Below are 227223 nucleotides of genomic sequence, written 5' to 3' on the forward strand. Positions count from 1 at the left end.
ATGTGTGCTTTTCCGTATTTAATCTGGTTTTATGGCAGTATACAATAGATCGCATAATCAGTTTGCGAACAAATATAACTTAGTTAGTGGGGTATGTGTGCTTTTCCGTATTTAATCTGGTTTTATGGCAGTATACAATAGATAATATAACCAGTTTGCGAACAAATATAGCTTAAGTAGTGGGGTATGTGTGCTTTTCCGTATTTAATCTGGTTTTATGGCAGTATACAATAGATCACATAAATAGTTTGTGAGCAAATATAACTTAATTACTGGGGTATGTGTGGTTTTCCGTATTTATTCTGGTTTTATGGCAGCATAGAATAGATCATATAATTAGTTTGCGAACAAATATAACTTAATCAGATGGGTATGTGTGCTTTTCCGTATTTAATCTGGTTTTATGGCAGTATACAATAGATCATATAACTAGTTTGCGAACAAATATAGCTTAAGTAGTGGGGTATGTGTACTTTTCCGTATTTAATCTGGTTTTATGGCAGTATACAATAGATCGCATAATCAGTTTGCTTACAAATATAACTTAGTTAGTGGGGTATGTGTGCTTTTCCGTATTTAATCTGGTTTTATGGAAGTATACAATAGATCATATAACTAGTTTGCGAACAATTATAGCTTAGGTAGTGGGGTATGTGTGCTTTTCCGTTTTTAATCTGGTTTTGTGGCAATATAAAATAGATTACATTATTAGTTTGCGAACAAATATAACTTAATTAGTGGGGTATGTGTGCTTTTCCGTATTTAATCTGGTTTTATGGCAGTATACAATAGATCACATAATTAGTTTGCGAACAAATATAACTTCATTAGTGGGGTATGTGTGCTGTTCCGTATTTAATCTGGTTTTATGGCAGTATACAATAGATCATATAACTAGTTTGCGAACAAATATAGCTTAAGTAGTGGGGTATGTGTGCTTTTCCGTATTTAATCTGGTTTTATGGCAGTATACAATAGATCGCATAATCAGTTTGCGAACAAATATAACTTAATCAGTGGGGTATGTGTGCTTTCCGTATTTAATCTGGTTTTATAGCAGTATACAATAGATCATATAACTAGTTTGCGAACAAATATAGAGTAAGTAGTGGGGTATGTGTGCTTTTCCGTACTTAATCTGGTTTTATGGCAGTATACAATAGATCACATAATTAGTTTGTGAGCAAATATAACTTAATTACTGGGGTATGTGTAGTTTTCCGTATTTAATCTGGTTTTATGGCAGCATAGAATAGATCATATAATTAGTTTGCGAACAAATATAACTTAAATAGTGGGGTATGTGTGCTTTTCCGTATTTAATCTGGTTTTATGGCAGTATACAGGCACACTCCCTTTTAAAATACTCATTAACACCTTTCATTTGATACCCATATCGTGCAAACAAATTCTGGAGTCACCGCTGGTCCACCTTTATGGCGATATCTGGAAAAGACGTCCACCTATAGAACTATGGCCCACTCCTTCTTAAAATACTCTTTAGTACCTTCCATTTGATACACAGGCCATACAAACACATTCCGGGGTTACCCTAGGTTCATTTTCCTACATGGTGATTCGCCCACCGGCAGCGATTTGGCAAACACTTCGATTGTATTTCTCACATGAAAAGCTTCTCAGTGCCTTGCAGATGTCGTTCGGAGTTCGCGTAAAACATGAAACTCCCCTCTCCCGCCAATTTGTACAAAAAACTGAAAGGAGCACGACGCAAATTAGAAGAGAAGCTATTGATTTATAATGGGCAGAAAAAAATAAGATTCTCTTTGTATAGCTTTAACTTAAATTTAGAAGTATCTTTGTTATTTCAAATTCCTTAAATCTAGAAGAAAAAGCTTTTGCATATATTTTATTCACACAACCCAATATTGTACAAATAGCGCCAACAAAATTTATTTCGGTGTATTTTAGACTTAAAAACTGTCGAAAAACTTCTAAAGCAAAATGTTTCGGTAATCATATCGGAAGGACTACTACCAAATATTATTTAACTATAACCGAACCTGTTCGTTGTTTTCTTAACTATTTCAAGATAATTTCAAAAGATAAGTTTTTCAGGGGAGTATTGGACTACCACTTTTTGAAAAATCTCGTATATCTTTTCTTCTGTTTATCACTGTGTGCTTATCGCTACGTCTGCGAATATTTGGCAATTTTTTGGAACTATTCAAAGATTGTTTTCATAAAAAATTAACGCCTCATTAACACTTAACACAAGATCTTGATTATGTTGGCCCACTTATATTGTTGTTGTTCTTATATTCGAGCAGTGTTATGGCTCAAAATTTATGTATGGTTTTATTACAGTAAACAATAGAACATTAGTAGTTTGGAAACAGATAAAACTAATTGGGTGCTCCATTGTAGTTTTCTGTGTTTATTCATCAAAAATACAGTCGTTGTATACATTTCTAATTAATAACACAATTCAACTCCGCGAATACATACCTATATAAACAAACAATTACTATGAAATATTCTTTTGAAAAACTAAAGCGCGCGTTTTGTTAAAGCTGAGCTCATTTTATTTGTCTGAAATATAAAAAACCAATTTGTTCTAAGGCTGTGTGCGAGTTTGCCTAAATTGCTACCTAAATACACAAAAAACCTAAAACACTGGAAACTGTCGGCAAGGCATTGCCAAAGAAAAAATTTAAATTTTTTTTGAGCATACTTTTCAACCTAAATTGGAAAGTCAAATTTTAAAAATAAATAACATTTTTGGTTTTTCTTCAATTTTGTACTTCACTTTCAAATTTTCTGTGAAATGCGCATCTGCATACAAATATAGTAGTTAACATACATCCAAGGCCGCGATGGTTAGTGATGTGCTAGGTATGGCGATCGATTGGTAGATACGGTGCCAATTAGTTGAGTTTTTGCAGTGAAACCAAATCGCCACACGTCGATGGCAAGGAATGTGGATCAAAGCCTGCACAAATTTCTCAGAAATGGTCACTTACTGGCCAAAAATATGTAAATAGTGACATGCTTAATGTTAGCCGCTTCATTTTACCTTAGATAGAGGCAGATCCCCTCAAGATGTGATCCAATACGGTCGGCGAAAGAGGCCATACAAGTTGAATCAGATGCAGCTTCATGTATTGCTATCTTGGGAACTCCTACTATGAACCCTTCTTAGTCCATGCCCATTTAAAGCATGCATATCTGCAGATTGTAAATACAACAAAAGTTTCAAAGTGCAATTTTTTGTATTAATTTCCAAGCTTAAACAATTTAGATTGTCAAATGTACTCGCACAGTTTTGGCAGCTTTTTACCTAAAATGTAGCAGTGCTGGAAATTTCCATTGGAATGTTAGTTTAGGTACCTAAAATTTAGGCTAACTCGCACCCAGCTTAATTAAAGAAAAAGATTTTTTTTTGTATTCCTGGAATCCACAAAAAAAGTTTTTGTTTATTTTTTATTCACACGACTCAATTTGAAGGTATATATTCAATATATTTTTTATGCTAATTTGTATGCTCATCGTAAAGACAAATGAAATCAGTAACCATTTTTAATGTTTTTTTTTATGGCAGCCGTAAAGGAGTAAAAGAACAGTTAGTTTTCACAAATTTTCTTATTAGCATTTGTACGTAAGTTGTTTAAGCTGTGCTAATAATTTATTTTATTTTATTTAAAATCAAAAAAAAGTGCGCTTTTTTTATCAATATGTTTTTATCAATGGCGGCCAACGCGATGCGATGGTAGCGTGCCCCGCCTACCACACCGAAAGCCCTGGGTTGCCACCCTGGGCAAACCAACATCAAAATTTTAGACATAAGGTTTTTCAATTAGAAGAAAATTTTTCTAAGCGGGGTCGCCCCTCGGCAGTGTTCGGCAAGCACTCCGAGTGTATTTCTGCCATGAAAAGCTCTGAGTGAAAACTCATCTGCCTCGCAGATGCCGTTCGGAGTCGGCATAAAACAAGTAGTTCCTGTCCCGCCCATTTGTAGGAAAAATTAAAAAGGAGCACGACGCAAATTGGAGGAGAAGCTCGGCCTAAAATCTTTTCGGAGGTTATCGCGCTTTACATTTATTTTTATTTTCTTTTTTTATCAATATTATTGCAAAAGTAAGTACAATACAGTACCATACATTGCGATTTTCTATATTATTTAGTATAATTTTTGGGTGAACTTTTTTGAAAGGACAAATAAAAGAAAACTAGCCGCGCCCGTGCGCATGTTGCGCAACAAAATACAAAACATAGTTGCGAGTAGCTATTTACACATTGATATTAAAGATTCTAGCTACATATTTAAATATTTTTACAATACTTCTTTGAATACAATATTAGACGTGAAAATAAAATCATTTATTATTTTTTGTTTGAATTCTTCTTACACTGAAAGGGTAATATCCTAAATTCTTCTTATACCTTTTTCACACAGAAACTTAACCGAATCACAATTGACAATAAACAAATCCAGCAAAATCAGTGATTTGCAACAGATAGCGCAACACTGAATAAATATAGTTGGTAAGAAGGAATAGAAGTAGCAATTTGTCAGTCAAGCAAACCATCGCTGTATAGCTAAAATGTTTAGCGCAGCGTGCCTAAAGCGTACTGATGATTAGCACCCTTAGAAATGGATCTATCTGCGCAGCTATGGCAGGTTGTCTGAAAAATTTTCTACTTACTATTCCAAAAACAAAATTCAATTTTTCAAATTTAGAAAAATAAAAAAGTAACAATAATTATCATTGAAAAAAATTATTGTTCTGGCCTTGAACTCGAATCGAACCTTGAATTCTATTTAATGAAATAATTAAGTTTCCCTTTTCATACAGGGTCTTTTGCTTCATTAGGCAAACATCTGTGAGCAGCCCCAAAAAAATATTTCGTTTTTACAAAAAATAGTTAAAATGGAAAGCATCCGTTTCCTTATTAACTATAAATACAATCAAAATAAAATGCATGCGCAACTACCCATAGATATTGCACCTAACCAAATATATGCCAATTTTCGAAAAAGCCATATTATCTTTTGCAGCAAATGCAGCGAATGTTAAATTTTGAATTTTTTCGTGTTTTTCTATTTTTTGTAAATTATTGAAAATAATTTATTTTTGATTGTGATTTGTTACATGGACAATAAAATTCGAATCACCAAGCAAAACCGACTGGATTTTTCACTCGATTGGGCATTCAATAAAGCAATGATGAGATAATTAAGAATTTGTATTTTGTATGGAAGATTGATATAAATTAGGCTTCTAAATAGAAAACTTGACTAATTAGTTCATTAAACCTCGGTGTGAAATTATCATTACTCTAGAAAAAGAAAACCGGAAGGATTTAGGGAATTAAGAAACCCAGTTGAACATTATGAGTTTCATCTTTCTCAACTGTATCGCAACTTAGATACACTCTACTCTAACCTGACAATAAATAAGATACAATAAACTGATTAAAAGTGGAGCAATCGTAATTTTTTGGATATAATATTGCTATTGAATGAAAATTAGATATGTTTCTGTCATTTATTTCATTTGTTCCAAAGACTTTAGCAGTGAGGTTATTATGATCAAGGTAGCATTTTAGAGGTATTTTAAACGTATCTTCGGATATACTTGATTGATTTTCTAAGTCACCATTTCCTAATTAGAGCTACCAGTTTTTAAACTCATGGCAATTATTTGCTCGCATTTTTTCGATTAAGCGTCGAATTTTTACTTTTGCCCACAACGGTGAACGTTTTATACAATTATCAATAATTGAAGATCTGGTCGCATGTCAAACAACGGGAAGAACTTGTCCAAAATCACATCCAAATTCAAATATTTTCCTCCCAAATGGCAAATTAGCATTCCTCATGTCTTTTAAAAGTTTGTCAACAATAGTAATTCCATCTTTAGGAACCATAGATACTTCGTCCCAAATAAATAAATCGGTTTCACGCAAAGTACAAATTTAACAACTTACCACGTATGTATGTATGTATGTATTCAACTTAAACGGTTTTCAAAGTTTCAAATCAAAAATCAGCAGAAATCAGCAGCTCTTATTTGCTTGTGTGTACGAGTGTTTTATGAAAGTATGTATGTATTTATTATAAAAGTCTCTTGTCAAATATCAACAGAAATCAGCTGTCAATCAATTAAAACGTACAGCTTGCACTGCCATCTAGCGTTATGCAGTGCAAATATTCACAATAGTGCCATAGTACAAATAGATTTTTTTGTGTGCTCACAATGGTTTATTTTTAACAAATTATTTTAATAAAATATACCTAAACAAAAGCACTACAACCAAAATTGCCCAAAGCTCGCTAATAGCCCGAATCTTCATCTTTACAACCAAAATTTTATTTATAAATTTGGATTCCAAATAAGATCGAAAAAGGGATCGCACATAGAAACAGCAATTAGAAATAATATATATGATAAATAAAAGTAAGGGAGAGTATAGGAATGGAAAGGAAAGAAGAGGAAAGGAAAGGACAGGAAAGGCGAGGAAAGGAAATAAAAGGAGAGGAAATTACAGGGTGGAAAGGAAGGGAGAAGACAGGACCGCGAACGAAAGGATAGGAAATGAAAGAAAACGAAAAAAGGAAAGGATAGGAGAAAAGAGGATAAGAAAGGAAAGGAAAGGAAATGAAAGGCAAAGGAAAAGAGAAAGGGAAAAGAAAGGAAAGGAGAGGAAATGAAAACAATTAATTAAGGTTATTTTTTCCTTAACTTTCATCCATGCAGTTCAAATTATGTTTTACTGTAACAATAAATAAGGCTCAAGGACAAACACTTAAGATAGCCGGTTTGGATCTAAGAGCTCAATGTTTCACACATGGGCAATTATATGTAGCTCTATCCCGTGTAACAAACACAGATAATTTATATGTTTTGGCTCCTGATGGGAAAGCTGCAAACATTGTGTACAATGAAAGTTTATAAGAAAGAAAATAAAAACTAACTGAATAAGAACAGTTAATATGTATGGATATATATTTAACTTCGCTTTGGACTTAATTTTTTTATGAATTATCTTTATTTTTTAATTGAAACATTAATTCAAAATGCAACAACAAATTACTATTTTTAAACATTGCAACCTGTGTGAAACAAGGTGCGGGTTGCTAGTATGAGTATAAAGATTGCATTTTTATACTCAGCTGAGCAGAGCTCACAGAGTATATTAGTTTTGTTCGCATAACGGCACCCCGTAACGGCATAAACTAATCGAGATAGATATAGACTTCTATATATCAAAATTATCTGGGCGAAAAAAGAAATTCATTTAGCCATGTCTGTCCGTCCGTCCATCTGTCCATAAACACCATAAATTGGGTCAATTTTGAGGTATCTTAATGAAATTTCGTATGTAAGTTTCTGCGTACTCATCTGAGATCGCTATTTAAAATGAACGAAATCGGACTATAACCACGCCCACTTTTTCGATATCGAAAATTTCGAAAAACCGAAAAAGTGCTATAATACGGATAAAGCGATGAAACTTGGTAGGTGGGTTGACCTTATGACGCAGAAAAAAAATTAGTAAAATTTTGGACAATTACTTCTAAGAAGGTAACTTAAAAGTTTGGCCAGCTGTAATTTGGCAGTCGTTAAAGATATCATGATGAAATTTGGCAGGAACTTTACTCCTAGTACTATATGTGTTCTAAATAGAAATTAGCGAAATCGGATAGCGAATTTTAAGAAAAACAAAATGTTTAAGTCAAATTTTAACAAAAAATGTAATATCTTTGCAGTATATAAGTAAATTATGTCAACATTAAAATCCAGTAATGATATGGTGTAACAAAATACAAAAAGAAAAGAAAATTTCAAAATGGTCCGGGCTTTGCCCTTTTTCATTTATTTTGTCAGGAATAGGTACTTTTAATGCCATAAGTCGAAATTTACAAATCCTTGTGAATTTTGATAAGGGCATAGCTTCTATGACGATAACTGTTTTCTGTGAAAATGGGCAAAATCGGTTGAAGCCACGCCCAGTTTTTATACACAATCGACCGTCTGTCCTTCCGCTCGGCCGTTAACACGATAACTTCAGCAAAACTCGATATATCTTTACTAAACTTAGTTCACGTACTTATCTGAACTCACTTTATCTTGGTATTAAAAATGGGCGAAATCCGACTATAAATTTTTCGATGTCGAATGTTTCGGAAAATTAAAAAAATTTCATAATTCTATACCAAGTACGAAAAAAGGGATGAAACATGGTGATTGGATTGATTTTTTGACGCAAAATATAACTTTAGAAAACTAATTAGAGGAAAATGGATCAATTCTGCAGGACGAAATCAAAAGCCCTTGGAATCATGGCAGAAATACTCTTCGTGGTATTACATATAGTACCTGGGCGACCGAGCTTTGCTCGGCAATCTTCGAGTATGCCGCATAACATACTTTGTTCTACATGTCATCATTAATCAAACTCATCCCTTTTTTATATGTACATATATTGTATACTTTTACTTACCAATATTTGATTTACTTAAATATAGATTTCAAAAACATATCAAACACTAACCGCAAAATGAACTGGAATGAAAAATTTTAAATGGGTAATTCCAGCCTATAGTATAAGGGATTGTTATGACAATTAGTGAAATCGATAACTAAGTTATTTAGGTCATGTATCTTCGTGCGCCGAATTATTAATTTCAAACATTTTTTTAGTTATACACTATGAAAGTCTCACAATTTTATTACATTCAAAAATTTTGTAAATTTCACGAATGACAAATATCAGTTAGTTTAATTAAATGTCAACTTACTTCCCTAAGCGCCATCTGTTGGTAAGTAGTTAAATGGTTAGATGTCGTTTTCAAATTGAACATATGCCTCTAGTTTTCAACGGTAGAAAATTACCTTCGTGAGATCTTTTTGCTACGATGAGAAATCTTTCTAATAGTAATATGTGAGAAATTGCAATTATTCATTCATATTTGCCAAAAATATGCATTTAATTAAATTTTGCTAGAATTTGCCACGGTGCCTTGATATTGCATTTCAATTTTATTGGCGTGTGTGAAATTAAGAAAATTAAGTCGAATCATGTGTAAGATTTTTTTACGAAGATTTTTAACTTTAATGTTCTCCTTTAAAGCTTTAATAGACTATGAGTAATAAGTAGAGTACTATTTCGTCTAACTATCATAATCCTAAATAGCAACCGTACTCAAAAATTTCCCTATTGTAATGCGGAGTGAAATACCTTTCGTTTGATACCCATATCGGCATATTTCGTTCAATTTTTTCTTTTAATTTCAAATAGGTGGCAACCCTATATGGCAACCCTCCCCAAAAGTGTTCCTATTATAATGCGGAGTGAAATAACTTTCTTTTAATACCCATATCGGCATATCTCATGCAATTTTTTTTTATTTCGAATAGGTGGCACACTAAATGGCAATCCTACTCAAAAATGTCCCTATTCTAATGCGGAGTGAAATACCTTTCGTTTAATATCCATATCGGCATACCGCATGCAATTTTTTTAATTTCGAATAGGTGGCAACCTTGTGAAATATTCTGAGTGGCAACACCTAGGTAGAAAGTCTTAGAAGGTGATACATTATCTCTGTGCCAAATTTCATTTAAAACGGCTATACAAACATACAAATATACGAATATACAAGAATTGCTTGTTTAAAGTTATAAGATAAATAAATTAGCGGTACCCGACAGATGATGGTCTGGGTCACCCTGGTCCACATTTTGGTCGATATCTCGAAAACGCCTTCACATATACAACTAGGGGTCACTCCCTTTTAAAACCCTCATTAACACCTTTAATTTGATACCCATATCGTACAACACATTATACAGTCCACCTTTATGACGATATCTCGAAAGGCGTCCACCTATAGAACTAAGGCCCACTCCCTTTTAAAATACTCATTAACACCTTTCATTTGATACCCATGTCATACAAACACATTGCAGGGTTACCCTAGGTTAATTTTCTTACATGGTGATTTTCCCTTACTTGAAAAAGGATGAAGGAAAATCGTTCCAAAAAACGTCACCCTTGGTCTACAATTTGTTCGATATTCCCCAAACATACGTGATATGGAATTAGAAACCACTTATAAACCATCTACGAAACCCTATGAAACCAACGCAGCTAAGCTCTCAGCTGAGTATGTAATGTTCGGTGACACCCGAACTCAGTCTTCCTTATTTGTTTAATGTCAACAACATTTATTGGAGGCAAAAAAAATTTAATACTATCTCTAATATCGTTTCTCAGCTGAGCAAAGCTCACAGTGAATATTAATTTAGTCCAGATCACGGTAATAATACAAGTACAATAATTTTATTTCTTTGCTAAGTTGATAGGTCGATTACGCTTATTCGAAAATTTTCTAAAATTTTCCAATGTCACAATATTACTGCTCATAATCAATAACCGCTTCAGCTGTCATTAAAAAAAAATGGTTCATCAGATTTTTCTTAAAAGAGGTAATGTACTTGAAAACCCATATCGTAATCGGTTCTCGACCTCGCCCACTTTTTAACAAAAGATTTTAGAATGATCTTAAATGAGAATAAAAAGCAAGTTCTCAAATTTTTGAAAAAGGGCGCGGCATCGCCCTTTTTTCGCCGAAGCGTTTTCCTACGTTTCGCTGACAACTCGAATGTGAGTTCTTCTATCGCCACAAATTGTGAAAATGTGCAAATTTCTGTTAAAAATGAGCAAACTTGGCAATGACCACACCTGCTTTTATTTTAAAAAAATTTCAAAGAATCGTAAAAGGTCATAAACGACATTTTCTTACATGTATGTATATATATAAGCACTCATATTTTAAGTGCATAACTTTATCTTCACTTGTGAAATTGTTGCGCATAAAATTATTACTAAAAGTGCGTGTCTCCAGTAATCCACCAATCTCCACTTTCAATTTTGGTATGCGTTACATACTTTGACCAGAAAGGTTTGTGTCTCTACTATTTCTCCATACACTACTACTATTTGCAAATGTCGATAACGCTTTTTGTAGGCGCAAATGTTGATGTATATACATGTAAAAAACAAGTCATTATCAAAAAGTTAATTTATATAAATGTTTTTTTTTGTACTTCCGAAATATTATAATACTAATAGAAAATGGGCGTGGCACCGCCTCTCTTTGACCAAGTATTTTCTGACATTTCGGTAGCCATAACTCGAATAGAAGTTCTCCTATCGAGATAAAATTCGATACACATATATTCTAATAACTCTGAATATTTCTTTCAAAAATCGGCGAAATCGATTAAGGACCACGTCCACTTTTTTATAAAAGATTTTTTTAAAGAGCCATATAAAACATACTTAATAGTTGTTGTTTTTGTTTTAGCATCGAATAGGTGCGACCGATCACAAATTGTCATCAATATCCTCTAACGGGAGTCCATAATAAGAGGGGTGTTAGAGGCGTTGGTTCCACAATACAGTTGAAGAGATGGTTGGTGTCAATCGACTATCTCTGTGATCTTCCCAGTTAATCCATTACAGTTAAACTGCAGAATTCTGAAGTGCAGCGGGGGAGACGTCGTCGCTCTAAGAGTAAGTGACGGGTGACTACGCCTGAGTTGTGGGAGGCCAGGACGCAATTACTGTTGTGGCCCTGGGACTGGACTTCCCTGAGTAAGCATTGGGATTCCCGGTGTATTTGGGTTTACGGCCTGGCAACATGGCGCAATGAAGCCCGTCGGGGGGTTGCCGTCGCGGAGACCAGAACATCTAGGAAAGTGGCACCGTCCAAGGCAGGAGCTGCATTGTGCGGATGACGTAAACATATATATTCTATGCTGACAAACGGTACAGAAAGTGGTAGGGACTAAGAGTACGTTTCCCTGACCTACACGATTGCTGCCGGAAAAGAGGGGGAAGAGGACGGGCGGGGGCTGATGCTCGGCATTGCTACCAACTCTACTACGGAGATTGTAGTTATGAGTTAAGGCCAATTAAAACAATTTTAGCAGCACCAATTCTTATAATAGATTGCGCCATCACGGTAGAATTATCTTCTCCAGAATTTCTTTAAAGCAATCGCACGAAACAGAGTGGCCTTGTCTAAAGCCTCGTTAGGTTTTAAATGCCTGGGAGAGGTAATTTTAAATTCTTAAAAAGCAAGTGGTATCGCTAAAAGTCATTTTCAAATTCAGACGTAGCAGCATACATGTTAGTTTTATCGAGGATGTGGCGCAGTGTGAAGATTGGTCGATAGTGGATTTACAAGCTCTGAAGCCCCACTGATAAGGCCAATCAGTTCGTTAACTTTGGGCTTCAATCTTTCGCACAGTACGCTAGATAGAACCTTGTATGCGATAATAACTAGGCTGATTCTGAGATTATTAGCGTGCTTTGCAGGACCACCTTTCTTGTGGAGGTGAGCATACTTGATTTCCAATCTGAAGGCATGCGCTCATCCGTCCATGTTTTGCCTAGGAGTTGATGCATGGTCTTTACCAACTCTTCGCCTCCGTGTTTGGATATCCTTTAAAATTACGTCCCAGCATTAATGTGATCCGGAAACATCTCTGTAAGTGCTAGCTATAGTTGGGAAGAAGACTTAGACTTATGAACCACGTAGCATTGTTAAAATTGCGTGGCTCAATAAATAGATCGCTGGGAAAGAATGAAAAAAAAAACTTTAAACTCCTCATAGCAATCCGGAGAAATACTTAAGCACGTTGCAGATGTTTTATAATCATCAAAAAATTATCGAATGATTCAATGGACTTGCAGGCTTTCGTCTTCCAGATAGTTTCCTGATACACCGCATTAGAGGGGAACAGACTGCGTCATTCGTCCTTATGACTGTATAACTGCCTGGTTCACCGAGGGATACATACTTACCGACTTATTATCAAGTGCTAGCAAGCTATGTATCTTCTATATTGCACTATCACAGCCGGAGAGTAGATAGCCAAGAAATATAACAATTTCATCAGCCTATTGTCACGTAGCCATTGTATTTTCTATCAATAAGTACAATTTTAGCAGGCACTTTCACCAAAATTTTAAACAAGCTATAATGGACAGCAGCACAGTGTTTCGTGTAGAACAAGCTAGCTGGACAAAAACAAAGTTCTTATTCCAAGAAAAGTGTAATGAGAAATGAAAGAAAACAAACAAAATAACGGGATTTTTGCTTTTTTTAATATCTTTGCTCATATATATTGAGTAATTGAAGAAAGAAGGCAGGAGTGGCCGTAAAATGCATTAATTTGCAAAATTCTTGTTGAATATTAAGCTTCATATTTCTTTTAAGTGAACACTTTTATATAATTTTTTTGATGGATTCTAAGCTCGAAGGTAAATAAAATTTTTTAATACTAATTCTTTCGCAATTAGAGTATTTTCAATATACTTAACATTCCGTTATTAAGAAGAAAAGGTATTTTTTCTCTATATTTTTAACTGTAGGGACAAAAAAGTTACATACATCCCCCGACATCCGGGCTAAATTTTACATATGTTATGGTCGCAAGTATTCTCTAATAGTCCAAAGAAAAAACCATTGCGAATTCTTTGCACATCTATTTTTAATTTTTTTTTTTTTGTAGATTTAATTATCTCTACATATAAAATAGGATGTATGTACGTACCAGCTCCGACGAGATATTTGAACCTTTAAAGCTGATCTACAAACGGCAAAACCAATCCCCAGGTACAGGGAGCAAACACGTAGCCATAAAACACACAAAATTAAACGCGCAAGGTCAACAAGAGCACACCAAAAGCAAAAAGGCGAAGATCACTGACTTCAACCTGCCACAACCTACCGCACCAGTCACCAAGGCATAAAAACAGGTACATACAATGGATTGATGAAGATAAACCAAAACCAGGTTTCGGCAATACCAATTACGGCAACACTGCTCGTAGGTTTTTCGAAAATTCTGAGGCTAGTGCTGAGATTACGGGATTGGATGTAACGCTCATCAAAAGATTCGACACTCTCCTTCGCGCATTAGCATCTGGGTACAATATAAATATCCAAAGATTTGAAAAATTTGCGGTCGAGACTAAAAAACTATACATAGATCTCTATCCATGGTTTAATATGCCTGTTACAGTTCATAAATTCTTAGTGCATAGTACTGAAATTATAAAATCAGCAATTTTACCTATTGGTCAACTTTCCGAGGAAGCACAGGAAGCCCGTAACAAAGATTTGAGACGATTCAGGGATTCTAACACACAAAAGCAGACGCGCGAAGCCACGAATAGAGATCTTATGAATATGTTGCTTATAACATCGGATCCTTTAGTTAACAGTTTTAGGGAGATACCTAAGAAAAAATGTAAAATTCTGAAATCAGAAGTCTTAAATTTACTGTCCCCCGATGTTGAGGAGTCAATAAATACCCCAGTTGTTTCAAGCTTTCACAGTAGTGTTGCTGATGTTCATGACTATTCCACAAGTGGCTCATCCAATGAAAGTGATGATAGCGAATAATAACATAATTATAAAAGATAACCTACCCTATAACTTTTTGTTGGATCAGGTTTTATTCAATTTAAATCTATTGTCTTTTCTACTTTGTATGATACTTTACTTTTAAGTTTTTGTAATAAGTAATTTTGACATAATTAATTTAATTATTTATATTGTTATTATTATTATTGTAATTCACTTTTACATTCCTGACTGGTACTATAAAATAATTCTGTAAAAATTGTAGTGCCAGGATAAATCCTCAAATAAATACAAAATATGTATGTACATAAGTACAGTCACTCACATAAATAAGTAGACACCCCTTTTTGGATAATTCTTACAATTTTCGCTTTCGCAAATTTATTTTAACTAATTTCCCATAAGAAAATTTGTCACGATCTATAACAAAAACTAAATTATGTTTAAAAAATTCGACGAATTTTCATAAAAAATTTTAATTTTTTTTCCGAATTTTTAGAATTCTTTAGAGTATTGAGATTTGTATTCCATTCAATTTAAATACAATAAAGTAATATTCTTAAGTCCTTTAAATTTTTTTGGATCTATGTCACTTATTCACATGAGTTACTGTATATGAAATAAGCAAATGTATGCATATGAAATAAAATTTTGGAAAAAAATAAAAAAAAAGAACATATGGCTGAAAAAAATGACGTAGTTGTAATAAATGACTGCATATGAAACGGAAAATCTCATAAAATAATTTTGTTCAGCTAGCTTGTTCTACACGAAACACTGTGCGCAGTGGTGTGGTGGTGGCGTGGCCCGTCTACCTCATGTGTTCAATTCCCGGGCAAAGCAACATCAAAAATTTAGGAACAAAGTTTTCAATTATCAAAAAGGTTTTCTAAGCGTAGTCGCCCCTCGGCAGCGATTTGGCAAACACTCCGATTTTATTTCTCACATGAAGATTTTCTTAGTGCCTTGCAGATGTCGTTCGGAATCGGTGTAAAACATGAAAGTGCCCTGTCCCGCCAATTTGTAGAAAAGACTGAAAGGAGCACGACGCAAATTAGAGAAGCTATTGATTTATTATGGACAGCAAGAAAAAAACAAACAAGATTCTCTTTGTATAGCTTTAACTTAAATTTAGAAGTATTTTTGTTATTTCAAATTCCTGAAATCTAGAAGAAAAATTGTTTGCATATATTTTATTCACACAGCCCAATATTGTACAAATAGCGCCCAGAAAATTATTTTCGGTGTATTTTATACTTAACAAGTAAAGGTGTCTAAGTTCGGGTGTAACCGAACATTATATACTCAGCGTGAACTTGAATTGTACATTTTATTTCAGATAAATTACTTTTCTACATAACATGTGGCACCGCCCGTTTAAAAAAAAAGTTCTCCCCATTTCGTCTTACAATTAAACTTGATAAGTGAAATATCATTGATTCAAAACTATTTTTTGCTAAGTTATAGCTTATTATTCTAATCTACGACCCTTTTAAATTTGTTTTATATCTAAGTTGCCCTAGTCTTTAACCGATACCGTCCATTTTTTCTAGAAATATTTTCTACTATAGGGAAAATTTGTCTACCCAATTTTATTACAATCCGTTAATTTTTCTTATAATAGTTAACCGGGGATTGCCCGTGTCGCTTTAAATGTATGAAAACATTTACTTCCAGCAATTTTTAATTTTATAATTTATTTAATAATTTGGGAAAAATTTAAACAACGTGACATCAGGACGGACAAGGCGACAGCTGTTTCGATTATACCTTGTAAATCTCTTCAAAGCCTTTTCTCCCGGGAGTGGGAGGCGAACCCGCACTCCTACGATAGTTGAAATGGTTATAAACGCATTCAGTTACGTCATGCCTTAGTTGTTGTAAAGTTTTTCCCAATTGCCTTCTTCGCATATATTATCTTCCACACATTACATAATTCGTATGTAGTTATGTGTTGAAGTTATGCCTATTTGTAAGGCAGTTTTCAGAGAAACTTGGTATTTGTTGTTGTTTTTGTTCTATTTATAGAACTACAACGAATTAACCAAATGTTGTCTACTTATATGAGTTAACCGAGGATTGCCCGTATCGCTTTAAATGTATGAAAACATTTATTTCCAGCAATTTTTAGTTTTATAATTTATTTAATAATTTGGGAAAAATTTAAACAACGTGACATCAGGACGGACAAGGCGACAGCTGTTTCGATTATACCTTGTAAATCTCTTCACAGCCTTTTCTCCCGGGAGTGGGAGTCGAACCCGCACTCCTACGATAGTTGAAATGGTTATAAACGCATTCAGCTACGTCATGCCTTAGTTGTTGTAAAGTTTTTCCCAATTGCCTTCTTCGCATATATTATCTTCCACACATTACATAATTCATATGTAGTTATGTCTTGAAGTTATGCCTGTTTGTAAGGCGGTTTTCAGAGAAACTTGATATTTGTTGTTGTTTTTGTTCTATTTATAGAACTACAACGAATTAACCAAATGTCTACTTATATGAGTTAACCGGGGATTGCCCGTATCGCTTTAAATGTATGAAAGCATTTATTTCCAGCAATTTTTAATTTTATAATTTTTCTTCGAGTTATGGCTTCCGAAATATAGAAAATTACTTAGTCATAAAAGGGCGGTGCCACACCTATTTTAAAAATTTTTAGTGTTTTCCAATTTAATATTATAATTCAATTTAAAAAGTAAAATTCTATTGATACAAAGCTCTTTTTCGCTAAGATATAGCTAATTATTTTCGTCTACGACCCTTTTAAAAATCGTTTGTATAAAAGTGGGCGTGGTCTTTAATCGATTGCGTTAATTTCTCTTTAAAGCATTCCTTATAGCAAGGGCAACCTCTCTGCCGAATTTTGTTACGATAGGTTTAACGATTTTTGATTTATGATTAATAATATTTGTAAATTTGATTTTATCACAAGTGGGCGGTGCCATTTAAAAAAATTTTTCAAATTTTTATCAAGAGTCTCAATATCAGTCCACACGTCAAATATCAACATTCTAGGTGTATTATTTACTAAATAATCATGTTTTTTATGTTTTCCAAAATGTTATATATATAAAAAGTGGGCGTGGTTATCATCCGATTTCGCTCATTTCCAATACCGATCTCTTCTGGGTCCATATAAGCTCGTGAACCAAATTGGCTGAAGATATCTCAATATATACTCAAGTTATCGTGTTAACGGACAGACGGACGGACGGACGGAAATGGCTCAATCAAATTTTTTTTCGACACAGATATATGGAAGTCTATATCTATCTCGATTCCTTTATACCTGTACAACCAACCGTTATCCAATCAAAGTTAATATACTATGTGTGCAAAGCACGCTGAGTATAAAAAGTGTCGAAAAAGTCCAAAGCAAAATGTTTCGGTAATCATATCGGAAGGACTGCTACCAAATATTTTTTAACTATAACCGAATCTGTTCGTTGTTTTCGGAACTATTTCAAGATCATTTCAAAAGATAAATTTTTCAGGGAAGTATTGGATCACCCCTTTTTGAAAAATCTCGTATATCTTTTCTTCTGCTTATCACTGTGTGCTTATCGCCACGACTGCGACTATTTGGCGATTTTTTGGAACTATTCAAAGATTGTTTTCATAAAAAATTAACGCCTCATTAACACTTAACACAAGATCTTGATTATGTTAGCCCACTTAAATTCGAGCAGTTTTATGGCTCAAAACTTATGTATTGTTTTGTGGCAGTAAACAATAGAGCATTAGCAGTTTGGAAACAGATAAAACTAATAAAGTGATCTATTATACTTTTCTGTGTTTATTCGCCAAAAATACAGTCGTTGTATACATTTCTAATCAATAACACAATTCAACTCCGCCAATACATACCTACATACACAAACAATTACTAATTTTCTTTTGAAGAACTAACGTATCTTGTTAAAGCTGAGCTCATTTCATTTAGCTGGAATAAAGCAAAATCAATTTGTTCAACTAATTAAAGAAAAAGATTTTTTTTTTGTATTCCTGGAAACCATAAAAAATGTTGTTGTTTATTCTATTTTCACACGACTCAATTAGGTATAAATAGCGCCCACAAAATTTATCACGTAGTACTTTATATTTAAAAAGTAGTGCAAAAAGTCTTAAAGTAAAATGTATTCAAGCATTCATTTCGTGATCTTTTCTCTCGTGCTTAGCAAATACTTAACAAATACGAATGCGCAACTTCGCATTGTAGGTGGTGAGGATATAAGTATAGAGGAGAGTCCTCATTCGATAGCAATTTTTCATGATTACATATATGGATGCGCTGGTAGCTTAGTCAGCATGAATTTGGTGGTAACAGCAGCGCATTGCGTAGTCAGATCCGGAGCTGTTCATCTTTGTAGCTGCTCTAACCGATTTATATCAACTGTTCACAGCAGAAGGGGGAGGGCAACAAGAAATTTTTCACACAATATATTATCATTGTGAATATGATAGAGCAACAAGATATATAGACATAGCTGTTGTTAAAATGGCTGGATTCTTTCAGAAGACAGATCAAGTAAAACCAATATCTCTTTGCGAGAGTGAATTAATACCGAATACACCACTGCGAATTAGTGGTTGGGGTTCGACATTATTATATTCTGAAGCTTATTATCGTCTTCTTCAAACTCTTCAACAGCGTATATTACAAAAGAAAATATGCCAGGATTTTTATATGTATACACACCCACCGACATTATTACCAGAAACAATCTTTTCTGCTGGACGTCCCGGAAATATTCCACGTAATGGAGACTCTGGAGCAGGGGGCATTGTGGGAGGAAAGCTTTGTGGGGTATTACATGGGGGTTGTGTGGACGTCAATTTTCCCAGTTTATATACAGATGTAAGACATCCAAAAGCGAACGAGTTATTAAGTTTCGTGATGTGTTATAATTGAGGAGTGTTGTTATAAATTGACTGTTGAGTGGAATATCTCCCTAGCTCCGCTGAATTACAATTTATTTTGAGATGGGACGTTTTCCAAACAGCAGTTGAGATATGGTGATATTCCACTCAGCAGTCAAAATAGCTATATTTTTTTTTTTTTTTTTTGTATCATGTACAAATAAATTTTTATAATTACGAGTCAATAAATATTTTTGATTGTTTGCAATAAAAGTGTGACGCATGTAAATGCCTTTTATTCACGACTGTACAGTTCAATCATGTATGAAGAGATCATGAGATAGAAAGATATGGAAATTAATGTAACAGGCTATTGAAGCCATAGAATAACGCCTTTGTCATAACAATGTCATAGCAAACCAATAAGTTTTTAGTTTTCCGCCATATTCATCTATCTATATATATAAAAAGAAGTGTACATTTTGTTTGTCACTCCATAACTCGAGAACGGCTCGACAGATTGCCATGCAATTTTTAGGAAAGATACAGGAAGGAGAGATGATGGTTAGTTGATTTTGAAATCCCAAATCGGTTTAGCCATATATATATAAAAATCAAATTCTGTGTGTGTGTGTGTTCGCTATGGAAACGTATTTCCCACACATCAATCATCACCTAATTTTGGTTATGGGTTCCTTCGATCAACGAGAAGGTTTTAGGCTAAAAATAATTTCGATATATAAAAGGGGCGTGGCACCTCCCATACAAATGGAACCTTTGGTACTGCATACCTTTGAAGGTATACATGCCAGAACATTGAAATTCAATAAGGAGTTATATGAGGTCAATCCCTAACACCACCAAGAAAATGCGGAATTTGGAGAAAGGGGGCATGGCACCTCCCATACAAATTGAATCTTTAGTAATGCATAACTTTGAAGGCATACATGCCAGAACATTGAAATTCAGTAAGAAGTTATATGAGGTCAATCCCTAACACCACCAAGAAAAGGCGGAATTGGGAAAAAGGGGGCGTGGAACCTCCCATTCAAATGGAATCTTTGGTACTGCATAAGTTTGAAGGTGTACATGCCAGAACATTGAAATTCAGTAAGGAGGTATATGAGGTCAATCCCTAACACCACCAAGAAAATGCGGAATTGGGAAAAAGGGGGCGTGGCACCTCCCATACAAATGGAACCTTTGGTACTGCATAAGTTTGAAGGTATACATGCCAGAACATTGAAATTCAGTAAGGAGGTATATGAGGTCAATCCCTAACACCACCAAGAAAATGCGGAATTGGGAAAAAGGGGGCGTGGCACCTCCCATACAAATGGAACATTTGGTACTGCATACCTTCGAAGGTATACATGCCAGAACATTGAAATTCAGTAAGGAGGTATATGAGGTCAATACCAAACACCACCAAGAAAATGAGGAATGGGGAAAAAGGGGGCGTGGCACCTCCCATACAAGTGGAACCTTTGGTACTGCATACCTTTGAAGGTATACATGCCAGAACATTGAAATTCAGTAAGGAGTTATTTGAGGTCAATCCTTAACACCACCAAGAAAATATGGAATTGGGAAAAAGGGGCGTGGCACTTCCCATACAAATGGAATATATTATACTGCGTATATCTGGATGTCGTAATGGTAGGATAATTAAAATTGGTAAGGAGCTATGTGACGTTAAGTCCTAAAACCTCCAGTAAAATGTGGAATGGGGAAAAACTATGGCTGCCGTACAAACTTAAGTTATTTTAACACCTAAAGTTTGACTGCATTGTTGAGTTTAGCTGTTATGCCTTTTGGACGTTTAGTAATCTGCCCGTGTTAAAAAAATTGTTTAGCTTCAGTCTATCTACATCTTCTATAAAAATCAAATTCTGTGTGTGTGTTCCCTATGAAAACGTGTTTGCTATACTTCGATCATCACCAAATTTTGGCTCGAGGTTCCTTCGATCAAGACGAAAGTTTTTCATATTTCTGAATTAAGAATTTTAAATTTAAATGTTTTTGTTTTTTGGCTATGCGAAAGAACTACCTTAGCTCCCAAAAATGATAATGTTAACAAAATCAATGATCGCTTTCAAAATCAATTTCCTGGTGAAGTGACGAAATATAAATCGATCGACGCAGTTACAGATGAAGATAAAATTGTGAATTATCCAAATGAATTTCTATACTCCTTAGAACCAGAAGGAATGCCTGCGCATATATCAACTTTGAAAATTGGCTCACCAGTCATGTATGAATGTAATCAAAGCAACAATCATCAGCGGTAAAAGCAATACAATAATATAAAATAAAATACAATAAGATACAAGAATAAAATGTTTTAACAGAAAATTTCACCAAATATGCGTACAAAATTCAATTCAATTTACAGAACAATAAATTAAATTATCAACAAACAAAACAGAAAAAATAACGCAACATCCATTCGATCTCGGGCGTTACAACGTGCGCCTGGTAAAGATAGTAATTTATAAATTTTTGGTTTAGCGAATTTATTCACATTTTGAAGATTAAATTTTTAGTTTCAAAATTTTTTTGACGTTTCCTATTTTATGAAGTTAGCACATTTTTAGGTTGAGGTACCAATAACAGATGCCAATATAGATGTATGTATGTTATGAATGTGTTAAAAAAATGTATAGCTACGTACGATTAGGGACCCTTCTGGGGCCATTTCTGGATGGTTTTCGGGACACGTCCGGAATCCCGTCAGGGTCATTCCGGGACTATTTGAGGATCATTTTGGGACCCTTCCGGCTTCATTTTTAGATGGTCTTCGGGATCCCGTCAAAGTAATTTCAGCACTTTTTCGGGATCATTTGGGGACCCTTCCGGCATCATTTCTGGATGGTTTTCAGGATTCGTCTGGGATCCCATCAGGGTCATTTCGGGACTATTCCTGGATAATTTTGGGAATCCAACGGGATCATTCCTTAAACGCGCCTTCCATATCAACAAACGCAGCCAGAGTGAACTGCTTGTGATGCAGGGACTTTTCCACCGTCCGAACTACTTCATGTAGCGCGGTTTCTGTGGATTTCCCTCTCAGGTACGCGCGCTGTGTCGTGAAAAGTGGAGCCTCGCTAGAAGCTCCCGTATATGTAGTTACCTAGTAGCCTTTCGACCGTTTTCAGAACAAAGGATGTGAAACTTATTGGCCGAAAGTCTTTGGCTACTTCATGCCCCCTTCTGCCGACCTTAGGGATCAAAACCACCCTTGTTTTCATCCGCGATACAGGAATGTGATTGAGGTGAATGCATGACCCGAAGATCTCCTTTAGTTCCTTAACAAAAGATTTCTGAGTCTTCTGCGGCATAATAGGTAGAATACCATCCACACCCGGTGATTTATATGGAGAGTAGCTATCTATTGCTCATGTAATTTTCTTCTCCGCTAAAAGGTTGTCTATGAGGCCAACTGGTACTTCCTGATGTGCCTTCTCTGTATCGCGTACTCCCTCCCCCGATCCATCTGGGAAGTGAGCATCTACAAGGATGTTTAGAGTCTCCGCCGCCGATCCTGCCCATGTTCCATCGGCGCGCTTGACAAATGTCTTGTTTGAATGACTCTTGGCAAGAATCTTTCCCAACCTGGCTGAGTCCTTCATGGACTCAATCGACTCGCAGTGTTCTCGCAAGGAGCTTGATTTTGCTGTCCATATGGCTTACTTATACTCCCTCAGAGCCGTCTTGTACTCCTGGAAATCGTTCCTGAATTGACAGTCGTTGAAGACTCTCTTTAGCTTTGACCTCAGGTCGATGAGATTTTTATCCCACCACGTTGGGAAGGTCTTTTTGCTCCCCGAAATTGGACAGACGACTTTAAATGCCACCTGAAAACTTTTCTCCAGAGACCGGACTCGGTCGTCAAGACTGTACGTAGATTGAATAGGCATCCTACTTCTATGGAGCCTATCACTGGGTGGATCGTGGGCCATATAAGCCGAGGCGACCGTCATGCTTCGGCCGCTTCTTGACTCTATCTTGATCACAGCAACGTCGTAACTACTGAAATTAGGTAAAAAGAAAGCATTAATAGTATTCCTAATGAGGATACAAGCCCTCGGTTTACCTTCTCCATGTGTGTAAAAATGGTTATAGTTTCGGGTCAGATTATCCGATGTGACTTTTGAGTGATGAAGGTTAATTTGAGCCACCCTGATCATGTGGTGAGACTCGCCTGCTCGCCTTCCGAGGATTGACGACCCATCCTCATCCAGCTCCGCCAGGTTGAGGAGTTTGTTGGCGTCGCCAGAAGATCGTCTTCAGAGAGCGTTCCCAGAACGCTCCCTTTCTCTCCCTCCTTTTTATTATTTTTATTTACTTTGCACATACAGTTCCACGACTTTGCATTGAATGGTTAGTCAGCCCCCGGCAGAGCCAGCATACCGGCGGTAAGGCACTTATACAACCGACCTTGCCCGGGCATCGGAGGGGACCGTTCGCGATCAGCCTTTCAATATACCCCCGCTTACCACACAGCCATCGGCACGGGTACCTCAACACTTTGGCTTGGGTGTTGTTGGTGCGGCAATCCTCACATCTCCTGCAGCGACAAGTCATGCGTTCTTCTGAACACGCCATCGACGCTGTAGGATATATGGGGATTTCCTTTTAGTTCGTCTCATGTTGGGACCCCTCCGCAGAGGAGATTCCAGCATGATACTTAAGCCCCTTCTCCACGACAAAGCGACCAACATTGAAGGGGAAAAATTCTCTTAGTTTTAGCTAATTTTACTTTCGCTTCTTTGTTCTATGAACAGTAATTTCTTCACCCCTGTTGTATCAATTAATTTAACTTTGAGACAAAAAGTAATTTAATTCTTTCGAAAAACTGTATGGTACTATTCACGTAAACGTGCGTATAAAGTTATCAACTCATATAGTTCTTCTTTTATACTCTATTACAAAAATAAAATACATTAAACAGAAATAATTTTCAAACATATAACTTTAAAAGTAGGCTAACGTGAATAGCCAATTTATTTTATTTACTCCTTGCGGACGGGGCCGCAGGTAAATGCTAGTGATATGTAAATTTACTGTTGCAAAATCTGTGTTATGCATTGCCTCAGAAGTTTGAAAATCGCAAAGACTCAACTTTGAGGAAATAAAAGGCTTTTGTAAATTCAAGTTAAAAGAAAACAAAATTTTTGCCATGTTTATTAAATGGGAAACTAAAATAGAAATAGCATACCCCTTAGAGTGGAGTTATAGAGCCATGTTTGGTGAGGATTTTTTTACATCAATTAGAAACATTGGAGAGGGTAGAAGTTGGAAATTTTTATTTTTTTTTTTTTTTCAAAGCACCGTAATGTACATATGGTCATATGTACCCGTTAGTAGTGATAACACTTTTAGAAAAAGTTTCGATAACGGTACTCGTATAAAATACTCGGTTGAAAGTATCGATTCTAGTACTTATACTCAGTAAAAGATATCGAGTATATATACTCGATCCAAGTGAGTAGTTGAGAATTTTTACTAAAAGTGAAGAAACTTTTTTTAAATGAATTTAATAGAAAACAAATAAGGAGATAAGTTTGGACGACCCCGAACATTATATACCCATTTGTGTGTTCTATTACTTTAAGGATACATTTAAAGAGAATCGGTGAGAACATTAAATGATTTACACTATTTTTGGTCGACTTATAGCGTTTAAAAAAAAGTTTTTCTAAAAAGAGTCACATCGCAGTGGTTTGGCAAGCACTCCTAGTGTATTTCTCCCATGAAAAGCTTCCCAGTAAAAATTCATCGCAAGGGCGTTCGGAATCGTCATGAACATGAAGCAAATTGGAAGAGAAGCTAGGTCTAGATTTCCTCGGAGATAAATCGCGTTTTTTATGGCATTAAAGGAATTATGGATAGATTAACTAAATAGAACTTTAAATGGATCTTATGTACTTTTCACTACCATATCTCTACTGGTTGATGTTATTGTTGTAACAGTGCTTAGCCCCATTCAAAAGGTGCGACCACTCACAAATTTTCAGCTATATCCTCTAACGGGAGTCCAAAGAAACCTGCAGTTTCAACAGGGGTGGACCACAGGTAAAGGGGTGCTAGAGGTGTTGATTCCACATTGCAGTTGAAAAGATGGTTCGTGTCATGTGGTTGATTCTGGACATATAATAGGTTAGCCTGTTACAGTATCGAGATCAAAGTTGAGGCATATCGGTTTCGTCTTATGCTAGCTCAGCGTATTTAACTTTAAGAGCGGGGTCCGCCGCCTTTTTGTGGATATCACTGAAGACATTTATATGTTTTTGCCGTATTTCCTCATAATGCTTGCGAAGATGACTTCTTAAGACGCTGGTCGGAATCGTTTAATTAGATGTCTGCTGGGATGCCCAGGTTTATATGTATTCAACAGAAACTGTTTGTTCAGCATTTCACGTCTCGCCCCAATGGGGAGTACTCTCGCCTCAGTATGTGGGTGGTGCTCTGCAGACATAGTTATGAAGACAGCCCGTATCGGTTCTGAGGGCGGTGATTTGACAGGCCTGCATTTGCCAGCAAGAGACTGAGAATTTTGTCACGGCTCTGGATTCTAGGTACATTTGTTTTGTGTATGTTGTAAATAAGGTCGCCTATAATTTGGCCGGTGACAATGTTAGGTTTCGCGAGGCGAATGATAGTTGTTTATTTTATTAAATAGGTCACCGATGGATGGGCCGGGATCTGTAGCAATTATCGTGCAGTCACCGGCGTAGGAAACAATCCTTAACCTTTTGTAGTGGTTAAAAAAGCTTGCATATTGTAACGAACTTTTGGGGAAATCCTGATAATGGTGTATGCCTTCTGCTAACGTTCGAATCGCTGAACTGTCGAATAAATAACTCCATTATTCAGTATTGCAAAATGTTCTTTATTAGACTACTTTGGGAGTAGTACTTCACAATTATACAACTGTTCGCTAATAGCGTGTCTAATAGTTTCACGAACATGTGGTCTAGGATATTTGTATCTCATGCTTGGGTATTTAGCTATATACATGTATATCGGTAGTTTATGCTTTTCTTCTAGCTATGTGCGCGTGTATGTGTGAGCAACACCATCTGCTCTTAGGTGCCGGCTACGTATATGTATGTGAAAAAATCTTTCTGCTTCAAGCTGCTGATTATGTGTATGGAATATTCTTCGTTGTCTTGTTGACAAGTGTGGCTGCTTGCTTTAATGTGTATATGTACACAAGTGTAGCTTGCTTTCATGTTTTTGTTGTTTTACCTGTATATTCTAACTTCTTACTTACTTACTTTATTGGCGCTTAACCGTTTAAACGGTTATGGCCGTCCAATAAGGCGCGCCAGTCGCTCAATCTCTCTGACAGCCGGCGCCAATTGGTCACACCAAGGGAGTTTAAATCGTTTTCCACCTGGTCCTTCCAACGGAGTTGGGGCCGCCCGTCTACCTCTGCTTCCATGGGTTCCGATAGAAACACTTTCTTGGCCGGAGCGTCATCTCTCATTCGCATAACATGGCCTAGCCAGCACAGCCGCTGCGTTTTAATTCGCTGGAATATGTTGATGTGTGCGTATGGCTCGTACAGCTCATCATTAAATCTTCACCGATACTCGCCATCGCCAACGCGTAGAGGTCCATAAATCTTTCAAATAACTTTCTCTCGAACACTCCCAGAGCCGTTTCATCTGATGTTGTCATGGTCCATGCTTCTGCACCATATAGCAGGACTGGAACGATAAGTGACTTGTAGAGTATGATTTTCGCTTGCCGATAGAGGACTTTACTTTTCAATTGCCTACCTAGTCCGAAGTAGCATTTATTGGCAAGAGTGATTATTGGCAAGAGTGATTATTCGCTAGATTTCAGAGCTGATGTCGTTGGTAGTGTTGGTGCTGGTTCCCAAATAAACGAAGTGTTTCACTATTTCGAAATTATGGCCGCCCACTATAGCGTGGTTGCCAAGGCGCATATGCGCTGACTCTTTGCTCGATGACAGCAGGTAGGTACTTCATTTTTTCCTCATTCACCATCAAACCCATCTTTACCGCTTCTTTTTCCAGTTTGGAGTAAGCAGAACTGACGGCGCTGGTGTTTAGGCCGATGATATCAATGTCATCAGCATATGCCAGAAATTGCACGCAGAATATTGTTCCAGTGCGATTAAGTTCTGCAGCTAGTATAATTTTCTCCAGCATCAAATTAAAGAAATCCGGAGTCACCCTGTATGAGACCTCGAATGGCTCGGAGAGGTCCTTCCCAATTCGGACTGAGCTGATGGTGTTGCTCAACGTCATTTTGCGCAGCCGTATAAGTTTTGCGGGGAAACCAAATTCATCCATAGGGGCATATAGGAAGCTCCTTTTCATGCTGTCGAAGGCGACTTTAAAATCGACGAATAGGTTATGTGTGTCGACCCTTTTTTCGCGGGTTTTTCCCACGATTTGGCGCACTGTGAGCTTAGTGACGCTAAAATTCGCCGCACTGCGATCCACCTAAGTCGGATCGTCCCGATCAGACACATTTTCTGATCTAACCGCTGCTGGCCTTTCCAAATGAACCACTTCCATTTTGTTTCGTGGTTTGCCAATTCTTTGTAAGCGGTAAACTACTACGGCCTTCCCAGTTACACTGCAATTTCGGGGACAAACCTTTTTTTCGTTGTGGTTTGTATAACAGCACCAAATCTCCTTCCTGAAAACCTTCCGAATTAATTGCTTTATCGTATCTGGCTTTGATCTTGTCACTCATAAACTTGGTTCCTTGTCTTACAAGATCGTGTATTTCCCCTCATCTCTCATCCAAGACGCCAGAGAATTTCGTGGAATTTCTTTCCGCATCGGCATTTGTCCCAAACTTCAAATCAGTAGCACAGTCGAAGGTCATTGTGAAAATTCCCTTGGCGGGAGTTTGGCCCATTGTCTCATGCACTGCCGATCGGTAAGCCATCAAGAATAAGGATATAGGAATATAGGATAGGAAGTTCCAACTCTTTATGGAACTTGTCCACTACTTTCGTTAAGTGCTCCTCCAAGGCTCAATTGATTCGTTTCACCATACCATCAGACTGAGGATGCAATGCAGTTGTCAGAGTTTTTCGAACGGCCAATATCTTACACATCTCATGGAACACAGCTGATCAGAATGTAACTCCGTTGGTACACCATACCTTGCAACCCAATTGTTTGTAAACACTTCTGCTACTGTTTCCGCTACTTGATTTGAGATTGGGTATACTTCTCCACCTGGACCATTATTTAGCTCGCTGAGAACGTCAGGAATCATTTTCCTGAGAATAACTTTCAGTTTCTTCTTGCATTTACTATCCTCACTCTCCCATATCCGATACAGGCAACGAGATATCAATTGTAAACTGTTTCATTGGACCCAATATGGCTTCGCAATAGGACTACCTGCTGATGTCGCCTCTCTATTTGGTCTTTCGTTTCGTGCGAGCCGTTGCATAACATGTGACAGATCTGTGTCTTCTGGCTGAGACTTCCTTAGTTGTTCCATGTCCCATTCATCCGAACACGTTATAGTCATAAGCCGGACATCTATGATGTCTTCCTTAGACTCAGCTTTCGAACATTGTTTGCATTCCAAATTACATGGGCTTCGTGACATTGCATCGGCATTCCCATGGGTGCTACCTTTTCGATGCACAATAGAAAAGTCATAGCTTCGTAGTCGCTCGATCCACCGTGCCAATTGACCTTCTGGATTACGGAACTGCAGGATCCATTTCAACGCTGCATGATCTGTCCTGACGCGGAAGCGATGCCTGTAGAGGTACTTGTGAAAATGTTTAATGCACTCTACCAATGCCAACAGCTCTCTCCGTGTAACGCAATAGTCCCTTTCTGGTTCTCCAATTAATCGGCTGTAATAGGCAACTACCTTTTCCTGTCCATCGACCAGTTGTGATAAAACGCCTCATATAGCATATCCCCTCGCATCTGTGTCTAGAATAAACGTTGCTCCTGGAATCGGATATGCCAACATTGGGGCAGTGTACAAACTCTTTTTCAATGTTTGGAAATCCACTTCTTGCTCCTTCTTCCATTCAAAAGCTTTATTTTTTTCTTGTAAGCTCGTGGAGGATATGGACTACGTTGGCAAAGTTTGGTACAAATCGGCGGTAATATGTGCACAGCCTAAGGAAACTTCTCAATTCATGCAGGTTCAGTGGTCTTGGCCAGTCCTTTACAGCTTCTATTGCTTCATTCGCAGTGCAGATACCCTCTGTCGTTACCTTGTGACCCTAATAACTTACTTCCTTTTTAAACAGCGAACACTTTTTGGGACTTAGTTTCAGACCAGCGCCAGCTATTTTCTGGAAAACGTCCTCCAAGTTCTTAAGATGTTCATCGAAGTTCTTTCCCAATACGATGATGTCGTCCAGGTACACCAAACACGTTTTCCAATGTAGTCCTTTCAATATCAAAAGGCATCACTGTAAATTGCCAAAGACCATCTCCGATACTGAGCGCTGTTTTCTCTTTGGCGTCCTCTTTGAACTTTCGGCTTCACCAGTGGAACACTACGAGGAGCTTGACGAATCGGCCTCGCATCTACATTGTCAAGTTGATGTTTCCCAACGTTGGTGCGGCCTGATTTGGAACCATCCTGGTCAAATATGTTTGCGTACTTTAGGAGCAGTTGTTTGGCCTTACTCTGATAGTCTTCCTCTATCCCCTCCGTCCATGCCGTGATGTCATTTGAAAGATCACTCTTGCTAGTTGAAACGTGTTCCTGGAGCTATTCACAGTTGAAAACTACTTCAGCCTCTTGGCATCTTCCCCATATGGCTCCTCTGGTAAGTTTGAGTGGTGATTTGACCTCATTGAGTACTCCTACCGGTATACGTCCGTTTTGTTTTGTCATAGCCAGGGTTCTTCCTACAAGTATATTTGTTGTTGATTTATTTCCTGCCTCTACAACCCACAATTTGTTTGCCCCACAATCTCCATCAACCTTTGCCCATATTCTCTACCACCAGCACTCGTTTATTGCTGTAGCTTTTCTCGTAGCCGAAATTAAGTGAGACATCCATGTTCTTATATCGCTGCTATAAAAGCTGCTAACTTCATCCACCACAATTTCAAAGTAGAACGAAAAAACTCTACTGTATGACAAGTTAAAGTGCATTAAAGCTTTATGTAGTTAGCAGCTTTTCATTATTTTGCTGGAGTAAGTGATTCTGGACAGTAAACACGTACCTTTCTTTTACCACCATATGCAGAAATCGTCTCCCACTCCACCATTATCAAAAAGTCGGTTTAAGTTAAATGCGCAGCTTTTACCGCATCGTCGACGATCTCGTTTTATGCTCATGTTATGGTGCTAATGGACTGAACTTTGTTGATCTTAATCATGTACACCATCGGCACTTGGTAAAATATAGGGGAAAAGTATCGAGATAAAGTATCGATACGTTAGTCGGTACTTGGAAAAAAAGCTTCGAGTACGAAATACTCGAGTATTTTTTGGAAAAGCATCGATAATACTCACTCAGTACTCGTTCTTCTTGGTTCTATCACTACCGGTTAGCGCCGAAATCCTGCGCGCATGCCATTTGAAGCATATCGAAATACAAACTTTTTTCTGATTTTCGAAAGATAGAAGAGCGAGCAGTATTTTAGAAGCCGTTATAGTAGCAAACGTGTCCTTTTGTGTAAACGACATATATATGTATCAAAGCTATACAGTAATGAATATACTTGGTATTGTTAATTCGTCAATTACAAATATTTGGTAATTAAATTACTTTTTACTGGTACTTGGTAATGAATACATCTTTTTTCCATTCCTGATTACTTAATTTCAATTATTTGCTAATAAAAAAAAAGAATCGAGTAACGGAATTCTTATGAATTTGAATCAGAAATCAGAAAATAATACTTCCGTTCAGTAAAATAATTAGCTTGATCTTGACCTCTAAAATGGTTTTCAAAGTGGCTTATTTCACTTTATTTTCTTAGTTTAAAAATAATATTTTTTATTGAATTAAAAACCGATTTTGTGCCGCTTTGCAGATACACATTAAATAAATAATGAGTATTGAACATCATCGGACATTTATTCTTTATTCTTTAATTTTAGGAAAGCTCTCCTATAGAAAGATGTCAAACCAACCTTCTATTACTAAAATGCAACTTCACCTGAATGAAAGACATTTTAAAAATGTGTATATATGTAAGCCAGTAGTATAGTATAGTATAGTTTAGTATAGTATAGTATAGTATAGTATAGTATAGTATAGTATAGTATAGTATAGGGCTGAGCTCAGGCCAAGGGGGTCACTGCTGGCGGACAATGAACGGCCTATTAATTAGGTTAGCTGCGAATATCAAATAAGCAGCCCTCGACCAAGAGCGGCTGGTGAGGAGGGTTTGGCTTAAAAGGCCTAAAGCACCCTGAGAACCTCCAGTGACAGGGCGAGTAGATGCCGCCCTGAATTAAGCATCCACAGCCTAGTGCGGGGTTGCTTCGAGGGAATACCTACCCAAGATAGGGAGGCAACTATACGACGTGGGATACACACTCAGGAAGGTAAAGAGGTAAATTATTTGTAAATTTAAGGTGATTGTCACATTAAGACTGAGCCCAGTAAGGTCTTAATTAAGGTATACTGGAATCAACGACTCGGATATGTTTGTTAAGGGCTGGCGAATGTGGCATTCGGAAATCTCAGTACACGGCTTGACACACCGTCGAAATGACTTTCCGGTTAATGTCCCATTCGTCTCCGTCCCGTTAAAACCTTGGCAGGCCTTGGGGTACGTTCAAAGTCCGTCATCATTAAGTTGGTGGTGCAGGTTCGGTTGAGATTCTCCCGATTAATACTGATCTGGCTCTGAACGCAGTCTTCATGAGGGACTGCGTCAACCTTCACGTGGCCTCCCTGCCTTCGCATAGACAACCACGGGATCTATATAGGTAACTGCACACTCGGACCAAGATAGCGGCCTCAAGTGGGGACCCAATTAAATAAATGATGAGCAACAACAATACTAAAATAAAAAACCAAACACAGGAGAATGAAATGGCGTTCAATCCATTTGTAGGAAGGAAGCTAGCTCGCTCTCCAGAAGGGCGTGGCCCATCGGCTGGGGGCCTTAACATTTCGTCGCAAGTGGTAACGAAACCCAAAGGAGCGGAGGCCGAAAGCAAGCAAGGAGCATTGTCGCCGGGTGCTACACCGAAGCTTTGCAAAAAGAACTCCGACAGCAAGGCTCAAACGGGCACACCATTATTAAGTGAGCTAATTAAGCAGGCGTCAGCTGCGTTAAATCAGCAAAACCCCCCTGGAGAGAAAAAGATGACCAAGCTTGGCAAGGCGATTGAGGACTTGATGCAGTTCTTCATAGGGCGTAATAATATACACGCGGAAATCAAGCGCTTGGCCTCCGTAATAAAAGTGCTGTACATCGAGTCGGCCCTAGAGGTAAAGAATTTAGAACATAAATTGCGTGCAAGCGAATGCGCCAAGGATAGAAGTCCATCACCCCCAGGAAAGCGACCGAGGAATAATTCGTACTCGACCAAGGAGAACAACGTGGTAAAACCCACTACTACTCTAAAAGATGTCTTACCAGGGTACGTGGGTGGACACAAACGACGGCAAGAAACGCAAGAGAAGACGGAGCGGAAAGAGGAAACTGCAGCCCAAAAGACGGGAGAGTGGCAGTTAGCCAAAAAGAAGAGCAAGAAAAAATCACTTAAGGCTAGGCCGGATGCAATCATTATTTCCAAGGCGGGGGATGCGACGTACGCCGACATATTGCGTAAAGTGAGAAGATGCGACGAATTAAAATCCCTGGGTGATGACGTCAAAACGATTAGAAGAACGGCGAAAGGAGAGCTGTTACTAGAGCTGAAAAAATCGCAAGATGGGAAAACAAGCGCGTACCAAGCAGAAATTGAAGCGGTACTAAAGGACTCAGCTAAAGTTATAACAAAGTCCCAAATGGTCACGCTACAGTGCAGAAATCTCGATGAGATTACTACGCCCGAGGAGATTTGCAACGCCCTCCACCAGCAATGCAACATCAAACTTCCAGATGTGGCTGCCATAAAAAGCATACGCACAGGGTACAGTGGCACGAAGTCGACACTTATAAGCCTTACAGCGGATGATGCCAAGGCGGTTCTTAATACGCAAAGAATCCGGGTAGGATGGGCTTCCTGCCGAATTAGAGAGCTCAAGCAAGAAAAACGCTGTTATAGGTGCTGGGGCTACGGGCATATAGCTCAGAAATGTAAGGAGACTGTAGATAGGTCTAGCCTATGCAGGAAATGCGGCCAGGAAGGTCATAATGCTGCAAGTTGCGAAAATGCACCGAAATGCGCGCTATGTGGGGGACAACATTCAGCAGGCAGTTTTAAATGCCCACAACGAGAGGGCAACAAAATGACTGCCTCATGAGGGTATTGCAGCTCAATTTAAACCATTGCGAGGCAGCCCAAGAGCTATTATCCCAAACAGTCTATGAAGGAGGATATGACATAGTGGTACTCTCTGAACAATACAAAAATCGCCAGGAGCAGGGTTGGCTCTCAGATTCAGCAGGGAAAGCCTCAATTTGGGCACCAGGGAAATTTCTCCCACAGGAAATTATGACGCCAACGGTAGCAGGATTCACGTGGGCAAAAATCAACGGTATATACGTCTTCAGTTGCTATGCCCCTCCGAGCATGACCATCGCCGAGTTCGAAGACATGATATACGGGATCACCATTGAAGCACGAGGTAAACACCCGCTTTTAGTGTGTGGCGACTTCAATGCATGGTCATCTGTGTGGGGAAGTAGACGAACCAACGAAAGAGGGAGAGTTCTCCTCGAAAGTCTTACTTCTTTGAGGCTAGAACTCCTCAATGAACCAGGGATATATACCTTCGATACAGGTACCAGACGATCCATTATAGATCTCACCTTCGCTAGCAGCGAAATAGCAAGACGAGCAAAATGGTCCATAAGCAACGTCTACACACACAGCGACCATAAAGCTATTAGCGTAGAGCTGCTCGAAACTCCACGAACGGTAGCAGCAAGACATCGACAAAGTAGGAAATGGAAACAGCACCTTTTCGACCCACAAATATTTGACATTATCTGGAAGGACGCCATAGTACGAGAATCGCATGCGGAAGACCAGTCGGTTCAAATCACTAAGTTGCTATGTATGGCATGTGATGCTGCCATGCCCAGAAGTCGCGGAAAAGCACAGCGCACTCCGGTATATTGGTGGAATGACGAAATTGCGGAAGAGCGTAGAAAATGCCACAAAGCACGAAGAACAGCTGCAAAAAGAGTTGCTGATAACAAATCCCCAGGACCCGACGAAGTACCAAACATAGCCCTTAAAGCCGCGATTACAACTAGGGCTACATTATTTACTGATCTTTTTAATGCCTGTATGCAAGAAGGCGTGTTTCCTCGCCCGTGGAAACGACAAAGACTTGTCCTATTGCTGAAACGTGGTAAACAGCCGGACCAACCATCCTCATATAGGCCACTTTGTATGCTGGATTCCCTAGGGAAGATTTTCGAGCGTATAATTAGTGAGCGCCTACAGCTGACTCTAGAAAGACCAGGTGGCTTATCGAATAGTCAATATGGATTTCGCAAATCAAGATCCACCGTAGATGCAATACAAACAGTCGTCAATATAGCTAGAGAAGCTATCTCTGGAGGCCAAAATAAAAGGAAGTTCTGTGCACTGATTATGTTGGACATCAAGAATGCTTTTAACACTGCGAACTGAATGCAGATAATGGCAGCGCTGCAAAGCTTCGGCACTCCAGCTTACTTACGCAGAATTATAGGTAGCTATCTTAAAGACAGAGTACTTCTTTTTGACACGGATCAAGGAGCTAAAGAGTACAAAATCACAGGAGGCGTCCCACAGGGATCTGTTCTCGGTCCAACGCTTTGGAATGTAATGTATGACGGGGTGCTAAAGATTGATCTACCAGAAAACACGCAAATTGTGGGATATGCTGATGATATTGCAGTGGTAGTAGTGGCCAAGAAACTGGACCTGCTTCAAGCATTATGTAATGACGCCGTAGCAAGAATAAAGGAATGGCTGACAAATACAGGACTGGAGTTGGCTAGCCAAAAGACGGAAGTGGTATTAGTAAGCTCCAAACGGTCGGCGAACGAGTTAGTCTTAACTGTCGGGGATCATCAAATCACCTCAAAGGATTCCTTAAAATACTTAGGAGTGCACATTGACTCTAAGTTAACTTTCAAAGAGCACTTCAGAGCGGTGGGGGAGAAAATTACCAAAGTTAATGGATCACTTATGCGAATAATGCCTAACATTGGTGGTCCGCGCGAAGCTATACGTCAGCTATTGTCCACAGTAACCAGCTCAATAATACTATACGCAGCACCAGTGTGGTATGGATCTAAACAGACCCATCAAAAATATATATTAGCAGCGTACCGACTTGCTTCTTTAAGAATAGCAAGTGCTTATCGGACGGTGTCCGACGACGCGATCCTGGTTCTAACCCGGAAAATCCCAGTGAACTTACTGGCAAGCGAAATGGCCGATCTGTATAACACTAATATCGAGCGACCATCTGAAGAAGACAAGAAAAGAGCAAGGACACAAACAATAGCTAAGTGGCAAGAACGGTGGGAGGCCTCGAGTAAAGGGCGTTGGACTTTCACACTAGTTTGGAACGTAGCTCGATGGAATGAGCGGAAGCACGGCGAACTGAACTACCATCTCACGCAAATAATGAGTGGACATGGCGGTTTCAAAGAGTATTTATGGAAGCGTAGGATAGAGGAAGATCCTCATTGCCCAATGTGTACCACAGAGTTAGAAAACGCAGAACACGTCATGTTCTACTGCCCCCGTTTCCACGAAGAAAGACTCACCTTGCATGGAGTCTTTGGGGAGGAACCTACCACGAGAAATTTAGTTTCACATATGTGCAGCAGGAAAGAATGCTGGACTGCAGTGAGCAAAATGGCATTTATAGTAATGACACGCCTGATGGATGCTGAGAGGGAGCGCAGAGAAATGCGCATGCGAAGCAGTGGTGATTAAATGGACACTCAGAGCAAATAGCGGGAACCTGGACGCAGGGACAACAGTAGGCTCTTAAAAAATGAGAAATATGGAACGCCACCCTGAAGTAATGCGAAAGTGGTGCCGGGGTGGGCGACGGTTCCAGAACGGGGCTGTTTTTTAGTCTACGGACACACGGTTGCTGCGACGGCAGCAATTATGGTGCATTAGGCATTTTTCAGCCTCCCCGCAAAAACAAAAAAAAAAAAAAAAAAAAAAAAAAAAAAAAGTATAGTATAGTATAGTATAGTATAGTATAGTATATATTAGTTTAGTGTGGTATATCTAGGATTTAATTTGACTGGAATAAGCCTTCAGTTTGACTCGGCGTTGATTTGACTAAAACTTGACTTTGACTCGACTTTGACTCGACTTTGCCTTAGTAGCTACGTTATTCAGTAAATAATGTGGAGTTTGTGTTTTTCCAAATTTTATATGTGTATATGAAAAGTCGGAGTGATTCTCTTCCGATTACTCTCATTTTAAATAGCGATGGAGATCCCAAGGAACCCACATACCAAATTTCAACAATGTATCTCAAATTGCCCACGAGCTATCTTGTCCACAGACGGGCAGACGTGCGAACCGTTACGGCTAAATAAATTTTTTTTTCTCCTTGATCATGTTGATATTTGCAAGTCTTTATTTACCTCGAATAGCTATTGCCGTTGCAGGCTACCGCTATGCGGACAAAACTAATATACTCTGGGAGATTTGCTGAGCTGAGTATTAAAAATGCGCTGCATGAGTAAAAGGCAGAGAAAAAATTGCAGTGAATAAGATGCATCATAAGCAATTGCACGAGCACATACCTACATATGTACTTGCAGAAACATACACAAATGGAGTCGAAGTACTGTCATGTACGGAGCTTCATGTATGAACAAAGACGTATGTCTGCAAAAAGATAAAAATATTGGGTAACAAATATCTTACTTTTAGTTCGGCCGGGCGCTTAACTTGAGTACATGGTAAGAAGGACCTTGGTGGTGTCTGATCAGTCTGTGTTAAACTGAACCTAATGTCCAAGAATTAAAGGACAAATATATGTTGTTGTTATTGTAGCAGTGCGTCGCCCCATCTAATAGCCACGACCGATCACAAACTGTCATCAATATCCTCTAAAGGCAGTCCAAGGAAACTTGCACTTTCAACAATGGTGGACTATAGTGAGAGAGGTGTTAAAGGCGTTGGTTCCACATAGCACGACATACATTATGTATGTCGGGGTTGATTCTGAGTAGGTAAGAGTTTAACCTGTTACAGTACCCAGATCGAAGTTGAGCTAGAGTGACGCGCGTCTCTTTCTTCATCTTTCCCCTTTCTTACCCTTTCTACACCATTCTTTTGATTCTTCTATTGTGTTGTTCTGATTTGGTTCTTTTCCTTTAGTTCAACCACTCATGTCCTTTAACTTAAAGCACTCATGTTAACACCACCGCTCATTAGGATAGGGCGCTTTCAAGAACAAGGATCATAAGCTACATCGATCCCACGTAAGGCATACATGATGTGTTCGAACCTACACACCTTATTTGACAGAACTTTGATTAGCTCCCACGTATAATCCAAGTATATATGTAGGTATAGTACGCCCTCAGCGCCAGATATACGCGTACAAGCAGTACATTTCTTAAATACAGTAAGAAGAATAACGTGGTGAAGAAAAAGAACTGACATGGAAGCAATGCAAAGGCAAATTTGGGCAGGCTGCAGATTTCTAAAAGTGACGTGGGCAGGAGTTGTAGCAGCACAATGCCAGTACAGCGCTTGAGAATAATCAAATTTACGCCATACAAAAAGTGGTATATGTATGTATGTGTACATCATGATTTAAAGCTGTACACGAACGGTCGTATTAAGGTGGGCAGACACACTATAGCAAACAGCAATATTATATTTTAAATAATTTAAACCTCATTTATTGGCAATTTATTACAGCAAAAAATATTTATAGCTGCGTCCGGTTCCGAGAAAAGGTGAGTGCCTGCTGGCTTAAGTTCCAAGCCAGCACACACTTCATGAAAACACGACATACAGCTCCCGAACAACTAGATTAATTTAAAACCAGACCTGCAAAAAAAAAAATGCCAGTACAAGTAAAAGTATCAGTAATTATCTCTGTACTTCAGACAATGAGTACAAGTATAAGTATCGAAGTAATTGTACTTGAATTGTTTAAGTACAAGTAAAATACTTATAAGTACTTTGACAAGTATTGAACGGTTTTGAAGCGGATCAACTAATATTTTTAAATAATCAGCTCAACTACTGAACGAAACTGTATTTTCCACAAATATGAGATCTTTTATGATACTAAAAATTTTTGTAAATCGTTCGCTAATTTAGTAATTAATTTTGAACGTCTAATCGCCTTTAGCGAAGTTCCTTTCGACATTTGTTGGAATGAGATTCCCTTTGCACATTTCAGAGTGCTGAAACTCATCACTTTGTCATCAAACCATTGCGAAACCACGAAATTGAAGGGTGGTTCATTTGGGTGACAGCGGTTAGATCGAGAAATTTGTCTGATCGGGAAGATCAGACTTAGGTGGAGGGCAGTGTGACGAATATTATCATCACTAAGCGATACTATCGTCACTAAGCCGATACTAAGCAGCCACTCGTATGTACGTAAACAAATCAATCATCATTTACACACATGCATACAAAGCAGCGAAGAGATTTTCACGAACCCATATCATCAACACCGACGTAGTACTCACATAAACACACGCATATAGCTACAAACTACAAATATACATGTATATGGGTGGTAACCATGCATGAAGTTCACGAAATTACTAGACCTTAGGAGAAATGGATGAACGAGGACACCGAGAGTATAAAAGCAGGAAAGCTGAGGCATGACTATTCAGTTTTGATTTAAACACGCTATCAGTTGCGAAGTGAAGTTTAATTGTGAAGTACTTCCAAAGTAGTCTAATAAAGACCACTTTGCATTATTGAATATTGGAGTTATTTATTCAATAGTTTAGCGATTCCAACGTTAGCAGAAGGTTTGGAATAAGCGGAATTTGCCAAAATTCGTTACAATACCTAATTTATTGGCTTATCTTGTTTGGTTGATTTTCCGACAGGGTGGATAAATGATGTATATTGGAACGATTTTCCGTCATCCCTTGTCAAATTTGGTTTTGAGACAAACCGGTTTCGGCGTTGTGCCATCGTCAGTGTCGATTTTCGTTCTGATCTGTTGTTGTCGTTTGTCCTGTATTTATAGTTCGTAGGTATATGAGCAGGTATTGTCAAATTGATGCTTGTGTATATTTAGTTATTTGTATGTGCTGTGTGTTCATTTAGAACCGAGGGTGGTTTACTAATCGATTTGTGTGGCTGACTGGGGTAGGTAGAAATCTGTGATTTTAGTCGTTTGACCTTCTTTGTCGATTTTTTGTTTTGGTGTGTCAATTGTTTTGTGTTTATTTGTTGTTGTTTATTTATTGTTGTGTCCCCAGAAAACATCAATAAAACAGTTAGGGTTCTTCACATACAGGAAAAGGGCCGACGTCTCAACGTACTCGAAAACATGGAAATCTACAAACAGAAAACATTCGACGGTAGAATAATAAACGAACAGATAAACACAATTTCTGACACAATATTTGAGCCTTTAAAACTTGTTTACAGGAAACAACGTAATCACACAGGTACAGCAGACAAACACACAACAACAAATAAACACAAAACAATTGACACACCAAAACAAAAAATCGACAAAGAAGGTCAAACGACTAAAATCACAGATTTCTACCTACCCCAGTCAGCCACACAAATCGATTAGTAAACCACCCTCGGTTCTAAATGAACACACAGCACATACAAATAACTAAATATACACAAGCATCAATTTGACAATACCTGCTCATATACCTACGAACTATAAATACAGGACAAACGACAACAACAGATCAGAACGAAAATCGACACTGACGATGGCACAGCGCCGAAACCGGTTTGTCTCAAAACCAAATTTGACAAGGGATGACGGAAAATCGTTCCAATATACATAATTTATTGGCCATTTATTACCGCAAAAAATCAGAGCTGCGTCCGGTTCCGAGAAAAGTGAATGTCTACTATACTATACTATACTATACTATACTACTATACTATACTATACTACTATACTATACTATACTATACTATACTATAATATACTATACTATACTATACTATAATATACTATACTATATTATACTATACTATACTATACTATATAATACTACACTTATTATATTGTTACGAATGTTGGCGGCAGTAAGGGGTACTGCCATCTCTAGGCCGATGCTAAGCAGTGACGTGAATTCACATCAATAATTCAATCATTATGTCTACACATTCACGTGCACGCGGCGGAGAAGCAACGCACAAGCACATGCAGATATCTTATCTGAAATGCTCCTAAAGGTATGCAATTGTGATTGTGGAAGTGTCGCTCACACATACAAGCGCATGGGGTATGAGAGAATCGGCACCACTTTCGCATTACTTCAGGGTGGCGTTCCATATTTCTCATTTTTTAAGAGCCTACTGTTGTCCCTGCGTCCAGGTTCCCGCTATTTGCTCTGAGTGTCTATTTATTCGCCACTGCTTCGCATGCGCATTTCTCTGCGCTCCCTCTCAGCATCCATCAGGCGTGTCATTACTATAAATGCCATTTTGCTCACTGCAGTCCACCACTCTTTCCTGTTGCACATATGTGATACTAAATTTCTCGTGGTAGGTTCCTCCTCAAAGACTCCATGCAAGGTGAGTCTTTCATCGTGGAAACGGGGGCAGTGGAACGTGACGTGTTCTGCGTTTTCTAACTCCGTGGTACACATTGGGCAATGCGGATCTTCCTCTATCCTACGCTTCCATAAATACTCTTTAAAACCGCCATGTTCACTCATTATCTGCGTGAGATGGTAGTTCAGTTCGCCGTGCTTCCGCTCATTCCATTGAGCTACGTTCCAAACTAGTGTGGAAGTCCAACGCCCTTTAATCGAGGCCTCCCACCGTTCTTGCCACTTAGCTATTGTTTGTGTCCTTGCTCTTTTCTTGTCTCCTTCAGATGGTCGCTCGATATTAGTGTTATACAGATCGGCCATTTCGCTTGCCAGTAAGTCCACTGGGATTTTCCGGGTTAGAACCAGGATCGCGTCGTCGGACACCGTCCGATAAGCACTTGCTATTCTTAAAGAAGCAAGTCGGTACGCTGCTAATATATTTTTGATGGGTCTGTTTAGATCCATACCACATTGGTGCTGCGTATAGTATTATTGAGCTGGTTACTGTGGACAATAGCTGACGTGTAGCTTCGCTCGGACCACCAATGTTAGGCATTATTCGCATAAGTAACTTTGGTAATTTTCTCCCCCATCGTTGAAGTGCTCTTTGAAAGTTAACTTAGAGTCGATGTGCACTCCTGAGTATTTTAAGGAATCCTTTGAAGTGATTTGATGATCCCCGATAGTTAATACTAACTAGTTCGCCGACCGAGCTTACTAATACCACTTCGGTCTTTTGGCTAGCCAACTCCAGTCCCGTATTGGTCAGTCATTCCTTTATTCTTGCTACGGCGTCATTACATAATGCTTGAAGCAGGTCCAGTTTCTTGGCCACTACTACCACTGCAATATCATCAGCATATCCCACAATTTGCGTGTTTTCTGGTAGATCAATCTTTAGCACCTCGTCATACATTACATTCCAAAGCGTTGGACCGAGAACAGATCCCTGTGGGACGCCTTCTGTGATTTTGTACTCTTTTGCTCCTTGATTTGTGTCAAAAAGAAGTACTCTGTCTTTAAGATAGGTACCTATTATTCTGCGTAAGTAAGCTGGAGTGCCGAAGCTTTACAGCGCTGCCATTATCTGCATCTAGTTCGCAGTGTTAAAAGCATTCTTGATGTCCAACATAATCAGTGTACAGAACTTCCTTTTATTTTGGCCTCCAGAGATAGCTTCTCTAGCTATATTGACGACTGTTTGTATTGCATCTACGGTGGATCTTGATTTGCGAAATCCATATTGACTATTCGATAAGCCACCTGGTATTTCTAGAGTCAGCTGTAGGCGCTCACTAATTATACGCTCGAAAATCTTCCCTAGGGAATTCAGCATACAAAGTGGCATATATGAGGATGGTTGATCCGGCTGTTTACCACGTTTCAGCAATAGGACAAGTCTTTGTCGGTTCCACGGGCGAGGAAACACGCCTTCTTGCATACAGGCGTTAAAAAGATCAGTAAATAATGTAGCCCTAGTTGTGACCGCGGCTTTAACGGCTATGTTTGGTACTTCGTCGGGTCCTGGGGATTTGTTATCAGCAACTCTTTTTACAGCGTCTAGCACCTCTTGCTCTGTAATTCTCGGAATTTCCGTACTTTCTAGATTCTTGCTTGGATAAGTCCAGCGATCTTGCGCCGGGAAAAGTGTTTCAACAATAATATTCATCAGTATCGGGCACGTAGTTTAACTTTGGCCATCACAGTTCTGTAGGCTGATCCCCAAGGATCTAGGTCGAAATTATCCAGCAGTTCCCTAAAGCATAACTTTTTGTTCTTTTTTATGACATTTTTAAGTGCCTTTCTTTGTGCGAGATACATAGGTGCTGTGTAACTCCGCATATCGTGGTGATGAGCGTGCCCTCTGCGCTATTCTTCGTGCTTTGTGACATTTTCTACGCTCTTCCGCAATTTCGTCATTCCACCAATATACCGGAGTGCGCTGTGCTTTTCCGCGACTTCTGGGCATGGCAGCATCACTTGCCATACATAGCAACTTAGGGATTTGAACCGACTGGTCTTCGGCATGCGATTCTCGTACTATGGCGTCCTTCCAGATAATTTCAAATATTTGTGGGTTGAAAAGGTGCTGCTTCCATTTCCTACTTTGTTGATGTCTTGCTGCTACCGTTCGTGGAGTTTCGAGCAGCTCTACGCTAATAGCTTTATGGTCGCTGTGTGTGTAGACGTTGCTTATGGACCATTTTGCTCGTCTTGCTATTTCGCTGCTAGCGAAGATGAGATCTAATGGGTCGTCTGGTACCTGTATCGAAGGTATATATCCTTGGTTCATTTAGGAGTTCTAGCCTCAAAGAAGTAAGGCTTTCGAGAAGAACTCTCCCTCTTTCGTTGGTTCGTTTACTTCCCACACAGATGACCATGCATTGAAGTCTCCACACACTAAAAGCGGGTGTTTACCTCGTGCTTCGATGGTGATCCCGTATATCATGTCTTCGAACTCGGCGATGGTCATGCTCGGAGGGGCAAAGCAACTGAAGACGTATATACCGTTGATTTTTGCCCACGTGAATCCTGCTACCGTTGGCGTCATATTTTCCTGTGGGAGAAATTTCTCTGGTGCCCAAATTGAGGCTTTCCCTGCTGAATCTGAGTGCCAACCCTGCTCCTGGCGATTTTTGTATTGTTCAGAGAGTACCACTATGTCATAACCTCCTTCATAGACTGTTTGGGATAATAGCTCTTGGGCTGCCTCACAATGGTTTAAATTGAGCTGCAATACCCTCATGAGACAGTCATTTGCGTATTAAGAACCGCATTGGCATCATCTGCTGTAAGGCTTATAAGTTCCGACTTCTTTCCCCTGTACCCTGTGCGTATGCTTTTTATGGCAGTCACATCTGGAAGTTTGATGTTGCATTGCTGGTGGAGGGCGTTGCAAATCTCCTCGGGCGTAGTAATCTCATCGAGATCTCTGCACTGTAGTGTGACCATTTGGGACTTTGTTGTAACTTTAGCCGAGTCCTTTAGTACCGCTTCAATTTCTGCTTGGTACGCGCTTGTTTTCCCATGTTGCAATAACAGCTCTCCTTTCGCCGTTCTTCTAATCGTTTTGAGGTCATCACCCAGGGATTTTAATTCGTCGCATCTTCTCACTTTACGCAATATGTCGGCGTACGTCACATCCCCCGCCTTGGAAATGATGATTGCATCCGGCCTAGCCTTAAGTGCTTTTTTCTTGCTCTTCTTTTCACCTAACTGCCACTCTCCCGTCTTTTGGGCTGCAGTTTCCTCTTTCCGCTCCGTCTTCTCTTGCGTTTCTTGCCGTCGTTTGTGACCACCCACGTGCCCTGGTAAGACGTCTTTTAGTGTAGTAGTGGGTTTTACCACGTTGTTCTCCTTGGTCGAGTACGAATTATTCCTCGGTTGCTTTCCTGGGGGTGATGGACTTCTATCCTAGGCACATTCGCTTGCACGCAATTTACTTTCTAAATTCTTTACATCTAGGGCCGACTCGATGTACAGCACTTTTATTACGGAGGCCAAGCGCTCAATTTCCGCGTGTATATTATTACGCCCTATGAAGAACTGTATCAAGTCCTCAATCGCCTTGCCTAGCTTGGTCATCTTTTTTTCTCTAGGGGGGTTTGCTGATTTAACGCAGCTGACGCCTGCTTAGTTAGCTCACTTAATGTTGGTGTGCCCGTTTGAGCCTTGCTGTCGGAGCTCTTTTTGCAAAGCTTCGGTATAGCACCCGGCGACAACGCTCATTGCTTGCTTTCGGCCTCCGCTCCTTTGGGTTTCGTTACCACTTGCGACGAATTGTTAAGGCCCCCAGCCGATGGGCCACGCCCTTCTGGAGAGTGAGCTAGCTTCCTTCCTATGAATGGATTGAACGCCATTTCATTCTCCTGTGTTTGGTTTTTTATTTTAGCATTGTTGTTGCTCATCATTTATTTAATTGGGTCTCCACTTGAGGCCGCTATCTTGGTCCGAGTGTGCAGTTACCTATATAGATCTCGTGGTTGTCTATGCGAAGGCAGGGAGGCCACGTTAAGGTTGACGCAGTCCCGCATGAAGACTGCGTTCAGAGCCAGATCAGTATTAATCGGGAGGATCTCAACCGAACCTGCATCACCAACTTAATGATGACGGACTTTGAACGTACCTCAAGGCCTGCCAAGGTTTTAACGGGACGGAGACGAATGGGACATTAACCAGAAAGTCATTTCGATGGTGTGTCAAGCCGTGTACTGAGATTTCCGAATGCCACTTTCGCCAGCCCTTAACAAACATATCCAAGTCGTTGATTCCAGTATACCTTAATTAAGACCTTACTGGGCTCAGTCTTAGTGTGACAATCACCTTAAATTTACAAATAATTTACCTCTTTACCTTCCTGAGTGTGTATCCCATGTCGTATAGTTGCCTCTCTATCTTGGGTAGGTATTCCCTCGAAGCAACCCCGGACTAGGTAGTGGATGCTTAATTCAGGGCGGCATCTACTCGCCCTGCCACTGGAGGTTCTCAGGGTGCTTTAGGCCTTTTAAGTCAAACCCTCCTCACCAGCCGCTCTTGGTCGAGGGCTGCTTATTTGATATTCGCAGCTAACCTAATTAATAGGCTGTTCACTGTCCGCCAGCAGTGACCACCTTGGCCTGAGCTCAGCCTACTATACTATACTATACTATACTATAATTTGTTCTTTTTTTTTTTTTTTGCGGGGAGGCTGAAAAATGCCTAATGCACCATAATTGCTGCCGTCGCAGCAACCGTGTGTCCGTAGACTAAAAAACAGCCCCGTTCTGGAACCGTCGCCCACCCCGGCACCACTTTCGCATTACTTCAGGGTGGCGTTCCATATTTCTCATTTTTTAAGAGCCTACTGTTGTCCCTGCGTCCAGGTTCCCGCTATTTGCTCTGAGTGTCCATTTAATCGCCACTGCTTCGCATGCGCATTTCTCTGCGCTCCCTCTCAGCATCCATCAGGCGTGTCATTACTATAAATGCCATTTTGCTCACTGCAGTCCAGCACTCTTTCCTATTGCACATATGTGATACTAAATTTCTCGTGGTAGGTTCCTCCCCAAAGACTCCATGCAAGGTGAGTCTTTCTTCGTGGAAACGGGGGCAGTGGAACATGACGTGTTCTGCGTTTTCTAACTCCGTGGTACACATTGGGCAATGAGGATCTTCCTCTATCCTACGCTTCCATAAATACTCTTTAAAACCGCCATGTCCACTCATTATCTGCGTGAGATGGTAGTTCAGTTCGCAGTGCTTTCGCTCATTCCATTGAGCTACGTTCCAAACTAGTGTGAAAGTCCAACGCCCTTTACTCGAGGCCTCCCACCGTTCTTCCCACTTAGCTATTGTTTGTGTCCTTGCTCTTTTCTTGTCTTCTTCAGATGGTCGCTCGATATTAGTGTTATACAGATCGGCCATTTCGCTTGCCAGTAAGTTCACTGGGATTTTCCGGGTTAGAACCAGGATCGCGTCGTCGGACACCGTCCGATAAGCACTTGCTATTCTTAAAGAAGCAAGTCGGTACGCTGCTAATATATATTTCTGATGGGTCTGTTTAGATCCATACCACACTGGTGCTGCGTATAGTATTATTGATTTGGTTACTGTGGACAATAGCTGACGTGTAGCTTCGCTCGGACCACCAATGCTAGGCATTATTCGCATAAGTGATCCATTAACTTTGGTAATTTTCTCCCCCACCGCTCTGAAGTGCTCTTTGAAAGTTAGCTTAAAGTCAATGTGCACTCCTAAGTACTTTAAGGAATCCTTCGAGGTGATTTGATGATCCCCGACAGTTAAGACTAACTCGTTCGCCGACCGTTTGGAGCTTACTAATACCACTTCCGTCTTTTGGCTAGCCAACTCCAGTCCCGTATTGGTCAGCCATTCCTTTATTCTTGCTACGGCGTCATTACATAATGCTTGAAGCAGGTCCAGTTTCTTGGCCACTACTACCACTGCAATATCATCAGCATATCCCACAATTTGCGTGTTTTCTGGTAGATCAATCTTTAGCACCCCGTCATACATTACATTCCAAAGCGTTGGACCGAGAACAGATCCCTGTGGGACGCCTCCTGTGATTTTGTACTATTTTGCTCCTCGATCCGTGTCAAAGAGAAGTACTCTGTCTTTAAGATAGCTACATATTATTCTGCGTAGGTAAGCTGAAGTGTCGAAGTTTTGCAGCGCTGCCATTATATGCATCCAGTTCGCAGTGTTAAAAGCATTATTGATGTCCAACATAATCAGTGCACAGAACTTCCTTTTATTTTGACCTCCAGAGATAGCTTCTCTAACTATATTGACGACTGTTTGTATTGCATCTACGGTGGATCTTGATTTGCCAAATCCATATTGACTATTGGATAAGCCACCTGGTCTTTCTAGAGTCAGCTGTAGGCGCTCAATAATTATACGCTCGAAAATCTTCCCTAGGGAATCCAGCATACAAAGTGGCCTATATGAGGATGGTTGGTCCGGCTGTTTACCACGTTTCAGCAATAGTCTTTGTCGTTTCCACGGGCGAGGGAACACGCCTTCTTGCATACAGGAATTAAAAAGATCAGTAAATAATGTAGCCCTAGTTGTGATCGCGGCTTTAAGGGCTATGTTTGGTACTTCGTCGGGTCCTGGGGATTTGTTATCAGCAACTCTTTTTGCAGCGTCCAGCACCTCTTGCTCTGTAATTTGCGGAATTTCCGTGCTTTCTAGATCCTCACTTGGATAAGTCCAGCGATCTTGCGCCGGGAAAAGTGTCTCAACAATAATATTCATCAGTATCGGGCACGTAGGTTGTTGTGATATCGATCCTTTAACTTTGGCATCACAGTTCTGTAGGCTGATCCCCAAGGATCTAGGTGAACATTATCCAGCAGTTCCCTAAAGCATAGCTGCTTGCTCTTTTTTATGGCATTTTTAAGTGCCTTTCTTTGTGCGACATAGGTGCTGTGTAACTCCGCATATCGTGGTGATGAGCGTCCCTCTGCGCTATTCTTCGTGCTCTGTGACATTTGCTACGCTCTTCGGCAATTTCGTCATTCCACCAATATACCGCAGTGCGCTGTGCTTTTCCGCGACTTCTGGGCATGGCAGAATCACATGCCATACATAGCAACTTAGTGATTTGAACCAACTGGTCTTCCGCATGCGATTCTCGTACTATGGCGTCCTTCCAGATAATGTCAAATATTTGTGGGTCAAAAAGATGCTGTTTTCATTTCCTACTTTGTCGATGTCTTGCTGCTACCGTTCGTGGAGTTTCGAGCAGCTCTAGGCTAATAGCTTTATGGTCGCTGTGTGTGTAGACGTTGCTTATGAACCATTTTGCTCGTCTTGCTACTTCGCTGCTAGCGAAGGTGAGATCTATAATGGATCGTCTGGTACCTGTATCAAAGGTATATATCCCTGGTTCATTTAGGAGTTCTAGCCTCAAAGAAGTAAGGCTTTCGAGAAGAATACTATACTATACTATACTACACTATACTATACTATATTATACTACCCTTATTATATATTAAAATCTGCTGCTTGTATTGTGCAATAAAAGACTAAGGACCGATTTCACCAACTCGACTTAGGCTAAAACTTAGTTGCAACTTAAATTAGCCCAGATTTGAGGCTAAGTTTGTTTTTCGGTTTCACCAACTTGCTACTAAACTCATCTGACATACAAAAACCCTATCAGTTGTTTTATATATAGTAGTACTTTTGGCTACGTTTTAACTACACGCCACCCAGTGAATTTACACAATAGTGTTATTATATTTGCATAATGAAATAAGTATCAATAGCGCCATTTAATTGGACTCGAAATTTGTACTACAGCAACATTGATGAAAGTCGAGAATAAGCCAGCTGACAGGTAGGCTAATTTGTGACTCAGCTAAGCATTGGTGGTGAAACAGAAAAATTAAAAAATATGACCTAACTAAGTTAAGTCGAGTTGGTGAAATCGCCCATAAGTCTTAATGCGCTAATGTATCTTAAATAATTAATAAATTGAAATTATAGTCAGGTCAAACTCAAAGCAAAGTCAAGGTAAAGTCAAGTCAAAGACAAATCAAAGTCGAGTGAAACTCAAGGCTAAGTCAAGTCAAATTCATGTTAAGGTCAAGTCAAACTGATGGCAAAGTCAAGTCAAATTCAAGGCAAAGTCAATTCAAAGTCGAAGCAAAATCGAGTCAAAACCAAGGCAAAGTGGAATCAAAGTAAAATCAAAGTCCCCTCAAAGTCAAGTCAATGTCAAGGCAAAGTCGATTCAAAGTCAAGGCGAGTTCAAGGCAAAGTCAAGTCAAATTTTAGGCACAGTCGAGTCAAAGTCAAGACAAAAGTCAATGTAGAGTTCATAATTATCAATAATAGCTCAAAAATATATCAGAGACCATACTATAGCCAACCAATTGGTTTTTGGGTTTTCCCCATATCCATAACCTAAAAATATTTGAGTTGGTGAATTTATTAACTTTTTGTATATTTTATTTATTTTTTTGGATACGTTTAGACTAAAGGACTTATTTTTTGTGGAATATGTTTGTAATTTTTTGCGTTTTCTACATTTTTATGAAGTTTCACGATTTTTAGGTTAAGGCACCATTAATCGATCACATTGGAGATGGATATGGGTATGGCTACGACTGTGGCGTTAGGGTTAAAGAAGTTTAATTTGGCCTTAAAACTGGTCATTTCGCCTCCATAATAAGATATGTGTATGCGGGTTTTTCGAGATCTAACCGTAGTTTTAACTTGATGCCATTATTACGCCTTACCATTGTGAACTGTACAATTGAAGCTTTATCTGAGTATATCATATACAGTTACGCCCGAATTTAGACATCCCTACTTGTTTTACCTACATATGTACATACATACGAGTGTGTAACGTACATTCACTCCATTTTTCTTAACATCCCAGTTTTTGCTTATTTTGTACTCCGGAACTTTTGACAACTTCTTGAAATGAACTTCACTGCTGCTTTAACTGCGATACACATTGTTGCTTCACATACGCTATACTCGTTATAAAGTTATTGCTACTAGTGGCTGCTACTTGTTGTTGCTGTCGCTCAAGGCATTTGTCAGTTAGAACAAATTTGTTTATGGTAATGAATTCATTTAATTTTGCTTAGTCTTATTTCCTTCTGGCATGCATAATTTTTAGTTGTCACTCTTTGTCTTGTCCAGGCATGCTTAACCAACGAAACGATATCATTTCGTTACGATAATCAACGTTAATAAACGAAATGAAGTCATTTCGTTTCGTTTATTAACGTTAAGATCGTCAAATTAACGAAATGATTTCGTTTCGTTTTCTGCCATATCAAAACGAAATCAAATCGTTTATGTTGATTATTAATTTCAAACTATGCTGGCAAAGCTGATTGATGGCGGAGTCATTAAAGGTGAAAGCATTATCCAAGCTGATTGCAACTTTTCTCATGAATTTTGACAGTACGAACATTTCTCAGAGTATTTTTGACATTACCACCAACGAATTACACAAACAAATTACATAGAGTTTGTGTGTGTATGTGCGCTCGTTGTTGCCACCTTACGGCTTCACCATGGCTATAGCATTGCCAGCACAATTCAAACATAAAGTATCACGTTTTCGTTAACGTTTTTAACGTTAACGAAAGCTTTTCGTTTCGGTTAAAAACGAGATACAATTTATCTTGATAATTTCTTTATCGATAATATTTCGAAGTGTTTCAACGGAAACGGTGGAAATTTTTTAATAAACGATTAGCTTAACGTTAAGGTGCATCCCTGGTCTTGTCCATGCAGTTGACATCAGTCAGTCAGTTTCTGTTCTGTCGGCTTGTTCTGAGTCTGATTTGATTTTAAATATTCCACGCTGAGATTGAATTGATTTAGAAAAAGGAGTTAACTTTCTGGCGTAAATTAAAAGTATTCATATTTAAATAAGCAATCCTCTCTAATTTTGCTAAGCAATGTCCATTAGTTATGGCGAGTTTGAAACTGAATTTAAATTGAGTTTAAATTCCTGTTGTTGTTGTTATCGCAGCGATAAAGACACTTCCCGACGGTTTTGGGGAGTAACAAGCACCATTCAGGTTCTAGCCCGACTATCTCGAGAACGATTTAGTATAACCACATGAAACCTTATATGCCAGACCGCCCTCCCAATCCCTAGATCCATGCGGAAATGGGGGTTGCCAGGGCCTCGAATACTAAAGAAACAGGATTCGCCACGTATAGGTGAGGTTGGCAATTGTGTTGGAGAAGCTGTAAAATGTGCTGGCAACTCTCTGAAAGGACTGCGCTACACAACCCGTTGAATCATTTTCTCTTGCGGCAGGCATACCTGCCGCGGGTTTATCCTAAGCCTCCTAACCCCGCTGCGGAAAGTTTACGTTCCTTTACAAGAGCGGTGTAAATATCCGGTCTGCGTACTTATGTAGGTTGGATAACTAATCACCAGCAACCGTCCATCCGTCCATCGTTCGCCATTTCTGCCGTCTTTCGTCCACTAGAAATTTTGTTACCGACCAACCATTCCTGATTTCCCTCGTCACCGTCCACCGTTAACGGTCAAGCACCCAGCAGTTACCGCTTCTCTATTCGCCACCCATTATCATGAACTAACTGCACCGGTCATTTTGACCACCAACTAACAGCTCATCGATTCACCAATTCCACTATGTAATTTGGTATCGGCCATTGATTGCACCCTTATTCTTCGCCATTCCTTCTAACTTGAAAGCAGTACCTTAGTTATCAACACTATTTTCTATATCATTTCTCCAGGTGTGTGTGACCTCGTCTCTGACTCAGATAATGCCAACAAGTTGACATATGCTCATTGGTAATGGCAGGTGGACCTCTTGTCTAATCTGGATCAGCTAATTACTACTCTAATCTTCGACAAAACTCACCTCGCAACCGACGTAAGTTGTTCATTGTTCGGGTCATCTAAAGGTTGGCCAAAAAATCGCTTTATACGCAAAGGGTTACACCACAGAGATAATGGGGTTAGAATGTACTACTAATAAACTAATAAGTATCGCATAACATTCTATTCCCAATTGATTTTTATAAAGAAAACACGTAAGGAAGGCTAAGTTCGGGTGTAACCGAACATTACATACTCAGTTGAGAGCTATGGAGACAAAATAAGGGAAAATCACCATGTAGGAAAATGAACCTAGGGTAACCCTGGAAAGTGGTTGTATGACATGTGTATCAAATTGAAGGTATTAAAGAGTATTTTAAGAGAGAGTAGGCCATAGTTCTATGGATGGACGCCATTTAGGGATATCGCCATAAAGGTGTATCAGGGCAGACTCTAGAATTTGTTTGTACGATATGGGTATCAAATGAAAGGCTTTACTGAGCATTTTAAGAGGGAGTGGGCCTTAGGTCTATAGGTGGACGCCTTTTCGAGATATCGCCATTAAGGTGGGCCAGGGGTGACTCTAGAATGTGTTTGTATGATATGGGCATCAATTGAAAGGTGCTGATGAGTATTTTAAAAGGGCATGGACTTTAGTTCTATAGGTGAACGCCTTTTAGAGATATCGCCATAAAGGTGGACCAGGGGTGACTCTAGAATGTGCTTGTACGATATGGGAACCAAATGAAAGGTGTTAATGAGTATTTTAAAAGCGAGTGGGCCTTCGGTGTATAGGTAGGCGCCTTTCCGAGATATCGCCATAAAGGTGGACCAAGAGTAGCTCTAGAATGTTTGTACGATATGGGTATCAAACGAAAGTTGATACTGAGCATTTTAAGGGGGAGTGGGCCTTAGGTCTATAGGTGGACGCCTTTTCGAAATATCGTCATTAATGTGGGCCAGGGGTGACTGTAGAATGTATTTGTACGATATGGGTATCAAACGAAAGGTGGTAATGAGTATTTTCAAAGGGAGTGATCTTTAGTTCTATAGGTGGACGCCTTTTCGAGATATCGCCATAAAGGTGGACCAGGGGTGACTCTGGAATGTGTTTGTACGATATGGGTATCAAATGAAAGGTGCTACTGAGCATTTTAAGAGGGAGTAGGCCTTAGGTCTACAGGTGGACGCCTTTTCGAGATATCGCCATTAAGGTGGGCCAGGGATGACTCTAGAATGAGTTTGTATGATATGGGTATCAAATGAAAGGTGGTAATGAGTATTTTAAAAGGGAGTGATCCTTAGTTTTATAAGTGGACGCCTTTTCGAGATATCGCCATAAAGGTGGGCCAGGGGTGACTTTAGAATGTGTTTGTACGATATGGGTATCAAATTAAAGGTATTAATGGGGGTTTTAAACGCGAGTGGCCCTTAGATGTATATGTGAAGGCGTTTTCGCGATATCGACCAAAATGTGGACCAGGGTGATCCAGAAAATCATATGTCGGGTACTGCTAATTTATTTATATGTGCAATACCACGAACAGTTTTACTGCCAAGATTCCAAGGGCTGTTGATTTCGCCCTGTAGACCTTTTTCATTTTCTTCTACTTAATATGGTAGGTGTCACACCCATTTTACAAAGTTTTTTCTTAACTTATATTTTGCGTCAATAAACCAATCCAATTATCATGTTTCATCCCTTTTTTCGAATTTGGTATAGAATTATGGCATTTTTTTTAATTTTCGTAATTTTCGATATCGGAAAAGTGGGCGTGGTTATAGTCGGATTTCGGTCATTTTTAATACCAAGATAAAATGAGTTCAGGAAAGTACGTGGATTAAGTTTAGTAAAGATATATCGGTTTTTGCTCAAGTTATCGTGTTAACGGCCGAGCGGAAGGACAGACGGTGGACTGTGTATAAAAACTGGGCGTGGCTTCAACCGATTTCGCCCATTTTCACAGAAAACAGTTGCCGTCATAGAATCTATGTCGCTACCAAATTTAAGAAGGATTGGTAAATTTTTGTTCGACTTATGGCATTAAAAGTATTCTAGAAAAACTAAATGAAAATGGGCGGAGCCACGTCCATTTTGAAATTTTCTTTTATTTTTGTATTTTGTTGCATCATATCATTACTGGAGTTGAATGTTGACTTAATTTACTTATATACAGTAAATATATTAAATTTTTCGTTAAAATTTGACTTTTAAAAAATTTTTTTTAAAAAGTGGGCGTGTTCTTGATCCGATTTTGCAAATTTTTATTTAGCACATATATAGTAATAGTAGTAACGTTCGTGCCAAATTTCATCATGATATCTTCAACGACTGCCAAATTACAGCTTCCAAAACTTTTAAATTACCTTCCAATGGGCGGTGCCACGCCCATTGTCCAAAATCTTACTAATTTTCTATTTTGCGTCATAAGTTCAACCCATCTACCAAGTTTCATTGCTTTATCCGTCTTGGGCAATGAATTATCGCATTTTTTCGGTTTTTCGAAATTTTCGATATCGAAAAAGTGGGCGTGGTTATAGTCCGATATCGTTCATTTTAAATAGCGATCTGAGATGAGTTCCCAGGAACCTACATGCCAAATTTCATCAATATACCTCAAAATTTACTCAAGTTATCGTGTTAACGGAAGGACGGACGGACGGACGGACATGGCTCAATCAATTTTTTTTCGATACTGATGATTTTGATATATGGAAGTCTATATCTATCTATCTCGATTTCTTTATACCTGTACAACCAACCGTTATCCAATCAAAGTTAATGTACTCTGTGAGCTCTGCTCAACTTAGTTCGGGTGTAACCGAACATTATATACTCAACGTGAGCTTCACTTGCACACTTCATTTCAGATAAATTACTTTTCTCCATAACACGTGGCACCGCCCGTTTAAAAAAAATATCTCCCCATTTACTTGTACAATAAAACTTGATAAGTGAAATATCATTGATTCAAAACTATTTTTTACTAAGTTATAGCTTATTATTTTCGTCTACGACCCTTTTAAAAATCTTTCATATAAAAGTGGGCGTGGTCTTCAACCGATCTCGTCAATTTTTTCTGGAAATATTTCCTTCTATAGGGAAAATCTGTGTACCCAATTTTATCACGATCCGTTAATTTTTCTTCGAGTTATGGCTCCCGAAATATAGAAAATTGTTTAGTCATAAAAAGGGCGGTGCCACGCCCTTTTTTAATTTGAAGTCTTTCCTATTTACTGTTATAAGTCCACTTGGGAAATGAAATACCATTGATATAAAGTAATTTTTTGCAAAGATATAGCTTATTTTATTCGTCCACGACCCTTTTAAAAATCTTGTATATAAAGGTGGGCGTGGTCCTTAACCGGTGCCGATATTTTTTTTTTTTTTGTAAATCGTTGCTTGTATGAAAGGAAACCTCTCTGCCGAATTTTGTTACGACAGGTTTAACGATTTTTGGTTTATGATTAATAATATTTGTAAAATTGATTTTAGCACAGGTGGGCGGTGCCACGCCTATTTTAAAATTTTTTTTCAAATTTTTATCAAGAGTCTCAATATCAGTTCACGCGTCAAATTTTAATATTCTAGGTGTATTATTTACTAAATAATCAGGTTTTTGTGTTTTCCAAAATGTTGTATATATAAAAAATGGGCGTGGTTATCGTCCGATTTCGCTCATTTCCATTACCAAGGGTCCAGATAAGCTCACGTCCCAAATTTGGTGAAGATATCTCAATATTTACTCAAGTTATCGTGTTAAAGGACGGACGGACGGACATGTTTCAATCAAATTTTTTTCGACACTGATGATTTTGATATATGAAAGTCTATATCTATCTCGATTCCCTTATACCTGTAGAACCAACCGTTATCCAATCGAAGTTAATATACCCTGTGTGCAAAGCACGCTGAATATAAAAACAAAACGTTCAAGGCTTTGAGACCTCATAGACTATATCAACTTGTCAAAATTTAGAAAAAAAAGTCGGCATATCTGTCTGTTCCCAGACTTTCGCAGTTAACCATAGCTTGTTTTCTCTGACAAAGTATTATCGATGAGAGAGACTTCACGTAAAGATCTGATGCGCTAAAAATCTCTGGCCGCGTTCGCTTTTTTGGATGGTAAAGGCATTTATTTTTATATTTTTTTTTTTTCTTGAATCTCCTAGGCTGTATGAAGTCACAGTTATCTATCGAATGTAGAAGTAGGAGATGTTTGCTAGAATTTGAATAATGGCTAAGATTTTCTCTGATTTTCACTTTTTTTCGTGCAGGTTGTTATGACGACTGCGTAACAAAGATAGCTACGGAGTGGCTGCCCAATACCATGTTTCAATTATCCGAAACTTGTGGCTCAATTCTTTTCAAAATATGTATGTTTACAAGATCTTTACTCAGACTTTTAAATTTGCCATTCAATTGAAAGGCCGTTTTCACTGCCGTGACTATGCTTTATTCTAATGCCGAAAGTGGCTCCCGAGGAATCCTATCGGAATCGGAAAAACCTCAAAACAACTCACAGCAACTACAGGGAAGTACAAGAGTGCTTTTAAATTTTAAAGGCATAAAAGGCTTCTATCACCATCATCATAATACTCTAACAATCCTAATAGTGCTAATAAAGAGGGAGGAGATTTCTATTTAACAATAAGGCTCGTTTAGTCACAATCACATATCTCATGTATCCCAATTGATTTTGATATCACAGGAAGATTTTTCCGAGTTTTTCGGATTCGTTGCCCGTATTCCAGTTTTCGCAGAAGCTTACCAGATGGACTCATGCGCTATGGGGTTAATAGATTCAACTCTGCTTTTAATAGAAAACATTCCGATGGTAATTTGCTCTGTTAATTAGCTGCCTGGTCATGAATACCCATCTTACTTTCGGGTTTGAATGGGTACGACTACTGACAAAACTTTTGCGTATTTGAATGAATTTAACAAGTGTTCGTAACGCTTTTATTACAGCCCTTTTCGCAATAGCCCCTGGTAGTCAATGCAATGCAGACCTCAGTTGGGCCTACGCCCCTGTTAGATATACTCGTCAAAAGCATTGATTTGCGCGGTACTGCGCATGCTACAGTGATAGTTACCATTGACTCAGACGATACACATTAAATTTGGTTACAACTGCAATTGTACCTAAAATCCAGAGCCGTAATAAAATCCTCAAATCTCTTGCCAGCAATACTTGGGGCAAAGACAAAGAGGCGCTCATTATCACTTAAAAAGCAAATAGCCGGCGGCTTGCATGCTATGCGTCTCCGATATGGAGGCCAAGCTCAAAGGCAGAATATACAGGCCTGCTAAGACAATGCTTTCAGAACCACTGCGGGCTGTGTACTTATGTCCCAAGAACACCACCTACAAAGCGACGCAAGAGTACTCTACATTAGGGAAATAATTAAAAGGCTGAATAAACAGTACCTGCTGAATACCCAGAAATCTGGGCATCCCAACAGACATCTGATTGAAGAGGCCCCACCTCCGTAAGCATTATGAAGAAATAAGCCACCTTAGAGCACAGCCGTATGAAGAAAAAAACATATACAGGTCCTCAGTCAGGAATTTCCCAGCGAACCCAGGTTCTAAAGATAAATACCCTGAACTTGCAGAAGAGTAAAGCACTCTCTCTAGGGAGACGCCCGTCACTCTAGATAAACTTGTATTTGGATATTATAACTGGTTAAACTCATACCTATCCAGAATCAATATGTGTATGCCCTGTTTGCAATGTATGCCCACGTGACACCAACCATCTCTTCAATTGTAATGTGGAACCAACGCCTGTAGCACTCCTCTCACTCTGGTCCACCCCTGATAAAGCTGCAAGTTTCCTTGGACTACGGTTAGAGGATATTGATGAAAAATTGTGATTGGTCGCACCTATTGGATGGGGCGAACAACAACAACAACGATACACATTACAATCCTCCTTCTGAAGGTTTATGTAACTGACTAATGTTCGCATACATGATCATTCTCTGCGCACATATCGAATAGACAGTGATCGATGCATTTCAAACTTCTGCGATGCATTTTAACATCTGCTCTACCTTCAAGGCTGATTAGTCATTCTTCGCTATCCTTAGCATTTTTGTTTTGTTGCAAAGTAGAGCAGACGCATGACGAATTCTCTTCATAGGTAACGGACGAAGCATTGGTATTGACAATTCTGTGCTCTAGTACTAGAACTTCTAGATACTAGACCGACCGTCGCGCAAACAGTTTTATTGGGAGGCATGTGCGTATCTACCGCTACGGAGATGATATATGGAGGGGACTGAATTTTCAAGGTAAAGACCCCTTCCATGTCCACCCTCTTGTTAAATTGGACTATAATTATTTAAATGTTATGGCGTATGCGGTGATCGTGCGTATTTTCTAGTTTATCATAGTAGGAGTCCTTATCCTCGTCGGCCGTATCATAGATTGATACGTAAGCGCATATAAACAACACATTGAAAAGCCTCGTTTCGGGTTATCATAGAGGACAGAATTTCTCGAGGGACTCATATTTTACTAAATGTTGTGAGAGGTTAGAGCTTTGGAGAGATTTTCATTTCATCGTATCAAGAAATATGTAATAAGATGTGTATTTGGGTGGGTCGATTTGTATGGACTAAAGTTAACCGATATCGCGCCATCGATTTTTCCATAGGATTTGGGCTCAGGAAAAAAAGTTCCACTACGCATACCCAAAAATAATAATTTTCGAGCCTGCGAAATTTAAGTTTTTGGACTTTTTTTCGACTTTGAATTTTAAGGTTTTTTTCATGACTTTTTCATTTGATTGTAAAATTTTCATGTATACCCTGTCCGACCCAAAACTGTCCGCTAAAAAAAAAATAAAAAAAGCTGTTATCGCCAACGTTTTTAGGGGACATTTTTGGGTCGGAAAGGGTATACATGAAATTTTACAATGAAATGAAATTTTTTTTAGCAGGTCATGAAAAAAACCTTAGAAATCAAAGTCGAAAAAAAGTAAAAAAAAAAATAAAATTTCCCAGGCACGAAAATTATCTTTTTGGGTGTGCTTAGTGGAATTTTTTTCCGGAACCCAAATCCTATCGAAGAATCGATGGCGCGATATCGGTTAATAAATCGACTCACCCTAATGTGTATATTGTTAAAACAAGCACACTTGTGCGTCCATTTCTATATTGCATCCGACATTCTTCAATGCTGCATGACGTTACAAAATATATTCAATATCCTGCAGAAATTATTCACGAAAAATTATCAATAATGCACGTCACAAACGTGCCAATAGCTACTAAAGCCAAGAAAAGTACAAATATGAAAACGTGCATCAGACAGAAATTACGTAAATACCCACCTTTCTACATATACATTTATGAGCGTGAGTGTGTGTAGATGTGTGTATTTCGTATTTGGATTGCAAATTCGCATGATCATATTTGAACTGCAGCGCAGAGATGCAGCAAGACTACTTTGAATTTTAGAGAGTGTATGTATGTGTGTACTGGAGAATTTTGTCGGGATGGCTTCCGGTATTGGCTTTTCGTTGCACAAACGATTGCACACGCACACATTCAAGGCAATGAGTGCACGTTTCAGTAACTAAAGCTTGAGTCAGGCATACACGAAAGCTACCAAAGAAAGTAAATATGTATGCAGTACATAGGAGAGTGCAAAAAAAAATAAAGACTGTTTACCAATGGGAAAAAAATAAATTTTGGAAATTTAAACAGATGCGTGATTAGCTTTCAAATACACACGGAAGCATATATGAACACATATACATGCATATAAAACGCTTTTCAGAACCTAGAAGTATTTTCTTTCTTCTTTAAAGAGTACAATGTATGTAAAATGAAGTAACCGATCACACCAGAAGCTTTATTTTTCATCAAGCTTCTTCACGGCGTCCGCCGTGGTGTGATGGTAACGTGCTCCGCCTGCCACACCGAAGGTCCTGTGTTCACGCCCTGGGCAAAGCAACATCAAAATTTTAAAAACAATTTTTTCAATCAGAAGAAAATCTTTTTAAGCGGGGTCGCCCCTCGGCAGTGTTTGGCAAGCACTCCGAGTGTAATTCTGCAATGAAAAACTTCTCAGTGAAAACTCATCTGCCGTGCAGATGTCGTTCGGAGTCGGCATAAAAACAAGAAGGTCCCATCCCGCTAATTTCTAGAGAAAATTAAAAAAGGAACACGACACCTCTAATACCCCTGTCATTATGGTCCACCCCTGTTGAAACGGCAAGTTTCCTTGAACTCCCGTTAGAGGAGTTTGATGACAATTTGTGATCGGTCACACCTATTGGATGGGGCGAAGCACTGCTAGAACAACAACAACAACAACGCAAATTGGAAGAGAAGCTCGGCCTAAAATCTCTTTGGAGGTTATCGCACCTTACATTTATTTGTTTTTATTCTTTACTTTTTTTCTTTGAAAGCCTTAAAACAAAACGAGCTGCAAACATCAAGGTCCTATCTTTTTGTTATCCTTAATCCACGCATAACCACTATTTCATTTAGTTCACATATTTCAATATCACGAACATCAAATATCGAGAATTGGCAGTAAAAGCTTCTATTTCCACAAGTTTTCTTTCATTTGTTTACCAACTAATATGGTGTATTTTTAAACACACTGCATAATATTTGCACTGCGTGTTTCAAATGCAAGATGTATGCATACAAAGGAGATAAGGCAAAATGTGGAGTACACAATACATCTTGCCAACTCAAAAAAAGGTGTGTAGGGTCTGATGTATATTGGAACGATTTTCCGTCATCCCTTGTCAAATTTGGTTTCGAGACAAACCGGTTTAGGCATTGTGCCATCATCAGTGTCGATTTTCGTTCTGATATGTTGTTGCCGTTTTCCTTGTATTTATAGATCGTAGGTACATGAGCAGGTATTGTCAAAATTGGTGCTTTGCGTATTTATGTGTATGTGCTGTGTGCTCATTCAGAACCGAGGGTGGTTTTTACTGATCGATTTGTGTGGCTGACTGAGGCAGCCAGTAGTTTGACCTCCATTGTGTGTTTGTTGCTCTGGTGCATTTATTGTTTTGTAATTGTCTGTTGTACCTGTGTGATTCCTTTGTTCCTTGTAAACAAGTTTTAAAGGCTCAAATATTGTGTCAGAAATTTCTGTTCGTTTATTATTCTACCGTCGAAAGTTTTCTGTTTGTAGATTTCCATGTTTTCGAGTTCGTTGATGCGTCGGCCTTTTGCTGATATGTGTTTTATTGATGTATGTTGGGGAACATTCATTTTCGACCATATGATTCGCGATTCCGTGTTTTTTTGTTGTAATCTCTAATGTGTTCCCTAAACCTCGTTCTTATTTTCCGTCCTGTTTGTCCTATATAACTGTGTTGGCATACCACAGCATCTAAATGCGTGTTAGAGTGTAAGCAGTCCCTGGAGCGAATCAGGTCAGAGAGAAGCGTACATCTATATTGGGTCCCATGGCATATGGGAATAGATGGAAATGAAAAAGCGGATGAACTAGTTAAAAAGGGCGCATCCCTTGAAGCTTGCTCCGTAGACGTCCCAATTAGACTGGGCGAAATTAAGCGAAGGCGAGAGGTGCACATGATCGACCAAGCAGGAAAGGCGTGGGTTCAAGCGTGGGGCTGTAAAGTGTCGAAGATTATGTGCAGGTCTTACAACCTTAGACTGACAAAGTTGCTTCTATCATTAAAAAGAGAGGACTGTAGACTCATGACGGATATTCTGACTGGACACTGCCTTATGGCGTCTTACTTACTTACTTACTTAATTGGCGCTTAACCGTCTAAACGGTTATGGCCGTCCAACAAGGCGCGCCAGTCGCTCCTTCGCTCCGCCAACCGGCGCCAATTGGTCACACCAAGGGAGTTTAAATCGTTTTCCACCTGGTCCTTCCAACGGAGTGGGGGCCGCCCTCTACCTCTGCTTCCATAGGCGGGTTCCGATAGAAACACTTTCTTGGCCGGAGCATCATCTTTCATTCGCATAACATGGCCTAGCCAGCGCAGCCGCTGCGTTTTAATTCGCTGGACTATGTTGATGTCTGCGTATAGCTCGTACAGCTCATCATTAAATCTTCTTCGGTACTCGCCATCGCCAACGCGTAGAGGTCCATAAATCTTTCGAAGAACTTTTCTCTCGAACACTCCCAAAGCCGCTTCATCTGCTGTTGACATGGTCCATGCTTCTGCCCCATATAGCAGGACGGGTACGATAAGTGACTTGTAGAGTATGATTTTCGTTCGCCGAGAGAGGACTTTACTTTTCAATTGCCTACCTAGTCCAAAGTAGCATTTATTGGCAAGATTGATTCTTCGCTGGATTTCAGTGCTGATGTTGTTGCTAATGTTGATGCTGGTTCCCAAATAAACGAAGTCTTTTACTATTTCGAAATTATGGCTGCCAACAGTAGCGTGGTTGCCAAGGCGCATATGCGCTGACTCTTTGCTCGATGACAGCAGGTACTTCGTTTTGTCCTCATTCACCATCAAACCCATCTTTACCGCTTCTTTTTCCAGCTTGGAGTAAGCAGAACTAACAGCGCGGGTGTTTAGGCCGATGATATCAATGTCATCAGCATATGCCATTAATTGCACGCTTTTATAGTATATTGTTCCAGTGCGGTTAAGTTCTGCAGCTAGTATAATTTTCTCCAGCATCAAATTAAAGAAATCGCACGATAGGGGGTCACCCTGTCTGAAACCTCGTTTAGTTTCGAACGGCTCGGAGAGGTCCTTCCCAATTCTGACTGAGCTGATGGTGTTGCTCAACGTCATTTTGCACAGCCGTATAAGTTTTGCGGGGAAACCAAATTCAGACATAGCGGCATATAGGCAGCTCCTTTTCGTGCTGTCGAAGGCGGCTTTAAAGTCGACGAAGAGGTGATGTGTGTCGATTCTCTTTTCACGGGTTTTTTCCAAGATTTGGCGCATTGTGAAAATCTGGTCGATGGTAGATTTACCAGGTCTGAAGCCGCACTGATAAGGTCCAATCAGCCGGTTCACGGTGGGCTTCAATCTTTCGCACAATACACTTGAAAGGACCTTATATGCGATATTAAGAAGGCTGATTCCACGATAGTTGGTGCATTTTGCAGTATCCCCCTTCTTGTGGACTGGGCAAAGAACACTTAGATTCCAACCGTCGGGCATGCTTTCGTCCGCCCATATTTTGCTAAGAAGCTGCTGCATGCGCCTTACCAACTCCTCGCCGCCGAACTTGAATAGCTCCGCAGGCAATCCATCAGCGCCCACGGCCTTGTTGTTTTTCAATCTGGTTATTGCTATTCTAACTTCGTCATAATCGGGCGGGGGGACATATATTCCATCATCATCGATTGCGGGATCGGGTTCTTCATCTCTGCGCGGTGAATTGCTGCCTCCATTTAGGAGAGCAGAGAAGTGTTCCCTCCATAATCTAAGCACTCTCTGGACATCAGTTACAAGGTCGCCGTTTTCATTCCTACAGGAGTTTGCCCCGGTCTTAAAACCTTCCGTCTGTCGCCGTATTTTTTGGTAGAATTTTCGGGCGTTATTCCTGGTGGCTAGCAGCTCAAGCTCCTCGCACTCACGCCTTTCTGCTTCTGCTTTTTTCTTCCTGAAAAGGCGTCTCGCTTCCCTTTTCAACTCACGATAGCGTTCACACACTCCTCTTGTCGCGCTCGCTTTTAACGTAGCCCTGTAGGCAGCGTCTTTTCTTTCGGTTGCAACGCGGCATTCTTCATCATACCAGTTGTTTTTTCGTGGCCGCCGGTAACCAATTTTTTCCTCGGCGGCAGTATGAAGTGCTTTGGAGATATGCTCCCACTGCTCCTGTATTCCTTCAGGATGAGTTGTGCCCTCAGAGAGCAGGTGTGAGAGTCGAGTTGCGAAATCATTGGCAGTCTGTTGTGATTGAAGCTTTTCGACGTCTAGCTTTCCTTGTGTTTTTTGTTCCTTGTTTTTAGCCGCGTTGAGGCGGGTGCGTATTTTGGCTGCAACGAGATAATGGTCCGAATCGATGTTAAGTCCTCGGATCGTTCGCACATCTAAAACACTGGAGGCATGCCGTCCGTCTATCACAACGTGATCGATCTGATTGCGAGTATTTCGATCAGGAGACAGCCATGTAGCTTGGTGTATCTTTTTATGCATGAACCTCGTGCTTGATATGACCATGTTTCGAGCACCGGCAAAGTCAATCAGCCTCAGTCCGTTAGGAGAAGTTTCATTGTGTAGGCTGAACTTTCCGACTGTAGGGCCAAAAACACCTTTGCCCACCCTGGCGTTAAAGTCGCCAAGCACGACTTTTATATCATGACGGGGGCAGCGCTCGTATGTGCGTTCTAATTGTTCATAAAAAGTGTCTTTCACCTCATCGTCTTTCTCCTCTGTCGGCGCATGGGCGCAGATGAATGATATATTAAAAAATTTTGCTTTTATTCGAATAGCGGCGAGACGCTCGTCCACAGGCGTGAACGCCAGCACTTGGCGACAAAGTCTCTCTCCCACCACGAATCCGACGCCGAAACTGCGCTTATTCGCATGGCCACTCCAATATATGTCACAATTTTTGATCTTCTTTCTTCCTTGCTTCGTCCAACGCATTTCTTGGATGGCGGTGATGTCAGATTTTGCTTTGACGAGGACATCAACCAGCCGGGCATCTGCACCAATCCCATTCAGGGAGCGGACGTTCCAGGTGCATGCCCTCAATTCATTGTCCTTCAAACGTTTGCCATGGTCGTCATCAATAGAGAGTGTATTTATCCGAGGCTTGTTGTTATATTTCATTGGAGTATGGTTTTACGTGACGGGTCCCAAGCCCAGCGCACAACCCGCTCAGCGGGGGTGAAAATATTAATTGGCACGTTTATATAGCGATCCGCTTGCTCCAAGACAGATGCCCGCTTGCAGCCGCACCTAGAGGTGTACAGACGCTGCCGATGAAATCTCCCCCGGCTAGCCCTTAAACCGATTATGTCAGAGTGGCCTAGCCAGGTTGTCGCCTTCTCACATTAGCTCACCGCTAAACGGGTGTTTAGCGGCTACCCAGAGGATACTTGGCCGCAAGCGACCGGCAGTAGTGAGCTGCTTGAACCGCATGCAAAAGAATCGCTCTGGCCATTCCCAGGTGAATGGCGGTCAGAAGCTTTCCCCACTTTCGTGGACTTCTACACACGGCCCCACCCCCCCTTATGGCGTCACATGCCTTTAAATTAGGCTTGGTTAGTGATAACAGATGTAGGAAGTGCGGGCTGGAGAAGGAAACGATCGAGCACGTTCTGTGCTCGTGCCCTGCGCTTGCCAGGCTAAGACTCCAGTTATTAGGAGTGTTACAGCTGTCAGATCTAGAAGCAGCAAGTGGCTTAAGTCTTAGGAAGCTTCTAGTATTTGCCAAGAGGGCGAAGTTATTTTATAACATAGTTCATGGTTTTTGATAGGGGTTTTCAATTTGGTAGTTAAAACAAACTTCTGGTAACACTACGGAGTCGAATCAGTCTATCTGAGGTCCTCATGGACCGGCCAGTTCAACCTAACCTAACCTAACTGTGTTGGCATCCAGGTAAGCTTGTATACGGCGTGGCTGCTAAACGGATCCTCTGAATTAGTGTTAGTTCTTAGTTTTCGCCCTAGATTGTTCGATGTTTTAAACGCCGTATTAATGTTTTTTTTTTAAAAAGTTTGCCAATTTAGATGTTGATTTTCCAGTATATGTCATATGTGTAAGAGGTGTTCTTTCAAGTCTATGTACCAAATGCCTTAATGCTGCATTTTTATGCTGTTGGGGGTGATTTGAGGTATTATGTATAATTGTGTCGGTGGCTGTTGGCTTTCTATATATGTCGTAGTTAAATCTTTTGGCAAATTTATCAATATTTATCGCGAGGTCTAGATAGTTGATTCCTCCGTATTTTTCGGTTTCCATTGTGAATTTTATATTCCCGTGCTGCTTGTTGGGGTACTTCAGTACTGGCTCTTCGTTATTAGTAGTTAAAACGCATATTATGTCATACACGTATCTAGCATAAATTGACAAGCCTAATTTCGGACTTCGGCTCTTGTATGTACTTTTCTTCCAGATTTTGCATGAACACTTCCATAAGAACGGCTGATGTGGGGCTTTCCATTCCAAGACCGTTTGTTTGTCTACACTGAAAGAAATGGTGCTAGTAAAATCAACAAATCGGTTCTGTTGTTCCTGGTCAATCTAACTGATTTTCTGTTAACACAACTGATCTTACAGGTCATTTCAACGGCGATCAACTGTCAATGCATGAGCAAATTTCAAAGAAAATTTTACGCTCACTGCGCTCTCTACTTTGTACTTATGACGATGGTGCCACTTGTTAAAAAAAAACACCAAAATAAGAAAACCTTCAAATAGAAAAAACACACAAAATGGGTACAATTTTGCAACTTCTCGTCCAAGCGAAATGCAAAATTGCGCCCTCTTGTTGCAAAAGTTTTGTTTGAAGGAACAGGATTTTTCCAAAGTTAGTAACATTTTGTTCAAGTTTTTACAAATTTTCACTCACGCGAATGAATTTAATAAGATAATAAAAAACATCCTTTTTTAATGTTGATGTTTCCGACAACATACAAGTTTGAGTTGTTTTGGAAGCGTTTCAACTTAAAGTGTTACGAAAATTAAACTTGCCGAATTACATGTAAAGTTACTCCAGTGGTGAATTACCTTCAAGCGATTTGATTCATTGCTTTTCTATAACTTACAAGTTCTCTTTTTAAAATGTTACGTCAAACATTTATACTACAAGTTTTGTTCGAAACAATTAAGTGTGGCAACTACATGCGAGAGAAGAAATTGAGAATGAGCGGAGCTGCAACTGAAAGAATTGAGATTCAGTTTTGTGACTACTATTTTCATTTATATTTGCAAAGCGAAGTTCAAAACTCTAAATTAAATAAATTATAAAATATAAAATTAGGTGAAAGTGCGTTTAATAAAACAAACTAATAAAGTGTATAATGTTTACTGTGTGCCAGCATATTTAATGTAGCCCAATTGACGTTCGGTTAGTAAGTGCCACCATAGTGTGATGGTAGCGTACTCCGCCTGCCACACCGTATGCCCTGGGTTCGCACCCCGGGCAAAGCAACATCAAAATTTTACAAATAAGGTTTTTCAATTAGAAGACAATTTTTCTAAGCGAGGTCGCCCCTCGGCAGTGTTTGGCGAGCGCTCCGAGTGTACTTCTGCCATGAAAAGCTCTCAGTGAAAACTCATCTGCCTTGCAGATGCCGTTCGGAGTCGGCATAAAACATGTAGATCCCGTCCGACCAATTTGTAGGGAAAATCAAGAGGAGCACGACCGAAATTGGAAGAGAAGCTCGGCCTAAAATCTCTTCGTAGGTTATCGCGCCTTACATTTATTTACAACTCTTTTACGAATCAGCGATTTGTGCGCAGTTGATTCAACATCTTGTTGCGATGGATAAAAATTTACAGAAATTTCGGTTGAATTGACCCCTATTTCGGTTGATTTTCCAGTCTTTCTCTTTCAGTGTATATATTTTATTTTTGAATTCAAAATAGTTTTGACGTAAAGTGGTTCTTAGCGTGTTTGTGATTTGCATACTTTTCACTTTGTTTTTTGTATTATCAACTTTTGTTGAGCTAACTATGTCCAAAGTCTCCGATAGTGGTATTGATACGTATAAATCTTTTATGTCAAAAGATACCAATTTGCTGTTCTTTGGTAGCTCTACGGTCTCAAGTTTCTCTATTAGTTCTGTTACGTTAGCTATTGCATATTCGTTCCTTAGCTCCAGAGTATCTTTCAATATCATTTTTAAATATTTGGACAGTTTGTAATATGGTGACGATTTAAAATTAATGATGGGCCTCATTGGAGTGTCCGGCTTGTGGATTTTTGGTAACCACGCGGGTCTATTTGCATATATAAAACACCAATTTTTCGGAGCGATTCTCTAATAGTTCTACTTTTGGCGGGCACCCTGGTGCAGTGGTAGCGTGCTCACCTTCTACACCAAAGATACTGGGCCCGGGAAAAGCAACATGTAAATCTTTGAGTACAGGTTTATTCAATTAGAAAAATAATTTCTAAACGAGTCGCCCCTCGGCAGTGTTTTGGAAAACACTTCGAGTGTATTTCTGTCATGAAAAACTTCTCAGCGAGAATTCATCTGCTAGCAGATACCGTTCGTAGTCGGTATAACATATGTAGGTATCCTCCCGGCAATTTGTATGAAAATTTTAAAAGTAGCACGGCGCATATTGTAAGAGAAGCTCAGCCTAAAACTTCTCGCAAATATTTCGTGTCATGTATTTTTTTATTAGTACTAGATATCTGGAAGCACTTTCTAGAAGATGTTTGTGTTTATACGAAAACGCGAAGGAACCGCAGGTGTAAATCCACCAGCAACAATTAAATAACGGCAAGACCCATTATAAAATATTGTGGCGAATCTTAGCATCACTAAGCTGTTTGTAAAGAATCACGCAACTACAAAAACATTGGCTGCTTTTTAGAAGGCGACGAAGAGCTATCTCACACACACAGATGTAATCATCAGCCGAAGTTCTTACTCACACATGCACACGTATATAACTAATTACCAAGCAGTAGATACTAGAAGGTGAAACGTCTAAAAGATGAAACGTCTAGACCTTTGGAGAATTATGCGGACGAAGCAACAGAGAGTATAAAAGCAGCGCAGGCTGAGTAATAACTAATCAGTTTGATTTAAACACGCTATCAGTTGCGAAGTGAAGTATAATTTTGAAGTATAGTTGTACTACTCCCGAAGTAGTATAATAAAGACCATTTTCAATACAGAATATTGGAGTGATTTATTCAACAGTTTAGCGATGCGAACGTTAGCAGAAGGTTTCTAGTAAGCGGAATTTCCCTAAATTCGTTACAATATCTATGACTGAGGGGAGTCTTACTGCTGCCAGTTCAGAAACGCCCAACTTTATTCGAAAACTTCCTAGTTCAAAACTGGATTAAATTTCAAAAGTCACGAATTAGGATTGTATTTATGATGAGATATATGTGATAGGGTATTTTTGCAACAAGTTCTTGTTAAAACTTACCAAGCAGGTTCAATTCACTAGCTGACGTGTAAGAGCTAACGTCAATTGACATTAATTCACTTTTTAAAAAAAAATGTGTGTCAATGACATTAAATCCAAACCCGAAAGAGAATTAATATCAGAAATATGTTGGAAGCAGCGTCAATGCTCCAGCTAATAGGGGCGGCAGAATTGTCAATTTCGGGGCAACAATTGAGCTAGGTCCTAGAAAAACTCTAGTACTTTCCAAGAAAACGGAGTTATTATGTTACATAAGTCCTAACACCTGTTTGGGGTTCTTCCGTTTGGTTGACAAATAAATTCTGGTAACACTATGTACACAATCAATCTATGTGAGTGCTTATTTACCGGTCAGTTCAACCTAGCCTATTGGACGATATTAATGTATTCATTCGAATTTATTTCTAAATCAAAAAAAAGCGCTGTAAGCGAAAATTTGGATTTAAAGATCGGGCCAGATACATCAGCATCAGTAATTTTTGGACCGTTTAACATGGGCTACGCAATTCGCAGTCTTATTACTCCCAGCTCCTCTTTGGGTGGGTAGCGTTAAATAGTACCTTAGCGTACTAAGGTCAATTGACATTAGTTCTCTTTCGGGTTTGAAATTAATGTCATTCACATTAATTCTCTTTCCTGCAATTATCCTTAAAACTTCCTACTTTCTCAAGCAAAATAAGGTCACATTTTACATAGAGATAGTTGATAGTGTTAAAAAATTTATTTTTTTTAAGAAGGTGGGGATCGGTCTTCCGATGGGAGCACTTATTTATCTACAAAATGATCCATAGGTATTCCCAAAATGGTTTTAAGACATCGCGAAGGCAAGCCTGCAGTTATTTTAAAAACAATACTGAAATGATTCCGATATGATTCTTAAGGAGCCTCGAAATTGCTCAATTCCTGAAATAATGGTTCTGAAATAATATTGTAATGAATTTAGTGCAATTCCGCTTATTTGCAACCTTCTGCTAACATTCGAATCACTAAACTGTTGAATGAATAACTCCAATATTAAATAATCCAAAAATGGTCTTTATTAGACTACTTAAAAGTACACTTATACTTCGCAACTGATAGCTTGCTTAAATCAAACTGATTATCGTGCCTCTACTGTTGCCGCTTTTTATACTCTTTGATTTCCTCGTTCCATACTTCTAGGCGTTTCCAGAATTTACTTAGTTACTGCTATAAAATTATAACTACAGATGCACGTGTATAGCTTCTCATATGCGCGTGTATATGTGAGTGACACTTCCACAGATAATTGCCTACTTTTTGGAGCATCTCAGATAAGATATATGCATGTGTTTGTGCGTCTCTTCTCCGCTGCGTGTACGTACATATGTGTAGACATAATGATTGATTCGTTTATGGAGATACAAGTGAATGCCTACTTTATTGTTGTTGTGGCTTCATTTACTTAGCATCAGACTAGTGATGTGAGTATCACTTAGTGTCACTAATATTCGTCACAATATTAATAAATAAAAGTAAAGTGAAATAAATTAGTAGAAATAGTCACGAAGAGATCCCGAACATAACGAAATGGTTCCGAAATAGTCCTGAAATTATTTAGAAATAGTCCCGAGCACAACCTTGAAACGGCCCGAAATAGTCCCGAAGTTATACCGCAATAACCTCGATTTGATATCAAACATTATCCAGAAATGGTCCAAAAACTATAGCCAAGTAGTCACTTAAAGTTTAAACAGTTTAAAATAGTTCAAAAGTAACCAAAGGTTCCTCGGTTTTGAAAAAAATTGGTGCCAGTATGTACCTCCCACATATTTGTTATCCCTGTGCCAAATTTTATACAAATCTGTAAAGCCGTAATGGCGTGATTGAATCACAAAGCGAATCATCTCTTTAAGTGTAATGTGGAACCAACACCTCTAACACTCCTCTCATTCTGGTCCACCCCTGTTTAAAAGAGCAAGTTTCCTTGCTCTACCGTTAGAGGATATTGATGACAATTATTGATCGGTCGCACCTATTGGAAGGGGTGAAGCACTGCTACAACAACAACAAGTCACAAAACGAATTAAAAGTTGGCTAATTGCGTGCTAAATTTCATCTAAATCCGACCCGACCGTTCTTTTGAGATTGAGTTACAAAGATAAACATCTGGACATTAAACATCCTAACTATCACATTTATCTAAATATATTAAGAAGGATGTATATTTGTATGCAGCTTATGGTCTTCGAAAACACTGAGCCGATTTTATTCAAGTTTGCGGGATAGCTTCACATCAACCGGGAGAGTGTTCCTGCGAGGTTCCTTTTCGGGAAGTGGACCACCGACCGGTCTATTCGAACAAATTCTATTCATGGTTCGATATGCCTGAAATTTGGTATATAGGTAGCCCATTCGCCTAGATTAGTATCTAGGATATTTTTTTCCGGCAAGTGAAACATCTCTTCGAACAAATTCTATTCAAAGTTCGATTTGCCTGAAATTTTCCATATAATTGAAATTTGGTATATACTGGGACTGAGACGGAGACTGGGACTGGGTCTGGGACTGTAACTGGATTTGGGACTGGGACTGGGAATAAGGGATGGAGAAAAATAACTAGAGCTAGGAGAAGAAAAAAAAGAGCCTGGGTAAGAGATAGATTTACACAAAGGTAGGGAGATAAGAATAGATGGAGCGGAAAAGAAGTGATGGAAAAGACGGAGATGGAGAAAGAGACGCAGAGAAAATGAAAGGCAGAGGGAGGAGTGAATAAAAGGATGAGAAAAAAGGCGCTATAGGGGGTGGGAGATTAAGAGGTAAAAACTTTTCAAAAGTTATGCAAATAGAACAAAGTTAGGACAGAACCACGTCTGTCGGGTCTGCTAGTAGAAAGAAAAATGGGAAAGGATAAAAAAAAATAGTTTTTTGTTTGGACTATTGAGGAAAAGTAATGCCGTTTATTGAAAATTCGCGTTGAACTATAAAACCGTTATCGCTTTTTATTTGAAAGGTAGTCAAACTATGTATATTTGTCGTTTACAGAATCGATTTTTTACTTGTAAGCAAGGGTAAGTAGTCTCGTAGGCATTGAAGGCAGAACCTCAGAAGGCTCCAAAGCCTGAGTTTCATCTATGCTAGTATTAGTACATTTTCTCTTTTTCATCTAATAATGGCGCTAAGATTTGCTACAGTTTCCCCTATTTCATTTTTGAATACGTATACAGAAGAAAGATTTGAGTTGCTAACAAGAACTATACCCAAACTCCAACAACAGTGCAAAACCAACTGTTCTTGTATTTCGTTTCAGCTCTACACAAGACCGGCACTACGAAAGGCATCGGTAAATGTTTCTACTGTTCCTTTGAACGAGCTGACGCATGCGCGTTAGGCGAGTATAAGAGATGATATAATACTGGGAAATTTTAAGTATCTCCAGAAGGCTATTTCAAAATGTAACGGTTATGGTTAACATTCTGAATAAATGCATACTGAATTCAACCATACAATTACAGTAAGTACATAGAATTACAGAATTTTTGTTAATAACGAAATGTATGTAATTATGTTTCCTTTCCTCGTGATGTATCTTCATCTTCCTCGCCATAGTTAATGCGTAATTGTCTAAATAATTTTGATCGAGCTGGTAATTGGGCAGCTAATGCTACTTTTGATTTGATTTCATACTAAAACCGTTAATTCAGTACTATTTTGACAATAAACCAACAGAAACAAGCAAACAGTCATTAAATGTGTATGATTGTCTCGTTTTCGTCCTTATCTAAAGCAAAACCATACCTTTGTAAGATAAAATATTTAGTTTAGCGTAAATTTATCAAGACTTTTTAAAAAACAAAAAAAAGTTATACCACACTGAAGGTCCTGGGTAAAGCAACGTTCAAAATTTAGACAAAAGTGTTTTCAATTAGAGAACTGTTTTCTTAAGCAGGGTCGTCCCTCGGCAGAAGCTTGGCAAACACTCCGCGTGTATTTCGGCATGCAACATGCAGGTCCCAACACGCCGCTTTCTAAGAAAAATTAAAAAGGGTATGGTTCAAATTCGAAGAGAGACATGTAATGTCGGTTTGGAAGTCAATGCGGAGAAGACGGATATGGTCTTGTTTACAAAGAGGTACAAGGTGCCAAATTGGACCAGGCCTAAGTTAGGAGGAGTGACCTTGCAGGAAAAACCTTGCGCAAACTATCTAGGAATCATCCTAGACAGTAAGCTGTCATGGAAGCTCAACGTGAAGGAGAGGGTGAAGAAGGCCTCAACGGCACTCTATACATGTAAAAGAATGCTGGGGTGTACGTGGGGCTTATGTCCCTCTCTTTCTCATTGGGTTTTTACAGCGATTGTTAGCCCTATTGTATACTATAGAGTTCTTGTTTGGTGGAAAGCCACACAAAAAACAACATACCTCAAACAATTAGAGGGGGTATGAAGACTATTGATGCTTAGCATTACGGGAGCTCTGAAAACAACCCCGGCGGCTGCACTGTATGCCATTCTGCATATTCCACCTGTAGACCTGGAAGCAAAGAACATAGCATTAACAACTGCAACCAGGCTCGGTGCCTCGGGGCAGCTTGAGCGCCGACCATATGGCGATGGTAGTATAGCGTCATCAATCACAAGACGAACAGACTACCTGATTCCCTATCTGCGCTTCGAGGGAGATCTTAAGGCCATAATAGAGGTGGACGGTTGGCGCAAGGGTGCGCAAATGGCGGACGAGGCGATATATTTGTACACAGATGGTTCCAAAGTAGTGGAAGGAGTAGGGTCTGCGGTATACTGTGCTGTAGAGCTGCAAAAGTATCGATGTTCGGATTACTCGATATTTTCGATATATAAGAGGGAGGGTATCGATATATCGCGATATATATCGACTTTTTTTATAGTAAAAAGCGCTTACTCAATTTAAAAGCAATATCAGGTATATATCAGACATTTATGTAAATACAATATGTACATGTATATATATATTTAATATTGTCTTCATAACTTCGAAACTATCATAAAACACATTCTGCAAAGTTGTCCGCGATGGTAGCTTATACAGCGAAACGAGGGTATATACAAAGTTACAACACCCTTTGTCATCGACTATGGGGAAAGGTCGAACGTCTGCTTGAGGGTGCTGTCAAAAGCCTTTTTACGTGATGATGGATCTTCATATGTTTTTTTTATATAAAAATCAATCTTATTTGGCGAGCTATGTGAATCTAAATTTGCAGTTGTATGCTATCGTTCTAGATGGTGAAACAAATTGGACGTATTACCACTAGTTTTATAACATTTTTTGCAATAGTGGCATATTGCAAAAGTATTACTGATTTTGTCAAAATGGATACATATACGAATACATGTATATATGTGTATATAATATGAAAAAAATAACGTACTTTTCACATTGAACTTTTGTAAGAATTTTTCAATATTCAGAGCCACCAACTTGTTAGGTACAAATCTAAAATAGATACAAATCTGACATGTTTTATTTGTCTTACCAAAGTGTTAGACACTGGTAATTCAGCCTCTAGAAAAAGGCATAAGAAATGGGACTCGAGTACTCGATATTTAGAAAAAACACCGATAATCGCACCATGAACCTAGTACTCGATGTATCGATATTTATATCGATACTTTTGCAGCTTTACTGTGCTGATCCGGAAATAAGCAGATCCTACAGGCTGCCGGATTACTGCAGCGTTTTCCAAGCGGAAATATTAGCCGTAACCAAAGCAGTAGAAACCCTGGAAGAGAATAGCTTTAGCTGCAACCGTGTTAACTTTTATATGGAAAGTCAAGTAGCAATTAAGACAATAATCTCGCATAGCACAGCATCTAAATGCGTGTTAGAGGGTAAGCAGTCTCTGGAGAGACTCGGGACGGGGAGAAGCATACATCTATATTGGGTCCCAGGGCATATGGGAATAGATGGGAATGAAAAAGCGGATGAACTAGCTAAAACGGGCGCGTCCCTTGAAGCTTGCTCCGTAGACGTCCCAATTAGACTGGGCGAGATTAAGCGAAGGCGAGAGGTGCACATGATCGACCAAGCGGGAAAGGCGTGGGTTCAAGTGCGGGGCTGTAAAGTGTTGAAGATTATGTGTAGGTCTTACAACCTTAGACTAACAAAGTTGCTTCTATCATTAAAAAGAGAGGACTGTGGACTCATGACGGGTATTCTGCCTGGACACTGCCTTCTGGCGTCACATGCCTTTAAATTAGGCTTGGTCAGTGATAGCAGATATAGGAAGTGCGGGTTGGAGGAGGAAACGATCGATCACGTTCTGTGCTCGTGCCCTGCACTTGCCAGAAATTCATTTCTGACCTATGGTCCCATGTGCAATATTACTCAGTATGACCCATACATTCAGAAACTGAATGTGCCTTTTCAACAATAAATCTGACCCACCCTAATGTTTGCCTTACTCGTAGCTTTATCTGGGCCCCAATTGCACCGTTAGAGTATATGGTAACGCAATGGACAAACATAAAAAGGTACATTTGAGCTGTTCCCTAACTGGACATCCACTACTTGACTTAGTTTTTGATGCATCGCTGATGCATGTAACTAGCACTGTGCAAAATAATCTCAAAATCTTTTTCGAAAAAAATCGAAAATTCGAGAAACTTTTGGAAAAGCTTAGAGCTCTTTATTTAGATTTTTGTGAATTTCTTTGAGTATGCAGTCTTACAGCCCAATCCATTTTATTCGAACAAAGTGCAAATAATAGGTCTCACGAAATACGCATTGATTTTTGAAAATTTGTTTCAGAAGGGTTCGAAACAGTTTTTGAGATTGGTTTACATAGTTTCAGTTGGATGTTTTTTCTGCGGTTATGAAAAATAAAAAATAAAAATTTAGTTGACGAAATTTTATAAACATTTCTACACCTCGCTCGCTGCTATCGAATATAATATGTCGAACCGCCACCACATTTTGTAATTCCGACACGTAGTCCAACAAGGAGTATCAGCCCATTCTTCTATGTGATCACCGACTTTAACACAGTTCAACTTCTCAAGACCCAGCGGTGCGTGTGGAAGGTCAAGTTATACAAATGGACTAAGTTTCTACTGCTGAAACAAAGGAAGAGGGTGACCCCTAATTCATTGGAATAACCAATTAGTGCCCGCTGCCAACCACAGAAATGACTGTCGCAATTTGTGAGACGTCCAAAATATTTTAAGCAGCTCAGCACCAAATAAGTAAAACACTGAATATCACAAATTTTAAAGTTTAAGGAGACACGGGCTCAATGACACAATTTTTTTTGTTTTAAAAATCAGTACCGCTTTGCTCGGCAATCTTCGGGTATGCCGCATAACTTACTTTGTTCTACATGTCATCATTAATCAAACTATACTTTTTTTATATGTACATATATTATATATTTTTACTTACTTGATTTCCGATATAATATTTGATTTCCTTAAAAATAGATTTCAAAAACATATCAAACACTAACCGCAAAATGAACTGGAATGAAAAATATTAAATGGGCAATTCCAGCCAATAGTATAAGGGATTGTTATGACAATTAGTGAGATCGATAACTAAGTTATTTAGGTCATGTATCTTCATGCGCCGAATTATTAATTTGAAACATTTTTTTGTTATACACTATGAAAGTCTCACAATTTTATTACATTCCAAAATCTTGTGAATTGCACGAATGACAACTATCAGTTAGTTTAATTAAATGGCAACTTACTTCCCTAAGCTCCATCTGTTGGTAAGTAGTTAAATGGTTAGATGTCGTTTTCAAATTGAACATATACCCCTATCTTTTTAATAGTAATCTGTGAGAAATTGCAATTATTCATTTCATGAAAATATGCACTTAAATATATTTTGCTAGAATTTGCCACGGTGCCTTGATATTGCATTTCAATTTTATTAGCGTGTATGAAATTTAGAAAATTAAGTCGAATCATGTGTAAAATTTTTTTACGAAGATTTTTAACTTTAATGTTCTCTTTTAAAGCTTTAATAGAATATGAGCAATAAGTAGAGTACTGTTTCGTCTAACTACCCCAACCCTAAATTGTAACCCTACTCAAAAATGACCCTATTGTAATGCGGACTGAAATAGCTTTCGTTTGATACCCATATCGGCATATTTCATGCAATTTTTTTTTAAATTTCGAATAGGTGGCAACCCTAATTGGTAACCCTACTCAAAAATGTCCCTATTGTAATGCGGAGTGAAATCCCTTTCATTTGATACCCATATCGGGACATCTCATGCAATTTTTTTTTCGAATAGGTGGCAGCCCTAATTGGTAGCCCTACTCAAAAATGTCCCTATTGTAATGCGGAGTGAAATGCCTTTCGTTTGATACCCATATCGGCATATCTCATGAAATTTTTTTTAATTTCGAATAGGTGGCAACTCTAATTGTTAACCCTACTCAAAAATGTCCCTATTGAAATGCGGAGTGAAATACCTTTCGTTTGATACCCATATCGGCATATCTCATGCAATTTTTTTTAATTTCGAATAGGTGGCATCCCTAAATGGCAACCCTACCCAAAAATTACCCTATTGTAATGCGGAGTGAAATACCTTTCGTTTGATACCCATATCGGCATATCTCATGCAATTTTTTTTTATTTCGCATAGGTGGCAACCGTAATTGGTAACCCCACTCAAAAATGTCCCTATTGTAATGCGGAGTGAAATACCTTTCGTTTGATACCCATATCGGCATATCTCATGCAATTTTTTTTAATTTCGAATAGGTGGCAACCCTAAAAGGCAACCCTACTCAAAAATTTACCTATTGTAATGCGAAGTGAAATACCTTTCGTTTGATACCCATATCGGCATATCTCATGCAATTTTTTTTTTAATCTCGAATAGGTGGCAACCCTACTCAAAAATGTCCCTATTGAAATGCGGAGTGAAATACCTTTCATTTGATACCCATATCGGGATATCTCATGCAATTTTTTTTTAATTTCGAATAGGTGGCAACCGTGTGAAACATTCTGAGTGGCAACACATAGGTAGAAAGTCTTAGAAGGTGATACATTATCTCTGTGCCAAATTTCATTTAAATCGGTTGAGCCGTTCCCAAGATCGTTCGGCTATACAAACAAACAGAATTGCTCGTTTAAAGTTATAAGATTAAATGCAAACTTACAAACTAAATTTTTCAAAAATTAATCTTTAGAATCACGAAAAAATGTTCTTCACTATTGAAAAAGTCAAAAGTACTTAGTCAATTGTCAAAAAAAAATTATATTGCAAAAATCAACTGGCTTTTCTTTAGTTTTAGGATATTTATTTTGAGATGTGCACATCTAGAAATAGTATCTCTAACGATTTTAGCCAAACTGACGTAAGGCTGATCAGCCGGAACTCATCCGACATTGTATGCCCGTATGAAGACTATCTTTGCCTCAGTCTATCTTTGTGGGATGTGGCTAACTCTTAGAGATGTATTATATACTTAAATCAGAATTGGACAACACTACTTGCATCTGTACTCCTGCAAGAGAGCCAATACCAGGCCCTTTAGATTTTAGTGATCCTTGACCTTCTTCGGAATAATCAGATGCACAAAGGAGTGGTATTCAACCGGTGGGCTGGCAGCTGTTAGTGGTTCTGCGGTAAAGAGCCTGAAAAGTGCATGTCGATTAGATCTTCTAACATTTCGCCTATAAAGGTAAGTAAAAATAAATACTTGGCGAGATTTATCTCCGACAAAACTTAGTCCGAGCTTCTCTTCCAATTTTCGTCGTGTTTTTTTTTCCCCCTCAAATTGGCGGGACGGGACTTACATCTTTTACGCCGACTCCGAACGGCACCTGTAGACGAGTTTTCACTGAGAAGCTTTTCATGGCAGAAATACACTTGGAGGGTCCAAGGTGTGGTAGGCGGAACATACTGCCGCCAAGCAATCATTAGGGCCTTAAACCAGAGGGTTTGTTATCGATATTCGATAAGGACCTCTTCAGACCGAAGACGGAACGTTACGTACAGTATTAGCTTTCTATAAATGATAAGGAAAAACAGTCTAATATACATCAAATTTCTCTGTTGGAAAGTCAATAAAACAAAATCCTTTTTGATTGAAGTTTCTCAACCTGATTCCCCACGCTGGTGTTTGATTTAGGAGACAGATTCCATATTCTAGCAAAAAGTTGTTGACTCTCTAGAATAACTCCAAGATATTTAACTTCAGTAGACATCGGACTTATAGTCACCAATTGTTGGTAGAAGGAGCTCCTTCATGTTTAAGGCTTGGACATAGAAACGCGATCCATTATTGTACACAGATCAGTCATTAGCAAATATCATAGTAATAGGGCCGGCCACTATTAAGACAACGGATATTGACACCTGTCTGAAATACAAGTTTCGAAAAGCCTTGAAGTTTGGACTGAGCTGGTATGCGTTTTGGGAGGTAGGTAGGTTGAACTGGCCGGTCCATGAGGACCTCACATAGACTGATTGAGTCCGTAGTGTTACCAGAAGTTTGTTTTAACGACCAAACTGAAAAACCCTATCTAAAACCAGGACCTATGTTATAAAATAGTTCCGTCCTCTTGGCAAATACTAGAAGCTTCCTAGGACTTAAGCCACTTGCTGCTTCTAGATCTGACAGCTGTATCACTCCTAATAGCTGGAGTCTTAGCCTGGCAAGTGCAGGGCGCGAGCACAGAACGTGCTCGATCGTTTCCTCCTCCAACCCGCACTTCCTACATCTGCTATCACTGACCAAGCCTAATTTAAAGGCATGTGATGCCAGAAGGCAGTGTCCAGTCAGAATATCCGTCATGAGTCTACAGTCCTCTATTTTTAATGATAGGAGCAACTGTGTTAGTCTAAGGCTGTAAGACCTACACATAATCTTCGACACTTTACAGCCCCGCGCTTGAACCCACGCCTTTCCCGCTTGGTCGATCATGTGCACCTCTCGCCTTCGCTTAATCTCGCCAAATCTAATTGGGACATCTACGGAACAAGCTTCAAGGGATGCGCACTTTTTAGCTAGTTCGTCCGCTATTTCATTCCCATCTATTCCCATATGCCCAATATAGATGTATGCTTCTCCCTGTCCCGATTCCCTCCAGAGACTGCTTACACTCTAACACGCATTTAGATGCTGTGCTATGCGATATTATTGCCTTATTTGCTGCTTGGCTGTCAATATAAAAGTAAACACGGTTGCAGCTTAAGCTATTCTCTTCCAGGGTTTCTACTGCTTTGGTTACGGCTAATATTTCCGCTTGGAAAACGCTACAGTAATCCGGCAGCCTGTAGGATCTGCTTATTTCCGGATCAGCGCAGTATACCGCAGACCCTACTCCTTCCACTACTTTGGAACCATCGGTGTACACATGTATCGCCTCGTCCGCCATTTGCGCACCCTTGCGCCAACCGTCCACCTCTATTGTGGCCTTAAGATCTCCCTCGAAGCGCAGATAGGGAATCATGTAGTCTGTTCATCTTGTGATTGATGACGCTATACTACTATGGCCATATGGTCGGCGCTCAAGCTGCCCGAAGCACCGAGCCTGGTTGCGGTCGTTAACGCTTTGTTCTTTGCTACCAGGTCTACAGGTGGGATGTGCAAAATGGCATACAGTGCAGCCGTCGGGGTTGTTTTCAGTGCTCCCGTAATGCTAAACATCGATAGTCTGCATACCCCCTCTAATTTTTTAGGTATGTTGTTTTTTGTGTGGCTTTCCACCAAACAAGAACTCCATAGTATAGAATACGGCTTACAATCGCTGTAAAAACCCAATGAGAAAAAGAGGGCGATAGGCCTCACGTACACCCCAGCATTCTTTTACATGTATAGAGTGCCGTTGAGGCCTTCTTGACCCTCTCCTCCACGTTGAGCTTCCATGACAGCTTACTGTCTAGGATGATTCCTAAATATTTTGTGCAAGGTTTTTCCTGTAAGGTCACCCCTCCTAACTTAGGCCTGGTCCAATTTAGGACCTTGTACCTCTTTGTAAACAAGACCATATCCGTCTTCTCCGCATTGACTTTCAACCCCACATTAGATGCCTAGGTATGAATATCGCGAAGCGCTCGATCCATCAAAGAACTAATCGTTGGAAGGCACTTTCCACTTATGACAATTGCAACGTCATCTGCGTACGCCGTAAGTTTTACGGGTCCCTCATCGAATTGCCTGAGCAGTTGGTTGATGACCAGCGTCCACAGCAGAGGTGATAGCACCCCTCCCTGCGGCGTTCCCCTGTCCCCTGATTTCGTGGCCTCGTACAATCCCCATTGTGATGTAATCTTTCTGCAATTTAACATGCAGCCGATCCATCTGATTAAGGCAGGATGTACTTTAATGTAATTAAGACCATCCATAATCGCCCATTTTGCAACATTATTGAAAGCCACGGCAATGTCCAAGAAGACTCCTAGAGCATACTCCTTACATTCCAGGGATTTCTCTATGCTTATTACCACCCTATGCAATGCGGTGTCTACCGACTTGCCTTTGGTGTACGCATGCTGTGTTGTGGAGAGCAGCTTTTCATCCACGTTGGACTTTATGTACACATCTATCAGCCTCTCAAAGGTTTTGAGCAGAAATGATGTTAAGCTAATGGGTCTATAGTCTTTGGAATACATGTGACCGATCTTCCCCACCTTTGGTAGAAAAGCTACACGAACAGTTCTCCAAGAGTGCGGTACATGATTCAGTCGTATGCACCCATCGAATATTATTTTAAGCCATTCCACGGCCGCCCTACTTGAGACTTGTAGCATGGCCGGGAATATACCATCTGGGTCCGGCGATTTAAACTTAGAAAACGTCTTCACTGCTCACTCGATCTTGGTATCGGTCACCAAGCCCGGCACTACTAGCTCCGTGATCGAAGTGTGAGTGATGTCTGCTGGCTCCTCTAAACCGTCTCCCGATGGGAAATGTGTATCGAGAAGCACCTCAAGGGATTCCTCACTATTACGTGACCATTCCCCGTTCTCTTTCCTTATTAGTCCATGGACTATGTTTCCCTTTGCTAGGACTTTTTTCAACCGTGCTGTTTCGCTGGAGCACTCTATGTCCGTACAGAAACTTTTCCATGAGTTTCTCTTCGCCCTGGTAATTTTGCGCTTGTAGATCCTCAGTAGATCCCTGTACTCGTCCCGACACGCTTCGCTTTCCGCGGTCTTTGCGAGCTTAAACATTTCTTTTACCTGTCTTCATAGAAGACTCAGCTCATTGCTCCACCATGGCGGCTTTGCTTTTCCTCTGAATCTTCTTAGAGGGCAAGCTTTGTTATACGCAATCATAAGCGTCCTTGTTAGGAATTCATTCGACTCCTCCAGTTCCTCTACATTAGCAACCTCTTTGGGTTGTCCCAGTTTTGTTTCTACATGTTTCTGGAATTTAGTCCAGTTCGTTGACCTAGGGTATCTAAAGGTTCCTCCCTTCTCTACCCTCTTTAGGGAGATGTTGAAGCTGATATACGCATGGTCGGAGAAGGATGGTCTATCTGCGTTTTGGGAACAGCGAACATTTTTCATAGCGAAATCTTCGCTACTCAGTAAGCATGTGAACTTGGTCAATAACCTCCATCCCTTAAAAAAAAAAAAAACGTAGGTCACGGACAGACAAGTTTTTAGTGGGTATACTATTGTTCCCATTTCTGTCATGACCTCAGAACCCGAGCGCATTGTATAAGTTTTTCTGCACAAAGAATAGAAAATTCAGAAAAAGTGCGTAGGTAATAGGCAAAACTTTGCTTTGTCCTATCTTTTTTTCATGGGTCACAGGCACAATTTTAGTTTTTTTCCATTACCATCACGTCACATCAGACTCTTAGCACTCTTCAGCCCAGAAATGAAGTTGGCACTGCAGCAGTGTTGCCAGGTGATGCAAAAAAAAAGAAGCTAGATTGGCAAAAAACAAAAGGTTAGAAAAGGTTAAATTTAGCAAAAACAAGTAAGGAAGGTTAAGTTCGGGTGTAACCGAACATTACATACTGAGTTGAGAGCTATGGTGACAACATAAGGGAAAATAACCATGTAGGAAAATGAACCGAGGGTAATCCTGTAATCCTGTGTTTGTATGACATGCGTATCAAATGAAAGGTGTTAATGAGGGTTTTAAAAGGGAGTGGGGCTTAGTTCTATAGGTGGACGCCTTTTCGATATATCGCCATAAAGGTGGACCAGGGGTGACTCTAGAATGGGTTTGTACGATATGGGTATCAAATTAAAGGTATTAATGAGGCTTTTAAAAGGGAGTGGTGGTAGTTGTATAGGTGGTCGCCTTTTCGAGATATCGCCATAAAGGTGGACTAGGGGTGACTCTAGACTTTGTTTGTACGATATGGGTATCAAACGAAAGGTGTTAATGAGTCTTTTTAAAAGGGAGTGGGCCTAAGTTCGATAGGTGGTCGACTTTTCGAGATATCGCCATAAAGGTGGACCAGGGGTGACTCTAGAATATGTTTGTACGATATGGGTATCAAATGAAAGGTGTTAATGAGTATTTTAAAAGGGCGTGGGGCTCAGTTCTATAGGTGGACGCCTTTTCGATATATCGCCATAAAGGTGGACCAGGGGTGACTCTAGAATGGGTTTGTACGATATGGGTATCAAATTAAAGGTGTTAATGAGTATTTTAAAAGGGCGTGGGGCTTAGTTCTATAGGTGGACGCCTTTTCGATATATCGCCATAAAGGTGGACCAGGGGTGACTCTAGAATGGGTTTGTACGATATGGGTATCAAATTAAAGGTATTAATCAGGCTTTTAAAAGGGAGTGGTGGTAGTTGTATAGGTGGTCGCCTTTTCGAGATATCGCCATAAAGGTGGACTAGGGGTGACTCTAGACTTTGTTTGTACGATATGGGTATCAAATGAAAGGTGTTAGTGAGTCTTTTTAAAAGGGAGTGGGCCTAAGTTCTATAGGTGGTCGACTTTTCGAGATATCGCCATAAAGGTGGACCAGGGGTGACTCTAGAATATGTTTGTACGATATGTGTATCAAATGAAAGGTGTTAATGAGTATTTTAAAAGGGCGTGGGCTTAGTTCTATAGGTGGACGCCTTTTCGATATATCACCATAAAGGTGGACCAGGGGTGACTCTAGAATGGGTTTGTACGATATGGGTATTAATGAGGCTTTTAAAAGGGAGTGGTGGTAGTTGTATATGTGAAGGTGTTTTCCAGATATCGACCAAAATGTAGACCAGGGTGACCCAGAACATCATCTGTTGGATACCGCTAATTTATTTATATATATAATACCACGAACAAGATTTCAAGGGTTTTTTATTTCACCCTGCAGAACTTTTTCATTTCATTCTACTTAATATGGTAGGTGTCACACCCATTTTACCAAGTTTTTTTCTAAGTTATATTTTGCGTCAATAGACCAATACAATTACCATGTTTCATCCATTTTTTCGTATTTGGTATATAATTATGGCATTTTTTTCATTTTTCGTAATTTTCGATATCGAAAAAGTGGGCGTGGTCTTAGTCGGATTTCAGCCATTTTTTACACCAATACAAAGTGAGTTCAGATAAGTACGTGAACTGAGTTTAGTAAAGATATATCGATTTTTGCTGAAGTTATCATGTTAACGGCCGAGCGGAAGGACGGGCGAGTGTGTACAAAAACTGGGCGTGGCTTCAGCCGATTTCGCCCTTTTTCATAGACATAAGTTATTGTCCCAAAATCTAAGCCCCTACCAAATTTCACAAGGATTGGTAAATTTTTGTTCGACTTATGGCATTAAAAGTATTCTAGACAAATTAAATGAAAAAGGGTGGAGCCACGCCCATTTTGAAATTTTCTTTTATTTTTGCATTTTGTTGCACCATATCATTAATGGAGTTGAATGTTGACATAATTTACTTATATACTGTAAAGATATTAAATTTTTTGTAAAAATTTGACTTAAAAAAAAATTTTTTTTTAAAGTGGGCGTGGTCGTTCTCCGATTTTGCTAATTTTTATTAAGCATACATATAGGAATAGGAGTAACGTTACCGCCAAATTTCATCATGATATCTTCAACGACTGCCAAATTACAGCTTGCAAAAATTTTAAATTACCTTCTTTTAAAAGTGGGCGGTGCCACGCCCATTGTCCAAAATTTGACTAATTTTCTATTCAGCGTCATCAGGTCAACTCACCTACCAAGTTTCATCGCTTTATCCATCTTTGGTAATGAATTATCGCTTTTTTTCGGTTTTTCGAAATTTTCGATATCGAAAAAGTGGGCGTGGTTATAGTCCGATATTGTTCATTTTAAATATCGGTCTGAGATGAGTGCTCAGAAACCTACATTCCAAATTTCATCAAGATACCTCAAAATTTACTCAAGTTATCGTGTTAACGGACAGACGGACGGACGGACGGACGGACATGGCTCAATCAAATTTTTTTGCCATCCTGATGATTTTGATATATGCAAGTCTATATCTATCTCGATTCCTTTATACCTGTACAACCAACCGTTATCCAATCAAAGTTAATATACTCTGTGAGCCCTGCTCAAATGAGTATAAAAAAGAAGCTAAAAAAAGGCCAGAAATTTTTTGGTTAATTCATAAAATTTTTTTTTTATTTTAGTTTACACATTTCTAAATAAAAACTTATAAACATAACTTAAGCATAGCTTCCTGTTTCAAAACATATCAGGCACATTTTCCTTGACTAGCACATGGAATTACTTTAAATGATTGCATATGTGTATATATATAAAAAAAAATATTACAAACTAATTATTTATATAAAATATTCCCCGTCTGAAGAAACAGAAGAACTTAAGTCTGGGTATAAAGTTTGGCTATTTACCATAGATATGAGATCATCGGTAATTTCAAAGTCATTACAACATTTAGATAAGCGTTTTAACGAGCATCTAATATTAAGCAGCGCATTAAGCATTTTAATTTTTAGTTTGTTCCTTAATTTAGTTTTCAGACTTTTCATGCCACTACGAATTCTTTCAACCTCCGCGTTACTGAGTGGTAATACTAAAAAACTAAATATTAATTCGACAAGTTCTAAAAAAGGAGGTTCGTTTAATGCATTTTTATGTTCTCGGACTTCCGACCAAAATTCCATGGTGTAGTGTACATTTTTCCATTGTATAGTTATAAGTTTTCGCCACTGCAGCTCTATTAATGCTATTTGACTTGAAGAATAACTAAAACTTCTCTTTTTCAAAGTAAGAAAATACATTGGCTTTGAAATTTTCAACAAATTTTCAGCAGAAAAAGAATTAATCTTTTGTAGAGAACTCATATTATTAGGTATTAGGTGTTCACAGGAACTATTGAAATTATTTTATTTTCAATTGTTTGCTGTATAGCTAAATGGTTAGCGCAGCATGCCTAAAGCGTACTGATGATGAAGGTTTAGCACCCTTCCAAATGGATCTATCTGCGCAGCTATGGCAGGTTGTCTGAAAAATTTTTCTACTTACTATTCCAAAAACAAAATACAATTTTTCAAATTTAGAAAAATTTAAAAATAACAATAATTATGATTAGAAAAAAATTATTGTTCAGGCCTTGAGCTCGAATCGAACCTTGAATTATTTTATTTTAGAAATTTTTAAAAATACATTCGGAGTAAAAAAGGCTAGAAAAAAGTCACGAAGCTAAACCCAAAATTTCGAGGCTAAAGGCAAAAAAAAAGGCTAAATCTAGCCTCGAAAAGGCTAACCTGGCAACACTGGTTGGCAGTGCTTGCGCCAGTAAAGAAATAATTCGCATGCTCTAATAAACGATTTTTGCAAAAAAAATCATAGTTTTGCAGATTTCTCTGAATCAGCGCCATTTTTAAAAAGCACTTCACATGTGAAAACACAAAGAGCAAAGCGACTAGCCTGGCCGATCGCGGTCACTCATTCTAGTGTTGTGATTGTTGTCGGATGGTCATCTTGCTATCAACACGACACACGTTTTTTTGCAGTTGGTGTCAGAAATTAAAATTGCTCATAAAAGCCACTAACAATTATGTGAAGGGAGGGTGGCCGACGAGTGATTGTGTAGCACTTCGTCACGCTCCATTGTCTCAGGAATGCCTCTTACAATGATGTTGCACTGTGTTTACATTTGGAATTAAGTATGTATGAGTGCGCTTTAGAGTGGCCTGTAAAAAATATATATTCCTAATAATTGGGAGAGAATTCTTTAGATAGTTTCTCCAACAACGCCACATAACTGACGTCAATTGGAAACACCAAGGGGAGTCGGGAGTGGATAACAACACTTTCTGGGCCGGAGCATTTACATCCATTCAATAAAGTTGACATTCGATTAAATAATGTTATCACAGCGACATAAATAACGCAGCGACGACTTTCGATGAAGAAATCGACGTTACTAACTGAGTGTGACGGTATCTTCTTTTCGTTCACAATCACGTTTAGCAGCATCAATAGCAAGCAGAGGCCAAATCACTAATCTCGTTCCCAAGAACAAGCTGGATTATGGGCTATGAACCTGCATTTTTTGCTGCGAATAACTAGCGGTAGATGTTGGAGTAATCTGCAGCGACTAAAAAAAACACTGCAAAACGCGATACACCTCCGAAAAGATTTAGGCCGAACTGCCCTTCTAATTTGCGTCATCCTCTTTTTAATTTTTCCTAACAATTGGCAGGAGGGGACCGACATGTTTCTCCGAACGGTATCTACAAGGCAGGCGCGTTTTTGCTGAGATGCTTTTCATGGCAGAAGTACACTCGGAGTGTTTGCCAAAATACTGCCGAGGGGCAACCGCGCTTAGAAAAACTGCATCTGCGAGCTCTACTAATGAAACTGGTGAAAAAACTCTTACTATCATCGTTAGATCTCCTTAATATCATCTGATATTGTAAACGCTCATCATCCCACACCTTTATCAGGTCGGATATGGCAATGAAATCATAGATCATGGTTTTTTTCGTAAAAACAATGGAACTTGTTGTTGTAGTAGAAACAAGTGTTGCTGTTAGTTATTATGCCATCACAACACCAACGTAAGCTGTCAGGAAAGCGGTCATCCTACATAACCTAACCCCACCAAGTTCCCAAGACTTGGCTTATCGTCATAGTCTGATCGGTAATAGACTTTTCAAGCTACATTATATGGGTTATTAAGTGAAGCATTACTCCTATCAGCTAATATCTCAAGGTCCTCATGCTCGCACGTTTGGGACTCACTTTTATTCTTTCTAAAAGGAAACCGTCACCAATCATAAAATAGAATAAAATGTTTCGTTTTCTAATATCAAAAATCGGTATTACTATAGCTGCCGATAGTACATTTGAATTTTGGTTCTGATTGGAATCATTAAAATCTCAGCTTTAACCACTTTGCGACATCCTTTAACGGTTTCTAATCGTGACCAAAAGCTAAGGTAATACCTTCAACTATATTATTATCTATTATTATTATCTGTTGTGCCACCCTAATATGTGTTGCTCTGCTGGTATTTGTGCCGCTTTGTGGCAATGGAAAATGTTCATAATTACTCAAAAACATGTACAAACGAAAAACTGCAAAATATTTGCAATTGTTTTTATATAAGCAAAATTCTGTTGCGCATTTTGATATACGTATGTATGTATGTATGTAAATATGCAAAAAATAATCTTCAATGGCAATCTGCTAATAAAAACTATTGCCGTCATTTTTATTGAATTTGTGAACATTTTATTTTATTTTTATGGTATTTTGACAGTTGTTATTAATTTTTCCACTTAGTTTAATTAGTATTTTTTATTGTGTAAATACTTTTCAATAACAACTGTATATTTGCCAAAGAAATCAATGAAGCTCAATTAATACGAACCAGATTAATTACGGAAAAGCACACATATCCCATATCGTCCCAGACAAACAGTTGGAGTGTTCATGTGAATCACGTATATTCCTACAAAAATAATATATTATAATTAATTATGTTTACATAAAAGCTGGTACAGGGAGGATTGGAAACACGTCCTTTCCAACCGTCCGATAAGAGTGGCTCATTCTGCTGAGCTGTTAGCTCTTAGGTTGACCGGAATCAAATGCATTCCGACAGCATAAATAATAAAACTGTGTAACAATAGTCTTGGAGTAGGGCAGGATTGAGAACACGTCCTTCCAACCTCCTAATGAGATAACTCCAAGACTCGCCCGTTGGGACCACCAGATCCCGCGCTGATCGGAATCTCATGCATTCCGACACCCCAAATTCTAGAAATCGTATTATTATTAAAATGTATTTATAATTTGTAATAATCCAAGCTTTAGGCTTAAAACGCTGTAATCTTAATATATAAAAAACAAGTGTCACACAATTGAGGCCAATGGACTCCTAAGCTACTGAACCGATTTTGAATTTGTTTTGCACCCCGTGTGTATTTTGATTTAACTTGAAATATAGGATAGGTGACTGGGTGACTAGAGTCTCGAGATGACTCCAAGACTCGCCCGTTGGGACCACCAGATCCCGTGCTGATCGGAATCTCATGCATTCCGACACCCCAAATTCTAGAAATCGTATTATTATTAAAATGTATTTATAATTTGTAATAATCCAAGTTTTAGGCTTAAAACGCTGTAATCGTAATATATAAAAAAACACGTATCACACAATTGAGGCCAATGGACTCCTAAACTACAAAACCGATTTTGAATTTGTTTTGCACCTCGTGTGTATTTTGATTTAACTTGAAATATAGGATAGGTGACTGGGTGACTAGAGTCTCGAGATATAGGCCAAAACGTAGACCCGGGTACCCCTAGAGTGTGTTTATAGAATATGGATATCAAATGAAAGCTGTGTATGAGTGCTTTAGCAGAGGGTAATTTTCATACCCCTGGGTGAGTAATGTCTCGAGCTATAGGCCAAAACGTGGACCTGGGTACCCCTAGGATATGTTTTTAGAATATTGATATCAAATGAAAGCTGTTGATGAGTGCTTTAGTAGAGGGTAATTTTCATACCCCTGGGTGACTAGAGTCTCGAGATATAGGCAAAAACGTGGACCCGGGTACCCCTAGAATGTGTTTATAGAATATGGATTTCAAATGAAAGCTGTGGATGACTGCTTTAGCAGAGGGTAATTTGCATACCCCTGGTTGACTAGGGTCTCGAGATATAGGCCAAAACGTGGACCAGTGAATGCCTAGACAGTGTTTATACAATATGGATATCATATGAAAGCTGTTGATGAGTGCTTTAGTACAGAGTAATATATTATCCCGAGATGGACTGGGACTGGGATTAGGACTAGGACTGGGACTGAGACTCGGAGTGGAACTGGGACTGACACTCGGAGTGGGACCGGTACTGGGACTGGAATAAAATACATACCGCCCTCTGGGACAGGCAATAAGGGATGCAGAAGAATAAGAAGAAATTGAGAGAAGAGAAAAGAGATAAGGAGAAGGAGATTGAGAAAGAGATAGAATGAGACGAAGATGGAGATATATGAAGCGAAAAAGACTGAGGAAGGAGTGAATAAAAGGATTAGGAAAAAGTGAAGAGGGAGGGAGGGCAGATTCAGACAGAAAAAGCTTATTAAAATGTATGCAGATAGGCCAAATTTAGGGCAGGACAACGTCTGCCGGGTCTTCTAGTAATAAATAAATAATAATAAAATAATAATAAATATTAAGTTATATTTGTACGCAAACTAATTATGTGATCTATTGTATACTGCCATAAAACCAGATTAAATACGGAAAAGCACACATATCCCACTTATTAAGTTATAGTTGTTCCCAAAAAAGTCCCGAAATGACCCTGACGGGATCCTGAACAGATCTCGAATACCATCAAGAAATGATGCCAGAAGGGTCCTCAAATGATCCCGAAATAGTCTCAAAAAATTCCCGAAATGACTCTGACGGGATCCCGGATGGATTCAGAAAACCATCCAGAAATGATCCCGAAAGGATCCCCAAATTATCCCGAAATAATCCGGACGGATCCCAGAAATTATCCAGATATGAGAGTCCCCAAAAATCCCGAAAGTCGTGCAGAACTGATGCCGGCAAACTCTCCAAATGATCCCAAAATAATCCAGAAAAAGTCACGAAAAGACCCGGTGCCAAAATGATCCCGAAATAGTCCCGAAATTACACCGACGGGTACCTGGACGGATGCCGAAAATTATCCAGAAATTATACCGGAAGAGTCCCCAAATGATCCCGAAATAACCCCGACGGGATCCCGAAAACCATCCAGAAATGATCCCGGAAGGATCCCCAAATGACCTCGAAATACTCCCGAAATAACCGCGACCGGATCCCGAAAACTACCCAGAAATGATCACGTAAGAGTCCCAAAATGATCCCGAAATAGTCCCGAAATTATCCTGACGGATCCTGAAAATCATCCAGAAATTATACCGGAAGAGTCCCCAAATGATTTCGAAATAGTCCCGAAATAACCCCGACGCAATCCCGCAGTTTAAATAATTGAGCCAAAAAACTGCCCAAGCGCAGTGGAATTGCTTATAGTAAGATTTTTATTTGGGCGCACCTCGTGGTCTCGACTTTTGGAAACCAGACAATTTTCAAAGACTCAAGTGTGAAAGTACCAACAATAACAATTTTTAACAGAAGGTCTAAAATTAGCTTAAACGGTTATGGTGGTCCAAGAAGGCGCGCCAGCCGGTTCTTCGTTGGGCTAACTGACGCCAATTGTTAACATCAAGGGAATTTAAACCGCCCGCATCCTCTGCTTTTATAGACGGGTTTCGATAAGAATACCTTTTTGGCTGGAGCATCCTTCCTTCGTATAACAACAACAACAACAGCTCAGCCGCTGTGGTTTAATTCGCTAGACTATGTTAATGCTGCATACAGCTCGTACAGCTCATCATTAAATTTTCTTCGGTAATTAATTAATCTTTCGAAGAACTTTTCTCTCGAACACTCCCAGAGGCACTTCATCTGATGTTGTCACGGTCCTTGTCATTCACCATACAGCAGGACAGGTAGAGCATGATCTTAGTTTGCTGACAGAGGATTTTAATTGTCAATTGCCTACGTATTCCAAAGTAGCATTTATTGGTAAGAGTGATTATTCGCTGGATTTCAAAGCTGACGTTGCTATTTGTATTAATGCTGGTTCCCAAATAAAGGAGTTCCTTTACTTTTTCGAGATTGTAAACCAGTGTCGTGGTTGCCAAGGCGCAAATGTGCTGAATCTGTGCTCGATGACAGCAGGTACTTCGTTGTGTTCTCATTCACCACCAAACTCATCACCTCCCTTTTCTTTTTCCAATTTGGAGTAAGGAGAACTTACGGCGCGGGTACTCAAGGCGGCGATGCCAATGTCGTCAGCATACGCCAGTAATTGCACCTCTTATAGAGTTTTGACTGATCTGATGGAGTTGCTCGACACCATTTTGTACTGCATAAGTTTTGCGAGGAAACCAAACTCAGATATAGGCGGATTTTTTCATACTGAGAGGTGAGGTGTCACAGTTTTTTCACCAGTCTTTTTGAAGCTTTGACGAATAGTGCAAAACTAGTTGATGGTAGTTTTATCAGGTCAACCAGCCGATTCACGGTGGACTTCAATCTTAACAGAGAAAAACTCTTTGATTAACGGCTATCTTGGACTGAGTAGGCAATTGAAAAGTTATGTCCCCTCTCGACGAAGAAAAACAAATAAAAACAAGTAAGGAAGTTTAAGTTCGGGTGTAACCGAACATTACATACTCAGTTGAGAGCTATGGTGACAACATAAGGGAAAATAACCATGTAGGAAAATGAACCGAGGGAAACCCTGAAATGTGTTTGTATGACTGTGTATCAAATGAAAGGCATTAAAGAGTATTTTATGAGGGAGTGGGCCATAGTTCTATAGGTGGACGCCATTTAGGGATATAGCCATAAAGGAGGATCAGGTTGACTCTAGAATGCGTTTGTACGATATGGGTATCAAATGAAAGGTGTTAATGAGTATTTTAAAAGGGAGTAATCCTTAGTTCCATAGGTGGACGCCGTTTCGAGATACCGCCATAAAGGTGGACCAGGGGTGACCCTAGAATTTGTTTGTACAATATGGGTATCAAAAGAAAGGTGTTAACGAGTATTTTAAAAGGGAGTAATCCTTAGTTCCATAGGTGGACGCCGTTTCTAGATATCGTCATAAAGTTGGAACAGGGGTGACCCTAGAATTTGTTTGTACAATATGGGTATCAAAAGAAAGGTGTTAATGAGTATTTTAAAAGCGAGTGATGCTTAGTTCCACAGGTGGACGCCGTTTCGAGATATCGCCATAAAGGTGGACCAGGTGTGACCCTAGAATTTGTTTGTACGATATGGGGTCGCCTTTTCGAGATATCGCCATAAAGGTGGACCAGGGGTGACTCTAGAATGCGTTTGTACGATATGGGTATCAAATGAAAGGTATTAATGAGTATTTTAAAATGGAGTAATCCTTAGTTCCACAGGTAGACGCCGTTTCGAGATATCGCCACAAAGGTGGACCAGGTGTGACCCTAGAATGCGTTTGTACAATATGGGTATCAAACGAAAGATGTTAATGAGTATTTTAAAAGGGAGTAATCCTTAGTTCCATAGGTGGACGCCGTTTCGAGATATCGGCATAAAGGTGGACCAGGGGTGACCCTAGAATTTGTTTGTACAATATGGGTATCAAAAGAAAGGTGTTAATGAGTATTTTAAAAGCGAGTGATGCTTAGTTCCACAGGTAGACGCCGTTTCGAGATATCGCCATAAAGGTGGACCAGGTGTGACCCTAGAATTTGTTTGTACGATATGGGGTCGCCTTTTCGAGATATCGCCATAAAGGTGGACCAGGGGTGACTCTAGAATGCGTTTGTACGATATGGGTATCAAATGAAAGGTATTAATGAGTATTTTAAAAGGGAGTAATCCTTAGTTCCACAGGTAGACGCCGTTTCGAGATATCGCCACAAAGGTTGACCAGGTGTGACCCTAGAATGCGTTTGTACAATATGGGTATCAAAGGAAAGGTGTAAATGAGTATTTTAAAAGGGAGTGATGCTTAGTTCCAGAGGTGAACACCGTTTCGAGATATCGCCATAAAGGTGGACCAGGTGTGACCCTAGAATTTGTTTGTACGATATGGGTATCAAATTAAAGGTATTAATGAGGGTTTTAAAAGGGAGAGGTGGTAGTTGTATAGGTGGTCGCCTTTTCGAGATATCGCCATAAAGGTGGACCAGGGGTGACTCTAGAATGCGTTTGTACGATATGGGTATCAAATGAAAGGTGTTAATGAGTATTTTAAAAGGGAGTTATCCTTAGTTCCATAGGTGGACGCAGTTTCGAGATATCGTCATAAAGGTGGACCAAGGGTGACCCTTGAATTTGTTTGTACAATATGGGTATCAAAAGAAAGGTGTTAATGAGTATTTTAAAAGGGAGTTATCCTTAGTAAGATACCGCCATAAAGGTGGACCAGGGGTGACCCTAGAATTTGTTTGTACAATATGGGTATCAAAAGAAAGGTGTTAATGAGTATTTTAAAAGGGAGTAATCCTTAGTTCCATAGGTGGACGCCGTTTCGAGATATCGCCATAAAGGTGGAACAGGGGTGACCCTAGAATTTGTTTGTACAATATGGGTATCAAAAGAAAGGTGTTAATGAGTATTTTAAAAGGGAGTGGGCCTTAGTTCTATAGGTGGACGCCGTTTCGAAATATCGCCATAAAGGTGGACCGGGGTGACTCTAGAATGTGTTTGTACGATATGGGTATCAAATTAAAGGTATTAATGAGAGTTTTAAAAGGGAGTGGTGGTAGTTGTATATGTGAAGGCGTTTTCCAGATCGCGACCAAAATGTGGACCAGGGTGACACAGAACATCATCTGTTGGATACCGCTAATTTATTTATATATGTAATACCTGCCAAGATTTTAAGGGTTTTTTATTTCGCCCTGCGGAATTTTTTCATTTTCTTCTACTTAATATGGTAGGTGTCACAACCATTTTATAAAGTTTTTTCTAAAGTTGTATTTCGTGTCAATAAACCAATCCAATTACCTCACCATGTTTCATCCCTTTTTTCGTATTTGGTATAGAACTATGGCATTTTTTTCATTTTTAGTAATTTTCGATATCGAAAAAGTGGGCGTGGTCATTATCGGATTTCGTTCATTTTTCATACCAAAATAAAGTGAGTTCAATTAAGTACGTGAACTAAGTTCATTAAAGATATGTCGATTTTTGCTCAAGTTATCGTGTTAACGGCCATGCGGAAGGACAGACGAACGACTGTGTATAAAAACTGGGCGTGGCATAAACCGATTTCGCCCGTTTTCACAGAAAATAGTTAGCATCATAAAATATATGCCCCTACCAAATTTCAAAAGGATTGGTTAATTTTTGTTCGACTTATGGCGTTAAAAGTATCCTAGACAAATTAAATGAAAAAGGGCGGAGCCACGCCCATTTTGAAGTTTTCTTTTATTTTTGTATTTTGTTGCACCGTGTCATTACTGGAGTTGAATTTTGACATAATTTACTTATATACTGTAAAGATATTAAATTTTTTGTTAAAATTTTACTTTAAAAAAAAATTTTTTTTAGTGGGCGTGGTCCTTCTCCGATTTTGCTAATTTTTATTAGGCGTACATATAGTAATAGGAGTAACGTCCCTGCTAAATTTCATCATGATATCTTCAACGACTGACAAATTACAGCTTGCAAAAATTATAAATTACCTTCTTTTAAAAGTGGGCGGTGCCACGCCCATTGTCCAACATTTTACTAATTTTCCATTCTGCATCATAAATTCAACTCATCTACCAAGTTTCGTCGCTTTATCTGTCTTTGGTAATGAATTATCGCACTTTTTCGGTTTTACGAAATTTTCGATATCGAAAAAGAGGGCGTGGTTATAGTCCGATATTGTTCATTTTAAATAGTGATCTGAGATGGGTGCTCAGGAATCTACACACCAAATTTCATCATGTTACCTCAAAATTTACTCAAGTTATCGTGTTAACGGCCATGCGGAAGGACAGACGGACGACTGTGTATAAAAACTGGGCGTGGCATCAACCGATTTCGCCCGTTTTCACAGAAAATAGTTAACATCATAAAATCTATGTCCCTACCAAATTTCAAAAGGATTGGTTAATTTTTGTTCGACTTATGGCGTTAAAAGTATCCTAGACAAATTAAATGAAAAAGGGCGGAGCCACGCCCATTTTGAAATTTTCTTTTATTTTTGTATTTTGTTGCACCATTTCATTACTGGAGTTGAATGTTGACAAAATTTACTTATATACTGTAAAGATATTAAATTTTTTGTTAAAATTTTACTTAAAAAAAAAAAATTTTTTAAAAGTGGGCGTGGTCCTTCTCCGATTTTGCTAATTTTTATTAGGCGTACCAATAGTAATAGGAGTAACGTCCCTGCCAAATTTCATCATGATATCTTCAACGACTGACAAATTACAGCTTGCAAAAATTATAAATTACCTCCTTTTAAAAGTGGGCGGTGCCACGCCCATTGTCTAAAATTTTACTAATTTTCTATTCTGCGTCATAAATTCAACTCATCTACCAAGTTTCGTCGCTTTATCTGTCTTTGGTAATGAATTATCGCAATTTTTCGGTTTTACGAAATTTTCGATATCGAAAAAGTGGGCGTGGTTATAGTCCGATATCGTTCATTTTAAATAGCGATCTGAGATGAGTGCTCAGGAACCTACGTACCAAATTTCATCAAGTTACCTCAAAATTTACTCAAGTTATCGTGTTAACGGACGGACGGACGGACGGACGGACATGGCTCAATCAAATTTTTTTTCGATCCTGATTATTTTGATATATGGAAGTCTATATCTATCTCGATTCCTTTATATATGTACAACCAACCGTTATCCAATCAAACTTAATATACTCTGTGAGCTCTGCTCAACTGAGTATAATAAATAAATGTAAGAAGCGATAACTTCCGAAGAGATTTTAGGCCGAGCTTCTCTTCTAATTTGCGGTGTGCTCCTTTCAATGTGTCCTACAAATTGACGGGATGGAATCTACATGTTTTATGCCGACTCCGAACGGCATCTGCAAGGCAGATCAGTTTTCACAGAGAAGCTTTTCATGGCAGAAATACACTTGGCTTGCTTGCCAAACCACTGCTGAGGGGCGACCCCGCATAGACAAAATTTCTTCTAATTGAAAAAAACTTGTTTCTAAAATTTTGATGTTTCTTTGACCGGGTCGTGAACCCGGGATCTTTGGTGTGGTAGGCGGTGCCTGCTATCACCACGCCACAAGGGCTGCCGAACAAAAATCACGCTCTACAAATCGCTCATCATACCTGCCCTGAGGAGTTGTGATGGCCCTTGAATAGTTCGAGAGAAAATTTATGATTTGTGATTTTGTCCATGATGCCGACGGCGAGTGTCGAAGGAGGTATGGTGGTAAGCTACATAAGCTTTATGAAGATAGAGCAACGAGTAGGAGCCCAAAGCCCTAGCTGAATAGTTTAGGTTTTGCGAATGGACGAAAAGCCTCCGGCCAAAAAGGTATTTCAATCGGCACCCGTATTTGGAAGCAGAGGAAGGGAAAGATCTCCACTGAGTTGGAAGTGGCTGGTGGAGTAGAACCTGATAGCCCTTGGTGACCTGTTACGAAACGGTCAAAATCGTTTAGAAAGTTAAGCGTCAATTAATGATGATAAAAAATAAGTTTACATAGCGTACCACATTTTTACATCAACCAAAGCGGACTCCGCTTGCTCTTTTGTTAAGTCTAATGAGCCATCCATCCATGTCTGTCTGGGTCGACCAACAGCTCTATTGGCTGGAAAGCATCGTTAATCATTATTGAACCAATTGGATGATTAAGAAGATGAGGACTATTTTGACTTTGATGAGAAATTGGGAAAGGAGAATTATCAAGATAGAGGATTTGGCGATACCATTGGTAAAATGGCATCTCTTACTTTCTGTATGCACTATGAGCTATTCGAAATGCATGCTCCTACCCGCTACTTCATTTTTTTTTTTTTTTTTTCTTAAATCTAAATCGGTAATTATCATCCTCGCCAAGATTACTTACTGCTAATTGAATTTGTAAATATTTACATTTCAAGAAACACTTCAACAGACTTTCATCGACTTGCAACAAAGAGCTACAATCTTCCAAACAACTTTTCATCATCAATTCTGACGAGGTTGTTTATTTGTTTTAACTTTCCACGTTGGCCCTTCCCCTTTAATCAACAGCGGTTTCCGCTGCGACTCAAGAAAAAATCCGCAAATCAACGTCAGTGGGTAATTACTTTATTGGTCGGTTGAGCAGCGACTGCTAACAACTCAAAATAATGCTCAAAAATGCCAATAAAACCGTCTATTAAGACGAAAGCCACTGAGCACATTGTATACTTAAGGCAGCCATTGTCTATACAATATTACGGTCATTGGCTGACGCTGCCGGCAGTTAGGCCATTCAACAGAGCCACCAAGTCTGCTTAAATGGATTAAATTTTCAACATTAATTTTTCACTTAAGCGAAAAGTCGGAAGTGGCGAAAGAGCGATGATAGCGTTGATAAAAATAAAAGAAAAAGTTTTAAAGGTTTTTATTTTTCATTCTTTTCTCTTGCAGGTGAGGTCTAATTTTCACCCCGCAATCGTCCACTTTTTTAAGTTTCAAACTTTTAAAATTCAACAAATTGTCTACACTTCCGCACGGGCAACAAACAAGGACACAAAGAGTGCATACATGCGTCAAAGTAGAAAATAATGACAACAATAACAAAGAATCACATTGTTATTGCATTGAGGGAAAACAAAAAATCTGTGAAGGACATTGCTGGTTTCGGATGAGCCGACGGCTTTATACCTATCATGAATGTAACGGAACAATAATATCCGTAATTTGTGAGATGTAAGTACTTATCCCTAACGAGTGCATAAATCAAAAATTCTTTTACATATTTTTATGTTCATAAACTGTGAGGCTCACTCTTGGCTGGTGACACTGAGTACAAGTTTACTTACATATTTGCTGATTCACATGTATATATATTAGGGTGGGTCGATTTGTATGGACGAAAGTTAACCGATATCGCGCCATCGATTTTTCGATAGGATTTGGGTTCAGGAAAACAAAGTTCTACTACGCATACCCAACAAAAATAATTTTCGAGCCTGCGAAATTTCATTTTTTTACTTTTTTCGACTTTGGGTTTTAAGGTTTTTTTCATGACCTACTAAAAAAATTTGCATTCCATTGTAAAATTTTCATGTCCGACCCAGAAATGTCCGCTAAAAATTATAAAATAAAAATATATATTTTTTTTTTCAAAAAACTGTTATCGTCAACGTTTTTAGCGGACATTTTTGGGTTGGACAGGGTATACATGAAAATATTACAATCAAATGAAAATTTGTTTAGTAGGGCATGAAGAAAACCTTAAAATTCAAAGTCAAAACAATAAAATTTCGCAGACTCGGCAATTATTTTTTTGGGTATGTGTAGTAGAAATTTGTTTTCCTGAACCCAAATCGTATTGAAAAATCGATGGCGCGATATCGGTTAATAAATCGACCCACCCTAATATATATACAGAACACATATATATGTATATCTACAAATACTTTATTTTATAAGGTAAACCGGCTGGACGCATTCTGCGACAGCAAGTCCTATGCACTCTAGCCATTGAAAGTAATTTTCCCCAAAGTTCCGGGCAGTCAATCAAACCAAAAACTAAATCATAAATAAACATCAGGGATTGGCTAGACCGTCTAGACACAATTGACTTCATGCTTATGAGGGCGCAACGAGCACTATACGAAGGTATAGGATCAGAAAAATGAAGGCGTTGAAGAGCAAAACGAACGAATCTCTTCTGTACTCTTTCCAGTCTTAGTGAATGAATAGAATAAATTGGATTCCAAATAATAGAGGCATATTCCAGTTTTGAACGCACCAATGAATTATATAATGTTTTTCTTGTGCATGGATCTGTAAAATCTTTGCCATAGCGCCGTATGAAGGCCAGATTCGAATAGGCCTTGAGCAAGATGTAGCTGATGTGATTAGCAAAAGTAAAGCTCGAATAGAACATTATACCAATATCAACAAATTCGCCTACGGTTGAAAGGCTATCACCAAAAAGGGTGTACGTGGACTCAATTGTATAAAGGTTTTTCGAAAGTGTCATATGGAAGCACGCTTTATGTTCAGTCGTAGGTTGTTTTTAATGCTCCAACTAGTTAGATTATTAAGATCATTTTGTAAAAGAATTACGTGTGACACGCTCGCAATGGTTTGAAATGGTTTTAATTGCTCAAGCCAACTTTCCTCTCCTTTCATTTCCTTTCCTTTCCTTTGCTTTCCTTTCCCTCACTTCCCTTTCCTTTCCTCTTCTTTCCCCTTATAACTTTTTTTCACAAGAAATTTATCTCATAACAGGAGGAGGCAATCATTTTTCTTTTCGAGCCACCCTAATTTATTCGTAAATCTGTGGATATACATCACCATGAAAAATTTCACAAATTTATTAGTCCGTTAACAAAAATAAAGAATATAAACTACAAGAATGTCTAGAAATTGTTACATGACACAAATTTGTTATTGTTATTGTTATTGCACTACATCCAAGCATCCGGTGCACGTCATGTATTTAAGAGTATTTATGTATGTTCGTATATTTATTTCCACTAGAAAATCGTATGTGAAATACGCTTGTTAAGTATTTAGGCACAATGAAAATGGGTGTCTCTTGAACTCTCATTTATTTTCTGGCACATCATCATGTGAATGACCGTAGATTTACCGTTATTTTTCGTATTAATATATGCATTGGCACACACTTGTATTAAGCTATTTCTCCTCTTTAGATATTCGTTTGAAACGGCAGGATAATAAATATAGGACTTAATCTTCTACAATGAAGAGAGAGATTTACCCGTCGGTAGCGATGGATTGAAGGTAAAGCTAGACTGGTCATCTTCCTTGAACAAAGTGTAAAGGTGAGGGGCGTTTAAATGAGATAGAACCCCTATAGATCTAGCACTAAAAACCAATGCATTCCATCTAAAGTTGAACGTCAAGAAGGTCTATTCCCATATCGCTGTTGACATAACGAAAAGGCTTGAAAACTTTCACCGCGGATATTACAAAGGACATTCCAACTTCCTTCGACACCGTATATGATTCCGATATATCAGGACAGGTATGATGAGAAAATTATGATTTACGCTCGTCGTAAGAGACACTTTTCAATTGTTTGGTCCAAGGCAGGATTTAATGGCAAGAGTGATTCGCCTTCTGATTTCTAAGCTTACATTGTCTTCTCAGTTAATGCTGTTTCCCAGATGGACTAAGTCCTTTAGAGTCTTGAATGTTCATCCGTCAACAGTAACGCAGTTCTAAGGTACTAATGCGCTTATTCGTCCACTGATGGTAGCAAGTACTTCGGTTTTTCATTGCTCACCTCAAGATCCACTTTTGCAGCCCTTTATCCAATCCAGAGAAGGCAAACTTACTGCGTGTTTATTAAGACCGCATGATATCACCAGCATACGACAGCGGTGCTCTTACAATAGATTATTCTATCAGGGCTTATGTGTACTACTAGAAGTATAATATCCAGCTACAGATAAAAAAAAATCACGATAGGAAGAAGTCTTGCCTGAAGCTACGTTTGGTTGTGAATGGCTTAGAGAGGTCCCTTTAAATCATACCGCAGCTTGTGGTGTTGGTAAACGTCATTAATGCTTTGAAGGTGTAGGTCTCAAGGCGCACTGATAAAGTTGGATGGTCGATTTACTTGGTCTTCAGCATTTCGCTCAATATAATACCTCGAACCTTACACGCGATATTAACCAAATTTATTCCGCGGGTATCATTTGATCTTGAACAGAGGATATCTAAATTGTAAAATGGAGATATGTGAACGTCCAACCATACATCCGTCATTACCTGGTGTCTTGCTGCAAGGGTTTCCTCTCCCACCTCGTTTTATGACAATGAGAAAGTGTGCTTTCTCCACAGCTTAAGCATAACCTGTTCGTCAGTTTCTAGGTCGCTATTATCATGCCTGCTTAAATCTGTCCAACCTTTGAAACCTTTTATCATCGGAAATCATTCCTATCAGCCTGTATCTGAAGGTTCTCGCACTCGGTCCTCTATTTTTCTTCTTCTCGTCACCATCATGCCCATTGTTGTGCCGGTATGTGACGTAGCATGCATAGAAGCAATGCCGAGAATCAGCCTTTGCTCACGTCTCGCGCCTCCTTTTTGGACACACGCGCTCGTTTAAGAAAATACATCGGCTCCAAGTCCCCCACACCATGTGGTCCGTATGCCAAATTAAATTATTTATGATTGCGATTCAGTCAAATGCAGCTCATGCCTTGGCCGCTGTCACCTTCAAATATGTTCCGGGCCTATCAAGAGCAACCGTCCGATCGTTGCATTTATTACACCGTGCTACCTAAGCGCAAGTACCAATCATCAACCAAGGTACTCCAGCAGAACTCGCACAGCACATAGGACAAAACCTAAATCCCTCAAGGCGTGTCCACCCATATCTTACCGCCAGGGAGACTACTGCCCACCCCCCCCCCCCCCTGCAATTCAGAACTCTGCAAGTGAGTTTAAACTGGTTTACCGGAAAGATCACGGAGATAGTTATAGTTTATTACATGAATAAAAATATTATCCGTATAGCCGAAATTCAAAAAACAAAGCGAATCGGACTTCCGAACTTTCGATAGCTATAACATCCATAGAAAATATCGCACAATCGATAATGGAGGACTTGCCTTTATAAGCAATCTCATGCAATATAATATATATGAACCCAACATCAGCCGCAGGGGTAAAACCTTAGAAAGTCAAGGCATAAACATCCGGTCAGGTGATGGCGACCTTTAAGTAATTAAAATCTATATATCTTCTGCCACCTGCTGTCCTAATGGCTATCGCCCTCATATCAGCGCTCTACTTGGAGGCGAAAACCATCTTATTATTGCCGATTTCAACGCACACCACCTCTGTCATTCCAGCTTGCCAGTCGACACCAGAGACAGACAGCTAGCGCAACAGAAAATAAGAATTTCTGCACTGTACATGGGATGACCCACTCGGAACGCAGAAAACTGTCACTGCTCGTCAGACTTTTCCATCGACAGCGCAGGACTCGTAAACTGCGTCGAATGGTAGGCAATGCTTACCTTAGCATCTGGCCACCTGCCCACCGCAACAAAAGCACGACGTGTCACTCATTACCATCACCCCCACAGAGGTTCAAAAAACCATTAAAAGGGCCAAGCCCTCTTAAAGAATAGGCCCAGACGGAATAGCCATGCCAATGCTAAAAGACCTTGGGGCTGAGGAAACAAACTACCTGGCGCACGGTTTTTAACTCTACCATGAAGTCCTTTGTCATTCCCGAACAATGGAAAATGGCAAAGATAATTCCACTACTAAATCTTTAGAAACCAGCCATCAAATGCATAGCACTATCACCGCGCTAACCACTATAAACACTCAGATAAACTCCTCACTCAAACAGGAAAACGCATAATAGGACGGTGATCGTGACCTTTTACCTCTCAAAAGCTCTTGACCCAGTCAATGACATGGAAGGCTCACCCCTTCCTCCTTGTCTAAAAATATGGACTCCTAATTATCTGAATAGTCGGCAAGCGTCGATTCAATATAGGAACGAAACATCAAAATCTAGGATAATTAAACATGGTGTACCACAGGGTGGTATCCTATCCCCACTTCTGTTTAATTTCTACATATCAAAGCTCCCTTCTCCACCAGAAGCAGTTACTATCGAATATTACACTTATGATGGGCCAGCATCGACACTAGCGACAACATCAGCACTGAAATCCAGCGAAGAATCAATCTTGCCAATAAATGCTACTTTGGACTAGGTAGGCAATTGAAAAGTAAAGTCCTCTCTCGGCGAACGAAAATCATACTCTACAAGTCACTTATCGTACCCGTCCTGCTATATGGGGCAGAAGCATGGACCATGACAACAGCAGATGAAGCGGCTTTGGGAGTGTTCGAGAGAAAAGTTCTTTGAAAGATTTATGGACCTCTACGCGTTGGCGATGGCGAGTACCGAAGAAGATTTAATGATGAGCTGTACGAGCTATACGCACACAGTCCAGCGAATTAAAACGCAGCGGCTGCGCTGGCTAGGCCATGTTATGCGAATGAAAGATGATGCTCCGGCCAAGAAAGTGTTTCTATCGGAACCCGCCTATGGAAGCAGAGGTAGAGGGCGGCCCCCACTCCGTTGGAAGGACCAGGTGGAAAACGATTTAAACTCCCTTGGTGTGACCAATTTGCGCCGGTTGGCGGAGCGAAGGAGCGACTGGCGCGCCTTGTTGGACGGCCATAACCGTTTAGACGGTTAAGCGCCAATTAAGTAAGTAAGTAAGATGGGCCAGCGCCGAAACCGGTTTGTTTCCAAACCAAATTTAAAAAGGATGACGGAAAATCGTTCCAATATACAAGGACTGCACGATAATGGCAACGGGATATGGCCCTCCAATAGTCAAACTAGTTTCTAGAGAAAATAAAACAGCTATCTCCCCAGCCTTTCTATTTTCTTCACCTCGCGCAACCTGGTACTATCACCAACCAAATTTACGGCCACTCTGTTTACGACGTGAAAGGAAGAGATAACGCAAATATTGGACGTCCTCGTCGATGGTGTTACGACACGGACTGTCAGTCATCCAAAGATCTTAGGGATAATGTTCAATAACATTCTTACAAGACGCATGCCACAAGAATTGTATCTTAAGTACAAAGCCGCAAGAAAATCCTCAGTTCACCAGTTTGACCGCTTGGTCTTAAAAACACACATTGGAAAAGGCTGCAGGCACACCAAAATGCTGCACCCAGAACTGCAACAGGATGTGTTCCTATGACCACTGAACGTCAGCTACATAGTGAGGCAAAAGAACTCAATAATAAAGAGCATAAAGAAATACTGAACAAACTGTTTTTACTTAATTGTCACAAACCTTGATACCCTAGCAAGCAGCTGCTTGATCTAGCCCCGCCTGCAATAGTGTGATTTTAAAAGAAGAATAGAAACACAATGTAATCCTCTAAATATTCCTTGATGTTTTTTAACAAAGCTTAATCACTTTCGTTTGAAATGCAAAAGCTTCTAAGATGTTTTATTCCACGCTTTTCACGCCCACAAAGCAGTGCTAATTAACATGTTAAGCATCAAAGTATGCTTAAACAAAACAGTAGCAGATGTACAAGAATGGCCCTCGCTATACCAAATTACACTTAACATTTAAATGAGCTCATAACACTCACTCACTACTTAGCCACAGCTAAGTACTTTTGATGCGCTAAGGAAAACTCATTAGAACGCTTAGTAGCCACTTGGTGGTGTGGTGCGAATAGTGGGTGGTCATTTTTTTAACAAACTCACAGTTATATTTTAGTGCAAATACTTAAAGAAAGTGAGATAAAAGGTGAAAGAACTGTCAAGTATTTAACGAAAACTTATAAGGAAAAATAATTTCTTTTTTTTGCGTTTGCTTAAAGCTTGCTGTTATGTGGTGTATGTGGAACATACTCAGACTTCTAGGAGGTGCTACCAGAAACTAAACCACACAACATGCATAGCAAACGTATAAGTATATAAGCAAATCCCAAAAACTTTTACTTTTTTGGATACTCGGGTTTTACACACGGGCAAAAAACTTAAGGCCACAAAAAGTGCAAGGACATTAAGTTTGACCTTTTGACTATCCGATCTGATGATTTTAAAAATCAAGAAAGTTAATAGCAAGTTTTTGCAGAACTTCGAAACGTAAAGAACATCGATTGTTACACTTTTTCAAGCGATACGCTTGATTTTTTTTTTCTATTTTCGATAAAATTTTAAGGCATCGCTGAAACGCTATGGAATTTAAATTGAATGTTGTTTTTGAGACGGAGATTCTAAAAGTATGAGCAAAATTAATGTGCCCCTCCAATACTCAAAACTATCATCAATCAAATAAGCGATACCTTTTTTTCGTCATTTTCAATATTGACAGTTTTTTGGTTATAGCTTTTTGAAGCAACTGAGTATTGAAATTTGGATTATGCACGATAATAGCCTATCAGGGACTAAAAATACCTGGGGCTTCAAATTCGATGTGCCCTTTCAGTTTTGAAGGTAGATGCAGAAAAGTGGAAGCACTTGGTTCCGTAAATTTTTATACTCAGTTGAGCAGAGCTCACAGAGTATATTAAGTTTGATTGGATAACGGTTGGTTGTACATATATAAAGGAATCGAGATAGATATAGACTTCCATATATCAAAATAATCAGGATCGAAAAAAAATTTGATTGAGCCATGTCCGTCCGTCCGTCCGTCCGTCCGTCCGTTAACACGATAACTTGAGTAAATTTTGAGGTATCTTGATGAAATTTGGTATGTAGGTTCCTGAGCACTCATCTCAGATAGCTATTTAAAATAAACGATATCGGACTATAACCACGCCCACTTTTTCGATATCGAAAATTTCGAAAAACCGAAAAAGTGCGATAATTCATTACAAAATACAGATAAAGCGACGAAACTTGGCAGATGAGTTTAACTTATGACGCAGAATAGAAAATTAGTAAAATTTTAGACAATGGGCGTGGCACCGCCCACTTTTAAAAGAAGGTAATTTAAAATTTTGCAAGCTGTAATTTGGCAGTCGTTGAAGATATCATGATGAAATTTGGCAGGAACGTTACTCCTATTACTATATCTACGCTTAATAAAAATTAGCAAAATCGGATAAGGACCACGCCCACTTTTAAAAAAAAAATTTGTTTATAGTAAAATTTTAACAAACAATTTAATATCTTTACAGTATATAAGTAAATTATGTCAACATTCAACTCCAGTAATGATGTGGTGCAACAAAATACAAAAATAAAAGAAAATTTCAAAATGGGCGTGGCTCCGCCCTTTTTCATTTAATTTGTCTAGGATACTTTTAACGCCATAAGTCGAACAAAAATTAACCAATCCTTTTGAAATTTGGTACGGGCATAGATTTTATGACGTTAACTGTTTTCTGGGAAAATGGGCGGAATCGGTTGATGCCACGCCCAGTTTTTATACACAGTCGTCCGTCTGTCCTTCCGCATGGCCGTTAACACGATAACTTGAGCAAAAATCTACATATCTTTAATGACCTTCGTTCACGTGCTTACTTGAACTCATTTTATCTTGGTATGAAAAACGAATGAAATCCGACTATGACCACGCCCACTTTTTCGATATCGAAAATTACGAAAAATGAAAAAAATGCCATAATTCTATACCAAATACGAAAAAAGGGATGAAACATGGTAAGGTAATTGGATTGTTTTATTGACGCGAAATATAACTTTAGAAAAAACTTTATAAAATGGTTGTGACATCTACCATATTAAGTAGAAGAAAATGAAAAAGTTCTGCAGGGCGAAATAAAAAACCCTTAAAACCTTGGCAGGTATTACATATATAAATAAATTAGCGGTATCCAACAGATAATGTTCTGGGTCACCCTGGTCCACATTTTGGTCGATATCTGGAAAACGCCTTCACATATACAACTACCACCACTCCCTTTTAAAACTCTCATTAATGCCTTTAATTTGATACCCATATCGTACAAACTCATTCTAGAGTCACCCCTGGTCCACCTTTATGGCGATATCTCGAAAAGGCGCCCACCTATAGAACTAAGCCCCACGCCCTTTTAAAATACTCATTAACACCTTTCATTTGATATCCATATCGTACAAACATATTCTAAAGTCACCCCTGGTCCACCTTTATGGCGATATTTCGAAAAGGCGAACACCTATAGAACGAAGGCCCACTCCCTTTTAAAAATACTCATTAGCACCTTTCATTTGATACTAATATCGCACAAACAAAGTCTAGACTCACCCCTGGTCCACCTTTATTGCGATACCTCGAAAAGGCGTCCACCTATAGAACTAAGGCCCACTCCCTTTTAATATACTCATTAACTCCTTTCGTTTGATACCCATATTGCACAAACGAATTCTAGAGTCACCCCTGGCCCACCTCTATGGCGATGTCTCGAAACGGCGTCCACCTATGGAACTAAGGATTACTCCCTTTTAAAAAACTTATTAGCACCTTTCTTTTGATACCCATATTGTACAAACAAATTCTAGGGTCACCCCTGCTCCACCTTTATGGCGATATCTCGAAACGGCGTCCACCTATGGAACTAAGGATTACTCCCTTTTAAAATACTCATTAACACCTTTCTTTCGATACCCATATTGTACAAACAGATTCTAGGGTCACCCCTGGTCCACCTTTATGGCGATATCTCGAAAATGCGACCACCTATACAACAACCACCACTCCCTTTTAAAACCCTCATTAATACCTTTAATTTGATACCCATATCGTACAAACACATTCTAGAGTCACCCCTGGTCCACGTTTGTGGGGATATTTCGAAACGGCGTCCACCTATAGAATGAAGGCCCACTCTCTTTTAAAATACTCATTAACACCTTTCGTTTGATGCCCATATTGTACAAGCATATTCTAGGGTCACCCCTGGTCCACCTTTATGGCGATATCTCGAAACGGCGTCCACCTATGGAACTAAGGATTACTCCCTTTTAAAATACTCATTAACACCTTTCTTTTGATACCCATATTGTACAAACAAATTCTAGGGTCACCCCTGGTCCACCTTTATGGCGATATCTCGAAACGGCGTCCACCTATGGAACTAAGGATTACTCCCTTTTAAAATACTCATTAACACCTTTCTTTTGATACCCATATTGTACAAACAAATTCTAGGGTCACCCCTGGTCCACCTTTATGGCGATATCTCGAAACGGTGTCCACCTATGGAACTAAGGATTACTCCCTTTTAAAATACTCATTAACACCTTTCATTTGATACCCATATCGTACAAACACATTCTAGAGTCACCCCTGGTCCACTTTTATGGTGATATTTCGGATCGGCATCCACCTATAGAACTAAGGCCCACTCCCTTTTAAAATACTCATTAACACCATTCGTTTGATGCCCATATTGTACAAACAAATTCTAGGGTCACCCCTGGTCCACCTTTATGGCGATATCTCGAAACGGCGTCCACCTATGGAACTAAGGATTACTCCCTTTTAAAATACTCATTAACACCTTGCATTTGATACCCATATCGTACAAACGCATTCTAGAGTCAACCCTGATCCACCTTTATGGCTATATCCCTAAATGGCGTCCACCTATAGAACTATGGTCCACTCCCTCATAAAATACTCTTTAATGCCTTTCATTTGATACGCATGTTATACAAACACATTCCAGGGTTTCCCTCGGTTCATTTTCCTACATGGTTATTTTCCCTTATGTTGTCACCATAGCTTTCAACTGAGTATGTAATGTTCGGTTACACCCGAACTTAACCTTCCTTACTTGTTTTCATTAGCATGTTTTTTGTGGGCACAGCTACAATTTTACTTTTATCACTTCATACCCGTTTGTTATTTTTTTCTCAACACCACAGTAGTATACCATGAATTGCCTCATCTTGGAATATTCACGCAAGGAAAGTTATTAATGTTTGCACATGGGGCAAATATACGAAATTTCCGACAAAAATTGGCAATCTTCAAAAAGTAGAAAAATGTTTTGTTTTTTTAACCAGGTTTTATTTATAAGTAAATGAAAATAAACACAAATTTGGTACAAAAATTTAAAAAAAAATAAAAATTTCTACACTTTTTGACGATTGCCAATTTTTGGCGAAAATTTCGCATATTTGCCCCGTGTACAAACATCAATATTCCTTGCGGGAATATTCCAAGATGAGGCAATTGATGGTGTACCACTGTGGTGTAAAGAAAAAATAAACAATCGGTATGAAGTGATAAAAGTAAAATTGTAGCTGTTCCCACAAAAAACATGCTCCTGAAAAAAATTTACGCAACCAAGTGCTTCCACTTTTCTGCCTCTACCTTCAAAACTGAAAGGGGCACATCGAATTTACTGTGGTGTAGAGAAAAAATTAACAAACAGGTATGAAATATTTGACTGTTACCCGGTTTCATATTTTTGCCGATATCTCTAAAACCGGGTTTCGGGTATCAACAAAATTTTACCTAAATATACCCCACATAGATATGTACATCTTGATAAAATTTCAACACAATCGGCTAAGAAGTGTTTAAATACGTAAAAAAATTTAAGGTTTTCCGGGTTTATATTTTTATCAATATCTCCAAAACCGGATCTCAGGTATTAAAACTTTTTGACCTAAACATACTTCGTTCACATATCTATATGTTTTTAAAGTTTCAAAAGAATCGGTAGAAAGGTGTTAAAATAAATGTGTTGCAAACTTTGTAAAAAATATTTGGCGGTTATTCGGTTTTATATTTTTACCGATATCTACAAAACCGGGTTTCGTGTATCAAAACAATTTTACATAGCTAACAGCTGCATATATCTCCATATTTTGTTATAATTTCGATATAATCGGTACAGAAGAGTTGAAATCAATATATATTTAACATTGGGACCTCAATTTATATATATTTTGCTCGATCTTTTTACTATATCTTTTTGAGGCATTATGTAAGACGAGTAACGGCGATGCACTATTGCTCCAATTTACCCCTCAATGTTCCTAACAAAAAGATATTTGCGTGATTCCATGTTTCAAAAAAAGCAAAGTTTGGTGGATTTCCCCATATACAGCATACAAATATTCCTATCCACCTCAGGCTTTGTAACTGGGTACAGACATACTTACATGAACTTTAGCAAGAATCAATGCTTTTCAGGTGTTTTTTTTTGCACTCTAACACGCTTCTAGATGGTGTGCTATGCGAGATAAACACCTTTTGTTCACACGAGTCTGCAGTAGCCTTTGCTGCTTTACTTACGGCTTCCACTCCAATATTCAGTAATGCAAAATGGTCTTTATTAGACTACTTTGAGAGGACTTCACAATAACTCTTACTTCACAACCAATAACGTGCTTAAATCAAAACTGAAACTGATTCCTCAGCTTGCGCTGCTTTTATACTCTCAGTTTTCTCATTCATCCATTTCTCCCGAGGTCTAGTCATTTCGCGAAACTGTATTCCAGAACAATTGTATCCTTTGCTTGGTTATTAGCTATATACAGGTATACCTATTTGTAGTTTATGTTCCTCTTATAGCCATATGCGGATGTATGCGTGAGTACTACTTCGGCTGATGATTACGTGTGTTTGCGAGTATCTCTTCGCTGCCTTGTATGTACATTAGACTGGGTTGGTTCGAAATGTAGAATTTCGAACTTCGTAAGCCGATATCTATTTTTCGGAGGCTAAGTTCGAAGAACGGAGATAGTAATTTGTTTACTTAAGCCCCAATCTCTACAAAAAAGTGGGCTTTGTCCAATACACAGAAAAAAAGTTGATTTCTCGCTTAGGTTTGACTCACTTATTTACTTTGACTTCCGCTATTCATGATATTTGGCATATCTTTATTAACTTTTCAATGCAAACCCTGCAATTTTTCCTCCAAAAATATCATGAGTTCCATGTCTAAGTATAATAAGAATCAGGCAAAATAACAGTTGCAATAAATATTGAAAGTGCTATAACTTCTTTGTTTATTATTTTATTAATATGGTTTCAAAGCAACATTTTTTTGAAGTTTTAAGTGCTTTCGTTTGGTAAGGAAAAAAGCATACATTAGGGGGGGGTAAAATTTTGTTAGCTGACCTAATCATGTGAAAACGCCTTCATAGCTTAAAAGGACATTAAACGGAAATGTGAAGCTTCTCAAGGCCAAAATAATGACATACAAAAATCGGACGTCAAATAACCAAGTTACAACGAAAAAACATTTTCGGCTGTATTTCGAAGGATCAAAAAAAATTTTAAAAAATTTTTCCGAAACCCTCCCAACATAACCTTCAAATTTAGGGGCGGACATTGGCAACTTTTTTTTCGACCCAGTCTAATGTACATATGTGTGTAAATGATGTTTGATTTGTTTACGTACATACGAGTGGCTGCTTAGTATCAGCTTAGTGATACTAGTATCATGTTAGTGATGCTAATATTCGTCACAATGTGTATTGCCTTTGGTAATAAAGTGCTATTGGATGCGAAGAATAGCGCGATCGCTTTCTGCCGGTAATACCTAATGCATTCTTCGGCTGACAAATCCAGACCACAGCCCAATGGACATATTGTGTCACCTATTGCCATCACCGCTGAAAAGGTTGAAGAAGCCATCAAACATAAAAAACACTGGACACAATTTTCCTGTCGATGCTTAAAAACCTTCACAGAAAGAGTTTCAGTTACAACATCAATTGCATCCAAACCACTTGAGGCCAATACAAGGAAGCTCTGAAGCTACTTATGAAGCAATTGGACAGCTGCTCGTGTGTCATGCGTATCCGATATGATCGCCGAGCTTAAATGAAACAAACTGAAGGAATCTGCAATCCTTTCAAAACACCGGGCTCAGAGCTGCCACGAATCGTGAAGCGAAAATGGTCCCCATGAACGAAGGAAACGAATTGCTGAACAGCTTCTATTAAATACTCAGAAACCTGGTAATTCTAGCAGACAACTGATTGATGAGGCTCCGACCCCCAGAGATATTAGGGAACATCTCCGTCAGCACTACTAAGAGATTCGTCACGCAAGGATTCAGCCCTTTGAACCAATCCACACTCCAACGGTAAAGTCTTACGCCAATTAATGCGGGCGAACCTTTTTCAAATTTCCCTTTACTCAATGAAGAGAAACAAATCGAGGACGACTTCGAATCTTTTGAATTTTCCGATATCAATAAGAAGATATGACATACGTTTTTTGTGATGGCATGACCAAAAGGGATTAATAGTTAGCACAGCACCAATTTATGGCACTGAAGACGATGATGATGGCATAAGAAAAGCCGCCTAAATGCTTTCATCCCAACTGCTTTTACTCTGCTACACAACTACAATCTCTTGCCAACAAAAAGGCTAATGACCCGATATCAAGCTTATTACGAGGATTGTTTGATAGTTCGGTGACTTTTTTTTTTGAGCCGCAGTAAATTTAAACGCAACGCTGGTCACATCAACTGCCAAACTGCTGTATTTGACAGCCAATGAAAGCAGACAACACGTGAATTATAATTAAAGTAGAACGAGCCTGACCCGTTCGCATCTTGCGCAACCAATGTAAAAGTCTCTTATAAAATATCAACAGAAATTAGCTGTTCTATTAATTTACAACTTGCGCTGTCATTTAGGGTAATGCAGTGCAAATATTCACAATAGTGCCATAGTACAAATAGATTTCTTTGTGCGCTCACAATCGTTTATTTTTAACAAATTATTTTAATAAAATATAGCTAAACAAAAGCACTACGACCAAAATTGCCCAAAGCTCGCTAATATCCCAAATCTCCATCTTTACAACCAAAACTTTATTTATAGATTTGGATGCCAAATAAGAGCGAAAAAGGGACCCGTACATAAAAGCAGCAATTATAAATAATATATATGATAAAGAAGAAGAAACTACGGATCAATTCCACAAACTAGAAACCAAGAAACTAAATTTTTCCATGGGAACGTGCATCAAAGAAGGGAGAGGTTTAATTCACATTGATTAGCTACTTTGAAAAGTCGTATTGGAACGATTTACTTTGAAAAGGTTATAGTCTAAGAGCCCGTGACTGCCAGACCTTTGTCATTAGACCTTTCTTTCGTCATTTTATAAAGACTGATTTTCATATATGTTCTTCGTCACGATATAAGAAGCAACTAGGCTCATTGCCAGACAATTTCCATAGTGGCTTTGTCCAGCCAGACACTTTTAATCCTTCTAAACTTCAAAGAACATGGAATCAATTTTATACTGAATTTCGAATATAAAATCTTTAAAAAAAACTTTTGAAATTTTGTTTGCCGTAAAAAACTTTCAGCTTTCATTTTATGAAAAAGTACAGTTTTGCATTAAAAAAGTATCTAGCTGGACAAAGCCACTATGGAAATTGTCTGGCAATGAGCCTAGTTGCTTCTTATATGTGACGAAGACCAAATATGAAAATCAGTCTTTATAAAATGACGAAAGAAAGGTCTATTTTCCTGCAAAATTTTCGCACGATATCTGTTAAAGCTACTATGACTCAAGTTTTATAATAGACCACCGATCCTGCTTCAGTTGGAAGTATGCACTGACGAAATTTCAACTTTTATAAAATGACAAAGGTCTGGCAGTCACGGGCTCTTGTTCTATTAAATCGATCACTGGCGAACATTATTCGAAATTTTTGGACCGCATACATGTGTAGTCACAATGCCACAAAACGCATAAAGAAGACGACCAGTAGGAGATCAGTAGATATGAAGAGGTCATTAAAAAGCAAACGTCTGTTTTTAGAGTTTTAACAGATGTAAATATGAGACTATTAGAGATAATTAACACCCATTTACCACAGCGAGACCTGTCTTTTAAACAAAAAGTCAATGTAATATCAAACAGCCCTCGTATTAATGGTAATTGAAAAATCATGTACTAAACCAATTACTGTAGTGGTTTTTGCACTCAATTTTTTGTGCATTTCTTGAAACTCTACTATTCTCATGAGGCAGCAATTTCCAGTTCATCTGAATTTTCAGTTCAACGAAATTGCTGCGACACAATAAAATTACACCAAAATGTTCAATTGGTGGTAGACAAGTATATGTTTATATGTGTGTGTAGTATATATGGAATGGCACAGCAATCAAAATTGAATTAAATACATATTGTATTGGATTTCTTTCGATGAATTGAAATCACAGCAGTATCTAACATTTACTATGAGATTGTGTAAGTTGCATTGTTATTGTATCAATCTAATGGTAAATATTAGTTTATTCAGTTGGCAGTACACCACTGCGTATACGTAACAGCCCTACCAGAAATTGAATTATGTACTTTATAGGCAAATAAAAAGTACGCTTAACTAGTTTCAAATATATTTGGGTATCGCAAAAAAAAGAGTTTCGGCCTAGATGTAATGAAATTTGAAGTTATTTAACTCTTATAATTTCACTTATTTTACTACATATTTCAATACCAAATTTGGGAATCTTACAATCTATATTTGTGGAACCTTCCGCGGTGCTTGGAACTTCAGAACATGATGACACTTCAGAACAAGATGGCACTACAACATAAGCGAAGAAACTTTCGCACTCGAAAAGTTTGGGGTAGAGTTTTAATAACTTTTCGATAACCCAGAGTGGTGAAACTTTGAATATAGCTTAGAACCTTTTTTAAGTGAAATATTTAGGACAATAATATCTACTACATGGGACAGGGATAGAGATATTTTATTGCGCTAGAAACTTGAAGCCTTATACTGTTTTCACACAGAAACTTAATGATCTCATTTCACCTGCTAATGAAATCGTAAATTTTTTGTTTTCACACAGAAGTAACTGCTCGATTAGTATGTCTCATCCAGACAATCATGGCGGAACCATACAAGGTGGGAGCATGGTGACATACCTACAAACAAACAAAATTCCAAGTACTTGTAAATTCGATGGACAAATGTCAAAATCGTACTGCGCCGGTAGTTGATGTATCCAATCAAATAAAAAAGGTTATAATCAGCTGTTCGATGCGGCCACCTTGTATCGTTCCGCCATGCAGACAATGACATTTGCTTTGACAAATGGCATTTTTAAGCACGGAACACACCAAAAACTAAGAAGCGGAAACGGAAGAGGAACGCTGCCAACAGAGTTGCATTGTGCTTTTGACTTCATTAGGCATTCGATTAGCTACTAATGAAATAATAATAGATTCGAATTTTGTAGGGAAGATTGAGCTCAATAAGCGTCTTAATGTAGAAAACTGCCTTTATTATTCAATAAGCCGTCTGTGTGAAAACAGTATTATACTGTTTTCACACAGAAACTTAATGATCTCATTTCACCTGCTAATGAAATCGTAAATTTTTTGCTTTCACACAGAAGTAACTGCTCGATTAGTATGAAGGATGAGACAGACAATCATGGCGGAACGATACAAGGTGGGAGCATGATGACATACCTACAAACAAAAAAAATTCCATGTACTTGTAAATTCGATGGACAAATGTCAAAATCGTACTGCGCCGGTAGTTGATGTATCAAATCAAATAAAAAAGGTTATAATCAGCTGTTCGATGCGGCCACCTTGTATCGTTCCGCCATGCAGACAATGACATTTGCTTTGAAAACTAAGAAACGGAAACGGAAGCGGAACGCTGCCAACAGAGTTGCATTGTGCTTTTGACTTCATTAGGCATTCGATTAGCTACTAATGAAATAATAATAGATTCGAATTTTGTAGGGAAGATTGAGCTCAATAAGCGTCTTAATGTAGAAAATTGCCTTTATTATTCAATAAGCCGTCTGTGTGAAATTAGTATTACACTTAGTTTAAGGCGCTATGACAATGCAACAAAAAGACAAAAAAATTACCGCTAGGTGGTGCTGATATTTAAAATGATTTGAAATTTCGCGATCAGTTTTTAGTAACTTCAAAGTGAGCTAGAGTCTTAAAACATAAAATGTCCTTCAGAGGTCAATGCAAAAAGTTTCGCTTGATGTCGCACGGTTCTAGATATTTAAGAAAATAGTACTGAATGGCTGACATTAGGCGATCACGTTTTGAGTGGTTTTCCCTTGAGCTAAAACTTAATACCTCATACGTAATTGAGAAGCAGATTACCATGCTTTGAATAAGGGGATAAATTGCGATAGGTGGCGCTCCAGTTGAAAAATTAAAAAATTTCGTACCAAACTGCGAAATCTTCCGATCAAGTTTTAAGAAACAGATCGATGTATTAAAATCATACAGAAGGAAAGATACTTTTCTGCTTGTAAATTTCCGCCTGACTAAAATCATGTAACATAAGACTAAGAGATCGCTCGATATCTGCGAGGTTATAAGGTTTGGGATTAAGTTGTTAATAAATACTTCTGAATTTCGTACAATTTTGCGACTACAATTAAATTGCATGCAAATGGAAATATGATAAAAACTTTTTGATTGTTTGCTACAATTTTGGAATTATCTGTTTACATTAGGGCGGTCCTAATTTTTCGACTCTCTTTTTTTATACTCAGTTGAGCAGAGCTCACAGAGTATATTAAGTTTGATTGGATAACGGTTGGTTGTACATATATAAAGGAATCGAGATAGATATATACTTCCATATATCAAAATAATCAGGATCGAAAAAAAATTTGATCGAGCCATGTCCGTCCGTCCGTCCGTCCGTTAACACGATAACTTGAGTAAATCTTGAGGTATCTTGATGAAATTTGGTACGTAGGTTCCTGAGCACTCATCTCAGATCGCTATTTAAAATGAACGATATCGGACTATAACCACGCCCCCTTTTTCGATATCGCAAATTTCGAAAAAACGAAAAAGTGCGATAATTCATTACAAAAGACCGATAAAGCGACGAAACTTGGTAGATGAGTTGAACTTATGACGCAGAATAGAAAATTAGTAAAATTTTGGACAATGGGCGTGGCACCGCCCACTTTTAAAAGAAGGTAATTTAAAACTTTTGCAAGCTGTAATTTGGCAGTCGTTGAAGATATCATGATGAAATTTGGCAGGAGCGTTACTCCTATTACTATATGTACATTTAATAAAAATTAGCAAAATCGGAGAAAGACCACGCCCACTTTTAAAAAAAAAAATTTTTTAAAGTAAAATTTTGACAAAAAATTTAATATCTTTACAGTATGTAAGTAAATTATGTCAACATTCAACTCCAGTAATGATATGGTGCAACAAAATACAAAAATAAAAGAAAATTTCAAAATGGACGTGGCTCCGCCCTTTTTCATTTAATTTGTCTAGGATACTTTTAACGCCATAAGTCGAACAAAAATTAACCAATCCTTTTGAAATTTGGTAGGGGCATAGATTTTATGGGGTTAACTGTTTTCTGTGAAAATGGGCGAAATCGGTTGATGTCACGCCCAGTTTTTATACACAGTCGTCCGTCTGTCCTTCCGCATGGCCGTTAACACGATAACTTGAGCAAAAATCGATATATCTTTACTAAACTCAGTTCACGTACTTATCTGAACTCGCTTTATTTTGGTATGAAAAATGAACGAAATCCGACTATGACCACGCACACTTTTTCGATATCGAAAATTACGAAAAATGAAAAAAATGCCATAATTCTATACCAAATACGAAAAAAGGGATGAAATATGTTAAGGTAATTGGATTGTTTTATTGACGCGAAATATAACTTTAGAAAAAACTTTATAAAATGGTTGTGACACCTACCATATTAAGTAGAAGAAAATGAAAAATTTCTGCAGGGCGAAATAAAAAACCCTTAAAATCTTGGCAGGTATTACATATATAAATAAATTAGCGGTATCCAACAGATGATGTTCTGGGTCACCCTGGTCCACATTTTGGTCGATATCTGGAAAACGCCTTCACATATACAACTACCACCACTCGCTTTTAAAACTCTCATTAATACCTTTAATTTGATACCCATATCGTACAAACTCATTCTAGAGTCACCCCTGGTCCACCTTTATGGCGATATTTCGAAAAGGCGAACACCTATAGAACGAATGCCCACTCCCTTTTAAAAATACTCATTAACACCTTTCATTTGATACTCATATCGTACAAACAAAGTCTAGAGTCACCCCTGGTCCAGAAAGGCCCACTCCCTCTTAAAATACTCATTAACTCCTTTCGTTTGATACCCATATTGCACAAACGAATTCTAGAGTCACCCCTGGCCCACCTTTATGGCGATATCTCGAAATGGCGTCCACCTATGGAACTAAGGATTACTCGCTTTTAAAATACTCATTAACACCTTTCATTTGATACCCATATCGTACAAACGCATTCTAGAGTCACACCTGGTCCATCTTTATGGCGATATCTCGAAAAGGCGTCCACCTATAGAACTAAGGCCCACTCCCTCTTAAAATACTCATTAACTCCTTTCGTTTGATACCCATATCGTACAAACAAAGTCTAGAGTCACCCCTGGTCCACCTTTATTGCGATACCTCGAAAATGCGTCCACCTATAGAACTAAGGCCCACTCCCTCTTAAAATACTCATTAACTCCTTTCGTTTGATATCCATATTACACAAACGAATTCTAGAGTCACCCCTGGCCCACCTTTATGGCGATATCTCGAAACGGCTTCCACCTATAGAACTAAGGCTCACTCGCTTTTAAAGTACTCATTAAAACCTTTCGTTTGATGCCCATATTGTGCAAACAAATTCTAGGGTCACCCCTGGTCCACCTTTATGGCGATATCTCGAAAAGGGGTCCACCTATAGAACTAAGCCCTTTTAAAATAATCATTAACACCTTTCATTTGATGCCCATATCATACAAACAAATTCTAAGGTCACCCCTGGTCCACCTTTATGGCGATATCTCGAAAAGGCGAACACCTATAAAACGAAGGCCCACTCCCTTTTAAAAATACTCATTAACACCTTTCATTTGATACCCATATTGCACAAACGAATTCTAGAGTCACCCCTGGCCCCTTTTAAAATACTCATTAACACCTTTCATTTGATACCCATATCGTACAAACGCATTCTAGAGTCACACCTGGTCCATCTTTATGGCGATATCTCGAAAAGGCGTCCACCTATAGAACTAAGGCCCACTCCCTCTTAAAATACTCATTAACTCTTTTCGTTTGATACCCATATTGCACAAACGAATTCTAGAGTCACCCCTAGTCCACCTTTATGGCGATATCTCGAAAAGGGGTCCACCTATAGAACTAAGCCCTTTTAAAATAATCATGAACACCTTTCATTTGATACCCATATCATACAAACAAATTCTAAGGTCACCCCTGGTCCACCTTTATGGCGATATCTCGAAAAGGCGAACACCTATAAAACGAAGGCCCACTCCCTTTTAAAAATACTCATTAACACCTTTCATTTGATACCCATATTGCACAAACGAATTCTAGAGTCACCCCTGGCCCACCATTATGGCGATATCTCGAAACGGCGTCCACCTATGGAACTAAGGATTACTCCCTTTTAAAATACTCATTAACACCTTTCATTTGATACCCATATCGTACAAACGCATTCTAGAGTCACACCTGGTCCACTTTATGGCGATATCTCGAAAAGGCGTCCACCTATAGAACTAAGGCCCACTCCCTCTTAAAATACTCATTAACTCCTTTCGTTTGATACCCATATCGTACAAACAAAGTCTAGAGTCACCCCTGGTCCACCTTTATTGCGATACCTCGAAAATGCGTCCACCTATAGAACTAAGGCCCACTCCCTCTTAAAATACTCATTAACTCCTTTCGTTTGATATCCATATTACACAAACGAATTCTAGAGTCACCCCTGGCCCACCTTTATGGCGATATCTCGAAACGGCTTCCACCTATAGAACTAAGGCTCACTCGCTTTTAAAATACTCATTAAAACCTTTCGTTTGATGCCCATATTGTGCAAACAAATTCTAGGGTCACCCCTGGTCCACCTTTATGGCGATATCTCGAAACGGCGTCCACCTATGGATTACTCCCTTTTAAAATGCTCATTAACACCTTTCATTTGATACCCATATCGTACAAACGCATTCTAGAGTCACACCTGGTCCATCTTTATGGCGATATCTCGAAAATGCGTCCACCTATAGAACTAAGGCCCACTCCCTCTTAAAATACTCATTAACTCCTTTCGTTTGATATCCATATTACACAAACGAATTCTAGAGTCACCCCTGGCCCACCTTTATGGCGATATCTCGAAACGGCTTCCACCTATAGAACTAAGGCTCACTCGCTTTTAAAATACTCATTAAAACCTTTCGTTTGATGCCCATATTGTGCAAACAAATTCTAGGGTCACCCCTGGTCCACCTTTATGGCGATATCTCGAAACGGCGTCCACCTATGGATTACTCCCTTTTAAAATGCTCATTAAAACCTTTCGTTTGATGCCCATATTGTGCAAACAAATTCTAGGGTCACCCCTGGTCCACCTTTATGGCGATATCTCGAAAAGGGGTCCACCTATAGAACTAAGCCCTTTTAAAATAATCATGAACACCTTTCATTTGATACCCATATCATACAAACAAATTCTAAGGTCACCCCTGGTCCACCTTTATGGCGATATCTCGAAACGGCGTCCACCTATGGATTACTCCCTTTTAAAATGCTCATTAACACCTTTCATTTGATACCCATATCGTACAAACGCATTCTAGAGTCACACCTGGTCCACCTTTATGGCGATATCTCGAAACGGCTTCCACCTATAGAACTAAGGCTCACTCGCTTTTAAAATACTCATTAAAACCTTTCGTTTGATGCCCATATTGCACAAACGAATTCTAGAGTCACCCCTGGCCCACCATTATGGCGATATCTCGAAACGGCGTCCACCTATGGAACTAAGGATTACTCCCTTTTAAAATACTCATTAATACCTTTCATTTGATACCCATATCGTACAAACGCATTCTAGAGTCAACCCTGATCCACCTTTATGGCTATATCCCTAAATGGCGTCCACCTATAGAACTATGGCCCACTCCCTCATAAAATACTCTTTAATGCCTTTCATTTGATACACATGTCATACATGTCGGTTCATTTTCCTACATGGTTATTTTCCCTTATGTTGTCACCATAGCTCTCAACTGAGTATGTAATGTTCGGTTACACCCGAACTTAACCTTCCTTACTTGTTTTATACTCAGTTGAGCAGAGCTCACAGAGTATATTCAGTTTGATTGGATAACGTTTGGTTGTACATATATAAAGGAATCGAGATAGATATAGACTTCCATATATCAAAATAATCAGGATCGAAACAAAAAATTGATTGAGCCATGTCCGTCCGTCCGTCCGTTAACACGATAACTTGAGTAAATCTTGAGGTATCTTGATGAAATTTGGTATGTAGGTTCCTGAGCACTTATCTCAGATCGCTATTTAAAATGAACGATATTGGACTATAACCACGCCCACTTTTTCGATATCGAAAATTTCGAAAAACCGAAAAAGTGCGATAATTCATTACAAAAGACCGATAAAGCGACGAAACTTGGTAGATGAGTTGAACTTATGACGCAGAATAGAAAATTAGTAAAATTTTGGACAATGGGCGTGGCACCGCCCACTTTTAAAAGAAGGTAATTTAAAATTTTGCAAGCTGTAATTTGGCAGTCGTTGAAGATATCATGATGAAATTTGGCAGGAACGTTACTCCTATTACTATATGTACGCTTAAAAAAATTAGCAAAATCGGAGAAGGACTACGCCCACTTTAAAAAAACAAATTTTTTTTTAAGTAAAATTTTAACAAAAAATTTAATATATTTACAGTATATAAGTAAATTATGTCAACATTTAACTCCAGTAATGATATGGTGCAACAAAGTACAAAAATAAAAGAAAATTTCAAAATGGGCGTGGCTCCGCCCTTTTTCATTTAATTTGTCTAGGATACTTTTAACGCCATAAGTCGAACAAAAATTAACCAATCCTTTTGAAATTTGGTAGGAGTATAGATTTTATGACGTTAACTGTTTTCTGTGAAAATGGGCGAAATCGGTTGATGCCACGCCCAGTTTTTATACACAGTCGTCCGTCTGTCCTTCCGCTCGGCCGTTAACACGATAACTTGAGCAAAAATCGACATATCTTTAATGAACTTAGTTCACGTGCTTACTTGAACTCACTTTATCTTGGTATGAAAAATGAACGAAATCCGACTATGACCACGCCCACTTTTTCGATATCGAAAATTACGAAAAATGAAAAAAATGCCATAATTCTATACCAAATACGAAAAAAGGGATTAAACATGGTAAGGTAATTGGATTGTTTTATTGACGCGAAATATAAATTTCGAAAAAACTTTATAAAATGGTTGTGACATCTACCATATTAAGTAGAAGAAAATGAAAAAGTTCTGCAGGGCGAAATAAAAAACACTTAAAATCTTGGCAGGTATTTATTACATATATAAATGAATTAGCGGTATCCAGCAGATGATGTTCTGAGTCACCCTGGTCCACATTTTGGTCGATATCTGGAAAACGCCTTTACATATACAACTACCACCACTCCCTTTTAAAACTCTCATTAATACCTTAACTTTGATACCCATATCGTACAAACTCATTCTAGAGTCACCCCTGGTCCACCTTTATGGCGATATGTCGAAAAGGCGTCCACCTATAGAACTAAGCCCCACGCCCTTTTAAAATACTCATTAACACCTTTCATTTGATACCCATATCGTACAAACATATTCTAAAGTCACCCCTGGTCCACCTTTATGGCGATATTTCGAAAAGGCGAACACCTATAGAACGAAGGCCCACTCCCTTTTAAAAATACTCATTAACACCTTTCTTTTGATACCCATATCGTACAAACAAAGTCTAGAGTCACCCCTGGTCCACCTTTATTGCGATACCTCGAAAAGGCGTCCACCTATGGAACTAAGGATTACTCCCTTTTAAAATACTCATTAACACCTTTCATTTGATACCCATATCGTACAAACACATTCTAGAGTCACCCCTGGTCCACCTTTATAGCGATATTTCGAAACGGCGTCCACCTATAGAACTAAGGCCCACTCCATTTTAAAATACTCATTAACACCTTTCGTTTGATGCCCATATTGTGCAAACAAATTCTAGGGTCACCCCTGGTCCACCTTTATGGCGATATCTCGAAACGGCGTCCACCTATGGAACTAAGGATTACTCCCTTTTAAAATGCTCATTAACACTTTCTTTTTTTTTTTATCCCATATTATACAAACAAATTCTAGGGTCACCCCTGGTCCACCTTTATGGCGATATATGGAAACGGCGTCCACCTATAGAACTAAGGATTACTCCCTTTTAAAATACTCATTAACACCTTTCATTTGATACTCATATCGTACAAACGCATTCTACAGTCACCCCTGGTCCACCTTTATGGCGATATCTCGAAAAGGCGACCACCTATACAACAACCACCACTCCCTTTTAAAACCCTCATTAATACCTTTAATTTGATACCCATATCGTACAAACACATTCTAGAGTCACCCCTGGTCCACCTTTATGGCGATATTTCGAAACGGCATCCACCTATAGAACTAAGGCCCACTCCCTTTTAAAATACTTATTAACACCATTCGTTTGATGCCCATATTTTACAAACAAATTCTAGGGTCGCCCCTGGTCCACCTTTGTGGCGATATCTCGAAACGGCGTTCACCTATGGAACCAAGGATTACTCCCTTTTAAAATACTCATTAACACCTTTCATTTGATATCCATATCGTACAAACGCATTCTAGAGTCACCCCTGGTCCACCTTTATGGCGATATCTCGAAAAGACGGCCACCTATACAATAACCACCACTCCCTTTTAAAACCCTCATTAATACCTTTAATTTGATATCCATATCGTACAAACGCATTCTAGAGTCAACCCTGATCCACCTTTATGGCTATATCCCTAAATGGCGTCCACCTATAGAACTATGGCCCACTCCCTCATAAAATACTCTTTAATGCCTTTCATTTGATACACATGTATTATAAGCACATTCCAGGGTTTCCCTCAGTTCATTTTCCTACATGGTTATTTTCCCTTATGCTGTCACCATAGCTCTCAACTGAGTATGGAATGTTCGGTTACACCCGAACTTAACCGTCCTTACTTGTTTTTAATTAACGAGGCAGCCCGTTAAATCATTACTTACTCAAAAATACGGATGTCGGACATTTTTTTGTAAGATAGATCAAACTTTTAGAAAAATCATTAAATCAAATTAAATCTTAATGTAGGTTTCCAAAAGGTCTGCTAATAACCTTAAAAACTATCTAAGGCTGGTTTCGAGATCGGCTAAATTTTAGGTACCTTACCCAAAGAGGATAAATATAATAACAGACACCAGTCCGCTACGAGTGGCGAGTAACTCGCTAGAAATTAAAAAAATGTATGCTTAATATGCAAAATAGAGGGACATTTTTATTTGTCTCGCATTTATTAATGCCGTATATGCACTAGAGATATACCCCGCCGATAAACGCCACCGCCGCCGTCGACTTTTTTCGTTTTTGGCACGCCGCCGCCGAATGTCTAAAATATCGGCGTGGCGGCGGCGGCGGCGTCCGGCGCGTTACTATATTTTCTACTCGTTTAAGACTGTTTAAGCCATTTATTGTTCATGTCGCTAAAGTGGTATAAACGGATGCGCATCACTGCCAGTTATAAGAAACTAATTGCGAAATTTAACTCTTTCTAACTGTTTAAAAGTTTTCTTTCAATTTCAATGTATTAAGTGTCAATGCGTGAATATTGTGATTTGAAAGAAAATGAATAAATCTAATCTAATCTATTTAAAAAAGGGGTGCTTTCGATGTCAGCTTAAGACGGACTTTGCATCACCCAATTCACCAAGTTATTAAAACAAAACACTAAAAGAAAAGTTATATGATAAATTTATATTCTCACTTTACATATTTTTTTTTTTTTTCAAAAAATTAATAATGAACAATGAATTCAAATAAAATGACCCGATGCGAAAATGTTTTCAAATTGTAAAAAGTTGTTAAAAAAAAGCCAATTACCCAAAAAAAGTGCCGATTTTTTAAAAAGTTTATATTGCGATTGGCTGAAAGAATAAGCGAACGATCTGCGAGATTTCCTTAAATACATACAAACAAAACCTTTCCTAAATATTATTTTTTTAAATAGAAAAATTAACAAAAGTAAGAACACCGGTGTATGCCGGCGCCCCGCCCACGCCGCCGCCACCGGAATATAACAGAGACTACGCCGCCGCCGCCGATAAAGTGATCGGCGTAAACCTCTAATAGGCTCCTTGTGCAACTGTGATTTTTGGAAAGAGAATTAATTAATTAATTAAATACAGTCGGAAAAATAAACATAAATACCCCACGAAAATGTATGGAAGACATTTTATGCACATCTAGCCCAAAAAAAAACCAGCGACTACCTCGAAGAAAACATTTAGCAAATGGCTACAAGTGCCGAGTGACGTCTCATGTTATATTTATCCTCTTTGCCTTAACTAATATTCCACTGGAACTTTCCAGCACTGTTACAATTTAGGTAAAGAACTGTCAAAACTGTGCAAGTTAATTTGACAACCTAAATATATTAATGATGGAAAAATAATACGAGAAATTGCAATATGGAACTTTTGTGTTTGCGATGTGCAGAAACATAATCATATTTCTAAAAGGACATGAGCCATAAAGGAGTTCCCTAAATAATAATACAACTAGAACCAATTGAGATGGTGCCCTGCCAAAAAATAAAAAAACTGTCACCCGAATAAGAACCACCCTAATATACAAACATATACATATATAGTGCCGTAGAGATCCGGACAGTGAATCGCTGAGTAGCAACGTTATACTTCCGAATGAGGCAAACATTGCTTTCCGAAATTTCCTCCAGCAATTCCTATACATCCCTTCGGAGATATTTACGCCTTGTACTTTCAAAATCTGAGCACCTTGACCTCCTTAAAATTAATACAGTTGCAGTTTTACAGAATACTGACCCGCACCGCATGGAATCCTGGAGGGCAGTGCCCCCTCCACTTAAATAATCTTTATTTCTGCTACGATTTCAAGCGTTCGCCGACTACGCTCCAGCGTTTGGACCTCAGTTCTTTGATATCCGGCTGCCCGTCCGGGTAGATTTTAAACTTCCTAAAACATTACGCATTGGATATCATCCTTTATTGCCCACAATTGATGATGACGACACCCGCTTCCGCGAAGACGCTACAGTCGTCAGGCATTTTCAACTGTCGCCTGACTCCAAGTTCATGACAAAATACGCCTACCTCTTCTTCAGCGTGGACCCATCCGTAAGCAAGTTCACCAGACACCTGTCACAAATGTTATCCGCATCCAGGGTATATAAGTTATGAAGTTGACAACCAGAATTCGAATCAAGTCGAAGCTAATAAGAATGTAGGACTGCCCATTGTTACTAAGTGTAAATTCTGCGTCTCGAGGCCTTATTCAACCCGAGCTACGGCTCTCCCAAGACTATCCACTGGGTGTATATTTACCATTGCGTTTAATGCCAGAGTTGTTGTTGGGCGAAGGGCTACGCTGATTCCAATCAGGGCAACCACCACCCTTGGTGAAAACCCCGAGCATTTGCCAATGGTTTCACAGCAGCAGTATAAGGCTTCTTCTACTGTCAAGTATAATTCCAAGGTACTTAATGCTATCAGATAGTAGCATCTGACAATGGTGGGTGCTTTGAATGCAGGCACTTTGTATTTTCTAGAAAAGGAAGCTAGCTCAGTTTTATTGGTGCTTACGGCTCGTCTGCAATACACATACAATCTAGGCACCTTACCCAGGTATCTCTGTATAAGGTCCCTCAAGGTGTCCAGGTATTTCGCCGTGGCAAGGATTAGTTAGAGTCAGCAGTGGTCACCACTTGGCAGTCTTTATATGTGAGGTCTTGAAGCAGTACATTTCCACCACGGCCGTTAGGTGGGGAGGATAAGTACCGCCGGCGTCGTACCCCTGCTAACCCTTCTCTGTGCTACTGAACCTTCCCACTCCACGAAAGCACATTTGAGATCAAGAAAGACAGCCAAAACGAATTCTTTGCATTCGAGTAAACCTTCTATCAGTTTAAGAACCGAATTGAGGGTTGTTTTAGTAGACCTGCCTTTGCAAGAGGCATGTTGTCCAGCCGATAATCGTTCTCGAGGAATTATACTCCATATGTATTGGATCAGGCACATGAGAACTATTCCCCGCCTTCGGATTGCAGGTGAATTTGACTATGTTCCAAGACTTGGGAACATAGCCCAACTTCAAACATTACCATCCACATGCCGTTGCTTATCACGCGATTAAAATAAGGAAATTTTTAATTGGTGCAATGCAATTTATTTAATAGAGTTTAGTTGTTGTTCTACCTGCATTTCAGTATTATACCGAGTGATAAGTATTTTGCAAGTCGGTGACAAAAGAATGATCTTAGTAAACTAAAGAGGATAGCAACCAAAGTTTATTTGCTTAATTGAAAATTAATGTTGCTCTGTTCATCCTTGTTGTTATTATTCTTTAATTTTATGTGCAAGTGTGAGTGCGTACATAAACATCCCTACCGAAAATAGTGCGACTAATTCCTAAAGAGAGCGGTCTCGGATTGATCTCTTTTGTCTACATTGGGGCATAATTGATCCCCTCTAGTCCCTTTTGGGTACAGTTGGTATTAGTCAGGTTGAAATTTATGTAGTCCATTTTAAGAAACATAAAAAAGCAAGAACGAGTGAGTTAAATAAAACCAAGTAAAGGTGTCTAAGTTCGGGTGTGACCGAATATTATATACTCAGCGTGAGCTTCACTTGTACATTTCATTTCAGATAAATTACTTTTCTATATAACACGTGGCACCGCCCGTTTTAAAAAAATGTCTCCCCGTTTCCTCTTACAATAAAACTTGATAAGTGAAATATCATGATTCAAAACTATTTTTTGCTAAATTATAGCTTATTATTCTAGTCTACGACCCTTTTGAATTTGTTTTATATCTATATTGCCGTGGTCTTTAGCTGATCCCGTCCATTTTTACCAGAAATATTTTCTGCTATAAGGAAAATATGTGTACAATATTTCATTACGATATGTTAATTTTTCTTCGAGTTATGGCTCCCGAAACATAGAAAATTGCTTAGTCATACAAGGGGCGGTGCCACGCCCATTTTCATAAATTTTAGTGTTTTCCAATTTGAATTATAATTTAGAGAGTAAAATTCTATTGATACAAATCTCTTTTTCGCTAAGATATAGCTTATTTTATTCGTGCACGACCCTATTAAAAATCTTATATATAAAAGTGGGCGTGTCCTTAACCGATTTCGTCAGTTTTTCTTAAAAGCATTCCTTATAGTAAAGGCAACCTCTCTGCCGCATTATGTTACGATAGGTTTAACGATTTTTGATTTATGATTAATAATATTTGTAAAATTTATTTTATCACAAGTGGGCGGTGCCACGCCCATTTAAAAAAAAATTTATAAGGAGTCTCTACATCAGTCCACATGCCAAATTCCAACATTCCAGGTGTATTATTTACTAATCAGGTTTTATGTGTTTTTCCAAAATGTTATATATATATAAAAAGTGGCGTGGTTATCATCCGATTTCGCTCATTTTCAATACCAATCTATTCTAGGTCCAGATAAGCTCGTGTACCAAATTTGGTGAAGATATCTCAATATTTACTCAAGTTAATGGTGTTAACGGACGGACGGACGGACATGGCTCAATCAAAGTTTTTTTCGATACTGATGATTTTGATATATGGAAGTCTATATCTATCTCGATTCCTTTATACCTGTACAAACAACCGTTATCCAATCAAAGTTGATATAATCTGTGTGTAAAGCACGCTGAGTATAAAAAATACAGGTAATTGATACGAATTATTTGAGAAAAAGGCGGAGCCCTATACGGAGTCTAAACGACTTGGGCCATATGTTCCATTATCGTCGACCCATATCTCTTGGAATGAGTTGGCGACTTAATAATATTTTTACATAATGATCACAATTTTTTGCAAGTTTTAATATTGCGTTTAAAATGTACATAACCTCGACCCATACGAAAACTAACACTTTTTGACGAGAAAAGAGTTTAGTCTTCATTCGTTCCCATATGAATGCAAAGAGGATTGGTCCTATCGTATCCGTTCGGGTAGAAATGGGTACAATTAGTCTCTTCATAGGACACGCTCAAACAAAAGGGAACAGTTCAACGCACACAAAGAGATCAAAACTGGCATAGGTGCATACTTCTTTGCGCCTCATCCCGCACGCATACTTGACGAATGGCATTTTTTACAGGGATACATACATATGTGTGTGATTGTGTGCATGCACTTGTAGATTCTGTTCGTTTACGTTGACGTTTTCAACTGTCCAGTACCCATCAATGATGTGATGCGTTCATTTAATGCCGATGTGTGTGTTTCGTTTGTATGAAATGTGCCAGTAAATCGATAATGCAGCAATTAGTTGCGCCATTACACTGATGTTCTAACTTGCAACAACATGAACTACAACAAGTTACAAAATATAAATTGTTTAATTAAAATGCCAACACTCAAGCTCGCACTCATTGTTTCACTTCGAGGCCTTCGTATGTCAGTCGATTCCACAAACATGCAGACATCCAAAAATACAAATGCTTGCAGAGGCGTAGCCTTTTCCCGCATTAGAGTCGAATAGGAGTTTATATGGTTGGGCATTCGGCTTGTCGATGATTTCGTGAGTGCATAGGAAGCATCATTGCCGCACAGTGTTTCGTGTAGAACAAGCTAGCTGGGCAAAAACAAAGTTCTTATTCCAAGAAAACTGTAATGAGAAATGAAAGAAAACAAACAAAATAACGGGATTTCTGCTTTTTTTTTTGATATTTTTGCTCATATATATTGAGTAATTGAAGTAAGAAGGCAGGAGTGACCGTAAAATACATTGATTAATTTGCAAAATTCTTGTTGAATATTAAGCTTCATATTTCTTTTAAGTGAACACTTTTATATAATTTTTTTGATGCATTCTAAGCCCGAAGGTAAGTAAAATTTTTTAATAGTAATTCTTTCGCAATTAGAGTTTTTTAAATATATTTAACATTCCGTTATTAATAAGAAAAGGTATTTTTTCTCTATATTTTTAACTTTAGGGAAAAAAAAGTTACATACATCCGCTGACATCCGGGCTAAATTTTACATATGTTATAGTCGGAAGTATTCTCTAATAGTAGAAAGAAAAAACCATTGCGAATTCTTTGCACATCTATTTTAAAATTTTTTTTTTGTAGATTTTGTTATCTCCACATATAAAATAGGATGTATGTACGTACCAGCTCCGACGAGATATTTGAACCTTTAAAGCTGATCTACAAACGGCAATACCAATTCCCAGGTACAGGGAACAAACACGTAGCCATAAAACACACAAAAATAAACGCCTAAGGTCAACCAGAGCACACCAAAAGCAAAAAGGCGAAGATCAATGACTTCAACCTGCCACAACCTACCGCACCAGTCACCAAGGCATAAAAACAGGTACATACAAAACAATCCTAATGCAGGTATAACCATACAGGAACGCTACACAAAACAGCGCATTTGGTATCATCTACGCCAATACCTGAATGTAATATAAATACTGCACAACTGATAACAAATCAGAACGATCAACGACACTTAAGATGGCAGCACAACAATCATCAGCTATTCACCCTGTCGGAAAATCAACAACACAAATCAGTTTAGTTATAACCGTACCAAGAACGGAGTTTTTTGACATTTGGGTTCAACATTCGAAGGAAACCAGATATAAAGAATTATTGAGTTTTGTTGTACTTAAGTACGATTTAAGCGAAGCAGCCGAGTATTCGATAAAAAGTTTAAGCTTACAAATATCGGCATATTCGTCGAAGCTGGATCAAAAGTGGAACACTTCTGGAAGACATAAGGAGCAATTTGTGAATAAAAACTCGGAGTGGCTTTCGAGTCCAGACTTCACATTTACAATAACGGTGGATTCAAAGTTGCCATCAGACCAACCAACAACTTCTTCAGGTAACCCCGACCCCGGAAAACGAAAGAAGGACTTTGTTAGCTGCAGTGAAAAAACCAAACGGCGTCGAGTGGATGACCTCTTTCAATCTAGAAGTCCTGGTGAGTTACTTTATGCGGCAGAAGTATCAACGCGTATGTTCGGCAACAGAAATGTTGCTAACATTATAAAAAAAATCACAGGAAACCACTCAAATATCCTGCCAAAAGATGACATGTGAGCCAGATGCAAGATAATTGAGCAATGTAGAAGCTTTAGCATACTACGTAGATAGCAAGTCGACGACTCATGGGTACAAAACGACTTGGAAGTGGAGCATCAAGGCAGGCCATAAGGTTTATCCATCATTTTATAATCTAAGAAAAGCTAAGGCAGAATGCTATCCAAATGAAATTGATGTGGATGAAACACGTGCGGAAATTAAAGTCCAGTCCGTATTAGATAAAACTGTTGAGCGTTTAGTTTTAGCAAATCAAGAAGTTTTTGTTAGTTTATTACCTTCAAACTTGACGTATACTTTAATCAGCAAGTGGGGTTGCGATGGAAGCTCTGGCCATAGCACATATAAGCAAAAGTTTACATGCAGTTCTGACACTGATGAGTTTTTGTTTATATTTTCTTTCGTTCCCCTTCAATTACAGGATGAAAAAGGTAACATTGTTTGGCAGAATCCTCGACCTTCTTCTACCAATTAAATTTATTTTTTCTAAAGAAACAAAAGATTTTATTCTTTTTGAAACGAACAAAGTTTTAGAGGAGATAAGTGCGTTGTTGCCAACAAAGTACATGCTCGAAGAATACAAAGTTTCCGTAAATCACAATATGCTTCTTACAATGATTGACAGAAAAGTTTGCAATGCTTTGACTGAAACTTCTTCCGCACAAAAGTGTTATATTTGTGGTGCTACTCCAAAAGATATGAATAATGAGTTACGGGACTTTACGCCTTACCTAGATAATCTTGGTTTTGGTTTGTCTACTCTCCATGCATGGATAAGATGTTTTGAATGCTTGCTTCACATAAGTTATCGCCTCGAAGTAAAAAAATGGCAGCTTATGAATGAGGCAGATAAAGAGAGTGTAAAGCTACGTTCCAACGAAATCCAGAATAAATTTAAAAGTGTACTTGGATTGATAATAGATAAACCAAAACCAGGTTTCGGCAATACCGATGACGGCAACACTGCCCGTAGGTTGTTCGAAAATTCTGAGGCTAGTGCTGAGAATACGGGATTGAATGTAACGCTCATCAAAAGATTCGACACTCTCCTTCGCACATTAGCATCTGCGTACAATATAAATATCCAAAGATTTGAAAAATTTGCGGTCGAGACTAAAAAACTATATATAGATCTCTATCCACGGTTTAATATGCCTGTTACAGTTCATAAAATCTTAGTGCATAGTACTGATATTATAAAATCAGCAATTTTACCTATTGGTCAACTTTCTGAGGAAGCCCGTAACAAAGATTTGAGACGATTCAGGGACGATAACACACAAAAGCAGTCGCGTGAAGCCACGAATAGAGATCTTATGAATATGTTGCTTATTATATCGGATCCTTTAGTTAACATTTTTTGGGAGATACCTAAGAAAAAATTTAAGTGTCTGACTTCAGAAGTCTTAAATTTACTGTCCCCCGATAATGTTGAGCAGTCAAAAAATACCCCAGTTGTTTCAAGTTTTCACGGAAGTGTTGCTGATGCTCATGACTATTCCACAAGTGACTCATCGAATGAAAGTGATGATAGCGAATAATAACATAATTATAAAAGATAACCTACCCTATAACTTTTTGTTGGATCAGGTTTTATTTAATTTAAATCTATTGTCTTTTCTACTTTGTATGATACTTTACTTTTAAGTTTTTGTAATAAGTAATTTTCACATAATTAATTTAATTATTTACATTGTTATTATTATTATTGTAATTCACTTTTAAATTCCTGACTGGTACTATAAAATAATTTTGTAAAAATTGTAGTGCCAGGTTAAATACTCAAATAAATAAAAAAAAATATGTATGTACATATGTACAGTCACTCACATAAATAAGTAGACACCCCTTTTTGGACAATTCTTACAATTTTTGCTTTCGCAAATTTATTTTAACTAATTTCCCATAAGAAAATGTGTCACGATCTATAACAAAAACTAAATTATATTTAAAAAATGTTTGAAAAATTCGACGAAATTTCATAAAAAATTTTAATTTTTTTCGGAATTTTTAAAATTTTTTAGAGTATTGAGATTTGTAGTCCATTCAATTTAAATACAATAAAGTAATATTCTTAAGTCCTTTAAATTTTTTTGGACCTATGTCACTTATTCACATGAGTTACTGTATATGAAATAAGCAAATGTATGCATATGAAGTAAAATTTTGGAAAAAAAAAAAAAGAAAATATGGCTGAAAAAAATTATGTAGTTGTAATAAATGACTGCATATGAAACGGAAAATCTCATAAAATAATTTTGTCCAGCTAGCTTGTTCTACACGAAACACTGTGAGCCGTTGAAAAGTGCAATGAACGAGCAGTGACGCAGATTTACATATATGGTTGTGCCACGTCTATCACTTTGACCAAGTAAAGGAGCGCAGTTGTGGTACCGTTTTGGTGGTGGACGAGAGATTATGCCACCAAGCATGGTCGTACACTGCTGTAAGCAATCGTAGATTCGCGGTTGGATTCTAATCTGCAATTTGGAATGAAATGCTGAGCAAACCGTTTGTGTTAAATACTCAGAAATCTTGGCAGGGATATAAACGGACCTCCTCGCAAGTTCTACTAAGAGATTTAGCACACAAAAATTTAGCCGTTTGAAACAGATCTTAAGCCTCATCCGCAAAGAGCCGGCAAAGTTTTGTGCCGATAAGTACCTGGCGAAGTAGAGGAAACGGACTTCAAAGGGAGATGCGTTCGCGTTTCACTCTTCCATCTGGATACTCGTACTTTAATAGGTTAAACTTTTACCTATCCCGAATCAATCCCAATATACAGAATGTATATCTATCCCACTTGAAATTTCTTAATGAAAAGTCATCTGCCTTGCAGCTGCCGTTATGAGTTGGCATAAAATATGTGGGTTCCATTCCGCCAATTTGTAGGAACAATTAAAAAGGAGCCTGACTCGAATAGGAAGATAAGCTTGACCTAAAGCTTCTTTTTTTATTATTTTATGACATATGACGCTAATAGTGGTTTTTCTCGATTTTCCTAAGGATATATCCCTCTGGTAGCCGTGCGAAGCTGCCTGGCTTATTCAACCCATTTCAGAACCTTAACATTGGATTTAATCTCTTGTGGCAGTCTGGATGGCACTCTCTTTGGCATTTAACATAGCTTGAAAGTTAACTTGATAAGACTGATTGATGCTCAGATGCTTCGAATACAGACCAGCACCAGTTCCCTTTTCTATTTTTTAGCCATCTGTCTGAACCCTCCATCTATTCTGTAGCTTGAAGTCAACTTCTGCTGTAATGTATCATATGCTTGCAATGGAAGATATCCCTGATTGGCACGTGGTGTCGGCGACCATGGATACATACATGTCTTCAGATGCATATAAAGATACATGTATATATTTATGTACATTAAATATTTATGTAGGCATGTCTCTGTGCAAACAAATGAGAGTGTAAGTTCAATTGAGTATTCCCATGGGAGTTCACGTCTACTCTAATGAAAAGATCTGCTCAAAGTCAGACACATATGGGAATTTCGGTATAATCATTTATCTGAATGGGCTCTTGATTATGTTTGAATATACGTACAACGGTAACGGTTAACGTAACATTAACCGGTAATTTTAATGTTAAAAAATTATTAAATTACATATTCGGTTTTGTTGAATAGAGGTTGAATATTAGGATATACATTTATTGGGTTGTATTGTAATTTTTGTTGTAGCAGGGCTTCGCTCCATCACAAATTGTCATCAATATCCTCTAACGGGAGTCCAAGGGAACTTGCTGTTTCAACAGGGGTGGACCATAATGAGTTGGTTCCACATTACAATTAAAGAGATGGTTGGTGTCATGTGGGGACACATTGCAAGCAGGGCATACATTTTGTATGTCGGGGTTGATTCTGGATATGTAAGAGTTTAACCTGTTACAGTATCCAGAAGGAAGTTGAGCCAGAGTTTCCCTGGGGAGTATGCGTTCCTCTTCCGCAAGTTTTGGGTACTGTTCCCCGAGTACTGGATTCACCGGGCAATTCCCGGTATAAAGGTCCGACGCCTGTTTGTGGAGTTCACCAAGGACCTGCTTGTGTTTTTTTTCTTCATACGGCTGAGTTCTCAGGTGCCGTATTTCCTCAAAATTCTTACGGAGATGACTCCTTAAGTCCCTAGGCGGTGCTGGCTCATCAATGAGATATCTGTTGGGATGCCCAGGTTTCTGGGTATTCAACAGGAACTGTTTGGTTAGCATCTCATATCTCTCCTTGATGGGGAGCATTCTCGCCTCATTATGTAGATGGTGTTCTGGGGACATAAGAAAACAGCCCGTGGCAGTTCTGAGCGCAGTATTTTGGCAGGCCTGTAGCTTCTTCCAGTGGGTAGTTTTTAGGCTTGGCGACCATATAGGGGACGCGTTCTTTGTCTTTTCCCCAAGTACTGCCAGCAAGGGATTTGAGGATTTTATTACGGCTCTGGATTTTCGGAACAATTGCGGCTGCGTGCTCACCAAAATGTAGATCCTGATCAAACGTCACATCCAAGATTTTGGGGTGTAGGACAGTCGGTAGCGTAGTGCCATCGACGTGGATGTTCAAAATGGTCGACATTTGGGACGTCCAAGATCTAAATAGGGTCGCGGATGATTTAGTCGGTGATAATGCCAGGTTTCGCGAGGCGAAAAAACTGGAGAGATCAGGGAGGTAGCAGTTTATTCTGTTGCAAAGCTCATCGATCTTTGGGCCCGGGCCTGTGGCCATTATTGTGCAGTCATCAACGTAAGAAACGATAGTAACTCCTTCTGGGGCGAAGGTACTTTTGATATGTAAAAATTAAACAAAAGTGAAGATAGGACACCACCCTGAGGCACCCCTTGTTTAATTCTTTTTGGCTTTGATATTTCGTTTCTGAATTGCACCGATGCCTGCCGACCACCCAGATAATTTGCGGTCCACCTTTTAAGACATGGGGGAAGGGTAGACCCTTCCAAGTCTTGCAGTAACGTGCCATGGTTGACCGTATCAAAAGCTTTTGATAGGTCCAGCACAACGAGTACTGTTCTATGGTGGGGGTTTTGATTTAAACTGCAAAGTATCTGGATGCTAATGGCATTTAGCACGGTGGTGGTGCTATGGAGTCTTCTAAAGCCATGCTGATGACAGGCTAGCTGCAAATTTGCTTTGAAGTGGGGGAGCAAAATGGCTTCAAGCGTCTTGGCTACTGGCGATAGGAGAGATATCGGGCGATATGACTCTCCTATGTTAGCTGGTTTCCCAGGCTTTAGTAGCGGGACCACCTTGGCCATTTTCCATTTTTCGGGTATGACAAAGGTGGAAAGAGACAGGTTGAAGACATGTGCTAAATATTTGAAACTCTCTTTCACTAGGCTTTTAAGCATCGGCATGGCTATGCCGTCTGGGCCCACTGCTTTGGATGGTTTAGCATGGCCGATGGCATCCTCAACCTCTTTGGCGGTGATGGTAATTGGTGACGCGCTGAACTTATGTTTACGTGCGCGTCTGTTGGCCCTCCGTCTATTTTTTTCGACCGTAGAATGCATTATGTATTGTCGGCAGAAAGCGCTCGCGCATTTTTTCGCATCCGACAGCACTTTGTCGCCAAAGGCGATGGAAACTTTGTCATTGTGCCTAGACGGATTCGATAGGGACTTTACAGTGGACCAAAGTTTACCTATACCGGCAGAGAGGTTACAAGCGCTTAGGTGCTCCTACCATTTCGCCCGGTTCTGTTCATCCACAAGCAATCTGATGCGTTGGTTTATGTCCCTTATTTGGGGGTCGCCGGGATCGAGCTGTCTTATAAGGTCACGTTCTCTCGCTAAACTTGCGGCCTCCGCCGGAAAGTGGGACCGATTTTGTGGAATTCTACCGGCGGGAATGAAGCGAGCCGAGGCGGATTCAATGACCTTGCGGAAAGCACGCTTCCCTTGGCGTGCATCAGTCGGGATAGGGAGGGCAGTAAAGCGGTTGTGTGTAAAGGATTTGTATTCGTCCCACTTTCCTTTTTTTAAGTTTATGAAAGTGCGTTTTTCTGTGACGATGAAGTCGGCGGTACGGTCGAGCGAAATAAGTATAGGCAGGTGGTCGGATGCCAATGTTACCATCGGCTGCCAGTTGACGCAGTTCACGAGTCCTGCGCTCACGATAGATATATCCGGTGAACTGTGACAGCTTCCTACCATCTTTTATTTGATACGCCAACATCTCACCCATACTGTCCACCCGCAAGTTTGAATGCCATAGACCGTGATGGGCATTGAAATCGCCTAAGATAATGCGATTGTTGCCAGTGAGTAAGGTGCTGATATTAGGGCGGTATCCACTGGGGCAACAGGTGGCAGGAGGGATGTAGATGTTGATGATTTCTAGGTTTGCATCGCCTGACCGGACAGATAAGCCTTGACGTTCTAAGACACTGTCCCTGCGGCCGATGTCAGGATCAAATGTATGATATTGCACAGAGTGGTGTATGATAAACGCGAGGCCGCCTCCATTTACGCTCTCTCACATAATACACAGAACAGATCTGCAGAGCAGACCTTGCTGTGAGTTTAGTCTCTTGAATCGCAGCAATGCGGATGTTGTGCCGCTTCATGAAATCGAATATCTCCGTGATCTTCCCAGTTAATCCATTACAGTTTAACTGCAGACTTCTGAATTGCAAGGGGGAGACGTCGTCACTCTGGGAGTAAGTGACGGGTGACTACGCCTGGGTTGTGGAAGGCTAGGACGCAACTGCTGTCGTGGCCCTGGGACTGGACGTCCTTGGGTAAGCATTGGGTACCCGGTGTATTTGGGTATGCGGCCTGGCAACAAGGCGCAATGAAACCCGTCGGGGGTTGCCGTCGCGGAGACCAGAACATCTCGGAAAGTGGCTCCGTCCATGGCAGGAGCTGCATTGGGCGGATGTTGCAAACATATATATTCTGTGCTGGCAAACGGTGCAAAGGGAGGTAGGGACTAAGAGTCTGTTTCCCTGAGCTACACAATTGCTGCCGGAAAAGAGGGAGGAAGAATACGAGGCAGGGGCTGATGCTCGGCATTGCTCCCGACTCTACTACGGAGATTGTATGTATGAGTGGGAACAGCCGTGTGAGTTGGTGGCACCGTGGGGCGCGAGCAGCAGCGGGTACTTGTTGTGGCTTTCTGAGCAGCTGGGCTGCTGGAAGGTAGCGGGGGACGCTAAGGCGCAGACTACGGGGCGTCCTAGGACGTGAACAGCAAGGAGCCACAAAATATTTATAGAAGTTACGTGGACGTCTGGTTTTGGGGTCTAGCCCAGAACAACCTGTCCGATGCAACCATCCCTTACACGATACACACTGACAAGAGTATGACCGCCCTAAAAAGATTCTTTTCCGGCAGATGCAGCAAAACCATTTCTCAGGACCGGGGTCAGGAGACGGACCCGGATTGGGTTCGATACCTTCCCGGAGCAAGACAATATGGAGCAGTCCCGCTGCAAGGAGCTGCTGGGAGGATGACAATTTGTGGGAGGGACGCAACAAATTAAATGGGGTTACACTGAAATGGCAGTCCTTGGTCGGGAAAAATCCCGAGTTGCTCCGGTACATATAACCGACGGCCTAGAGAAGCGCTACATTCTCAGCTACATTCAGGTTGCATACTAAAAACCTGCAAGTTCCATCATAAAATCCTGATAGCTACCTCATTGCCTGCTATCTACACATGACCTGGTAACCATGGGAGATAAATATCACTTCGTATATCAATTCCGGTTAGTGAAGTCTAAGTTCTTCACTGTGTTCGTCTGATTATGCTTTTAGTACACTTACAACAGTCCGAGGCAACGATTGTTTGTCTGGTGTTTATTGCGCGTATTACGCTCAAAGCTTTGTGAATTGTTTTGTAGGACTCGTCAATCAACCCAATATATTTGGGTAACTGACAGTTTGTAGCTTAACAGAGTAGTAGAAGATAAAGCATAGCTCAAATAATGATTTCAAATTTGCACTATTTTTATTCAACATTACATTAACATTTGCAACTTTATTTATAGATGGGTGAAAAAGTATGTAATTTTTTTTCCGACGCATTTATTTATGCAGTCATTTTTCAATAACTTCATTAGTACAGAAATCTTTGTGTGGTGTAATTTGTAATTTCTTTAAAGAATAGCGACTGTTATCAAATCGTTGTTTAAATTTTAATTCCTTCCATTGCAACTGACCCTGCATTGTGGTAGAAGATGGTGGCAATCCACTACTAGTAATATATCGCGCAGCTATTACCAGAAACATGAAAATGCTTTTTTTTTATTTAGAGTTTAACGACCCACCCTTATTACAATCTATATAAACTGAATGTGGAAAAATTTATTGATGGAAAACAATAAACTTAAACAACAACAAATAAACTTAAATATTGCATTAACTAAGAGGATGATGACTTTTACACATTCATGTTGCTGGCAATAGGTATGTAGGAAAACACTAAGAAAAATTTTATAGTAAAGAGCAATATGCAAACTGATATGTGATAATGGGTTTAATTAACTTATATTTAAAAGTATTGAAACTTCATACACTTATTTGAAAATCAATCTCAATTGTCGATTTATTTTATTGAAAAATTAACCACTTTTGTTAGTGTTGACAAAAAACAAATGCAAAATTATTTGTACTAACTTTTTGGTTTAAAGCTTTTGGAAAGCAGCAAAAACATAAACGGTCAAATTATTAAAATATTTATTAAGCACATAGATTCAATAAACTTAAAAAGAGTGTTCGAATGTTAAACGTCTTAGGTCATCGGGTAACTTGTTTATCTCAGCTTTTTCCTTCTTTTTGAATTTAAAAATATTTTTTGAATAGAGTGCCCTCTTTTTAATCATTTAAAGTGCAAAACATATAACTAATAACAGTTCAATACTTCATTTATTTCTTCTTAACAATAAATTTTAATAGTTTTTATAATTTTGTTTGGTTTTGTTTTGAATTAAACAGTTTTAAATTAAAATCTGTAGGAAATTTTTAGTTGCTGCCTTTCAACAAATAGTTATAAACTAAAATAGTAGATAATTTATGCATATTAACCAAATTTAAGTAACTTTAACGACAGCGTCATTTATTAGTGATGTGGAGAGCTTGGACTTGAGTGTAGTTTTCAACAAAAGTAAGCTGGCACTATGAGTTTTGTCGTTCTTAGATATTAATAACTGTACATACCATTTTGAGAAACATTTAACTGTTGCTAAATAATTAGTGAATTCTTTTGACAAATAGGACTCTTATTAAAATTTAATTTCAAAGCGTGCAAAGTTGACAAAAAGGATACACTAACGTGTCAGCTCATATCTCAGAAATGTTTACATTTGAAAAAACTATGCTTGTTAGTTTTTAGTGTTTAAGATAAACATTCACATAAATCAAAGTGAAGTATTTAACTGTTGTATCACTTGCTATTGCAGCTTTTATTCTTTTTTCAGTCCCAATACTTGTTTTACATTTTGCGATCTTTCCTATTGTTGTAATAGTTTTTTTTTCATTCTCCGCGTTATTATTATAACTGTTACATTTACTGCTTTTGATGCAGGCTTTCGTGCTTCCTTTACACCTATTTAACGTAGAAATTAGAATTATCCAATAATTAAACCGCAACCTAGTCTAAATTGATTTTTGTTATGATTTAACCGTCCACTTAAAGCAAAGGAAAATGGCAGAGGTTGTAATCGTTTCTCCAATTACGCCACACACATTCCAATTGGAATCAAAGGAACCTGTAAATGAGAAAGAGAAAATTGTTATATAAATATTTGACACTATAAAAGAACTTAAAATATAATATCTGGGCCGGAGAGGTGTCTATTTAATATAAAACATTTTTCTCTACTCTCTTCCCCTTTTCAATGTCTTTATATAATTTTCCAATAATCCGGAAATGGTCCCAAAATATTTCGAAGAAACTCCCGAATGTTTCCCTAAAAATAACCCCGAATAAGTACCTTAATAAATCCATAAAAATTTCCAAATAGTCGTGCCTATTACAGTCAGCCCAATTCTATACTTTCCCTCGGAATTTTGTTCTCGGGGATTTTTTTATTCCCGCGGAAAAATTCCTCCAATTCTTTTCTCCTAGGGAGAACAATAATTGGTGAATAGGAATTTCAAATATTCGAAGTCAGCTGTTTTGTCAATTGCAATTTCGTTATGCATTTCTTATTTTGTTTAAAAAATTGAAAAGTTTAATTATTGTTGCAAATTTGTTTGAAATTAAGAAATAAAATAACAACGCACAGTATTGTATTTCATGTGGTATTCACTGAAATGAGTAATGAATTGGTGCCACAGCAACATCAACAGAGAAGCATAAGAGGAAGAGGCCGCGTGATAACACAAATCCGCTGGAGTTCCCTGCTTCTATTCAGCAAAGCAATTTTCAGGCGGCCAAGTGGAGTTGAATTCATCTTTCGTCATATGCCAAAATCTATTTAAGCATTTTAAAAAAACCTTGCGCAATTTCTGGATGGCTACATCAAATATACCAAGAGGTCTTCCGTTGCTTATGATATACTTGTCAACTTAAAATAAAGAATATTTTGTAGAATATACATATTTTAGCAGAACTTTGTACAAATAAGTGTTATTTCTTAAAAGAACAAATTTCCTTTAACTTATTTTGATGCATTCCTTTAACTTAACAAGTGAAAAAACTCCTAAGAAATAGCAGAGAAATCTCCCTCTCACTCACATTCATAATACCTACTTTTCTCCCATAACCGGTTTCCGCTTTTTCGAACATTGTTCAGAATAGGAGGAAAGGGAGAAGTGAAAAAACTCACAAGGAGATTTTATTTAGAATAGGAGGAATGGGAGAAGAGAAAAAACTCGCACGGAATTTTTGTTTAGAATTGGGCTGAGTATCTGACTGATACTTTGCGGAGGGAGTGCGAATCGATTCGCGACAAAAACAGTTGCGGATTTAATTTTTTTTATGAAGGTAATTATAACCCGACTACAGATGCCGCTTATCAAGTTATTTTATTTTTCCCCATCTACGTGAAGTTTAATACCAAAATGACACCTTTCCATTCTAGTCTCAACAAAACCTAGACTTTACATTATAATGGCTTAGGCGAAATATTAATTAATTCATTAATATATGTACAAGTATCACTTCTTACTTATTAAAGCAATTGTTATGTTTATTAAAGCAATGCTACTCCATACATAAAAAACAACTTTCGCTTGGGACGAATCATAAAATAAACTTTGCGAGTTTTCTCGTAACTATTGATTATGTAAATTTGTCATTTTGTTGTAGACAACTACAAATATTAATATGTACCTCTGAAAATGAGATCAGCCTTTGGCAAATCAACTTGATAACCGATCGTTGCAATCGATTCCTGCATTCTAAGACTTGTTTCTACTTCAACGCCGATTTGTAATTGTTCACTGGCTTTTTGATAATAGCAGACATGCACACCACCTGGTCCCAACGTGCCTGACCACACAGAATCGCCCTGTGAATATCTACCAACAGCTGATACTACAGCAATTTGACCACCAGGCACATTAGGACCATATTGGTAAGCAAGCTCGGCGCCGAGTGCTATATTCTCAGTAATGGATTGTAAATAGTGTCCAACCAAAACGCCAGAATTATTGAATATATTTGGATTGCCAACAGTTAATGAAGCAGTATAGTCATCACCACGATAATCTGTAGTTAATTGGGCCGCAGTGAGCTTTGAATCTTGAATCTGAAATAAAAGAATTTTATTAAATTGTCACATATAAAAGTTATTGATATATCCCTTACTTGTGAGGCGAATTTGCAACGTATGCGCGATGTGAATTGATGTATAACATTGGCATTTAGATTTCCGGAAGGATCAATATCGCCCAGTAATACTGGAAAAGCCTCAGACGGTCCGAATTGCCTAGTACCTACATAAGTAGCTCCAAAGCGATACCCGCTTGGTTGTGTGCTGCAAAGATTTAATGTATGCGACACTTGGAAGTGATTGCTTAAGCCTTTATTCAACATAATCTTTGCACCTTCAAATGTCATTGCTTGAATGTCTGTAAAAATCAAAGGAAACAAATCATTTTCAACATAATAAAATTGGCCGCATGCAATGTTTTAAACAAAATGTGGATGTTTATCGCTATCACTATTTCTCACCCACCCGTTAGCTGTACCACCACGTCTTATATTATCAAAATATACACTCTTGTTTTTCACATGTGTTTGGGTTATGTCATCACTTTTAGTTGGCTAAGGCCGGAAGATTTATCATAATTTTGACTAACCTTTACATTTTTTATGTATTTCTTCAACGGTACCAGGATTTTCCAGCTTTTGTTCCTTTAATTCTGTATCACTTGTGGCAGTAGGCGTTGTTGCAGTTGCCGCTGCAGCAGTTGATCGTGAAGGATTTGCCAGCTCCGGTAATCCCATTTTAGCAGCGTCCAGCTTTGAGCTAGCGCTAGACGATGCAGCCATAACGTTACCCATTTCTTTTATTTACACACACACGTTTTGGAATTTAAATACTTTCTCTTTGCAATTTATCGGGCTTTAATACAGGTTTTATTGAAATCTTTCCTCAATTTGGAAACAAAAATCGGAAAGTTCACAGAATTTTTCACCGAAAAGAACAGAAAAGCGCATTGACATTTAGTTTTGACAGTTGGGTGAATTTCCACCATGTGCGTGGTGAATTTCAATAGATAACACTTCAGCGCTGACGTTTGGGTCCAGTTTGATCAAAATTGTTAAAGGCCGTGACACAATGACATTTTTCATATAGATGCGTTTAACACAAGCTTATGCATTCCAATAACATCGCCACAATCAACCAAGATGTTGCGTTTGTAAATATGAAGGAACTTCAGACTTGGCAATTGAAGTTTATTACGCCTTGCCCTTTCACATACAAAATTACACGAAGCACTGTTGTAAACATTCTCCCTATGCAACAAAAATACTTGCTAACATATTTTGTGTCGTATTCGATTGTTATATTGCAGTTTTTAATTGTGAAAAATGTTCCCTTTTTTGCTTTCGTTCCTGTTTACTTTTATCAATTTTTCTTGGAAGCAAGTGCGAAAAAAAAAATTACATGCTAGCAGAGAGAGGAAGAGATAGCAAGAAAAAATTGAAACGACCTGACGGTTGCTGTTGTACACTTCCTCACTCCTCTCAACACCTTCCCCAATGTCGTGGCAGACTTGAATTCACGAATTGTATGATGTAAAAGGGAACAATGGTTGGCTGATCTTATCAGCTGATTTTATTTTTTTCATTGCACTGGGTAGTGACTATCAAATGGAGATGGCAAGCGCAAAACGTAACCAAAACATTGATACATTTTTATTAAAAAATATTCCACGTCGCTTTTATTTATTTTATTAATAAATGTATCTAATTTAGCGTATTGTTTTCCCAAAACACACAAGAACTGCAGAGTTAAAAACAATATATATATATATACTAGCAGACCCGGCAGACATTGTTCTGCCCTAAATTTGGCCTATCTGCATACATTTTAATAAGGTTTTTTTTTTCGAGATATAATTTATGTGGTGGGGATTCTTAAGATCCTCATAAAATCAGGTTATATTCCGACAGTATTTTCAATTCAATAGGTTTTTCATGGCCCCACGCCAGTCACAAAATCAGTAAAGTTTTTAATATTTATTTTTCCACAGCTAGTACACAATGGTAATACCATAGAGGCCAGAACCACGTGTAGCAGCTTGCGAATTGATATCAATTTTTGTAATTGTTCGTAATTTCAATTGAGATTGGTATTTCGATGGCACCACGCCAGGTTATATTCAATTTGTCAATTTATTAATCAATGTTCACAAAGAGTGAACTTAAAATGTTTGCAATCAAAATTGCAATTTAAGTTAGATATGCACTGAGTATTGCGTAGATTTTAACACATGCTGCTTATTCAGCATAAATTATATATTCAATCAATTGTCTATTATAAGCCGTAATTTGTTCCGTATCATTCCGAGGATTTCCTTAATTTCCAGTATATTGTCTGTTGCCATGTGCTAAACACTTGTTATGGAAAAGCATTTACATTGGAAGCAGTAAGGAAGGCGGTCGGCATGATGTGGTGGTGCACAGTGGCTAGTCATTGTCGGCTGGGGCGGGTCCTTGCCAACCTTACTGTTCCTGCGCCATAAACAAAGAAAAGTTCCTATCATGCCTATTCAAAAACTGAACTGTCAAATTTAAAAAAAAAACCGACAGAAGCGCAGAGGCCGACTCAAGACGCTTATAATTCAAAATAAAAGAACATCCGGCCGAACCGGATGTCACGGACAGACCGTTAACATTCCAAAATTTAAAAATTCAAAAAAAAAAAACTAAGCGCAACAAAATTTAACCGAACCGGAAATGACCGGTTACCACAAGCTCAAAATCAAAATCAAAAAAAAACGGCTGAAAAATAAAAATACAAATAAAAGGGCCGAATATATCTTGGGGGCGCCGCGGGTGTTGTTGCGACGCCCGGTGCATGTCCCACCCTCAAAATCCATGGCCACCGTCGCACCTAAAATTCCGGTGACCCCTTACCTGGTTTACCTAAGTGCCTTCTAAAAAAGTGCCGACGCCAGCATTCCCATTTTAAATTACAAAATTTATTTAAAATTCATTATAAAAAAAACTGAAATATCATTAAGTATGTCTATGCGTTTTAATCTTCGCGAGCTTCCCGCTCATAAGGCAATACAATCTGATTCTTTTTTTTTTATTTATTTACTTTCGTGAAGTCTAAGTTATAATTTTGGTTGGCTTACATAACTATTTTATAAATTCATAAACGTATATAGGTTGGCACCTATCTGCATAATAAATTTATTATATTAATGTGTTTGGTATCTTTGTTTCTAAATACCCTCTTTAAATGCTATTCTACTTTGCGTACATAAATTCTGTTATCTGTCTAATAGCAAGTTTTGGTTAAGTTAACTTACTATTGATGTGTTTATGTGCATAGGGCAGCCTATTTAACTTATTGGGTAGGTAGGGATTAGTAAGATTTTGAAGCTGCACATCCGTGCATTTCTTTACATATGCATTGATTTCCTTATCTCTGCCAACAAGGTACCCAACAAAAAAATATCTAGTTCATGAACTACGGTACATGCATGTCAGTAGGTAGGTTTGTTAGAAGTGAAGGAATCAAAATATATGCAGAAAAAGGAAATGGATATTCACTGGTAGGAGTGATTAACTATACCAAAAAATATACATATATATATATGTTTCTTTATTCGTCCAAATGGCATTGAATGGCCTAGGCATGTATACGTATTCTATCTTAAATGAGTCTTTCTGAATGCTATGTTACTTCAATTGTAGGCAGTAAAAGTTAATAAATACGTGTATAATATTTAGGTATGTGTTCGTGTTAATTGTAAAATACTTTATGATTGTCCAGAATCAAAAAAAAATTGTCGGGAAAATATTGCAACATTGGCATAATTGGTGCTTGCAAAGGGTTGCACGTACGTACATACAAATAAACCATAATGGCATACGTTTAAAAGCCAATCGCATTACTATACAATTTGGTTGGATTTATACATTGAAAATATATTACGCTTTAGCGAAGTTTGTCGCCTTGACATGACAGTCTATTTTCTGGCAGATAATTCCAATGGTCTCCTTTAAATTGGCTTATACTAGAACAAAGGCATAGTGGTATATAGTTATGATAGGTACATCTGCGAGTAAAAAAGGTAGCAAATTGGCTTGCAAGTTGCAGCAATTAATCTTCTATTTCCATTTCCCTCAATTGTAAAACCGGGTTTACTGATTTAAACGACAATGACTGTCAACCAATTTCGTAACCGTTTTGGAGCGCGATGTAGTCTAATTTAAGTTCCAGGTTATATATATAATTCTGTTCCATACAACAATGAGAATTTTGCTTTGAAAATGATAAAAATTGCGTATCATTGTTGCTGCAATTTTATTGCTCGCAGGTGTATGTACGACATCCTACATTATACAAGCCTTTACATATTAAAATCTAATCCGCTGTTCAAAACAATTTAACTAACTTTTTAACTCGGTAAAATATGTCGAATACAAAATCAAAACATTTACAAGTGAATTATCTAAATTTTTTAAATAGTTTTGGCTGCCTTAGCTATATGACCATTTCATAAGGGTGGTGCGTATGCTTTGGTTATTCCTCATCGACCTGGTGCCGGTGGCAAACCTTCTTTGTTTTGTAAAAAAAAACTTGTAGCGCTATTTATAAGTTCACTCGAGCGAAAGCAAAATATAAAGGAACGGACTCACCGCTTTAACCGTTGATATTTGCTGTCGCAACTGGCCTGACCGCAGGCCTAGGTTCGCTGCCCAGTGGTTGTCATTGTAGCTGATATATTGTAGCCCGTATGGTCGTAGCTGGTAAAGATGCGGCTATGTTGTTGTAGCCGTTATAGTCGTAGCTGATAGGATTACGCTAGTATCGTTATAGCCGGTATGGACGTAGCTGATGAAGATGCGGCTAGTATTGCTGTAGCCGTTATAGTCGTAGCTGATAGGATTACGCTAGTATTATTATAGCCGGTATGGACGTAGCTGATGAAGATGCGGCTAGTATTGCTGTCGGTGGTACCGCCTGTTGCAGGTGTTAACATTAGTGGCCGCAGGCCTATGTTCGCGGCCCCGCTGTGCGCATTGCAGCTGGCGGTGGCGGTACGGCTGGTGGTTGTTGCGCTCGTGGTTGGCGCTAATGGATGGGTTGGGGGAGATACTACTGATGGTGATGCCCGTGATAATAGTAGGCGCCGTTGGTGGTGGTGGGCGCTTTGGGTCAAGGTAACCGAGTGAACCGGCTGGCGATAAAGCTCCGCGCTACCCTGTACGAGCCGAATGACTTGGCTCTTTGACGTCAATTGTATTACGCGGCGGCGTACTGCTGGCCCTGGAGGCGGAGGTGGTGTCGGACGCTTTTCCGCAGGTGGTAGTGTTCTTAGTAAACGTAAAGGGAGAGGTTTATCTCGCTAAGTGTGACTGCGGACGCCGACCTACTTCAACTGGACCTTGTGTCCACACAACATAACCTGTGCAGAGTTTATTATCACCCAAAATAGCCGCGTAGAAATGAGATTTGTCGGAAAGAACGGTTTCGGTGCTTAGCGCTATTGACTCTTTCCTCGTTTCTCGACAATTTCCTGTGTAGGTGCACAGCCGGCGAGGATGTTTTTCGATCACCAAAATTTTACGCCCTTTCACTTACTTATCTTCGCGGAAACTCTTTTTTCAATCTTTTTCTAGTGATGGTCGGTCTGTCTTTTTCCTTCTTTTTCGATACTTTTTATCGCAACTTTCGCCACATCACTAGGTGTGTTCGCGTAAACACGCTCCCAAGTGGATCGTAGCCGTAGACCGTAACACACTGCCCGTTACGACAGTTATATGTAAAGCGAGTTGGTTTTATGTGGCTCACGCCAGTTTTTAAATTCCAATATTTCAATATGCGATCACTTATAATTTCACTGATTCCTGTTAGGAGTGCACAACCACCATCTGACTCCAGGTCAGTGGAGCACTGTATCTCCCTACTCCACCGAAAAGCCAGAAGGAAGCACAAAGTCAACCTTGAGGCCTAATTAAATTTTCGGCTCAACTAAAAAAGCCCGACAAATTACAGTTGAGCCGAGGATTACCCGCACGACCACTCCGACGAAATGACTAGAACGGAATGACCTTTTTAATAAGCTTTTTCCGTCTAACTCTGTCCTCCCTCTGTCCTCCCCCCCCCCCCCCCCCCACCCCTCTTCACTTTTTCCTGATCCTTTCATTCACTCCTCCCTCCGTGTTTTTCGCTTCATCTATCCCCATTTTTCTATTTCCCCCATTCTATTTCTTTCTCAGTCACCTTCTCTATTTTCTCTTCTCTCACGTTCTTCTCATTCTTCTTCATCCCCTTATTGCCTGTCCCAGAGGGTGGTATGTATTTTGTTCCAGTGCCAGTCCCAGTCCCACTCCGAGTCTCAGTCCCAGTCCTAGCACTAATCCCATTCCCAGTCCGTCTCTGGTCTACTTCCCGGAAAAAAGGATCGTAAATACTAATATAGGCAAATTTATATACCAAATTTCAGGCAAATCGAATAGGACGTATGTAAATAGGTATGTGGGTATTATTAATTAATGTCTCTATTTCGGCTTCGCATGCATATTTATCAGTTTTGCCTGGATGATGTGACTAAATGGAATATCACAATGAAAATTACTTTAGAGCTCTCAGAAACAGCTTTCATTTCATATCCATATTACCCACACATTCTAGGGGTATCCGTTTTGGCCTATATCTTAAGACCCTAGTTACCAAGCGGTATAATATATTACTCTGTACTTAAGCACTTTTATATATATAGATTTTTATTTTTCACACTTCACTATAATATTAAAACGACTGCAGATATTCGTTGCTTCTGAAATTCGGCTTAAAAATTGCACAGGGAACAACTAAAGACTCACCTGAATTAAAAAAAATGTCTTAGTACTTTTAAATCATGGGCCCCCTTAGAAATCCCGGGTCCGGGGATAATCCCCCATACCCCCCCCCCCCCCCACTTCCCCCTCTCGCCGGGCCTGGTGATGTGTTATACTTGAATCATTCGCTATAATATTTTTATTGATAAGCACGTTGTTTAATTAAACACAAACCAATTACACGGAAGTATATCCGCACCACCTGAAAATATGAGTGCCGGTGCGTATACGTAACATTTTATTATTACGTATAAACATATAAAAAAATTTGCAATAAAATAATATTGCGACTATAAACTGAGATATAACCTATCCTATATTTCAAGTTAGATCAAAATTACACACAGGGTGTAAAACAAATTCAAAATCGGTTCAGTACTTTAGGAGTCCATCGCGACAAACAATGTGACACGTGATTTTTATATATAAAGATATAGGTGTAGTGGTTTTGATTAAATAAACACGGCGTCTGCATACCACAACCACAATAAAGCAAAGCTGGACGACGAACGTAGCCAAGCTTTGGCTACTTAATTACTTTGTACGCCGAAGCCACAAATCAGAATTTTAGCAAAAAATATTAATTATATTTAATAAACCCCTTAATGAATGATATTAGCCTTTAAGGGTCAATTAAACTTCCTTAACCCTAACGCCATGGTCGTAACCATACACATATCCATAACCATCTCCAATGTGATCGATTAATGGTGCCTTAAACTAAAAATCGTCAAAATTTCATAAAAATAAGAAAAGGCAAAAAATTACAAACATATTCCACAAAAAATAAGTCTCTTAGTCATAACGTATCCAAAACAATGAATAAAATCTACAAAAAGTTATTAACTTCAACAACTCAAATATTTTTAGGCTATGGATATGGCGAAAAACCAAAAACCAATTGGTTGTCTATGGTATGGTTATGGCGTTAGCGTTATGTTATGGCACCATTAATCGAATACATTGATTTCCATAAGGTAGGTTCGATCAGCTGTTTTAACTAGTTATGGTTTTATGGTTATAAGTCATAATTAATTAGCCCTTTATTACCTGTTTTACTTCCATTTTAGTTTTTACTAGCAAAAAAAGGACGCCGTTCACTGTCGCTACCCAAAAATTGAATAAGGTTTAATCTGGCTACAACGGCTTTCGTGATTGATTGTCGGGCTGCTGTTTCGCGCCTAATATATCGACCACCATAAGAAGCACTGCTACAACAACAACAACACAACCACCATAAGAATATGTGAATGTAATCAGGACTAATATCTGCGGATAGCTCTTTTTAAAGCATATATGACACTACTTTATTTTCGTGTATTTTTTCTTGTATTTTATCTAAAATTTTTTGTCGCACTCCCTCCTACGGCTTCAGTACTGGTGTAAGTGTGTAAACTATATTTCAAAAAACTAACGAAATACAAGGAAAATACAATCTAGTTCATTAAAAACAAAAGAACCACTTTGTATTTCGATAGGTTTTTTTGACATTCGGAAATTTTTTGTTTATATTTTACTGACAAATGAAAATTTGTTTTTAGTTTGAAAATGTGGTGCATAAAAACACAATTAAAATCAACTTTCTTGTGAAAAACGTGAACCATTTGAGACCGAAATAATTTTCACGTGTTATTTGCATTTTTATTGTTAAAAATGTTAATGTAAAAATAAAATGTAAAACATAAACAAAAACATGCCAAACTCACTAATTTTGGGGGAATAGTCGTCTCGCTTTTTCATGATAGAAATTGTTTTTGTGTTTTGAAGTTCCATTAAGTTTTGTCAGTTTTTTTTAGCTCGGAATCCAAGCAAAAATAAAGTAGTGTCATATATGCTTAAGCTTATTTGTGGCGGCCGAAACCTATTTTGAACTGAGGTATTATACCTCACTAAATTCATTTGTTTAATTTGGCAGCTCTTGTAATAACCTTTTGCCTCTCCTTTAGTTTGACATACGTAAATATTTCACCTGCTGTCAAGGTTTTTTTTCCTACTGTCAAGCAAGGATGAATAATTAAAAAGTAATAATTTTTCACAGCTGATTTTGCAATAAAAAAGCTCGTTTTGAAATTACGCGTTAAAAATATTTTGCTGCAATATTCATTTGCAGATTTGTGCAGCAACAAGTTTTCAGGAGCAAGTTTTACTTACAAGAATAAGTTTGAGCGAATAGTCAGTTCCGGCCATCAACTCGCAACCAATTAGAGTACAATTTCGAATTGCAGTGTCCTTTGAATAAAAGTATTGATAACTCATAAATTGGGCTGGCCGTAAGCGACACATTTCAGCACAAGTACTATGAATTTACAGTCACTTTTCAGGGATTTCAACCCAAGGTAGGTGCTGAACCAGGTCAAGGGCAATTAATACTTATTGAGTACATAATTTTCTCTTTACTTGCAGTAAGTTCATTGTGCATTGCAGCTTATTTACATTTGTTACATTATTTGCACTTCGTTTGGATGGTTTTATTGGTAAGATTAGTTTAATATTTGCTGATTAATTGAGTCAATGTATTCCTATTTGATTTCCATTCGTAGACTGGCCCTATTGGGCAATATTTACACCGTTATGGATTTGGAAAAGTGTAGCTGTATTGGGTGCTGCTGTGGGCGCTGTTGTATGGTGTCGATACCCTCATTATCGGTAAATATTTAATCGATACTAATATAAAAAGTGTTAATACTATGGCAATTGAAACTATCATTAGGGGCAGTCTATCCTTCCACATGCTACCACCGCCCTTACTCCCCTCCAAATACATCTAAAAATCTTCCAACCCACTTTTCTTTCATAATACTTCAAATATTTTGCTTTTCTCGTTTCGCGCCATCTAAAGCTATTTTAAAATTTTTTAAAGCTTTTTCAAAAGTTTTGTTTTGTTTATGTAACCGGTGGGAGTGTCGCGGATATGGCCAGGATTTTTCTTATAGCTATAAATAGACACCTCGAAGGCGTTGGGAATCGTATTGATGTTGATAGCCCTTTGCCGGTTATTTATCCTCTGTGTCCCGGGAAATAGCACCGATGAGGTACTGGCTAGCGATACGGTGCTAGTAATCTCAGAAGCAATTTAGTAATCTAGTCATGTTGTTGTTGTTATATTTTCGCCCCATCCAATAGGTGCGACCAATCACAAATCGTCATCAAAGTCCTCTAACGGGAGTCCAAGGAAACTTGCTGTTTCAACAGGTGTAGACCACAATGAGAGGGGTGTTAGAAGCTTTGGTTCCACATTACAATTGAAGAGATGTCATGTGGGGACACATTGCAAGCAGGACATACATTTTGTATGTTTTTGTTGTTTGTTGTAGCAGTGCTTCGCCCTATCCAGTAGGAGCGACCAATCACAAATTGTCATCAAAGTCCTCTAAATTGAGTCCTAACCCCCAGCGGGTTAGGGGATCAGAATATACGCGCGGTAGGTATGCCTGTCGTAAGAGGTGACTAATATACCAGATTCAAGGGGCTGTGTAGCGCAACCATTCAGGTTGCCAGCGCAATATATAGATTCTCCAAACCCAATTGTCAACCTCACCTATCAGCGGCGAATCCTGTTTCACTAACAGACGAGGCTCTGGCGACCCCAAGCTCCTCATAGCCTGAATGTTCAATGTGGCCACATAAATCGTTCCCGAGATGGTCGGGCTAGCAGCTTAATGGTGCTGTGGTATCGGAGCGTACCGGATCTGTATCCGACAAAGGCCCATCACATCGATAACATTCCCCAAAGTCTTCGGGGAGCAACCTTATCGCTACAACAACAACAACAACGTGAGTCCAAGGAAACTTTCTGTTTCAACAGGGGTGCACCATAATGATAGGGGTTTTAGAGACGTTAGTTCCATATTACAATTGAAGACATGGTAGGGACACATTGCAAGCAGGACATACAGTTTCCCTCCTCTGCCATTTCTGGGTATTTTTCTTTGACTACCGGATTTGCCGGGAAATTCCTAGCATAGAGGTTCGACGCCTGTTTGTGGATATCACTGAGGACCTGCTTGTACTTTTTTGCTTCATACGGCTGTGTTCTTAGGTGCCGTATTTCCTCATAATGCTTACAGAGATGACCCCTTTCCGGCGGAGGCCGCAAATTTAGCGAGAGAACGTTACCTTATAAGACATCGATCCCGGCGACCCCCAAATAAGGGATATAAACCAACGCATCAGATTGCTAGTGGATGAACACAAGCGGGCGAAATGGGAGGAGCACCTAAGCGGTTGTAACCTCTCTGGCGGCGTAGGTAAACTTTGGCCCACCGTAAAGTCCCTATCGAATTCGTCTAGGAACAACGACAAAGTTTCCATCGCCTTTGGAGATGAAGTACTGTCGGATGTGAAAATATGCGTGAGCGCTTTCTGCCGACAATATATAATGCATTCTACGGTCGTCAAAGATAGACGGAGGGCAACAGACACACACATAAACATAAATTCAGCGCACACCAATTACCATCACCGCCAAAGAGGTTGGGGATGCCATCGGTCATTCTAAACCATCCAAATCAGTGGGCCCAGACCGCATAGCCATGCCGATGCTTAAAAGCCCAGGGAAAGAGGGTTTCAAATATTTAGCGCATGTCTTCAACCTGTCTCTTTCCACCTTTGTCATTCCCGAAAAATGGAAAATGGCCAAGGTGGTCCCACTACCAAATCCTGGGAAACCAGCTAACATAGGAGAGTCATATCGCCCGATATCTCTCCTATCGCCAGTAGCCAATACGCGTGAAGCCATTTTGCTCCCCTACTTCAAAGCAAATTTGTAGCTAGCCTGTCATCAGCATGGCTTCAGAAAACTCCATAGCACCACCACCGCGCTAAATGCCATTAGCAACCAGATAAACTGCGGTTTAAATCAAAACCCCCACCATAGAACAGTACTCGTTGCGCTAGACCTATCAAAAGCTTTTGATACGGTCAACCATAGCACGTTACTGCAAGACCTGGAAGGGTCTACCCTTCCCCCATGTCTTAAAAGGTGGACTGCAAATTATCTGGTGGTCGGCAGGCATCGGTGCAATTTAGAAACGAAACATCAAAACCAAGAAGAATTAAACAAGTGGTGCCACAAGGTGGTGTCCTATCCCCACTTTTGTTTAATTTCTACATATCTAAGCTGTCTTCGCCACCAGAAGGAGTTACTATCGTTTCCTACGCCGATGATTGCACAATAATGGCCACAGGCCCAGGCCCACAGATCAATGAGCTTTGCAACAGAATAAACGGCTACCTCCCTGGTCTCTCCAGTTTTTTCGCCTCGCGAAACCTGGCATTATCACCGACTAAATCCTCCGCGACCTTATTTACAACATTACGTCCCAAATGTCGACCATTTTGAACATCCACGTCGATGGCACTACGCTACCGACTGTCCTACACCCCAAAACTTGGTTGTGACGTTCGATCAGGATCTACATTTTGGTGAGCATGCAGCCGCAATTTTACCTAAAATCCAGGCGGCCTCATCAACCAGATGTCTGTTGGGATGCACTGGTTTCTGGGTATTCAACAGAAACTGTTTTGTTAGCATTTAATTTCTATCCCTTATGGGTAGTACTCTCTCCTCATTGTGTAGATGGTGTTCTGGGGACATAAGAAGGCAGCCCGTAGCGGTTCTGAAGGCAGTCTTTTCTCAGGGCTGTATTTGATTCCAGAGAGTAACCTTTAGGCTTCGCGACTATATCGAGGACGCGTAGCATGCAATCGGCCAGCCAATTGCTTTGTAAGTGGTGATGAGCGTTTCTTTATCTTTACCCCAAGTGCTGCCGGCAAGAGATTTGAGGACTTTATTACGGCTCTGGCTTTTCGGTACAATTGCAGCTGCATGCTCTCCAAAATGTAGATCCTGATCGAACGTCACACCCAAGAGTTTAGGGTGTTAGACAGTCGGTAGCGTCGTGCCATCGACGTTGTTGTTGTTGTTGTAGCGATAAGGAAGCTCCCCGAAGGCCTTGGGGAGTGTTATCGATGTTGATGGTCCGTTGCCGAATACAGATCCGATACGTGCCGGTACCAAGCACCATAAAGGTACTAGCCCGACGGCATGCGACATTCTAGGCCATACCGCCCTCCCACCCCCTAGATCCATCAGGAGTTCGGGATCGCCATAGCCTCGGCTTTTAATAAACAGGATTCGCCACGGGTAGGAGAGGTTGACAGTTGGGTTAGAGAAGCTATATATTGCGCTGGTAACTCCTTGAGAGGAGTGCGCTACACAACCGCTTGAATCAATTTGGTATTTTAGTCGCCTCTTACGACAGGCATAACTCCCGCGGGTATATTCTAAGCCCCCTAACCTGCTGGGGATGTTCAATATGGTTCATATTTGGCGCGTCCATGTTGTAAGTAAGGTCGCCGATGATTTGGTTGGTGATAATGTCAGGTTTCCCGAGGCGAAGAATCTGGAGAGATCAGGGAGATAGTTTATTTTTTTACAAACCCCATAGATCCATGAGGAGTTCGGAGTCGCCAGAGCGTCGGCTGTTAATGAAACAGGACTCGCCACGAATAGGTGAGGTTGACAACGGGGTTTGGAGAAGCTATGTATTGCGATAGCAACCTGAAAGGGCTGCGCTACACAAACCCCTTGCATCCGGTATTTTAGTCACCTCTTAGGTTAGGTTAGGTGGTAGCTGCCCTAATAAGGATAGCTCACTTGGACAACACGAAGGTCCGTTGTGATACCACATACACCAAAAATAACGGTGACTTAGATCTAGCTACTTCGAGAATCGTTGGGTAGCAACGATAAAGCTCCGAATGATACCGATCTCAACTTTGGATAAATCCTCGGGAGATTCAAGTGAGTCGTGAACGAAGTACTTTCGCCTAGTTCTGGCAAAAGCGGGGCAATCACGCATAAAGTGATTTGGTAATTCCACCTCATTATCCTCCATACAGCTGCAGCAGGGTGGGGTTTCCAGTATATTGAGACGTACCGCATGGATACCCATGGGACAATGCCCTGTCAAAACCCCAATCACCATTGATAGGTGAGCCTTAGTGAACCCAATTATTTCAGCCAACCTCCTGCCATCCTCTTTCGGCCAGAAAGATCTTGCTACCCTGCAAGACGTGGTGTCCGCCCAACGTTTGCTGAGCTGACTCGAGGCCCAGCCATGGAGGAGCAATCCACAGCCAGCGGCCAACGACCGCCGACCATGCAGGCGAAGATCCCTGCGCAACTGGGACATCGGGAAAATGATTGTCCAGTAAAAGCTTTAGAGACTACTCGCTACGCATCGACCAGTCCCCACCATCATATCTCAGATACCCCAGAGGAGCGGGATTCCTAGAGAGTATTTTTCTAAGCCTCGCGGATTCATTGCAGCCTTCTACGTTTTCGCAGAAGCTTCGCTATGAATCTCGCTTGGCTATCCTTAATTAATATTTACAAATCCCCAGACTCACCTTATAGAGCTCCCTGTCCGAGAGTAATTTACTCCCACTGGCTCTGTTGAAGAGCCGCCGACTGGACGCTCTTAGGTCGTCAAGAGAATCCGACCACCAGGGCGGCTAGTCCTTCCCCCTGTAAGTTTTAAATGGACAGGACAGTTGAAAGGTGCTATTGCTTGCCGATGTGAAGTTTTCCACCAGAACGTCTATCTCAGATTCGGACAGGTCCGAACTAACGGTAGGCGCCGCAGGCAACAGCTCTCCCAGCGTCCTACAATAAAAGTCCCAGTTAGTACTTTTAGGATTCCTAAAAGATATTTTACCGGGACGTTCTTCGCTCTCCGAGAACTGAATATATCGGTGATCAGAGAAGGAGTGCTCGTTGAGAACCCTCCAGCCAGATATCCGACTTTCCAGTTCTCTACTAACCAGGGTGAGGTCCAGGACCTCCTCCCTTACCGCAGTAATAAAAGTCGGGTCATTCCCCCTATTACATATACAAAGCCCCCCATCTACAATAAAAGTAAATAAAGACTCACCTCTAGTGTTGGTATCCGAACTTCTCCAGATGCTATGATGGGATTTAGCATCGCCAACACCTCTCCGCCTTGCTTCAGCGGTGATTTCGCCCAGTATCGCAGTTGGTGATCCCGCTCCGTCCCCATGGGGCATGTACGGTGAGACCACCCACATTTCATTACTACCTCGCTCGAGGCAGATCATGGTTACTTCAGCATTGCTGAAATTAGAGAGAATAAAAGCTTTAATCTCTTTTTTAACAAGCACACAGGATCTAGGCCTACCTGCCTCCCCATGCACCAAGGTGTTGAATGTTCCAGTCCTTAATCCAGAAATCTTTCTGCCGTTAGTACTCAGCCACGGCTCCTGGACAAAGACTATCCACTCCACCTTTTTCAAGACAGAGTAACAGATTTGCGGAAGCCGCCTTAAGAGTGCTGATGATTGATTTGACGGATTTCCATCAAAACCGCTCTTCTTCCGCACCCCACACTTGGCGGATTCGTGTTAGTCTTGTCCGTTCTAAATAGTTCCCCCTCAAGGCCGCTATCCGGAGCCGATTGTTTAGTCGCCCTTCAACAGTCTCGTGGTTATCTATGCTACGCAAGGAGGCCACGCGAGGGTTGACGCATTACCTTATGAGTAATGCGTTCAGTGCCAGACCGGACGCAAAGCGGGAAAATTTTCAACCGCACCTACACCACCAACTTAACGGCGACGGAGGCGGAACGTACCTTGAGGTCCGCCACGGTTTTAAGGGGACGTGGGCAGGTGCAGCATTAGCCTACCAGCCATTTCGGTAAGGTTTCACCCCGACCTACTAAGGTGGCAGAATACCGCACCTACCAGCCCAGTCATCAAGTCAATAATAAAAAACCCTAACAATCCAGTTCGTCACCGTTGTGTACCGATCTTGACACTTAAAAGAGTCCTCGCTCCCCTGAGCTCGGCACAATGAGCTTCCCAAGGCCGTCGGTTCTATGTACCGAAGCGACTCGGGATTTTTCCCGACCAAGGATTGCCATTTCAGTGTAACCCCATTTAATTTGTTGCGTCCCTCCCACAAATTGTCATCCTCCCAGCAGCTCCTTGCAGCGGGACTGCTCCATATTCTCTTGCTCCGGGAAGGTATCGAACCCAATCCGGGTCCGTCTCCTGACCCCGGTCCTGAGAAATGGTTTTGCTGCATCTGCCGGAAAAGAATCTTTTTAGGACGGTCATACTCTTGTCAGTGTGTCTCGTGTAAGGGATGGTTGCATCGGACAGGTTGTTCTGGGCTAGATCCCAAAACCTAACGTCCACTTAACTTCTATAAATGTTTTGTGGCTCCTTGCTGTTCACGCCCTAGGACGTCCTGTAGTCTGCGCCTTAGCGCCCCCACTACCTTACAGCAGCCCCGCTGCTCAGCAAGCCACAACAAGTACCCGCTGCTGCTCGCGCCCCACGGCGCCACCAACTCATACGGCTGCTCCCACTCATACCTACAATCTCCGTAGCCGAGCATCAGCCCATGCCCCCGTGTTCTCCCACCCTCTTTTCCGGCAGCAATTGTGTAGGTCAGGGAAACAGACTCTTAAGGCTCCATTACTGATACTTAGCATAGACTTGACTTGGCTTGCGAACTGTCACTTACAGTTCTCTTAAATGACATTGCATGTTACTGATTACTCAAAACTTAACTTGACTTAGAAGTCTGTTGAATTTTGATTTTCTATGTAAGTTCTAAGTGACGTTTACATTTTGAGATGCCATTTGTTTGTTTCCATTTCATTTTGACATTTTGTCATACAAATTGACATTTATTTAAAAATAAATTTCAACGCTGATTATGATGCCAGATTTTATGCGCCAAAGTGGAGTATAATCGTGCCTAAGTTGCCAAGTTTACGCCAAGTCAAGTCAAGTTTATGCTAAGTATCAGTAATGGGGGCTTTAGTCCCTACCTACGGAAACCCCTCGACGGGTTTCATTGCGCCATGTTGCCAGGCCGCATACCCAAATACACCGGGTACCCCAATGCTTACCCAAGGACGTCCAGTCCCAGGGCCACAACAGCAGTTGCGTCCTAGCCTTCCACAACCCAGGCGTACTCACCCGTCACTCTCAGAGTGGCCACCTCTCCCCCTACGGACTTCAGAATTCTGCAGTTAAACTGTAATGGATTAACTGGGAAGATCGCGGAGATAGTCGATTTCATGAAGCGGCACAACATCCGCATTGCTGCGATTCAAGAGACTAAACTCGCAGCAAGATCTGCACAGCAGACCTGTTCTGGGTATAATGTCCACAGAAAAGATCGCGAGAGCGGAAATGGAGGCGGCCTCGCGTTTATCATACACCACTCTGTGCAGTATCATATATTTGATCCCGGCATCGACCGCATGTCTTAGAACGTCAAGGCTTATCTGTCCGGTCAGGCGATGCAAACCTAGATATCATCAACATCTACATCCCTCCTGCCACCTGTTGCCCCAGTGGATACCACCCTAATAATACTGCGCTTTACTCATTGGCAACAATCGCATTATCTTAGGCGATTTCAATGCCCATCATGATCTATGGCATTCAAACTTGCGGGCGGACAGTAGGGGTGAGATGTTGGCGGATCAAATAGAAGAAACGACGTTCTGCACAGTAAACGGAGACGCCCCCATACGTATGGTAGGAAGCTGTCACAGTTCGCCGGATATTTCAATCGTGAGCGCAGAACTCGTAAAATGCGTCAACTGGCAGCCGATGGTAACATTGGCATCCGACCATCTGCCCATACTTGTTTCGCTCGAGCGTACCGCCGACTTCATCGTCACAGAAAAACGCACTTTCATAAACTTCAAAAAAGGAAAGTGGGACGAATACAAATCCTTTACAGACAACCGTTTTGCTGCCCTCCTTATCCCGACTGATGCCCGCCAAGGGGAACGTGCTTTCCGCAAGGTCATTGAATCCGCCTCGGCACGTTTCATTCCCGCCGGTAGAAATCCCGAAATTCGGCCCACCTCCCGGCGGAGGCCGCAAATTTGGCGAGAGAACGTGACCTTATAAGACCGGCGACCCCCAAATAAGGAATATAAACCAACGCATCAGATTGCTTGTGGATGAACACAAGCGGGCGAAATGGGAGGAGCACCTAAGCGGTTGTAACCTCTCTGTCGGTGTAGGTAAACTGTGGTCCACTGTAAAGTCCCTATCGAATCCGTCTAGGCACAATGACAAAGTTTCTTTCCATCGCCTTTGGCGATAAAGTGCTGTCGGATGCGAAAAAATGCGCGAGCGCTTTCTGCCGACAATATATAATGTATTCTACGGTCGACAAAGATAGACGGAGGGCCAACAGACACGCACATAAACATAATTGCAGCGCGTCACCAATTACCATCACCGCCAAAGAGGTTGAGAATGCCATCGGTCATGCTAAACTATCCAAAGCAGTGGTCCCAGACGGCATAGCCATGTCGATGCTTAAAAGCCTAGGGAAAGAGGGTTTTAAATACTTAGCACATGTCTTCAACCTGTCTCTTTCCACCTTTGTCATACCCGAAAAATGGAAAATGGCCAAGGTGGTCCCGCTACTAAAGCCTGGGAAACCAGCTAACATAGGAGAGTCGTATCGCCCGACATCTCTCCTATCGCCAGTAGCAAAGACGCTTGAAGCCATTTTGCTCCCCTACTTCAAATCAAATTTGCAGCTAGCCTCTCATCAGCATGGCTTCAGAAAACTCCATAGCACCACCACCGCGCTAAATGCCATCAGCACCCAGATAAATCAAAACCCCCACCATAGAACAGTACTCGTTGTGCTGGACCTATCAAAAGCTTTTGATACGGTCAACCATGGCACGTTACTGCAAGACCTGGAAGGGTCTACCCTTCCCCCATGTCTTAAAAGGTGGACCGTAAATTATCTGGGTGGTCGGCAGGCATCGGTGCAATTTAGAAATGAAACATCAAAACCAAGAAGAATTAAACAAGGGGTGCCACAGGGTGGTGCCCTATCCCCACTTTTGTTTAAGTTCTACATATCTAAGCTACCTTCGCCACCAGGCCCACAGATCTATGAGCTTTGCAACAGAATAAACGGCTACCTCCCCGATCTCTCCAGTTTTTTCGCCTCGCGAAACCTGTCATTATCACCGAATAAATCTTCCGCGACCTTATTTACAACATGGACGTCCCAAATGTCGACCATTTTGAACATCCACGTCGATGGTACTACGCTACCGACTGTCCTACACCCCAAAATCTTGGGTGTGACGTTTGATCAGGATCTACATTTTGGTGAGCACACAGCCGCAATTGTTCCGAAAATCCAGAGCCGTAATAAAATCCTCAAATCGCAGTACTTGGGGAAAAGACAAAGAAACGCTCATTAGCACATACAAAGCAATTGGCCAGCCGATTGCGTGCTACGCGTCCCCTATATGGTCGCCAATCCTAAAAATTACCCACTGGAAGAAGCTACAGGCCTGCCAAAATACTGCTCTCAGAATCGCCACGGGCTGTCTTCTTATGTCCCCAGAATACCATCTACATAATGAGGCGAGAATTCTCCCCATCAGGGAGAGAAATGAGATGCTAACCAAACAGTTTCTGTTGAATACCCAGAAACCTGAGCATCCCAACAGACATCTGATTGATGAGCCAACACCGCCTAGGGGTTTAAGGAGTCATCTCCGTAAGTATTTTGAGGAAATACGGCACCTGAGAACTCAGCCGTATGAAGAAAAAAACACAAGGAGGTCCTTGGTGAACTCCACAAACAGGCGACGGACCTTTATCCCAGGAATTGCCCGGTGAATCTAGTACTCAAAGAACAGTACCCAAAACTTGCGGAAGAGAAACGCGAGTCACTCTGGCTCAACTTCGTTCTGGATACTGTAACAGGTTAAACTCTTACATATCCAGAATCAACCCCGACATACAAAATGTATGCCCCGCTTGCAATGTGTCCCCACATGACACCAACTATCTCTTTAATTGTAATGTGGATCCAACGCCTCTAACACCCCTTTCATTATGGTCCACCCCTGTTGAAACAGCAGCTTTCTTCGGACTCCCGTTAGATGATATTGATGACAATTTGTGATCGGTCGCAGCTGTTAGGTCGGGCGAAGCACTGCTACAACAACAACTCAGGGGTGCGGGTTTTATCGGGTTGCCCTCTCTAGGTCCGCCATTATCAGCAGAAGCAGGGGCACCTCGTGCAGGACGTGATAACTAATCACGCGTGACAGTTCGTCACTATGGCCGGTCTAAGACTGATAACAGTCCCTGATCCAGAGCCTGGAACCACGTATGATATCCAAGCCAAGTATCTTAACCCCCTTAGTCGCCTCTTACGACAGGCATACCTGGGGGTTAACCCGCTGGGGTGATCACGAATTGTCATCAATATCCTTTAACGGGAGTCCAAGCAAACTTGCTGTTTCAACAGGGTGGGCCATAATGAGAGGGGTGTTAGAGGCGTTAGTTCCACAATACAGTTGAAGAAATGGTTGGTGTCATGTGGGGACACGTTACATGCAGGACATATGTTTTGTATGTTGGGGTTGATTCTGGATAGGTAAGAGTTTAACCTGTTTTAGTATCCAGTTCGAAGTTGAGCTAGAGTAACTCGCGTTTCCCTAGGGAGTGTGCGTTCCTCTTCTGCAAATTTTGGGTATTGTTCTTTGGGCACAGGATTCACCGGGCAATTCCTGGCATAGAGGTCCGACGCCTGTTTGTGGAGTTCAATGAGGACCTGCTTGTGTTTTTTGATTCATACGGCTGTGTTCTCAGGTGCCGTCTTTCCTCATAATGCTTACGGAGATGACTCCTTAAAACCCTGGGCGGTGTTGGCTCATCAATCCAAATACCAGATCGAAGGGGTTGTGTAGCGCAACCTTTTCAGGTTGCCAGCGCAATATATAGCTTCTCCAAACCCAAATGTCAACCTCGCCTATCCGTGGCGAATCATTAAAAGCCGGGGCTATGGCGATCCCGATCTCCGCATGGATCTAGGGGGTGGGAGGGTGGTATGGTCTAGAAAGTTTGGTCATAACAAACCGTTCCCGAGATGGTCGGGCTAGGTACCGGAACGTACCGGATCTGCATCCGTCAAAGGACCACCAACTCGATAACACTCCCCAAGGCCTTTGGGGAGTGCCCTTATCGCTAACCAACAACAACAACAGGGTATTGTTGTTGTAGCAGTGCTTCGCCCCATCCAATAGGTGTGACAGATCACAAATTGTCATCAATATCCTTGTAGTAAAATAATTAACTTGGTTGGTTAATATATTTTTTATATTTATTTTAAATCGTTTCTATCGAATCCAATTTTTTATGTAAAGATTTTTTTTTTTTTTTTTGCGCGTATATAATAATACCGGATGAAGATCGAATAAGATTCAAATTATTTGGCCAGCTCGAAAGCTACAACGCCAAAGCCAATTCTTTAATGTACTTTTACAATTTTCTGTGTTTAAGGAAAATTCGAGAATTTCCTTCTATATAAATTTGTATTGTTCTCCATATGTGGCTAGACGCCATGTTTTTCCAACGAAATTTTGATTCCTGTTAGGAATGCAAGAATACCACCCTAACTCCGGTCAGGGAGGTATCGCATCTCCTAACTCCGCCAAAGCGCCCGAGGGGAGCACAGAAGCCAACCTTGAGACCTATTTTAATTTCCCACTCAACGCAAAAAAGCCCGCCAATTGACATTGAGCTGAGGATGACACACACCCCATCCTATTCGCTCAGCGAAAAGACAAGACCGGAAAAAAGAAAATTTTTGATAATTAAAAAATCAATATTGAAAATTTTAATATTGATAAAACATATTAAAATTACAAAGTTGAAAGTAGCTTAAACACTAAACAAACACTAAATAAACTAAAACAAATTTACATGTTTGTAAATCTCTCGGAACGTAAATACCAATATTGGAGTTGTGATGATTTAAACTCGAATGAACATTTCTAAATTTTTCACGTAATTTACCCAAAATTTCATTTGACGATGAATTTTCAAATGTTGGAACAATAAGGTCACCGGGCAACCGTAAATTTTGTGCAAGACCCACTTCAGCCGCTGTAGCCGAAATATCTTCTTCAAATGGAACTTCATCTCCTCCAAACGTGGTTCGACGAATATCCCGATCTGCATGAGCTTTAATGTAGTAAGCTCCCAGTCTCTACCTGAAACAGTCGAGCTGTTTGCTGAATTTTTTAAATCAAACTTCGATGATGCTACTGTAGATCTGAATGACTCTTTTTCGCGCTCCGGGCTCTGTGATCGTTTAGATTTTGGCTCCCTCATGATGACGTCAGCAATGCTATATCCTCCCTTAAACCCTCGTTAAAATGTGACAGTGATGGCCTCTGTGCCTTTGTCCTGAATTTCTGTAGTTTATCTTTGTGCGTCCCTCTTCGGTACTTATTCAATTTATCCCTGTCTTCCGGAACTTTTATCGATAGGTGGAAAAAAGTTCCATATGTCAAATCTTTAAAGCTGGCAATAAAAATGATGTCTCTAACTATAGGCCTATCGCCCAACTCACAGTTTGCTCGAAGCTTTTTGCAAAAATTATAAAAGAGAAACTAACTTTTATCATCAAAAGCGTTATTGAGCCATGCCAACATGGGTTTGTGGCTGGCCGCTCGACTGTTACGGACCTAGCGTCGTTTTCTAATTTCTGCATATCTGCATTTCAGGATGGCTGCCAGGTAGATATTGTACACACTGATTTCTCAAAGGCTTTCGATAAAGTTTCACATAAAATGTTATTATTTAAACTGAAATATATTGGATTTCATTCTGTCTTCTTATCATGGTTAAAATCTTATTTGTCGAATATGCCAACCTTTATTGGCAACGTCCGAGGTACCTCAGGGTAGCATTCTTGGTGGTGCAACCTAGGCGATGCAAACCTAGATATCATCAACATCTACATCCCTCCTGCCACCTGTTGCCCCAGTGGATACCACCCTAATAATACTGCGCTTTACTCATTGGCAACAATCGCATTATCTTAGGCGATTTCAATGCCCATCATGATCTATGGCATTCAAACTTGCGGGCGGACAGTAGGGGTGAGATGTTGGCGGATCAAATAGAAGAAACGACGTTCTGCACAGTAAACGGAGACGCCCCCATACGTATGGTAGGAAGCTGTCACAGTTCGCCGGATATTTCAATCGTGAGCGCAGAACTCGTAAAATGCGTCAACTGGCAGCCGATGGTAACATTGGCATCCGACCATCTGCCCATACTTGTTTCGCTCGAGCGTACCGCCGACTTCATCGTCACAGAAAAACGCACTTTCATAAACTTCAAAAAAGGAAAGTGGGACGAATACAAATCCTTTACAGACAACCGTTTTGCTGCCCTCCTTATCCCGACTGATGCCCGCCAAGGGGAACGTGCTTTCCGCAAGGTCATTGAATCCGCCTCGGCACGTTTCATTCCCGCCGGTAGAAATCCCGAAATTCGGCCCACCTCCCGGCGGAGGCCGCAAATTTGGCGAGAGAACGTGACCTTATAAGACCGGCGACCCCCAAATAAGGAATATAAACCAACGCATCAGATTGCTTGTGGATGAACACAAGCGGGCGAAATGGGAGGAGCACCTAAGCGGTTGTAACCTCTCTGTCGGTGTAGGTAAACTGTGGTCCACTGTAAAGTCCCTATCGAATCCGTCTAGGCACAATGACAAAGTTTCTTTCCATCGCCTTTGGCGATAAAGTGCTGTCGGATGCGAAAAAATGCGCGAGCGCTTTCTGCCGACAATATATAATGTATTCTACGGTCGACAAAGATAGACGGAGGGCCAACAGACACGCACATAAACATAAATGCAGCGCGTCACCAATTACCATCACCGCCAAAGAGGTTGAGAATGCCATCGGTCATGCTAAACTATCCAAAGCAGTGGGCCCAGACGGCATAGCCATGTCGATGCTTAAAAGCCTAGGGAAAGAGGGTTTTAAATACTTAGCACATGTCTTCAACCTGTCTCTTTCCACCTTTGTCATACCCGAAAAATGGAAAATGGCCAAGGTGGTCCCGCTACTAAAGCCTGGGAAACCAGCTAACATAGGAGAGTCGTATCGCCCGACATCTCTCCTATCGCCAGTAGCAAAGACGCTTGAAGCCATTTTGCTCCCCTACTTCAAAGCAAATTTTCAGCTAGCCTCTCATCAGCATGGCTTCAGAAAACTCCATAGCACCACCACCGCGCTAAATGCCATCAGCACCCAGATAAATCAAAACCCCCACCATAGAACAGTACTCGTTGTGCTGGACCTATCAAAAGCTTTTGATACGGTCAACCATGGCACGTTACTGCAAGACCTGGAAGGGTCTACCCTTCCCCCATGTCTTAAAAGGTGGACCGTAAATTATCTGGGTGGTCGGCAGGCATCGGTGCAATTTAGAAATGAAACATCAAAACCAAGAAGAATTAAACAAGGGGTGCCACAGGGTGGTGCCCTATCCCCACTTTTGTTTAAGTTCTACATATCTAAGCTACCTTCGCCACCAGGCCCACAGATCTATGAGCTTTGCAACAGAATAAACGGCTACCTCCCCGATCCCTCCAGTTTTTTCGCCTCGCGAAACCTGTCATTATCACCGAATAAATCTTCCGCGACCTTATTTACAACATGGACGTCCCAAATGTCGACCATTTTGAACATCCACGTCGATGGTACTACGCTACCGACTGTCCTACACCCCAAAATCTTGGGTGTGACGTTTGATCAGGATCTACATTTTGGTGAGCACACAGCCGCAATTGTTCCGAAAATCCAGAGCCGTAATAAAATCCTCAAATCGCAGTACTTGGGGAAAAGACAAAGAAACGCTCATTAGCACATACAAAGCAATTGGCCAGCCGATTGCGTGCTACGCGTCCCCTATATGGTCGCCAATCCTAAAAATTACCCACTGGAAGAAGCTACAGGCCTGCCAAAATACTGCTCTCAGAATCGCCACGGGCTGTCTTCTTATGTCCCCAGAATACCATCTACATAATGAGGCGAGAATTCTCCCCATCAGGGAGAGAAATGAGATGCTAACCAAACAGTTTCTGTTGAATACCCAGAAACCTGAGCATCCCAACAGACATCTGATTGATGAGCCAACACCGCCTAGGGGTTTAAGGAGTCATCTCCGTAAGTATTTTGAGGAAATACGGCACCTGAGAACTCAGCCGTATGAAGAAAAAAACACAAGGAGGTCCTTGGTGAACTCCACAAACAGGCGACGGACCTTTATCCCAGGAATTGCCCGGTGAATCTAGTACTCAAAGAACAGTACCCAAAACTTGCGGAAGAGAAACGCGAGTCACTCTGGCTCAACTTCGTTCTGGATACTGTAACAGGTTAAACTCTTACATATCCAGAATCAACCCCGACATACAAAATGTATGCCCCGCTTGCAATGTGTCCCCACATGACACCAACTATCTCTTTAATTGTAATGTGGATCCAACGCCTCTAACACCCCTTTCATTATGGTCCACCCCTGTTGAAACAGCAGCTTTCCTCGGACTCCCGTTAGATGATATTGATGACAATTTGTGATCGGTCGCAGCTGTTAGGTCGGGCGAAGCACTGCTACAACAACAACTCAGGGGTGCGGGTTTTATCGGGTTGCCCTCTCTAGGTCCGCCATTATCAGCAGAAGCAGGGGCACCTCGTGCAGGACGTGATAACTAATCACGCGTGACAGTTCGTCACTATGGCCGGTCTAAGACTGATAACAGTCCCTGATCCAGAGCCTGGAACCACGTATGATATCCAAGCCAAGTATCTTAACCCCCTTAGTCTCCTCTTACGACAGGCATACCTGGGGGTTAACCCGCTGGGGTGATCACGAATTGTCATCAATATCCTTTAACGGGAGTCCAAGCAAACTTGCTGTTTCAACAGGGTGGGCCATAATGAGAGGGGTGTTAGAGGCGTTAGTTCCACAATACAGTTGAAGAAATGGTTGGTGTCATGTGGGGACACGTTACATGCAGGACATATGTTTTGTATGTTGGGGTTGATTCTGGATAGGTAAGAGTTTAACCTGTTTTAGTATCCAGTTCGAAGTTGAGCTAGAGTAACTCGCGTTTCCCTAGGGAGTGTGCGTTCCTCTTCTGCAAATTTTGGGTATTGTTCTTTGGGCACAGGATTCACCGGGCAATTCCTGGCATAGAGGTCCGACGCCTGTTTGTGGAGTTCAATGAGGACCTGCTTGTGTTTTTTGATTCATACGGCTGTGTTCTCAGGTGCCGTCTTTCCTCATAATGCTTACGGAGATGACTCCTTAAAACCCTGGGCGGTGTTGGCTCATCAATCCAAATACCAGATCGAAGGGGTTGTGTAGCGCAACCTTTTCAGGTTGCCAGCGCAATATATAGCTTCTCCAAACCCAAATGTCAACCTCGCCTATCCGTGGCGAATCATTAAAAACCGGGGCTATGGCGATCCCGATCTCCGCATGGATCTAGGGGGTGGGAGGGTGGTATGGTCTAGAAAGTTTGGTCATAACAAACCGTTCCCGAGATGGTCGGGCTAGGTACCGGAACGTACCGGATCTGCATCCGGCAAAGGACCACCAACTCGATAACACTCCCCAAGGCCTTTGGGGAGTGCCCTTATCGCTAACCAACAACAACAACAGGGTATTGTTGTTGTAGCAGTGCTTCGCCCCATCCAATAGGTGTGACAGATCACAAATTGTCATCAATATCCTTGTAGTAAAATAATTAACTTGGTTGGTTAATATATTTTTTATATTTATTTTAAATCGTTTCTATCGAATCCAATTTTTTATGTAAAGATTTTTTTTTTTTTTTTTTGCGCGTATATAATAATACCGGATGAAGATCGAATAAGATTCAAATTATTTGGCCAGCTCGAAAGCTACAACGCCAAAGCCAATTCTTTAATGTACTTTTACAATTTTCTGTGTTTAAGGAAAATTCGAGAATTTCCTTCTATATAAATTTGTATTGTTCTCCATATGTGGCTAGACGCCATGTTTTTCCAACGAAATTTTGATTCCTGTTAGGAATGCAAGAATACCACCCTAACTCCGGTCAGGGAGGTATCGCATCTCCTAACTCCGCCAAAGCGCCCGAGGGGAGCACAGAAGCCAACCTTGAGACCTATTTTAATTTCCCACTCAACGCAAAAAAGCCCGCCAATTGACATTGAGCTGAGGATGACACACACCCCATCCTATTCGCTCAGCGAAAAGACAAGACCGGAAAAAAGAAAATTTTTGATAATTAAAAAATCAATATTGAAAATTTTAATATTGATAAAACATATTAAAATTACAAAGTTGAAAGTAGCTTAAACACAAAGTTAAATAAAAATAATAAGAACCCTACATTACTCCCCCTTCCAGAGAATTAACATTAAATAAATTAAATGTGGCTTTCTTTTTTGTTGCAATGTTATTGTGATAAGTGTTAGAGTTGTTAAGTAACGCTTCAATAATCGCTGGTGTTAGCCTGTCAATCGGGATAGTTTGGATTTCATTATCATTTTCAATTTTAAAATACTTCTTGTTTTTTTTCAAGTACCTTGTATGGACCTTAATACGGTTGTTGTAAAGAACGCTTATTAAATAAAAGAACTAAAACAAATTTACATGTTTGTAAATCTCTCGGAACGTAAATACCAATATTGGAGTTGTGATGATTTAAACTCGAATGAACATTTCTAAATTTTTCACGTAATTTACCCAAAATTTCATTTGACGATGAATTTTCAAATGTTGGAACAATAAGGTCACCGGGCAACCGTAAATTTTGTGCAAGACCCATTTCAGCCGCTGTAGCCGAAATATCTTCTTCAAATGGAACTTCATCTCCTCCAAACGTGGTTCGACGAATATCCCGATCTGCATGAGCTTTAATGTAGTAAGCTCCCAGTCTCTACCTGAAACAGTCGAGCTGTTTGCTGAATTTTTTAAATCAAACTTCGATGATGCTACTGTAGATCTGAATGACTCTTTTTCGCGCTCCGGGCTCTGTGATCGTTTAGATTTTGGCTCCCTCATGATGACGTCAGCAATGCTATATCCTCCCTTAAACCCTCGTTAAAATGTGACAGTGATGGCCTCTGTGCCTTTGTCCTGAATTTCTGTAGTTTATCTTTGTGCGTCCCTCTTCGGTACTTATTCAATTTATCCCTGTCTTCCGGAACTTTTATCGATAGGTGGAAAAAAGTTCCATATGTCAAATCTTTAAAGCTGGCAATAAAAATGATGTCTCTAACTATAGGCCTATCGCCCAACTCACAGTTTGCTCGAAGCTTTTTGCAAAAATTATAAAAGAGAAACTAACTTTTATCATCAAAAGCGTTATTGAGCCATGCCAACATGGGCTTGTGGCTGGCCGCTCGACTGTTACGGACCTAGCGTCGTTTTCTAATTTCTGCATATCTGCATTTCAGGATGGCTGCCAGGTAGATATTGTACACACTGATTTCTCAAAGGCTTTCGATAAAGTTTCACATAAAATGTTATTATTTAAACTGAAATATATTGGATTTCATTCTGTCTTCTTATCATGGTTAAAATCTTATTTGTCGAATATGCCAACCTTTATTGGCAACGTCCGAGGTACCTCAGGGTAGCATTCTTGGTGGTGCAACCTAGGCGATGCAAACCTAGATATCATCAACATCTACATCCCTCCTGCCACCTGTTGCCCCAGTGGATACCACCCTAATAATACTGCGCTTTACTCATTGGCAACAATCGCATTATCTTAGGCGATTTCAATGCCCATCATGATCTATGGCATTCAAACTTGCGGGCGGACAGTAGGGGTGAGATGTTGGCGGATCAAATAGAAGAAACGACGTTCTGCACAGTAAACGGAGACGCCCCCATACGTATGGTAGGAAGCTGTCACAGTTCGCCGGATATTTCAATCGTGAGCGCAGAACTCGTAAAATGCGTCAACTGGCAGCCGATGGTAACATTGGCATCCGACCATCTGCCCATACTTGTTTCGCTCGAGCGTACCGCCGACTTCATCGTCACAGAAAAACGCACTTTCATAAACTTCAAAAAAGGAAAGTGGGACGAATACAAATCCTTTACAGACAACCGTTTTGCTGCCCTCCTTATCCCGACTGATGCCCGCCAAGGGGAACGTGCTTTCCGCAAGGTCATTGAATCCGCCTCGGCACGTTTCATTCCCGCCGGTAGAAATCCCGAAATTCGGCCCACCTCCCGGCGGAGGCCGCAAATTTGGCGAGAGAACGTGACCTTATAAGACCGGCGACCCCCAAATAAGGAATATAAACCAACGCATCAGATTGCTTGTGGATGAACACAAGCGGGCGAAATGGGAGGAGCACCTAAGCGGTTGTAACCTCTCTGTCGGTGTAGGTAAACTGTGGTCCACTGTAAAGTCCCTATCGAATCCGTCTAGGCACAATGACAAAGTTTCTTTCCATCGCCTTTGGCGATAAAGTGCTGTCGGATGCGAAAAAATGCGCGAGCGCTTTCTGCCGACAATATATAATGTATTCTACGGTCGACAAAGATAGACGGAGGGCCAACAGACACGCACATAAACATAAATGCAGCGCGTCACCAATTACCATAACCGCCAAAGAGGTTGAGAATGCCATCGGTCATGCTAAACTATCCAAAGCAGTGGGCCCAGACGGCATAGCCATGTCGATGCTTAAAAGCCTAGGGAAAGAGGGTTTTAAATACTTAGCACATGTCTTCAACCTGTCTCTTTCCACCTTTGTCATACCCGAAAAATGGAAAATGGCCAAGGTGGTCCCGCTACTAAAGCCTGGGAAACCAGCTAACATAGGAGAGTCGTATCGCCCGACATCTCTCCTATCGCCAGTAGCAAAGACGCTTGAAGCCATTTTGCTCCCCTACTTCAAAGCAAATTTTCAGCTAGCCTCTCATCAGCATGGCTTCAGAAAACTCCATAGCACCACCACCGCGCTAAATGCCATCAGCACCCAGATAAATCAAAACCCCCACCATAGAACAGTACTCGTTGTGCTGGACCTATCAAAAGCTTTTGATACGGTCAACCATGGCACGTTACTGCAAGACCTGGAAGGGTCTACCCTTCCCCCATGTCTTAAAAGGTGGACCGTAAATTATCTGGGTGGTCGGCAGGCATCGGTGCAATTTAGAAATGAAACATCAAAACCAAGAAGAATTAAACAAGGGGTGCCACAGGGTGGTGCCCTATCCCCACTTTTGTTTAAGTTCTACATATCTAAGCTACCTTCGCCACCAGGCCCACAGATCTATGAGCTTTGCAACAGAATAAACGGCTACCTCCCCGATCCCTCCAGTTTTTTCGCCTCGCGAAACCTGTCATTATCACCGAATAAATCTTCCGCGACCTTATTTACAACATGGACGTCCCAAATGTCGACCATTTTGAACATCCACGTCGATGGTACTACGCTACCGACTGTCCTACACCCCAAAATCTTGGGTGTGACGTTTGATCAGGATCTACATTTTGGTGAGCACACAGCCGCAATTGTTCCGAAAATCCAGAGCCGTAATAAAATCCTCAAATCGCAGTACTTGGGGAAAAGACAAAGAAACGCTCATTAGCACATACAAAGCAATTGGCCAGCCGATTGCGTGCTACGCGTCCCCTATATGGTCGCCAATCCTAAAAATTACCCACTGGAAGAAGCTACAGGCCTGCCAAAATACTGCTCTCAGAATCGCCACGGGCTGTCTTCTTATGTCCCCAGAATACCATCTACATAATGAGGCGAGAATTCTCCCCATCAGGGAGAGAAATGAGATGCTAACCAAACAGTTTCTGTTGAATACCCAGAAACCTGAGCATCCCAACAGACATCTGATTGATGAGCCAACACCGCCTAGGGGTTTAAGGAGTCATCTCCGTAAGTATTTTGAGGAAATACGGCACCTGAGAACTCAGCCGTATGAAGAAAAAAACACAAGGAGGTCCTTGGTGAACTCCACAAACAGGCGACGGACCTTTATCCCAGGAATTGCCCGGTGAATCTAGTACTCAAAGAACAGTACCCAAAACTTGCGGAAGAGAAACGCGAGTCACTCTGGCTCAACTTCGTTCTGGATACTGTAACAGGTTAAACTCTTACATATCCAGAATCAACCCCGACATACAAAATGTATGCCCCGCTTGCAATGTGTCCCCACATGACACCAACTATCTCTTTAATTGTAATGTGGATCCAACGCCTCTAACACCCCTTTCATTATGGTCCACCCCTGTTGAAACAGCAGCTTTCCTCGGACTCCCGTTAGATGATATTGATGACAATTTGTGATCGGTCGCAGCTGTTAGGTCGGGCGAAGCACTGCTACAACAACAACTCAGGGGTGCGGGTTTTATCGGGTTGCCCTCTCTAGGTCCGCCATTATCAGCAGAAGCAGGGGCACCTCGTGCAGGACGTGATAACTAATCACGCGTGACAGTTCGTCACTATGGCCGGTCTAAGACTGATAACAGTCCCTGATCCAGAGCCTGGAACCACGTATGATATCCAAGCCAAGTATCTTAACCCCCTTAGTCGCCTCTTACGACAGGCATACCTGGGGGTTAACCCGCTGGGGTGATCACGAATTGTCATCAATATCCTTTAACGGGAGTCCAAGCAAACTTGCTGTTTCAACAGGGTGGGCCATAATGAGAGGGGTGTTAGAGGCGTTAGTTCCACAATACAGTTGAAGAAATGGTTGGTGTCATGTGGGGACACGTTACATGCAGGACATATGTTTTGTATGTTGGGGTTGATTCTGGATAGGTAAGAGTTTAACCTGTTTTAGTATCCAGTTCGAAGTTGAGCTAGAGTAACTCGCGTTTCCCTAGGGAGTGTGCGTTCCTCTTCTGCAAATTTTGGGTATTGTTCTTTGGGCACAGGATTCACCGGGCAATTCCTGGCATAGAGGTCCGACGCCTGTTTGTGGAGTTCAATGAGGACCTGCTTGTGTTTTTTGATTCATACGGCTGTGTTCTCAGGTGCCGTCTTTCCTCATAATGCTTACGGAGATGACTCCTTAAAACCCTGGGCGGTGTTGGCTCATCAATCCAAATACCAGATCGAAGGGGTTGTGTAGCGCAACCTTTTCAGGTTGCCAGCGCAATATATAGCTTCTCCAAACCCAAATGTCAACCTCGCCTATCCGTGGCGAATCATTAAAAACCGGGGCTATGGCGATCCCGATCTCCGCATGGATCTAGGGGGTGGGAGGGTGGTATGGTCTAGAAAGTTTGGTCATAACAAACCGTTCCCGAGATGGTCGGGCTAGGTACCGGAACGTACCGGATCTGCATCCGGCAAAGGACCACCAACTCGATAACACTCCCCAAGGCCTTTGGGGAGTGCCCTTATCGCTAACCAACAACAACAACAGGGTATTGTTGTTGTAGCAGTGCTTCTCCCCATCCAATAGGTGTGACAGATCACAAATTGTCATCAATATCCTTGTAGTAAAATAATTAACTTGGTTGGTTAATATATTTTTTATATTTATTTTAAATCGTTTCTATCGAATCCAATTTTTTATGTAAAGATTTTTTTTTTTTTTTTTTGCGCGTATATAATAATACCGGATGAAGATCGAATAAGATTCAAATTATTTGGCCAGCTCGAAAGCTACAACGCCAAAGCCAATTCTTTAATGTACTTTTACAATTTTCTGTGTTTAAGGAAAATTCGAGAATTTCCTTCTATATAAATTTGTATTGTTCTCCATATGTGGCTAGACGCCATGTTTTTCCAACGAAATTTTGATTCCTGTTAGGAATGCAAGAATACCACCCTAACTCCGGTCAGGGAGGTATCGCATCTCCTAACTCCGCCAAAGCGCCCGAGGGGAGCACAGAAGCCAACCTTGAGACCTATTTTAATTTCCCACTCAACGCAAAAAAGCCCGCCAATTGACATTGAGCTGAGGATGACACACACCCCATCCTATTCGCTCAGCGAAAAGACAAGACCGGAAAAAAGAAAATTTTTGATAATTAAAAAATCAATATTGAAAATTTTAATATTGATAAAACATATTAAAATTACAAAGTTGAAAGTAGCTTAAACACAAAGTTAAATAAAAATAATAAGAACCCTACATTACTCCCCCTTCCAGAGAATTAACATTAAATAAATTAAATGTGGCTTTCTTTTTTGTTGCAATGTTATTGTGATAAGTGTTAGAGTTGTTAAGTAACGCTTCAATAATCGCTGGTGTTAGCCTGTCAATCGGGATAGTTTGGATTTCATTATCATTTTCAATTTTAAAATACTTCTTGTTTTTTTTCAAGTACCTTGTATGGACCTTAATACGGTTGTTGTAAAGAACGCTTATTAAATAAAAGAACTAAAACAAATTTACATGTTTGTAAATCTCTCGGAACGTAAATACCAATATTGGAGTTGTGATGATTTAAACTCGAATGAACATTTCTAAATTTTTCACGTAATTTACCCAAAATTTCATTTGACGATGAATTTTCAAATGTTGGAACAATAAGGTCACCGGGCAACCGTAAATTTTGTGCAAGACCCATTTCAGCCGCTGTAGCCGAAATATCTTCTTCAAATGGAACTTCATCTCCTCCAAACGTGGTTCGACGAATATCCCGATCTGCATGAGCTTTAATGTAGTAAGCTCCCAGTCTCTACCTGAAACAGTCGAGCTGTTTGCTGAATTTTTTAAATCAAACTTCGATGATGCTACTGTAGATCTGAATGACTCTTTTTCGCGCTCCGGGCTCTGTGATCGTTTAGATTTTGGCTCCCTCATGATGACGTCAGCAATGCTATATCCTCCCTTAAACCCTCGTTAAAATGTGACAGTGATGGCCTCTGTGCCTTTGTCCTGAATTTCTGTAGTTTATCTTTGTGCGTCCCTCTTCGGTACTTATTCAATTTATCCCTGTCTTCCGGAACTTTTATCGATAGGTGGAAAAAAGTTCCATATGTCAAATCTTTAAAGCTGGCAATAAAAATGATGTCTCTAACTATAGGCCTATCGCCCAACTCACAGTTTGCTCGAAGCTTTTTGCAAAAATTATAAAAGAGAAACTAACTTTTATCATCAAAAGCGTTATTGAGCCATGCCAACATGGGTTTGTGGCTGGCCGCTCGACTGTTACGGACCTAGCGTCGTTTTCTAATTTCTGCATATCTGCATTTCAGGATGGCTGCCAGGTAGATATTGTACACACTGATTTCTCAAAGGCTTTCGATAAAGTTTCACATAAAATGTTATTATTTAAACTGAAATATATTGGATTTCATTCTGTCTTCTTATCATGGTTAAAATCTTATTTGTCGAATATGCCAACCTTTATTGGCAACGTCCGAGGTACCTCAGGGTAGCATTCTTGGTCCTCTTTTATTTGTGCGCTTTATTAATGACAATGGTTCCTGCTTTAATTCGTCTGTTTTCCTTTTATATGCAGACGATCATAAGATTTTTCGTAGAATTAATGGCCCGTCTGATGCTGTGCTCCTACAAAATGATTTAAATAATCTTGTTGTTTGGTGTAATGCCAATAATCTCTATCGAAATGTCAAAAAATGTTTTCAAATATATTTTTCTAAGTCGTCTTCCTTGCATACCACGCCCTATGATATATCAGGCGTTCAATTGGCTTCTGTCAAAGAATTTATTGATCTAGGTGTTGTCTTCGATACCTCTTTCTCTTTCGTTAGTCTTATCTGAGGTGTCCTTTCGAAGACTTACAGAAACCTTGCCTACCTTCGCAGATATGCAAAAGACTTTAAGGATCCCTATACCAGGAAAGAACTTTTTATCTCTTTAGTCCGCTCAAAACTAGAATACGCCTCAGTTGTCTGGAATCCTATCTATAGTGGCCACTCCGCCAGAATAGAAAGGGTTCAAACAAAATGCATTAGATTTTGCTTATTCTATTAACTTTGAGGATCCAACCCCATCCTATTACTCGCGCTGCAAGCTTATCAATCTCAAATCTCTTGAAACCCGGAGAGCTGTGCATCTACTAATGTTTGTTTATGATCTCATCGCTGGCTCTTTGGATTGTTCAGCCCTCCTATCAAAAGTTAATGTACCTAATGGGTGTCTTCGTACCTTCTTGCCCTGGTAGAGCTAACTATATCGGTATCGTATCGGTATAGCTAACTATTACATTAATATAATTTAATAGACTCTCAGAGAGTTTCCTTGTTGATTTCTCTTTGTCGAGAAGTACGTTCAAGTCTTCTCTGGAATTGTGCCCGTAATTTATTTTTATATACATATTCCTTTAACTCATTGTTTATCTCTTTTTATTTTCACGTTAATTACGTTTATAAGTTGTTTATATAGTTTTAATATCTTTTAATTCATTTGTATCTAGTCTGTAAGATTCTTTTTCATCATAGACTTAATAAACTAAACTAAACTAAAGACGCTATCTGGCGCGCAATAGTAGTGTTATTTTGAAAGTACTTTAATAAAGGCCATTTTGCATTATTGAAAAGTGGAGTTATTTATTCAACAGTTTAGTGATTCGAACGTTAGCGGAAGGTTGCAAATAAGAGGAATTGCAGTAAATTCGTTACAATTGGTGTCAGAAGATGAATTGTTGAATAAATTCCGAAGATTGCGAATACAACTTGGGCATGGCAAAGTGGAGTGAATTGAAGATCCAGCAACTGAAAAAGGAGTTGGACAGGAATACAACCGGCAATAAACTCGAACTTCAGGCACGACTACGAGAGGCAATGAAATTAGAGGGAATTAGCGTACTCTTGTCTTTCATCTTGATGGCGAGGAGACAACAAAAATTAAGAGAAAAACGAAACATCGAAGACAGTTACCAGCACAGATTTGAACATGATATTGGCTGCAATATCTGCACAAACATCGACAGTAGCATCAATGTCGTCTCAATATCACAAATATCCACAAATATGTCATCACAACTGGAAGAGTAGAAGACATATATGGCATCCCGACTGGAAGAGCAAAAGACATATGACATCTCAGTTGGCTGAGCAGTTGAAAGCACAGGAGGCCCGCATATCCTCGCAGCTGGAGGCACAGGAGATAAGGGTAACATCGAAGCTGGAGGCCCAGGATACAAAAATTTTACAGTTTGAGGAAAAAATTGAGGCCGAAGTGAAACGGCGTCACTATTGAGTAAACCAGCATACAAAGCTCATTGTGTGGAAGTAGAAAGCCCAGAGTGGGTAGACACAATTTTGGAAGCACTGAAGGGATCACAACAGAAAAATGCGGGAGTTATGAAATGTTTCAAGTGCGGCAACCCAGGTCACCAAGGCAGTCGGTTCTATGTACCGGAGCGACTCGGGATTTTTCCCGACCAAGGACTGTCATTTCAGTGTGACCCCATTTAATTTGTTTCGTCCCTCCCACAAATTGTCATCCTCCCAGCAGCTCCTTGCAGCAGGACTGCTACATATTCTCTTACTCCGGGAAGGTATCGAACCCAATCCGGGTCCGTCTCCTCACCCCGGTCCTGAGAAATGGTTTTGCTGCATTTGCCAGAAAAGAATCTTTTTAGGACGGTCATACTCTGTTCAGTGTGTCTCGTGCAAGGGATGGTTGCATCGGACAGGTTGTTCTGGGCTTGATCCCAAAACCCGACGTCCACGTAACTTTTATAAATCTTTTGTGGCTCCTTGCTGCTCACGCCCAAGGGCGTCCCGTAGTCTACGTATCCCCACTACCTTCCAGCAGCTTCGCTGCTCAGCAAGCCACAACAAGTACCCGCTGCTGCTCGCGCCCCACGGCGCCAACAACTCAAACAGCTGATACCACTCATAACTACTACCTTCGTAGTAGAGCTGGTAGCAATGCTGAGCATCAGCCCCTGCCCCCGTCTTCTTCTCCTCCCCTCTTTTCTGGCAGCAATCGTGCAGGTCAGGGAAACAGACTCTTAGTCCCTGCCTCCGTTTGCACCGTTTGCCAGCACAGAATATATAGGTTTGCGACATCCGCTCAATGCAGCTCCTGCCTTGGGTGGTGCCACTTTCCTAGATGTTCTGGTCTCCGCGACGGCAACCCCTCGACGGGTTTCATCGCGCCATGTTGCCAGGTCGCAAACCCAAATCATCCGGGTACCCCAATGCTTGCCCAAGGGCGCCCAGTCCCAAGGCCACAACAGCAATCGCGTCCTGGCCTTCCACAACCTAGGCGTAGTCACCCCTCACTTACCCCTAGAGTGGCGGCGTCACCCCTCATGCACTTCAGAATTCTGCAGTTCAACTGTAATGGACTAACTGGGAAGATTACGGAGATAGTCGATTTCATGAAGCGGCACAACATCCGCATTGCTGCGATTCAAGAGACTAAACTCACAGCAAGATCTGCATTGCAGACCTGCTCTGGTTATAATGTCCACAGAAAAGACCGCGAGAGCGGAAATGGAGGCGGCCTCGCGTTTATTATACACCACTCTGTGCAATGTCATATATTTGATCCTGGCATCGACCGCAGTGACAATGTCTTAGAACGTCAAGGCCTATCTGTCCGGTCAGGCGATGCAAATCTAGAAATCATCAACATCTACATCCCTCCTGTCACCTGTTGCCCCAGTGGATACCGCCCTAATATCGAGGCCTTACTCACTGGCAACAATCGCATTATCTTAGGCGATTTCAATGCCCATCACGACCTATGGCATTCAAACTTGCGGGCGGACAGTAGGGGTGAGATGTTGGCGGATCAAATAGACGAAACGACGTTCTGCACAATTAACGGAGACGCCCCCACACGTATGGTAGGAAGCTGTCATAGCTCGCCAGATATCTCAATCGTGAGCGCAGAACTCGTAAACTGCGTCAACTGGCAGCCGATGGTAACATTGGCATCCGACCACCTGCCCATAATTATTTCGTTCGAGCGTACCGCCGACTTCATCGTCACCGAAAAACGCACTTTCATAAACTTCAAAAAAGGAAAGTGGGAAGAATATAAATCTGCAACAGACAGCAGCTTTGCTGCCCTCCCTATCCCGACTGATGCCCGCCAAGGGGAGCGTGCCTTCCGGAAGGTCATTGAATCCGCCTCGGCACATTTCATTCCCGCCGGGAGAATTCCCGAAATCCGGCCCCACTTCCCGGCGGAGGCCGCGAGCTTAGCGAGGGAACGCGACCTTATAAGACAGCTTGATCCAAGCGACCCCCAAATAAGGGATATAAACCAACGCATCAGATTGCTTGTGGACGAACACAAGCGGGCGAAATGGGAAGAGCACCTAAGAGGTTGTAACCTCTCTACCGGTGTAGGTAAACTTTGGTCCACCGTAAAGTCCCTATCGAATCCGACTAAGCACAAAGACAAAGTTTCCATCGCCTTTGGCGATAAGGTGCTGTCGGATGCGAAAAAATGCGCGAGCGCTTTCTGCCGACAATATATAATGCATCCTACGGTCGACAAAGATAGACGGACAGCCAATAGACGTGCACATAAACACAAACTCAGCGCATCACCAATTACCATCACCGCTAGAGAGGTTGAGGACGCCATTGGTCGCGCTAAACCATCCAAAGCAGTGGGCCCAGACGGCATAGCCATGCCGATGCTTAAAAACCTAGGGAAAGAGGGTTTCAAATATTTAGCGCATGTCTTCAACCTGTCTCTTTCCACCTTTGTCATACCCGAGAAATGGAAAATGGCCAAGGTGGTCCCGCTACTAAAGCCTGGGAAACCAGCTAACGTAGGTGAGTCATATCGTCCGATATCTCTCCTATCGCCAGTGGCAAAGACGCTTGAAGCCATTTTGCTCCCTCATTTCCAAGCACATTTGCAGCTAGCCCCTCATCAGCATGGCTTCAGAAAACTCCATAGCACTACCTCTGCGCTAAATGTCATTAGCACCCAGATAAATTGCGGTTTGAATCAATATCCCCACCATAGAACAGTACTCGTAGCGTTAGACCTATCAAAAGCTTTTGATACGGTCAACCATGGCTCGTTACTGGAAGACCTGGAAGGGTCTACCCTTCCCCCATGTCTTAAAAGGTGGACCGCAAATTATCTGGGTGGTCGGCAGGCATCGGTGCAATTCAGAAACGAAACATCAAAACAAAGGAGAATTAAACAAGGGGTGCCACAGGGTGGTGTCCTATCCCCGCTTTTGTTTAATTTCTACATATCTAAGCTACCTTCACCACCGGAAGGAGTCACAATCGTTTCCTACGCCGATGACTGCACAATAATGGCCACAGGCCCAGGCCCAAAGATCGATGAGCTATGCAATAAAATAAACGGCTATCTCCCTGATCTCTCCGGTTTTTTCGCCTCGCGAAACCTGTCATTGTCACCGACTAAATCTTCCGCGACCTTATTTACAACATGGACGCCCCAAATGTCGACCATATTGAACATCCACGTCGATGGCACTACGCTACCGACTGTCCTACACCCCAAAATCTTGGGTGTGACGTTTGATCAGGATCTACATTTTGGTGCGCACGCAACCGCAATTGTTCCAAGAATTCAGAGCCGTAATAAAATCCTCAAATCCCTTGCTGGCAGTACCTGGGGAAAAGATAAAGAAACGCTCTTGACCACATACAAAGCAATTAGCCAGCCGATTACATGCTACGCGTCACCCATATGGTCGCCAAGCCTAAAAACCACCCACTGGAAGAAACTACAGGCCTGCCAAAATACTGCTCTCAGAATCGCCACGGGCTGTCTTCTTATGTCCCCAGAACACCATCTGCATAATGAGGCGAGAATACTCCCCATCAGGGAGAGAAATGAGATGCTGACCAAACAGTTTCTGTTGAATACCCAGAAACCTGGGCATCCCAACAGACATCTGATTGACGAACCAGCACCGCCTAGGGGCCTAAGGAGTCATCTCCGTAAGCATTTTGAGGAAATAACGGCACCTGAGAACCCAGCCGTATGAAGCGGAAAAACACAAGCAGGTCCTTGGTGAACTCCATAGACAGGCGTCGGACCTTTATGTCGGGAATTGCCCGGTGAATCCAGTACTTGAAGAAAAATATCCAGAACTCGCAGAAGAGGAACGCATACTCCCCAGGGAAACGCGTGTCACTCTTGCTCAACTTCGTTCTGGATACTGTAACAGGTTAAACTCTTACCTATCCAGAATCAACCCCGACATACAAAATGTATGCCCTGCTTGCAATGTGTCCCCACATGACACCAACCATCTCTTTAATTGTAATGTGGAACCAACGCCTCTAACACCCCTTTCCTTATGGTCCACCCCTGTTGAAACGGCAAGTTTCCTTGGACTCCCGTTAGAGGATATTGATGACAATTTGTGATCGGTCGCGGCTATTAGGTGGGGCGAGCATTGCTACAACAACAACAACAACAGGTCACATTGCACGTCATTGCAACACCGGTCCTAATACTTCCAACAATGTGTGTGGCCGTAAACGCAGAGCTGACGGAGATGAGCAAATCTCCAAGTCCACTCAATCGTTAAACTAATTAGAGTCAGCCGCAAGGGGCGACAGCTGGCTCCCTCAATTGTATGCCCCATAATCTCTATTTCGCAAATAGGAAGAAAGTCGAACAATCTTACTGTCGGAGGACATGTGGATGGAAAGGAACGTTTACTGACTGTAGATACGGGTGCATCTCATTCCATTCCATTGGGATTTAGTCAACAAGAATATAAGGCCATTGCATGGAGCAATATTGCGTACAGCCACTGGAGAAGATACCACGGTTCTAGGAGAAGCAGCAATTGAAGTCGCTATTAGGAACGTCACGGTAGTACACAGATTTATAGTGGCAGAGATTGTTGATGAAATCATAATTGGAGTGGACTTCTTAATTGACCAAGGCATCAAGATCGATATGCAAAGCAAGACGATGAGATATAAGAACGTGGATGTGCCACTTAATTTCGGCTACGAGAGAGGCTACAGCAGTAAACGAGTGCTGGTGGAAGAGAGTCAGCAAATACCACCAAAATCAGAAGCAGTCATCTGGGCAAAGGTTGATGGAGATTGTGGGACAAACAAATTGTGGGTTGTCGAAGCAGCAAACAAATCAGCACCGAACATACTTGTAGGAAAAACCCTGGCTATGACAAAACAAGATGGACGTATTCCAGTAAGAGTACTCAATGAGTTCAAGTCACCACTCAAACTGACCAAAGGAGCTATTTTATTTTGGGAAGATGCCAAGGGGCTGAAGTAGTTATTAACTGTGAACAGCTGCAGGAACTAGAGGTTTACGCCGATCACTTTATCGGCGGCGTAGGCGGCGCGCCGGCGTACGCCGGTGTTCTTACTTTAAAAAGCTTGATTTTTCTATTTAAAAAAAATAATATTTCGGAAAGGTTTTGTTTGTATGTATATAAGGAAATCAATGTGCTGGCCATTTCGGAAAAATCCGGGGTTTTTGCCTCAAGATCTCGCAGACCGTTCAAAAATTTTCAGTAGTAGCTCCTTGCGGGCGGATTGTCCCTCGTTCACTTACTCCAGAGAGGCTTCGAACCTAATCCCGGTCTTTGGAATTGGTACGGCTGCGTCTGCTGAAAAGAAATAGAGATACATAAAATAGCCACACTTTTGTTTGCATATCTCGTGCAAAGCGTAGTTTCGCCTAGGGCTAACTCCTCATAATCGTCGCGAACACTATTTCTTTAAATCATTTGTGGCTCCTTGACGGTCACACACAAAGGCGACTTACGGTTGCTATTATTGGTCTATATACTCATGACACTCGTGGCACGGGGCACCTCCAGCTTTTTCGGCTGTTTAAGAGCTACAATTCCCCATGTGCGAACAGTTGCGATCCCGACCACCAGTATGGGAAGACAATACAACCTTTACAAACCATCTTTTGCTGATCTTCCCGTTCCGACCGATGTCCGGCAGGGTGAGCGTGCGTTCCGCAAGGTCATCGCTTCGGCTTCTGCACGCTTCATCCCGGCCGGTAGAATACCTGAAATCATACCGCATTTCCCGGCCGAAGCCGCAAATTTAGCAAGAGAACGTGACCTTGCGAGACACCTCAACACTAGAGACCCCCTTATTAGGAGTCCTAATTTGGATATCATGCGTCTTGTAAATGAACATAAACGTACCAAATGAGCGGAGCATCTAAAGAACTGCAACCTCTCTCCGGGTGTTGGTAAAATGTGGGCAACCGTTAAATCCTTGTCTAATCCAACTAAACACAATAATAAAGTTTCTATAGCCTTCGGTGATAAAACTTTTATCTGATTCGAAGAAATACGCAAGCGGCTTTTGCCGACAATTTATAATGCATTCTTCTGTAGACAAAGCCAGACGTCGTGCTAACAGACGAGTCAATAAACATAAACACGACGTCCCATCCATTACCATTCCCCCCACAGAGGTTGAAGCAGCCATCCGTAAGGCTAGGCCCTCCAAGTCGATAGGCCCGGACGAAATAGCCATGCCAATGCTTTAACACCTTTGCGATGAGGGAATAAAATACCTAACACATGTTTTCAACCTGTCACTGGAATACTTGGTCATTCCCGAAAAATGGAAAATGGCAAGGATAATCCCGCTACTAAAGCCTGGAAAACCAGCTAACGAAGGCGAGTCTAATCGACCGATATCACTCCTTTCGCCAGTAGCTAAGACATTGGAAACCGTTCTGCTCCCTTATTTCACGGCAAATCTTCGCCTAGCCACGAACCAAAATGGCTTCCGTAAATTGCACAGCCCCACCACCGCCCTCAATGCCATTAACACTCAGATTAATTACGGATTAAATCAGCAAAAACCCATCATACGACGATGCTCGTGGCACTTTACCTGTCAAAAGCTTTTGACACAGTCAACTACGGCACGCTACTCCAAGACATAGATGGCTCACACCTTCCCGCTTGTCTAAAAAGATGGACCGCTAATTATCTGAGTGGTTGGCAGGCGTCGGTTGAATTTAGGAACGTAATTTCTAAATATATATGGATACAATTTTTAAAATGTAGACCAAAGTTTGCAGACGTTTGTGTTCACAACATTGATTTCAATAGCCTTAGTTAAATCAAAACGATATTTTAGAATGAAAGTCGACCGATTTTAAGTTGAAAGGGGTTAAGTGGGCATATAAATTTATTATATAACTTTTCTTTTAGTGTTTTGTTTTAATAACTTAGTGAATTGGGTGATGCAAAGTTCTTGTTCAGCTGACATCGAAACGCCTGTTTTTTTAAATAACTTTTGAACAGTTAGAAAGAGTTAAAGAGCAATTAGTTTATTATAACTGACATTGATGCGCATCCGTTGATACCACTTTCGACCATATCCGACCAATTTTCGACATGAAGAATAAATGGCCTAAACAGTCTTAAACGAGTAGAAAATATAGTATCGCGCCGGACGCCGCCGCCGCCGCGCCGATATTTTTGACATTCGGCGGCGGCGTGCGAAAAACGACCACAATCGGCGGCGGCGTGCGAAAAACGACCACAATCGGCGGCGGCGGCGTATATCTCTAGCAGGAACACGTTTCATCTAGTAATACTGATATTTTAAATGACATCACGGCATGGACGGAGGGGCTAGAGGAAGATTATCAGAGTAAGGCAAAGCAACTGCTCCTAAAGTACGCAAACATATTTGACCAGGATGGTTCCAAACCAGGCCGCACCAATGTTGTGAAACATCAAATTGACACTGGAGATGCGAGGCAGATACGTCAAGCTCCTCGTAGTGTTCCACTGGCGAAGCGGGAAGTTGTGAGTCAAATCATACAAGAAATGAGCGACGGCGACGACATCGAACCATCAGCTAGTCCATGCAGCTCACCGGTGGTACTTGTGAAGAAGAAGGATAGGAAAATGAGGTTTTGCGTGGACTACCGCAAGTTGAACGACGTCACGAAAAAGGATAGCTACCCATTGCCAAGAATTGACGATACTCTGGACTCGCTATCTGGTACGAAATGGTTTTCCACACTGGACTTGAAAAGCGGCTACTGGCAAGTTGAGGTGAAGGAGGAAGATAAAGAGAAAACAGCCTTCAGTGTCGGCGATGGTCTTTGGCAATTTACAGTAATGCCTTTTGGACTTTGTTATGCACCAGCTACTTTTGAGAGACTCATGGACCAGGTACTGAAAGGACTACATTGGAAAACATGCTTGGTGTACCTGAACGACATCATCGTATTGGGCAAGAACTTTGATGAACATCTTTAGAACTTGGAGGAAGTTTTACAGAGAATAGCTGGCGCTAGTCTGAAACTAAGTCCCAAAAGGTGTTCGCTGTTTAAAAAGGAAGTAAATTATTTGGGTCACAAGGTAACGACAGAAGGCATCTGTACTGCGAATGAAAATATAGAGGTAGTAAAGGATTCGCCGAGACCACTGAACATGCATGAATTGAGAAGTTCCCTTGGGCTGTACACATATTACCGCCGATTTGTGCCAAACTTTTCCAGCGTAGCCCATAGCCTCCATGAGCTTACAAGAAAAAATAAAGCTTTTGAATGGAAGAAGGAGCAAGAAGTGGTTTTCCAAACATTGAAAGAGCGTTTGTGCACTGCCCCAATGTTGGCATATCCGATTCCAGGAGCAAAATTGATTCTAGATACAGATGCGAGTGGATATGCTATAGGAGGCGTTTTATCACAACTGGTCGATGGACAGGAGAAGGTAGTTGCATATTACAGCCGTTCGATTGGAAAACCAGAGAGGAACTACTGTGTTACGCGGAGAGATCTGTTGGCATTGGTAGAGTACATTAAACATTTTCACAAATACCTCTACGGCCAGCGATTCCGCGTCAGGACAGATCACGCAGCGTTGAAATGGCTTCTGCAGTTCCGTAATCCGGAAGGACAATTGGCACGGTGGATCGAGCGACTACAAAGCTATGACTTTTCCATTGAGCATCGACCAGGTAGTACCCATGGAAATGCTGATGGAATGTCACGAAGACCATGTAGTTTGGAATGCAAGCACTGTTCAAAGGCCGAGGCTAAAGAAGACATTATAGATGTCCGGCTGATGACTATAACGTGTACGGGTGAATGGGACAAGGAACATCTAAGAAAGTGTCAGCTAGAAGATACAGATCTGTCACATGTTATGAAGGGCTCGAACGAAACGAAAGACCAAGCAGAGAGGAGATGTCAGCAGAGAGTCCCATTGCGAAGTCATATTGGGCACAGTGGAACAGTTTAGAATTGATATCCGGTTGCTTGCATCGAGTATGGGAGAGTGAGGATGGTCAATGCAAGAAGAAACTGCTAGTTGTTCCCAGAAAGAGGATTCCTGACGTGCTCAGCGAGCTGCATAATGGTCCAAGTGGAGGTCATCTTGGAATCACGAAGACGCTCGAGAAAATTAAGCAGATATTCTATTGGGTTGGTTACCGTTAGTCGGTCACCGAGTGGATTGCCAACTGTGAGGTTTGCAACAGAGCGAAAGGGCGAAAACACGAAGTCATGACCAGATGAAGCAGTATATTTCAGGTGCACCATTTGAAAGGATCGCCATGGATGTCGCAGGTCCATTTCCTACCAGCAACCGCGGAAACAAATACGTATTGGTGGTTACGGATTATTTCAGTAAATGGCCAGAGGTATACCCAATCCCAAACCAAGAAGCGGAAACAGTAGCAGAAGTGATTACAAAATATTGGGTTGCAAGGTATGGTGTACCAATGGAGTTACATTCTGACCAAGGCAGGAATTTTGAATCAGCTGTGTTCCAAGAAATGTGTAAGAAGTTGGGCATTCGAAAAACACGGACAACTGCATTGCATCCTCAGTCCGATGGTATGGTGGAACGTTTCAATAGAACATTGGAGGAGCATTTAAGGAAAGTAGTAGACAAGTACCATAAGGAGTGGGATACACACATATCATTATTCTTGATGGCCTACCGATCGGCAGTACATGAGACAACGGGCCAAACTCCCGCAAAGGTAATTTTTGGCAATGACCTTAGACTGCCAGCTGATTTGAAGTATGGGATAGATGCCGATGCGGAGAGAAATGTCAAGAAATGCCCTGGTGTCTTGGAAGAAGAGCTGAGAGAGATACACGATCTGGTAAGGCAACGAGCAAAGATTATGAGTGACAAGATGAAAGCCAGATACGATAAAGCAATTAATTCGGAAGGGTTTCAGGAAGGAGATTTGGTGCTGTTATACAACCCACAACGAAAAAAAGGTTGGTCCCCGAAATTGACGTGTAATTGGGAAGGCCCATACAAAATTGTAAAACGGATCAACGATGTAGTATACCGCATACAAACCACGAACCAAAATGAAAGTGGTTCATTTGGAAAGGCTGGCCGCGTTTAGATCGAGAGATTTTTCTGATCGGGACGATCAGACTTAGATGGAGGGCAGTGAAATAAATATTAGCAGCACTAAGGGATACTGTCATCTCTAAGCCGATGCTAAGCAGTGACTTGTATGCACATCAATAATTCAATCATTATGTCTACACATATGTACGTACACGCAGCGGAGAAGCAACGCACAACCTCATGCATAAATCTGAGATACTCCCGAAAGTATGCAATGGTTGTGCAAGTGTCGCTCACACATACAAGCGCATGGGGTTTGAGAGAAGCTATAAAATCATGCATCTGTAGTTACAGCTGCGTAATTTTATAGCTGATAACTAACTAGTAAGTTCTGGAAATAGAAAAGCCTATAAATATGCAACGAGGAAATCAGACAGTATAAAAGGCAGCAACAGTAGAGGCGCGACAATCAGTTTGATTTAAGACGCTATCTGGCGAGCAATAGTAGTGTTATTTTAAAAGTACTGTAATAAAGGCCATTTTGCATTATTGAAAAGTGTAGTTATTTGTTCAACAGTTTCGTGATTCGAACGTTAGCAGAAGGTTGCAAATAAGAGGAATTGCAGTAAATTCGTTACAATATTGTCGGCAGAAAGCGCCCGCGCATTTTTTCGCATCCGACAGCACTTTATCGCCAAAAGCGATGGAAACTTTGTCATTGTGCCTAGACGGATTCGATAGGACTTTACGGTGGACCAAAGTTTACCTACACCGGCAGAGAGGTTACAACCGCTTAGGTGCTCCTCCCATTTCGCCCGCTTGTGTTCATCCACTAGCAATCTGATGCGTTGGTTTATATCCCTTATTTGGGGGTCGCCGGGATCGAGCTGTCTTATAAGGTCACGTTCTCTCGCTAAATTTTCGGCCTCCGCCGGAAAGTGGGGCCGATTTTCGGGAATTCTACCGGCGGGAATGAAGCGAGCCGAGGCGGATTCAATGACCTTGCGGAAAGCACGCTTCCCTTGGAGTGCATCAGTCGGGATAGGGAGGGCAGTAAAGCGGTTGTGTGTAAAGGATTTGTATTCGTACCACTTTCCTTTTTTTAAGTTTATGAAAGTGCGTTTTTCTGTGACGATGAAGTCGGCGGTACGCTCGAGCGAAATAAGTATAGGCAGGTGGTCGGATACCAATGTTACCATCGGCAGCCAGTTGACGCAGTTTACGAGTCCTGCGCTCACGATAGATATATCCGGTGAACTGTGACAGCTTCCTACCATCTTTTATTTGATACGCCAACATCTCACCCATACTGTCCACCCGCAAGTTTGAATGCCATAGACCGTGATGGGCATTGAAATCGCCTAAGATAATGCGATTGTTGCCAGTGAGTAAGGTGCTGATATTAGGGCGGTATCCACTGGGGCAACAGGTGGCAGGAGGGATGTAGATGTTGATGATTTCTAGGTTTGCATCGCCTGACCGGACAGATAAGCCTTGACGTTCTAAGACACTGTCCCTGCGGCCGATGTCAGGATCAAATGTATGATATTGCACAGAGTGGTGTATGATAAACGCGAGGCCGCCTCCATTTCCGCTCTCGCGATCTTTTGTGTGCACATAATACACAGAACAGGTCTGCAGAGCAGACCTTGCTGTGAGTTTGGTCTCTTGAATCGCAGCAATTCGGATTTTGCGCCGCTTTATGAAATCGAATATCTCCGTGATCTTCCCAGTTAATCCATTACAGTTAAACTGCAGACTTCTGAATTGCAAGGGGGAGACGTCGTCACTCTGGGAGTAAGTGACGGGTGACTACGCCTGGGTTGTGGAAGGCTAGGACGCAACTGCTGTCGTGGCCCTGGGACTGGACGTCCTTGGGTAAGCATTGAGGTACCCGGTGTATTTGGGTATGCGGCCTGGCAACATGGCGCAATGAAACCCGTCGGGGGTTGCCGTCGCGGAGACCAGAACATCTCGGAAAGTGGCTCCGTCCATGGCAGGAGCTGCATTGGGCGGATGTCGCAAACATATATATTCTGTGCTGGCAAACGGTGCAAAGGGAGGTAGGGACTAAGAGTCTGTTTCCCTGACCTACACAATTGCTGCCGGAAAAGAGGGGTAGAAGACGGGGGTAGGGGCTGATGCTCGGCATTGCTCCCGACTCTCTTACGGAGATTGTAGGTATGAGTGGGAGCAGCCGTATGAGTTGGTGGCGCCGTGGGGCGCGAGCGGCAGCGGGTACTTGTTGTGGCTTGCTGAGCAGCGGGCTGCTGGAAGGTAGTGGGGGCGCTAAGGCGTAGACTAAGGGACGCCCTAGGGCGTGAACAGCAAGGAGCCACAAAAGATTTATAGAAGTTACGTGGACGTCTGGTTTAGGGATCTAGCCCAGAACAACCTGTCCGATGTAACCATCCCTTACACGAGACACACTGACAAGAGTATGACCGTCCTAAAAAGATTCTTTTCCGGCAGATGCAGCAAAACCATTTCTCAGGACCGGGTCAGGAGACGGACCCAGATTGGGTTCGATACCTTCCCGGAGCAAGAGAATATGGAGCAGTCTCGCTGCAAGGAGCTGCTGGGAGGATAACAATTTGTGGGAGGACGCAACAAATTAAATGGGGTACACTGAAATGATAGTCCTTGGTCGGGAAAAATCCCGAGTCGCTCCGGTACATAGAACCGACTGCCTTGGGAAGCGCACACAATTTTCTAGTACCAACGTACATGCACAAAACCCGCTCAAATATCACATGGTTTGGTTTAATTAAAGCCAATTCGAAATATCAACACAAAAATTTAATTATTGTCCGTGATTACCACTTTTTTCGTTATTTAAATGGTAACAAAGCACAAAGAAGTTAAATGCAAAAGTCCCTCCCTAGGGTAGGCACCTTGTCGTTGGTGTGAGGGCTTAGCCGAACTCCATAGCGCCCGACTATGAGAGCTGTTTAGGACTGTCATCTACGCCGTTTCGCCTCATAGGAGGGCGGCGGGATGTCATTATGTGGAACGTGCCTATTGGAGGATTTGCAGCCTGGGGATAAATTAGGCTGTATTCGAAAGGAGCCTTCCCGATACCGGGCCACCTCGGGAAGTATTGATAGCCTTACTACAGTAAGGGGCGCTGCTGTGGCGGACGGTTCTTTCCCCGTATATAATACTGGACCGCTGAGTCCGTCCTGTCGGGCAGGTGGTCGTACGACCAAGATGAACGACTCATTACCTAATTGTAATAAGGACGATGATAAGAAGACTGAGTCGTAAGCCAAGGACGACAAATACGCATTAATCGATGTGTCGGACTCGGGGAGCGAGAGTAGTGTTGATTCAATGAACTCCGTGTTGGAAAAGCACACAAATGAGAACGGAGTAGAAAAGTGGAGAAGGGTACGGAGCAGAGGAAGTAAAACAGCTCTCTCGCAGTACCGTGCAGCACTAAGAACCAACGCCTGGGAGCAGTGGTCGACCCAACAGAAGTGGAGATCGAGCGCTTGGAATGGGCCCATGAGGCGGTAGAAGTAGGTCGAAGGTAGTTCAAAATTTTTGCTGCGAGAAACCCTCGGTTCTGCAACCGGTAAGAGGAGGAAGAAGCGTCGAATGGCAGAATGAAGAGGCAACGTTCGGTGGAAGGCGACAAGCCTGCTTTCAAGAGGCAGAAAGGATCCAGTCCCAGAGCCGCGAGGCAGGGCAGTCGCATAAACAAGACAAGCAGGCACAAAGCTGTAAGACAGATGGGCCCCAAAAGCGAGGTTGCAACTATCTCGAAAGCTGCGAGTCAGAGGGAAGTTCCAACATACATACAATACATATTCCTTTAACTCATTGTTTATCTCTTTTTATTTTCACGTTAATTACGTTTATAAGTTGTTTATATAGTTTTAATATCTTTTAATTCATTTGTATCTAGTCTGTAAGATTCTTTTTCATCATAGACTTAATAAACTAAACTAAACTAAAGACGCTATCTGGCGCGCAATAGTAGTGTTATTTTGAAAGTACTTTAATAAAGGCCATTTTGCATTATTGAAAAGTGGAGTTATTTATTCAACAGTTTAGTGATTCGAACGTTAGCGGAAGGTTGCAAATAAGAGGAATTGCAGTAAATTCGTTACAATTGGTGTCAGAAGATGAATTGTTGAATAAATTCCGAAGATTGCGAATACAACTTGGGCATGGCAAAGTGGAGTGAATTGAAGATCCAGCAACTGAAAAAGGAGTTGGACAGCCGTGGATTGAATACAACCGGCAATAAACTCGAACTTCAGGCACGACTACGAGAGGCAATGGAATTAGAGGGAATTAGCGTACTCTTGTCTTTCATCTTGATGGCGAGGAGACAACAAAAATTAAGAGAAAAACGAAACATCGCAGACAGTTACCAGCACAGATTTGAACATGATATTGGCTGCAATATCTGCACAAACATCGACAGTAACATCAATGTCGTCTCAATATCACAATTATCCACAAATATGTCATCACAACTGGAAGGGTAGAAGACATATATTGCATCCCGACTGGAAGAGCAAAAGACATATATGACATCTCAGTTGGCTGAGCAGTTGAAAGCACAGGAGGCCCGCATATCCTCGCAGCTGGAGGCACAGGAGATAAGGGTAACATCGAAGCTGGAGGCCCAGGATCCAAAAATTTTACTGTTTGAGGAAAAAATTGAGGCCGAAGTGAAACGGCGTCACTATTGAGTAAACCAGCATACAAAGCTCATCGTGTGGAAGTAGAAAGCCCAGAGTGGGTAGACACAATTTTGGAAGCACTGAAGGGATCACAACAGAAAAATGCGGGAGTTATGAAATGTTTCAAGTGCAGCAACCCAGGTCACATTGCACGTCATTGCAACACCGGTCCTAAGACTTCCAACAATGTGGGTGACCGTAAACGCAGAGCTGACGGAGATGAGCAAATCTCCAAGTCCACTCAATCGTTAAACTAATTAGAGTCAGCCGCAAGGGGCGACAGCTGGCTCCCTCAATTGTATGCCCCATAATCTCTATTTCGCAAATAGGAAGAAAGTCGAACAATCTTACTGTCGGAGGACATGTGGATGGAAAGGAACGTTTACTGACTGTAGATACGGGTGCATCTCATTCCATTCCATTCGGATTTAGTCAACAAGAATATAAGGCCATTGCATGGAGCAAGATTGCGTACAGCCACTGGAGAAGATACCACGGTTCTAGGAGAAGCAGCAATTGAAGTCGCTATTAGGAACGTCACGGTAGTACACAGATTTATAGTGGCAGAGATTGTTGATGAAATCATAATTGGAGTGGACTTCTTAATCGACCAAGGCATCAAGATCGATATGCAAAGCAAGACGATGAGATATAAGAACGTGGATGTGCCACTTAATTTCGGCTACGAGAGAGGCTACAGCAGTAAACGAGTGCTGGTGGAAGAGAGTCAGCAAATACCACCAAAATCAGAAGCAGTCATCTGGGCAAAGGTTGATGGAGATTGTGGGACAAACAAATTGTGGGTTGTCGAAGCAGCAAACAAATCAGCACCGAACATACTTGTAGGAAAAACCCTGGCTATGACAAAACAAGATGGACGTATTCCAGTAAGAGTACTCAATGAGTTCAAGTCACCACTCAAACTGACCAAAGGAGCTATTTTATTTTGGGAAGATGCCAAGGGGCTGAAGTAGTTATTAACTGTGAACAGCTGGAGGAACTAGAGGTTTACGCCGATCACTTTATCGGCGGCGTAGGCGGCGCGCCGGCGTACGCCGGTGTTCTTACTTTAAAAAGCTTGATTTTTCTATTTAAAAAAAATAATATTTCGGAAAGGTTTTGTTTGTATGTATATAAGGAAATCAATGTGCTGGCCATTTCGGAAAAATCCGGGGTTTTTGCCTCAAGATCTCGCAGACCGTTCAAAAATTTTCAGTAGTAGCTCCTTGCGGGGGGATTGTCCCTCGTTCACTTACTCCAGAGAGGCTTCGAACCTAATCCCGGTCTTTGGAATTGGTACGGTTGCGTCTGCTGAAAATAAATAGAGATACATAAAATAGCCACACTTTTGTTTGCATATCTCGTGCAAAGCGTAGTTTCGCCTAGGGCTAACTCCTAATAATCGTCGCGAACACTATTTCTTTAAATCATTTGTGGCTCCTTGACGGTCACGCACAAAGGCGACTTACGGTTGCTATTATTGGTCTATATACTCATGACACTCGTGGCACGGGGCGCCTCCAGCTTTTTCGGCTGTTTAAGAGCTACAATTCCCCATGTGCGAACAGTTGCGATCCCGACCACCAGTATGGGAAGACAATACAACCTTTACAAACCATCTTTTGCTGATCTTCCCGTTCCGACCGATGTCCGGCAGGGTGGGCGTGCGTTCCGCAAGGTCATCGCTTCGGCTTCTGCACGCTTCATCCCGGCCGGTAGAATACCTGAAATCATACCGCATTTCCCGGCCGAAGCCGCAAATTTAGCAAGAGAACGTGACCTTGCGAGACACCTCAACACTAGAGACCCCCTTATTAGGAGTCCTAATTTGGATATAATGCGTCTTGTAAATGAACATAAACGTACCAAATGAGCGGAGTATCTAAAGAAATGCAACCTCTCTCCGGGTGTTGGTAAAATGTGGGCAACCGTTAAATCCTTGTCTAATCCAACTAAACACAATGATTAAGTTTCTATAGCCTTCGGTGATAAAACTTTTATCTGATTCGAAGAAATGCGCAAGCGGCTTTTGCCGACAGTTTATAATGCATTCTTCTGTAGACAAAGCCAGACGTCGTGCTAACAGACGAGCCCATAAACATAAACACGACGTCCCATCCATTACCATTCCCCCCACAGAGGTTGAAGCAGCCATCCGTAAGGCTAGGCCCTCCAAGTCGATAGGCCCGGACGAAATAGCCATGCCAATGCTTTAACACCTTTGCGATGAGGGAATAAAATACCTAACACATGTTTTCAACCTGTCACTGGAATACTTGGTCATTCCCGAAAAATGGAAAATGGCAAGGATAATCCCGCTACTAAAGCCTGGAAAACCAGCTAATGAAGGCGAGTCTAATCGACCGATATCACTCCTTTCGCCAGTAGCTAAGACATTGGAAACCGTTCTGCTCCCTTATTTCACGGCAAATCTTCGCCTAGCCACGAACCAAAATGGCTTCCGTAAATTGCACAGCCCCACCACCGCCCTCAATGCCATTAACACTCAGATTAATTACGGATTAAATCAGCAAAAACCCATCATACGACGATGCTCGTGGCACTTTACCTGTCAAAAGCTTTTGACACAGTCAACTACGGCACGCTACTCCAAGACATAGATGGCTCACACCTTCCCGCTTGTCTAAAAAGATGGACCGCTAATTATCTGAGTGGTTGGCAGGCGTCGGTTGAATTTAGGAACGTAATTTCTAAATATATATGGATACAATTTTTAAAATGTAGACCAAAGTTTGCAGACGTTTGTGTTCACAACATTGATTTCAATAGCCTTAGTTAAATCAAAACGATATTTTAGAATGAAAGTCGACCGATTTTAAGTTGAAAGGGGTTAAGTGGGCATATAAATTTATTATATAACTTTTCTTTTAGTGTTTTGTTTTAATAACTTAGTGAATTGGGTGATGCAAAGTTCTTGTTCAGCTGACATCGAAACGCCTGTTTTTTTAAATAACTTTTGAACAGTTAGAAAGAGTTAAAGAGCAATTAGTTTATTATAACTGACATTGATGCGCATCCGTTGATACCACTTTCGACCATATCCGACCAATTTTCGACATGAAGAATAAATGGCCTAAACAGTCTTAAACGAGTAGAAAATATAGTATCGCGCCGGACGCCGCCGCCGCCGCGCCGATATTTTTGACATTCGGCGGCGGCGTGCGAAAAACGACCACAATCGGCGGCGGCGGCGTATATCTCTAGCAGGAACACGTTTCATCTAGTAATACTGATCTTTTAAATGACATCACGGCATGGACGGAGGGGCTAGAGGAAGATTATCAGAGTAAGGCAAAGCAACTGCTCCTAAAGTACGCAAACATATTTGACCAGGATGGTTCCAAACCAGGCCGCACCAATGTTGTGAAACATCAAATTGACACTGGAGATGCGAGGCAGATACGTCAAGCTCCTCGTAGTGTTCCACTGGCGAAGCGGGAAGTTGTGAGTCAAATCATACAAGAAATGAGCGACGGCGACGACATCGAACCATCAGCTAGTCCATGCAGCTCACCGGTGGTACTTGTGAAGAAGAAGGATAGGAAAATGAGGTTTTGCGTGGACTACCGCAAGTTGAACGACGTCACGAAAAAGGATAGCTACCCATTGCCAAGAATTGACGATACTCTGGACTCGCTATCTGGTACGAAATGGTTTTCCACACTGGACTTGAAAAGCGGCTACTGGCAAGTTGAGGTGAAGGAGGAAGATAAAGAGAAAACAGCCTTCAGTGTCGGCGATGGTCTTTGGCAATTTACAGTAATGCCTTTTGGACTTTGTTATGCACCAGCTACTTTTGAGAGACTCATGGACCAGGTACTGAAAGGACTACATTGGAAAACATGCTTGGTGTACCTGAACGACATCATCGTATTGGGCAAGAACTTTGATGAACATCTTTAGAATTTGGAGGAAGTTTTACAGAGAATAGCTGGCGCTAGTCTGAAACTAAGTCCCAAAAGGTGTTCGCTGTTTAAAAAGGAAGTAAATTATTTGGGTCACAAGGTAACGACAGAAGGCATCTGTACTGCAAATGAAAATATAGAGGTAGTAAAGGATTCGCCGAGACCACTGAACATGCATGAATTGAGAAGTTCCCTTGGGCTGTACACATATTACCGCCGATTTGTGCCAAACTTTTCCAGCGTAGCCCATAGCCTCCATGAGCTTACAAGAAAAAATAAAGCTTTTGAATGGAAGAAGGAGCAAGAAGTGGTTTTCCAAACATTGAAAGAGCGTTTGTGCACTGCCCCAATGTTGGCATATCCGATTCCAGGAGCAAAATTGATTCTAGATACAGATGCGAGTGGATATGCTATAGGAGGCGTTTTATCACAACTGGTCGATGGACAGGAGAAGGTAGTTGCATATTACAGCCGTTCGATTGGAAAACCAGAGAGGAACTACTGTGTTACGCGGAGAGATCTGTTGGCATTGGTAGAGTACATTAAACATTTTCACAAATACCTCTACGGCCAGCGATTCCGCGTCAGGACAGATCACGCAGCGTTGAAATGGCTTCTGCAGTTCCGTAATCCGGAAGGACAATTGGCACGGTGGATCGAGCGACTACAAAGCTATGACTTTTCCATTGAGCATCGAACAGGTAGTACCCATGGAAATGCTGATGGAATGTCACGAAGACCATGTAGTTTGGAATGCAAGCACTGTTCAAAGGCCGAGGCTAAAGAAGACATTATAGATGTCCGGCTGATGACTATAACGTGTACGGGTGAATGGGACAAGGAACATCTAAGAAAGTGTCAGCTAGAAGATACAGATCTGTCACATGTTATGTAAGGGCTCGAACGAAACGAAAGACCAAGCAGAGAGGAGATGTCAGCAGAGAGTCCCATTGCGAAGTCATATTGGGCACAGTGGAACAGTTTAGAATTGATATCCGGTTGCTTGCATCGAGTATGGGAGAGTGAGGATGGTCAATGCAAGAAGAAACTGCTAGTTGTTCCCAGAAAGAGGATTCCTGACGTGCTCAGCGAGCTGCATAATGGTCCAAGTGGAGGTCATCTTGGAATCACGAAGACGCTCGAGAAAATTAAGCAGATATTCTATTGGGTTGGTTACCGTTAGTCGGTCACCGAGTGGATTGCCAACTGTGAGGTTTGCAACAGAGCGAAAGGGCGAAAACACGAAGTCATGACCAGATGAAGCAGTATATTTCAGGTGCACCATTTGAAAGGATCGCCATGGATGTCGCAGGTCCATTTCCTACTAGCAACCGCGGAAACAAATACGTATTGGTGGTTACGGATTATTTCAGTAAATGGCCAGAGGTATACCCAATCCCAAACCAAGAAGCGGAAACAGTAGCAGAAGTGATTACAAAAGATTGGGTTGCAAGGTATGGTGTACCAATGGAGTTACATTCTGACCAAGGCAGGAATTTTGAATCAGCTGTGTTCCAAGGAATGTGTAAGAAGTTGGGCATTCGAAAAACACGGACAACTGCATTGCATCCTCAGTCCGATGGTATGGTGGAACGTTTCAATAGAACATTGGAGGAGCATTTAAGGAAAGTAGTAGACAAGTACCATAAGGAGTGGGATACACACATATCATTATTCTTGATGGCCTACCGCAAAGGTAATTTTTGGCAATGACCTTCGACTGCCAGCTGATTTGAAGTATGGGATAGATGCCGATGCGGAGAGAAATGTCAAGAAATGCCCTGGTGTCTTGGAAGAAGAGCTGAAAGAGATACACGATCTGGTAAGGCAACGAGCAAAGATTATGAGTGACAAGATGAAAGCCAGATACGATAAAGCAATTAATTCGGAAGGGTTTCAGGAAGGAGATTTGGTGCTGTTATACAACCCACAACGAAAAAAAGGTTTGTCCCCGAAATTGACGTGTAATTGGGAAGGCCCATACAAAATTGTAAAACGGATCAGCGATGTAGTATACCGCATACAAACCACGAATCAAAATGAAAGTGGTTCATTTGGAAAGGCTGGCCGCGTTTAGATCGAGAGATTTTTCTGATCGGGACGATCAGACTTAGATGGAGGGCAGTGAAATAAATATTAGCAGCACTAAGGGATACTGTCATCTCTAAGCCGATGCTAAGCAGTGACTTGTATGCACATCAATAATTCAATCATTATGTCTACACATATGTACGTACACGCAGCGGAGAAGCAACGCACAACCTCATGCATAAATCTGAGATACTCCCGAAAGTATGCAATGGTTGTGCAAGTGTCGCTCACACATACAAGCGCATGGGGTTTGAGAGAAGCTATAAAATCATGCATCTGTAGTTACAGCTGCGTAATTTTATAGCTGATAACTAACTAGTAAGTTCTGGAAATAGAAAAGCCTATAAATATGCAACGAGGAAATCAGACAGTATAAAAGGCAGCAACAGTAGAGGCGCGACAATCAGTTTGATTTAAGACGCTATCTGGCGAGCAATAGTAGTGTTATTTTAAAAGTACTTTAATAAAGGCCATTTTGCATTATTGAAAAGTGTAGTTATTTGTTCAACAGTTTCGTGATTCGAACGTTAGCAGAAGGTTGCAAATAAGAGGAATTGCAGTAAATTCGTTACAATATTGTCGGCAGAAAGCGCCCGCGCATTTTTTCGCATCCGACAGCACTTTATCGCGAAAAGCGATGGAAACTTTGTCATTGTGCCTAGACGGATTCGATAGGACTTTACGGTGGACCAAAGTTTACCTACACCGGCAGAGAGGTTACAACCGCTTAGGTGCTCCTCCCATTTCGCCCGCTTGTGTTCATCCACTAGCAATCTGATGCGTTGGTTTATATCCCTTATTTGGGGGTCGCCGGGATCGAGCTGTCTTATAAGGTCACGTTCTCTCGCTAAATTTTCGGCCTCCGCCGGAAAGTGGGGCCGATTTTCGGGAATTCTACCGGCGGGAATGAAGCGAGCCGAGGCGGATTCAATGACCTTGCGGAAAGCACGCTTCCCTTGGAGTGCATCAGTCGGGATAGGGAGGGCAGTAAAGCGGTTGTGTGTAAAGGATTTGTATTCGTCCCACTTTCCTTTTTTTAAGTTTATGAAAGTGCGTTTTTCTGTGACGATGAAGTCGGCGGTACGCTCGAGCGAAATAAGTATAGGCAGGTGGTCGGATACCAATGTTATCATCGGCAGCCAGTTGACGCAGTTTACGAGTCCTGCGCTCACGATAGATATATCCGGTGAACTGTGACAGCTTCCTACCATCTTTTATTTGATACGCCAACATCTCACCCATACTGTCCACCCGCAAGTTTGAATGCCATAGAACGTGATGGGCATTGAAATCGCCTAAGATAATGCGATTGTTGCCAGTAAGTAAGGTGCTGATATTAGGGCGGTATCCACTGGGGCAACAGGTGGCAGGAGGGATGTAGATGTTGATGATTTCTAGGTTTGCATCGCCTGACCGGACAGATAAGCCTTGACGTTCTAAGACACTGTCCCTGCGGCCGATGACAGGATCAAATGTATGATATTGCACAGAGTGGTGTATGATAAACGCGAGGCCGCCTCCATTTCCGCTCTAGCGATCTTTTGTGTGCACATAATACACAGAACAGGTCTGCAGAGCAGACCTTGCTGTGAGTTTAGTCTCTTGAATCGCAGCAATTCGGATGTTGCACCGCTTCATGAAATCGAATATCTCCGTGATCTTCCCAGTTAATCCATTACAGTTTAACTGCAGACTTCTGAATTGCAAGGGGGAGACGTCGTCACTCTGGGAGTAAGTGACGGGTGACTACGCCTGGGTTGTGGAAGGCTAGGACGCAACTGCTGTCGTGGCCCTGGGACTGGACGTCCTTGGGTAAGCAGTGGGGTACCCGGTGTATTTGGGTATGCGGCCTGGCAACATGGCGCAATGAAACCCGTCGGGGGTTGCCGTCGCGGAGACCAGAACATCTCGGAAAGTGGCTCCGTCCATGGCAGGAGCTGCATTGGGCGGATGTCGCAAACATATATATTCTGTGCTGGCAAACGGTGCAAAGGGAGGTAGGGACTAAGAGTCTGTTTCCCTGACCTACACAATTGCTGCCGGAAAAGAGGGGTAGAAGACGGGGGTAGGGGCTGATGCTCGGCATTGCTCCCGACTCTCTTACGGAGATTGTAGGTATGAGTGGGAGCAGCCGTATGAGTTGGTGGCTTGGATCTAGCCCAGAACAACCTGTCCGATGTAACCATCCCTTACACGAGACACACTGACAAGAGTATGACCGTCCTAAAAAGATTCTTTTCCGGCAGATGCAGCAAAACCATTTCTCAGGACCGGGGTCAGGAGACGGACCCAGATTGGGTTCGATACCTTCCCGGAGCAAGAGAATATGGAGCAGTCTCGCTGCAAGGAGCTGCTGGGAGGATAACAATTTGTGGGAAGGACGCAACAAATTAAATGGGGTACACCGAAATGACAGTCCTTGGTCGGGAAAAATCCCGAGTCGCTCCGGTACATAGAACCGACTGCCTTGGGAAGCGCACACAATTTTCTAGTACCAACGTACATGCACAAAACCCGCTCAAATATCACATGGTTTGGTTTAATTAAAGCCAATTCGAAATATCAACACAAAAATTTAATTATTGTCCGTGATTACCACTTTTTTCGTTATTTAAATGGTAACAAAGCACAAAGAAGTTAAATGCAAAAGCCCCTCCCTAGGGTAGGCACCTTGTCGTTGGTGTGAGGGCTTAGCCGAACTCCATAGCGCCCGACTATGAGGGCTGTTTAGGACTGGCATCTACGCCGTTTCGCCTCATAGGAGGGCGGCGGGATGTCATTATGTGGAACGTGCCTATTGGAGGATTTGCAGTCTGGGGATAAATTAGGCTGTATTCGAAAGGAGCCTTCCCGATACCGGGCCACCTCGGGAAGTATTGATAGCCTTACTACAGTAAGGGGCGCTGCTGTGGCGGACGGTTCTTTCCCCGTATATAATACTGGACCGCTGAGTCCGTCTTGTCGGGCAGGTGGTCGTACGACCAAGATGAACGACTCATTACCTAATTGTAATAAGGAAGATGATAAGAAGACTGAGTCGTAAGCCAAGGACGACAAATACGCATTAAGCGATGTGTCGGACTCTGGGAGCGAGAGTAGTGTTGATTCAATGAACTCCGTGTTGGAAAAGCACACAAATGAAAACGGAGTAGAAAAGTGGAGAAGGGTACGGAGCAGAGGAAGTAAAAGAGCTCTCTCGCAGTACCGTGCAGCACTAAGAACCAACGCCTGGGAGCAGTGGTCGACCCAACAGAAGTGGAGATCGAGCGCTTGGAATGGGCCCATGAGGCGGTAGAAGTAGGTCGAAGGTAGTTCAAAATTTTTGCTGCGAGAAACCCTCGGTTCTGCAACCGGTAAGAGGAGGAAGAAGCGTCGAATGGCAGAATGAAGAGGCAATGTTCGGTGGAAGGCGACAAGCCTGCTTTCAAGAGGCAGAAAGGATCCAGTCCCAGAGCCGCGAGGCAGGGCAGTCGCATAAACAAGACAAGCAGGCACAAAGCTGTAAGACAGATGGGCCCCAAAAGCGAGGTTGCAACTATCTCGAAAGCTGCGAGTCAGAGGGAAGTTCCAACTACGCAAGTAGGAGATAAGCCAAAGGGAGATAACGCTAAGACTCCGGCTTTCTCGGAGGTGCTAAAGGGAGTTAACGCTAAGTGGGTGGTATAATGGTGTGAAGATGATAGCGTGCGACAACATCGCGAGCTTGCGGTGGCTGGAGGAAGTGGTTCCAAACCTCCAAAGGCAAGCGCAAATCCCCACGATACCAAAAGTTGAGGTATGGATACCATGCGTGATGAAGTTGGAGGATACACTGCGACTTCTGCAGAATCAGAATCCGAACATACCGACACAGGATTGGAAGGTACTTACTGTATCTCGGCCTACGGAGGAAGGTCAGTTCTTCATCATCCAAATAAACAAGAAGGCGGAGGATATATTGTACACGCAGCTTGGAAAAATGTCCTTTGGTACGGGCAAAATGTATATGCGACTCAGGAAAAGAAGTTCCAAGGATAAAAATTCTAACATACTAGAAATGGGCGAAGTCGAAAATGACCTCAAAAGCCTAAGAGAAAAAAGACAGGTGGAGGTAGCCGACGTCACCACGAAAGCGTTAGAAGCACAAATGGAAGGATGGGTGCCAGCTGTAGTAATGGTAAGGAAACAGCTGCATTCATATATGCTGCCTAATTACACTACTGAGGACATCGTAGTGGTGGCCGTTGAGCAAAGGAATAAGCAGGCATTTATCCTGGCTACATGGCCCATGCTGCGGAGGTTCCACCGATGGAATGCAAGAGGCTAGTACAGGACGAAGGGCGGTTGGTCATAGGCGCGGATCCAAATACGCACCACAATGCGTGGGGAGGAGCTGATACGAACGAGAGAGGCGAGCCTCTATTTTGTTACATCCTGCAAACCAATTTGCAGATAGCCAATGGGGGAAATGTCCCTACATACATTGGTCCAACATCCAGAAATGTTTTGGATATTACATTGAGCTCCGAACGTGATATGTCAAGGTATGATTGGATGGTTCCTCATAGGCTATCCTTCTCCGACCATGCGTATATCAGCTTCAGCATCCCCCTAAAGAGGGTAGATAAGGGAGGAGCCTTTAGAAACCTTTGGTAAACGAACTGGACTAAATTCCAGAAAGAGGTAGAAACCAAACTGGGACAACCCAAAGGGGTTGCCAATGTGGAGGAACTGGAGGAGTCTAATGAATTCCTAACAAAGACGCTTATGACTGCGTATACCAAAGCTTGCCCTCTAAGAAGATTCAGAGAAAAAGCATGGCCGCCATGGTGGAGCAATGAGCTGAGTCTTCTAAGAAGACAGGTAAAAGAAATGTTTAATCTAGCAAAGACCGCGGAAAGCGAAGCGTGTCGGGACGAGTACAGGGATCTACTGACGATCTACAAGCGTGAAATCTCCAGGGCGAAGAGAATCTCATGGAAAAGTTTCTGTACGGACACAGAGTGCTCCAGCGAAACAGCACGGTTGAAAAAAGTCCAAGCAAGGGGAAACATAGTCCAGGGACTAATAAAGAAAGAGAACGGGGAATGGTCACGTAATAGTGAGGAATCCCTTGAGGTACTTCTCGATACACATTTCCCATCGGGAGATGGTTTTGAAGAGCCAGCAGACAGCACTCGCACTGCGATCACGGAGCGGGTAGTGTCGGGCTTGGTAACCGATACCAAGATCGAATGGGCAGTGAAGACGTTTTCTAAGTGTAAATCGCCGGGCCCAGATGGTATATTCCCTGCCATGCTACAAGTTTCAAGTAGAGCGGTCGTGGAATGGCTTAAAATAATATTCGATGGGTGCATAAGAATCATGTACCGCACTCTTGGAGAACTGCTCGTGTAGCTTTCCTACCAAAGGCGGGGAAGATCGGTCACGTGTATCCCAAAGACTATAGACCGATTAGCTTAACATCATTTCTGCTCAAAACCTTTGAGAGGCTGATAGATGTGTACATAACGTGGATGAAAAGCTGCTCTCCACAACACAACAAGCGTACACCAAAGGCAAGTCGGTAGACACCGCATTGCATAATGTGGTAATAAGCATAGAGAAAGCCCTGGAATATAAGGAATATGCTCTATGAGTCTTCTTAAACAGTGCCGGGGCTTTCAATAATGTTTCTAAATGGGCGCTTATGGATGGTCTTAATTATATTAAAGTACATCTAGCCTTAACGAGATGGATCGGCTGCATGTTAAATTGCAGGAAGATTACATCACAATGGGGATTGTACGAGGAAACGAAATCAGTGGACATGGGCACGCCGCAGGGAGGGGTGCTATCACCTCTGCTGTGGACGCTGGTCATCAACTAACTGCTCAGGCGATTCGATGAGGGACCCGTAAAACTTACGGCTTACGCAGATGACGTTGCAATTGTCATAAGTGGAAAGTGCCTTCCAACGATTAGTTCTTTGATGGATAGGGCGCTTCGAGATATTCATACCTGGGCATCAAATGTCGGGTTGAAAGTCAACTCGGAGAAGACGGATATGGTCTTCTTTACAAAGAGGTACAAGGTCCCAAATTGGATCAAGCCTAAGTTAGGAGTGGTGATACTACAGGAGAAAGCTGGCACAAAATATCTAGGAATCATCCTAGACAGAAAGCTATCGTGGAAGCTCAACGTGGAGGAGAGGATGAAGAAGGCTTCAACGGCACTTTATGCATATAAAAGAATGCTAGGGTGTACGTGGAGCTTATCGTCCTCTCTTTCTCATTGGGTTTTTACAGCGATTGTAAGCCCTATTCTGTACTATGGAGTTCTTGTTTGGTGGAAAGCCACACAAAAAGTAACCTACCTCAAAAAATTAGAGGGGGTATGCAGACTATCAATGCTTAGCATTACGGGAGCCCTGAAAACAACTCCGACAGCTGCACTGTACGCCATTCTGCACATTCCACCCATAGACCTGGTAGCAAAGAACATAGCGATCTTAAGGCCACAATAGAGGTGGACGGTTGGCGCATGGGGTGCTCAAATGGCGGGCGAGGCGATACATGTGTACGCAGATGGTTCCAAAGTAGTGGAAATAGTAGGGTCTGCGGTATACTGTGCTGAACCGGAAATAAACAGATCCTACAGGCTGTCGGATTACTGTAGCGTTTTCTAAGCGGAAATAGTAGCCGTAACCAAAGCAGTAGAAACCCTGGAAGAGAATAGCTTAAGCTGCAACCGTGTTAACTTTTTATTGACAGTCAAGCAATTAAGGCAATAATCTCTCATAGCACAGCATCTAAATGCGTGTTAGTGTGTAAGCAGTCCCTGGAGAGAATCGGGACAGGGAGAAGCATACATCTATATTGGGTCCCAGGGCATATGGGAATAGATGGGAATGAAAAAGCGGATTAACTAGCTAAAAAGGGCGCATCCCTTGAAGCTTGCTCCGTAGACGTCCCATTTAGATTGGGAGAGATTAAGCGAAGGCGAGAGGTGCACATGATCGACCAAGCAGGAAAGGTGTGGGTTCAAGCGCGGGGCTGTAAAGTGTCGAAGATTATGTGCAGGTCTTACAACCTTAGACTAACAAAGTTGCTTCTATCATTAAAAAGAGAGGACTGTAGACTCATGAAGGGTATTCTGACTGTTCCGAAAATTGTCATCGTTTCAAATAAGTGCTGCCAATGTACCATAAAAAAGGTAGGTACTTGTATGAAAAAGAACCAACCTACAATTGAGCGTCCTCAATTGGTGATAAAACAATTGAAGAAAAGACAATTTAATATAAAATCTCTTAAGTTCCTTCATATATTCTTCTTAGCGGTATAATGTCAAATAGTGTATCTATACTGGTTTGCAAATTGCAATAGCAATATACTATTTTTCTCTATTTTCTAAGAAAACTATTCTAAACGCAATAGTTTGTAATTACAGTCAATTAGTGTAGACTCTATAGGTAGTTGTAGCTTTTTTGATAGCAAAGAAATTTGACTTTGAATACAAATCTGCTCAAGTTCTATCTTATTTTCAACCTCCAAAACAATTCCAATATTTTACCAGGCCGTGAAAATAGGCAGATACACTAATGGTCCTTCTCAATCACTCGGGTCCTATATTTATATCCCGTCAAACACTGTCAAAACATCAGCGTTAAAAAACTGTAGTCCAATGGAGCCAGTCAATCTCTTTGTGGGGAGGGAAATTAATAACCTCTGAAAAGTGTTTACCAATGGACCATTTTTTTGTGGCACAGATGAAGGGAAACGGGGAATTTATCGGAATTTTCGGAATTAGGAAGCTACAACGAAATCGTCGATAGACCTATGTGATGTATTTAAATGTAAATGACTTAAACTCAAGTATATCAAGTATATCGCTGAAGAAGCAACATCGTGTTTCGTTTTAAAATGTCGGTGTAGTTATTACATTTTCGTTTAATGTAATGTTGTGCTAAGAAAAAATGTTTTAAAGAAATAAACTTTCGTTTATGATTATAGAAATTTTGTACTTATGTGAAATATTAAACTCAAATTTACTATAAAGATTTTATCATAATCGTATGATAAAATGGAGATACAAAGCGGTAAACTTATCATAAATACATGATATAACGGAGCTATAAAACTGTAAAATGAAAATTATTTGATGACTAACGGAACATTCATAATAGAAAAAGAAAAATAAATTAAGTGATTAAATATATGCAACAATTAATACAATATTTTAAATAAATACATAAAATATGTTATAAAAATCATTAATCGACATAAATAATGCACCAGGTGGAGTTTTTAACAAATTAAAGTGACATATTTGTGATCACAGACATGGGCTAATTTATATATGGACACATACACATGCATTATACTTAGTTTAACATAAAATGAAATTAACATGTGACTATGTGACCTATAATTCACTAAACTTAAAATCTATGCTATTATCGAAACAAGAATATAGACACAGCAACATGACATGAGTACAAATCTATTTCAACTTCCCAGTCTTTGTATGAAGCTAAATGGTTAACTAAGACATTATATTTATGAAAAATATTAATAAACTGAATTGGATTAAAATACAAACAAACATATTTGCTACTATTATAATTGTATTATAAAATGGAGTTACAAAGCGGTTAAATTAGACATAAAATAAATAAATGTAAGGCGCGATAACCTCCGAAGAGATCTAAGGCCGAGCTTCTCTTCCAATTTGCGTCGTGCTCCTCTTGATTTTCCCTACAAATTGGCCGGACGGGACCTACATGTTTTATGCCGACTCCGAACGGCATCTGCAAAGCAGATGAGTTTTCACTGAGAGCTTTTCATGGCAGAAATACAATCGGAGCGCTTGCCAGACACTGCCGAGGGGCGACCCCGCTTAGAAAAATTTTCTTCTAATTGAAAAATCTTATTTCTAAAATTTTGATGTTGCTTTGCCCGGGAGTTGAACCCAGGGCATACGGTGTGATAGGCGGAGCACGCTACCATCACACCACGGTGGCCGCCCGTTGTCTAATTTAACGCTTTTATTTAATTGTCTGATCACCGCCTAAATTTATGAGGAGTGTGATGACTACTACCTAGGACCCACCTAATTAGTTTCTAGCTTTTAGTATTATTATTACTTCATGTAAGTCTTGCTTTCAATAAAACCGTTTAACTTAAAAAATTTGTTTAAATTATTTTTTTTAAGTTTATGAAAGTGCGTTTTTCGGTGAAGATGAAGTCGGCGGTTCGCTCGAGCGAAATACATAAGTATAGGGAGGTGGTCGGATGCCAGTGTTACCATCGGCTGCCAGTTGACGCAGTTTACTGCGCCTACGATTTATATATCTGGCGAACTGTGACAGCTTCCTACCATGCGAGCGGGGGCGTCTCCGTTTATTGTGCAGAACGTCGTTTCTTTTATTTGATCCGCCAACATTTCACCCCTGCAGTCCGTGCGCAGGTTTGAATGCCATAGATCGTGATGGGCATTGGAATCGCCTAAGATAATGCGGTTATCGCCAGTGAATAGGGCTCTGATATTAGGGCGGTATCCACTTGGGCAACAGGTGGCAGGAGGGATGTAGATGTTGATGATTTCTAGGTTTACATCGCCTGACCGGACAGATAATCCGCGACGTTCTAAGACACTGTCCCTGCGGCCGATGTCGGGATTATATATATGATATTGCACTAAGTGGTGTATAATACACGCGAGATCGCCTCCATTTCCGCTTTAGCGATCTTTTCTGTGGACATTATACCCAGAGCAGGTCTGCAGAACAGATCTTGCTGTGAGTTTCGTCTCATGAATCGCAGCGATACGGATGTTGTGCCGCTTCATGAAATCGACTATCTCCGTGATCTTGCCAGTTAATCCATTACAGTTTAACTGCAGAATTCTGAAGTGCAGCGGGGGAGACGTCGTCACTCTAGGAGTAAGTGACGGGTGACTACGCCTGTGTTGTGGGAGGCCAGGACGCAATTGTTGTTGTGGCCCTGGGATGGGACGTCCCTGGGTAAGCATTAGGGTACCCGGTGTAGTTGGGTTTACGGCCTGGCAACATGGCGCAATGAAGCCCGTCGGTAGGTTGCCGTCGTGGAGACCAGAACATCTAGGAAAGTGGCACCGTCCAAGGCAGGAGCTCCATTGGGCGGATGACGCATATATATATATTTTGTGCTACCGGCTCTACTACGGAGATTGTAGTTATGAGTGGGAGCGGCCGTATGAGCTGGTGGCGCCGTATGGCGCAAGCTAAGGCTACTTATACTCTCCTATTAGTGCCTTTGCCTGCCTAAGGCCTGGACTTTCGCGCCAGTGTTGTCCTCCGAGGCACGCCTCTTTTCGCCTGAACTTTTCCCTTATTTTGTGTGAACCTATCGGTATGGGCTCGTGTCCTATTGGCTTTTGGGCCGCTGCCAACCTGACAAGCTCGTCCGCTTGCTCGTTACCATCCAATCCTCTGTGACCAGGTCCCCTTGCTAAACGAATGTTGTTATTGGACCCTAGACTGTTAACCTATCTACGCACTCAAGGACTGTTGATGATTAAATCTCAATTGAAGATAGTGCCTTGCGCGCAGCCTGACCGTCGCTGAGTATAGCGATTCTCTCGTTTGTATATCCCCACTTTAAATTTATCTCTGCACACCGGCTTATGTCGAAAACTTCGGCTTGGAAGTTGCTCGGATATTTTCCGAGTGGTAGGCACATGGGGCCGAAGATCCCCGCTCCTATGCCCTCCGGTGTCTTCGAGCCATCGGTGTACCATATTATAGTGTGTCCCTGGTGAAGCGCTTCACTTCTGGAGGTATCCCACGTACACTTGTTCCTCATCTCTATTTTGAAGCGCTTCTCAAACTTAATTAAAAAAAAATATATAATGTCAAATAGTGTATCTATACTGGTTTGCAAATTGCAATAGCAATATACTATTTTTCTCTATTTTCTAAGAAAACTATTCTAAACGCAATAGTTTGTAATTACAGTCAATTAGTGTAGACTCTATAGGTAGTTGTAGCTTTTTTGATAGCAAAGAAATTTGACTTTGAATACAAATCTGCTCAAGTTCTATCTTATTTTCAACCTCCAAAACAATTCCAATATTTTACCAGGCCGTGAAAATAGGCAGATACACTAATGGTCCTTCTCAATCACTCGGGTCCTATATTTATATCCCGTCAAACACTGTCAAAACATCAGCGTTAAAAAACTGTAGTCCAATGGAGCCAGTCAATCTCTTTGTGGGGAGGGAAATTAATAACCTCTGAAAAGTGTTTACCAATGGACCATTTTTTTGTGGCACAGATGAAGGGAAACGGGGAATTTATCGGAATTTTCGGAATTAGGAAGCTACAACGAAATCGTCGATAGACCTATGTGATGTATTTAAATGTAAATGACTTAAACTCAAGTATATCAAGTATATCGCTGAAGAAGCAACATCGTGTTTCGTTTTAAAATGTCGGTGTAGTTATTACATTTTCGTTTAATGTAATGTTGTGCTAAGAAAAAATGTTTTAAAGAAATAAACTTTCGTTTATGATTATAGAAATTTTGTACTTATGTGAAATATTAAACTCAAATTTACTATAAAGATTTTATCATAATCGTATGATAAAATGGAGATACAAAGCGGTAAACTTATCATAAATACATGATATAACGGAGCTATAAAACTGTAAAATGAAAATTATTTGATGACTAACGGAACATTCATAATAGAAAAAGAAAAATAAATTAAGTGATTAAATATATGCAACAATTAATACAATATTTTAAATAAATACATAAAATATGTTATAAAAATCATTAATCGACATAAATAATGCACCAGGTGGAGTTTTTAACAAATTAAAGTGACATATTTGTGATCACAGACATGGGCTAATTTATATATGGACACATACACATGCATTATACTTAGTTTAACATAAAATGAAATTAACATGTGACTATGTGACCTATAATTCACTAAACTTAAAATCTATGCTATTATCGAAACAAGAATATAGACACAGCAACATGACATGAGTACAAATCTATTTCAACTTCCCAGTCTTTGTATGAAGCTAAATGGTTAACTAAGACATTATATTTATGAAAAATATTAATAAACTGAATTGGATTAAAATACAAACAAACATATTTGCTACTATTATAATTGTATTATAAAATGGAGTTACAAAGCGGTTAAATTAGACATAAAATAAATAAATGTAAGGCGCGATAACCTCCGAAGAGATCTAAGGCCGAGCTTCTCTTCCAATTTGCGTCGTGCTCCTCTTGATTTTCCCTACAAATTGGCCGGACGGGACCTACATGTTTTATGCCGACTCCGAACGGCATCTGCAAAGCAGATGAGTTTTCACTGAGAGCTTTTCATGGCAGAAATACAATCGGAGCGCTTGCCAGACACTGCCGAGGGGCGACCCCGCTTAGAAAAATTTTCTTCTAATTGAAAAATCTTATTTCTAAAATTTTGATGTTGCTTTGCCCGGGAGTTGAACCCAGGGCATACGGTGTGATAGGCGGAGCACGCTACCATCACACCACGGTGGCCGCCCGTTGTCTAATTTAACGCTTTTATTTAATTGTCTGATCACCGCCTAAATTTATGAGGAGTGTGATGACTACTACCTAGGACCCACCTAATTAGTTTCTAGCTTTTAGTATTATTATTACTTCATGTAAGTCTTGCTTTCAATAAAACCGTTTAACTTAAAAAATTTGTTTAAATTATTTTTTTTAAGTTTATGAAAGTGCGTTTTTCGGTGAAGATGAAGTCGGCGGTTCGCTCGAGCGAAATACATAAGTATAGGGAGGTGGTCGGATGCCAGTGTTACCATCGGCTGCCAGTTGACGCAGTTTACTGCGCCTACGATTTATATATCTGGCGAACTGTGACAGCTTCCTACCATGCGAGCGGGGGCGTCTCCGTTTATTGTGCAGAACGTCGTTTCTTTTATTTGATCCGCCAACATTTCACCCCTGCAGTCCGTGCGCAGGTTTGAATGCCATAGATCGTGATGGGCATTGGAATCGCCTAAGATAATGCGGTTATCGCCAGTGAATAGGGCTCTGATATTAGGGCGGTATCCACTTGGGCAACAGGTGGCAGGAGGGATGTAGATGTTGATGATTTCTAGGTTTACATCGCCTGACCGGACAGATAATCCGCGACGTTCTAAGACACTGTCCCTGCGGCCGATGTCGGGATTATATATATGATATTGCACTAAGTGGTGTATAATACACGCGAGATCGCCTCCATTTCCGCTCTAGCGATCTTTTCTGTGGACATTATACCCAGAGCAGGTCTGCAGAACAGATCTTGCTGTGAGTTTCGTCTCATGAATCGCAGCGATACGGATGTTGTGCCGCTTCATGAAATCGACTATCTCCGTGATCTTGCCAGTTAATCCATTACAGTTTAACTGCAGAATTCTGAAGTGCAGCGGGGGAGACGTCGTCACTCTAGGAGTAAGTGACGGGTGACTACGCCTGTGTTGTGGGAGGCCAGGACGCAATTGTTGTTGTGGCCCTGGGATGGGACGTCCCTGGGTAAGCATTAGGGTACCCGGTGTAGTTGGGTTTACGGCCTGGCAACATGGCGCAATGAAGCCCGTCGGTAGGTTGCCGTCGTGGAGACCAGAACATCTAGGAAAGTGGCACCGTCCAAGGCAGGAGCTCCATTGGGCGGATGACGCATATATATATATTTTGTGCTACCGGCTCTACTACGGAGATTGTAGTTATGAGTGGGAGCGGCCGTATGAGCTGGTGGCGCCGTATGGCGCAAGCTAAGGCTACTTATACTCTCCTATTAGTGCCTTTGCCTGCCTAAGGCCTGGACTTTCGCGCCAGTGTTGTCCTCCGAGGCACGCCTCTTTTCGCCTGAACTTTTCCCTTATTTTGTGTGAACCTATCGGTATGGGCTCGTGTCCTATTGGCTTTTGGGCCGCTGCCAACCTGACAAGCTCGTCCGCTTGCTCGTTACCATCCAATCCTCTGTGACCAGGTCCCCTTGCTAAACGAATGTTGTTATTGGACCCTAGACTGTTAACCTATCTACGCACTCAAGGACTGTTGATGATTAAATCTCAATTGAAGATAGTGCCTTGCGCGCAGCCTGACCGTCGCTGAGTATAGCGATTCTCTCGTTTGTATATCCCCACTTTAAATTTATCTCTGCACACCGGCTTATGTCGAAAACTTCGGCTTGGAAGTTGCTCGGATATTTTCCGAGTGGTAGGCACATGGGGCCGAAGATCCCCGCTCCTATGCCCTCCGGTGTCTTCGAGCCATCGGTGTACCATATTATAGTGTGTCCCTGGTGAAGCGCTTCACTTCTGGAGGTATCCCACGTACACTTGTTCCTCATCTCTATTTTGAAGCGCTTCTCAAACTTAATTAAAAAAAAAAATAAATGTAAGGCGCGATAACCTCCGAACAGATCTAAGGCCGAGCTTCTCTTCCAATTTGCGTCGTGCTCCTGTTGATTTTCCCTACAAATCGGCCAGACGGGACCTCCATGTTTTATGCCGACTCCGAACGGCATCTGCAAGGCAGATGAGTTTTCACTGAGAGCTTTTCATGTCAGAAATACACCCGGAGTGCTTTCCAAACACTGCCGAGGGGCGACCCCGCTTAGAAAAATTTTCTTCTAATTGAAAAATCTTATTTCTAAAATTTTGATGTTGCTTTGCCCGGGAGTTGAACCCAGGGCATACGTTGTGATAGGCGGAGCACGCTACCATCACACCACCGTGGCCGCCATTTTGAAGCGCTTCTCAAACTTAATTAGCTTCCTCGTGCCATTCCTGGCAAGTTGGATGAGCGGAATCTGCTCCTTCAGCTTCTCCATGTTCCGTGACTGTATCATTTTGCCTCATCCCTCTTTAGCTATGTTTACTAAAGTACTCCTGGCTGCCTGTTCAATTATTATGTGAAGAGGCGTTAACTCAAGCAGCACCTCTATTGCCGCCCTCGGACATGTTCGTATGGCTCCCGTAGTGCAGCACATGCCAAGCGGTAAAGCTTCGTGAATGATTTTTGTACGGTCACCATAGTTGCCCTTGATGCCCATGCAACTGCTCCATACACTATGATAGGTCTCACTATCATAGTGTACATCCATCTTAGGATCTTAGGGCTGCATCCCCAGGATCTTCCTGTCATACGTCTGCACACCAGTATTGCTCTTGTGGCCGTTGATATGGTGTTGTGGATGTTCTTCCTCCATAAGAGCTTAGAGTCGAACGTGACTCCCAAGTATTTCACCTCGCTCGTGTGCTCCAACTGGACTCCATCCATTGTGATGTGCATCATCCCTTCGAGTTTTATTCTCCAGGTGAAGAGCACAATGGCTGTCTGGCGCTGAGGCGTAGATTACTGGATGTCCTTGGGCGTGAACAGCAAGGAGCCACAAAAGATTTATAAAAGTTACGAGGAATTCGGGTTTTGGGATCTAGCCCAGAGCAACCTGTCCGATGCAACCATCCCTTGCACGTGACACACTGACAAGGGTATGACGTCCTAAAATGATTCTTTTCCGGCAAACTCAGCAAAACCATTTCTCAGGACCGGGGCCAGGAGAAGGACCCGGATTGGGTTCGATACCTTCCCGGAGCAGGAGAGTATGGAGGATGACAATTTGTGGGAGCGACGCAACAAATTAAACGAGGTTACACTGAAATGACAGCCTTGGCCGGGAAAAATCCAGAGTCGCTCCGGTACATAGAATCGGCTTCCTTGGGAAGCGCGCGTCCGCTCGTGTCATTCCCGCTTGAGGTATCCCGGAAATCCGGCCACACTTTCCAGCGAATGCCGTAACTTTAGCAAGAGACGTGGTCTTATAAGACAGCACGACCCTGGCGACCCTCAAATACGGGACATAAACCAAAGCATCCAACATCTTGTGTGTAAACACAAGCGGGTGAATTGGTAAGAGAACTGTAACCTCTTTACCGTTGTAGGCAAGCTAGGGTCTACCGTAAAGCTCCTATCGAACCTCACTAACCACAACGACAAAATATCCATCGCCTTTGGTGATAAAGTGCTGACGGATGCAAGTAATGCATTTCACGGTTGACATAGCCAGACGTCGGGCCAACAGACGCGTACACAAGCATAAACACAGTTCGTCCCCTATTACCATCACCACCAAAGAGGTCGAAGATGCCATCGTTCATGCTAAACTATCTAAAGCAGCAGGCCGAGGCGGCCTAGGGTTTTGGGGAGTGACTGCCGAAGGTTTTGGGAAGTATTATCGATGTTTATGGTCCTTTGTCGGGTATAGACCCAGTACGTTCCGGTAACAAAGCACCATTGAGGTACTAGCCCGACCATCTCGGGAACGATTAATATGACAACATTAGACATTCTAGGCCCTGCCTCCTAGGGGCTAAAGAATTCATCTTTGCAAGCATTATGAGGAAATACGGCACCTGAGAACACAGCCGTATGTAGAAGAAAAACACAAACAGGCCGTCATCCACAAAACGGCTTCGGACCTCTATGCCAGGAATCGACCGGCGAAACCCGCTCTTAAAAATAAATACCCCGAACTCACAGAAAAGAAAAGCATTCTGCCTAGAGAGATGCGCATCACTTTAGCTCAACTTCGATGTGGATACTGTAACAGGTTAAACTCTTACCTATCCAGAATCAACCCCGACATACATAATGTATGTCCTGCTCGCAACGTCTCCCCACATGACACCAACCATGTTTTAATTGCAATATGAACCAACGCCTCTCACACCCCTCTCACTCTGGTTCACCCCTGTTGAAGCTGCAAGCTTTCTTGGACTCCCTTTAGGGAATATGGATGACAATATGTGAGTGGTCGCAACTGTTGGATGGGGCGAATCACTGCTATAACAACAACAAGGCAGCTTCGATATATAGAAGTTAAACAAAAGCGGAGATAGGATACCCCTTGCACAGTTCGGGGTTGCTCCTGAATTGCACCGATGCCTGCCGACCAGATATATGATTTTCGGTCCACCTTTTGAGACTAGGAAGAAAAGAGAACCCTTCCAAGTCTTACAGTAACGTGCCGTGGTTATATTTATCAAAAGCTTTTGATAAGTCTAGCGCTACGATTACTGTTCTGTGGTAGGGTTTTTGATTCAATCCGCTATTTATCTGTGTGTTGTTGGCTTTAAGCGTGGTAGTAGTGTTTGTACTTTTCGGAAGCCATTCTGATAATTGGCAAGACACAAATTTGCGGTAAAATAGGGGAGCAGAATTTCTTCGAGTGACTCGGCTACTGGCGATAGAAGGGATATCGCACGATAAGATTTTCCTACGTTAACTGGTTTCCCAGGCTTTAAGTAGCGGTACCACCCTCGACATTTTCCATTGGGAATAAAACGAGCCGACACGGATACAATGACTTTGCGGAAAGCACGCTCCCCTTGGCGTGCATCCCAATCCCGGGAAGGCAAAAAAGTGATTGTCTGTATATGTTTTGTAATCTTTTCACATTCCTTTTTTGAAGTTTTAAAAGTGCTTTTTTTTGTTTTTTTGATTTTCCGACAGGGTGGGTAAATTATGTATATTGGAACGATTTTCCGTCATCCCTTGTCAAATTTGGTTTCGAGACAAACCGGTTTCGGCGTTGTGCCAGCATCAGTTGTCGAGAACGAAAATGGACACTGATGATGGCAGTACGCCGAAACCGGTTTCTCTCGAAACCAAATTTGACAAGGGATGACGGAAAATCGTTCCAATATACATCTTTTAAAAATGCGTTTTTCAGAAGTGATAAATTCGGCTTTATGTGAGGGCGATATTTCGGATCGCTGGAGTCGTTTAGTATCCTCAAAACCAATACTAAGAAGATTGATCTCAGTGTGCCGGGTTAACAGTTATGTGGAAAATTCGAGGTCATCTATCAAAAGATTTTTCGGAACACATCCCAAAGTGCCAAACTAGACAAGTTATGCTGGTTAGGTTGAACTGGCCGGTCCAAGAACACCACACATAGACTGAGTAAGTCTGTAGTGTTACAAGTTATGCTGAATAACAGTCATTCTGGTATTTATAATCAACTGTTAGCTCTGTTGCACATGACTGCCATTTACCTAAGTCCTCCAAAGTCTTCTCAGCTAGAATATCTAAAACTTAGCCTGCAATTGAGAACCAATATCAGATCTCAGCTTATAAGACTTATCTTACTTTTATTTCAGACTCGAAGGTGATTCATATACTCAATTTAAAGCTATGTTGATCTCGCTTTCTTTACACCTCATCTTGTTAATGTTTGAATTACTCGCCTGTGATAAACTCAGCTCAGGACGTCATTTATGGGTATTGGTGTTCATACCGCTCATTTTCGGTTCTGTAGCCAGCGTTGGCGCTTGTGTATGGGCAGTCAAGCATGATCGTTCGTTTGAATTGGAATTATTTTTAGCTGTTAATGCGCTGCAATTCGTTTCTTTGCCACTAAAATTAGATCAATTTGTATATTGGAATTGGGAGGTGGTGTTTGTGCCAATGTGGATTGTTATCTGCCTGAGTTTAGTTAGTAAGTTTTTTTGAAAAAATCTCAATGTATTTTTCTTAATTAGTGATGCTAATTTTTTTTTTTTTTTTTTTAGGTGTTCTCTATAATGTAATCTTCTGTGGTATTATGATGCGTACACCAGAAATATCGATACAACAAAAAAAAGCAGCATTGAATGCGGCTGTTGGAAATATTTGCACTGTGCTACCATTACTTTGTTTTCAGGTATGCAACACGCAGGGTAGTTTACGGCATAACGGGCCAATTAAACTTCCTTAACCCTAAAGCCATAGTCGTAAACATACCCATAACCATCTCCATTGCGAGCTACTAATAGTGCCATAACCTTAAAGATCTGACATTTTCATAAAAATGAGGAAAACGCAAAAAATTACAAATATATTGCACAAAAAATAAGTCTCTTAGTCAAAACGTATCCAAAACAATAAATAAAATATACAAAAAGTTAATAAATTCACCAACTCAAAAACGTTTAGGTTATGGATATGGCGAAAAACCAAAAAATAATTGGTTGGCTATGGTATGGTTATGGCTTTAGTGTTATGGTATGGCACCATTAATCGATTACATTGATTTCCATAAGGTTGTTTCGATCAGCTGTTTTATCTGGTTATGGATAAGTGACCATTAATTGGCCCTTAAATCAAACAGCATGAAAAGCCGGGACTCTTGTTGTAAGACATTGCATTAAGGATGCAAAATGTGTATGGTTATTAAGACCACAAACTACACTAATATACAGGTTTCAATCGAAATCGAACTAGATACCACATCCAAAATCTTGCCACAACCAGCAAAAGAGAGAAGCAAACAAAATTCACATTCCCACCGAAGCTTACCGAAGAAGTATCTGAAGGGACTTATTTTTGTTTGCGACAATTGGGTATGAAACCTAAATTGAATCTAAAAACGAAATAGGAATAGAATACGAAGTATCAAATATTAGCCTTTACCGGCGGCTTTATCCGTGCGAAACACAAAATTAATAAATTGTTCAACGGAAAATCTAAAAAGGGCCGGGATGATCCTGCAAGAAATACCACCATTATATCGAAAAATATTCTGAAATTATGCCGAGCTGATTCGGAGTTAGGCCCGAAATTATCATTAAACTCATTCCCAAATACTTGAGTAGTCCCGAAATTATGCCGAACGCAGCCCGGAATCAGTCCCGAAATTACCACAAAAGCATTCCAGACATGATTTTCATTCAACTCTGAACCGGTTACGAAATGATACGAGGATAGTCCCAAAAAAGTTCCGCAATGATCGCGAAACAGCATGAAAATGATCTCGAAACCGCATTTAAATGATCCCAACTCCTAGCGAAATCATCTGGCTCAGAACTAGACCTAAAGTACTAAATAAGAATCAGTTCTCAGTATCTAAATTTCCACTTTTCGGTAGACGATTTCTACCGCCATGTAAAATTTGCCAATTGAAGGCATGTAAGTGAGTTTAAAGTCGTACTAGTTGTTGCTGTTGTATTAACAGTGCTTCGCCCCATTCAATGGTCACGATCACTCAAGCATTGTCATCAAAATCCTCTAACGGGAGTCCAAGGAAACTGGGTGTTTCAACAGGGGCGGACCATAGGGAGATGGGTGTTAGAGGCGTCCACATTACAATTGAAAAGAGGGTTGGTGTCATGTGGGGACACATCACATGTAGGACATACATTACATATGTCGGGGTTGATTCTGGACAAGTAAGAGTTTAACCTGTTACAGTATCCAGAACGAAGTTGGGACAGGGTGACTCGTTTTTCCCTTGGTAGTATGCTTTCTTCTTCTGCAAGGGTGGGATATTGCATATTAATAACGGGGTTCACCGGGCGCGTCCTGACAAAGGCGTTTACCGATTCTGCGTGGATTTGGCTAAGGGTCTGCTTATGCTTGCCTGGATCCAACGGCAGTGTTGGAAGGTTCCGGATCTCGTCATAGTGCTTTAGCAGATGTTCCCTTAATCCCCGTGGAGGCGGTGCTAAATCAAGCAGTTGTTTGCTAGGATGTCCTGATTTGTGACAATTAAGCAAGAACTGTTTGTTCAGCATTTCATTGTGCTCTTTAATATTTATCTCTTTGGCCTCACTATGCAGATGGTGTTCGGGAGTCATAAGGAGACATCCGGTGGCAGTTGTGATTGCAGCATTTTGGCAGGCCCGTAGCCTTTTCCAGTGTGTATTTTTAAGACCAGGCGACCAGACTGGTGACGCGTAGCTCATGAGCGGCCGGCCAATTGCTTTGTACGTGGTTAGCAACGTTTCTTTATCTTTTCCCCATGTGCTGCCGGCAAGGACTAGTAATGATTCCGAATGCACTGATTAGACCTCATTTGTCAGAGTCAAAGTTATAGGGATTAAAAAAAGTTCCCTGGTGCGGAGCCCGAGGGGAGGGGTGTGACACTGCCCGCTTTTTGCGTGTACCCAGATGTATGTACCAAGTATACTTAGTCATTGGTCAAGGTGAATCAGCATACATCCTTTCAGTCAACGGCAAAGCCCACTTATCGTAAATCTCACGGTATGCTCGGGAGTAAAAATGCTTACTCCTTAATAAAAGCTTAACCATTTAAACGGTTTTGCCCGTCCAACAAGTCGGGCCTGTCGATTCTTCGTTAGGCTAACTGGCACCAATTAGTAACACCAAAGGAATGTAAATCGGTTTCTACCTGGTCCTTCCAGCGGCTTGGTGGCCGCCCTCTTCGATCGGTTTCAGTGCATAGGAAGGAAAGAAAGAGGTTTCTGGTATACACTGGCGAATTCGCTTCTGATATCTTTTTTGCTATAACTTTCAATTGAGGGTAAGCGGAATATAACGCTATGTTTGTAAGGCTCTAATGAGCAATAATAATGATCTATCCATTTCTTCATTCACATTTGCGATTAAAAATGTTCAATTGCAGGTGATTATTTGTGATAAACTGGAGGGAGAACTCAAGTTCCCTTACATCATTGTATTCAGCCCTCTCTTGGTATCGATCTTCGCATTGATTGTGTTAAGTTTTAGCGCGAAAGGCGGTAACAAATGGTGGTTTGGTATACGCAAATCTTTTAGTCAATTTCTGCTGTCAGCCATGCCATTTCTGCAAGAATATGGAAATATATCATATCATTCGGATCGTTCGTCGGCTGCACAATCGGTACCATTAGATGCCTCTACAAGTACGGTGCATTTGGGAGATTTTGATAAATATGATAAGAAAAGTAAAAAAGGCGCAAAGAATGATTGTATGAAACCGGTGGTACCAATCATAAGCATCGACATGCCTGATTAGAGCAAAAGTTACGAGCAAAAATCGATCTATCATTTCAGAGCAGATACGCTTAGGCTGGGTTATCAGCATGGACTGGCGTTAGTGCCACTCTTTCTTGGATTAGCGTTCGAATGCACAAAAGATTGGAGCATATATCCTGCGTTTGCGAATTCCTCCAACTTTTTTAACTACACTAAATTTTTCATCCTAAAAATATGCTAACTACATTTTTTTACATCTACAATCGAATTTGCTTCGACATTTCACAATTCATCTGCGTTAATACAGACTTCAGTCAAAATTTTTCTATGCTTAAAGGAACTGAAAACATATACACATATATGTACTTTTGAAATTTGTAAGTATATACATTAGAGTGGTCTTAAAAATTTGTTTTCGGCAAAAAGACTGTACCGCCCCCTCATATTATTCCTTTGTATGTAAGTAATAAATATCAAAACTCCTAGGCAGATTAGACCAGCTTAAGGCGTGACACACTCACACTGAAAATGCCCAAAACTGTTTTTTTTTTAATTTTCGAGAATAATGCCCGACAAAATCTTATAAAAAGTTGTAAATATGCGGTTTTACTTATAGTGTATTTATAACAAGAAAATGGAAAAGGAAAACAAATTTGTAAATGGGCGTCGCACTTCCCATTTTCCAATAAAGCATTTTCCAACGTTTCGAGAGACCAATTGACGCATCAAGCCAACATTATATTTCTCCCACATTGGTTAAGGACCACGCCTATTTTATAAACTTTTTTTTTTAAATAAAAGATCGCAGACCAGTGTAAAAAGCATTATCTTTGCGGAAAATATCTTTATATCAATCGTATTTTACTTTAAAAATACCATTATATCAAAAAATTTGAGTTTCACCCCTCCTTTTTCGACCAATCATTATTCTGCGTTTCGATAGCCATTAGGAAGAACAATTGAACTATTGTGAATAATGTTTATATCCTTATTTTTTATAAATATGAATATTTCTAATAAAATCTGCCAAAATACATTTAATAAACAAAAAACTGAAATTAAATGATATCTACGACAGCCCTCTACTTCTACTTAATTGGCGCTTAACCGCTGAAACGGTTATGTTCGTCCAACAAGGCGCGCCAATCGCTTCATTGCTCCGCCAACTGGCGCCAATTGGTCACACCAGTAGTGGAATTTTTAACGATATTTGCCATCGCTATATTTGCGAATCGATAACTATAACGATTTTGTTATTCAGTAACTATTTTGTATCGATATTTATTTATCGACGATCAGCTGTGTTGTTAAATAAACGGCAAGTAAATTGGCTGCGTTAAAAATCACAAAATTAATATTTTGGCAATTTTAGTTAAAAAAGAAAATTGGAACTTTAACTAAATACACAACTCAAACACGAAAAGCTGCTTTATTTATAAATCAAATGGCATTTGAGTACTTGGCATACGTTTTATCACAAGATGAAGAATTACTAAGGCCATCGCCAGTGGACAGACACCTTAGAGAAGTAGATAACCCATTCCACTTAAATGCAACGGAGTTTCGAAAGCTGTACCGACTAACCCCAGACTTGGCTCATGATATTATTCCTCAACTTGATGGTAAATTAAGAGGTACAAGAATAACTGCGATATCAACAGAGAAAAAATAAATTAATACCGCATTTACTTACCTTTTGTTAGAATAGGTAAAAACTTCACAATAATGGCTTTTAAAAGCAGTTAGTATACGTAATTTTTTTTTATTTTTGGGATTTCTTTTGTACTTTTCGCATTTTTTAGGTTTCGTTAAGCTGTGCTGCCACCTTTGTACTATTAAAACGAAATTTAAATGTCATATATTTCGAGTCGTTAAAACTAAGTTAGTGAATAGTACAATCGATAAGGCAAGCGACAAAATCGTTAATTAAAATCTCGACAAATCGCATCGTTATAAGTTAGTGAATTCCACTACAGGAGAGTTTAAATCGTTTTCCACCTGGTCTAGCCAGCGGAGAGCGGGCCTCCCTGTTGTTGTTGTTGTTGTTGTTGTAGCGGGCCTCCCTCTTCCTCTGCTTTAATAGGAGGGTTCATTCACATAACATGGCCTAGCCAGCGTAGCCACAGTGTTTTAATTCGCTGGACTATGTTGATGCCTGCGTAAAGCTCGTACAGCTCATAATTAAATCTTCTTCGGTACTCGCAATCGCCAACGCGTAGAGGTCCATAAATCTTTCGAAGAACTTTTCTCTCGAACACTCCCAGAGCCGCTTCATCTGCTGTTGTCATGGTCCATGCTTCTGCCTCATATAGCAGGACGGGTACGATAAGTGACTTGTATAGCATGATTTTCGTTTGCGGAGAGTGGACTTTACTTTTCAATTGTCTACCTAGTCCAAAGTAGCATTTATTGGCAAGAGTGATTCTTCGCTGGATTTCAGAGCTGATGTTGTTGTTAGTGTTAACGCTGGTTCCCAAAGATTCAAAGTATTTTACTATTTCGAAATTGTGGCTGCCAACAGTACCGTGCTTGACAAGGCGCATATGCGCTGACTATTTGATGAAATCAGATACCTCGTTTTGTTCTCATTCACCATCAAACCCATCAATTTGTTACTTTCTTGTCTTTAGTTTTGAAAGGCTGCCTTTAATAAACCTTCTTTTTCAAAAATAGATGCCTTAAGCCGTATGTTTTAAATGAAACACAACGGTAAAATCTGCCTATCACAACCCGTTTGTACAAAAATATCACGACCTCTGTTTCTCCAGTCTCCCAATGGTCGAGATCATTGCGGTGAGAACTGAGCGGGATACGGAGCTAGGAAACTCACTGGATGATGGCTAATATGTGTGAAGTGAGAAAGTTGGATCAAAAATAGAAATAAATGCTGTTAAGAATTAATCTGATGCAAGTTAGTGGTTTTTTAAAATTAATGGAGAACCATAATACAACATGAAAGAAGAACAAGAAAGGTTGTTAGGATGTAAACCAACATCATATACCCAGATAGAGATCTTTCGTACAGTTCTTTTAGTTCAGTTTTTTGGACATAAGTATCATCGAAAGAGGGGTGTTTATTTAATAATTTTGAGTCCTCTATAAGAAGTATTCCTCTTTATACAGGAAAAAAAGAGTTTCTTCACAGTAGATCAATTCTTCTTCATTGGTCAAAAGAGCTTGCCACACCCATTTAAAAATGTTTAAGTTACGTCAATCGATATTCGAGTTATGGCTCCAGAAACGGTAGCCAATGCATGATCAAATAAGACGCGGTGCCACGCGCGTTTCCAAAAATTGCTGCCATTCATTTAATTGGTATAAATACACTTTAGAAGAGAAATAGCGTATTAACAACTTTTTATAAGGTTTTGTCGGGCATGACTCTCGAAAATAACAAAATACCCGACTCTGGGCATTTCCAATGTAAATGCGCCACGCCTTAACCTTAAATTATCTAGCCAAGAGTTTGGAAATTAATTACCTACATACAAAGGAATAATTTGAATACCGCTTGTCCATAAACTTTTATTTCTTTCATACAAAATATGTCCATTCTAATACTGTTTTCACACAGACGGCTTGTTGAATAATAAAGGCAGTTTTCTACATTAAGACGCTTATTGAGCTCAATCTTCCCTACAAAATTCGAATCTATTATTATTTCATTAGTAGCTAATCGAATGCCTAATGAAGTCAAAAGCACAATGCAACTCTGTTGGCAGCGTTCCGCTTCGCTTTCCGCTTCTTAGTTTTCAAAGCAAATGTCATTATCTGCATGGCGGAACGATACAAGGTGGCCGCATCGAACAGCTGATTATAACCTTTTTTATTTGATTCGATACATCAACTACCGGCGCAGTACGATTTTGACATTTGTCCATCGAATTTACAAGTACATGGAATTTTTTTTGTTTGTAGGTATGTCACCATGCTCCCACCTTGTATCGTTCCGCCATGATTGTCTGTCTCATCCTTCATACTAATCGAGCAGTTACTTCTGTGTGAAAGCAAAAAATTTACGATTTCATTAGCAGGTGAAATGAGATCATTAAGTTTCTGTGTGAAAACAGTATAATATACATTCATAAGTTGGTATTAACTATGACGTAGCTTAAAGTAATTCTGAATTGCATAGCACATATTTAGGCGTGGATAATTAATTTTTCCTAAAATCTCATTTTGCATATCATTATTTGCCAATTTTATGTCAAGATTTGGTACTAATTTATAGAAACTACATTTTAGCAGTAATTTAGAATAAATCAAATATTTTAATATTGTTATTTTGTTGATACTAAGTTAGGTTAGGTACGTAATAACAAGGAAAATAATTTTTAATAAATTAAGATTTTTCGCCACATTTCATGGTATTGAAAAATGCAACATTCATAATCAGAAATTATGTACTAAATCTATGTAAATACATACATGTAAACATTAAATTAAACAAATCTTTTTCTTTTATTTGTATGTAATTAAAAAAATTTTACCAAATTAAATATTCGCAGCATAGAGTATCCGCCTAGCGCATGCACCTGTGGGCGAAATCCCACCCACCGAGGCTGAAGAGTGAATCGCGAATTTCTCTCAATTATACTATGTTATGATTTTCAATTCCTTCCAGATACGTAATGGAGTTTCGCGTTAAATCAAAGTGGGCGTATGGCATGGTGACAAAGTTCTATAGGCAGTGGGTGGCTAGATGGCCTCGAAGGTTTAATTTGGTCATGTTAATCGTTTCCGAGATGGTCGGGCTAGTACCTTAATGATGCTTTGATACCGGAACGTACCGGATCTATATTCGACGAAGGATTATCAACATCGATAACACTCCCCAAAACCTTCGGCGAGTGTCTTTATTGTTAAAACAAAAACAACAAAGTTCTTTTCGAGCATTAGGAATATTTACATAAACAAACAATTTCAGATTTATAGCCCAATTTGGACGCCATTATTATGAAACTGATTTGTATAAAAAGAGTCGAAAGTTGGGTTAGGGCATATTCGAAGGTCTAGTAGAGGTTCACTACTCTACCATACGCCACCTTTATTTTACTTCAAATCTCATTTTCCTAACAATGACGCCCAACGTGGGCGTGGATGTCTTTTTTGATGTTAATGTGACTATTGGTAAGACAAAAAACTATTCTACGGGCTTTTGGAGGCTTGTCGGAAAATTGTTTGAGATAAATAAAAAGTTATATAAAAAGATTTTGATAGCGTATTAGCAGAATTTTTATTATTTATTGTTTCCTGG

The 227223-nt window shown here is 40.5% G+C and overlaps 2 protein-coding genes across 5 annotated transcripts; one reads left to right on the plus strand and one right to left on the minus strand.

Annotated features, from left to right (window-relative positions):
* The first annotated feature begins 98707 nt into the window (after positions 1–98707).
* On the plus strand, positions 98708–226417 carry LOC137250635 (transmembrane protein 185B). 4 transcript variants are annotated; one of them, XM_067783781.1, is made up of 7 exons: positions 98708–98852; positions 152505–152730; positions 152798–152868; positions 152935–153040; positions 218393–218730; positions 218804–218934; positions 221635–226417. In XM_067783781.1, exons 2-7 carry the CDS (start codon positions 152693–152695, stop codon positions 222004–222006), a joined length of 1056 nt encoding a protein of 351 aa, XP_067639882.1. In that variant the 5' UTR covers positions 98708–98852; positions 152505–152692; the 3' UTR covers positions 222007–226417. The 4 variants fall into 4 exon arrangements, with proteins under 4 accessions (XP_067639882.1, XP_067639883.1, XP_067639881.1 ...); XM_067783782.1 differs by lacking the exon at positions 98708–98852 and adding an exon at positions 152399–152415; XM_067783780.1 differs by lacking the exon at positions 98708–98852 and having other exon boundaries at positions 152424–152730.
* LOC137248340 (mitochondrial import receptor subunit TOM40 homolog 1-like) lies at positions 140436–144537 on the minus strand. The gene is made up of 4 exons (XM_067779208.1): positions 144166–144537; positions 143672–143934; positions 143195–143612; positions 140436–141626 (listed from the first exon to the last, which is right to left on the minus strand). The coding sequence occupies exons 1-4, from the start codon at positions 144368–144370 to the stop codon at positions 141529–141531; spliced, it is 984 nt and encodes a 327-aa protein (XP_067635309.1). The 5' UTR covers positions 144371–144537; the 3' UTR covers positions 140436–141528.
* Positions 226418–227223: the final 806 nt, after the last annotated feature.

The sequence above is a fragment of the Eurosta solidaginis genome, chromosome 4 (genome assembly GCF_040869045.1).
Source record: "Eurosta solidaginis isolate ZX-2024a chromosome 4, ASM4086904v1, whole genome shotgun sequence".
NCBI classification, from domain to species: domain Eukaryota; kingdom Metazoa; phylum Arthropoda; class Insecta; order Diptera; family Tephritidae; genus Eurosta; species Eurosta solidaginis.

Coding starts and splice junctions, on each gene's coding strand:
- LOC137250635 (XM_067783781.1), top strand. CDS start 152,693: ATGAATTTACAGTCACTTTTCAGGGATTTCAACCCAAG. Junction 153,041..218,392: donor TGTCGATACCCTCATTATCG/GTAAATATTTAA, acceptor CTTTTATTTCAG/ACTCGAAGGTGATTCATATA. Junction 218,731..218,803: donor TATCTGCCTGAGTTTAGTTA/GTAAGTTTTTTT, acceptor TTTTTTTTTTAG/GTGTTCTCTATAATGTAATC.
- LOC137248340 (XM_067779208.1), bottom strand. CDS start 144,370: ATGGGTAACGTTATGGCTGCATCGTCTAGCGCTAGCTCAAAGCTGGAC. Junction 143,613..143,671: donor GTTGCAAATTCGCCTCACAA/GTAAGGGATATA, acceptor CTTTTATTTCAG/ATTCAAGATTCAAAGCTCAC. Junction 141,627..143,194: donor GGCTGATCTCATTTTCAGAG/GTACATATTAAT, acceptor TCTCATTTACAG/GTTCCTTTGATTCCAATTGG.